General features: G+C 39.3%; 9 protein-coding genes across 24 annotated transcripts in view; 7 read left to right on the top strand and 2 right to left on the bottom strand.

Moving 5' to 3' along the window:
* The window catches only part of scrt1b (scratch family zinc finger 1b), a 5,711-nt gene extending 4,200 nt beyond the window's left edge, over positions 1-1,511 (top strand). The window contains exon 2 of the mRNA XM_026926728.3: positions 1-1,511. This exon is cut by the window's left edge and continues 2,550 nt beyond it. The gene's annotated coding sequence lies outside the window, so the exon portion shown is untranslated.
* A 59,739-nt stretch (positions 1,512-61,250) lies between these two features.
* On the top strand, positions 61,251-78,752 carry dgat1b (diacylglycerol O-acyltransferase 1b). 2 transcript variants are annotated; one of them, XM_026926816.3, is made up of 17 exons: positions 61,251-61,776; positions 62,193-62,280; positions 67,777-67,817; positions 68,380-68,465; positions 69,757-69,809; positions 69,970-70,075; positions 70,953-71,081; positions 72,657-72,722; positions 72,976-73,079; positions 73,170-73,208; positions 73,324-73,365; positions 73,451-73,495; positions 73,614-73,726; positions 73,898-73,963; positions 74,186-74,273; positions 75,692-75,754; positions 77,288-78,752. In XM_026926816.3, the coding sequence occupies exons 1-17, from the start codon at positions 61,562-61,564 to the stop codon at positions 77,450-77,452; spliced, it is 1,509 nt and encodes a 502-aa protein (XP_026782617.1). In that variant the 5' UTR covers positions 61,251-61,561; the 3' UTR covers positions 77,453-78,752. The 2 variants fall into 2 exon arrangements, with proteins under 2 accessions (XP_026782617.1, XP_026782619.1); XM_026926818.3 differs by lacking the exons at positions 61,251-61,776; positions 62,193-62,280 and adding an exon at positions 62,332-63,238.
* Positions 78,753-84,092: 5,340 nt separating this feature from the next.
* gpr20 (G protein-coupled receptor 20) lies at positions 84,093-87,158 on the top strand. Its single transcript, XM_026926787.3, has 2 exons — positions 84,093-84,326; positions 85,892-87,158. Exons 1-2 carry the CDS (start codon positions 84,319-84,321, stop codon positions 86,979-86,981), a joined length of 1,098 nt encoding a protein of 365 aa, XP_026782588.2. The 5' UTR covers positions 84,093-84,318; the 3' UTR covers positions 86,982-87,158.
* A 3,353-nt stretch (positions 87,159-90,511) lies between these two features.
* On the top strand, positions 90,512-99,270 carry slc45a4b (solute carrier family 45 member 4b). Of its 2 annotated transcripts, none has more exons than XM_026926788.3 (9): positions 90,512-90,737; positions 91,573-91,621; positions 92,271-92,856; positions 94,056-94,244; positions 94,546-94,725; positions 95,049-96,130; positions 96,229-96,328; positions 97,026-97,237; positions 97,378-99,270. In XM_026926788.3, the coding sequence occupies exons 3-9, from the start codon at positions 92,601-92,603 to the stop codon at positions 97,639-97,641; spliced, it is 2,283 nt and encodes a 760-aa protein (XP_026782589.3). In that variant the 5' UTR covers positions 90,512-90,737; positions 91,573-91,621; positions 92,271-92,600; the 3' UTR covers positions 97,642-99,270. The 2 variants fall into 2 exon arrangements, with proteins under 2 accessions (XP_026782589.3, XP_034163272.2); XM_034307381.2 differs by having other exon boundaries at positions 90,516-90,607.
* A 13,425-nt stretch (positions 99,271-112,695) lies between these two features.
* ptk2ab (protein tyrosine kinase 2ab) lies at positions 112,696-179,939 on the top strand. Of its 13 annotated transcripts, none has more exons than XM_053232382.1 (35): positions 112,696-112,918; positions 124,492-124,518; positions 134,723-134,952; positions 139,095-139,261; positions 143,580-143,667; positions 145,053-145,132; positions 145,273-145,335; positions 146,170-146,224; positions 148,351-148,491; positions 149,071-149,148; positions 149,325-149,423; positions 149,757-149,874; positions 150,044-150,083; positions 151,546-151,604; positions 152,671-152,688; positions 154,050-154,106; positions 154,951-154,971; positions 156,537-156,634; positions 156,721-156,805; positions 158,149-158,249; positions 158,592-158,707; positions 159,800-159,900; positions 160,134-160,223; positions 161,305-161,509; positions 167,511-167,622; positions 169,275-169,547; positions 170,325-170,411; positions 170,557-170,706; positions 171,324-171,452; positions 173,424-173,486; positions 175,555-175,594; positions 175,872-175,975; positions 178,379-178,534; positions 178,899-178,979; positions 179,184-179,939. In XM_053232382.1, the coding sequence occupies exons 3-35, from the start codon at positions 134,755-134,757 to the stop codon at positions 179,394-179,396; spliced, it is 3,486 nt and encodes a 1,161-aa protein (XP_053088357.1). In that variant the 5' UTR covers positions 112,696-112,918; positions 124,492-124,518; positions 134,723-134,754; the 3' UTR covers positions 179,397-179,939. The 13 variants fall into 13 exon arrangements, with proteins under 13 accessions (XP_053088357.1, XP_026782046.2, XP_034159397.1 ...); XM_034303506.2 differs by lacking the exon at positions 112,696-112,918 and adding an exon at positions 115,745-115,880; XM_053232369.1 differs by lacking the exons at positions 112,696-112,918; positions 152,671-152,688 and adding an exon at positions 115,746-115,880.
* Positions 179,940-180,080: 141 nt separating this feature from the next.
* On the top strand, positions 180,081-256,887 carry ldlrad4b (low density lipoprotein receptor class A domain containing 4b). 2 transcript variants are annotated; one of them, XM_026926555.3, is made up of 6 exons: positions 180,081-181,701; positions 200,874-201,342; positions 220,081-220,221; positions 246,555-246,709; positions 247,705-247,755; positions 251,029-256,887. In XM_026926555.3, the coding sequence occupies exons 2-6, from the start codon at positions 201,303-201,305 to the stop codon at positions 251,560-251,562; spliced, it is 921 nt and encodes a 306-aa protein (XP_026782356.1). In that variant the 5' UTR covers positions 180,081-181,701; positions 200,874-201,302; the 3' UTR covers positions 251,563-256,887. The 2 variants fall into 2 exon arrangements, with proteins under 2 accessions (XP_026782356.1, XP_026782357.1); XM_026926556.3 differs by lacking the exons at positions 180,081-181,701; positions 200,874-201,342; positions 220,081-220,221 and adding an exon at positions 236,809-237,210.
* Positions 256,888-256,997: 110 nt separating this feature from the next.
* fam210ab (family with sequence similarity 210 member Ab) lies at positions 256,998-269,584 on the bottom strand. The gene is made up of 4 exons (XM_026926554.3): positions 269,429-269,584; positions 264,243-264,661; positions 259,270-259,381; positions 256,998-259,180 (listed from the first exon to the last, which is right to left on the bottom strand). Exons 1-4 carry the CDS (start codon positions 269,558-269,560, stop codon positions 258,848-258,850), a joined length of 996 nt encoding a protein of 331 aa, XP_026782355.1. The 5' UTR covers positions 269,561-269,584; the 3' UTR covers positions 256,998-258,847.
* A 1,885-nt stretch (positions 269,585-271,469) lies between these two features.
* Positions 271,470-278,155, top strand: mc5rb (melanocortin 5b receptor). The gene is made up of 2 exons (XM_026926088.3): positions 271,470-271,655; positions 274,960-278,155. Exon 2 carries the CDS (start codon positions 275,052-275,054, stop codon positions 276,036-276,038), a length of 987 nt encoding a protein of 328 aa, XP_026781889.1. The 5' UTR covers positions 271,470-271,655; positions 274,960-275,051; the 3' UTR covers positions 276,039-278,155.
* Positions 278,156-280,153: 1,998 nt separating this feature from the next.
* mc2r (melanocortin 2 receptor) lies at positions 280,154-281,402 on the bottom strand. The gene has a single exon (XM_026926769.3). The coding sequence runs from the start codon at positions 281,271-281,273 to the stop codon at positions 280,332-280,334; it is 942 nt and encodes a 313-aa protein (XP_026782570.3). The 5' UTR covers positions 281,274-281,402; the 3' UTR covers positions 280,154-280,331.
* Between the last annotated feature and the right edge of the window lie 6,956 nt (positions 281,403-288,358).

The raw sequence follows: 288,358 nt of genomic DNA, 5'->3' as shown, positions 1-288,358 counted from the left end.
CCAAGAGACCTCTGCTGCAAGTCGTGTGTGTAGTCCCTAGAATGTTTGGCAGAAATTCACAAAAAATAGAAAAAGCTTTACTCTAATTTACTGTGTACAATGTTAACAAAGATTTCTGACTCCAATATGTCCATAGCAAAGGAAGTCCATTGCTTACAGACTTTCGACAAATTGGGTGTGTGATCGGTTTTACCTTTCAGTCGCTGCACTCACGCTGAATTTTTCTCACCCACTCAGCTCTCATAGAGCAGGAAAAAACCCAAACTCTCTCTTAGGTTAATCTAGCTTGAGCAAACGAGGCCACGGGTGTCATCAATTTGTGGAGAATCATTATCCAAGTGTTGGGAGAGTCTGCACTTGAGTCTCTAGAGCGCTGGGTAATTGCACTAGCAGGGTGGAATCAGCAGGAGCCATTATTTAACAGCAGACAGCTGTGACAGGAGCTGCACACGTTGATCTGTTTGCTTTTACATTCCTGTCGCTCCGCTTTACAATCACAGGGTTCCAATGGCAGATCCAGGGCCCAGTGTGGACCTCACTCACACTCCAAGCTGATGGAAAGCTGGAGACTGACAAAAGAGCCCCAGAACAGCCAAATGAAATATATTTGAATTGTGTTCTCTTTTTATGCCATTTACAGATTTGTAAACTCTTCTTAATAGGGCTGTGTGGTTCTCATAATAACATTTTATTAACTACTCACAGAATCCACAGAGCCACAATTAAATGAAAGAACTTTATTTACTATACTATTTTACCCATATGAATATAACATGTCTGCAAGATACACCAATCAGCCATAACATTAAAACCACTGACAGGTGAAGTGAATAACATTGATTATCTAGTTACAACAGCACCTGTCAAGGGGTGGGATATATTAGTCAGCAAATAAACAGTCAGTTCTCGAAGTTGATGTGTTGGAGGCAGGAAAAATGGGCAAGCGTAAGGATCTGAGCAACTTTCACAAAGGCCAAATTTTGATGGCTAGACAACTGGGTCAGAGCATCTCCAAACCGCCAGATTTTGTGGGGTGTGCACTATGGGAAATAGGCAAGCCGGTGGAGGCAGTGTGATGTTCTGGGCAATGCTCTGCTGGGAAACCTTGGGTCCTGTCATTCATGTGGATGTTATTTTGACACATACCACCTACCTAAACATTGTTGCAGACCAAGTACATCCCTTCATGGCAACAGTATTCCCTAATGGCAGTGCCCTATTTCAGCAGGATAACGCGTCCTGCCACACTGCAAAAATTGTTCAGGAGTGGTTTGACGAACATGACAAAGAGTACAAGGTGTTGACTTGGCCTCGAAATTCCCCAGATCTCAATCTGATCGAGCATCTGTGGGATGTGCTAGGTCCGATCCATGAAGGCCCCACCTTGCAACTTACAGGACTTAAAGGATCTGCTGCTAATATCTTATTGCCAGAAACCACAGCACACCTTCAGAGGTCTTGTGGAGTCCAAGCCTCGATGGGTCAGAGCTGTTTTGGCAGCACAAGGGAGACCTAAACAATATTAGGCAGGTGGTTTAATGTTATGACATATCAGTGTACATGAAATAAAAAATGACATGTCATAATAAATAATCACTTTTTGATTAGGTTTTTAAAAATATGTGGCAGATACACAGTAAATATACAGGTGTTTAATTAAATATGAAGTTTGTTATTAAATCTGACTTATTAAAATTAGGTAATTTAACTTTAGGGACCTGTTTAGAATCAGTTCTTATTTGTTCACTGACAAAATGTTCTGACAAAAAGGTTTAACCCTACAAACAGAAGTGGTCTCACATGAAGATGCACAAGATGCAATCATATGCACAGATATCAAAATCGGACTCTTTTATTTTATGTCCTTATCTGAAAGTTAAGCCTGAAAATGGATTTTGTTTATTTGAACTCTGAATGAGTATAACCTATATTTACACTATGCATTATAAAATAATAAATCCACTTTTGTCAAAACTATTTGAAGAAATGTGTAAGGATGGTAAGCAGCAGTGATTCTTTTAATAGTGACATAACCTGCATATTCTACCTCCCAGACTGTGTGGATTTGTTTATTTCACTATTTTGGTTGAACAGAGAACGCTGTCTTCAGGCTACTCTCTCTCTCAGCCTCACTTTAGTGTCACTGATAACTATTGGGCCTGAATAAGCGGGAAGGGGGGAAAGGGGGAGTTATAGCTGGTGAACAATCACTTCAGATAGTGTTACTGATAATAAGAGCAGACATACCAGAAACCTTTGGACGTAGACTATTCACATTCTGACTGCAAGTGAGTGCATGTAGGCTCTCAGTCTCATGGCTGAGTAACATTCTAAATTGAAACATGAAATGATGTGTTTTCTCAGTGAAATGAGATAACGATGAGGTGTTGTATGACAATTGTGGTCTATGGTCTGAAAAAGGGGTAACAATGCTTGAGATGTGTATTTCATACCAGAGTTGTCATGGACTATATCAGTAATTCATGGATAAATTCATCGTAAATTGTGTAAAAATTTGAAGCAAAAGAATACAGAAGCAGGGAGGCTGCCTGTAGCGTGTGGTGCTTTGTAGCTCTATGAGAATTCCCAGGCAGAGAGCAGTGCTTTCAGGAAGAGAGGCAGAAAAGGGTGCAGGAATAGAGACAGAGAGAGGGATGGAGGGAAGGGGGGCTGACCCACTTTGGATGACATGTAGCTGAGGAAGCACACCGGAGCCTGTGCAGCCAGTACATTTTTAATAGCACCATTTGCAGATCTGCATTGAACAGAGTATTATTGTTACCATACAGTTTCCAGACAATACAGAACCTGACAGCAGTGGACCTGTGAATGTGGTGAGTCACTGCATGGTGCTTTTGCTTCGACCTCCCGCTTAACACGCATAAGAAATTAACGCATCATGAATATTCAGTGGGAAAGAGGGAGGAGAATGAACTTTGCAATAGTCTTTGATGTGAGCATGTCAGTGCAGTACAAGGTCTGTTTTAGTTGGAAACCAGTGATAATTGAGGGTTTAGAATGATTGAGCTATTCTCTTTTTTAAAAATCCATGTAGGAGGAGAACTGTTGGTGTGATATTCAGTAATGTTTCTGAGGCCCTGTAACTATGGAATGGTCTGACCCGGTATTAAAAAGTTCTCTGAACCATCATGTAAAGTGGAAATGTCATGACTTTTTTTTTAATCACCAGAACAGAATGTGGTAATTTAGGGGCCAAGGAAGAAAATGGTGAAAGAAAATAGGTAATAGAATCTGTCATATCTGTCATATATCATTCTTGAGTATTATGCGTATCTCCTACAGGTGATCATCTGAAGTCTCCTGTGTCTTTTCATACTATAAAAATAGTTGAGTTATTGCACTTATCATCATCAGACTCCATTATGAGTGACACAGCAATTTTTACCAGTTTTCATGTAATAAGTAGTGAAAATAAATTGATTTTTAGATGTAAATGAACAAATCCCTCTTTGCAGACATTTTGCTCTATATGTGATACTGGTGATGTCAATACACTCATTCACACACATGCAAAATGTGGAAATAACCATGGCTGTGAAAAACAAAAACTATATTTTCTCTCTATTGGAATATAAAAACTGAGAAATAATATCAAGTGTAAGGAGTTTTAAATAAAATGGTGACCAAGTTTTCAAAACTGGATTACTCACTGAAACTTTATTGTACAGCGTGTCCCAAATGTCTCCATACATAGGGGACTAAGCACCATGTCGGTTGTGCCTTCGTCAGTGGATGATAGTGGACGTCCACTTCTCGGTTGGTCCGCAACACCTCCAGTCTTTTTGAATTTGTTAGGAAGTTTGGCGATTTGTTAGGAAGTTTAGTGTTGTGTGTGATGTGCTTGCCGTGTTTCCTGTTAAAGTCCATCGCAACCTTGCGACAGCTTCCCGATCCAGCCATGAGAATGATTTAAATATGTTCTTCTTTTGTCAAAGGCGTTCTTAAAGGCTATCTGAAAAAAAATATATAATATAAACCAAGTATGAAAAATTTTGGAAGACATTTTTGCTAAAATGTGTTAATTTTCCCTATGTATGGAGACTTTTGGGACCCTGTATAATGAATCTGCCATGATGAATGGACAGGGTGCTTGTATTATATGGAATATATGATTCCTGGATTATGAAGTCATTGAGTGCAAATACACCCACAAATTGCATTTATCGGTTTTAAGGACTAGACCAGTGTTTCCCATTGCTGCTCCACCTCTGCCCTGCACATCTTAATTTTTTCCCCTATCCCATCATACCTGATTTAAATTATAAGCTAATTTGGAGCTTTAACTGAATGTATTAGATGTATTAGCAGGGAAAATAATAAATTATGCAGGGCAGCGGTACTTCAGGACCAGACACACTGGTCTAGACAATGACTTAAAGCTAGGTCTCTAGCAGCATTAGTATGATTCTTTAACCTGTAAAGAACTACAGCTGACCATGTTTGTCTAAATAAACTTACCAGTCATGTTAGCATATAACAGTAAAATCGAATCACGTAGAAACAGCATTCAAACCCTGAAGGCCAATTCACACTGGATGTGTTTCTGAAGCTATGTTAAGGCTGAGATACGTCAAAGGCTGGTTTATACTTTGTATATTTGAAAAGGTGTTCATAGGTAAGCATGGCACGCAGAGATGCACTGATGGACTGACGTGCAGTTCTCCAAAATTCTAACAGCATGTTGTGCATATCTACAATGCTGCGCATCAACAAGCCTTCAGGTGAACACTGATTGATTACAGACAGGGAAGTGTGTGCTGTTGTGTACCCAGAAACTATGTAACCCCTCTTCCATAGGTTTTATCAATGGCTTCACAATAATGTTGACACTGTAAATCTGACTGCAAACCTGGCATCGCTTTGATGTAGCGCTATAATGAGCACAACAAATTTGAAAAGTACAGATGTGCAGAGAGATAAGGGAGTGAGAGAACTGCCTATGCACAACACAATCACATGTTTACAAACAGGTGGACACAGTTTTATCTGCGAGCATATCAGGACATCATGTGTTTGTATAGGTGTACATAATGTGAGTGTGTACTCCAGGGGGCAGTGCCGCATGTATCACACCGAAATTTCAAATCAAATCAAAACAGGATGCGATAAAGAAAACAAAATTTTGTTTTGAAAAGTGCTGAGGATAAGAATGATGGCAGCGCAAAAAAAACCCTTGCGTGATCATAAACCAAGTCGATTCACAACAAAAGCATTCCTGAAGCATTTTCATTCATATGATTAATATCATGATTGTAGTTTTCTATAAATAAATCCATGGTCATCATATCACTGTTTGCGGAATAGACATGAAACACAGGAAAAGAAACCTGAAATGCGCTTGTGTTGTTATTTAATTATTTATAGCTGTCCAGTGAGATGTGAGAGTTTTATCATAAAGGATACGTTTCATTACATACACCACTCAAAAACAGCTTGAATAGGGCTAAACTGATATTTTTAGAAAGTGTTTATCAGTTTCTATCATTGGGGCACGTCCCAAGCATTCACAGCTTATGGAAAACAGAAAGTATCAGCGCTAAAGAAAAATTGTATTATATACACTGCAGCTGAGATGTATTTGTGGCAATATTACTCTGAAACCCTTGATAAAAACCTATGGCAGAGGGGTCACAATGTCTTGTTACAACGTTTCCAGGTATGCAGCTGGATACACCTCCCCACCTCTAGTGATGAGCATTCACCTGAAGTCTGATTGTCTAAAACATCCTGTTTCTCTGAAGCATTTGCATGCAACATTGCTACCCAAAGGTTGCAATGAAACCTACACTACTGATTTGATCCTCACAGTTGCTATGTGTGTGTTTGTGTGAAACAGAAATTGCTAGGATTTGGATTTCCACCTATGCTGCTCCACACTTATGGTTGTATTCTCCGTCTTGCTTGCTCACATTTTCTATCTCATCCACAGAAAAAAATGGCTTTCTGTCTTTTTCTCCCTCTCTTTTATTAGCAGCAGTGGGATTTTGGACCCAGATCTTTAAACCAAGCACTCTGACTAATGCCCTACTGGAGTGCACTGATCTAGTGTAGTACTGTTATTCTATTTAACTGCTGATTTAGTGTCAGTTCTTGCAAACAACTGGCTGAGCGGGAGCTTTTTGTGAACTCATTAAAGCAGCCAATTCAGATTCAACTACTTTGAGTCTCAGAATCAATAATAGACTATTCAAATTGCTGGGGTATGTCACATTATCATTGTGTCGACTGTGCACATCTATAAACTATACTATAGTGGTTTCGGTTGAACATTAAGAACTTTGGTTGTTTTTAAATATTATATTGCTTTACATTATCATTTACTGATGATTGGATTTTCATTCCAATCATCAGTAAATGATAATGTACATTGCAATATAAGTACTGTAGCATTACTTATGTGTTACTACTGTTACTCAAGAAAACAAATAATAAAATAATACAAACAATACTGAACTGATGTGGAATATGCCCTCTGCAGTAACTTCTGCTATATGTGTTCACATTCTAAAATTTTCCATTTTGTGCATTTTAAAAACAATGGTCATGGTACAGTCCTTTAATAGCACTATATATATATATATATATACACTATGTGGCATGTTATACAATTGCGTTATAGCTGCTATATAGGTGCACTTTGTAAGTATACAATTAATTACTGGCTGTATACATGGTTTGCTACTCTTTCTCTAACCCATCCAAGGATGAAAAGAGACCATCTAGGACCAGCAATCTACTATATTTAGTTTGACCTAATCAAATTGTCAATGGGGCAGCTCTGTAGCTACAACATAGGTGCACTAATATACAGCATTGTCCATTCATTCATTAATTCATTTATTCACTGTCCTTCTCTAATCCCAGCCACAGATTCCAGCTCCTCCTGGGGGAATCCCCAGACATTCCCTAGTCAGCTGTGAGATATAATCCCTTCAGCAGGTCCTGGGTCTGCCCCAGGGTCTCTATTTAGTGGGATAAGCCTGATACAGCTTTAGTTGGAGCTGTCCAGGGGTATATTTCTCAAGTGCCCAATTCACTTTAACTATCTCTTGATTCAGAGAAGCAGCAGCTCTACTCTGAGACTCTCCCAGATTGAAAAGTTCTTCACCCTATCACAGCCCTTAAGCCCAGGAGCCCTGTGGAGAAACCTAACTTCTGCCACCTGCACTCACAACCTTATTCTTCTGGTCACTATGCTCTTCTCATGAACATACAGTAGGTGAAGACAGGGATGTAGATTGACCAGTACATAGAGAACTTAACTCCTGCTTCCTACTGCAACAGACCAGTACAATGACTTTAACACTGCTGCCACTGAGACAGTAAGTTTGTCTCATGCTCTTTTCTTTCCATCACTCGAGAATGGATTGCATAAAGTAGTGACCCAGATACCCCATACTCCTGGACTAACTCCCACAAAAAATGTCAAAGGACACAACTATAGGTCTTCTCCAAATCCACTAAACTACCACATGATAGCTCATAAACCTGCACAAGTGTAAAGACCTTACCCATGGTCTAGAAGGAACCTGCATTTTTCCTCCTGAATCCTACGTTCAACTATCAGATGGAATCTCTTATCCAGAACTTGGTAACATTGAAGAGGCATGTTAACCACACAACCCCAACATTGCCCAGTGCTTTTAACATCTCTAGTCAAATCTCACTTGCCACTGTAGCCTTGCTGCTATAATGGACTGCAACTCCTTTTCCTGCAGCCCTTGCGGGTCTCCTATACCTCTCAATTGGTCAGGAGTGCCCTCTGTGAGCATTACTTGAAAGGTCTCCTTCTCAACTTGATGGTTTCCCTCACCGCAGGTGTCCAGCAGCATCTACCAGATGCTCCCAAATAACCTGGAAGGCTGTCATGGGCTCACCAGGTACATCTGGCTGGTGCCTGAAAAATCCAACTCAATACCAAGTGGTGATCAGTTGACAGCTCTGCCTCTCTCTTTACCCAAGTGTTTGTTATTAACAATCCAAAGACTTTCATAACATTTTACTGATTGGGTTATGATCCTAGGGGCCATTCCTCCCAGTCAGACCTCTCCAGGTATCTCTGCAATTCTCAGCATGAGAACTGATGTCCCCCGAGTAGCACAATAATGAAGTCAGTAGTTCTGATATACTCAGACCAGCCCAACAACCATGCCACGCCGAAAGTCAATGAGATCACATTTTTCCCCATTCTGATGTTTGATGTTAACATTAACTGAAACTGTTGATCTGTATGTGCATGATTTTATGCATTGTCCTGGATTTATGTACAGGTGTTCGTTTCTATCTATCTATCTATCTATCTATCTATCTATCTATCCATCCATCCATTCATCCATCCAGCCAACCTCAAGGGCATATCCACACACATGATTGGAACTATCTGCCATGCATTATTATATAGCATAACAACGGCTAGAAGAGAAACAGGGGTAGAGCAGTTATATATTATACTGTCAATAATAGGAAGGCAGTATGAGAATAAGAAGCTGAAAGACATAGATGCACTTGTTATTCTTGAAAGGGTATTTACCCTGACACTCATAATGATGTAGAGTGTGGGGGTTGCACTGGCATGACCCCTCTTAGTTTTCATTTATTCATAGCAAGAGTTACAGGCTTGCTCTTTGAATAGCATATCCTCTATAGCCATGTGATGTTATAGTGGCCTAAATGGCAGCAGTCTACTTTCTAGTACAGTTCAGGAAAGAATGGGGGAGTTTACTGAGGGGGAGTGAGCACAGGAGATGGTCTGCTGAGCACTGCAGTGAGTGTGCAGGAGGAAGAGGAAGAAAGCAGAGAGGCATGGAGTGCGGGAGAGAGAGAAGCAGGCAGGAGAGGTAAGCGTTCTCTGTGTGTCGGTCATGTATCAGAAGTCAGCACTCTTGTTCATGTTTTCAGCTTCAGTGACTGAGTCAGGGGGAGGTGGAGTCGCACACTGCCATGTCAGCAGTTTCTCCTCCAATCGATTTGCCCAGCCTGCAGCAACAAAGCAGCCAGCTACATGTTCCTCATACACATTTTCCCTTTGTAGATACCTCTATATGCATAGATGCAACATATTTTTCATGTAAATATATCACCATTTGGAATTCCCTACACACACAGTTGTCCCACTATTATTGTGCTACTGACGTTAAGTTTCTGGTTTTGAACTCTCAGGAGTAGCAATGATCTTCAGCTTCCCGAGGAGTAAAGATACACAGCGGGAAGAGGGAATGAGAAAGAAGACTTGATGTTCAAATGCTGTCTGGTTTTGCTGGGTGTGTGTTTAAGTGTTTGGGCTGGCTGTAACTGGGAGTAGATGTATGAATGGAGGTGTTGCAGAAACGAACTGTGAGGTGTCAGAAGCAGAGTTCAGACCAAATGCCACATGTCAGACTGACAATGTAAGAGATACAAAGTCATACATAGAGTCTTATAAACAACTGTTGGAGAAATTTAGGAAAAAGCATAACATAAAATGAACAGACATTCAGATAATAACATGAGCTTAAGAAGTGACTTACTGGAAATTATTCAGTTCAAATTCAGTGTGGGATATTCCATTTCAAGTGGTCCAATACATTTTAGACCTCACTGACAAGCATAAGATATTGTATGTCAATCATAAACATAATTTCTGTAAAATACTGTTCATTTTTATTATTTGTTATATATTGCTCATATTACATCTGTTCATTTCTCAAAATAATGAATAAATAAGGCTTTTCCCCAGATTTCTACTAGCCCTAGCTTTGTGATTGAAAAAGAAACATGTATAGAGCAGAGTGAGGACTATGTATTTACCAACTGTACACCTGTAGCAACATGACAGATCAGGGTTCTTCAAATCTGGCCCTCAAGGTTTGATTAGGGTTGGAGCAGAGTTTAGCTCCAACCCTAATCAAACACACCTGAACAAGCTAACCAAGGTCTTCAGGATTATTAGAAAATTACAGCCAGGCGAGTTTGGAGGTTGGAAATAAACTCTGCAGATTTGAAGAACCCTGTGATAGATCATGCTACATTGTTGCCAGTGTCAAATGTAGTAATATTTTAGTCCACGTTGACAAGCATAAGCTATTGTATGTCAATAATAAACATAATTACTCTAAAATACAGAGAAAATGCAAAATGTTTATATATGTGCATGTACCTTGTAATGTGTTCTAGGTATGTTCCAAGGAGCTAAGACCATCCTGAGCCAAGATATTGAGGTTTCCGTAAACCGCTTAATAACCAAAATATGTTGTGTGCCATGACACAAAGAAAAAACTTGGTCGTTTTGTAATGCCAATACATAGAGGTAATGACTAAAATTAAAAAAAAAAAAAAAAAAAAAAAAGGTCAAGCAACCAACTTTACAATTATTGAACCACTTGAGATGGACTTACCCATACCTTAATCATGAATTGGGTCTAATTTCTTAAAATTAGTTACCCCCCAACTGCAGCCAGTAGAGTTCAATATAAGTATTATTTTCAGCTTTGTAGTATTTCTCACTGCCAAATGGCCCATTTTGGTTTCAATCACTGCAAATCATTTTGGTACAGGGCCGCAGGTTGTTTGTTACCACCCTACAGCAGTTTATTCCCTGTTTCCCTGGCAGAAAGGGAATTAGGCTTCCCATAGAGGAGAGCGAAAAGACCGCTATTTAACATGAGGCAATAAAATGAAACTTTCTGGACAATACACATACTGACATGCTTCAGTTTCTCCAAATGCTTGCTTGATCACCATGTCATACACACATTAGGTGTTTACTAACCCTGCAGTGTAGCACATAGACAGTCACAGTACAGCCCATACTATTTTTAGAGTGAGGTCATACATGTTTGAGTCTAGATCAAGATTTTTGGTTGCATGAATGCAGACACAAACACATAAACTCTAACCATCCTTTCAACATACCAGAAGTTTGGAAGAATAATTAATGTGCAGGAGGTTGTACAACAACAACCTCATAAGCAATCCATGTTCACTACTAACTACAGTCCCCTCCAAAAGTATTGGAACAGCAAGGATAATTCTTTTGTTGTTACTGTACACTGAACACATTTGAATTTGAGAGCAAAGGATGACTATGAGACAGATAGATCAGAATTTCAGTTTTCCTTTCCTGATATTTACATCTAGATGTGTTAAACAACTTAGAACATAACATCTTTGATGGCAGACCACCCAATTTTATAGGAACAGATAATCTTAAAGTAAATTAAATTAAATGACACTTAATATTTAGTTGCATATCCTTTGCTTGCAATAACTGCATCAGATTGGTGATACATTGACATCACCAAACTGCTGCATTCTTCTTTTGAGATGCTTTTCCAGGCTTGTACCACAGCTTCTTTTAGTTGTTGTTTGTTTTTGGAGGTTTGTCCCTTCAGTCTCCTCTTCAGGAGATGAAATGCATTCTCAGTTTAGTTTAGGTCTGGTGATTGACTTGGCCAGTCTAAAACCTTCCACTTTTTTCCCCTGATGAAGTCCTTTGTTGTGTTGGCAGTGTGTTTTGGCTCATTGTCTTGCTGCATGATGAAGTTCCTCCCAATTAGATTGGATGCATTTCTCTCTAAATTGCCAGAGAGAATGTTTCTGTAGACTTCTGAATTCATTCTGCTGCTACCATCATGAGTTACATCATCAATAAAGATTAGTGACCCTGTTCCTGAAGCAGCTATGTAAGCCCAAGCCACGACATTACTTCCACTGTGCTTGACTGATGAGCTTACATGTTTTGGAACATAAACATATCCTTACTTTCTCCACACATTGGCCTTTCCATCACTTAGGTGGAGGTTAATCTTGGTTCCAGAACTTTTGTGGCTCATCTCTGTATTTCTTTGCGAATTCCAATCTGGTCTTCTGATTCTTACTGCTGATGAATGATTTGCATCTTGTGGTTCAGCCTCTATATTTCTGCTCTCACAGTATTTTTCGAACAGTGGATTGTGCTACCTTCACAGCTTTCACATTAGCTGTGTTTACATGGACACTAATAATCCAATCGTAATTGGACTAGAAGCACAATCAGATTTAAAAAGTCACATGTAAACACGTCAATCGGAATGAATTGGCCAAAACCGATTAAGCTGCCAAGTCTATACAGTACAATTGCGGCTCGCATTGTCAGCGATATTGGGGCTCTGACCGTAGCCTCACCAGGTGCCATGTTCCCCTCCACCATTGAGCATAGTGTCATAAATGACTGTCGTGTCATCCTAAAATTCTCCTTCCGCTCCTCCTCTGTGAAGTGGTGCAAGACGACGTTGTCTCACCAGTCCTTGCTTCGGACCCTGATCCACAGATGCCTTGTTCTGGGCTTAGGAAGGGGCATTTTAATTGCTTGATAAATACACGCAGTACTGCACAAAACATCACGCGCTCTCGTCTTCTAATTAGCAGCTGAAATAGGCAAATGTTAAGTCTGCTTTTTAAAATGAAAAAAGAAGCAATGGCAAGAGAGTGGCTGCTAGTATCTGCATGTTGGAAAGGCGGGAAACGTGTATTCGTGCACTGTGCGCATGTCAGAAGATCAAATCCGATTCTGTCATGTAAACGCGCATATCAATCCGATTATTCAGCGTTCTTGTAAACACTGCGATCGGATTAATCAATCTGATTGATTTCATTCCGATTGAAACAAAAAGTGTCCATGTAAACGTGACTATTGTTTCTGTCATGAAGTGCTGTTGTTTTCCTTGGCTGACTTGTTCAACATCTGGTTGTTAGTGCACCAGTGGTTTCTTTCTTTTTCAGGACATACCAAATTGTTGTATTGGCTTTGCCCCTTGCTTGTGCAATGGCTCTGATCAGCTTCAAAAAGGCTTGCTTTTCTCCCGTAGACAGCTATCTGGTGTTCATGTTGGTTTATCCTTTTTAATGCAGTCTTCACAGGTGAAACCCAGGACTTAAACCAAGAGCAGACATTCAGAGAGCTATTAATTGTTTAAACAATCAAACTAACAGAGCACAGCTGGGCAACAAGAAACACCTGTCAGTCACATGTTCCAGTATTTTTGATCACTTGGAAGACGGGTAGGTTCAAACAAAAGGTGCCATGTTTTAAGTTGCTTAACACATGTAGATCTAATTATAAGTTATTTAACACATTTAAATATCAGGAAATGAAAGCTGAAATTCTGATCTATTGTCTCATATTCATCTTTTGATCTCAAACCTAAATGTCTTCAGTGTATAGCAAAAATAAAAGAATTAGCCTTGCTGTTCCAATATTTTTGGTATAAGCTACTTTAGAGTAGTTTGTTTATGGGAACAGAACAAATGCATTCTTCAGAAGTCTATTTGATTGGGTGCAAATGAGACAAGTAATCAAAAAAAAGTTTTATTATTTCCCGGACATTAAAAATACATTTTGTCATTTTTAATATGCACTATATTTGTGTCCAAAGATAAATGAAAGAAGACTTGTTACAAACATTATAAAACAAGAATTTTCATTTCATAGGCACTTTAATGCAACCACATGGGCTAACACCATAAAGCTCTTGGGGAGCACCACTCTACAATAGGAATTCAGCCAAAAATTCTTGTACTGTTAAACATTGTGTGTCTTCCTGCTCAAGTAAATTTGAAAAAACAGCAAATATGTTGCATCCGAAATCTCCAAGCCCGGTTTATTAATAAAAATCTGTGGTTATCACGTTATCATGATATATGTGAGTATTCATAAGATTAAAATGCTGGCACATAAATCATGCCAAAATAAAACCATCCTGAGCATCATTTTAGATGTCTGTTACTAGCATATTTTTTTCCATCCATATTTAAGATTTATACATAGAGATATGCCTTGGATTTTCAAGGCTGGGAAGTTGTTCTTTTATTTAATTTCTATATTTTCTTTAACCATGTAACATACCTATTTAGGCCATTAATGCTAATACTACTTAATGCATTAGTAAGCTTGCTTATTGTTTGACTACTTAACTATGAGAAGTTTTTTTTACAGGTTGGCTTTTCTCTGCTTTTCTATTTCTTTTTGGTGAATCCCATGTTGTTTCAACCACTGGGCTATACTGAGCTGTAGAACACCAGTGAGATGAAATGACAGTGACAGTGATACCAATTGCTTGTTTCAGGATCAACATTAATTTATCACAAGCCACTCTTTCACCAAGCAATCAAAAAATAGGCGAGCAAACAGTGGTCACATAGCATTGTATGATAATTATTTACAGCAGCTAACAAAGCCTGGTATTCTAGCTAACTGCACTTTATTAGCTAAAGTTATTAGCATTTCTCATTAGCCAGTAGCAGTAATTTCCTTTATCTCTTGTTTAGTATTTGTTTAGTACAAACTTCTATCAACATTAAATTATTATTTCAGCATTCCCTACCCATGACCTATTCCTGCTAATAATAATAAATTAAATTTGCAGGTCACTGGAATTTACCTTAAAACCCTAGTCGATAATGACAGACTCCCCACATGACATGAAAATTGAGAGTAGTGAAGCTTTAGTGACACTAACGCCAGGGGATATGGAAAATTTTTGGCTAATTTGGCTAAGGCCAAGCATTCACATCAGCATAAAAAAAAATCTCTTCTAACATAATTTAAAATGTGAGGAAATGTATTAAATAGACCAGTTTACATTAATTACATTACATTACATTCAGAGAACAATGTAATATTATTATATTAGATATCAAAGAAATATTAAAATGAAATTTCACTTAACTAAAATTTCACAAAGAGATGCACTTGACAGAAACAGATTCATTTTCTTTATTCTATTATAGGAATACAATGTAATGGCGACATCTTCCTATAACAGCATGCCCCATTTTGTAATTTATTAAATAATGTCTGTCATACTTTTTTTTTGTCCATTTGCCATTTTAGTTACATTTCATGTTAATGAAACATCTGCATAACAAGTTCTTTAGTTATTACTTACATTATAGCAGCTATAGCTATAGCGTTTGCTTAGCTTGTTCTGTTTCTCATGGTGGATAACTGAAAAGAACAGCAGCTTTAACATTACCTCTGACTGGCACAAAGCACTGACACTGGAAACTTCTTCCAAAATGGTTAAAGTCTCTATATAGAAAGTTTCACCATATCAATGATGTGTTTTTCTTTGTTAACTACTAACATAGTATATTTTTTAATCAGTTTATTGTTAGATTATATGTAAATTAGCTGTTTCAACAGAAATGATTCCATATCTGAAAAAGCGCATTAGTGTAAAGGTGTCAGACAGTACTACTTTCAGAAATGTGCTGTTATTAAAAAAAAATACATTAACATCTTCTGACCAATCATAATTGAGAATAAACAGTGCTGTGGTATATAAGGTAATTATCACCTGTAAAGGAACCCTTAAACCCTGCTTCTTTTTCTGCTGGGTCCACAGATTGTTCAGGATTTTCCCCAGGCATGAGGTGACTCTGTCACAAAAAGGCAGAGAAAGGTAATAACTAGAGGCTGCTCTCCCGGCTCCACTCAGACCTTATTATGGACACTTATTTGAACGCGTCAAACTCCATAAATTGGAGAGAAGGAGGCACAGACATGTTAAGGTGGAGGGAGGCAGGGAACAGGAGAGGATGAGGGAGGAAAATGACAGACTAAGAGGGATATAGGGGTGAAACATGGGGTTAGGGAGGGTCTTGGCCCGGTACGAGGGGTGTGTGTGTGTCTGTCTGACATCCCCAGAGGCTCTCATTAGAATGTTTTCCAGACTCTGTGTGTATGTGTTCATACATGTGTGTGTGTGTGTGTGTGTATGTGTGTGTCTATACCGTAGAGGCTCTGTGGGAAGAGGATTCAGGGCATAACTTAATTGTGAATTCAGAGACCTGTAGCATTTCAAATTCACATGCATCCTTTCATGTCACCCCACAGCACATAAATATTGTGTGTATTTGGTAAGGGGGTGTAATCAACAATTTAAATAAATTGCATGGAGCATATGCATGGGTCTTTAAGAAACTATCATTTTGTTTGTGTCTATGGAATACAGTCTTTACAACCTGACTGACACCCAATTGAGATGGTGTCCACACACGTAGTTCTGTCCTTGTGCATTTTGAATGTGTGCCCTGAGTTTATTCACACAAGACCAGTATTACAGCAACATCACATGTAAACAAAATGCTATGCAATATCAGCATTTTACTTTTATGTTTAATATCTTGAGAGATCATATAGGCTTGTGTGTGAGAGATATTAAAGTAATGTGTGATATTACCTAACATTTAATATACAATTATGTTATAAAGATGATGTTTCCAATGTTGAGTTGTTGCTTTCTTTGAATTCCTTGTCTGGCTCATCTGATACGATTAACTTTACTTTCAACTTTCAACAGATTGTCAATGATGTTCAAGTCAGGGGCTGTGTGGGCCATTCTTAAGGTTTCAGCTCATATTTCTTGAAGTAGTTCATGGTGGGTTTTAAAGTATGTTTTGAATCATTGTCCAGTTGTAGAAGCCAAATTCTTTTCAGCTTCAGTTTCTTGACTCGCTGTGTCACATTTGCTTCCAAAATCTGCTGATATTTACTGGAATCCATTCTAACATCTACCTGTGCAATGTTTCCTGTGTCCTTGACTGCCACACAACCACAAAATACAGTAGATCCTACCCCCATGCTTAACAGTTGAAAAGGTGTTCTTTTCATCAAATGCTACTCCTTTTTTTCCCACACATACCTTTGGTGATTGTGACCAAAGTATTCCATTTTGACTTTATCAGTCCACATCACACAGCAATCCGTCTTATCTAGATGTTGTTTTGCATGTACCAAATCACTTCACATTTGTGATGAGGTCACAGTTAAAGTTGCCTTCTGATGACTCTTCCATGCAGATCATGTTTGTGCAAGCAATGCTCCTGTTTCAGCTAAACCTTCCTGCAGGTCCTTAGTGTCATATGGGAGTTTTGCTTTGCCTTCTACCCAGGATATGGCCAGTTCTATTTGCACATTTTCTTGGTCTCCCAGACCTTGCCTAGACTTCCACAGTTCCCCTTAACTGCCATTTCTTAATGACATTTCAGACAGCGGAAATTGTGAGCTGGAAGTGCTTTGTTATTTTTTTAAAGTCTTATCCTACTTTGTAGGCATCGATTAGCTTTGTTTTCAGATCCTTAGTCAGCTGTTTAGAGGAACCCATGGTTGTTGAGTCTTAATACAAGATTTGAAAATTTAGAGAATTTATTACACTCTGGAATTGTTATTTCTAATGACAGTTTGTTGACCTGAGCAACGCGTCCTAATGAGTCAATTAAGGTCTAACATGTTAATTAAGTTCTGAGATTTAACAACTTGAATGGTGTCCAAACTTTTGCACATGCCACAATTACGATTTTATTTTTTTCTGTTTTTCAGGTTCATCAAATATAAAGCAACTGTGCATTAACAGTTACAGAAAAGTTTTATTTTTTAAGAGTTTGCTGCAGAGGTGGTGTTTACCTTAATAAAAAAAAATAAGTAATTTGACCAGTATCCAAAAGAAATAATTAGAACAGTTTTGCTGCAAGATTTTTTTGCTTTTGCCATCACTCTTCCAACTCCACTACTGCTCCTTAATACACCCCACAGAGAACATACAGCAGTATTATATACATTTATCTCTTTTATGAGTCTTGCTAGCTGTCACTATGGGAGAAGGACAATTTTTTTTTGTTTCAGATTTCAGTATGAATAAAAGAATATGATTGTCAAACTTTGGATGATCCCCAGTGAGTGGGTGGGTCAACTTGTTCTCTAGTCTGCTGAAAAAGATCAAGGTCTCAAGTCTGTGATGTCAGTGTTTGTCATGTGACATTTGAAAGAGGTCCGTGGATATACGCTTCCTCTCAGCAGGTAGACATAAAATGTCCCTGAAAAAAAAAAAAACATGGGTAGAGTTAACAGTGGGTTTGTTGGAGCCTTAACCCCAACCCCAACCCCCCTTCCCCCAAACCCAGTGCCACTAACAGCCTATGTTGTTGAATTTAATCACAAACAAAAGATATGTTACGTGCAAAACTTTCAAGGCCAAAGCTACAGTACATGTGATAATAAAGAATAAAAAGATTCTATTCTCTCTGGATTTGGCATCTGTCTCTAATGTCTCGCTAAGTCTCCCTTGCATACTCACACGTCTCCAGGGATGGTAGTTTGCAGAACTGGTGAACATTCAACAGCAAAATCCACAGGATAGGTTAACGAATGTAATTATTCATAAAATATCAAGAAATACAACTGCCATTTTTGTTTAATTATTATAGTTTGTGTATGTAGTTATTTAGTCATAATTATATTTAATAGTCTACTAGAATCTTAACTAAACAAGCTAATTATAATACACTGTAAATATTTGTGTTTAATCTGTTGTCATGTAGGAGCTTTTTGTCTCATTTTTGTATTAACGTACTGTATCATGACAATTCATTCAGCCATTTGGTCATGTAATGTACTTTGTATTTTTGTGAGTAGACCATACTTATGCACAAATTCAATGTTGTAAATGTGAAACATTTATTACAAACAAATTTTTATTTCATGAATACAATGTAGGCCAGCCTTAGGCCAGTGTGGTTAATCAGATTAATCTCATCTCTACTTCCATGGGTTATCAAATAAGGTACTCTAGATAATTAGTCATGATGGGTTGTTGTTTAGTCTTATTGCAGAATTGGCACTTCATATTGTCTTCTGTTACTATGATGCACTTTCCCTGGACAGTAAATTGATAACACAATAAAGTTACATTTTGTCCTGTTGGCCTGGCCTCCCAGGGCTCAAATGTCAAACTACGCCCATGAAAAAAATGACCAGAAAATTACCAAATTAATTTGCCAGTGCACAGGTTCACTGCACTTTACCTTGTTAGTTTATTAATTGTGTTTAACTTTTAATAACAATGCTGTAAGACCACTGGAAACTGCAGCCCTGCTGGAAGAATCTTGTGTTTAGTTTGTTGAATGAAGGTCACAGCAGGAGGGCTTAGAAGCAGACTTCTCTAATCCGCAGTCCTTGGGTAAGTCAGTATAACCTTTCTCAAATGTGTTATTTTATATTTACGGCAAAAATACAAGCATTTAGACACAACCTCTCTTTAAGTAACTGCAGCATTTCCATTTGCATACCCACAGCATACTGAGAACAGAACTAAAGAGGAACTGAAGGGACAGATAAAATCATTTTATTGCTGGTTTATTATGTGATTGTTTTACATCCTACTGTAACTCAACAACTCTCCTTTCTGATAAAGGTACGCCAGCCCGAAATTATACCCCCACCCAACATGCACACACACACACACACACACACACACACGTATACACACACACACACACACACACTTACTTCTAAGAGCCTTTAGCTGGGAGAGATTGTTTCTTTGACAATATCTGAACTGTCAGTCAATCAGCCCAACTCTCTCATGCCTCTCTGGTCATGATGACAATGTGAGAGATGCACAACTTTGTCAAGCTGACAGTGCAAGGTGAGTGTGAACAAAGTTTTCCTAACAGGTTAGAAGCTCCTGTGACTTGCCTTGTGACAGTTTTTAACACTGGCATAAATTTAGCATTGTAGATTACATTTCAAGGACCAAATAAAAGTAAACACCATGTGCTTACCTTGCAGAGGAAATAATGACTTGTGTTGAAAGAAAATTCCCAAAGACATCTTCATCAGCATCTCAATGAAGATGATGATGATTGCTGAGTGCTCTCAGCTGAGCTATCTCTTCAATTGCAGTTCAATTGCATGACAGGCATCACAGGAGAGATTCACTCAAAGAGATACAGTAAGGTGTTAAACAGCAATGTTTGCATTTCGTTCTCTCTCATTCAGATTCAAATCCTCAGTGTAACACTTTCAGACACACAACTGATTTTGTACTAATCTGTTAAGTTCTTTCTCTCCAACATTCTACATTATTGATTCATTTCCTTTCATTTTTACAGGGACTGGTATTTAGCAGAATAAATAGAGAAATGTGTCGAAAGAAAGACAGAAATAGGATCATTTAAAATCTCATTCAGTCATTCTTTTGGATCATATTAGCTAGCTTTAATTATTATGTGTATCAGCTTGGAAGATCATGAGTTTGAATTCATAATAATGCCATAACCATCCATGGTCATGAATCCAAGAGAGCATAATTGGCCATGCTCTCTAGGTGGGAAGGATGACATTACCCTTTCCCCTGCTGATCAGAATAACACTAGACAATTGTGAACATCAGCATGAGCAGCAGATTGCATAAATGTTGTGGCTTCACGTGTCTCAAAGGAAAGCTTTGTCCTCCCCGGTTGGTAGCTGTCGAAGAGACCTAACTAGTGGGTGGGAATTTGTAATGAATAAATGGAAAGAAAATAGAGTACAGGTCAGAAGAAAAAAGAAATGTATACCATAGACCATTCCATAGCGTTTTTAACTTCCTCCCACATAAGCACAGGTCTACTTTCGAATAAGAAAGGAACTAATAGTAGCATTTCCTCTTTTGGAGTCAGGTGGAAGGTGGAGGGTTTTGTATGGCCTGAGGGTTTTCACAAAATCTCACTGTATGTGGTAACCTCGTAAGTTAATAAGCGTGGGCATGGCTTATGGAACAGCAAAGTTGAAAAGCAAGCATATCACAGCAGAACCTGCAGATCTCTGGTATCTCTTATTATTTGGGTTAAATTTTGAAAAGATGAAATTGAAAATAGCCATTTGGTAAAGACAGGCACTTTGCCATAGTGCAATTAGATGTCTAATTACAATTTAAATAATAATGATAAGTGGATTGCAAAAGACCAATTTTAATTTGGGGGCACCTCACAGCACCTCACAGCACATTGTTCAACAGGACATTGCTTTATTCAGTGTTATAATGATAGTAGATAACAAAAATACAGACTGTTTCTAAAGTACTTTGTAAAAGCTGCCACATTAGTCTGAGATCAACCCGTTCGTATTGCTCTATTGGGCCTTGAGTGTTCCTCTGGGTTGTGAACATTGTTTCGCAGCTCAGTACACTAACCTCTCATGCTCCAGATCCGCACAGCTGCTGCCAGCGTGCACAAACTCAGCATTTCATCACTCTCTTCATCATATGCTGCAGTTCCTTTTATTTATTTATTTATTTATTTATTTTTCCTGCCACATTCTCCCACTGGCCACAGTGGTTTGGGCAAAACATGCTTAAGCATGCATAACGGCCAAGTAATCAATAATGCAGCTGCATTCTTTCAGCTTCCTGCAAGCACATGAGACATTCGAAGGAGGATAAATGGATGTTTGCTTTAATAGCGCAAACATCTCTGTTCTAAATATTCCTTGATGAGTGCATAAAATTTGTAAAGGTAGTGTCACATTTCCTAGTCCTAGTGTGGGCTGTTCTGTCCTGTCACTTCATCATGAAAATTTACTCCCAATTATTTGCAGTTGTGCTGCCAGATGAGTCGACATCAGCTGAAGACAATGAAGTAGTCACGATTGTTTGAAAGCTAGTACCAGGGGATGCCTTGCTTGTGTTAAGGCCTACCTGTTTTAATTAGATAGCTATGCTTTGCTAAACACAGCTGTGGGCTTGTTCAGTTCTAGCTCAGCCAGCGCTAAGCCAGCTGTGGGACAGGCATCCCTGTCAGCTCCGCAGTCCTCCCCTGAAGAGAGCCAATCAGTCGTTCTCTCTTGGGAACAGCTGGACTGCCGACAGGTTTTTTGTTAAATGTTGGCCAACAAGCTGAAGCTTCATGACTTTAGAAAATTTACACACAATAGAACCAATTTATTTTTTGTAAAATAGCACATCCACAGTGTATGTGTCTGCATTTATAAACAACTGTGCACATTTTCTTTACAACAGATACACATTCACCTAAAGACCTCACTTCCATATGAAGTCAGCTCACAAATACCCCTGCGGGCCTACATCCCTGTCAGGAGAAGCTGCAATATTCATGTGCTGTGCTCTCTGTAATGCACTAAACAAAGCTCTTGCATCCTTGGTCCAGTCAAGGCTGGTCACTGGTGCGAAATAAGAGAAGTGGTAACATTGCCAACATGACAAGGGTTTTTTTTTTTAACAAAACAAACAGTTGCATGCACCATGAGTTCTACACTCTGATTCAAACACGCAGGTGACACACAGATACACACAGTCAGAACAACAACATCTGTTTCAATTCAGTCCTCTCCAGTGTGATCCAGACTGTATTCACATTCAGTCAAGTTGATGGACATTCAAAAACTGTTTAAGAGATATTGACAGGATTCTTCTCTTAAGGCAAGACATTAGAGGTGAGTAAAGGAGTTGTTTAATACTATAGATACAATTAATATTTGCCAGTTGATTGCATTACATTTATTTATGCAAATGAGGGTTCATTTAATTAAATATGCATACATTAGCATGCTTAATAAAACAAACAAAAAAATCTAGTCTTTGGATGTTGTTAGAATCGAAATGTTTATTTGCACTGTGAAGATATTCTCCAGAGAAAGGCTTTTACATAACAGTTTGTTGGAATATTTTTAATGTTTAATCAAGAAAATACCTTGTGCTGTTTGTAATATCCATCTAAATAGGGATAGAAATGAAGAAAATGAATAGAATTTAATGAATGCATGTAATCTAGATTATTATCTAATCTATTTTGGTTGTGATTATAATTTGATTATGTTTTTAAAAAAAAAAGTACAATATGATTCCATGTGTCTCCACACTATAACTGTTTATACTGACATATATTTCGTAATGCCATGTAAATTATACATATAGCAGGAAACAAGAAACATATGGCATGATGCATTTGTGCTGAGTGAGGGCCTTTTTTAATGAGCTAACATTCAGCAAAATTATATGGACAAGTGGTCATGAGTAGACAATACATATTTCTGTTTAGTTTTGACATTTAAAAAAAAAATAAAAAATTCCATTGTGATTAAGAGCATATGTTATAGATGCAATTTATGCAATGATTGGCTTGCCTTAAAGGTTTGCTGTTGATGTTTGATTACAATTAGGCCACTAAATTCTGCCTTAAAATTCTATCTGTCTAAAATGTGTAAATATCATAGGTATATAGGGATGCCAAATACCAAAATACTATGTTCTGAGCAGTATTTACATGTTAACCACCAAAAAGGAAAATTATAAACTGATTATAAACTGTAAACTGTCCCAATTAAATGAAAAGGCCCTATTCCTGTCTCCTCTGGCACAAGTTGTTAAGGAAACATAGGTTCCTGCTGTGTCTTACAATAAATAAAATTAAATGGGGTTGTTAAGTGGTTTGACTATTTGTAGTGTATAAAAACTCTGCATAGAAAGATTGTTGAGCATTAAATGTGTTCCCTGTGGTGGTGTGGCACAGTAAATGAAATTGAGTAATTGCTAAGCCAAATAACTTTCAAAGGTTTCTATTTCACAGAAAGAGCAGGCACCAACTGGGACTTTTGTTAGCAATCAGAAGAAGTGAATTGTATTTAACTTCCTCTGCTATGGTGGAAACCCGTTAGTTTAATCACACTTCACAATCACAAGGGAGGATTTGAAGGGCTTTCAGTACAGCACAGCTCTCTAACCAAACAGTTTTTGTAAGTCATAAGCTTGCTAGATGGTATTTCTTTAAAATTGCCAAACCTTTCTTTAAAAAAAAATCTGTTTAATCCAGTCCACTCCCAACAACTGGTTTTACTTCATAATGAATCAACCACAAACACTAAATACGCAGTCAACACAAATTATTCATCTAAATTATTCATCTAAAACTGATAGAAATACATATTATTGTTTTATCTCTGCTAGCTAATCTAGTTCAAGGATTTTTTAAAATTATTTTTTACAGCGAAAACAATTAATCATAGAATCAGACTGTTGGACTGCATGCCTCCACCAGTTTTCAAAAGGCTGTGGTTTAACCTTGGCGCTCCAGATGCACCAGTCTTCCCTATACCAGTAACACACTTACTATACACTATATATGTCCCTCTATATATTTCACAATCTTGAGCCTCAGGCCCAAATCTCTCAATCTGAACAGGGTATTCCATCCCTCTTCGCCACCAGTTAGAGTATTTGCCCATGGCAGAAGGTACTGGAAGGTCCCCGTTGGCCCCGAGTGTCACCCTGCACTCGGCAGGACACAGAAGGACACTAAGAAGGACTGTGGATCCATAACCATCAGGGGACCTGGATAAAAATACACTGCTGACAAGTCAATTAATCAGGTTTTCAAGGTGCCACAGTAGAATAGACTAGTAAAGAGGTGAGGAGCAGTGTGTTTACAGGAGTCATTACAGGCTTTTGGTGGGTAGAGCGATTTGGCTGTTGACTGTAAAATAAATAGTTAATGTCAGCTAGAGGCAGTCAATTTAGTAAAAATGCCAAGGATTGATATGAGAGATACACAATAAAAGTGCAAATGATTAAGAAATGAGACAGTTGTGTGGGCTTGCTTTATATAGTATAAGACTGTCCTCTAAGAGCGGCAGTGTAAAGGACAACATGCCTTTACCTGGGTCACTGAGTGTACTGCTATTTAAATCCTCACATGAATATCAGCTTTTCATTGTCTTCGCCCTGGGCGTTTATACCTCCATTCCACTGCAGGTGAACAAATCATGATTACGCCCACATCTTTTTAAGGCAAGGCACTACAGCTAAATAGGGTCATTGTTTTTTAACAATGGATATCATAAACAATCTTCATGAGTTGATTGCTGACATTCTCTGTATTTTTTGCTCTATTCTTTGGATGATGTTAGAACTCTCTCTCAAGAGAAAGTCTTTTACAGAACAGTTTGTTGGAAAATAATGAGCAGGTGTATAGGTGTTCCTATTTAAAGTGGATGGTGAGTGTATATCAGGAAACAAGCTCTTCTGGAATATATTACATTATATATATATATATATATATATATACACACATATATATATATATATATATATATATATATATATATATATATATATATATATGTGTGTGTGTATAATTCTACCATGAGTGGTGCTTGAAGCCTTCATCAAAGTTATGTGATAGTGAAAGATAATGTGGTAGAAATGAGTGGACATATCCAGTGAAAATAAACTTTTCTGTTGAGTTTTGATGATTTTATTACTACAGTTTAAGAGAAGATGGGTTATAGATGCAGTTTATCCAGAAATCTGAAAAATGATTGGCAAGACCAAAATGTTGTTTCTACCTGTAGTGTCTTGCCTTAAATTGTTCATGTAAATTCTCCTCCATGCAGGTTTTATCTGTCAACCCTTGTAATCCTGGCTACCAGAGATGATATGTGACCTCCTGTAGGAGGTGCTGTCAGGGCAGTGTGAACTTGTCAGTGCTGATCACATGATGTCCAGGAGCTCCAGAGCAGCAACCACAAACAAGAGATCAGGCTGTGTGCTGTGTTTTATGTTGCTGAATCGGTAAAACTTACACAGTGAGATGACTTTGCACTCATCCAACAGTTTGTTCATTAGTGACTTAAAAAAAATGGAATTAGTGTCTACTACCATATGTGAGCGTAATGTGTTCAGGCTGGACAACTTTGCATTTCCATCTGGAGTAGAACTGATGATCAACTAAATATTTAGCAGATGAACACGACAGTAGAATTCAGGTCATCATTATTAGTGCTGTTTGTTTTCGCAGTATGTGTTGCCAGGCTGACTTCCTTTTTAGCATGTTATCACAAATACTCACACAACTGATTCACCAGATCTCCATAGGGTTCTCAGATTTTAAGTGTGTCATCATTCAGTTCAGTGTCATATAATCATAGCTGCTGCTTCCCATTTCCACAATATTTCAGAAATCCTTGATAAAATGAGCACTTGTCTTTATGTGCAATTACCATATTTCTCTTGACACAGTAGTCTGGTCAATAGCACCAGCACTAGCACTGTGGACTGAATGATGTTAAGTGATCAGATGCTCATTCTGCTGACATTGAGACTGAGACGTAAGGAGCAAGCGATGTCTTCAGGGCCTTTATTACTACACATGATGGATGATCTCCCTGACAGAACCCACAGTCAAAAGTTCTTTGCTCTGCCACAACGTATTGCTGTATTGATTTTTAGACAGAATCCTGATGAAGGGCACCAAGCTGCTCTTTTGATAACAAAAAAAAAGACCTCACCCATGGCTGTGAGAGTTCTGGGGTAAAGTACATATGATGTGAGGCCCAGTATGAGGAGACTTTTGATGCCAATTGCTTTGCCCTGCCATGTTGTCGCACTGGGCATCACAAATCTTACTGATCTTTTTGTTATTTTTTAACAAAAAGAAATTTTAATGGATTATCACCAGTTTTTATGCAGTTATCACCAGATCTTTTACATCATGCATGGTGGCTGTTTGATTTCGGACATATCTTGCATAGCAATATTTACTGAGATTTTTGGAGAAGGTGGAGGTGGATGGAGGTCCACCAAATGGTTGATTTATTTATTTTTTTTCATAAAAATAGTGAATACAGTTTCTATATGCTGTACTTGTCTTTGGGGAAGCTTCACTATGATGATCCTCTAAGACAGTCAACAGCTGTTGTGCTATTAAGTTGCACACTTTACCCAAAAGCTAAGAAACTCATTCATATACTGTTGTTTTATGCTTGTTTCATTTTGTTTGGATAGTTTGGTGCTTCAAGAGTAAAGATTAGTTTTTACATTATCAGTTTGTAGGCTCTTGCCTTTCAGTGGTCAGTTACCTATTTATAACACCAGTTTATCTCTCCATGCAAATCACATTATGTGTTTGAAAGCAACAATAACTTGGTTCATGTGATTTATACCAAGCTGTTTTAATCTTATGGCAAAATATCAGTTAATGGTTGAATTGCAGATATTGTGAAGTGACACACTGCAGCAGATTCTCAGCTCTAAAACGAACCCAGAAAGCAGACAGTCATATTTAATTAGATTCTGTGCATATTTCACAGACAGAAGTGTGTAAATCCCAGACATCAGAAGAACCAGGGAAAGCATGCTTTTCAAGAGGGCTGTCAAAAAGATTTAAACAAAAATAAATGGTAGAATGGCTCCTAGATTAATTTTATTTAGTATTTCACCAGCACTAGGAAGACTCAAGTGTAAAATCTCCATATGAGATTTCTTTTACATAATGTGTCTCTTTTCCATTTCATCTGTCAGTACTTGTAAATGAATCTTACATTATAATGATTTGAAACTCTTGTTCCTGTGATACAGACCTACATTCTTTCAGAGCCCCTGAATCAATGACTGATGGCGCACAGGGTTAGTGATTGATTTTTATGATACAGTGCACCTGTCATAGATAGGTCTTGCATCCAAAAGACTTTACTACATATAGTAGAAAGCATGTGCTTTATAGAGAACTACAAGCAAAATCATCAGAGCACAGATTTGAGTGACTACTGATTTAAATATTTCTCTATAACCCAGTGTATTCCTGTCTTTAGCTGTGGAAACAGTGCATGTTTTCAGGTAATAACTGCTAAACAGTTTGGCTGTGAAGGCAATATAGGTTTTTACAGTGGCGTATTTCTTCCGCCTCATCAAAGTGCTCTAGAAAATTGTTTGAACTGCACTTTGAAGCTGTCAAATCCCTGCTGTCAAGCACATTGTGATGGACCACTAGTTCCATCTGGCTCCGATGTGTTGAATCAGAAGAATTTTCTCCAGCTCTATTTGATTAAGTTCTTTTTTTAAATACAGTTTCATTGTTTCTTGTGCCAATATGTTCCTTTCCTACATAATAAAGCAGGTTGGCAATAATGCTATAAATGAAACTGCTCTTGCATATCCTGAACAAATTGAATAATTTGATTTGACATAATTTGATTTATGATGAACTACATAACTTTTTACAAGATCATTTTACCGCTCTAATGGGTGGTTAATTTGGGGTCTCCTTTACACTCTTTCCCTAATTTGTTTTACTGTTTTCATGCGGCAGCAATTGCATGAGGTGCTGTTTCTCCACAGGCAGTGCTGAGGAGGAAGAGAGGGACTGTGTGTCCTTTAGTCATCCTCTGGGGGACACTCAGGCTCATGCTCCTCCAGAGTTCAGCCTAATTGTGTGTTTCTCACTTGAACTCATTTTTATTTGAAGTCGGCAGAAAAAGAGGGGGAGGAGGGCGAGGGGTAATAAGTCAGCCTTTGATTCCTCTGTTTTCCCCAGTGTCTGAATGAGTGGCCAGAAGAGACACCTAGTTGATCCTTGCTCTAAAGCCACCATCCTGAGAGCAGGAGAAAAGACTATAGAACAGAGTAAGTCAAAACCTGGGCTTTCAGCACAGCTTTATTATAGTTGTAAGATTGTGAGAGTCTAAAGAGCCTGTATAACTGCATACTGTAGTTGCATGGTGAGAGTACTCTGTTACTGACCAGGGGCCGAGACAATCCCAATTGCCCCGTGCCAAGATCAAGGCAGTTAATGCACTTCACCTCATACAGCACATTAAATATGGTACCAAATTTCAAGGATCCGAACATTTTCATTATGTATATGAGATGGAATTCTGAAGAGAAAGCATAAGCCTGCTTTAAGCACAAATTTTAGTCCTTTAAAAAAGTATCAAATTTAAAGAAAACTTCCTTTACTCTGTTGTTATGTTACTTCTCTTAATACCCAATAGTATTTTGATAATACCAAAAATAAGTATAATTACATATCAATACGTATCATTTTATTAAAGTCATTCTACCACCTGGAAAAAAACATAGTAAATGCAGTTTAAATGTTAGTAAAAGCAAGGTCTGATGTTGAGGACCTTAGAGTATTTTTTTTCCTGAGGAATCCAGAAATGCCATTCGAAAAGCCTTTCTTCTAGGACATGATGTAGCTTGAAATAAGAAGGCACTGCTCCATTGGTTTGTAGTCTTTACAAAGTTGGGACAAGGACATTCATATATACTTGCACATAGGGAATTTATTGTAAAGTGTGAAATAAGCAAACATTTGAACCGTAACAAGTGAAGTGACGCCACATGGAAGAGGTGAATCAGTAAATATGAGAATGAACAAAAAATGATTCTAGAAAATAAGAATTACAATTCTTCCCATTCAAACAATTGGAAAAACTACTTACTTTTCCTCTAACAAAAATTATTCTCAGTAGACCATATTTTTAAAAATAATTGTATTTTGTCCCATTTATTGATACTCATGAAAATAATTAAAATAAATGCATATCATTTTTTTTATTTGAAAATATATTTGTCATTAATCACAATGGGAAAACCAGGGCACTTTCGAAACAAAATAGACAGCTGTTTATTGACTTGTATAAGTCAAGTAAAAATACCATTACACACAGTAAGGGTCATAATTAAAAAGTATCACAAATATGAAAATTTTCACCCTTCAGTCCATCCATGCCCAGTGAGGATGGTGAGACAGGCACGGAACTCAATGATCACAGTTTCAGAATTGCACAGTTTAGCTGATTCTTGGGGTTGTCAAAATCAACTATGAGACACAATATCATAAAAATAAATTTGGAAGGGTTTTACAAAAGAAGGAATTATTTGTCGTGGTCACTTAAGACCAAAATCAACCACACCATCTGCATGTTTGGTGACAAAAGGGTACTGCTTACAAGGAAACATATGGTAGTGGACATTTCTTCTTTGGGGCTGTATTGTGGCTGGTGGTTCAGAGGCTCTTGTAAAGGCATCATGAATTCTACTAAGTACCGGGATAATATAGCCCCAAAGCTAAATTCCCTAGATTCCCTGCCAGAAGGTAAACACTTAGTCACAGATGTATTTTTCAAATAGGTCATGACCCCAACCATACACTCTCAGAAAAAAAGAAAGCCTACCTTGGGCAGTTAAGGGTTCTTAGCTTTCTGAATAGGCGCTACTTGGAACCCTTTCTGATAGGAAAACATTTGGTTATAGGGGTCTACATAGAACCTTTAAGGGTTTGCCAAGAGGGCCAACTGAAGAACCATAGGTATAAACTTTTCTATAAGAGTCTACATCTAAATCAACATTTGCATTTCAGTCTCAGGATTTGAACCCTATTAAAAATCCATAGTCTGAATTGACCATGGGTCATCACAAAATAAAAAAATAAAAATCCTGTTGGGCTTTTAGACTGATAGTACTCTTAGTCCGTGACCTAGTGAACCAGTATGAGGATGTATTTATTGATGGCGACTTCAAAGCACTTCTGTAAGTCTCTCTGGATAAGGGTGTCTGCCAAATGCTGTAAATGTAAATGTAACTTGAAGAGGGAAGTTCATATGCACAAAACTAAAAATAGAAAATACTTTAAAATATTCTGCATGGAGAAATGGACCAAGTTCTGTTTACAAGCATCTTCAACCTTATTAGACATTATAGGTCATGGTTCAATGCTTTTATTCTCCCTTGGGAAGGCTTCACAAACTAAATTTTTTTGCCTAAACATTGCACTACTTACATACCGAGTTAAAGCTCAAAATATCACTTAATGCATATATATAATATATTCATTTCTGCTCATATTTATGAATAATGCTCAAAATGTTGGAGTTGGATGTATATAATTATTATCAGACTCAACATGATCTTGACTCTTTATATTAATATCTATGTGTGCCAATTGCAGTTGAAGTTGATCATCATAGAAATGTGTACATTATATCTATATGCACAGCTGCCTTGTTGTGACAAAATGAGATGAGAGGCTCTCTGGGAGGCCGAGACAACAAGCTTGTAATAAGTCAATATGTAAGCATCTGCTCCCAGATGATTCACTTCGCCCTGATTTTAGAGAGTTTAGCTGATCTCCTGAGATTAATCTGTGCACAGTAATATTATTAGGGTTTACTCCTACAGAGTAAAATTTGATTCACTTTAACTCTGTGGGAATTCCACACTAATGATTCTATGCTTATATTGTCTGCAGGTGGAACAATAGACAATTATTGTTTTCTGTTGTGCTTTCAGGAATTTCATATATTAACATTTCTTTATGATTGAATATATACTTTGTGAAATGAGACAAATTTGCTCTGTAGTGTGTATCCTTTCAGCAGCTGTTTAGTCTGAGTGTTAGTGGCTGAGTTCTGAGTTTTCGACGAAGCTGAGGGCAAAAAATAATGACCCGTTGATGTGAGCCCACCATTTGCTCCGTAGTGGTTAGGCAGATGAAATTGTTTAGGAGGAGAGAGAATATTGTAAGTCATTTGCCTGCTGTATTAATTAATCATTGGCGTCGAGTTCAGGCTGCAATGAGGGAGATGTCTGTGGAAATGCACGCTCAGCTCGGTGGGAGTCTGATTGTGGCTCATCGCTGAATGCCTTCATTTATTGGGATGATTGGGTGCTGTGCAGAGTCCTGCGTGACTTTCTGCAATAATCAGAGAATGAGTTCCGTATCTATGCACACACTGTGAAAGTGCCAGCACACTGGAATGACAGAGAAAATGATGTGTCGAATGTCACACATGGCCTGACTTTAATGGTGTACGCTATATCTGAGCGAGTACTAACCACCCACATCATTCCAGAAGGTCACTCTGTGTGTGGTGATGAAGGAACATAGAACGCCCCACCAGGGCCTAATGAAAGATCTGGTGTGTGTAGACTTCTTTGTTTCATGGATCACAGCCAAGAGACGAGGATTAATATGCAATCTAATAATATAACCAAATACTTGGGCACATGTCTCTTATTGAGATATTTGATAATGATTCTATCTGAATTTCAAATTTCACAAAAAGGCTTTAGGAACTTTAGCAATTCATATACAGTATCTTTGTGGGAGATAAAGAAAGAAAAGTGATCACTACTGATCACCAGCATTTGTAACTCTGATTTTGTTCACTTCTTGACATTCAGAAGTCAAGTGAACGGCTATAGAAGATTATTGTTTGGTTGAGTTATGCATCAGAAGGAAGCCTTGGTGAATGTTAGAAGTGAGGTGTTTATTCGCATGAGAAGGGATATTGCATTAGCTTACAGACACCCACATTCCACCCACAAGATGCCAGAGGCTCCATTAGCTCCTTTAATGTGGATCTCGTGCTTTCTATTTATTTAAGCCCACCCCCCCCACCCCCCGCCTTTGTCACAAATGTGTTATTGTTTCTAAATATTTACAGTGTGCCCAACCCCCTAAAGAGATCAAACTCAAACAGCGAAATCACACCAATTTTCGAACGTGCGAGAGGCTATTTTCTGCCTTTGAAGCATTTTCCATGCTCTGAGTACACACGGTCCTGTTAAGCCTGGCCCCAAAAATACACTGCCGGCAATGTGCTGGCAGCAGTAGAGCATATGCAGCTCCACTGGCCTGCTGTGCCCACCTGCAGAGCTGCCGGCATTCACATCATTGTCTTAAATGCGAAGTTGGCATGCTCGATAGGCAGCCGCCATGCAATCCCCATCCTTTCCCATCCGTAAACACAAACCCCACACTTCTGTGTTAGCGACGAAAAAAGAACCCAGCAGCACCTCTTTCTGGCTCAGCGCGGAGGTGACATTACTCCCACGCAAAGGTCAGAGTCTGATTCAGTCTCCTTTGTGTGGTCACTTATCTCAGCAGGGATTTAAGAAAACTGTTTGATTAGGGAGTGGAAGCTGAACACAGTCTTTATCTACTGAGTGCACGGATATAGATATTGATACAGATGATTCAGAATGAGGACTGCATAAACTGCACAGTACAGTCATTAAAGATGTTGACTAATTATATTTACAGATACAGTGATAATTGATCATAAACATTCCTAAAATTGTGTTAATTCTAAAGCCCATTCTACAAAAACATCATGCTCTGAAGTGTAAGTATCATCACAGATATCCAACACAGTGCTTGCAGTATGAAAGATAAAGAAACATGAGTCACTAACTCTTCAGCACTTGCAGTAATACTACTCAATCATGTTGGGTTATACATAAAGAATGCTTACACAAGCAACCAGACCCATGGCTAGTGTTAGTCAAACTGGAGAGAATCATGAGGAAAATGAAGCAGTACAGTTGGCCAAATCTTCTAATGCCAAAACAGTTTTGTTACTGGGAGTTCAGAAAGAGCATGAAGAATGATGGGATGCCATTATCACAGGAATTATTTACCATGTTTTACAGTCTAAGTGCATAAATCAGTGTAAATCAGTGAGTTAAAATGTTATGCTGAATTATAAAAGTCAAATTCAATAACAAGGCTGGATAATCTTCAGCTTCTCCTTAAGGGGGGGCTGAGTATGGCGCACATTGTTCAGAAAAAAGATTGACAAAGGGAAACCGAGAGAAGAGATCAAAGACTCCGGCTGATGAGACTGAGGCACCCTTTGTTGGCGAAGACATCTGTAGCAGGAAAGTGTCTTTTGTCTAGACAGGCAAACTGTTGCCTAAGCACATTGTCACAAGGACATCATGATTAAATAGATTAGGTCACTAATGCTGCGGTGATCATGAGGCTAATTCATTTAGCACCCAAGGTGTAATAGAAATGTACAGTCTTTACGCATAATCAATAAATGAGTTTTATTATCTGAAGTACTGTAAATCGATGAACATGGTGCAATGAACATCTTATGGTTTGCATTAACGTAGTAGTCTTGCTCTGTCAGACCCTTGTGTTCTTGCTAGCTGTTCTTTTTGCAGAAGATGATGAACCATGCCTCAGTTAACTCTTATTTCTCAGGTATCCTGGCTTCCTCAAAGACTTTATCATGCCAGCAAAAGAAGATGAAAATCCTGCCTGCTGAAAACAAAGAATCACTGTTTCTCTCCATAAAGAGAAACAAGTCCAGCATAGCAACACTTTCGATTTGATGCCTTGCCAGAAGCTACATGCCTTATCTCAGTCAAAGTGAAGAAGTGCAAGGATCTCTCCCTGACAAGAGTGTTGAAGATAAAATTATCATATTTCACACTTGTGTCTCTCACAATCTGGAAAGCAGAGAGCAGGTGGTTTGCTCTCAGGGGAATCGATGCCTGACGCTCAACACTAGATCACGAGGCCTCATCTATCAAACTGCTCCTCGCCTGGAGATAAATGTTACAAGTGCACAATTGCAGTCGGGTTTTATGAGTCTTGCCTAAATCAACTTGTCATAATGTGTTGGCAGACTCTTAAGAAATCAAATAGGGTCACTGATCTGCACAAAGACCAAAAAAATGATACTTGTTTGATTGCATCAACAACAATGAACTCTGCAAGAATTTCTGTTGGATAGACTACTGTAATTTGTATCAAGAAAGGTCACATACAGAATCTGTCATCAACAATCTGGGCGTAACTGTAATACTAACCTGGTAATTACTACCAGCTAATTTACTCTATAATCTACTGGAATTGACCAACTGATGTATATTTGTCTGTTTATCTTCAGAATACACAGCATGTGTTCCAAATGCAGGATTTCATCCCTTCTGGCAGTTGTACACACTTTCACACAGGTCTCCATCACTCCTTGTTCTCATTTTATCTCACAAAATCCAATTTATAACACATATGTTTTATGAAAATGACACCTTTCTTTGTTGTGTCCATTTTCATCTTCTAAGCATATACTTGGTCTCTTTTCTCTCATAATGTGTGATTCTTTGTTGAGAAAATATAATGGTCCAGTTTATTTATAGCAAGTCTAGCCTGACTCTGATCGAGATGATGGCTTTAGCGATTAGTGTAACTCAAGGCATGTTCTTATCTCCATTAAAAATCTTCAGAGCTGCATTAACACCTACAATGCTGAATTAACTCATAGTATTCTGTGTCCAGCTGGATTTATAGAAACATTACAGTAGGTGTTAATTCAGCACTGGGGAAAAATAGAGAGCTTGTTGAGTAAATGTAAAGCCTTCCTATTTATAAATGCTATTCATTCATCTGTTCATTTCAAGCTCTCTTTGTCCAGTACAGATAGGAAAACCTTTAAGTTGTCGACGTAGTCCCTTAAATGTAGATATTTATGTTATAGTATATTATTCTGTAATATTTTGTATTAGAGTGAAAGTGCAAATCCAGACTCCAGAGTTAAGATACAGCACATACACTATGCTTTTTTAAATTATTATTTATTTTTATTTATTATTTTAATAATTTTCTTAAAAATATAAACCACTGTGTTATGCTCTTGATTGAAAGGTAACCATCATTTGACAGACATAAAAAGATTACAGCAGAACCCACTGAGGATTCTGTCAATACCACCAATGAGACTGCAGGCTATAGGCCTCTGTTATTAATGAAATCTGAAATATTGAGAGGTACTTTTGTGTGTCATCAGCATAGTCCCGTAATTTGACTATGGCTTAGAAGTTTGACAGGCAGAACGAAATCTTATCTAAATAGACACAGGCAACACAAAGAGATTGCCTTCTGAGGAAATAGAATTTTTCACAGAATTTTTCACCTACTCTTCAGCTCTGCTTGACAACTGACATCCATCACTTGTGCATCAGTGCAGCGTAGACCAAAACTGCGGCAATTACTGCTCAGACCAATGCACAAAATAATTATGGAGAAATGTGTTATTCCCTGACATCATTTTACTTCATTCCCTTATTAAGCATCATCCATCACTAGAAGTCAGGTCTGGCTGCTCTTCACCCAACACACAAAGGTCCTGCACACATCAGGAATGGCAGCCAGCAGTGTTCCAGAAGAAATGGTGCAGTACAATGAATCAAAAGTGAATGTTTCAGCAACAGGCTAGTGGTGTGTACGAGAGTGCAGTTCGAGAGGATTAATTAGCTGCATTTGTATGACAATGGGCCTGTGACATCTGGTCTAGTTATGGCAGTAAGTGTTAATAAGGTGTGGTTCTTCAGGCACAGTGTGTGGAATTTATCTGTGACAGCAGAGACAAAAGCAGCTCATAGTCCTGCTGTCCTGATTGTGTGTCTTAGGAAAGACCTGGCTTAATGCTTTCCTTATGATGTATGGCAGTGTGTGCCACACAATGGGAAGGCTGTCTTACATTTTTATGAGGTGGTTTCACGTATAGAATGCACTGCAGACGTTCCATCTTTTGAGATCCAGTGTAGCTCATCACTGTCAATATCAACTCAAAACTCTAACAACTGTATATGTTTATTTATTTACTCTCTGGCTAAATAGTTCTGTTTTAATATGAGGTGTTGTTTACTTCACTTACGCTGCATAACTGTAGTATAATCGATAGATCTAAGTCCAGCTCTCAGAGAGGGGGGTGGTTGTTGAAGACTGATTGTTTATTTGCAAGAGAAGATTGGCCTTGGCCTGGAGGAAAGCACTTTCAGGAAGTAACACTAATCATCAAAGCTGTCTCCTGACAAGCACATGCACCTATTAATAACACTCTTGCAGGTAAGTGCTATAAATATACCACATTTCAAACTAGCATAGTCATGAATTTAATGTATTGCAAACTTTTGCAGTGAAGCAATACATAATGAACATAAAGAGCTGTATTCTGAGTTGAGTTATGCACGAGTAGTAAGGATTTAATACCCAAATTGTGCACATCAGTATTCAGACCTCAGACATAACTACAGATGTAACTGTTATTCGGATGTTACGTAAGAGTCACTCATGTATTGATCTTTTATATTATTCATTTTTAAATTGTCTTTTGCTCTTATGTTACATTTGCTACATTTGATAGCAAAGAAAAAATATATAGTTCTTTCTTCAGTCTGTTTTTATCCCTTTTTTTTTGGACAAGTGCTTGTGTTTATAGGTGGTGGTCTAGAGGCTTTTTGGAAAAACCCTGCCTGGGACACCTATACTCAAGAAAATCTGGCAACCTCGGATAAATTACACACAGGTACTTTGCATCATCTGAATGTAGCACCCAGAAAATGAACTTAAGCACATACATAACCCATTTCTGAATACATGTGACTTTCCTTGTGTCAATATTGAAGTAATATTGAAGATCAAGCTAGCCACAAGATTTAAAAAACCTGCTGTTTTTCAGTAATCTGAAACTGATCATTAAAAATACAATAAAGGATTGCATTAGATATTTAATAACAGTAAAGTTCTATCTAACCTCGGCTTCCAGATAACATTATTACCTGTGCAAATAACAGCACTGCAGCAGAGTTTGGGGAAACGAGCTGCTTTATATACAAAACAGTCATTTCGTCCTAATGAAGCAAATATTTGCAGGAATGTAACAAGGTGGTATTTATTGCCTTCTCATGTGGTTTTTGTAAGAAATCCAAATCACTCCACTCAATTTCACATTGAATTTACATCATAACCAGATATTATTGTAGAACTCAAGATAATTGCACAACCAGAAGTGGGAGGGAAAAAATGCTAACTTATAATGAAAATTGTAAAATTAAACATGACTACAGAAAAGAAATTTAAAATACCAGTTAAACATTTTTTTTTTCAGAAAAGAATATTTTCACAAATATTCTATTCTAATGTCTAAGTGTATGAACACAGTACAAAGAATTGACTAAGGAGATGTACAATTAGGGTCAGGGTGCAAAAACTAATGTGAAAATCAATGCAAAAAAAACTTTTTTTTGAAGACCTCAGTGACAAGAGACAATGCTGATTGGTCTGTTTGTATCTTTAAATGCCCACCAGCCAGTAATAATCAGGAACTTTCAGAAAAGTTTGCTAAATGTGATCTATTTTAGTTTATAGCAAATTATATGTAGCCTAAACACATGGACAATTTATACACACATAAGAAAGAGCCAGTATGAGTGTGAAAATCAGTAATGGTATAAAGTACTGTATATCTGTGGCTGTTGGATATGAATCAGTATACAGTAGCATAGAACTGTAATTGTAATGAGCTGGTCTGATCTGTAGTGCAGTGTGTGCCTTTGATTTCTGTCTAGTTTTTTTTTTCTTCTTGTGTTTGTTTTTATGTTCCAGCCTCAAAGCTAGTTATTGGGATGTTTCCCGCTGTCTCCTGTCTGGGAGTGCAATTAGCGCAAGTTGCATTTACATACTGTTTAGCTTCTGTAGCGCTCGCACAGTTTCCCAAAGACATAGAGGACAGTCGTTATGATCTTTGCGATTGTTCTCGGAAGATCTCCTTGGCCTAGAAAACATGTCATTTTCCTGTACTTCAACGAACAAAACAGTGACAATCACCACAAATCAAGATGAAACCAGGCCAGAGTAAGAGGCCAGAGAGGAGATGTGCATCCTTGATTACAATTCATAGTGATGATTGCTTGTTTTTGTGGAGCCATGGCAGTTTGTTACAGCATCCAGGTAGTATATTCGAAGGGTGACATTGTAAAGACTGAAAAGTTGACTCACTCAAATAGCCCTGGTGCCAGTTTTCAGAAACAACAGGCTGAAAGTGACCCCAGGGTGGACTTTGGAGCGACACTGGGATATTGCAAACAAGACACAACTGCCCTGCTCTGAATATGCCAGCCCTCTGCCAGTGTGATGCGCCCACAGCATGGCAACAATACCAAGGTGAGGCTGCATTGGCGTGGCGATGGTGCCAATGTGCAGGAGGAAAAGCAGAGAAGTGAGTCAACAGCTCCCGGCTGCCTGGCAGAGGCGTGTGGGGCAGTGAGGGCGAGGTCAGCCAGCATGGATGGATCTGACAGCAGGCATTGCCAGCTTGGCATCTCGGGGGCTCTGCACTCGCTGCCAACAGTCCCCACAGAGGTATAGTGAGACTTCTCTCCTCTGGGGGTGAGAGAGAATGAGTGAGTCGGGGGAGAGAGAGAAAGAGGAATGAAGAGGTATAGCATGAGAGAGAAAAAGAGAGATAGAGCGGGGGAGGACAGGAAGAGAATTGAGGCCAACTCTGTTGCCCCAGAGTTTACTACCACAGGCACTGGAATACGGGAAAAGCAAAGAACAAACAAGAGCAGAACACTGACATTTAGCTGGACTCGATCTGCCGTGTATTCAGACTGATAATGCGCTGACTCGCTATCTGAATGCTCAGCTCCATGACACCAGCACCCTGGAGTATAAGCGTGAGAGAACAGGCTCTGCATGACACTTTTCAGCATTAACTTTTTCTTTATATTTACCAATTTACTAAAAATGGACCAGATCTCTATGTTGAAATGACATGTTCCAATTAAGGTATTGGTTTGATGTAGTGAATCTGTAAGCAAGAGGACCATAAAAGTGTATAATGTTACCAGCTGCAGTCACTGATACCGAGTGCCTATTATAATAGAAGAATGTGGCAAGTTGCTTGTGCTTAAAGATGGACATGTTTTAAAGATATTTGCAAGAAAACAGTTAGGATATACTCAAGACCTTATTATGAAACACCTGCTCGTTCATGCAATTATCCAATCAGATAATCACCTGTTTTTGTTTTCAGTCAAGTCTTTTTTTCAATCTTCAACTGTCCAGTTTCAGTGAGACTGCGCCCACTGTAGCGCCAGACTCCTGTTGTTGGATGATAGAAGTGGAACCCAATGTTGTCTTCTGCTGCTATAGCTGTATCTGCCTCAAGGTTCAATGTTTTGTGCATACTGAGATGCTTTTCTGCTCACCACAGTTATAAAGAGTGGGTATTGAGAGTTATCGTAGCTCTTCTGTCAGCTTGACCCCGCCTGCAGAACTGCAGCTTACTGGAGTCTGTGTAAATTCCAGAGACTGTTGTGTGTGAAAATCCAAGGACTGTCCGAAATACTCAAACCAGCCTGTCTGGCACCAACAACCATGCCATGGTCAAAGTCACTGAGATCATGTTACCCATTCTGATGTTTGATTGTGAACATCAGCGTGTATCTGTAACCTGTATAGTTTCTGGGATTTGAATGGTATCGTCTAATTAAAGAGCAATTTCCAATTTATCAGGCAACTGCGCAGTCTGCATCATGAATTGCTTGTCATGTAAGGCTTCACTGTGCACACTTTCCCCTATAGCATGGGTAATCCATCCTGGAGTTTCAGTTTGCATCTTGCATCAGTACAGCTGCAGCAGAAGTACAGTGTATTGTAAGCCCAGGGGAGAGTGAGGGAGGTAGGAGACAGTGATTACCTGACATAAAACCTTTAAGGAAGTTCAGTGCAGAGCCAGAAAACATGGAACTCAGCCAACTAAACTGTACTTTCATCCATCTAGCTGGGCCACTGTAACGCTCCTGCCGTCTATCTACCTTTGTGTCCCCTCTTCTCTCGGCCCCCCATCAACGTCCTCCCTCACGCTATCCTGCTTCCTCTGCAAGCCTATTCAGCAGACCTTTTTTTGTTCAGTGGAGCTATTTTGTGTGTTGTACACTGCTTTATTAAACTCAGAGGAGTTCAGGCTCCAAGCTCAGCTCTCTGTCAGGTTCTTCCCTGCCCTGGCACTTTCTGTAAAACATGGTGAGAGAGGCTGGGTTCGCTCCTAATTAGTTTCACAGCCAAAAACAGCGACTCTCACTTCTCCTCAAAACCTGACCTTAATAATGAAATGAGCCACCATGTGTGTGCCCTCGCCCTCTTTTTTTCTTTGTCTCTCATGAGAGGAAAAGTTGCCTCAGCATTTTTTGCGTAATTGTGGTGATTAGCTTAGCCTAGATACGGATGAACAGAAAACAGAAATGTTGCAAAATCTGTTGGAAAATTCTAAACGTTTAGTGTCTTAAAGCTGGCAAAGAGCCAAGGTGTTCAGAAGCTCCTGAATCATCATTCTTTAGACCACCACAGTCAAATGCAAAATCAGCCTTTCAGAGAACTTAGCATCAGTCCTCCCAAGGAGAAGAATGGGAGTCAGCCACATGTTCTCATACATTGGTGATAATGAGAGCTTAATGAAGCAGTGGAAAGGAAATTGGCCACCGGTTAAAGGCAAGCGATAACTGCTTAGTTTGTTGATGAGTTTCAACATAGCTTTTGCTGACTGACAATAATAGCCTTACCTGGTGCCTGGTTTTGCATTCCATTTGTTTATGTAGAGAGCCTGCCATTGTAACTTGTTCTCCTTCTCTCTCTCTCTCTCTCTCTCCACTCACAAGGGGTTTTCAGTACTGAATGCATTCTGCGGCTGCATCTCAAACTGCATTTACAGAACTAAATACCACATCAAATGATCACACCACCATTGGTACTATTACTATTTTGAACATACTACTTAGTATGTTATTATGCAGACTGAGACGCAGCCCGAGTGTATGCATATAAGCAATATTAGGCTATGTTACACCAAGATAAAAAGGTAAGCTAACCACTTATTTCTCAATTACAACTACTTTAAAAAAAAACAATTACATATATGCACATTCATCTGTTTTACGCATCACTTAGACAGAAGACGCAGTGAATAAATAGGTTGTTTTCTTATCGTTTTAATTGTGTTACACAATTTCAGAATGAATAATAGACTCGAAAATGTGTATTAGAGAAAATATAAAGAAAAATGCAAAAACAAATGAAATAATCAGTGACAATGATTAAACTATTTTAAAGCACACACAAAAAAGACAGAATGGGGCTGTGTATTGACATGATAAAGAGGGTGTGTTCTCACTATAAACAGTTACCCCCTTCCCCCAGGTGTTCTTAATTGTAAAGCCAGATTTACGTTTCTGTTTTCAGCCTTTTTTCACCTCCATTCTTTTTCTGTCTTTCAAAGCTCCTTTTCAAGTTGCAACAGAGAAGACATGACACTTTTATGCAGTAAATTTGCAAATGTTGTAAAAATAATCATTATACTGCTACAGTCACTTTAAAACTCTTTCCAGTCTTATGTAAATGGCATATTCCTGAGGTTTTGATGAATATTACTACCTTTTTTCAGGTGATCTTTTCATTATATTGCTGAATCAATAAATTTTGGTTATTGTGATTCATTAAATCTGTCTCATGAAATGCAGCTTCTGCATGTGGTCTTTCTGACATTTGGATGATAAATTTTTTAATGCTGGTATATTGGTAATTATTAATCTTTCCCTTGAAAAGCTGTCCCAGCTGAACGCAGGATGGAAGTGGCAGTAATTCAGTGTGCGCATTATTTTTTGTATCCCATACCGAGCCTGGCACCACAGACGGCAGTTGGCCTGGTGCTTGGCTGCTCAGATCTGTGCCCTGGCTCTTCTCAGTGCTCACTGACATTTCAGTTAGGGACTACAGAGGACAGAAATTCCCCATTCTGTTTTTTACTTGTCTAAATTTCTCTATTTAATTTTTTCTATATTTCTCTTTGTATAGCCTGGACATCTAGGTTTCTCATCCTCACTGTCTTTTTCAATCTATAAGGTTGTTCCACAAGTGGCCCTAGGCTTCCACATATGCTGCTTCTCTTCAGCTGTTGTAACAAATTAATGCGCTTGTCACCAAAGATTACGCTGTCAAACTGCTGTTTCTTCCACTGCAGGAGTGTGACATGCAGTGTGGAGAGAAAATGCAGAAATGTAGACTCTTTTGGCAATCAGTAGCGCATGTGAGCTCTAGAGCAGACAACTGCAATAAGCTCACAAGTAATACTTATGCCAGGATGTAGACTAAACTTCTAAAACAGCAGAGCTGCTTTTAGTATAAATGCACTGTGCAGGATTCTGTTTGATCACTTGTAGCCAAGATGCAAACCAGTGACTACTCATATATATACAGTATAAACCTGGGTATGTGTTGTCTGTAAGCTTTATATTGTTTTATTCCATGCTGCCACAACATTGTTCTTTAATCTCCTTCTTATTTAATACAAATTTCTTTATGAAAATTCAGCTTTCAATCAGTTTGCAATTTATATGTTTATTATGAGCATTATGCTGGGTCCCTGGAGGACTAGTGGAAAGGCCACAGCGCTCTCACCACTGCGGCCTGGGTTTGATTCCCAGCCAGGGACCCAACCCCAGCATGCAATAGTGTCAGTGCCGGTCCCAAGCCCAGATAAAAATTGGGGAGGGTTGCCTCAGGAAGGGCATCCGGCGTGCAAAACTGTGCCAAATCAAATATGCGGACCAATGATCTGCTGTGGCGACCCCTAATGGGAGCAGCCGACAGAGGAACAACAACATTATGAGCGTTATGCTCTCAGAAAACAATTTTCCTCAAGAGTTCTTTGGATAATTAAGGGCTCTTAGCTGTTCTAATTTGAAGCACAACCTATATCTTAAGGTTCTACATAGAATTTAAGGGTTCTACTAGAGGCACAAACTTCTACAGATTTAACCTTTTAAAGAGTAAACTTTATGACTATGGGAATGAGGTTATAACTGTCACATTTTGAGTAATCTCAGTGTCATTTCAGTGTACTATATTTTCATTCTCTCAGGCTGTTTTAGTGTGATGATACTAAATTCCATACTGACATCCGTTAACTGTGGAAATCATTTTGCTATGTCTTTTCTCAGTATGATATGATCATTACTCATCAGTAATAAAACCTGATGTCTGATTGCTTATGTTCTGCACAACCATGATAGCACTTTATCTGTTAGACAAGTGCATCATCTGAGCTTGGCCTTGTTCATGTAATTTTTCCACCAATGCATCTTCTTTTCATTAATGCTGAGACCTGCTGCCAGGCACAAGGGCTAAACACGCAGGCCTGCCCCACACACTACTCCATAAGCTACTGTGACTTTGGTCCGAAGCTCTCTTTGAAAACCCTGACCAATATCACATGATTCAATTTCACACTCATGTGGGCTGCTGACGTCCATAATTGCCATGCTGGGGATAAGCCATGCGTTTGCACTTGAACAGAGTGTTAACCTGCTCTCTCTCTCTTTCTCTCTCTCTCTCTCACACACACACACACATACAGACACACACATACTGTGTCATTATATAGATTTATAAAAGAGTGTGAACAGGGGTTGAAAAGGCAAAAATAGAATTTGAAAGTTACTGTTGACTTGTGAAACTGCTTATGAAAACTCTGTGTTTGTGTGTGTGTGTGTGTGTGTGTGTGTGTGTGCATGACTTCATTCATAGATGGATGGTATCAGAAGCTTTATCCACTAGTGTATACATTTTGTGAACTTTTACTGCTGCTTCCTCTAAATCAATGTAATTAATTCTGGCCCTATGTATGCTTTATGCTTTATGTCTAATACCGTGTGTCTGTACATTATCAAGGGAAATAGCCTAGAACTTTAATTTGATGATCTTTAAACTATGAATAATTTCTTTTATTGCAAAAAAAAAAAAATCATTATTTTTTTCTGTTGTTTAATGTATTGTTGAATGTGGGACAGCAGGTCGTGGGTTCAGCCTTACTGGCTTTGTTACATTCTACTGTATTTTACTTCCTTGCTGATTTTCCTGGTTTTCCCAGAGAACTGAGCCATTGATGGCACATGAAACAACATCATCCTGAGGAAAATTAGGAACTGATAAAAAAATCAAAGATAAAAGAGTCTCCAGAAGCCCTAGTACCCTCTGAAGGAGTTTTCATTATCCTGGGTGTGTCGTTCACTGTGTTTCTGTGTGTGTCATACCCATGATGTCTGTTTTTAACTGTGTCACTGATGCCTATCAGAGTGAGGGGGAATGCACACACAGTAATAACATACACTATATGACCATCACACCTATATGTGAGCCTTCTTTAAACTGTTGCCACAAAGTTGGAAGCACAGAATTTTATAGGATGTCTATGTATGCTGAAGCATTACAATTTCCCTTCACTGGGACTAAGGGGTCTATCCCAAACATGGCAATGCCCCTGTGCATGAAAGTCCATGAAGACATGCACTTTTGTGCACATGAAGACATGAAAGACTCGCCAGACATCAGTGTCTGACCTCACTAATGTGGGCAAACCCCACAGCTATGCCCCAAAATCTAGTGAAAAGGCTTCCTAGAAGAGTGGAAGTTATTATAACAGCAAAGAGGGACTAAATCTGCAATGGGATGTTCAAAAAGCCCATATGGGTGTGATGGTCATGTGTCCATAAACCTTTGGCCATGTAGTGTATATAAATTCATATACAGAACAGACATTCACTCACAGCCATAACTTACCAGCATCAACATTGACCTTTCAGAGACACTATTTTAGAATAAGGCAATTGCTTCTTAAAAAGGCCAAGATGTCCAAAAATATGCTATGCAGTTGGCTCATAGATTCACTTTAACAGTACATTCACTTGTACTTAATTTTCCAATCACTTAAAAATGAATGAATATACATACAGATGGAAAAGAGAAATCTTTTTTGTAATAAGAAAACTATAGTTCTAGGTAGAGAGTCAGAGCTAAACACAGGACAGGTTGCACTGTTGCCAAACAAGACCTAATCAGGTCAGCTTTAAAAAGCCCTGAATTCAAAGCTTAGGTCACAAAAAGAAAAAGGCCACATGTATTCAGTTTCCTGTGCATTTCTAGCCTCAGGAAGCTAGGCACAGGGCTTTAACATATGCACCAGACCAACCAGCTCAGCATTCATTCCATTGTGTCCCAATTTTAGACAAGATTTCAGAAAACTTGCAAAAACCAACAAGCATCAAAGATCTGGTCTGTTTCTCCTGATCTTTAACACCATAGAATGAGTACTTGTGCTATGTTCTGGATCACAGCTTTGGGAGACAGTGTGGTCTTCTACCTGACAATTTTATCAGCCCTTTCTACAGGAATTGAGAAAATCTCAGAACAGCGCATTGAGGGGCTCACTGGTGGAGAAGTAAAGAGTATAAGAAACACTCATATAAGGTAATGCAGGTCTATAAGCCCAACTGTTAATGTTTACATGAATTACAATGTTAATATAATGTTTTCATTATTTAATGCAAAATTCTATATTTTCCAATACATTTTCCACCAAACTCGCTTTGTTGAAACAAAAAATTTATTTTAGGGTCAAAAGCATTATCATCACAATTCTTTTTAAGAAGTTATCAGTTGCTAATCCATCCATTTTCCGTACCGTTTATCCTACACAGGGTCACAGAGGAGCCTGGAGCCTATCCCAGGGAACACAGGGCACAAGACAGGAGACAACCTGGACAGGGCACAATTGCACACACATTCATTTGGAAATGCTAATCAGCCTGCAGCACATGTATTTGGACTGGGGGAGGAAACTGGAGTACCCGGAGGAAACCCCCGAAGCACAGGAAGAACATGCAAATTCACAGAACATGCACACAGGGCAGAGGCGGCAATCAAACCCCCAACCCCAGAGGTGAGAGGAAAGATCTTCAGAGTTTTCTGTGCTCTGCACTAATAACAGCTTCTTTGCATTTTAGATCTTACATGTATATGTCACCTCTGAATGCTCCGACATAATCAACCCAAGCCATGCTGATACAGCACAAAAAGGGAGAAAAGAAGAGAAATTACAAAATTAGTGTGACCCAAATATATGCTAAGCAATTTAAATCAGTATGTTTGATAACAGAGGTTTTGGAAAAACAATGAAAAGCATGTGAGAACAGTGTGTAGGTTGTCTGCTGAGCCTAAAGCAGTTTTCTATATATTAGCACCACTGTATGCTAGTATACTGTATGTGTTAATTGTATAGGTGTGGATCATGTCCTCAGCCGCACATCTTCAGCATGCTGCATCCCCGATTTCTGTCACCTGTTACCTGTCAGACCAATTATTAGTGTGTGTGTAGGTGTACTGCCTGTGTTTATTGCAAAGTTTGTTTTCTGTATGCAAATGTTACTGAACCTTCAAAGTCATGTATTTTGAGTTCCTTGTTTTATTATTACAAATATTCTGGTGCATTTGTTTCCATCCCCATGTATTTTTGACAATACCTTTCTCTTAAAATAATTTTCCTCTATGCACCATATTAACAATATGCACCAAACACTTTGAATATATGTACTCTTCTGCACAGCAACCAAAAATGTAACAATTCCCAAGATGGCAATTTATAATTCAGCATTATATTCTAATATTGAGGAAAGCCACATGACAAGTTGTCATATGAGTTTATCCATTCAGTCATGCAGGATGTGGATTGCTGCTTTCTGAAGGATTGTTCGGGTGTCGCATTCAACAGTGAAGCAGAAAATGCCTGCTTTTCAGCACTGATTCATCTGTTTAAGGGCTAAATATTATTGCAGAGTTTTATGAGAGTGCTCCTCATCTTTAGTCTGCTCTGCTGATTCTGGATGGCAGGGCGAGAATGAGTGGTTTTGTTTTTCATGGATTAGGCTGTCAGGCCTGATAAGGAAAGATATGCGTCCAGAACAGCCTTATGGGAGCGAGACCTCAAATGTGCTTTTGATGAAGACGAATCAAGAAAAGGGCTCAGAAACTTTCATTTAACAGTCTGTGCATGCTGTAAAGTCAAATTCCTTTCACAAAATGCAGCCCAGGGACATTGCAGCAAATATGAGATGATTATTCAGCAATGACCTCAATGTGAGCTGGTAATAAGGAATGCATATTATGTATATATGAGCAAAAGCTGAAAATTGATGTCCAATTTACAAGTATACAATATATAACGTTGCTTGTTGGATTCTTTCTGTAGCACAGTTTTAGTCTTTATTGAAGGACTCAGAGGCTAATACTTTTAAATCAGTACAAAATATGACCCTAGGCTCTGATGGTGAAGTGTATGTGAGTTGCATTATTACCAGGCAAATATTTCCCCTGCTCCATAACTCACCTGCAATAATTTAAACTACATTATAAATTGAGGTGCATTCTGGAGGCAATGAACTGATAGACTTGTTCTTGTTTGTTTTTATTAATTATGAGTGCTACATTATTTATTTGAACAGGTACCTGCCTTGTAGAAAGATGCTGTGCAGTCCTCAGCAGTAAACTATGTTTCCTACCCTGGCAGCCTGCTTTCTGACTGCAAAAGCCAATGTACAGTGGGCCAGATGGCAACACATGTTTGCACAACACTGAGATTATGCCGCATGGTTATAGTGGCCATGGCCACATGCGGATTGCCAACTGCTAATAAACCAGATGCCTGGTACAATATAATAATGAAGTCTAGTGGATCTTCTCCAGCACCTGATTTGGTTCATTGTTTACTGCTAAAGGTCCTCTTGAATTTATGTTAGTATTGAACACCTCACATAAAATGACACTTACTGGCACATATACACATTTACATTTTGTATAAGTCCTATTAATTTCCTGAAGTCATCCTTATTATCATGGTCAAATGAGTTCAAATCCTAGATACCATCTCTCAATCTTTTCCGCACCTGCTCATTTTTCTCATCTTAACTCTAATTAATCTCCCCGACTCTCCACAGTCTATTCCCTCTCTCTCTCTTGCTGAGTTGGGGCTGACAGATCTGAGTGTGTGGTTGTTAGACGATGCCCTTTGCTGAGCAGCAGGGTTTTGGCCCATCTGTCTGGCCCTGCTCACTTTGAGACAGAGGTGAACTCCAGATGCAACTGTTTTGACTGCACAGCCCTCCAAAGTAGCAGCGCAGACAAAAGCCTTGACATTGGTGCTTTTTTTTTTTGATGTTACTATTTGGTCACTGTTCTGTTTGGGACTATTCAAGAATGAACTCCTTCTCTGAAAGTCCTCATATAAAAGAAACAACAAACAACATCAGCAGTAGGGGTATTTTTTATTGCCACATGCTCATTATGAGGCATTTTTGAAAGATGCAGAAAACAGTAAATACTTATATTTACAAGCTTATTGTACCATGGCACTGTTTAATTCTCAATTCTGATTGGTCAGAAGGTACTGATTAATTTTCTATAACAGCAGCTCAGAGAATAACTCTAGCCGCAGGGTTTATATCAATGCACTCATTCTAATACGTTATCATTTCTATAGTAACACCTTACACAGTGACTTGTACGGTGAACACTCCATATAAACAGATTAAAAAACAGATGTAACTGTTGATATAGTGCAGTTTTCTGTGAGAAGACCTTTACTTCCTTTTTGAAAGGAGTTTCCAGTGTCGGCATTGTCAGAGGTAAAGTTGTTCCCTTACGTTTTCTGACACAGGAAAGTCTACCCTCTGTGGTAATGATAAGATGTGACAGGTTATTCTTTAGTAAATAAAAAATTGTTAGCATTGGTATGTTGCTTTGCTATAAGAGGAATAAAACACTTTGCAGTGTGCCCTTATAGGCAAAATAATCAATCTCAGGGTTGTACTGGCCACGCATCATACCACCCAAATAATCACCCAGTTGATTAATTTCCTAAACAGCATGTCATGTCATGTTTTATTCCTTCTTTATTACTTTCCTTGTAGAGGATATGCTACTATTTTCAATATGTTGCACATGACAAAAAAGAGTCATGAGTGTCATTTGCTATATCAGTATAACCTTAGTAGAAAGTCTTCTCTAAGAGTTGTGTCTCTATTTGTGTCTCAATTTGTGTGTGTGTGTGTGTGTGTGTGTAGCTGAATGAGGCCTTGAGATGAGGAAAGATTCTTCTCTGTCACTCTATTCCAGGCATAAGGCTAAGCACAGTTTGGTCCAGACAAGCAGGCAGAATCTCTTCTGTACCTGCTTGAGTACACATGAGATGGCACACAACCCAAGTTTAAGAAGCTGATTAAAAGATAAAGACTCCAAAAAGACAGCCCTGCCGAAACCAGGTTTTAAGGTTCCAACTGGCTCTACTTCAGTTCATCCAGTACCCTTCCTTATGTGAATTCTTTCCTTATTTCAGAAAGTCCACCGCTAGTGGTACTCATAAAAGCAATGAACCCTCTTCATGTTGTAGTCTTTGTAATCTTGCCATCTGAAGACAAGACAGCTCCAAATTACTGCAACGCGCAGAGCCTGATGGCATATGCTCACTGACAGCCTCTCAAATGTCTAAAGTCCAGCAAGATCTCAGAGAGTAACACTCCTCTGCACACTCACACTGCATTGTCATATCAAAAAGAAATCCACTTCAGCAGTAACATGCACTAATGACACTGTTTCTGACACTGCAGTGCATGTTACTGTTAGTGCATGTTACTGCGCTTCAGCAGTAACATGCACTAATGACACTGCACTTTCCTCACTGACAGCTATTAATTGCACGTATCCTATAAAGTTTAACTTGAACTTCATCTGCTCTTTTCTGAATGTCTTTAAATTCTATATACACTGACAAAAGTACACTTTCTGGAAATTCCTTTTTTCATAAGGCATGTACTTTTATGTACATTATGCACACATTAAGGGAACTGTTATCTCTCGTCTCCTTGCTTTTCCCATTTTCTTTACTTTTCTCCTCTTTCATTTTGCTGCCTACATTTTGCCATGATACCAGAAAGCACCTGGCACAGGTCTCTACCAATAATCAGTATTTGTAATTCCTGTAAAGAGCTTAGAGCCTGCGAGACAGGTTTTTTAATAATGTGTTGAATTTCCCTGGCGGAGGACCAGGTTTGTTAGTTTAATTTCATATATCTGACAGTCATTTCAGATTAAAGAGCATAAATCTCTGCTCGCAAGACTTAGAGTCATTGTTTATATCTTTTTTTTATTTCATCTGGGAAAACAGTTATATTTCTAAGTAGGATCAGGTTAAAGCAGGGAATGTCTAATACCAGTTCTTCCAATGAATAGGTCCACACCATTGTGCCTTCTCAGGTTACATGAAACAGCATTTGTTTGACTAAAACCATTGCTTAGATCTGGTTGAGAGAGAGTTAATGAGATTATAGGCACGCAGAATAACAGAGATATTTGTGGGTGACAAGTAAATAAGAAATAATAATGCAAATGAGATTTTAATTCACTGAATGAAACAAGATGCTTTCTAAAACTTGACTGAGACAGACTGGCAACACTAGAGGCAATAAACATCAGGTTGCATTTCATGTTTTTTCTTATGCAGCAAGCTTTATTCCAAACTGCATCTTAAGCTCTCGCTGCTCACTAGTATGTACTCAACCCAACAATAACTAACTGAAAATTGTGTTACCATAGAATCTTGCAGCACCTGCAGCCGACACTGAATAAGGATAGTAACAGGAAGCTTTCATATTTATTTCATTATGTCCCAGCTCTAAAGGAACACTATCTGAAAGCTCGGGATCTCCGAGGACAACTCTGAACTGCAGCGTCTCATTTCCGCTGCATCCTAACACAAGGGTCGTCATTTTAACACAAGCCTAGTCTACACACAGACAAGTTTCTGCTTCTTATATTTATGTTTCCCTCTTCGCCTCTTCTTGCACACCTCTTTCCTTCACTCTTTCTGTGTGTGTGTAACTTGTCTCTCTGTTTCTGTCAGACTTGCAGAGAGACAGAGAGAGTCTGATGCTGGCACTCCTCTCTGCTTGATCACGCTCTTCATGCCAACAGGCCCACAGCGTGCTGGGGGCTCACTGTCAGCAGACAAACAGCGCAAGCACTAGATACACTCTTTCAGCCTTGCATAGGAGGCAAAAATGAGCCGGAGCGACTGTTGCATAGTGTAGTTGTCACTATGTGGATGTTTTATTAGCGTAAAGAGATTACATTTTAATTCATGTGCATAGAAGTGCGTGATATTTGGCTAAGGAATTATGTTGATGGTTGATTTTCTTGTTAAATAACTGCAGCTCAGAGTGGCATTGATTTCAGAAAATAAAAATCAATCTGAGAATGGGAGTTTGTCAGCTTGTTTGTCAAACATATTGCACCAAAGAGGCATTAATTCTCGAAATTGATTGTTGATTATAGGGTAGTTATTGGTGTTTTAAAGTGAGACATATTCTCTCACTCATCACAATTAGAAGACTGCTCATTTACTGAACTGAAAGTCATTTTACACTTACAGTATTTCCTGCATCTTAATTTTGCTGTCTGCCTGCTGTCTTCTCAGATGGTGCTCTCAATAAGAGACATTTCCACCTGACTCAGCAGCAATATTATATATGTGTGTGCAACTGTGGATGTATAGACAAGGAGGACAGTATTCTCTAAACTGCAGTGGATTGTGGAAGAAAAAAGAGCCTATAGACAAAGCTGATTAAAGGCTGTTACTAAAGAGTGACAGCACTGATGCTCCCTCTTATATCTATCATCTGCATAATGCATTAAATAGGCCATGTCCTTCTGCCTGAGAATGGGTTCTCCTCTTACATAAGGTTTGAACGTCATGTGCTCTTAACTACAAGCCAATGTTCAGATTTATGGCTTCGTACATGGTACTTGTAATTGATGGAGTTTTTGCAGGGGTTGTTCCACATCCTGCTACAAACTAGAAGACCCACAACAGACTGCAATCTCCTATAATACTGTAGCAGAATTCTTATCAGACATGGCTTATCTGTCAGAAAGATCAGACATTAATACTTTGTGCGTGAAAATGCCACAGAGTTTAGGTGCGTGTGTTACAGAGGCAGTGTGTAACAGTGTGTGGTGACGAAAGAATCTTTCAGCTGAAATCCAACATAACATATCCAAAGGAAACCTCGAATGTTCAGGTTAATGTCTGGATGTTTAATATCTCTGTAATGACAGTAATGAATAAAAGTTTTGATTCAAAAAGGATACAAGTGGAGTCAGTTCAAGTAGTTGGTCATATCGTACCTTATCTCATGTAACTGAAGGTAAGCTGTGGATGATTGTATGTCTTTTTAACAGCTCATAAATTTCCATAAAATATGCAACGTCTTACGGTGTATCTATATTATATACCCCTTTTCATATGAGTCCACCACAGGTGAATGCTTTAATATTTCATTAAAATATGGCAATGAAATGTTTCTATATTAAATGTAGGAATGTGTCTATATTATTCATCACTCTTGGCCAAATTTAGTATATTAGAGAATCAGAATATCAAATATCTTACTGCAGTATCACACTGTTTGTTCATTTAACACAAATTGTTTCAGTGTGTGAAGATCTCCTTTGAAGCCCCTGACACTCCGCCTGCAGAACTCCAATGAAGCATGGCTTCTATCGGTTCCTACGGCAGGTTCAAGTATACTTTGTTTTAATGGGAGCAAAGAATTTGGACACCAGGCTTTTAATATGTTATTTTGGGTCCTGCCTGGATGCAGGGCTTCACTGAGGGTCAGTGACTGAATGGGCAGATGGGTTTTGCATAGAAAAAAATATTTCAATGTTTATTGAACAGCGCGCTCAGGGCTTGTCCTGCCTAGACACACAGCTTCTGCTTATGATAATTTGGAGATCTCTCAAAGAGGCTGAACCTCATAACCAACTGCCAATCACTGAAACGTTAATGAACATGAACATACCGGCACCAGTCAGACTAGCAGAATGCTCAGAGCCGCAGTAGTCATCCGTAACGGAATCCATAACAGTTTTACACAGCTACTATAGCTTGTTAATTTACCATTTTAAGTGTCTGATGTTTTGCTTAGTTTGATGTAAATGTTTGATTCGTTTTTTTTTTGTTGTTGTTGTTTATTTATAGATTTCCAATTGTTACTTCCTTCTTCAGTGAAATTGAGCTAGCTAGTGTAATTTTGTTGATGTGATTTTGGAAAAGACATTTGGTGCTCTTATGAGGAGAAGAGAATGAGAATTACACAGGAGACCAGACCAACAGATGAAACAGAGGACACACAGATATATATTTCAATAACACACACCTGGGCTTTCCCTATTTTAAAAACCACCAGCTGCCACAGTATAAAAGATCTAAAAAGGGTGTCCAGGTCCAGTCCTGAAGAGATGCTGCTGTGTAATTTTCTCTGTCCCCACACAGCTGATTCGAGTCGTTAGGTGGGAACAGAGAGAAATACGAGTGGAACACCACCAATAATAAAGACAGCACAATATAATAGTCAAGTGTGCGTGGCAAAAAAATATCATAATTGTACACTAATTAGCTGGCGTCAGTAGTCTGTAGTAAATTGGCTGTCATTCAGTCTACGATCTGAAAATAAAATGGGAAAGTGAATCCCTTGTAGATAATCAGCATCTGAATGTATAACAGAAATGAAACCTGAGTTTTATCAATGGATGCTAATGTCTATACACTTCACATTGAATGACCACCTGATGATGCTAGCTCATGGTTTGTTTGCCCTTGGCGCTGTGGCGTGGTGTGCCCGCGTCACTTTAATGGGCTTTCCAGTAAACACAAGAAACTGAATGTTTATTTTGCTTTATTAAATAGGATATAATGAAATTATGACTTATGAAAGAAATATATCATTCCGAGTTATTTAAGTATGATCTCATTTATATAGTGACTGTATCAAATAATTGTGTGAATTGTAAATTAAAGCTTCACAGTGAAAATCTCTATATAAATTGTGAGAACCTAATCATACTGTGGAAATGATTGAACTGTTCTAACCAAGTATATGGAAAAGAGCACTAAGAGCAGCAATAAAAGCTCTTCCCCGGGCGTTTGATTGTGTCAGTTCTGAATGCTAATGACTGTGAGGGCAATGTAATCATATCCATGAATATTTCTGTAATTCTTTTTTTCTGTACTACAGAGTGTTTATCTTTAATAAAAGACTCACATACAGAGTATGCACTGCTTCCATTCAGTTTTGGTGCTCCAAAAATCATCACATAAAATAGCACTTCAAATTGGAGCAACAGTTTAAGCAGCCATTTTCCTGCAGCAAAGAAACTTTGTTATTTGCTTGCTTGTTCTTTGGTCAGTGTTGCTCTTTAAATGCATTTCCCCAGTTAATGAGAAATATGACCAGGCTCTATGTGGAATTAATGTGTACAATATAGCCTAGTGTGGCTGAACAAAGAAAGTGGGAGGAGGGTGCGGGGGCCTTGTTCATGCTCATTTTATCACAACACACACCCACACCCACACACACACACACACACACACACACACAATAAATCCCGCATAAAAAAGCACAGAAGGCCACATACAATATGCAGGTTTCTCTCTCTCTCTCTCTCTCTCTCTCTCTGTGCATAATTTATTCATAATTAGACATGCACGTAATATCCAGGGGACATGTCTTATTTATCACAGGAGGTTCTATAGTCCCCTGTCTCAGCCTTCTCCAAACAGAGGTGGTACAATGGTGTAGTCATATTCAAGATTGTGTGTGTACACATATGTGTGTTTTGGTGGTGACAGTGGTGTTGAGGGGTGGGTGGGGGTGGGTGGCGGTGGATGGGGGGATAGGAATACAGTAACAACCAAGGCCACATAGGATAAGAAGAAATATTGATTACTCATAGCAGTGCAGCCTCTCTCTCTCTTTCTTTCTTTATCTTTCCCTCTCTTTTCTGTCTTCTCCCTCACTGGAGTTGACCTTGTAAACATTTTTTTTTTCACTACAGTAGAAACAATATGTTCGGATTAAATCAGGATGCTTACAGCTCATGTATAGGTATAAAGGAGTGAGATGGAAACAGTGAGGATAAGGCATTGTTGGCTTTATGGGCTTTGGCATGCAGAGCAGGGAGCCCGTGGGATGTGGCGCCTCTCAACACCGCCACCTGCTGCAGAACACTGAACACTGGAAGGTCACTGTGGCATGAACAGGGCAATCGCTGGAGTCTACAGAAAACAACATGCACTTACTTATGACACTAAAGAAATTGACTTCTCTTAATCCATTTATCATTTATAAATTATTACAATTATGTGGACAATAAAAATTAAAGAGAAACTTTTTTAAGTCATTTATCTGTAACTCTACTTTGTGGCCAAAATTTATATGATGATATACACTATATATAAATATGTGGACACCTGACCATCATACCCATATGTGGGCCTTCCCCAAACTGTTGCTTCAAAATTGGAAGCACACAGGATGTCTCTGTACGCTGTACGCATTACAATTTCCCTTCACTGGAACTAAGAGGCCCAAATATGTTGGAGTATGACAATGCCCCTTTGCGCAAAGCGAGCTACATGAAGACATGATTTGCAAATGTTAGAGTAGAAGAACTTGAGTGGCTTGAACATAGCCATGACCTCAACCCCTCTGAACATCTTTGGGACGGAAGAGAACACTGACTGCACCCCAGGCCTCCTCACCCAACAGCAGCGCCTGGCGTCACTAATGCTCTTATGGTTGAATAGACAAATCCCCGCAGCCGCGTTCCAAAATCTAGAGGAAAGCCTTCCCAGAAGAGTAGGGGCTATTATAACACCAAAGGGGGGGACTAAATCTGGAATGGGATGTTCAAAAAGCACATATGGGTTTGATTGGTCATGTATCCATAAACTTTTGGCCATATAGTCTAGTGTAGTTTAAAATTCTCACAGTACCTGTACACTATATATCACAGAATAATGTATGTCTTCAAACTTGCAGGCACAATATTTATTCATCCATTTATTCATCTTCAGTAACAGCTTTATCCTGGTCAGGGTTGCCGTGGACCCAAGAACACTGCACATAAGGCACGCTTTACAGAATGCCAGTCCATCGCAGGGCACCATGCACACACATTCACACCTACTGGCAATTTAGTGTAGCCAATCCACATTTGGACACTGGGAGGGAACTGAACAACCTGGAAGAAACCCATGTGAACACAGGGAGAATATGCGGAACTGCACCAGCTCAGGAGCAAACCTGGGACTCTGGAGCTGTGAGGTGGCAACGGTACCTGCTGCACTACCAGGCCACCACAATATTTATTGTGAAGTAATTTTTTTATTCAAACAAACAATTATAAGATAGATCTTATAAGACACTCACAGTTAGATGAACAAAAAAATTAAATAAATACCTCATCCACATGTGCTTAGAGTGGAAGTAAAACACAGACATACTTACCCTTACTACCAAAACAACAACCAAATGACACCAAATCAATCACACATTACCTTGTCATAAACACTAGCCCTAAGTACAACGCAGTATTAAAAAAAGAACACAATCATTTTCACATTAAGTGTTTTCAGCTGTATAGAAACCCATTATAAGGAAACAGCTTAACACGGCTTAATGTGATAAAACTGTGACCTAGAAACACCAAATTTTATATATTGTCATACCACCCACTACGACTCTCTACTACCACTTTCTCTGTATCTGCTAATTGGTAGGGGGGTCAAAGTAACGTTAGATTTGAGCAATTCTGTCTTTTTCAGTTGTGCTCAGCTGTGCAGTTCTACAATAGCCTGAGTGATGTAGGCTTATATCTTCATCCCACGCCTACAGTGTGTGTGTGTGTGTGTGTGTGTATATGTGCCTCCCTGCAGTTTCTGCAGCATCACCTTCAGCATGCATGGGCTTTTCCGCTGAACAGAGCATTTTTGGCTGCCTTTGTAAGACAATATGTAGTTATAGCTAGGACATATGCATTATAGATTACCTTTTTACAAAGAACAAGAATAGAAACATGCATACCTATTTGTATGGGCTGTGCAAGAATTGTATGCTTTAAGTGTTATAAGGTAATAAGAAAAAACAAACAACTTTTTGCTACCTACTGATGATTAGTGTGATGGACTATATCTAAGGTACTTACCTTGCACTCAGTGTTACCGGGATAGGCTCCGGATCCACCATGACCCTGACCAGGATAAAGAACGGATGATGATTATTGCTTAAGTGTTCATAACACCATATTATTCCGCCAACTCAGTAGAGAAGTAACAGACTTGCAACTCTAGGCTTTGACAAATATGGTTGAATATATGAGCAAACTACATTCAAAGTTAATTTGTTTAAAAATATGTAAACAATATATAGTTTGTATGTAATTGTTTTGGTCAAGTTTTGTTCAGCAGAGCAAGGCAACTGATTAGATGATAAACATGCCTATAATTTGCATTATTATCATGTGAACATCAAGATTCTAGATCAATTTTAGTTCTACCATGCTGTGTATAAAATTAAGCTTAAACATATATACTGTATAGACGCCTAGCTGTGAACTGGTGTACCATCCAGGGTGTATTCTCACCTCACACCCAGTGTTGCCGTGATTCAGGTTCTGGATCCACTGCAGCCCTGATCAAAATAAAGCTGTTACTAAGGATGATTGAATGAAAACCTATAAGAGCATTTGGTTCAAGATGCATTTACACTATGTGGCTTGTGGACACCTTACCAATCACACCCATGTGCTTGCTTAACATCACATTAAAGATTTATAATAACCTCCACTCTTCTGTGAAGGCTTTCCATTTGATTTTGCTGTGGGGATTTGCCTATTCAGCCACAAGAACATTAGTGAGTTCAGGTACTGATGTCGGACGTGGAGGCCTGGCGCAGTCAGCATTCCGTTCCCAAAGGTGTTCAGTGGGGTTGAGGTGAGGGATCTGTACAGGTTATTCAAGTTCTTCCACTCCAAACCATGGCTTCATGGACCTTGCATTGTGCACAGGGGCACTGTCATGCTGGAACATGGAACATTAGTTCCAATGAAGAGAAATTGTAATGCTACAGAATACAAAAATATTCTAGACAAAGACATACTAAGGTTCCCTTCATGTGTCATGAGAGAAAACCTTCATACTATTCTACTCCAACACACATCCACACCAGTGTCATGTATCACCTTACATGCCTACTATGATAAAAGCCTGGATATTCATGAAACCAGAAAGGTGTGAAAATGTGTGCCGAAAGCCATAGAGTCGCTTGTTTCAAATGTACAATATATTCAAACTTAGAGCCAGCAATCTCTGAACAAAGCCAAAGGACTTATGCCTGTGCCAAAACAGATAAAACTCTTGTCACAATTCTTGGCTAAAATCTCCTTCAGTTGTTGCCTCAGAGGTTGTACAATCAATATCAACTTAATTATAGTCATGCTGGGCATTAGCAGTCAAGTAAGTCTTTAGCAAGATAACACATCAATAGTAACTAAATTATAAAGTTTGATAAGAAGGAAATATTTAATAAAACTGTACACTGTGACTCTGAAGTAGTGATGGAAAGATATTAGAATGTAACTTGTGTTTTACAGGGTAGTAGCACAGTAGTATTCTCACCACTGGCCTTTTGTACTAGTGTGAGGATATGTTTTCCATAAAGACTAAAAAAACACTTGATAAAGGCATCCACCAGGTGCTGTAAATGTTTAAATAATTACATTGTGCCTTCTTATCATCTCAGTCTCACCATGAATACAGTACACTGAGAAAAACAGCACACAAGGGATGTAATTTCCTAAAGCTAGATATAATTTTACTTGAATATTTGCTCTTATGTCAAAATGTATTCTAAAAGTATTTAAATGTTATTGTATGATTAAGACAGGCATTCATGGCCATTGAATTTTCATGTACAGAGGCTTGTAGCCGGAAAAAAGGATGTCAATCTTAGCTAATATGGCAGGTAATTCTAGAATCCTCAGCTGATCATGGCGGAGAATTCTAGAATCCTCGGCTGATTCATGGTGGAGAATTCTAGAATCCTCAGCTGATAATGGCAGAGAATTTTAGAATACACAGCTGATCATGGAGGAGAATTCTAGAATCCTCAGCAGATAATGGTGGAGAATTCTAGAATCCTCAGCTGATTCATGGTGGAGAATTCTAGAATCCTCAGCTGATCATGGAGGAGAATTCTAGAATCCTCGGCTGATAATGGCAGAGAATTTTAGAATCCTCAGCTGATCATGGTGGAGAATTCTAGAATCCTCAGCTGATTCAGCACAAGTGATAGCTCTAGCTGGGATAGTTCGCTGGGAAATCAGACCCTCAGCTTTCAGGAGTTTTGATTAATCTGCGTAGCCCAGTTTCACAAGCACTAACACTTAAATGAACTGCACTGCAGGGTGTTGTACTTTGATAAACACAATTATCATTGCTATTCATGAGACAAACTATAACCATGTACAAACATGTTTTCTCAGCCTGCAGTGCTGCCAGTCACGAACAGCCCTCCAAATGCAAAGTATGACAACAGAATTATCAGCCTTCAGTGAAGTTCAAATACTCATCCCACACATTGTGTGTTTAAGTGTTTTCAGGAACTCACACAGAGCTACAAAGCTTCTGAGATGACAAGGCAACATAGTGGCTGATTTCTGAATGAATGCATCTGAAACAATGACAAGCTAACCACTTAGGGCCAAATTTTAATACAATGAGACACGGAGATGACCATTCCTTCTGATTTTTGCCCATTGCCACAGGTATTTAATATCAGTGATAATATTTAATTTTATTTTAGCCCTGGAAAGAGTGTAATCAATAGCACTATGACATGCATATATCATTCCTTTAAAGCAAATGAATTCACAATTGGAGTTCTCCACCACAGATTTTCTATGATTGGTGTGTGTATGTCATGTAAAAATTGCTGTTATTAGACATTATGTGCAACAAGAAACTCATTTTGTGGACACAGGATGAATGTCGTGACTATCAGATGATCACTATGTCATGGTCACAAATTTTGTCACAACTGAACGATGTGAGAACTTTATACTTGATTTAACACATAGCCTTTCTTTATGAGGTATTTAATGGGAACATGACCTTTTGTGGACACCATGGACAAGATGTAAAAATTGTGGCCTCAGGGATTTAATTCATGGCCACTCCTTAAACCAACATGTCACGTCAGTGTCTCTGTAGTTTTCCAGGCATAATGTAGGGAAAATTAATTAAATTGGTGCAGCCTGATATCACTTTTATGGCAAAACAGAGACAGAGAAAGAGAGAGCAGAAACAGGAAGATCAGGAGCTGGGTCCTTGGCTCAACTGCAAAAAGTGCTGACACAGGATGCCACTAGTGAACTGTCTATCAGTCTGCCTGGATTGCAACTGAGATAGACTAGCTTTCGCTCTGTAATGATTCTGAGTAAAAGTGGCATACTTGCAAGATAAAGCTCTGAGCTTCTCTCCACTGTGTTGGAGTGACTGATTTCAGATTCCAGACTTCATTACAGCTCCAAGGACACTCTCACAGCCGGGCCAGTACCTTACAACCAACAGATCCGTCTCCGCCCCACAGAGCCCGGCTCCTCTATTTGACAGGCCAGGCAGGAAGGCAAACAGAGGGCATGAAAACTGCATAGAATTAATGTCTCATTGCCTACTTTACTTAGTGGCATATGCATGCAGCAAATGCACATGGATGGTTGTATTTATTAATTGCTGGTGGTAGTGAAGACTGTACAAGACTGTAGATAAACACACTGTAACATGATATACACTTTTTGTTCATATTACTCTAACCAAAAAGATTAAACCTAACTGTGCTTCTAAGTATGTATTTTTTCCTTATTGTCTAAGATTTAGATGACCTGACATTAAAAAAGTCATCAGTGCTTTATAAGAAAACAGCCATAGCAAATCTTCAGTGGAGCCAGATTTCAGTCTCACACCAAACTTTTCAAATCTCACTCATTACAAAAAAAAAAAAAAGGTTTAAAAATTAATTTTACAAGAAATGCATCCCTCAGTTTGAGAGGTGTGTATCATGCTTGGATCAACATGTCTGACATTTCTAAGAAACTGTGGAGTGTTTACACATCCACTACAAAGATCATAAGACTAACACACAGACAAATAAGCCAATAGCCACGCCCAATACAGCTCACTTCATAATAAATAATATGTCAGAATAAACAGCACGTCACCATATTATTTTAAACCACTACGTAGCATTAGGGTTTGGTTCTGACGTAGCCAGTAACTCTTTCCTCTTTTTTGGGTTCCTCCCCACCCCTTTTCAGTGTTCAAGGTGGATTGTTATTGGTTCGACACAGGAAGCTGCTGTTTACTACTCGTAGGTTTTGAAAGTGCGGAAATCCAGGGAAAAGTTCAGCGCGAGCACGGGAAGTTGTGACGTGGGAAAAAAAAAACACTTAACCTGTAGAAAGTTGAGCACCGCGCTGCGCGTCGGAAATATTAGCCCTTTTTTAGAGGAGAGGTTTGTTTGAAGCAAAGGCGATGTATAAGAGTGGAATGTGCTTCATCTGAGCCTGAGTCTTGTGCTAAGTGAAGGATCGTAGTGCTCTCAGTGTGGTCATGGGGGACGAGAACGACTTCCGTGCTGTAACTCGCAGCAGAAGGCGCGCGACCATCACCAGCGCCAAGGGCGAGCTCGTGAAACGTCCGAATGGCGCGAGCTCAGCTGATCCCAACAGTCTCACATGGACTAAACCCAAACACAAGGGACAGGAAACACACACACGGGTGTTACCTGAGGAGAAGAAAAAATATAGTCATAATGATAACCTGAGGTGAGAGAGGGGTTATTCTGTAAATATCCAAAGTATTGTGATACAATATTTTCCCTCATGTAACCTCTACTAAGTGCTGTGCAGTGCCATAATACTTAGCTTATGCTTTTACAGATGTAGCCCATGTTTTGACAGCAGGTGGGTGTGGCTATGTAATAAAGCATAACTCAACCTACTTGAACTAATAGCCAAGTTAATTTGTAACAAATGATATGTCTCAGAGCACTCAGTGTCTCAGAGCACTCAGCTTTCAGATAAAACACACTACATTGATTAGTGGTGCATGATATACTGATTCTCCTTATTAGGTTAGCTACAGAAAATTGCTGCAGCATCAATATGCCATACAGACAAGTCCATTTATGTACAGTTTTATGTGCATGATTGAATCGATTGCTTCACTTCTGTTCTCACAGTTGCCACAGGTTGCAGGAGTCCATGCTGAGCTCTGCAAGCAGTTTCAGAAATTACAGAGGCATTCTGAACTGGTGTGTTGTCATGCTGGTGAGTCTGATTTTCTTTTTCTGACATGTGTACACATCACACATTGTAACTGTAGCCTGGATATAATGGAGCATGTTTGAATGAAAAAAGACCTCACCAGCCTTTTCCTGTTCTGAGAGTGTCAAAGCACATAGTCATAAGTGTTGCTTCATTCTCATACATGAGTCACTGAGTACCTTGTTGGTGTGAGTTAACAATCTTTGAGCACAGCCCAAGCCTCTCGGTCTTCAGAAGGCCACGCCGTAAAAGAAATGGGACTATCGTCACATAAATTGTGCAGAGTTTGCCTTAGGTCAGTATTGCCGTATGTCTTGACATCTACCACCCTGCACAGCTTAATTTTAAAATAGCTGGTGAACATTGGCTACGTTTACATGCACATCAGTATTCCGATATTAATCGGAATTTGGCAATATTCTAATTAGTATTGAGTCATGTAAACACCGCAATCCGAGTGCCAGATTCCGATTGAGACAATGTTCTTGATTCCCCAGATTCTGATTCCCACCCCTGGAATATGCCAGTTTTAATTGAAAATTTGTTGCATATAAACACCTTATTCAGAAAATCCACTGAAAATCCACTGAAATTCAGGCATACTTACAACCACCATGTATATAGGAATATTCCGATGCCTGTACGCATATAAACTTAGTATTCAGAATATGGCTGCAACCTGAATGTAGACCTTAAACAGAATTTGATGTGCGTGTAGACCTTAAAAATAGCTGGTGAATATTGAGATACTGAAGGCTTTGAAGGAAGGAAATAGTGAACTTAGAAGCTGGTTGAGAAATTTCTTTCTGACAGTGCCAGGCTTTACATTATATGGCTAAAAGTATGTGGACACATGACCATCACACCCATATGTGGACAGGATACAGACCTGTCCTCCCGTCGATCATCATGGGGAATGTAAAATTACAGAGGCATTCTGAACTGGTGTGTTGTCATGCTGGTGAGTCTGATTTTCTTTTTCCGACATGTGTACACATCACACATTGTAACTGTAGCCTGGATATACTGGAACATGTCTGAATGAAAAAAGACCTCACCAGCCTATCTACTTTTTCCTGTTCTGAGAGTGTCAAAGCACATAGTCATCAGTGTTGCTTCATTCTCATACATGAGTCACTGAGTACCTCGTTGGTGTGAGTTAACAATCTTTGAACACAGCCCAAGCCTCTCTGTCTTCAGAAGGCCACGCCGTAAAAAAAAATGGGACTATCGTCACATAAATTGTGCAATATTCTTATTAGTATCCCCATTAAGATGGACGAGTTAGAGGCGTTGTCCCAGCACCAAAGGGAATACCGGCAGTGTAGCATCATGCTGTTTACGGAGACGTGGCTTACCAAGCTAACTCTGGACACTAATGCAACTTTGGATGGATTCAACCTGGCGAGGGCAGACAGGACGAAGGAAAGTGGTAAGAGGAAAGGAGGAGGGCTGGAAATATTTGTAAATGACCAATGGTGTAATGCTAGGCATATCACTGTGAAGGAACAAATCTGCTGTAAGGACAATGAGCTGTTAGCCGTTAGCTTGAGGCCATACTATCTACCGAGGGTATTCCCGCATGTTATCGCAGTGGCTGTGATGTCCTCCACTCGGTCATAAGCAGGCTACAGACACAGCACCCACAGGCCCTCTTTCTTATTTCTGGGGATTTCAGTTATGCCTCTCCTTCCCACATGCTGCCCCCTTTTAGTCAGTATGTCACCTACCCTACCAGAGACAATAAAATACTGGACTTATTATATGCCAGCTCCAAGGAGGCATATAACTCTTCACCCTACCCCCCACCCCCGGAAGATCGGGTCACAATCTGGTTCAACTCCTGCCTGTATACAAACCCATTGTGCACAGGGAACCAGCAGTCACCCGCACAGTGAAAAGATGGTCTGAAGAGGCTTTGAAGGACAGTTTTGAATCTACTGTATGGGAAGTACTTTGTGATCCTTACGGAGAGGACAGTGACAGTTTTACACACTGTATAATGGACTATTTAAATTTCTGTGTGGAGAACACTGTACCCACCAGGACTGTACGGTGTTTCTCCAATAACAAACCCTGGATTACTCCTGCTATAAAGACCCTACTCAAGGAGAAAAAGAGGGCCTTTAAAGCAGGAAACAAAGAAGAACTGAGGGCCATACAGAAGGAGCTGAGGAGGAAGATCAGGGAGGGCAAAGACTGCTACAGGAGGAAGATGGAGGATCAGCTGCAACTGAATAATATCAGCGGAGTCTGGAAAGGAATAAAAACTCTCTCAGGCCACAAGAAAACTGACTCCCAGGCCGTGGGGGATAGGAAGTGGGTGAATGATCTGAACCTTTTCTTCAGTAGGTTTGACCAGTCACATGCTCCTCCCCCCACCCAGCCATCTCAGCTGTGCCCCACCGTCTCTGTACTCCCAGCAGTCTGCCCCACCCCCACCCCTAGCCTCTCCAAGACTTCTAGCTCACAGCCACCTCCCTCAGTCACTTCCACCATAACCCCATCCTCCACACCTTCTGTCACAACTCCACTCCCCACACCCACACCCTCCACCACACAGTCCCCCTGCTCTAGCATGTCCCTCACTACAGACGAGGTGAGAGCTGCGCTCAGGAAAATAAAGGCAAGGAAGGCTGCTGGTCCTGATGGCATCAGCACTAGGCTCCTCAAGTCATGTGCAGACCAGCTATGTGGGATAGTGGAGTTCATCTTCACTATGAGCCTAAAACTGGGGAGAGTGCCACAGCTGTGGAAATCATCCTGCGTGGTTCCTGTGCCGAAGACGCCACACCCCAAGGACTTCAACATTTACAGGCCAGTGGCTCTGACATCCCACCTGATGAAGACTCTGGAGAGGCTGGTCCTTGTGCATCTCTGCCATCTGGTGAGCCCATCAATGGACCCACTCCAGTTTGCATACCAGCCTGGCATTGGGGTGGACGATGTAGTCATCTTCCTCCTGCACAGAGACCTCTCTCACCTGGACAAGCTTGGGAGCACTGTGAGAATCATGTTTTTTGATTTTTCCAGTGCTTTCAACACTATACAGCCTGCGCTTCTGAGAGACAAGCTGGAACACACAGGGGTGGACCAGCACCTTGCATCCTGAATCCTGGACTACCTTACCAACTGTCCACAGTATGTGAGGGCTCAGAACTGTGTGTCTGACATGGTAGTCTGCAGTACAAGGGCCCCACAGGGAATGGTCCTGGCTCCATTCCTCTTCACACTCTGTACTGCAGACTTCAGATACAACACAGGGGTCTGTCACCTGCAGAGGTTCTCTGATGACTCATCACTGGGGAGGATGACGCAGAGTATCGAGAACTGATCCAGGACTTTGTAGTCTGGTGCCAGGCGGAACTGCCTCCAGATCAATGGCAACAAGACCAAAGAGCTGGTGGTGGATTTTCACAGACACAGACACTTCCCCCCGACACCGGTGAACATCCAGGGAATGGACATTGAGATAGTGGACTCGTATAAGCGCCTGGGTGTTCACCTCAACAAAAAAATGGACTGGACGGACAACTCCACTGCACTCTACAACAAAGGACAGAGCAGATTGTACCTGCTGTGGAGACTTAGGTCTTTTGGAGTGCAGGGAGCACTTCTCAAGACTTTTTTTTTTGACTCTGTGGTGGCATCTACTATCTTTTATGGGGTTGTCTGTTGGGGCAGTGGCATCTCTGCTGCAGATAGGGAGAGACTGGATAAAATCATAAAGAGGGCCAGCTCTGACGTGGGCTGCACTCTTGACCCAGTGCAGGTGGTGGGAGAAAGGAGGATGATGGCCAAGCTATCATGTATGCTAGAGAACGACTCCCACCCCATGCATGAGACTCTGGTGTCAGTGGGCAGCTCCTTTAGTGACAGGCTGCTCCACCCCAAGTGTGTGAAGGAGCGGTATCGCAGGTCCTTCCTCCCTGCTGCTGTGAGACTGTACAACCAGCACTGCTCCCAGCAGACCCCACCACTTAACTGGACAATAAATCTCTGGTACTAAATTGGACAATAAATCTTTGGTAACCCCCCATCTCATGGGAACAGTGCAATAATGCAGGGTCACTTTAATACTGTTGTGTGTTTGTGTTTTTTGCATTCTTGGTGTGTCTCTTTTATATTTTTATACTTATATATTTTTTATTATTTATATCTTTATATCTGCTGCTGTAACAATGCAAATTTCCCCATTGGGGGACGAATAAAGGATTATCTTCTTTGTATAGGATGTCTTTGTATGCTGTAGCATTACAGTTTCCCTTCACTGGAACTAAGAGGCCCAAACCTGTTCCAGCATGACAGTACCCCTGTAAGTGAGTGAGTGGCTGAATGGGCAAATCCCCAGAGCTATCCTCTAGAATCTAGTGGAAAGCCTTCTCAGAAGAGTGGAGGTTATTATAACAGCAAAAAGGGACTAAATCTGAAATGGGATGTTCAGAAAGCACACATGGATATAATGGTCAGCTGTCCACAAACTTTTGGCCATATAATGTATATTTATATAGAGCTGTATAGCTATAAATTGCACAAGAAGCCACACCTTGAGGCAGATGGGTTACAACAGCAGAAGACCACATCAGGTTCCACTCCTGTCAGGCAAGAACAGGAATCTGGGACTACAGTTGGCTCAGATTCACCAAAACCGGACTGATTTAAAAAGAGGATTTAAAAAGAGCTGGCTGATGTTTGATGTGAATATTTACTGAAGCGCTTGCCCTGTATTTTATGCATTGCGCTGCTGTCACATGATGGGATGATTGGATAGTCCAGCTGTAACCACAGCCACATAAAAACACAGTAAAGCCACCTATCACTGGGATGTCTGTTACAATAGTCACTGAGAGAATACCATGGATATTAGTGTAACCAGCTGCTTGATAGTGTGTAATGTAAAGACACTGAGCATGACAGTATAGAAATCCAGAAAGTTTCTTCTGTAACATTGTAATCATTAGAAGTAATCGAATTGGCAATTCCGGTGCATTACCATTCTCTGGATGCATTTAAAGTAGCTCAGAAACAAGTGATCATGCTGAAGTATGTGGCATGACACTCACTTGGCACTCGATGAATCATTGTTCTGCAGTGTGTTTGGGGGACACAGTTAGTGCCAAGTGACACCTAAGAATAGCTTTCCTGAAACAGCTCCTCTTCATGAACCCAAGCTGAGGTTAGCTTGTTCATTCTCAGTTTCAAACGGAGATGGATACATTTACATATTTCATTTTGCTTTTGAGGGTTTACAAGGTTACTACAGAGACATGGTTGTGCTTTATATGTTGTTCAGGATGTTCAGTGCACCATAGAATGCTCTATTTTTAAAAGCAGATATAGTTTGATTTCAAAATGAATGACTGGTGACAATAATCCATTTTCTTTCTTATTATGCTTACAGTGCAGTGAAATTATATTAATATTAGCTATAAATGTGATTAATTATAGCCCAGTCTCCTTATAGCTTCTGTGTCACTCTTTGTTTTCCTTGTGTTACAGATCTTGAGCAATGCACGTCTGTTCTTGGAAAACCTTCTCAGGTTTGTAGACAGTACACACTGGCCAAATTTTTATGATGCTCAGCTAGCTTTCTTCATTAAAAATTCTCTTTGTTATCAGACTTGGCTTGTGCAAGAGGCCGGTTTGAAATAAAGCACACTTGTTGTAGGTGCCATATGTCTAAAACCCCACCTAACTATTAACTATAATGATTGGAATAGTAGAGATGTTTAGGTTGCTGGGTGCATGCACAGGACCAGCTCTGACTCAGTGGGACTGCCGAGCCCCATGCTGAGGGCACCATATGCTACTATCATGTTGTACTCCACTGTAGGCAAGCAGTTACGTTCCAGCTGCCAGCTCTAGTCACAGCCATGCAAACACTTTCACATGCAAAACAAACATTTATGAGACACAGTTGGAGCAGATGTGCAGGTGAGACAGGTAGGGACATGTATTTTTCTAACAAAAGACAGAAGTAGAGAAAAGATTGTGTCAGAAGATTGTTCAGTAAGGAGAATGCATAAACGTAAATAAGTACTGCTTAGTTAATGCATTCCAAGTCATTGTGTAACCTTTGTAATTATTTTATACCATTTTAAGGTATGGTGTACTAGTGGACCCCATTCAGGTGGTGTCGTTGTTCCTGAAGAACCCGTATAGCTGGCCTGCTGCATGCCTGGTCATTGGTATGTTTATCCTGCCCTTCCATAAAGCATTCTTTTAGTTTTTTTAGTAGTTAAACTATTAAAAAGGAACTGTTTTATCATACATTTTCATATATGCTTAAAGTTGAGGCGTACCTATAACAAGGACTGACAGATGAACCATTTACATAAATACACCAAATCTTTCAATCTTAAGTGTTATAGTGAAATTTATTATGAGCCGTAATTACTGCAACAAGCTGTCAGTCTTGAGTGAGCTCCTTTTTAAAGTACATGCTCACCAAAAATATCTAAGAGGGAGTGATTGCACATTGGCTTCACAGAGAGAAAAACGTCCTCCCTTTTGTATTTGAGTCTTTATTCAAGCACAAGCCAACAGCATTATAATGCTCTATCTGTACTTTTGGAACTGTGTGTTTTTTTTTCTTTCCAAAATAAATTATTCTGTTTCGGTAATCTGTTTCAAAAGAAGTAATTCTGTTACTGGATGAAAGGTGTGTGTTTTTCTCCTTATCTTTACTCTGCTAAGTCTCTGCTAAGCACAGTTTCAGCTCCATCACTGTGATGTTTTGTGTGAGTGCCTGAGGGGTGTGTGTGTATGTGTGTGTGTGTATCATTCCTGTCACTGGGTTAATTCTGAGGGCAAAAGGTTGACCCTGTTTTGATTGGTGACATACTAAAAAGCTCCTTTGCTGCTGAGTGCTGCTGTATGTCAGATGCATATTAAATCACTTTGTGCATATATAATTAATTAATGGGTGTCTGCTGCTTAATTTTTCCTTCTCTTTAAAAGTACTGTAAATGTTATGTTTTGCATTTTTGTTAGGAGATTCTTAGCTTGTTAGAGTCTAAAATCCCTCTGTGCTTATCTGTGCATGGATATGGATCAACTCAGGCAGTTGCAGAAATGACAAGAATGACATATTTATTTAGAGCAGTGCAAGATTACAGATTGTTAATGAAAAAAAAACCCTAAAATTATTTGTGCTTAAATAAGGATGAAGTGGCTGATATGGGGCATAAAATAGCTGGCACTGTTTCTGAATAAATGTGATAATTTTTGTACCATATCAATAAATCTCTTCATATCATATTAACCCCTTAAATGCCCAGCTTATTATTCAGTTATTAATGTTAAATGTATAGGAACATTATGTAGTTGGAGTATGGAATGTAAGTCTGGGAGTTCATGGGACTAAGAGAAAACTGTAATATCAAGGCATTATCACATTTTTAAAGACTATGTTGGGTTTTTTGGGGGGTTTTTCTTTGTAAGGCCAGTGGTTCATAATGCATCTCTGTCTTCTTCCAGTGTCAAATGTGTTCATACTTGTGGCGCTGTACACAGAGAGGAGATTAGTCACTGTAAGTTTGCCAGCTTCAAACCCAAACCATTACAGAAGTAAAGACATACAGATCATGCAGTACATGGTCTCAAAATCTCTCATCTGCCATTCTGTTTTTTATAATAATGGATGAGTAAGAAAAGCAAATCTGAGTTCTGTTTTTTTTTTCTTTCATCCAGGGAACCTTCAGTGAGCAGATTGGCCTGATTATTCATATCATCAATCTGTCAGTAATCTTGTGCTTTCCAGTGGTCACTGTGCTCATGTTGCCCTCTGTAACCCCAGGTGAGGAATGCACAATGGCAGCTTTCTCCCAGATATCCTCAAAACAGTTTAGTTATATGAGTTTGTAGAATTAGTGATCAGCATTAGTAAAATCTAGCCACTGCTAATTCAACACTTATCCATCTGCCTGGGAAGCTCCCAACAAAGTGCCCACAAGGCTCTAAATACTGATGGCATCATCATAGGAACGGTAATTGTAATTAAAGAATTAAAACATCATCTACAGACTGATCAACTTTTACCATCTACAGTATATCATAAGTAATTATTGCCTTATGTTACATTTATTGTGCTCTCATAAAGCTATCAAGACTTCTTGCAGCTTGTCTGGTATCTATTGGGAAACATATTGCCTTATTTCCCTTGGTGTAAACCTTTTTTCTGGCACTCCCATTCTACCTCATCTGTTAGCACAATGGGAGGTGCCAAAGGCACTCCATCTGTTGGGTTTGTGCCACAGTTCACCCTCGTGTATGAGACAGTAAGGTCAGCGGTGAGGCCACTGGGGCTGCTACTGGCATTAGAGCCGAGCCCAAGAGTCCCTGCATGGGCCATTTCCACCCGGCATATGGCTGCTATTGATAAAGCTGTGGTGGCCTACACATGGGTCTTCAGTGCCAGGACTGTGTCATCAGGTTGCTTTTGGGCTTGTGTTATGACAGTTTCAGTCTCCTTATTGAGTTATGCATTGTCTTTAAATCGAGGATCCATCATCCTAGTGGCACTATTAAAAATGTTCTTTGTGATTTGCATTTGCATAATTGTATTTTGACTTTTTTGCTGTATGTATTTTATAGGGGTGCACATACAACATTCATGTTCTCTCAAAATTTTCCTCTCTTTCCTCATTTGCTCTTGTACTCTTGGCTCTGTTTAGTTGGCGGTGCCTTTGCGTTGGCCGTCTACACTATCCTGTTTCTGAAGCTATACTCGTATAAGGACGTGAACAGGTGGTGCAGGGAAAGGATGCAGGCGAAGGCTCGCAGCCTGTCCAGATCACTGTCATGTGAGTACACTCACTATCCTCTAGGCAAGGAGAATCAACCTGCAGTTCTTCCATACTGATCACGCTCACTGAATAGTTTACTATATTCAAATCAGTTCATTTACATTTTTTAGTTTTATGCCAAATTCATATTGCACAGTTACTGTAGATATCAAGTTATTTTAACAGCACACAGCAGAAATGAGGTTTGGAAACAAAATATTGCACAAGGCCGCTACAGTTTTAGTTATGGAACTCCTGCAGTACAATGGCTTGTATTAGGGCTGTACCATTCTTGAAGAAATAGGAATAGCATTTTTTTTTTGGCTTAGAATTGAGATCACGATTCTCACTCATGCTTCTTTGACCATTATGTATATTTATTAAATTCTTATCTTACTGTAGCAGAGTTTGGTACCTGCATTTTGAATTACTGATTTAGTGGGATGTCCGTGCTGCAATTAAGAGCTAAGAGCACAGTGTGGCCACCCAAATCTAAAAGGAAACCTGGATAAATAATGAATCGTTGTTTCATTTCTTTTGCCAATAGCAACTCAGCCACTTGTGGATGAAAATTGGTCTTGATAAATGTTCTCTGTGCGTAATGTTTCACTGGTGAGTTTTGAGCAAGACAGCATGTGCAGCCATGACTCACTCACCCAATTCATTCATTTCATATGTTTAATTGTTGTTTGTTTAGTAATTAGTAAATAATGTTAAACATTTGTTTAGGACATACTTGTTCCTTCTCACGACTAGCTACTAGCTTCTCACTACTATGTTTGGGTCATTTTAAAATTCACTCACAGCTTTCTGATGGTGTTTCTCCCCCCTTCTCATTTGACTTGCTGTGCTTCAGGTGAATGCATGAGGTCATGTTATCCAACATTTATGGTTACATGTCACAGCAAAAAAGTGGAGCCCTGTTTTATGCAATAGTTGCCTGAGTAAAAATGACAAAACAACTCTATTTCTCAATCGAATTGCATTGAGAAATGAATTAGGAACGCAGTTCTGATACAGTTTTTTGCAACACTGTTCTGTGTGCGTTTCTGGACAATTATGTCCAACTTGTCATACATCATTGAATCCCCACATCTTCATCCCAGTATGATTGAATGAGCTATCTCTATGACTCTTGTCAGAAGATACCTGTGACCCAGATTTTTCAGGATTTATCTTCTGGTCTTGCAAGGAAATGCCAATATTTTAATGGAAACTTCAAAAAAAAAACATTTCGCACAGATTCATCCTATTCAATAACCTACATGAAACGTGTTCTCCATGACCCTATGGATTTTGAGAAGTACGAGTACACATGGGCATATAGATTTCACAACTAACTAACTCATAATCATATAAACTTGCACTGATTCTTTGTTTGTTTCCTTTACTGGTCTCCTACACCTCCTACAATATTCTTTAATTCACCTGCAGCAGAGTCAGAACAGCAGTATCAGGTACTAGCGATGCTGATATTGATAGCAGTACCCTATTACCATTGAGTCAGTGCTGCCCACATTACTTAAGGCTGGTTATGGTGTAAATGAGCTCATATCCATCCACTCATCCCTTGTCTATACTTGCATACAATAGGTCCATCAACACCGTCTATCAGCGGAGAAGTGTATGTGTCCTATCCTGGAAACCTCTTTCTGAAAGGTGAGTGATCCAGCTTTGACTTTGGTTGGTTTTTCATTTGCCTCCATTAAGACAAGAGAAACGCACTGTGGAGTTTTACTCCCAGTATTCCTCAGTCTTGTAAATGCACACCTTTCCTGTTTGCTTTAACCACAGATACAGAATAACCTTCAGCAGCTGGTGAATTATATGCTTTGAATAAGAAAACTGGGTTAATGGTGCTCTACTGATTAAATTAAAAGTAACCTGGTACCACTTTTTCTTTATCATCCAGATTTGTATTATTTTGTTTTTGCTCCCACCTTGTGCTATGAGCTGAACTTTCCTCGTTCTAAGTCTGTACGTATGGGATTCCTGCTCAGGAGGTTGTTTGAGATGGTAGGTGTTATTGTCAGGTTTTTTTTCCATATCTGTAAAATTTACCAGAATATATTACTTGTATTGCTGATGTAACCATCTGTCTTACAGTTGCTGCTCACTCAGCTGTTAGTTGGCTTAACACAGCAGGTATGCCATATTATTTTCCTATCATTAGGGGAAACATTTTTGATCATAATTTCTCCTGGGATTTTATAGTATGCTATTTTTTTCCCCTCTTGTGTTCTTTTCTGTTGTTCTTCAGTGGATGGTACCAATCATACAAAGTTCAATGAAGCCATTGCAGGTATTGTTATGTTGATCCACCATTCACTGTTCTCTGTTCAGCAACACCATGTAGAGATTTGGATTAACGTGCATTTCATACACAGGAAATGGATTTCTCCAGAATGATTGAGCGCCTGCTCAGGCTAGCAGTAAGTACATTTTTGTAGATGTTTCTTCCCAGCTGAAATTTTATAGGTCCAAAATGTGGCTCAACAAACAGAAGGAATCAATGCAAAACCATTTGATGTTTTTTTTTTTGAATATCAGGTCCCCAACCACTTTCTCTGGTTGATATTCTTTTACTGGTTTTTCCACTCATCCATGAACTTTGTGGCTGAGCTTCTGAGATTTGGAGATCGAGAATTTTACAGAGACTGGTGGTATGTGAATTTATTAGTTAAACAGAAGTTGTACAATTTATTGGATCATCTTCTGTAGTGTTCCTGTTTAATGGATTTGTGATAACCGATATGTAGATAATACATAGTCACAATACAGTACAGATCTGCACTTTCACATCACATCTTAGATGTTGCTTATTTTCTTTTCAGGAATGCAGAAACTGTAACTTATTTCTGGCAAAACTGGAACATCCCTGTCCATAAGTGGTGCCTTCGGTAAGCTTTTCAAAGAAGTGTAGACAGCTGAAGAGTTAGCCGGATAAAATACAGCGCAGTGAAGCGTATCGAGACTGTAATGAAGAGACATTATAATGTGATCCGTCTGGCACATTATGCATGCTTATTTACTGTGTTGAGTGACTGTTTCTCACTGTTACTCTCTCTCTCTCTCTCTCTCTCTCTCTCTCTCTCTCTCTCTGTGATTCTTTCTTTCCAAAGACATTTTTACAAGCCCTTGCTGAGAAAGGGGGCCAGCAAGTTAGTGAGCCAATCAGCAGTATTCTTCGCCTCAGCCTTTTTTCATGAGGTGAGGTGCACATAAATCACACATTCTTTTGAATATTGAATAACAATAAATTTCTATTAAAATTAACAACTCATACAGGATACTAACATGCATGAATGCAATTATGAGATAAACAGTGAAGTATATATCCTTAAGCAACAGAATCTGAGCTAGAAAATAATTTATCTGGCATTCAGACCACAGTAATGACACAGACCAAAAAAACCTTGGGTGACTGGAAGAAAGAATATACAGTAGGTATTGTTAGAAATTAGGACCAATGGAGAGTGTACAATTCTCAAATATTACATTCAGTAACTGTTTATATCTATATAGCTCTGTTCTAACAACCATGGTCACTTAAGAAAGGATGACGAACTTGTGATGAATCTTTTTTAATCCCTGATTAAATAAAGGCCACTTATAAGGCTATATGCCCCCTGAGGCATTGAATAGGGGTGTAACGATCAGACGATGTGGATCGATGCATCAATTTGAAAGGCAATGATTGAAATTAATCAAGGCAACAATCATAAATTGATTATCAATTATAATTAATTATAAATTAATTATCTATTATGATTGATTATAAATCGATTATTATCAAAAAAAAAAAAAAAAAAAAAAAAAAGACCGACAACTGGTGTGAAAAAATAATTTCTATCTTTAAACTGATGTGTAAATAGGCTAGCAAGGTGATTTGCCCAAAACCCTGATACTTAAAATAGTCCTTCTCTATGTCATCATCATTTGCAAATTAACTGTAGGCCCCCCAGATTCTGAACAAAATTAGTCACATGTCTATTGGAAGTTGCTTAATCAAATTTTAACATGATCATATCATAACAGAATCAGTGGTATCATCCAATATCGAATCATTATGAATTAAAAATCATATTGTATTGTATTGTTGCAGATTCAGTAGAATTGTCAGATATTTACACTCCTAGTGTTGAGGCTGATATAAAACATTCTTCGGAACAAGTTAAGGTTAGAACATAGTTTTGTGGATGAGGAGCAATGTAAAGCAACACCATATCACCCTGCTGCTCTCTGCGATAAGCGCTTGCCTGAAAGAAACAGACAGGACAAGGACATTTCAGCTACAGGTGCTGGTATCCAGATACCACAGAGAACGTCCAGGCCTGTTCAGAAAGGCACCTTCTGAGGAGTGTCTCAGAAGCAACCTTACTCAGCTCTGACTAGTTAGAGTAGTTTGAGAACTTCCAGAGAGCTTCTTAGATAACAGATTGGCAGTTGAGAGTAAGCTCTGGATTGGTTTGATTTAGCACTGGAACATGAATTGCAACAAAGTTTTGTTTTTATGTATTGCCATGTTTGTGTGATCCTACTGCTGACCAAATACACATGAGTCATTTTCATTGCTTTTGTGTTTGTAATGTATATATGTGTGTGTGTGTGTGTGTGTGCGCATGCAGTATCTGGTCAGTGTTCCTCTGAGGATGTTCAGACTGTGGGCATTCATGGGCATGATGGCTCAGGTGAAAATGATCAGAATTTACTAAGCAACCTATCATACAGAATATGCAGTGTATGTGTGTGTGTGTGTGTGTGTGTGTGTGTGTATATATATACACACAATCAGCCATAACATTAAAACCAATTATATGTAAAATGAATAACATTGATTATGTTGCTACAGTGGCACCTGTGAAGGGGTGGGATATATTAGGCAGCAAGTGAACAGTCAGTTCTCGAAGTTGATGTGTTGGAAGCAGGAAAAATTAGCATGCGTAAGGACCTGAGCGACTTTGACAAGGGCCAAATTGTGATGGCCAGACGACTGGGTCAGAGCATCTCCAAAACAGCAGGTCTTGTGGAGTGTTCCCAATATGCAGTGGTTAGTACCTACCAAAAGTGGTCCAAGGAAGGACAACTGGTGAACCGGCAACAGGGTCATGGGTGCCCAAGGCTCATTGTGCGTGGGGAGCGAAGGCTAGCCCGTCTGGTCCACTGAAGAGCTACTGTAGCACAAATTGCTGAAAAAAGTTAATGCTGGTGTCAGAACACACAGTGCATTTCAGCTGAGTATGGGGCTGCATAGTCGCAGACCAGTCAGACAGCCCATGCTGACCCCTGTCCACCACCAAAAGTGCCTACAATGGGCACGGGAGCATCAGAACGGGACCATGGGGCAATGGACGAAGGTGGGCTGGTCTGATGAACTTTTTTTTTTTTTTTTTTTTACATCATGTGGATGGCTGGGTGTGTATGCGTCGCTTACCTGGGGAAGAGATGGCATCAGGATGCACTATGGGAAGTAGGCAAACCAGTGGAGACAGTGTGATGTTCTGGGCAATGCTCTGCTGGAAAACCTTGGGTCCTGGCATTCATGTGGATGTTACTTTGACACGTACCACCTACCTAATCACTGTTGCAGACCAAGGACACCCCTTCATGGCAACAGTATTCCCTAATGGCAGTGTCCTCTTCCAGCAGGATAATGCCACACTGAGAAAATTGTTCAGGAATGGTTTGAGGAACATGACAAAGAGTTTAAGGTGTTGACTTGGCCTTCAAATTCCGCAGATCTCAATCTGATCTGTGGGATGTGCTGAACAAACAAGTCCGATCGATGGAGGACCCACCTCATAACTTACAGGACATAAAGGATCTGCTGCTAATGTCTTGGTGCCAGAAACCACAGCACACCTTCTGAGGTCTTGTGGAGTCCATGCCTCGATGGGTCAGAGCTGTTTTGGCGGCACAAGTGGGACCTACACAATATTAGGCAGGTGGTTTTAATGTTATGGCTGATCAGTGTGTGTGTTTGTGTGTGTGTGTGTGTGTGTGTGTGTGTGTGTGTGTGTATATATATATATATATATATATATATATATATATATATATATATATATATATATATATATATATATATATACATATACATATACATATACATATATATAATTCACTTATTTATTTATTTGTAACTGGAGTGACTAGCAAAGACAGTATACTTTTCCATAACATATGTACTCTATTTTTAAGCTGAAGAAATGTCTTTATTGCAGCTGCCATTGGCATGGTTCGTGGGCAGGTTTCTCAGGGGTAACTATGGAAATGCTGCTGTGTGGCTTTCTCTGATAATTGGCCAGCCAATAGCTGTTCTTATGTACGTCCATGACTACTACGTCATCCACCACCTGGAGGAAGCAGCAGAACCAGCACCTCTCTAAGCTGCAGACTGCGTACTGCTACCAAAACTGTCCCACTGCCGTCCAGCTCATATCTCCAATAATCACGCCTTTAAGGACGTCTTCCTCAAAGAAAAAGAAGAAGGATCTTCATAGGCATAAAACACATTCACTGGGATTCATTTTAAACAAATGCTTTAATAGTGGTGCCTTACTGAGATTATTTTAAAGTTACTGCTTGTATGCAGCAGATGTATTTCACATTTGTACAGCATTACAGGCTTGGACAGATATGATTTTTTAAATGTGTTTTTTAAATATTGATATTACTTTACACTTACTGCTCAGATACAGCAGATAGATCACATCTATAGCATTATAGGGTTAGAACGGAAAGATGTATTTTTTATGTGTTTAAGGGTTTTTTTTATTTATGTAATTTTAGATAATTTTGCAAAAAGATACAAAACATTTTGTGTCTAAATGGTTAACACTGACAATTATTTTGCATGAAAAGAACATTTGTAAACTGTTAATGTTTTAATTTAATATAATGTTTGTTTCTCAGTGTGTTCTGATCTACTCTGAGCTCATGAGAGTATACTGGAGAATTCAGGGGCTTAATTGTGTAAAATCAGGGAGTGCCACCTACTGGTGTCTTGTAAATCGTAAAGTGTATGAATGAAACTCTTAGGCTAGGTAATTATACCTTCATGTGGAGACATTCATCAAACATAATTATATTCCATAGAATAGTGAATACAGTGTAATCTCCGACTGCGATATTTTCTGCAGATTTAGTCCTTTTGGAGCCATTTGTTTTCAAGATGATGAGGGTGCCAGGTCCGTCCAATCAGTACAAGTTGGTGATAAATGGCTTTGGAGATAAGTTGTATAATAGCTTGTGGTAGTACTGTATAAACATCCTATCTCCAACACTGAGATGCAGGCATGATTTCACACAGCGCTATCTTAAAGGTTGATTGCACGTTACAACACTATGGCCTGTTTAAAACACTGCCTGACACACGGTACTGGAAGAATGATTACAGTGCAGGGAATCAATGCCATTGATGCAGAGATGCAGTTTATCTATTTTTACCAGTAGCACTGTGCTCTAGTCTGCATTAAGTTTGTTGTAAATTCTTTAGTTTTGTAACTTTAGGAATTGCATGTGTACAAAATGAGTTTTATAATGGAACATTGCGTCCTCAATTTTAAATATAAACATTGTTTACATTGTTTCTAGTTCCTTTGCATTGACATTTTGTACTTTTGTCATGTGGACATTGGCACAAATCTTAGCAGTGAATAAAGTCATGATGTTGAGGTTGTGGGATAATGTGGTCAGAGTCAGTATATTTTGTCAATGAAAGGTTGCTACTAATTGATAAGATAAACAGGTGTTAATATAAAGCGACCAGCCCTAACCTTAGACCAAACTTTACCCTAGACCAGCCCTAAACCTACCACAACCCAGTCTATAGGAAAATATTAACCCAAGTCCAACCTAATCCAGAGAAAAATAGTAACCCTAGCCCAACATAGGCCATAGGAAAATAATAACCCTAGCCCAAGCTAATCCACAGAAAAACGGTAACCATAGCCCAACCCAATCCATACTAAAACAGTAACCCTAGCCCAACCCAATCCCTTAGAAAACACTAACCCTAGCCCGACCTAGGCCAAAGGAAAACACTAACCATAGCCCAAACTTAACCCTATGAGCAAACTTTACCCTACCCCAAGCCTAAACGTAGGTTAGCCTAACCAAGGCCAAAGGTTCTCAAAATATTTGGAACAGTGAACAAATCCTCATCACTCCCTTTTTGATGTTTTATTTATTTATTCATTTTTAATGCAAGTCTGCAAAATATAACATGCAAAATTCTGTACTGGTTATCTTATTATAAAAAACAAAAGAGTATGGGAAACGGAAACAAACAACTGGAGTTAATTCTACATAGACTTGAAAAATATCTCTGTTAAAGTGGTGGCTCGTCCATAGGGGCAGATGGGGCAGATCCCCACTATACATATATATTAACCGTTCAACAAACATTAAACTCATTTTTAATTGCATTTTCAAATCCATTGAAATACTAATTATGTCTTTTGAGTGACCAACAATGTAATTTGTTATTTGACAGACATAAGCAGGTGTTCCTTTGATTTGGTCACCTTTCTAGATGTTGTAAATCGTTAGGCAGAGTGCTCACTGACCCATTTAGCGTTATTATTGCACCTAGTGGTTAATAATGGAAGCTGCAAAAATTGCTATTAGAGGCCCATTAGGGAAGGAAACATGCTGCCCCCTGCTTGCTCTCTGAATATCTTTTAGTGGTGGAGGAGCAGCAGACAGGACATTTAATGACAGGGTTGCCAAATTTACACCTAAATGGGCAAATTAAAATATACTTGGCTGTCACTAACATTGTGTATTATAGCAAATTGGAATTAAATCAATAAATTAAATTTCTACAAACAAAGGCAACGTTTAAGTGCAAACAGTGCGTCTACGATGTACTATGATTTCTGTTATAAGATATATTGCAAATATTTCCAGAGGGAAAGGGGATTATAGAGTGGATAGTGTCCATACATCAGAAATGTGTGTACACCACATTGACCTTGTTTCCCACACAGAGGCTGAGAAAACAAAGAAAAATTTGTCTCCCTTTTCCAGTACCCAATGTCCACTAGTCAATTTTTTGGACTAGTTTCAATTCTTTTATGTGGTTTTGGAGATGTAGTTGGGCTGGAAATTTTGCTGCAACCTGGTAACCCTGGTTAATGATACATTGGTGATGGGGAACACACACCTGCTGTGTCGGATGCAGTTGAACAAAGGTATATCTTAAAACGCTCCACAAGAGACTGTAGCTGGATGATTGTGTGTTGTTGACATATACAAAAGCTTATAGCATAAGTCAAGTGTGCATAGAACTTTCCACTAGAACTATACTCTGCATAGAACTTTACCAGTAGGACAAAGTAAAGAGTCCTTTAGGGTGCTACACTGAATATTTTCCCTTAAAAGTGCATATAAAAGAACTGTGAACTGTTGAAGGTATGAATAATATTGTTTAAGCTAAAAGTCTATTAGCATTCTAAAAGTGGATCTGTTTTGAAACAAATGTCACATAGTAATGAACTTTATAGGCCTTTTCTAAAAAGCTCTTCTAAACATCCTGGGGCACTCTCATAAGCTTTTATCCCTTCCTGTACAGAACTGTGGCAGCCTGAATCCTGCGCTCAGACTGAATGAAAGTCCCTGTAGCTGTATTGTGAAATTTTCTAACTACTTTGCATATTGACTGCTGGATGTTAAGTGAGTCAAGAATGATTCAGTCTGTGCTGTGCTGTGGCACACAGGTTGTGTAAGTCGGTGTGAACAGAGATCAGACACTTTGTTCCCATTTCTTTTAGCGCTTTTATTCACAACTTTGGGCCAAGGGCTCAGAGCTCTCGTCAGGATACAGTGTCACCTGCCAGAGATGTGTCTTTAGCCTCACATGGCTGATGAAAAGCAGAAGCTCAATATATTGATTCTGCTAAAACGAGTCAAGGAGATGGAGTAATTTTCCACTCTATAAGTGGTGCCAGGAAGTCAGTTTGTGTCATTCTGTAGATTTCCATTTCTTGGTCTCAGAAGAAATGTTGCCTTTGTGTGGTGAGACATTCTGTGGTATAAGACACTGGTTCTCGAAGTGGGGTCTGTGATTTTTTAAAAATATTTATTTGTTTATTCATTTATTTTCAGTGGTGGAAATCACAACCCACTAAGAAATATAAGGTATTATATTTATTATTGCATTCTTATAGCTATTAGCTTATTTGGCTGGTCACTTGAATTAGGTTTTATCCAAACCTCTCAATAACAAAAAAAAAAACAAGCAGTCCCTTAAATAATATCATCTTGGACGTAACATGTTCCATCAATGGAAATTTCAGGAATTAAAAGATTTAAATAGCCAAAATATTATTGAACATATTTAAATAATGATATTTGAATAGTTCAGTTATGTTTATCTGTGTTCTTCGTTTACAGAATTTGTGGAATTTAAAGGGTTCCTTGGCTGCAAATTTTGAGAAAATTATTTGAAAAGGTCTTATTAATTAATAGCATTATTATTAATTATTAATAGCATTATTGAACTTAATGATTTGTGTATCTGCATTCAGCAGACAATAACCAGTCTCCATTGGTCTGTGTATTTATCAGGTTGCAAGATGAAAAAAGATTTGTGTGGCGCTTTCCTAAGTGGTTTCATAAACATTCCAGGATGACATGATATATTAACTAATGTCCAGGATTAAACACAGCTCGAGGAATCTCTCTGTTCACAAGTACAGTCTGTGCATTTAAATCACAGTGTACAGGCGATGGTTTTATGTCAGTGTGTCTTGTTATTTTTTGACACCTTCTGTTCTTACATTGCATTGCTATTATTTGTATGATTTGCCGGTAGACTAGAATGTGGATGTAGGAGAGAAGTACTCACAGGCTATATTTTAAGGAAAGGTATATCAAGATCCTCTGTGCTTTATCACAGTGACACAGTGTTTAATCTGTGTTTGAGTAAGGCAGATGTGAGCCTGTCTTTACTATTACCAGACAACTGCCTGGATCTCAAGCCTGTAAAGCCTAGTGACTGCATGTTGTGGTGAAGATTTTTATAAAAACATGCCTGAGAAGTACTGGCACTTTCTGAAGCTGAGGTGGAAAAGTCACGTGTTATCAGATTGGTGGAGGAGGCAGTTTCAGGAACTGCATTGCTACAGTTTGTCCAACAAAAAGTCTACAATTTTCTCAAAGGTTTTCTCCACTGGCCCAATATTGCACCATTAGGTGCAATCTGCTATTATTTTCCTGTTATTATAATGTATTTCAGAGTTATTACAATATAAGCATGCCCATTAGCTGTAATTATCAGGTATCTAATTCAAGCAATATGTGTTTTTTTTTTCTTGAAAAGGTTAGCAAGGGCTGTCTGTTACGCTGTAAAGAGAATGTATAGTAGAGAGATTTTGAACAATTTGAGCTGCATTTTCAGGTACGATGGTGCTATATATAAATAAAGTTAAGTTAATCTATTTAAAGTGCAGTGCCTTATTTATACTAGGTTCCCACTGGACAATGCAATTCTGTTATTATTATTTCCCAAGGATGAAGCCACAGCAAAAACTACAACATCTTCTAACCTAATCCCAGTCAATGGACAAGAATAAAGCATGCACTTTCACATAGCACATCTTGCTATTCTGAAACATTATGAACACTCAAAGTTCCTTCTGGTTGCATATTTGGAGCATACATTATAATAATTATTTTCCATTTTAATTATTTAATTACACATAGAATTTATAGACATCATACTGGCACCCTCAGCCCTCCATAACTCGCAATATGCTCTTCTTCATCTTGTCCAAAAATCAAGTAGTGCAGCCATATGGAATAGGTACAGAACCTAAAACCTGTGCATGTACTGAGTTTTACACTGCATTATTAGTCACTGTTTAGTAACAACACAGAATTAATAAGTTATTACATTCATCTTCAGTAACCACTTTGATCCAGAGTCTATTGCCAGAACCCTGACCGGGACGTCCATCACAAGGCAGCATGTATATATTCACACACTCATTCACACCAACCAGTCTGCCTACCTGCATGTTTTGGGGCAAACTGGAGAACCCGATGGAAACCCAGGTGGACATAGGGAACACATGTGAAACTCCACATAGACAGTAACCCGAGTTCAGGATTGAACCCAGGACCCTTGAGCTGTGCCATCATGTTGCCTCAGTCAGTAATCAATTTTATAAATTCAGTTATATTTTTTGACTAGTCTATTAATGACTTTTGCTGTTTGGGGAATTCAAAAACAAAATTGCTCTATAAATCCTTCACTGATAATGTTTTGTTTCTTCTGTAAGAGAAATAATTATATTAATTGCAAACTCATTCGTAGTCTGTGCCTGGTGATGATACAGTGCACTCAGTAGGCTACTTGCTCTACTTTGTTCTGTCAAGTCTGAATGAATTAGTATTCAACCTGCAATGACTGACTCACATTTAAACATGTGGTATTTAATTCTATGATTGCATTATTATCAGTTATTATCCAACTTACATTTTGTTCTTAATACAAAAGCCAGCACCTAATATCCACTCTCACAGAGGTAATATAACAGTGGGGCTTTGGCAGATAAAGACAGATGAAATTCCAGTATATGGAATTATATATGATTATATATATATATATGATTATATATGACTGTATATGAGGAAAGCATATGTTAAGATTAATGTATTCTGTGCCTTTAGTCCAAATGACACTGATTATAAAGCTCTGATGTTTCTGCATTGTTTGGGACACAACTTGGATACAGTGGTTATAGAAATGCTACGGCTTCCCCAAGGTTTGAGTTTGGCTTGTTATTTCCACCTCAACAATGCAATTAAACATTTTAAAGAAGCGTTATTGTATTCTGGAGTCTGTGAGTATAGTTTTCAGGTGCAGTTTGTAAGTCAGGGGTGGTCTAATGTTAGTCTCCCTTCCTGTTAACATGGGCTGTGTGGGTGTAAGGAGGGAGGGATTGAGAGAAGGAAGGGGAAAGATAGAGACTGCCTTGTGTCTGGAGACTCAATAGTAGATGTTGGTGTGAGGGATGAAAAAGACATTTTAGAGGTAGAGAAATGGAAAGAGAGAGATTTTCTTCAAACACTCAGTCTCTGAGTGTGTGATGAGCAGTGGAGTCGTCATGCAGAGGGTTTTGTGAACTCAGGCAGGTAGAAGAGGTGAAGTTCAAATCAGATACAAAGCCTGAATGAAGCATCTGTTGAACTCTGCATGAAAAGCGCTGCTAGTAATTATGAAGAGCTAAACCCTGCAGTCTTCTAAATGCACAGGTAGGTGTGTGTGTGTGTGTGTGTGTGTGTGTGTCATACTGTTCACTTTTGTGAACTATTACTTTCAACCTTTTTTGAACATGCAACATGTCTTAGCCATTGTACATTGGCAAAAGTGTGATTTCAGATTTATCTAAATATACTAGTTTGTTGTTTTCAATAATTATGGCTCACAATTTTGTAGTAATCAAACATAGTAAATCACTGTTGTGTGAACAATTATTGCCAGTCTGTGTTGATTGTAAATGCTAAGAGAGGAGCATACTGCCCGGCAGGCATCTGAGGAGATACCTGAGCAAAAGACATCCTGTTTTCATCAACGATAGAGTTGTACATGATGTCATTTATATAAATAGAGGCTTGGTTCCTCAATCTTATCACAGAGAGGAAAGGAGATTTTTCTTTTGCTCTAGGAGCATGACTTTCTCAGGAGTCTCAAGAATATGCAAGGGTTGCTGGTGGTGGTCAAGGAAAATTTGTTAAATAACTTTTTTAATTACTTAACTGGTTTAGTAAACTTTTTGATCTAGTAATTTGGAGGCTGGTGTTCCAAATTATAATTTAAAAAATATTATAAAATGCTTCACCTTAAGCAGTACTGCATTTTAATTATGTCATTTATTTCATTCCTTTTCAATAGGTGTGGCTTTGGTAAGTTGCTCCACTGAGGCAAAAAAAGAAGAAGCAAAAAAATAAATAAGTAAAATGAAACAAAACAAAACAATGTGAGAAAGCAAAAATATAATTCATATAGGCATACATTTATGTCTTTTTAAAGACTGGTATGTTTCAGAGAATCTTTTAAAGTAAATTATTAAAGCAAAATGGCTCATACACAGACAGTGACTTTAGATACTAACCAATGAGAGGTTTATTTTTATTTGTTAACTGTGGGGTGGAAACCTTTTCTCCCAATTGTCTGTCCTATAAACAAATATTTTGTGTAACACCAAGCAGCTAGCTTCTCGTCAATCATTTGACATACTGTTGAAAAAGTCACTAGAAGTCACCAGATGACATCACAAACTAAACTGCAAATTAAATACATCAAGATCTTTTGCATATCAAAATGTGTTACATGAAGGAGGAAGATAGAATAGAATAGAATAGAATAGAATAGAATAGAATAGAATAGAATGGCAGGTTTATCACAGTAGAAAATAGTAGATGTAGAAAATGATAGTTCTTATAGAAAGAATGCCATGGCAGGACATATTATACTTTTACAAAATACTATAATTTCTATACAGATGTTAATTGAGGTGAATCGGCTGAGGCTTTAGCTTTTTGTAACAGTCTAGTATGAATGCAGCAATGCAGCATAGAGACAATATAATGTACTATTATTATTATTATTATTATTATTATTATTATTATTAATGTGCAGTGATTACCTTTTTGTGTGGCAATACAGCATATTTGGTTAAAAATGTTGTGAATTATCTGTCTACTGCTTCTTGCATGAAAGGACTGATATTCTAACAAGCCAATTAAGGCTGCAACAAAGATTAGACCAAAGATTAGTTTAGGAAGTAAATTACTTTTTCTTCCTTCTCATGTTTCAGACACATGACTACAAAGATGAACGGAACTAAGGAGTCGTTATATTTGAACGTCACATCAACAATGACTCTACCAATCACCACCAATGTTTCTCCATCATACCATGAACACTATCTGCACAGACTGGCCCACCTGGATGAGGGTCTCTATAATGACTTCTATAGCCTGTGGATTGCCCTGGTGGTCATTAACACTTTGATATTCATGGTGGGAATGGCACTCAACAGCCTGGCCTTGTATGTCTTCTGTTTCCGTACAAAGCCCAAGACCACATCTGTTATTTATACTATTAATCTAGCTATCACAGATCTTCTGGTGAACCTGTCACTTCCTACCCGCATCATACTGTATTACAGTGGAGGCAAGTGCTTGAACTGTTCTTACATCCATTTATTTAGCTACTTTGTCAACATGTATTGCAGCATCCTCTTCCTCACCAGCATCTGTGTGGACCGTTATCTTGCCATCGTACAGGTGGAGGCCTCCCACAAGTTGCGCAACCGCAATGTGGCTAAAGTAGTTTGTATCTGCATCTGGCTGTTTGCCATCGTCATCACTTACTCTTTCCTCATGACGGCCTTCAAACATTCAGCTTGCTGCGTGTCCAAGCTCTTCGCATTGACCATATTCGAGTTCTTCCTGCCCTTGGTGATCATTGTGGTGTTTACAGTCAGGATTATGTGTGCACTGTCCAGCCCAGGCCTCATGCAACAAAGCAGGGACAGACGGATGAAGGCTGTGCAGCTACTCACTACTGTACTGGTGATCTTCACCATCTGCTTCACACCTTTTCATGTTTGCCAAGTCCTAGTCTACTTCCACCCTGATCTGCCCCACCATGTGATTGTCTACCATCTGACCGTCACCCTCAGCAGCCTTAACAGCTGCCTGGACCCTGTGGTCTACTGCTTTGTCACCACCAACTTCCAGTCAACCATGAAGAGGTTTTTACAGAAGGCCAAGGAAGAACAGACCAGTGGCGACATCATCAGCATGCAGAAGAGCTCCAGAGGCTCAGGCACTGTTTTTGCCATCACTAACAGCATGATCATGATTAATATGAATTCTCCTAAAAAGGGAAGTGACAGATGAAGCTGTACAGTTTATGTTCCCTATCAGGCACCAGGTATAAGGCGATCTGCTGAACTGTACATTTAGACATTATTCTTTAAAATTATGTTGGTTGATATTTCATGATACTGTAATATATTTAGAGGGAACAAGAACGTCTGTTTAGCTAAAACAACGCCTGAATAGATCACTGAAAAGAAATTCATAAATAGAGGAAAATTGATATTTATATATCACTTAATAATTAATAATTAACATTATATATAAAACTAATATTTCTCTTTATTAGATTGTTTTTAAACAAATATAAGATTATTAATTCTATTTCTAGATTTTTTAATCATTTCAAGCTTGATAGATAATTTTGCTCATTCCAAGCATTTCTTTATTTCTTTCTAATATCTAAAAAGAAGCAAAAGTATCTGCCAATACAGCAAGACCATTTTAAGCTTGAAATTACTAAATATACCTAGAAATAGGCTTATTGGTCTTACATTGTTATATAATGTAATAATAAATAAATAAATAAATAAAGTCATAATAAAATATATTTTATTTTCCTTTATTCAAGATATCTGCACTTGCTAAGAGCATTTTTGCAGTGCTTTTTCTGTTTCACTTTCACAGTCTTGTGTTGTTTTGTAGGCCAAGCACAGTTAGTAAGACATTGGCGGTGTATATGCCTATTCAGACAGTATTAGTCTCTCATGGTGTTGACATAATTTATAGCAGGAGTTATATAGCAGGTGTGCATGTTCTCCCATTGCACCATTCTTTCTTCCGGGTTTCTTCCCAAAAGCATGCAGGTAGGTGGACTGGCTATTCTACATTGTTTGTAGGGGTGTGTGTGCATGGTGCCCTGTGATAGATGATGTTGGTTTTTTTTTGTTTGTTTGTTTGTTTGTTTGTTTTTTGCCAAACTCTTAAGGAAAACAGCTTTTCAAACAGCTTTTTTTCTAGCTTCCCAGTTCTGGGGTTTTCCTGTCAGAAAGGGAAAACCTAGGTGCATAAATCTGTGAAAAACACCCAGCCTACTATGTTAACCTTTTGCTTATCATTAAATGTACATTTGAAAGATGAGATGAAGAAGTGCAACCAGTGTAGTGACATTAATCAGGATCTGTCAAGGCCTCATGTAGTTCCTCAGGATAACATTACCACTGATCCAACTGTTTAAAACTTTAATAAATGTTATATACAAAAATTACTCTTGCCTGTTTAACAACAACTGATTATGAATCACTACAGACATGATAAATGTTCAAAACCATATTTGAGTTGTTATCATCAATCAAGTGATATGATTTTGCTACATGTTTCTACCTCATGGAACTGGCTTCTAACTCACTCACTCACTCACTCACTCACTCACATGTTTGGGAAAGCTGAATATTTTCCACAAGAGGGAGCTATTGGTAATCTAGTAGTCCAGCAATAATGCTGAGTGTAAAAAATGTGAAAAAATGACTGGGTTTAATTAGTTTAATCTCGCACACAAATTAAGAAAGATTTAACTTAGAAGATAAAAACCCATACCCAATACATACATACATACATATACATACATACATTATATATATATATATATATATATATATATATATATATATATATATATATATATATCAGTGGCGAGGTTACACAAGGGCCAGGGTGGCACTGGCCCACTCAGATTGACAGCTGGTCCACCCAATCAAATGAGGAAAATATTGTTTGTGGGAAAGGAGGAAAAAAATCACACATACATTACAGTAATAATCGCTCAAACACACAAATATGCGTATCAAGTTTCAGAAATAAATAATTATTTTAGTGTGAAAACGTGTTTTGTTTTTTTTTGTGTTTGTTTGTTTTATAAATAGCCTAACAACAGCCAATCGATAAACTGTTATTACTGTTTGAGCCAGTCACGGAATGTTGGGGATGGGAAGGTGAGGTTACATATGCTAGTGAATTATAAACTAATATCTACACGCACAAGGCGAGCATGTCGAAACAGATATCTTTGATTAAATATTAAAAAAACCAAGAATGGAGTGTGAAACTACACTCAGTGATGCTGACAATACAGACACGTCGTCAGCTGATGACATGCAGCCAACAACGTCATCTCTCCCGTCCACCAGCGCCTCCTCTCAGCCTGGGTCCGTCCTCCAGAGAAGCGACCTACCGGCTGATTTACCCGCACTTAATGAACCGCCTGCTCAGCATTCACGCGAGTTTCCACGCACAGCAGAAAACACCAAGTCCAGAAATTTCACTGCCAAGTGGTACACAAAGTTCCGTTTCTAGAGTATAGTATAAATAACGATACTGTGTACTGCAAGATGTGTTGTCATTTTAATGACATGATGTTTAAGGAAGTGTTTAAAGATCTGTACCGAGATTGGAAACACATCACGCAGGCCATAACTGTATGATTGTCAACCGTAAACAGCTACTGATACACTAAAGTTACATTACTTAACAGAAGAACTGCTTATTCAAGTTATTAAAATGCATTACTGAACACTGATGTCTTGTTACAGTGTTCATGCATCAGCACTATATCTCGACTTGTCTTCCTTGCTTTAGGCATTTATAAGCTATAGCTATAATATACAAGCTATAGCTGCTTGTTATTTTATTTATAAATGAATTTTGTTGTATTCATGAAACTGTTGGCTGTCAATAAATAACATTTAACTAATCTTAATTGTCAAATTATTTTTATACCATATTGTAAAATTATTTAATTTGAGAGTAGGCATTGAGGTCCACCCTATTTCACCAAGGTCCACTCACTTTCAAATTTCTGTATATATATATATATATATATATATATATATATATATATATATATATATATATATATATATGTATGTATGTATGTATGTGTGTGTGTGTGTGTGTGTGTGTTATATATAATCTCTAAATTGTCTGTAGTGTGTGTGTTTGTGTGTGTGATTATGTCCTGTGACGGGTTTGCAAATGGTGGTACAGCAGGTCTCAAGAGTGCATTTGTTTAATTCTTGCTCATTTTCTGGCCAATGATTTGTTGTTAATTTGTTGTTTTTTTTCCAGGAGTGTATATATACTCTAGTCAAACTAAAAATCATACAGCTGAAAGTCTGGACCTATGTGAAGTACAATGCTCTACTAATGCCATAGGATTACTAACAACAAGCTCTGTAATTCATCTACAGAGTACTACAGTGCATTATTAATCACTGTTTAGTAATCCCACATCATTACAACACAACACTTCATATACACACAATGCACACAACATGCACCATAGTTATCCAGTGCTGGAAGCATGAGTCAATTACGAGACAGATCAATGATCATAAAAACCTGTTGGCGTCAATAAATCAGTAAACGGGAGGATTTCAGAAGATAAAGAAACATTAAATTATAAATGGAGGGGTAATATAATGATTATTAATGAGTTTTGTCGTTTGGGGAGATTCGATACAGCACTTTTCTGACTGTCAATCAAAATTAAAGATAAACGTATTTCCGGTCGACTTGTCTTTTGGGCTGAATAATAACGGCGTGCTAGGAGGCGGGGATTTAGCGGGCTGAGTGCCTGGCAACCCGCTGAACACAATAGACGAGGCTCCCTTCTGGAGCAGATGTGAGAGAAGACGGTGTTTGATTGGCCGGTAAAATTCAAGATTTACGGGACTATAATCATGTGTTTTCGGCTTTTAGAAATGAAGAGTGTCTTTATTCGGAAGGGAACACATTTGTTTGTGAAGACTGTTGGCCTGACACCTGTCTGAAGAACATCAGGTTAGCCTTCTAGCTCTTAGCGTATGGAAAATCAGAGTTCAGTAGACAGCAGAGTTTTAACAGAGCTGACCAACAATGCGGCTAGACTAGCTAACACACAAGCTAAAAGCTCATTAGACGTCCAGCAGTCTAGAGTAAACGCCAGTTTGATATCTCTCTGGCGAGTAAATATCTAGTTCAGCTAGATTAGTTTAGTGCTACTAGCTAACCTAGCTGGCTAACTAAGCTAGCTAGTTAACAGGTACCGTAAACGTTCTATGTTTACGGGTCGCTCGTGTTGCTTACTATTTTTTGTCCACACAAAAATGGATAAGGTTAACCATCAAGACCTCTTGGTTGAAAAAAGAATCTTTTCGCCCTTAGCTAAGTTATTATCTCAGTTTAAAATGTTTGTTAGCTTTTTCCAGACTACCCTCGAGCTGTAAAGTGAATAGAGAAGGCAAATCACTTGCGCAATATAGTCCACCTTATTCACTTAGGCTGAATCCCAAATAGCTCCCTACTTCCTACAAAAGCGCACTTCGTCGTCTATTAAATAAAAGCGTATACGCCCTAGAATACCGCACTCTTTGTCCAATAGGAAGGCGTTTGATGTTCGGACTAAACGGTTGTTGTTTAAGCGTGCAATCAGGACGGCGCTACGCAGTGACGCAGGCGTGACGAGGGTCTTCAGTTCAGTTCAAGCTTCCGCCCTGTCACTGCTTTTGCCTGAGGATTAAAAACCATTTCTTCTTTGTGACATGACATCTTGACTCATTTACAGTGTTGTCTTGAACAGCCCTCAGACAAACGTGTGTGTTTGTGTGTGTGTGTGTTTTACACTTGTCTTTAACAGGAGTTGGGATTTTGGCTTCTGGTGAATGAAAAGGTGCTGATAAATCAAGGTATGTACCTGTGTCTGCCTTTTATTTGTTGTTGTTGATGCCATGAGAAATAGATGTTAGACTAACTAAATATTTACACTTCTAAAACACTGCAGTGTAAACGTGGATTCATGTTAGTATATGGGGAAAATTGCCAAAGCACTAGTTTGTGATGCACTGTGATGTGCATCGCAAAGCCATTTCAAATGGGCATTGTCACAATATTGTAATGCAGTCCAACAGTAAAATAAATAAATAAATAGCCTGTGAAATGGCACATAAATGCATTTGGAACACCAGACCATGTTTTTCTCGTGGGGGAGGGGGAACTTATGGATATATTGGGCAGGGTGGCGCAGTAGATAGTATTGTCTCCTCATAGCTCCAGGGTCTCTGGTTTGATCCTGAGCTCAGATTACTGTCTATGTGGAGTTTTACACGTTCTCCCCATGTCGCCCTGGTTTTCTCACAAAAACATGTCAATAGGTGGACTGGTGCTGTTAAAATGTCCCTAGCTGTGAATGTGTGTGTGTGCGCGTGCATGGTGCCCTGTGATGGACTGGTATACCATTAATCCCAGCTTCGGCTCCACCACATCTCTGATCAGAATAACGTGCTTTCTGAAAATGAAATGAATAATAAGTGTGCTCTTTCCTTCTCTCACATCTAGATATCAACTGATCACTCCATGGGGCTGTTCAGGGAGTCATCTACCTGTGCTGACCACCTTCTTCTCCTCCGCTCTTCCTTTTTCACACTCCAGAAAATTATGACTCATTACTTAGCCAGAAATGGCCATTTATGGATTTGTACTAGCCACAGCAAGTGGTAAACCTCTCACTAATAACATATGGAGCAGCCTGATGTCCATATTATCAGAAAACGTGACAAATTTTCATGGACATTTTTAAGCAGAGACAAGAAGGTGGAGTTTCTCTGTTTGGGATCAAAATAAAGCTCCATTCCTGGTCCGATTAAATTACCTTCTTCACCTGACTTTATGCTGGTCAACATGGTGCCCAAGAAAGACTCCGAGGCCGTACAAATGCTGCGTGTGGATGTAGAGCGTGTCAAGTCTTCAGATGGCAGAATAAATGGCGATAAGAAAATGGAGGTTTCTGAAAAATCAGCCAGTGAGGATTCTGTGGATCACATTCCCAAACGCCTGTGGGTTATGCACGGAGCTGTCATGTTTGGTCGTGAGTTCTGCTATGCCATGGAAACAGCTCTGGTCACACCTGTGCTACTACAGATAGGTAGGTGACCGTTATACTTGAAACCAGTAGATTCTTGGTAAGTTATAATGTCTCTGTGTAAGTCAAGGTGATTGGACTTTCGTCACAATTCATTCGTCATCACGAACTGATAAAGGCCCTCGTATGAATGATGAAACATCAAGATTTCATCACATCTTCACTGAAAACTTTTATAGACGAGCAGTAAATGGCGTTTGGCATTTAAACATTGAGAATGCTCATGTGATTCTGCAAGTGTCTCAATATACACCATGAAGGCGAAGAATAAACATGCACAAAAAAACCACACACACACTGCACTAAGCTTTTGTCATAGTGTATAACAGAAGCTTTTTCTGTTGATGCGTGTGTTTAGTGCAGGGTAACAATGAACTCCACTGAACTTAAATGAAGAGAACGTGTGCGTGTGCACATTTCTCTCAGTCTGTTTTTTTCCACATTTTCAAAGAGCGCAACTTCAGTGACATGTTTGCTATGAGGTAATACAATTTAGAGAAAAGGAAACTATGCAGTGAAGTGCTATGCAGCACTGGTTGCACCCTTATTATGCCAAAGGGGTGAACGGAGAAGCTGAATTCATATTCTAGAAGCCAACATTAGCGTGATCTTGATTTGATATAAATAATATCAACTTAAAATACTTCAAATAAAACTGCTCTGCTTTTTACTCAGTGAGTTCAATGACTTCAACTTACTGCTACTGAAAGCAGATTTTAAGCACGTAGAACATTCTGTCACATCATATATTTTGAAATGCCACTTTGATGGGTTTATGATCATTTATATTGTTCTTTATTGCAGTAGTAAAATTGTTACAGGTATCTCACTGAGGTATTTGATGAGTAGATGAAACATGACAGTATTATAAAAGGTGAGTTAATGAATAGTGGACGTGTTGAAACAGGTGCTGGCCCTCTGCAGCACAATCACTGTGCACCATGTGCTTTTCCAGGGTTTGATATAAAAATTTTAAAAAAATCTGTGTTTCATAGTCAAAATCACAAAAACTAAACATCAGACTTGAGATTTAAATAATCACATGAATTAATAATGTAACTGAAGACCAGTGGCTTAAAGAACAGGTTCCTAACTCTGGTCTTAGAGTATCCTCACCCAAGGGAATGATTGAAGAACAGCTTTATTTGACTAAAATCATTGTTGGAAAGTGAGATATTGAGCTCCATTCTGTTTCTGTTCAGGTCTTCCAGAGCAGTACTACAGTCTGACGTGGTTCCTCAGCCCCATTTTGGGTTTAATCTTCACACCTCTGATCGGCTCAGCCAGTGACCGCTGTACCCTCAGATGGGGTCGGAGAAGGCCCTTCATTCTGGCTCTGTGTATAGGATTACTGCTTGGTTTAGCTCTCTTTCTCAACGGCTCTCTGATGGGTGAGATTTCTCTCTGACAGTTTTTACTTTTAACTTTGAATGATTTACATACTTTTGATGTAGAGAGAGACATCTTTACTTTGTGTACTTTTATTAATTCACATACTGCAGGGCAGGATAGGGTTTGGGGTTTCAGCTGTTGTTGCTAATGTTTAACTGCAAGGCATTTAGTCATTTGCGTAGGCTTTTTCATTCTGCAGACTAGGATTATGATGACAAGAAAAAACATGTAAGCTCTGTTACATCATTAAACCGTTTGTGTCGCTGCTGGTGTGTGTGCACGTGTGTGCGTGTCTCTCAGGTCTGACTGCAGGGGATGTTCCTGGTGACCAACCCATTGGGATCATTCTGACAGTTGTAGGTGTAGTGGTGCTGGACTTCTGTGCTGATGCTTTAGACGGACCAATCAGAGCCTACCTGCTGGACATCGCTGATGGCGAAGAGCAAGACATGGCCCTGAATATTCATGCCTTCTCTGCAGGTAACATGCATGGAGCATTCATTTTTATGCCTCTGCCACTAGGAGCGGAAGGCATTATGTTTTCTTCTGTCCGAGATTCTCATTAGTGCAATATCTTAAGAACGAGAACAAATTAATAACAAGAAGGTGTAGACTTGTTGGCAGCAGAGGCATCCCCGTTGGCACTGTTGGTGTTGAGTTTGACTTATCTTTAATATGAAGTATATAAGACCTTCATAAAAAAATATATATATATTAGCACAAGTAAAGACTTTAGTTTTAGATTAGACATGACCTTAACCTGAGTCGCTAATGTCCACTGTATTCTCATATTGCATTTACAGGTTTGGGTGGAGCTTTGGGTTACATGCTTGGAGGTTTGGACTGGACAAATACTTTCTTGGGACATGCCTTCAAAGCCCAAGAGCAAGTGCTGTTCTTCTTTGCTGCCATCATATTTATAATTTCTGTGGTGCTTCACCTTTTTAGCATCAAGGAGCGATCATACAATGCTCATCACCAGGTGATATCTGAGACTGAGGAAGCAGACAGCTCCTCATCCATTCAGCTTAACGAGATCCTTTCTAGGACTCACCAAGTGCCAGAACTGGACCTTATTATTGAAGAGGATCCTTATGAAGTTTATGAAGACAATCAATCTGAGACAGAGGTCCAGAAGAACTTCCTGAATGTAATGAGAAGTAAAAGTGACTCGGTTCTTGCTGTACCAGACACTCCCATTGAGCTTGATCCAGATTTGAACCTTGATAGTCACTTTTTCCACAACGTAGTGCCCGCTTTATTCCAAGATTTCAACACTGAAATGCCATTTGAATATTGCCAAAACAGCAGCTGTCAGGCTGATCAGTGCTCTAACCTCCCACTCCAGGCAGATCCTGCAAGGAACAGTGAGCACCCTAATGCTACCAAAGTTATCAATGGTGACCTTGCTGGGGACGCCAAACCAAAATGTGAGATGCACCATCAAAATAAAGCTGGTGTTCGTCACTCCAATGCGACAGTCCGCTGTCGGCACCCTTCCTTCTACCGGCAACCTTCCTTTACCTTCTCTTACTATGGCCGGGTGCGCTTCCATCGGCCTCGTCGCCTCATCAATTCAGCTCGCCCAATCAAGTCATCGCGAAGCCTGAACGACATTGACAGGATAACAAGCCTTCGGGAGCATCGAAGGCCACAGAAAAGAGGTAGTACATCGACTGTAACGGATGAAGAAGATGACAGTGAGAGTGAAGAAGGAGAAGGAAGTGGCACTACTGTGAAGCTGCTTTGGTTGTCCATGTTGAAAATGCCTCCACAGCTCTGGCGCCTGTGTGTGTGCCATCTTGTCACTTGGCTCTCCATTATCTCCCAGGCTGTTTTCTATACTGACTTCATGGGACAGGTCATCTACGAAGGAGACCCAATGGTAAGAGGAGCTCCAGATTTTCTCCTGAGTATTTTTAATCTCTGGCTCTGAATTACAGTCACTGCAGACAACAGAAACGCACTCTTTTCTACATTTAGGCTGCTGCAAACTCGACTGCACTTCAAAACTACCATAAGGGAGTACAGATGGGCTGTTGGGGGCTAGTTATCTATGCTGCCACTTCTGCCATCTGCTCAGGTATGTTTTACATCCAGCAAAGTTTTTATTAAAGCTACAATTAAGGAACAACAAAGTGGTAACTCTAGTAGTGAATGTTCTAAAATTCATAAAGTATTGGCTTGTTCTGCAGCTGCAGACCTGACTGCTAACTTTGAATGTGACGTTTAACAGTCCAATACCGTAGTCACACTGTAGTAAAAACATCTACTGTTTATATAATGTTTACATGTGCAATAATGTAAATCATTGCAATAACGTAAATACATATTAGACTTAAAGAAGTCTAATATGTATAAATAGTGGCATTTTAGAATATTGGTGGAAAAGGACCATCTGCCTCGTCTCCGAAGTGTCAGAAATTTAAAAGAACGATTGCTGAGACAGTGCACCGTTTACACTACAGGCAACACACAGAGGCGAACATTAACCAACTCAATAACACAATAACTACAGTATGCTACCTTTCAGCGCACTAAATTACAAAGATTCCCAAATTCTATATGATGTGCTTGGAATATCTGAAGTTAACGCTGCGTCATTGCCATGTGGAATGTTTTTGTGTAATTGTGGAATGTTTTTGTGTTCAAGTAATTTTCCATATACAATACAAAAACTGAAAAAGCCATACAGTCAGTCACAATATGCTATTACATTTTGTTTTTATTCTTCATATTCACATTCACAGTAGATAACATGTCTTTTCTGTCTTTTAAAGCTGTGCTTCAGAAGTACCTTGACAACTATGACCTGAGCATTAGAGTCATCTACATTCTGGGAACTCTAGGCTACGCTGTGGGCACGGCTGTGATGTCCATCTTCCCCAACGTCTATGTCGCCATGATAATGATAAGCAGCATGGGATTCATTTCGATGAGTATATCGTACTGTCCTTATGCTCTGCTGGGCCAGTACCATGAGATCAAAGAGGTATGACTTTAATATAATTGTATTTTATCTTAATAGCTCTTAACATCACATTGGTAGATCTTGATATGAAATATTGTTCATTGTTGCTGCTGATTACAGTTACTGACTGTTGGGTACTACCTCTTGTTTTCTCGTTACAGTACATCCGCCACAGTCCAGGTAACTCTCGCCGAGGCTTCGGTATCGATTGTGCCATTCTGACATGTCAGGTTTACATTTCTCAGATTTTGGTGGCATCAGCTCTCGGTGCAGTTGTGGAAGCCGTAGGCTCGGTGAGAGTCATCCCGATGGTGGCTTCAGGAGGCTCCTTCATCGGATTTCTTACTGCTGCGTTCCTTGTGATTTACCCTGACACATCTGAGGATGACGATGACGAAAATGAAAAAGCCCCAAGTACAACCTGAGCCTGTTGATGATTAACAGACCAGGGTTGTGTTCATTATGTGAAATGCTGACGCTAAGGAGATTCACCTGAGCAATAGAGGCTGAATCGTAAAAGTCACTTTTTCACTGTGAATAGTTGAGAAATTAAGTATACTACAAAATCTAATTACAAATCCCAGATTGCACTGCTCCAGAATGCTCACAATGTGCATGAGGAGTGTAACCCTTTCAATCATGACGATATCCAGGCATCATATAGCACATACACAAGCAGAATGTGTGTTTAAAAAAAAAAAAAGGTACAGAAACCAGCTGTGTTACTCCTGGCATTGTGCTGCAAAAAAAGTATTTATTTTTTATCCGAATGGTACAAAATATTTCCATTTTCTCTTGGATAACAGTATTATCCAGAAGACGTTCACATAAGCTTCACATAGAATTTACCAGTTTTACATCACTTCAGTTAAAATGTTTTCTACTGCCATGATGATGGTCATGGTTTAACAGGGAGATGGATTTCTCTTATTCCACACAGTCCTGCAAGAGTTCCTTTTGCAACAGTTTAAGCAGGCTTGAATTTAGTGATTTACTAAGTTTGCACTGTATCATCTTACTACAGCGTTTGCACATTCATATTTCATTTGTTTTACCAATATGCTGGATTACCGTTAGTGCTTGAAACAGAAGCACTCAGGGGAATATCTATACACACACACACACACACACACACACACATACACACACACAGAAAGTGTGTATATATAATCAGCTGCTGCATGACATGGTTACTTTTATACAGCCTTAACTATGCACAATTGAGTCAACATAAGGAATTATGTTTTTATACAGAATCTGAGGTTGGTACTTTTTTTTAGTGCTTTTGGGTACAATTGTTTAAGTGAAGTTGAAATCATGCTCAACTGCTTTTTCCTATTTTGTTTTAATAACATGTCCTGAGATTAACATTGATTTATTGCATTTAGCCATACTTTGTCTGAACATGAGTGCTGTTTCAGTTGTGTATGTTGTTTATAATCATTTTATGCAATCCAGCTGTTTACCACAGCTGATGTAAGACCAGTTTTGTTTTTAATGTTGCTGGGAGACCTTTTTTTTTTTCTTGTCAGGTATTCAATTCTACGAGCAGGACTTGAATTTTGATTATTTCAGTTGAATTGTTCCAAGACATTCATAGCATTAATTGTGTTTGACAAAGTAAAGAGTGGATTCAGCCGACTCTGAAACTTCATTATCCTGGTTTTGGAGATTCAGCACCTATTTTATTATTATTATTATTATTATTATTATTATTATGTTTTGGAAAATCCTTGTATTGTACTGCTGTGAAAGTGACTTCTTTGGTATTGTGTGGACCAAATAGCCTGTTTTACAGTTTCTGGTGTTTGGATAATTTGTACAACAATTTGGATACAGAACAAAATGTATATAAACCTGAGGAGTTGTATGTTTTCTTTTCTTCACCACCACCACCACAACCACCACCACAAGCTCACTGATCATTGAGAAGCATCATTTCTGAAAACACTTTTGTGGCACATGTGGAACACTAGGTGGCATCAGGCCAAAAATTAAGCTGTGTTTTTCCTGTGTTCCTATAAAATATATAGTTGCCAATCAGAAAACAGGAACTGTTCTCTCTCTCTCTCTCTCTCTCTCTCTCTCTCTCTCTCTCTCTCTCTCTCTCTCTCTCTCTCTCTCTCTCTCTCTCTCTCTCTCTCTCTCTCTCTCTCTCTCTCTCTCTCTCTCTCTGTACTATTTGTTGTGCAGGCATACAGCCAATTGCTGTGCTATTCTTCCTAAACCACCCGGTTCCACTATAGCTTTGAGGTTAGCCACTATATCTTTGAGCATAGCCACAGTTTCAGTGTTCAGCCATATTATGGTATGTGATTGTGTTATGCGTGTTGGAATGGTATATAAAGTTGAAAATAAGACATAACCCTGCCAAGGTTACAGTCTCTGCTATTTGCAAGAGTAAACTGTTGGGAACAACAGTACCATTAGAAATGGAAATGGTATGTTATAACTGCTAATGTTAATTACTTCTATATTTACACAAAAATAATAATAATAAGGACTGAGTGCTTTTTGAGTTTTGTTTTTTTTTTATATCAACAAATGGTCATTTTCTACCTGATAAGTCTCATATTTTTATCACATGCAATGATTCAGGAAAACAGGGAGTGTAAAATGTGTGGTGTGCTATTAATGAAATTATGCAAATTAATGTGCATTAGAATGTGCCACGTGTATTTGTAAGGGTGTTTTTTTTTAAAAAAAAAAAAAAACTCTTTTCTCTAATAAGTTTGAAGTTCACAGGTATTTTATTTATAGCCCATAAGACACTGATCAGATGTTAATGAATTTTCTAGAATAACTGAAAGTTCTCACTGGAAGGTATACATTCAAATACATTATCATTTCTATAATACCAGCTCATACCACATAAGTCTAATAAATGGATTCATAACATATAATTACTGATAGGACGCTTTATTTAATATTTATTGAATATAAGATGCATTTGTCAGCTGCAAGAGTTTTGATAGGCAAATTTTTTTTGTATTTAATTTGTTTCATTTTCATACATGAATATTAATTGAAATAAGCTGTATCACTAAAAAGTGGGTAAAGTTCAGTGCACTGTGAATGTGTTGTATATGAATTGCTTAAGCAAATATAAATTCACAGATAAATTGAAAATCTATCTTAATTACTGTTTAAAAAAAGTCATGAATTATTTAGAATTTATTTCTCAATTTCTATTTGAATAATGTTCTTTTTATAAATATTCTCTGCATTCATTTTACCATCTATCTATCTATCTATCTATCTATCTATCTATCTATCTATTTTATTTATAATTTCAGTGCTCAATTTTTAAAAAATTTGGCATTAGGTATGATGATTGTGACTTGTGATTTATTTATGTATTTATTTGACATTTAATCTCCTTTTACATCAGGCTTTTCATACAGAATCATCGTTTGTATCATTTTCAATCTCCATCATACAAATAATGAACATCATTACGCTAGTAAAAGCACACAGTTGGAACATAACTTTTCTTTTAGTTATTTAACATTTGAGAGGCAGAAAATGGCAATTTATTTAGTTTGTAAGTGTTATAGGTGTCCCGTTATTCTATCTTTAAGATGTTTGTTGTGCAGGCAAATGTCTGGCATATTAGTGACTTGTTGGCCATGCCTTACATGCCTACACTTGTAAAGACAGGAAACAGCACATGGAATCTCATAACACGTATTACAAACATACAAAAGACTAAGTCACATAGTTCAACTGAAGTAATAACAAAAGTAATAACAGAATTCTTTATATAAATATACACTCACTGATCACTTTATTATGAACATCTGTATACCTACTCATTCATGCAGTTATCTAATCAACCAATCGTGTGGTAGCAGTGCAATGCATTAAATCACGCAGATATGGGCCAGCAGCTTCGAGTAATGTTCACATCAACCATCAGAATGGGGGAAAAAACATTATCTCAGTGATTTTGACTGTGGCATTATTGTTGGTGCCAGATGGGATGGTTTGATTATTTTTATAACTGCTGATTATCTGGGATTTTCGCAGTCTCTAGAGTTCACTCAGAAGTGTACAATAAAGAAAAAACATCCAGTGAGCAGCAGTTCTGCAGATGGAAAAGCCTTGTTAATGAGAGAGATCGATGGAGAATGGCCAGACTGGTTCGAGCTGACAGAAAGGCTACAGTAACTCAGATATCCACTCTGTACAGTTGTGGTGAGCAGAAAAGCATCTCAGAATGCACAACAAGTCAAACCTTGTCAGCTAAGAACAGAAAGCTGAGGCTGCAGTGGGCACAGGCTCACCAAAACTGGACAGTTAAAGATTGGAAAAACAAAGCCTGGTCTGATGAATCTCGATTTCTGCTGAGGCACACAGATGGCAGGGTCACAATTTGGCACCTACAGCATGAATCCATGGACCCAACTTGCCTTAACAGTCCAGGCAGGTGGAGGTGGTGTAATGGTGTGGGGAATGGTTTCTTGGCAAACTTTGGGCCCATTAATACCAATCCATCATCACTTCAATGCCACAGCCTATTTGAGTATTGTTGCTGATCATGTGCTTCCCTTCGTGGCTACAATTTACTCATCTTCTAAAGGCTACTTCCAGCATGATAATGCACCATGTCACAAAGCAAAAGTCGTCTCAATCTGGTTTCATGAACATGACAACGAGTTCAATCTTCTTCAGTGGTCTTCCCAGTCACCGGATCTGAATCCAATAGAACACCTTTGGGATGTGGTAGAATGGAACCTGAACCTGAAAAAATCTGCAGGAATTGTGTGATGCAATCATGTCAGCATGGACCAGAATCTCAAAGGGATGTTTCCAATGTCTTGTGGAGTCCATGCCACAAAGAATTGAGGCTGTTTTGAGAGCAAAGGGAGGCCCTACTCAGTATCAGCATAGTGTTCCTAATAAAGTGCTCAGTGAGTAAATTTGACGTTACACTCATCAAAGAGCTTTCAACATTTCAGAGACTATAAATATAAAAACGCATGAGTATACTGCATACCATCTTTCAGTTGATTCCTGAGGTTGTGAAGTTTCCATTAACAACCTCCATAAGAACAAACTGTTTGGAAGGTTTGTGTGAAATCAGCACTTCCCAAGAGCAAAAATACGGTGCCTGGAAATACGGTTAGAATCATATTGGTCAGATGAAACCACACTCAAGTTCAAATAATAGTTTTATCCACCTTTTTATATTTACATTGTTGTATCCGCATTGATCTTAGTAACATTCAAAAATGCTGGCTCAGAGCTCATGAGGGAAAACCTAAAAATCATAGCCATAATTTGAAGTAGAGTCAGGCAGGTTTGACATAGGATAATCCATACTTACAAGGTTCAAAACCAGGAAGAACAATGATACATACATTATAAACACTGCTTGGAGGGTAAGACTTCGCAACAATGAAGAGGAACTGCAGGGTATACAGTGTTGGGTAAGTTACTCAAAAAAGTAATTAATTACTAATTAAATTACTGACTAATTACTCTGGCTGAAAAGTAATTGCATCACTCATTACTAATTACTTCTTAACCTTGACCATATGGACAATAGAAATGAAATTCTTGTTTTACTTCTCTAAATTTAAGTCAAACATGGAATAGTTTAGTCTATTAAGCATAGCTTTATTAAACCATTTTAACACAAAAATGTAAACAAATGATTTAAACTATCTTAACAATAAGAGATACTAAAACCTAAATTTTACTGTGATGTTCTTGTCTACATGTGACAAAAAAATTAAGTAATGGGACTATTTCCATTTAGCAAAACTACCACTCATTTTTGCTGACATCCTTGAACTTGAGCGACTTCACAGCCACATGGAGCGAACTCGCACGCATGCGCGCTAGCCTACAGCTAACAAATTTAAAGGGGCACATTAGGAATACATTAGGAATACATTGATACATTTAAATTTTAAAGTCAGTATTGTTTCATACAGAACTGTTGAATGTTTATACAGTACGTAATTGCAAGTACATCATAAGTAAGTGTAACTAATTACTTAAAAATGAAGAGTAATCCCTTACTTTACTTTTTATTACAGTAATATGTTACACCCAACACTGAGGGTATACATAAGCAAACTAATCAAAGCCTAAGCTCAGAACAGATACTCACATTAGGTAACAGACCAATGATAGGACAGGGGTGGAGACAGGACTAGAACAGAAATAAAAAGGACATGGAATGAACAAAAACAACATGAAACTGTCACAGTTAAAACTGTGCACTTGGAAGAGGAGGAATTTGTGACAGATGTGTTTAAAAAAATTCTACAGACAGAACCTTATAATTCAATTTCAAACCTAACAGGTTCTATCTACGAGGTGAGTAAGTGCAAACCTGGTTGTCTCCACTAGGAGGTTAAGACTTCACAGAAATCACAGAACAGTCTGAACAGACTGATAAGTGCCATTCACATGCACAAACCTAAGAACAGAAAGGAGGATGACATTCTTACACCTTGTTAGACATTATAATATGAATTATAGGAGTCATTTTGAAACCAGCATTTTTTGCAGAATAAATATCCGTTCTGTACTTTACTGTATGAAACTACATAGATTTTTATATATGTCTGAGCTCAAAATATCATTTTCTGCATGTATTCTTCTTATATACAGTTTGTCCTCACTTTCATGAATGGTTCGAATAATTTATGATTTTACATTAGTGTTGCTAAAATGCACCTTTTCTCCTGATTCAGGAGACAGATGACCTACTTCTGATCAACACTGATAAAGGAACCATCTTATCGTTATAGACCATGCTGACATGCCAGAAGCTCCACATGCTGTTGCTGAATGTTTCAAGAAATGAGAAGAAGACGTTAGGTGGAATAAGCATATCCAACATCCCATGATGTTCTTCAGTATGAATACATTTACTGCAACTACTGTCTGTGATGCTGATCCTGTGACGCCTTGGATGCAGCAGTATGTTTGGTTAATAACAGTAAATAACAGTAAATAAGTTTACAGTGACCCTCCTATCTCCATTGTCTAATCAACACCTTGAATTCCAAGCATTTGAAGGCCCTGAGAGATTTTTAGAACCTCTATAAAATGAAAAAATGACACTGAGTTGTTCCCTGGAGGGCTGACACAGACTCTGGTAGACTCACTGCAGAAGGATGAGAGAGCTCAGGCAGAACAGTGTCCAGAGCTCATCTCTAAACTTAAAAATGATGATAATAAGTGAGCTGGTGACTCATGACCATGTATAAAGGCATTGTCAGAGAAATGGCCACTATTCCCAGGCTGTTTAAGGCCCTCACTGATGGTCACAGTTACAATTTTACATCAAAGTTTACATTAAAGTTTGCTGCCATTTTTCATTTGCTTTAATGTAAGACATCATTTGATAATGTCATCATTTGCTAACACTACGCATTAATTGGCTTGTTAAGTGAAAAAATACATCAGTATATTTTTCATAACTTCTCAGCTGTCATATCATACTGTCTAGAGAAGCAAATGATTGTTTATTGACGTTTATTGATACTCAGATACACTCTGAGTTTAATTGAGCTCATTACAGTCTAAATGAGTAATATGAAAACAGATAACAAAATAGTGGAATCTTCTCTGGTGCTCATTTAATAGCGAGTATCAATAGTAAAGTTGTTGCCTCATGACCATGACCTCATATGCGGAGCCTAAAAAATGCCTATGGATTTACCCATATAGCCCCACATGCTGAATAGTGGGGCAGCTGTGATGAGTATTAGAGATAAATATGTTTGAATATTTTTGTATGACCACCAAATGTCAGATTTTAGATTTTATGAAGACTGTATATGGCAAATGTTCTCTGGACAGAAGTCCTCTTTACAAGTGTGATGCAAAAACCTTAAAAAATAGAGATTATATTATGGAATGCATCAGCATTTACATGCTTTCTTGCACAAACTTACTTCTTAGAATTGTTCTAACACATTGGAATTGTTTTATTCTACTTAATCAGTCAATTTATGAGTTTGAGTAATCAGCATAATCATGCATTGCAATAACAATTCCAAAAGGTTGCAGGAGTTCTGTGTTTATTTTTTTTTCCAGGTCAGCAGGACATGGTAGATCCAGAAGTGCTCAGAGTTTTTTTCACACATTCTGGAAGGAGACAGAGGCAGAGGACCAAGATGTTGCTCTGCCTTCTGAAGTCATCAACCAACTGGATAAGAATGAGTGTGTGCACAAGTTATCAAGCTTGATAAAGAGTCATGGCATGGCAAAGACTGCCATGACGCAGAAGAGATTGCACTTATTGACAGAGGGAAGGCCAGAATATTTTGAAATCACCAAGTTCAGAGACATTAAGGATTGTGTATTTTCATCAGTAATGTTAGTTTTTTAAGTCTTATGTTGAATGGAAAGTTGATAGATACACACAGTTCATTAAGTTAGGAGTAATACTAAGGGCTGTGCTGATGGAAAGTAATCCACGCAGGGGTGGTGTAATATGTCCTGACGTCATGTCTTGCCACCTCAAAGTGTGATATTTTCCTATAGCAGCACATTCCAAACTGTTTTTTTTTCCTCATGTAACTGTATCTGTTTGCCAACAATTACATATTTTAATTTATTAATGAATGACATGTCTCACCTGTTAATCATTTACAGTTGCATTAAATGTTGTGAAATATCTACGAGACACGTTAGTTCCTTTTATCACTTACGTTATAGCAGCTATAAACAGTCATTTTTCTCTCTCTTGAAAATAATAAGACCAAAAGTGCAGCTTGTCATGTAACAGAGAAACTGGAAAGTAGAAAGTCATCTGTCCTGAAGACTTTCCCATGTCAGAAAACTTACTGACTGTTACAAATCACTGACACCTGATATACAAGTCCCTGTGAATGAATTGTTCCTATAGAAACACTAAGGTATTACAACAAGCACATTTAATATTGTCAGGATTACATTACCCATCATCACTTGCATCCTTGACAAATATAAACCTATAATTTATGTTAAAGCCTGAACTACTGTCAGATTTGCAGTTACAGAAAATTATTCAATACCTTCTGATTCAACAATTTAACAGCATTTTGGTATAATAGATATAAGTATATAGATATATTTGGTATAAATAGATGGTTTGTTACACTGACAATTTGACTATTTAAATTTTTTTTTTAAGTTATTCAAAAATATTGTTAGAAAAACGTCATCTGTGAAAATCTTGTTTCTGTTTTTTCTTTGAAGCCATTTCAGAATTAGCAGAAAGAGTTGTCTGAGTTGAACACCTGCTGTACATTTTGTATATTTAGAACTGTATGACATCTAGATTTCTGAAAGGGCTGAATGGGGCATTAGTACAGTTTACAGGATTCATGTTTTTAAACTTATAGCACCATAAACATATTTAAATGCTGAAGATATGAATTGAAAATTAAGAGGTTTCTACCCCAGTTGACTATTATTAACAGAGTTGAATTAGAACCCAAGCTAGAATATAGATCTGACAAATGAATATGACTCTGGCTAAAGGAGGTGATCTCTGCTGCACCATTCCTCTTATTGAGAGTCCCCTCTCTGTCGATTAAGACTAGTCTAGCTTTTTTTCGAGGCCAATCTGCAGTCTGTGTGACCTCTGGAGTCTGACGGTCAAAGAGATGTAGGCAACAAGGTACACTACTTTGCTTGTTTAGCTGTTTTGACATTTTTAAAGTAATGGGGCAAGATTACCTTCTTCCAGGTAGACAACAACTTTAATTTTGGCTTTTGTGGCAAATATTGTTACTTTGCAATAATCGGCAGGATTATCCCTTTCCCAAATCGATGCACACTAAAATATAGCCAAATACATCCAAATAAATAGACTCTGAAACTTCTAAAACCAGTAAACACACCCATGTTAACAATTCAATCCAGCTAGACTGAATTTTGCACTGTAGACATCTGTTTATATGCTCTGTTTTAACAGTAGAGGTGTAGACATAAAAATGAAGGAAGTTTCCATTATCACATGAAGGTCACCAAGCATCCGCTTAGTTATTTTCCACTGTAAAACCACCACCAAGATTTCACACACCCTGCCGCTTCTTCCTGACCCTGCCAACATTTTCATCCTCTTTGGAAAACGTATTGAAATCATTGCATGTTTTCATAGATAGCTGAAAATATGAAGTTTGAAGAAATGTATATATTCCATTCTTCGGGATCCTCAGCACATCAGACTTTGACTAATGTTCTGCACATGGACACTGCGGTGGGTTCCCTGCAGACCCCAAAGCCAAACTGGCCTATTATGTTCACTTGAAGAAGGATTATAGGTATAAGACTAATAAACAATCATCTTGTGAAAGTAAATCGTATCCCAAGTGATATTTGAAAGAACATACAGCTTTGTCAGGACAAGATTGTGTGTTTTTAACAATTGTGGTGTTCTGTAATTTTGTGTTACTTTTTGATTCCTACTTTTTATGATGATCTAAAATAGACAAATTGGCATCATATTTGTTATGAATAACATTGTCATTACTTATAGTGCAACAGTAATATCTGGTGTAATTTGGTGACAAATCTCTGTTTTTTGTTATGATGGCACCTAAAATCACAGACTATGAATCACATGATAAATCCATCTCTGTGCAAGATCACACCAAAGACTGTACATGTACTGCTGTATGTTCCAGGTGTGAATGCAGTGTTTTATTGTGTATCATTACAGGTATATTGATTAATGCAAATTGAGAGGGTTCATTTTTAAAACAACATTTTACAAACTTTCCTTGTGTATTTCTTACAATCGCTGAGATTAATTCATTTTCAAGATACAAAATAAGTTCAACAAGCTATTGCCAAATGCATTAAAAAAAAAACTGTACAAGCTGTTGCAAGCTGTTGTAAACTGTTACAAGCTGGACCTTGCAACAGAGCTGTATCCAAGTAGGATTTCAACCACTGGTGAGACTTGAAAATTTGATTTCAGCATTTTAGTGTAAGTAGTAGTATTGTTTACTTAGAAAAACCCCAAACTGAAAAAGTAAAACATCAAAACTGCAACTACCAAGTTGCTTTGATTAAAATAATGTTTTTTTCTGAGACATTAGCAGATGTTTTCTCTCATTTAAAGTAAAAATGACTTTAATTGTTAGCCTCCCGATCACAAGTTCTAACCAGTTTGTTATTTAGTTCCTTGCATACCAAGACTTTTATGGAATAACTTAGATATTATCTTTTATCTACAATGCCCCCTAGTGATTAGGAATCTGACCGTAACTAGGCTGTAGACGGTGTTAAAACCCAAACTATTTTCAAAAATTCACAGCCTGTAAACTTCTCATTTGTATGAATGGGTTACTGGAGTACAGGGGAGCATAGCTGCTGTTAATTTTCCTGTTATCATCATTCATCATTTCCTTTTGGATCCATGTAGGTTAAAGACCTACTGTAAACTAAACAGAATGAGATGTCATAAATACTGTTTTCATATAACTCTTAAATTTGTATCCCCAGAATTGCATGTTGAGAGTAGATCAGGAGCAGGTGAGGATTGACTCTCAGGGCCCTGTGATATACATCATCAACCCGCACAGTATGTCGTATCAGAAGCTGACTGAGCACTGGGACTTTGCCCTGGAGGAGAGGAGCCACAGGTACAGGTGAATGACAGAGCAGTTGCTTCAAAGTACTTACATATGCTGAATGATAATCTGAAGGTGTTTAGACATGTCTTATTAGCTTATTTCATTCTATGACACCTGTAAAATAAAAAAAGAAAAATGAATTTAAATATTAAGTGCATTCCAGCTCATTTCTCACCCTACTGAGTTACGTGAATACACCAGTCTTCACAGTATTTGTACACAATTCGGTACATCTTGTTATCTAGGGCACAGGTATTACATATGAAGTGTATTACACACAGAAGTGTATGAAGCTCATGTTCTGTGCAACAACACAAAGAATTACAAATAGAGGAACTGTCCTGTTGGGGGTTAAATCCATGCTGCATTTTTGCAAAATGACTTAAATAGGAACCTGAGTACATGAATGTCTTATTTCTCCTGAGATCTGTTGCAACTCCTGTCTGTCTTCAGCAGATGGCAGAATCACATCCTACATTTATCTCAAAATCATTAGCTTCAGGAATGACCTGATACTGAGTTACACCAAAATGTCTTTTTTTCCCTCTAAGCCATGCTCAGGTGTACTACTGTAGTGCCGATGGCTTTGTACTTGTGTGGGATGTTCCCACTCTTTGGATTGCGAAGGATCATTCAGTGAATGGTAAGTCAATATTTGCCAAGTTTTAAACAGAAGGTCTACTAAAATGCAAACATTACAGATAACAGGGTTTTAAGACTAGTTAAAATATGAATAGAATGTTAAGTATAAAATTGGAAGATACACAGTTATTATTATACTAATTAATTAGGATTGTGTAAATTATCAGACAATTGTCTTAAATCCAAACTGAAATATAAGTTAGCCTTGTGTAATGGTATCATTAGATGCCAAATGAGTGTATCATGGGACTGAGGAAGTGCCTGAGCAAAAGATATTTCTTCCTAATGCAGTGATGAGAACAACCACTACATTCAGCAGCTTTTTACTTTTTACTTTAACTACTGGAAGTTTGTGTTGTCTTTACAAACATAATTTTTAACTTTGTTTTTCCTTTGTCATTAGAAAAACTGTCACATATGAATTACTACCTTTAAATAAATCTTAAATCAATTGGGGTAGCACTTAAACTCGTGGTAATATGGGACATATTTCCTGACTTCCATGACTTAAATAAATTGGTCAGAATTTCACCTTTTTTTTTTTTTTTTTTATCTGCCAGCTTGTTTATTAAGATTTGTGAGAATCTGGAATCTACTGAAAGGTTCTGTAAAATACAATATACTCAAATGTTCAAGACAAAAGTTGGCAAAAGGCAAAGTGGAGGTTCGTCCTAGATCTTAGCCAGAATCCAGGCTTGGGCAATGACACACCATTGTTTAATAGGCTTTTGTCATAGTTTCTTAAATCAACAGCTATTTATGTGCATGAATAACTGAATAAATAATTATTAAATAAAAAATGACATAATTTTTAGACATCAAAACCCAACAGATGAGATCCAGTGAATGTGTCAGTGAGTATGAATAGTATCCTATAAGATTTCATGGATCATGATTATCAAGGTTGTACAATGTACAATGGTCACCGTAGAGTATAGCACATTGTGCACTCCAGGTGCTTGTTAAAATCCTCTCTCATTCTTGATTTTTTTTTTTTTTTTTAGCTTTACAGTACAATAGTCATATATCTATATCTATCTATCTACCTATATTCTCCCCCTTTGTCTGTAGATCAGAGTGGAATATCAATACAGCAGTCCTGATCCAGGTGGAATGTGTTGGACATTGAGTGTTGCAGTATTCAGAAGGAGCTGCAGGCTTACAAGGACTCTGCTCTGACAGTTACTGCTATGTACTCAGTAGCATATGATAAACAAGATGACAGAATCAGTATCTGGAAAGTGGTTTAGAAAGACAGGGAGGCTTTAGGGTATTAAACACAGTTTCACTGACCTTGCAGTTACAATAAAACTTGCCATGAATGACTGTGTGGCACAGGGACATTGCTTTGCCTCAGTGGAAAGCAGCAGCAAATGACAGTGTAGGGCAGACTTTTAGTCTTGGCATCAGTGAATTCATCCATGCAAAAGGAAGTATGGCAATACTACTTTCCAGAAAGCAGAATCTAAAGTGTGTTGATCAACTAGGCAACCAATCCAGAGGTAAATGTTTGTCATCTCAGAGATGTGATTGTTGAAAGTGAATGTTGACATTTCAAGGGAGATTTTTTTAGTCAAATCAAGTTAAAAACACTTTATTATCACTATATTTTTTAATGAATAAATGTATGTTCCTTCTTATTGTATGTTCTCTCTTTTTACAATGTAAAACATTGAGGAGTATATTCCAGTCTGGCTGTTTAATGATAATTGGAACCTTATGACTATAAGGTCAGTGTTTTCAGAGAGAATGTGATCCTTGGCTGACACTGGAGCTCATGAAGAATTCAGGCTGTATGTCTCTCGCCCATGCAGAGAGCTGTGATTGGCCTGTCTCAGCACTGCCCGTGGGAGGCTATGCCACAACAATAAAGATGCCAGAGGAGTGCTGCAGCACTGACATGGAAAAGGAAGGAATTTTTGTGATGTGTCTATTTAGACAGGGACAGAGAAGATACACATCTCCATTGCTCCCCAGTGCCTGTGGGTGTGCAGCTATTGTCCATGCTAACATATTGTAGCTTTCTTTTTTTTCTTTTGGAAGCGGGGGGGGGGGGGGGGGGGGGATTGAGTTAGGAGGTTAGGTGGAACAGTGAATCATTGAGTATTGTTATGTGTGTGTGTGTGGCTCCCTATTGGACCATACTGTATCTCTACAGCAATAAGAAATCCATGAAACACAATGTTGGGAGGCATTTTCTGGCCACCATAAGAATTTTAATAGGCTGTTAACAGACAACTAACTGAAATAACAGAAATCCAGCTTAGTCTGAACAGCTACCAGGAAACGTTTACTGAATTACTGATACAAACGCAACATCCTTGTCAAGTCATTTTAAAGAAAACTATGCAAGGCAATCAGAAGATCTCAACCAAGCATTCATGTTCAGTAACCGCTTTATCCTGGTCAGGGTAACAATAGATCCAGCACCTATCCCAGGAACACAGGGTTTTAGCTGGGAGCACACCTTGAATGAGACACCATATACACACTCTTTCACACCTAAGGGCAAGTTAGAGTAAGGAATCCCCCTACCAGCATGTTTTTGACAGGTAGGAGGAAACCAGACAACCCAGAGGAAACCCACACGGACAACATGCAAATGACAGTAACCTGCACACAGGCTTGTGCCAGGGACCCTGGAGCTGAAGGCAGCAGAGCTACCTGCTGTACCGCCCTGCCACCCAGTTACTGAACAAGTTAGTTGAACAATTTAGTCAAGTAATAAGGCCGCTGGAAAATAACTTGCCAGCTGGCAATGATGGTCTACCAGCTTGACCAGTTTGGTTTGTGTTTTGGTCACTGCTAGCTTGGACGAAGCTGAATTTTTTTAGCAGGGTCACTTGATTTTCTTCATGTGGCTTCATTCTACGGCTCATGTTTCAGTCTAAATAATGTAGCAGGGGTTCTTCTAGAGGTCTCATATACTGCGTTAATTAAATAACCAACTAAAGACACTAAAGCGAGTGAAACGTGGGGCTGTTTTTTCAAGCACTAGGCTAACATTCATGGTGTTTATTGTGTCATGATTTGACCCTCAACCTTTCTTCCAACTCTTACACTAATGTTTCTGCCTACAAAACTGCTTTACTGCTTTAGGTTTACTGGTCAGGGATTACTCTCGCTGTATTTTGGAGTAGTTGATGGAAAATATCCGGAGAAACACGGCATTTTGTTTCCACATTGTGGCATGTCCCGCTAGCCGGCTGTGGGCTAGGAGGTCACGCAGCGTCGGCCAGTCGGCCATATTGGCTCCATCGGCGCAGGATGCAGCTGGGCTGAGCTGCTGCTGCTGCTGCGAACAGAAGAGGGAGTTTCTGCTTGTGGAGAGCTGAGACCCCCGGACCCCACCGAGATTTTAAAGCAAAAACACACCGAGAGCTGAGGACATCCCACAAACCGAATAAACACGCTTTTCGAGCACCGGAATACCAGCGCTTCACGAATAACGGATGAAAAGGAGACGGTAAGACCGGAGCAGATCCTGTGGAATATCTGTTTCTGATAGCGGTAACTCGCAGTGCTGTTAGCCTGTTAGCATTGTGTGAGCCAAACAAGTGAGCTAGCTGAGAAAGACCATTCTCTGACAGGGATTGTAGGCTGGTTTTAGATGTTTAAACCGGGTCATTTGTGTTTATATTGCTCAATAATTCGACTCGGGTGCCGTTATGGTGTTAGTGAACTGGAGTGGTCGTGGATGAGGATAGAAAAAGGAAACAATCTCAGTCATTCACCTGATATTTCTCTAATAAAAAAAATGCACATATTCGCTATGGAATTCATTTGTGTTAAATAACTGTCGTTATACACACACACATAATCCGGATTTGTTTGTATGTAGCAGTGTGTGTTTGGGTGCTCGGTGAGTAGCATGTTGTTGTGAGACAGAGGCAACCTTACTGTAGTGCAGACTGGAGGAGACACTGAGCAAAAGTTACTAGACTCTTTTACCTTATCTCTCACTCACTCATCCATTCAGTCACTCACTCACTCACTCACTCATCCATTCTCTCACTCACTCACTCACTCATCCATTCAGTCACTCACTCACTCACTCATCCATTCTCTCACTCACTCACTCACTCATCCATTCAGTCACTCACTCACTCACTCACTCACTCATCCATTCAGTCACTCACTCACTCACTCATCCATTCTCTCACTCACTCACTCATCCATTCTCTCACTCACTCACTCATCCATTCTCTCACTCACTCACTCACTCATCCATTCAGTCACTCACTCACTCACTCACTCATCCATTCAGTCACTCACTCACTCACTCATCCATTCTCTCACTCACTCACTCACTCATCCATTCAGTCACTCACTCACTCACTCATCCATTCAGTCACTCACTCACTCACTCACTCATCCATTCAGTCACTCACTCACTCACTCATCCATTCTCTCACTCACTCACTCATCCATTCAGTCACTCACTCATTCAGACTCTCACTCACTCATCCATTCTCTCACTCACTCATTCAGACTCTCACTCACTCACTCACTCACTCATCCATTCAGTCACTCACTCACTCACTCACTCACTCACTCATCCATTCTCTCACTCACTCACTCACTCACTCATCCATTCTCTCACTCACTCATCCATTCTCTCACTTACTCATTCAGACTCTCACTCACTCATCCATTCTCTCACTCATTCAGTCTCACACTCACTCATGCAGTGTCACTCACTCATTCAGTGTCTCACTCACTCACTCATTCTCTCATTCGTTCACTCACTCACTCACTCACTCACTCAGTCATTCTCATTCATTTACTCACTCACTCACTCACTCAGTCATTCTCATTCATTTACTCACTCACTCACTCACTCACTCATTCAGTCTCACACTCACTCATGCAGTCTGTCACTCACTCATGCAGTCTGTCACTCACTCACTCACTCACTCATTCTCTCATTCATTCACTCACTCACTTATTCTTTCATTCATTCTTTCATTCATTCTCTCACTCATTCTCTCACTCATTCTCACACTAACTCATTTACACTCACTCAATCTCTCACTCACTCATTCACTTTCAGTAACCACTTTATCATGGGCAGGATTATGATGGATCCTGAGCCTATCCCAGGAACACTGGGTATGAGGTTGGAATACACCCTGAACGAGACTCCAGTCTATCTTAGGGCATCATACACACATACAGAGAATATACACACATACACAATCAGAGAACCCAGAGGCAATTACATTACTCAAAATATTTAAAGAGACAGCATATTTAAAATGCATTAAAACCCATGACCAACAATAATAAATGAATGAGCTTCCTTATACAATACTATGGTCAACGAACACACTTCTTAATGAATGTCAGAGTAGTTTGATTCGACCCCACACACTTCATTTTGCATTTTACTCCCCAGGCAGCTAATAACAGCAAAAAAAAATCAGGTCACATAGTTATATAGCACTAATTCTAAAGTATGTTTTTAAAATGGAAGACATGTTCACATTCCGCAATAGCAGAACAGTCTGTTTCGCTAAACATTTTTCCAGCGAGCCTTACTTACTTTATTTGAAGAATGTCATTTGAGGAATGTTCCGGTAATCGATTCAGAAAAACAGAATATGTGCATATGTCAGTTAAAATAATTAAATGTCAGCGATACTGATTTAACAGCGCCAATGAGCTCCAAAGCGCGGTTAACCCTTTATCACTCATAGGAGATCCCCTTTAGGAGAAATGTCCCACCCCCAGCTGAACTGGAAGTTTTGATTGGTTTTTCAACCGAGTCAGACCTGTCTGTTATTGCCTGAAGTGCTACGTCACCGCCCCAGTAGTTTGAAAAGTGCCGGGTCAAACGCCAGCTCACCCCTGCTGCTCCGGCAGCCCCTGCGAGGAAAACATGCGAAACTCCACACCCTAGCTCAGGATCGAACCACGGATCCTGGAGCTGTTTTAAAGAAGTCTACCAGCTCACGTTGCATGTTGCAACCTCAACATATTTCACCATTATGACTGTCGTCACCTGCTTTAAGGTGAATGGATTTATTTGTTTACCTGCATTAAGGTGTTTATAGCATTTACCTGTGAGAGGTATAAAGGTCGTTCCCTCTAAATAAGAATACCAGTTTATTCCAATGCTTTCAGTAGGCATCAGAGGGAACACACTTGGTTAAGTAAGTAGATATGCAAGGTGCTCGTCGTGGCAAGTCATAGCTGGTGTGTTTGAGTGTGTGTGAGAGAGAAAGAGGGAGTGGGAGGTGCCGGCGCAAGGAGCTCCATAGGTGTGTGTGTGTGTAGCAGGAAGCCTTAGTTATGCTGTAATGCCACGAACAGGCCACAGATAATGCAAACAACAAATCTCGCTCTAGAGAAAGAGTCCTTCTTTCGGCTGGATACATGGGATCACATCATGCAGTTTTGGAGTTTACTGAGCTGTACCACTGGAGGTATGTCACTTCAGCTGATTTAAAAATCCGGAGCTTTACCCATAGTAAAACCCATAGCTGGTGTGGATTATGTGTTAGTTCAGACCTGGCTGAACAGAGTTAATGTGGCCGCGGGGGCAGGATTTGGAGTAAACAGGATGGTAGTGTCTTTATCTCTGAAGATAAAGAATGAGACAGGGATTTTTTTTCCACATATTGGCTAGGGGAGGTTTTAAAATCTCTTGTATAAGGAATACAAAGACAAGACCAGGCGTAGCGTATAGCATGGTTCCAGCTGAAATGTTATGTGATGAATTCCAGGAGACGTACCTTAACACTGTGATCTGCTTCAGGCTATAGGGCTGGATAGTCAAAGTACAAATTAACATACAGCATTAATGTGTATAGTGTAGTTATACAACAAGTACAGATCTACAGATTACAGTAAATACAAGTTACTAACAGCCATGATAATACAATACAGTATGGATGGAAGTCTGGAGGGATATGACTATGTTTTGATTCAAGATGCAACAATTTGACTTTAAATTTATTCTTTATGCATCTCAAGGCATCTTGATTTTGGATTTCTGTAGCCTCTGACAATTTCGGTGACAACTGACAATATGACAATAATGTTTGTTTTTAAATAGTCATTTTTGTCAATTATAAAAATACACTAGGCTTGATGGATTTTAATTAGGGCATTCAGAATGATATTCACTATTTGAATATTTGGCAAATTTCCCCAATTTTTACAAATTCAGAATGAAAGCTACTACATCTAGGTGCCTATGACATAATTTGACAGCTCAGTTCAGTTTTATTCAGAAACAGTACAACAATACAAACCCAAACTGACACTGAAATCTATGTAATTGAATGTTTAGCTTGTTAACAAAACACACATGTAAATAATCTAGCAATTAGTAGGCTTGCTACGCAGCTAGTAATTTGCAGCTCTTGTGCTAGCAGTCTTATCTTATCCGGTTGGTTCAACGCTTCAGGAATTGCAGTGCACTTTTTTTGCTGGTGTGTGGTTATGATAATTCTTCATGTTCACTCATTAAAGGTGCTCATCACTGTTTTTGTCCATTAAGGAGTGCCACTAATGCATGTTTGTTCTCAGTTTCCATTGGTGGTTAACAGGATCTGTTCAGATTTAAGTCACTGGTATACACTATCAGACAGTGATGTCCAGAGTTGAACATCAACAGCTGCCTCCACTGACCTAAAATTAGATTAAGAATAAAGAGTCTGTGTCTTTCTCACATGATTTTGATTTTATTAACTCTGACTGCCCCAAAAATCGGCATACCAGGGCGGACTGGCACAGACCTCAGACAGATCAGTTCATCGTGTTGTGCATTCTGAGATGCTTTTCTGCTCACCATGGTTGTAAAGAGTAGTTATTTGAGTTACTGTAGCTCTGCTGTGTAACCATTCTGTGTAAACTCTATAGACTGTTGTGCATGAAAATCCCAGGAGATCAGCGATTTCTGAAATACTCAACCCAGCTCTTCTGTCATGATCAAAGTCACAGAAATCACATTTTCCCCCATTCAGATGTTTGATGTGAACATTGGCTGAAGCTCTTGACATGTATCTGCATCATTTGAGCAGGGGTACACATGTTCCTAAGTGGTCAGCGAGTGTATATATGATATATCAGCTGTATCAGTTTATTGTCACAATTAGAACAAAGATATATAAAAACAGTATCATTTTGGTATCAGCAACAAATTCATGGTATGGAACCTTGATACCCAGCCCTAGTCCTTGGCTACTGATTTGACCACCCCTTTGTATTAAAAGAGGTTTTTTGAGACAGCGCATTAAAATGGCTGACATTTTATTTTTATGATTATTATAGACATAGGGGGTAACAGGGGTTTATAAGTATGTAAGAAAAGGGGACAGATTAGTATTTGATCTGTATCACACATTGGTACAAGACAGTGTGTCAGAGAGAACAGTACGTAATATAACAGAGGGCTGCACACTAATATCTTTTATATATTAGAGACTTGTCTGACCAGGTTATAAACTGTTTCTAAAGGTTTGGTGTAAGTGAAGTGAGCTCCTCAATATGTCAGGAATGGGTTTATGTGTCTAGGAAGGATTTGCTCTTGTTTTAGAAGTTGCTGTGAGTTTTTCTAATAATATTCTGTAGGGGTTTAACCCAGTGGAGTGAGAATATTTATATTATCATCCTTTTGCTTATTTATGATATTAGTGCAAATGATTGTAACAGACAGGATATTTGAACTGAGCCTTTGCATTGTTCAGCTTTAATTTAAAAAAAAAATACAGCCTGAATGACTAGCATATTAATCTTTATAACTATAAATAAGGCATCCAAGGTTAATTTTGTAATGTAATTCTGAGTTTTTAATTTAAACCTCTTCAAATATGTTTGTCTATTTTCACTATGTTTAATGGTTTCTTAAATTACCCACAATGGCATTCGACTACCTGTTGATAGTGATGCCTACTTTAAGAGAGCGATGCAGCGGTGCTTTAATCCTTTACTCTGTCCAGCTCTCTCACCTCGTTATCTGTACACTCTGCTCAAACAGATCATTTTCCAAAGCTTCTGCATTCATTCTGATACCTCAGCCATCCTGCTTGTCATCTTGTAGATCACTATCTAGCCAAACTGAGTCCAGCGTTGGTCTCCACTACTTCTACAATGGATTACTCAAAAATACAACATTGAACATCGCTGGATAATGGTGACTGAGAAAAGAAGCTCTTGCTCCTTTGTTTTAGGAGCTAATAGCAAAATCTGACCATTATCCCTCAGGTTTGAGATTAACAATAGAAAAAATTCTATTATTATTATTAAACACTGTTGTAGCTGCGCTAACTGAGACATCAGCACGACACACAACTGCTAACTTCTCCCTAAGCAGAATAATGTAATTACAGCACCGACCAACAAATTAACACCAGAATCACTCAACACATCACAAATATTTCAATATAAAGATAGTTAATGTGTTTCAGGGTAGAATTCCCCTTTAAGTTAGACAAAGTTAGATGTTTTTTAATATGGTGTATTGTTGTATGTTAGATATATAATTTATGTAGATATTGTGGACACTTTAAAATAAGATTAACACCCCTCGTCTCATTCAGAGGAAAGTTACCCAGGCAAACGTAGAGGTGAATTAAATTTAGAAGCCTGTGTTAGGGGTCTTCAAACTCTGGAAGAATTGTGGACTCAAAACCCGCATCCAGAACTTTGTGGGCTCTTTGTAGCTTTTATTTTCTTTTTGATATAGACATGCCTTGTGATATCGCAAACCTTGATAAAATGTTATGTGGACACCTAATATTAGTACAAGCCCAGTAGAAATAAAGCTACTGGAGTGACGAGGCAGGATACATTCATATCAAGATTAAACATGTATTGCACAGTTCCAAACCTGATTCTTGAACTGATTAGCACAGTCTCATATCTTCTTCCCATATCTCAAACAATAATACAATGAATATTTAATACAGATTTAATCATTCTGAGATTTCTGAAACATTGGCTTATGAAATATGCAGGGGTTGATAAATGAGACATGTCAGATGGGTGGATTCTCAGTGTGCGTTCCAGCTTTTGCGTCTTTTTCATTTTATCTTGAAAAAAGAATCTATGTGACGTGCCCAAACACAACCATGTTCAGCTGTATACATTGCTCGAATATAACAGACTTCTTAATTCAAACATACAGTGAGTATTTGTGGCTGAAACAGAATAAAGATAACCTTTGATGCTGTATATGTACTCCTCTTTATGCCTGTATGGGTCCTCAATTTAAGATATGAAAATATTACTCTGATGTAATTGTAGAGGAATTTTCTCACATTCCATAGTGGTATTGCTGACTGAGTCGGCTGCTGGCTATTGAGCCATACCCTGACTTGCTTTCGCTTGTTACATTTCCTAAGTGTTCATTTATTTCCCGTTCACAGTACGTCCTTTGGTGAGGTATAGAGGAAGCGGAACAAATATAAAGAATTTATTTAACGTTTTTCATTTATTTAAATTCAGAACCTACTATTGAGTCAGGGGAGAAGACATGACATTTCTGCACTGCTGAGAGTCACCCTGGCAATTCTGTAATAGTGATTCACAGTAATTTCACACTCAGAGCTGTCAGACTGGAATTGCCATCATCATGCCAGAAAAGAAATATGGCCAAAGACCTGCTCCTGAAATTTTGGTAGAGCTTCACACAGAGCAGCAGGCATCACAAGACAGAAGCCTTTCCCATTTGGTCTTGTCTTTGAGCTAGATCACTAACATTAGCCATATATAAACCCAAACTGTGAAAAAAATTGTTTATGCCTCCACCTGGGAAGCCTAATTCTTTGTTGTGACCCAGTACGAGTTCACAGCTCGGTAGCTGGAAATCTCTGGTATAACTGACGAATAAGCTTATTTGATCATTTTTTGCACACCCTTACAACACAAACAATGTCTGAGAGAGGAAATTCATTCTGAGTATATAGACTATACTACATTCAGTACTGCACTGAACAGTTGATGAATATGGCACATTTGACTAATTAATACACTTCTCTAATTCTCATTATCAACTTCTTGGACAGTTTTACACGCTGAAAGTGAGTAAGTAGTTTACTGTGAGTGTACTGTAAGTACATGCCAGATGACCCTTCATTCCCAGTAAGGGTGCGACACTGAGTGACACTTGAATTTGAACATTGAATTTTCGATGATGTTTAGGTTGGGGGACTGTGAGGGCCATGCCAAACCCTTCAGCTCCTCCTTTGTGGAAGTCCTTTGTGGATTTTGAGGTGTGTTTAGGATCATTATTCTGTTGTAAAAGCCATCCTCTTCAGCTTTTTTACAGACGGTGTAATGTTTGCTTCCAAAATTTGCTGCTATTTAATTGAATCCATTCTTCCCACCACCAGTGAAATGTTCCCCGTGCCACTGGCTGCAACACAAGCCCAAAGCATGATTGATCCACCCTCATGCTTAACAGTTGGAGAGGTGTTCTTTTCCTGAAATTCTGCGTCCTTTTTTCTCCAAACATACCTTTGCTCATTGTGGCCAAAAAGTTCTATTTTAACTTGTATGTTTCCAAAAATGCATCAGGCTTGTTTAGATGTTCATTTGCAGAGTTCTGACGCTGAATTTTGTGGTGTGGACGCAGGAAAGGTTTTCTTCCGAAGACTCTTCCATGGAGGTCACATTTGTGCAGGTTTCACTGCTCAGTAGAACAGTGCACCACCACTCCAGAGTCTGCTAAATCTTCCTGAAGATCTTTTGCAGTCAAATGGGGGTTTCGATTTGCCTTTCTAGCAATCCTACAAGCAGTTTTCTCTGAAAGTTTTCTTGGTCTTCCAGACCTTAACTTGACCTCCACTGTTCCTGTTAACTGCCATTTCTTAATTACGTTACAAACTGAGGAAACAGCTACCTCAAAGTGCTTTGCCTTCTCCTGCTTTGTGGGCATCAATTATTTTAATTTTCTGAGTGCTAGGCAGCTGCCCATGGCTGCTGATTGTTGGGAAAGTGTTTGAGGAGACAGAATATTTATAAAGCTTTGAAATTTGCATCGCCTGACCTTTCCTAAGGATGATGGTAACAAGCCATAGCTCTAACAAGCTAATTAAGTAAAATGTTATCTGAGAGCTCAAATCTCTTGATGTGCCCAAACTTTTGCATGGTTCTTCTTTCCTTTTTTTACTCTAACATATTTAAAAAAAAAAATAATAAAATACACTAATCGTGCTTAAAATGTTGAAAAGAATGTTTCATCTTTAACGTTATGCCTTTTGGAGATCAGTTTCTCAGATCAGTGATCAGATTTCTCGCTGCAGAGATTCCCTTGTAGTAAAAATCAGCAGTATGCTGCTTTGTGGAAGATGTGATTTATTTGCAATATTACACTGTTTATCGGAGACACAAAAGAATGTCAGGTCGTTGACTGCTCTATCTCTGCTGACTGATCAGTGACAAACGTTTATAATGAGTACAGATCAAAGCATTTTGAAATAGGTGAACTGGTAGCAGCTGTTGGGATGTACCAGTCAGATCATATCCTGGCTGTTAAACATGCTGACTAAGGCAAATCACTCAGAAAAAATCTGAATCTAACAGTCTGAATCACAGTAAACAAAGCAGTGCAGTATTGGTATTTTATGGCCACTAGGATACATGATTTGTATGTGACCTATTGCAATGCATTTTTGAATTAAAAGAGTGCACTTGATAGTCTCTAGTATGTCCAAACATATACAGAATGATAGACAATGAAAATAATGCACTGTATAATGAATAAGACACAGTTTTAAATACAGCTTTAATGATTGGCTCCGAATTCCTCAGACCAGTCCTACCGTGTGGGTTGTTCTTTGTTCCCTGAAATCTCAACTCTCACAGCTTTAGTTCATGTCTGTGTTTAGAATTGAAGAAAAACTATGATCTGATATCTGTCCTGGAGTTAACCCCCGTATAAGAAAACAAAGGTAACGCCAATCTATGTACACATTTACATTTTGACTACTAGCATCTCATTAAAAATGTCAAACAGTCCACTGTTTTGGAGCAGTTGCCACACAATAACTACAAGCTAGTGTGAATGCAGGATGTACATATAAATACACTATATGGCCAAAAGTTTGTGGACACCTGACCATCACACCCCTGTGCAGTTCTTCGCCAAACCGTTGGCACAAAGTTGGAAGCACTCAGTTGATTAGAATGTCTTTGTATGCTATAACATTAAGATTTCTCTTCACTGGAACTAAGAGGACCAAACCTGTTCCAGCCTGACAGTGCCTCTGTGCACAAAGCAAGCTCCATAAAAACAGGGCTTGCCAAGGTTGGTGTGGACGAGCTCCAGTGTCCTGCACAGAGCCCTGACCTCTACCCCAACTTTGGTATGAACTGGAACGCTGACTGCACCCCAGGCCTCCTTGCATCAAGTCAGTGCCTGACCTCACTAATGCTCTGGTAGCTGAATGAGCAAATCCCCACAGCCATGCTGCAAAATCTAGTGGAAAGCCTTCCCAGAAGAGTGGAGGTTATTATAACAGCGAAGGGGGAGCAACTTTGGAATGGGATGTTCAAAAAGCACATTTGGGTGTGATGAACAGGTGTCCACATATAAGGTATACAAGGTATACATATATAAATGGATTGTCAGTGGTTCTTTTAAGGGTTTATTAAATAATTAAGGGGTCTTAGCTTACACAAAAGGATTCTGCTTGTACCCCTTTCTGACAGGGAAGCACTCTGTTGTAGGGTCTGTTGTAGACTCTGCATAGAGTCTTTAAGGACGAACCCTTAGAGTGTAGAGAGGACTTGGCACCTTTGCCTTTTGCTGCTGTAGAGTACAGTTCAGTTAGCCATGGTGTGGTATGAGACCCAATCATCTATTCACTCTCACTGTCAATGCATTCTGAGAGAGAATAATCTATAGAGATAATGATGCTATTCAACTCTGCAGACCTCTTTAAGGTCAATGTGTCCATATGCAAATGTTTGTAGGATTTGTTTAGGGTACAATTTGAGTGTGCCAGAGTTTTGAATACATGTCTATGCACCTGGTGCAGGAAGAATGTACAGTGTATTCAGAAAGTATTCAGACCCCTTCATTTTTATAAAACATTCTGTTATGTTGCAGCCTTATGCTATAATGCTTTAATTTTTTTTTTTCACATCAATCCCCATGCCATACCCCATAATGACAAAGCAAAAAACAGCTTTGTGATAACGTTTGCAAATTTATTAAAAAGAAAAAAAAACTGAAATATCACGTAGACATAAGTATTCAGACCCTTTGCTATGACACTTGAAATTTATCTCCGATGCATCCCATTTCTCTGGATCATCTCCTCCTGTGGCAAATTCAGGTGATTGGACATGATTTGGAAAGGCACATACCTGTCTATATAAAGTCTAACAGCTGAAAATACATTTCAGAGCAAAAACCAAGCCATGAGGTCAAAGGAACTGCCTGCAGAGCTAAACACCATGATTGTGTCTAGGCACAGATCCACAAAAAAAATTCTGATGCATTGAAGGTTCCCAAGAGCACAGCTGCCCCCATAATTCTTAAAATGGAAGAAGTTTGGAATAACCAGGACTCTATTTCGAGCTGGCTGCCTGGCCAAACTGAGCAATTGGGATAGAAGGGCCTTGGTAAGAGAGGTGACCAAGAACCCGATGGTCACTCTGCTTGAGCTTCAGAGATCATGTGTGGAGATGGGAAAAACTTGCAAAAGGTCAACCTTCACTGCAACACCCCACTGAGTGGCTTCTATCTGGGCTTTATGGCAGAGTGGCCAGACAGAAGCCTCTCCTCAGTGCAAGACTATGTTAATCTATATTAATCAGCTTCATTTAAGTAATGGATACCTCGGTGTTTGTATACTATTATTATCTACTATTTATTTTGGGGATGCACTGTTAGCTGTGCAGCTCTGACAGGCTGTACAGCTAGAGGGCTCTCTCTTCTCAGACACATCACCATTCTGTGTTATGTCACTACTCCCAGTACACACTCACGTACACCACACTGCCTTAAATGGATGCTGTGTAGTCTTGGTGTTGTAAAGACTGGTGTGTGACTGGTTTCTTTTTCTCTCTGTTTTGTTGCAGATATTGCCAGGATTTCATACTACGGAGGTAAGCAAATATCTAAACTATCCCTAAAATGTTTGAAAGTGAGCACTGCATCCATAACTTGCATTCATGGTTTTCAACTTCGATGCTTTGACTGAATGTGTACACAGATTCCAGATGGGGAGAGGAGGAGGAACAGGGGGGCACTTCAGACATAGGGAGTTTTTCATGTGAGGCTGTACTATGCCCATAAAGGCCAGTATTGAGCACATAATGGCTTTCCAGACTGATATTTGAGCCAGTGCAGTTCCTGTGGGAGGGTAGGGTAGCAGGAAATGAAACTATCTGGTCTCTATTGTGGGGATCAAACCTTTACCCTTGCAGGGAATAGGCTTTAAGACCAAGGTCGTAAAAGAAAGAAAAGCAAACATGAGTAGAGTGGGAGATGTTCTGTTATGTAACAGGTTGGTAAATTAGTTTATACCACAGTGTGGTTGAATTCTCGAATCTAACATTAAATATAAATATGTAAATATATAAATATCACGTTGGGCCATATCACACCACCTCAGCATGTATTATTTTCATATAACAGCACATCTGTGTGTTATTTCTTATATGTGTCACATTGGTCAGAGAGCAGTGTGGGACACTGTTTCATTTCAAATGAATTCATTTAACCAGTCCATGGGTTTTCAGAATTTTTGTAGCCAGGGACCCCTTAAGTGTAAATTAAATTCTGTGGACCCCCTCAATCCAGATTTCTTTGATGGACATTATTTAAATGTGTATAATGTGTCTGTTTAATACTAGCCATAGAGCTTTCTATTCCTGAACTCTCCACCGTCAGAGCACATTAGCCCCAAGTTGACCTTATTTAACAGCCTACTTGTTTGTAAGCTTTGGATTAAACCCATTCAAATCAAGTGAACAGGTAAAACGATTAGTAGTATAAGAACTCAATAATAAATATAAAAACTTTGAGAAAGGTTGTTGGTGGTTGTGAAAATGACCTCCTGCCTATTTTTCACTGACCACGGGGGGTCCCCATCCATCACTCTGAGAACCACTGATATAATTCACTGATTAATTCATCTTCCTTCATCACTTTTTAGCCTCTGCCAATATGTACTGGTGAAATGTGAGTATAAAGGCCAGCATGAGCGTCCTCTCATTTCAGGCCTCATATTAAAGTAGACAGTTTATGGGAAGCTTTATCATTAGACACCGTTCTTAGTAGTACTTTCCGTGTGGATCTTTGTAAGAGTGATACTCTATGATTGTTCTGTAGTGACAATAGCTATGTTGCTTTTTACCACAACTCCTTTTAAATCCACTTTGAAGGCATATCATTTAGTGGAGAGCCTTTATGATCTGCTGTGATTACCACAAATGCCTCAACCAACTTCCTTCCTTTGTAAGAGGTCTTTTGACATAACATAGGCATCAGTTGTTAAACAAATAATGATTAGCAAGTGATTAGCATTTAATTGTCTTTAATGTTACACCACTGTTATAGTATATAGTACCTTACAGTGCCAAGCCAAATGAGTGTTTCTTTTGATTTAAACTCCTTCAATGCAATCCTATTGACTGTAATCACTAATGACCATAGTCAGTATATAACATGTGATAATGGAATAGAACTAAACTGTAGTGAACATATAGAGAGAATGTCATTTGAGATTAAGCCACAGAAAATGAGTCTCTTTTTGTAGCTCATTACTTTAATATTACTTTGCTCTTGCTGAATATTTCTTTAAGGACACATACTTTGCTTTGTTTTTAAAATGTTAGTTACCTATTACAAAATTTATACATAGACCGAAGTAAATTAAATAAAGCACAAAATAAAGCATGCAATAAAGGACATGCATCATTTCAGGCTCCTGTTGCTACCTGGAGCAATAAAGTTTACTGAGCCATAACTTTTAGGGAAAAATGGAAAGCATCATATATGAAATGTGAAATATTTGCTATTGCATTAATATGAAAATTCAAATAGTATTCAGACAATGACATTTTTTCAGATAGCTAAATAGTTATCAACATACAAAGTGTGTTATTAAACAAATTAGCCTATATAATAGAACGAAAAAATCATGGTTAAGGGTAGTTTCTGTAAATTTCGCATACTGTTTGTAACATCTCTGTGCATTTGTTTGGATGCTATTGTGCTGATGTGCGGTGAAGTGCACTCATCAGACCTGATCTGCAGCCACTGGGCTAGATCATGTGCTGTATGAAAACATTCAGACTGAGCGAATAGCGGAAGAGTTTGCTGAAAAGAATTAGCATATTGGTTAGGTAACTCCTCCCCCTTTTTCAGCTGCCCTGATTTGATTCACCCTTTCTCTGTCTCTCGCTTCCCACCCTCCCTTCTCACCGGCTCCATTCCTCACTCTTCCTCTTTCCAAGTCGTGCACAAATGCACACACGGCTCTCTCTCACACATACACACACACACAGACACACACACACTGCAGCGCTGCTTTCCGTTTCATTCTGGATATCACCTCTGAAAGGACTGCAATAGAAGGTGTCCTCCAGGAACCCGCATTTCATCGCTTGAGGATTTTTCTTCCAGTCTCTGAATTAGTTTTTAAAGTATCACTTGTCTGTTGTTGGATTTCTCCATAAAGCTCTGTTGGATTTACCGGATCAGTATGCACATAGTGATATAGACGACTCAGTTTGTGTTCCCCCAGCAGTATTGATTTCTCTATCGGGCATTCTCGTCTCGCTACACCTGCTGGGATTATTCTGCGCCAGCATTGAGATCAGGGTTACTTGCTTAAGTGGCGGCCACATCTCCCCACCGCGCCGCTGACAGTACAGAGGTCATAGAGGGCCGAGGTGGGCCCGGGCGGCCCCCTGCTCCCCATGTGTGTGAGGGGGAGCCGCAGAGCCGCTGGGCCTGGGAGAGAGAACCAGGCGGAGGAGACGGTGGAAGAGGCGAGCGTATGGAGAGCAGTGGATGCAGCCCCTTCCCCCTGTGCTGGGCTCGCAGAGCCTGCGTCTACTCCTACACATCTCCTCTGCCAAGTATGTCACCTACATACAGTAGTGCTCTAGCTGTGAGATCTGAAGCATGCCTGCTTCCTCTGAGATGTGCTTTAGTGTCACAGAGCTTGTTTAAGCATGTGACTGTGCTTCGTTTGACACATTTTATAATAGAATTTCCATAATGACAGTGTTTTATTGTCTAGGTTTTCTTATTAATTTTTTTGTTTTGTTTTTGTAAAATGAACACAAGCACATTTTCAGAAGATTTTACAGTTACTCAGAAATGTCATATCATTTTCAAAGAGAACTTCTGCTTTTGGGGCAGAAGAAGGTGGCCTGATTCTTAAGTACGAGTCTTTCTGAAAAATGGTTCACACTCATTTAGTGATGCCCCCTACTAATACTGCCCAATGTAGGTCATTACACTTAGAGATAGTGTAATAAGATGATGCATAGGATTAATAAATGAACTAATGGAGAGTTCAAGACAATGTAGGTGTGCAGTGTGTGGTGTGTCTTACACAGTGGCTGCTTGACCTTATTAAACTGTGTGTGTAATGAGTGGAGAGAGGCTGAGCTCATTTTTGAGATTTAGCAGTAGCCTTTCGCAGAACTGCTTCATTACTTCGGTAGTGATGTGTGTGAGAGACATTTTAGAGATAAATGTAGGTTATTACCTTGCTGATGAATATTTAATGGTTATCAAATATGAAGGACGTCCCAACATCCAGTTCACTCATCCAGTCATACTTTTTATCCCATCAGTATGGAGAGCGTAGGGATGGAGGGATTTCTTTTATTCTTAGAATTAATTAATATTTTAGTTGTTTCATATAAGAGTTTACCCTATAGCTGGGTGACAGTTTATGAAGGACCATTCAGACATGTCTCATGTATGACACTGCCAAGATCTTCTTGTTATGCATGCTGAGACTTTAAACAAAGTTCGTGAGTGACTATCTGACAGTGTTTTGTGTAACTGCCATTGTCCTAAAGCCATCATTTCCCTGGAAGCATCTGGGAGGGGTGATGTAGAACATGGAGAAGTTGCACAGTGATGTCCAGGTAGCAGCAGTAGTACAGACTGCAGAGCAGAACTCCTCTAAGTAATGCCCACTCTATGTTCCTCGTAGAGTGACATGTCAGGGTAGGGGCAGGGTATCTGGCCTGCCTGTAGGCCAGTGTCTATCACTCAGTGGGCCAGTCTCTGTTTAGTTAGAGGAGCTCCTTGTGTCTTCTGTCCTTGCCAGGTGAATAGTTGTTCTGATGATAGAATTTCTGCCATCTGGTCCATGTAGTGCTGAAGGGCATGTAGGGCACAACAAGGAATGCTTAGGAGGTTCCCCCTCATGGAGCATGGCAAGGTCAATCAGTTGGTTAACAAAAGTAGGTGAAAGCCTGGGTTGAACCACATCACAAGTCATTTGACCACCAACACATGCAAGACAAGTATCAGCAAGGCATGCAGTTCTCCCACTCTTCGCTGAAGTGAATGCTAGCAAAAAGCTAATCTTTAGATATAGCTATTTCAGTAAGGCATCATACATAGGTTTAAGAGACTCCAGTATAATGGTGAGATCCCACACCAAGCTCTTGGAGAAGCATGCACAGCAAAAACCGTCCTCTTGAAAAGTGAAAATATCTTGAATATAGTCCAATTTATCTAGTATTCCCTATTAAGAGATTACAATAAACCAAATATAAGATTATTAAATGTATTTTGAGAGCTTTACATTTTCTTATTCTGTTAACAGGTAATGTTGCTTCTTTCTTTAGAAATAAATGCTTATAATGATCAAAAGTATCTGACAATAGAATAAGACTATTTCAAGCTTGAAATTAATTTAAAAAAGTCTATAATTTAATAATCTTATATTTGGTTTGTGGTAATCTTATAATAGGAAATACTAGATGCATTTGACTATATTCAAGATATTCTCACTTGCTGTCATTTTTTTGCAGGGTGGTAGATGAAGGTGACTTGCTCCCTACAGAAGCGTTTATGAGCCCCCAGTGAGACGCCATGCTTGCCACATGCACTTTAAGGCAGATGGGGAATTTCTGGTGTCTATCAGTTCTTGCAGGGAAGCTAGTATGCTAGCTAGTTCTCTAGGAACTGAACAGTGCACCAGTAATATAGTGCACACCATTTGCAGAACAGTTTCCACCTGAGAGCTTGCAAAGTCCTTGTGTTCTGCAGTGTCTCCTGGACCGCTGAGCAGCAGTCTTCAACCTGCACAAACCCACAGATGCAGGTAACCTGGCTGAGGGTGCTGGTCTAAACCTCATTGAAAACCTGTGCGCTAAGCTGGACAGGAGAGTTCACAAGAGAGGACCTGTAATGGTTTCTGCAAATGATTTTTTTTGTTATTGATCTCCCAAATGTCATATCCATGGGACTGATAAACTGTTATAAATCCATAATACGTACATGTCATAAATATCTTATTTCCTGAATGGTTGTATGTGTTCTTTATAAGCTCACATGAACAAATACGCAAACTTTCTCACTAAAGCTTGTGTAAACACTGCAGAAGTCAACGAAAGTTCACATGCCTTCTCTGTAGTGTTGGATTGACCCATTCACAGCACGCTCACATTTTCAGTGACATAATTGGGGGTTTAGTACTTTCCCCTTCACTTTGTGGGGTTTTATATATATATTTTTGCATATATTTTCATTCAAGGTTGAAGTTCAGCTTTTGTGGATTGTGAAAAGAGCAAAACACTGTTAGAGGCTGTAGGAGTAATTGTGTTTTTGTCTTGTTCTGAGTAGAATGCTCGTTAGGAGTGTGAAGTTTCTGGATGACCTTTATTCAGAGTATACACATACACACACAGATGGCTCCAGATCTGTCTACTCTCCTGCTGTTTGCCAAGGCCACTTTTTCTGTTATAGTAAAACAGTGAAAAAGTGGGGTAACGAAAGTACAAAAAAACCCACTGCAGGAACTTTGAAGTTTAAACCACTAGTAGAAAATTCATTGTTTTTCTATAAGGGGGAAAAGTGGCAGAGTCATAAAAAGATTGGAGCACATTGTAGCACTGCTTGATGCGGAAACCTGAGATTATGCAAGTTTCTGTCTAGGCACCAGTGCTCATAGACTGAGAGGGAGAGGGGGATGGATCCTGGGCTGTTTGACCGTCATTGAGAAAGACAGAAAGAGGACACTGCTGGTTCCTCAGCTCCAGACACGTCCAGTTGTAATGCCCCCACTTTCATGGTGGAGACCCATACATTGCTTAGTGGTGAAAAAAAAGAAGGATCCCATCTCTCCTTCTGCCATTACCTAGAGAAAGGACTCTGCAGGTCCCTGAGTCGAAGCTTTTACTGCCAACTGGTAGCTTTTAGAAGCTGTTCAACAGGAAATATGCAGTTCTTGGGAAAATACAACCAACCAAAACATATTCTGTGTTGTCAGAATGCTTTAATATACACGAGCAAGAACTTGAATTTCATTGTATGCATTTGGGGACAAGTCTTGTAGAACATGCTGTTTCATTTATCCATTAGCTGTCTCTGGTTTGTAAGCCTGGAGCTATCTTGGTTTCAGGTTGAGTTCATTGTCCCCACAGTACAAGTGATCCTTCACTTACCAGGTGAAATCTCAATGAGTGCACATTTATCCATCATTCTTTCATGCCATAAGGCTTTAAACTGGAGTAATGTAAGAAAGAAACTGGAGGCAGGATATACTGGAGTACCAAATGCTGACCGTATGTTTTGAGGAAGGCCACCACTGATCAGAAATAATTCATGTAGTAGTGAGCCATTCTCAGCACAGCAGTGACCCTGACACGGTAGTAGCAGAATAGTGGGTGTATGTCAGGAGGTCTAATGGTGATGCATGAGGAGAAACATACTACAATTATTCAAATTTAAATGGCTAATCATAGCAGCTGACCTTATTGTCTTCCAAGGCATTGGTTAACAGTGCAGTTCTGTGCATTTCCTTGTTTTTCTACAGTCATTCTGTGAAAACTGAATCCGTAGAGGTCCAGCACTTCAGTCTGTCACGACAAGCTGTAAATTCAGCAATGTGTGAAGTCTCAGGTTATGAATATTAGCAGATTTTTTGTCGTTTCTCTTGGGTTACTTTTGTGAGGTTTTCGCACCTCTGAACCTCGTTGGTGTAGTGAAATAGCAGTGCTAATTATAATTCTCTCAAGTGCTAACATATGGGATTTAAAGCCTCTTTCATTAATTTGATATGATGTTTAAAAGTTGAGTCATGGCTAATCCTTGAAGCTGCTCCACACCTCAAAGGACAGGAGTCTTAGGAGATCTGAAAGGGTCTTAAAGAATAGGATTTTATTTCCACTGAGTATTAGAGAGAACAGTGTCTAACAGGGAGCAGGGTTCTGTCAATAATCTCTAAATCCGCGCCTGAAAGCCAGCGCCATGGTTAATACAAACGGTAATGCCATAATCACTCCATTATTAATCTACTGGTTAAAGCAGACAGAGTATAATGGTGATGGCAGAGTGTGTGACAAGATCAGAGTCTTCAGAGATCTAGATTTGAGTTATTTCTGAATCTACTTCAGTGTTTTTCTTTTGAGCGTGTTGGTTCTTTGAGTAATTTTTTGTCATTTGGTTGTATACTTTTTGAATAGATATATATGTACTTTTTTTGAAAAGGGCATGTACATGTGGAAATATAGTCTCATGGTGGAAGTGGCTTTATCGAGTACTTGTAGAGGTGAACAATGTAAGAGACACTGTCCAACAAATTAGTTAAAAGGCTTTTGAAAAATTCAGGCTGTTGTTTGCATTCAAGCTAAAGAATCAAACTGAAAAGTTACAAAGATGTTGACTTAATAATCCTAGTTTGCTTCTTCTGAACAGAACTGATTTCAGTATATTTGTATATAAACATCTGTCATGAAGATTGCTCATTGCTCAAGAAAGAACGCCATCAATTGTTGTAGAACCCTACACAGGTATTGACGCAGAGAGAACTTTGCTGTATGGTCAGCCACTTCAGGCTAAACACTGCTCAGGAAGGGGAGTGTGTGCTCCCTGTCTCTGTGGGGATGTACAGACAGGAACTGGATATCCATAGTGACTCGCTGAAGCTTCACTCTGCCAAAGTGCATTGTGATAAGCAGGATGTGACGTCACAGTAAAGGAAATACGGAAATGTTTGCCTGTGTGTGTTTTAAAAAGTGTGGGACTATGTGTGCGTGTGTGTGTGTGTGTGTTCAGAGGCAGAAGATCAGTTTAGGAGAGACTAGTTCAAAATTAACTCGTGCTAGTAGCGTTTGTGTGCGCAGTGAGGTAGATGTGTACTCTGAGATTTAGGAGTTTGCCTGAATGTTTGCGTGTTCACATTGCTGTTGTCCTGCACTGGTCAACACAGCTCTGGCGTGTACGTGCTGGCCTTTCGGCAGAAAAGGTAAGGAGAAGAGTGCACGCTAAAAGACAGATATAATCTGCTCTCAGTCCTTGTTTTTTCCAGTGGATTTAATCTATACTTCATATTTCACTTTCTGTGTTGCAAAGTGTTTATTATGTTTGATATTAGTTTGGGGTGCGATTTTCTATTTGTGTTGTCAACATTAAACAATACGTTTTATGGCAGATACTTTGCCATTTTATTAAAAAAATTTGTTTGTATAATATAGTATATTCTTGATATTTATGATATTGGTAGGTTCCATAGCAGCATGATTTACATTCTCAGGTAATTACTAATCCAGTATTCCATGCCCCCCCTCCACCAGCCAGCTCTCCCCTGTCGTACGACAGCTACAGGCCAGGGAGGGAGGAGGGTGAAGGCTAACACATGCTTCCTCCGAGACATCTGAAGCTAGCCAAATGCATTTTTCAGAGTAACTCTCAGAGTAAAGAGTGCTTTCTGCCCTCTTCTGCATACATGAGCTCAGCAGACGCCTGTGATTGGCAAGTGTCGCTGTGATTGACAGGAAAGAGAGTAATGCCATCCCTCCCACACAGAGCGCATAGCCAATTTTGCTCCCATGGCTCCCGGCCACAGCTAACCATGTCATCTGAGGATTCAGTCTCCTGATCTCCTGACGATTTACGTGAACGCTTTTCTGTGGTGCCTCTCAAGAGCCTAAGCTTCTCTTCCAAGTGTTTCAGTTCAACTTTTGGACTACATTTAATTAAAAACAAAAATGTAAGATTAAATAAATAAGTATCTAAATAATTCACTACAGCTAACGTTCCCCATGTAAATATTGGTGTCCCTTTTGAACTTAAGTTGCCAACTCTAAATACAGTCCTGTAGCTTTAAATTTCAAGACATATTTCAGGTCACTCATAATGTCATTGAAATAATAAAATAATTATGGCACTGTGGCACAGCAGGTAGCATTCCTGCCTTACAGCTTCAGGGTCCCTGGTTTGATCCTGCTCATTATTTAAATGTGTTATATAATATTTTGGCTATCTATTTGAGTCATAGAACTTTTTATGCCTTAACTTTCCACAGACATACCACATTAGGTCCAAGTTTACCATATTTCTAAGCCTAAAGTTTTATTCATTTTTTATTCATACCTTTTGAGAAATGATGATCGGAAATTCTTCAAGTGCCTTATACAGTAATCATCACTTGTGTTTTTAATGGACGCTAGCAGCAGTGGCACTACTGCCATGTCTCAAGGCCACACAGCTGTCCTGCAAGCGGAGGATGGTGTTCTGATGGAGTGCTGCTGTCTTGGCATGTTTCCTCACTTCTTCACCGAATCTCTGAGCTCCATTCTACTCCTACAGCAGCCAGCTCTGATTTGAACACATCCTCATACTGTCACTTGTGTCTTTCCCTCTTCTAAATCAGTGCTGATCGCAATCACTGTCTGTTATAAGGTTGACTCTCTATGATGTTTGATCAAATGTAACTGGTAACCTTAATGTGGAGCTGCAGATCACATACTAGTTTTTCTACACTGTAACAACAAAGACAGTTTGTGAGTGTGTGATGTTGACTGACAGTTTTATTCTTTTTATGGAGATTAGTTAGCTTGGCATTCATCACGTATTCTCGTCATTAGCTAAAAGGAAAGAATGGGAAAGTGGGTGTTCTTATGGAAACATGTTTAGACAGCTTTTGGAGTTATTGAAGTGGGACAAAGTATTGCAGCATTTTTTGCAGTATTGTGTTTGCTGTCCACCAGTACTCATCTGTACGATATTGAAAATGAAAATGATTGCATCCCCAGTTCAGAGAGAGATTTTTCAGAGTTGAGATTTCTATCCTTTTGGTATATTTATTTATTTCTGTCTTCCCTGCAGAATATGACAGACACCTAGCATCTCCCAACGGCATGGCAACAGGATACCCGGACCCTAATGTAAATAACCATGGCCTGAATCAGGGGGTGAAACCACGCTTCAGTGGAGGAATGGAGCGGCCGCCCGGGACGCTGGAGCGTGTGCTCAAAGTCTTCCACTATTTTGAAAACAGCAGTGAACCCTCCACATGGGCCAGCAACATCAGACATGGAGATTCCACTGACATCAAGGTGTGTATATTAGTGGAGCTGATGGAAAATAATAGTTATCATTATAATAAAACTGTAATAACACTGCAACAAGTGTTTTGGCGGAAAATGATTTGTATATTTCACCTCATGAGTGTAATTTTTGCGTTCACAGACACTTAACTGATGGATCTAAGATTTAGCAGCCTGTTTATGGTGCACAATGAGAATTTACACTCACAGAGCACTTTATTAGGAACAACTGTACACCTGCTTATTCATGCAATTATCTAAACAGCCAATCGTGTGGCGGCAGTGCAGTGCATAAAATCATGTGGATACGGGCCGGCAGCTTCGGATAACGTTCATATCAACCATCATGTGGAATGTGGAAAAAATGTGATCTCAGTGATTTTGACCGTGGCATGATTATTAGTGCCAGACGGAATGGTTTGAATATTTCTATAACTGCTGATCTCCTGGAATTTTCATGCACAACAGTCTTTATTCAGAATGGTGCAATAAAGAAAAAACATCCAGTGAGTGGCAGTTCTGCGGACAGAAACGCTTTGTTGATAAGAGAGGTCAACGTAGAGTGGTCGAAAAGCATCTCAGGATGCACAACACATTGAACCTTGAGGCAGATTTCTGCTGAGGCCCAAAGATGGTAGGGTCAGAATTTGGCAACAACAGCATGAACCCAAAGACCTAACCTGCTTTGTGTCAACAGTCCAGGCTGGTGGAGGTGGTGTAATGGTGTGGGGAATGTTTTCCTGGCAAACTTTGGGCCTGTTAATACCAATCCATCATCACTTGAATGCCGCAGCCTATTTGAGTATTGTTGCTGACCATGTGCATCCCTTCATGGCCACAATTTACCCATCTTCTAATGGCTTCTTCCAGCATGATAATGCACCATGTCACAAAGCAAAAGTCGTCTCAAACTGGTTTCATGAACATGGCAATGAGTTCAGTGTTCTTCCCAGTCACCAGCGCTATATCCAGTAGAACACCTTTGGAATGTGGTAGAAAGGGAGATTCGCAGCATGAAAGTGCACCTGAAGAATCTGCAGCAATTGAGTGATGCAATCATGTGAACATGGACCCTTATCTCAAAGAAATGTTTCCAACATATTGTGGAATCCATGCCACAAAGAATTGAGGCTTTTTGAGAGCAAAAGGAGGCCCTACCCAGTATAGTGTTCCTAATAAAGTGCACAGTGAGTGCAGGTTGTCTGCTAAAAATCTGATACACAGAATAGAGCTGTTATAGCAAGGAAAGCGTGATGTTCCAGACCTGCTCCTAAAATAACATAAAATATAACAGCATTGACATTTATATGCAATATATATATAGATTTTTTTTTCTTTCCAGTATATGCACAGACCAGTATTGCAGTTGTAATCAGGTTTGTTGTAGGACTTGTCGACCCGTTCAGTGGTTGTTAGCAAAAAGAGACATACACACCCCGGTTGCAAATAGACCCGAGTAGCCTAGCAACCTGTCCTTACTTGGCTATAATCTGATTGAAGAACTATTCTATCAAGAACAGAATCAAGAATATTTAGGAATCGGATTGGCGTGAGCTGAAAAGTTACCTGTGTATTATTATGGATAATAACTAAAAGATAGGGAGTGCTACTTGAATAAAACACTTTCAAATGATGTAACTCTGGATGATTCTCATGGCTTGGTGTCCTGTCAAGTGGCTAAATGATAGTAAGTGGTGGTCTAGCCTGCAATGGCTGGACATACGTATGTATATCTCATAGAAACTTGTTAAGCATTTATATCAGAGAGAAATTGACGGCATACACATCTCTTGATGTTTACAGATTTGTTGTTTGGGGATGTGTTTAAGACGTAATGCTTTACGATTACAGCATAGAGGATGTTGTGTCACTGTACGCGAAGGTGCTGCCCAAGCAGAAGCCATAAACCTATTTGTAATCTGAATAAAGTTAGCTAGCTAAACATGTCCATTACAGGCAACTCCTCAGTGAGAACATGATCTAGCTGTTTATTTTCTGGATGTAGGGCTACGTAGGTTTGTTAAAGCAATACATTTATGCATTATAGCTAACTAAGTCATGAGCTAACCCTATTAAATTAGTTAGCACACCAAGTTCAATGATATGATGGTTAGTTACAGTCGAGTCCATGGGTATTTGAACAGTGACACAGTTTTTGTAATTTTGCCTCTGTACTCCAACACAATGGATTTGAAATGAAGCAATCAAGATGTGATTGAAGTGTAGACTTTCAACTTTAATTCAAGGGGTTTGAATCAACAAAAATATTGCATTAACAGACATTTTTTACACAGTCCCTCCATTTCACAGGCTCAAAAGTAAATGGACAAACTAAGTAAATGGATGCAAATCCTTTCAAATCCAGTCAATGACTGCCTGAAGACTGGAACCAATGAACATCACCAAATGCTGAGTTTCCTCCTTAGCTAAGATGAAATAGTTACTGCAAAGACAGAGCCCCTTGGACCTGCAGTAATTCTCCTAATTGCTTGTGACCACAACTGCCTTCTGTTGGCCTGGAAAGGTGTCTCATTCAATAGTATGCAGTACAAATGAATGTGTTTATGAACACACTTCTGATTCTGACACTTCAGCACAGCGCAGCATTTTAGAAAACAAATTCTGGCTTGCTCTTAAAAATCACTATAGTCTCTCATGGCTGATGTCAGAGCGATGTGTCTCAGTCACGTGTCTATGCTATTTATAGAAGGAACATAATTGCTCTAAGCATGTTTACTTTGTTTTATAGTGCATCACAAGTTTCCCCCTGATGTCAAGGTTATTATTAATGATCTCCCTTTTGTCTGTGTCTTAGACAAAAACATATCATATCTTATATGTTTTTCTTTTTTTTTTTTTAAACAAATTTTAACAAATTACTCTACTTGTATCGCTGTTACGACTGGTTTACCCATAGTTTGGGAGTTTCCAGAATAATAAATTATGTAGAAATTTCTCTTTCTCTCGGCCATGTAGTGATGTTTCTTGTTGTGAAGGCAAGATGAACACTTCTGTTCTGTAATCCTCTCCACAACAGCGTGGCCAAAATTATTATGCTATAAATTATTTACCAAACATCAGAGTGGATTGTCCCATTTTCCGTTGTTGTCTGTTTTGTAACTCCTCATCACAGGAGCACTCGTCAGGGTGGCCTGCATGCCCACTGTGTAACCCAATAAAGTACTGAATATGAGGCAAGCTTACTGGGTTTTACCTTAAATCAGGGCAAAACGTCTACTATATATACTTATGCTCAGGGTAGCACTTAGAAATGCAAATGTCTGTTTGAGATCTCGACAGCTGTTAACAGGTTGATTCTGATTAACAAACTGCATGTAAATCCCTTATGCTGCTTTCACCACACTTTTTTCATGTTTTTTTTTTGCATATTTTTTTTTATGGGAGCAGACACAAGGGGTGTGGCCACTTTAGAAAAATGCTGCTGCTTTATGACAAATATTTAATTCCTAATATTTTCTACATTGTAATGTAACTAAAAACGAGTGTGTGATGTGACGGTCCCACTGTAACTGTGGATGCATGGTCAAGTCTTATAAGCAGCAACCCTTCTCTTGCTTTTTCTATCTCCAGAGACACAGTGAAGGCAAACATTCTCCTCACTGTCATAGTTAAACAAATATTTATTTAGTCTTCATTACTGATCATAGGTCATCTAGATAGCAAGCTAAGCTAACATATGAGCACAAAAGATGCACAGGCCAACACTTTATCTATTAAAAAAAACAAAACAAAAAAAAACCACATCAAACACCTTAGAAATGATCAGTCACCAGCTCATCTGTCTCTCAGTCTCTTTCTCTCTCTCTATCTCACACTCTCTGCTCTTTTGCTTTATTTCTCACTCCAGTGCACTCTCTCTGACACTTGGCTTGCTCACATGTTCTTAAATGTAATCAGTCAGAAGCAGCTTAAATTCTGCCTTCATTGAATATATATTAAACTCGAAATTATTTGGCCCAGTAAATAGTTGAGAATATGTGGCAGGTTACTGATATTTATAAACCTCCTATCACATTAATGGCAACATGTCATACATGGTTGCATGTATAAGGAAACGAGACACGTGTCTTATTGAATAAGGATAAAACATTTGAATAAATATTAATATATTTTAAACCTTTTATTTTTAGGGGATCATCCAAAAGATTGTGGACATCCACAAGGTCAGGTGTGTTGCGTGCTTTGGCATGCGGCTCAGCCATCTGAAGACCGGCGAGATTCACTGGCTCCACCCTGACATGGGTGTCTCACACGTGAGGGAGCGATACGAGCGCCGCCACCCACAGGACGAGTGGAGGTGAGTCAGCATTTCACAGCTGCTGGCTTGACGCATTTTAGACTCAGACGATTTGTATGGTTTTTGCGTGTTTCCCTTCTGCGTACAGTAATGTCTGGGTGTAGCTGGGAATTAAGCAAGTTTGATCTGTGTTATGCTCAGTAATACTCAGTAAGCCCTTGACTTTGAGCACTTAAACTGCACTAATGCCGTGTGAGAATCAAAGTCTACTGGAAATTTCTTCAGTGCCGGCACTGTTTTTATTAGTGTTGAATTTGACATTTACTTTTTATTCACTTGTGTTAAATTGACTGTATGATGAACCAGCCTTTCACTGCAATTCAGATCACCTCTCTACTGAATCAGAGCAGGGCTGAGTAGAGCTGAATAGACTTCAGAAACTTTGAGTCTTTTACAAAGCATGGAAACAAATTGATTTCTTATTTAGCAGCCAAGGTTGTCCCTGTCTCTCCATTAATAGGATTAATCCATTTCAGCTCCTAGGAGTCGGACGGAGAACTATGTGTAATCTATAAAGTCTGTATGAAAACCATATCTATATGAATAGAACCGTGGTGGCTGGGGATTTTAAAATAGGGATCAAAAGGCTTTTTCAAAATCAAGGCCAACACATTAGTAGTACCTGCCATGTTGTGCTAACAAGCAGCTAAGCTACTAACTAGGTAGCAATATTTCACTAGGTAGAGCGTATATGCTCACACTATACAGTCCCCTCCAAAAGTGTTGGAACAGCAAGGCCAGTTCATTTGTTTTTGCTATACACTGAAGACATTTGTGTTTGAATTGACCTTGCTGTTTCAGTATTTTCAGAAGGAACTGTACATACCAAATGAAAACTTCTGTTTTGCGAAAGTCAGTAAGGTGTAGTGTTTTTTCTTTTTCTGGCTGTTAAACCTACTTGCAACTCCAAATGAAAAATGAGAAGCCCTGACATGAAATCTGCTCGTCCCAAGCTCCCAGGCTAGTGATTGTCCACTTGTCCACCTGGTATTATAGTGAAGACATGGAATGTTGCTAGTAGTGGTGAATAGCCATCAAATAAAACCTAAAGTTTTATTTTAGTTTTATCATTTAACAAAACTCAGATTCTAATGTTGGCATGCTGTATGAGATTTAGGCCTCAGTATGTGGGTCAGCTGTTTTCTGTGAAAATGACGTTATGAAAATGACATATGAGCATTGGGAAAACTTGCGATGCTTTGACTTTTTCATTCTCATGTCCAATCTGATGAAAATACAATACAATACAACCAATATCATTTGCACAATTTAGAAAAGCACAGAGTCTAATCTTTAGTTATACCCCATGCATGATTACCTGCTGGTATAAAGAGCCATTGTATTCAAGCTTTGGCTCTTCCTCTGTAAGCCCATAGTGAAGGTTAAATGGAGCTAAATAAAACAGTGTGGCCCAACTGCAGTATTGTTTGTTCTCCACTCATGGTGCTCAGACAATCCTGTCTCCTTGTGTAATCATTCTCTTCCATTTCTAATGAATGGACAGTTTAGCCATTTATGCCAGAGATTTTAGTGTGAGCCAAGTTCTCATTAGCCGCCAGCACTTTCCAGCTCTCAGACTGACTTTGCTCCAAATGGATTCTCAGGCAGCATGGTGGCACAGCGGGTAGCGTTGCTCACAGCTCCCCGGTCCCCAGTTCCACCCTGAGCTCAGGTTACTGTGTGTGTGGAGTTTCGCATGTTCTCCCCATGTCTGTGTGGGTTTTCTCTGGGTTTTCCTGTTTCCTCCCACCTCCTAAAAACTTGCCAGTAGAAGGATTGTCTGTGTTAATTTGCCTCTGGGTGTGAATGAATGTGTGAATGTTTTAGACCTTTTGGCCAACCTTGACCAAGATAAAGCAGTTACCGAAGATGAATTAATGAATGAGCTTTTGACCGTGTTGGTGTTTTTACTGCACTTCTCCTTTTCTACCTCTCCACAAGCATGTTCTTAACATGATTATTGTATGACATCATAATTTGTGAGACAAGTAAAATCATTTCTCACTTGCATGACATTCCTCAAGACTGCCCATAACAGTGCAGACATATTCACAGCTACAGATAGAATGAAATATTACCACTGCCTAATTGGCTGGCATGCTCACGTGAGAGATATTTTCAGAAATGCTCTTCGGGTGGTCAGGATTTTTTATTTTTTTTTAAACGGGGTAAAAATTACTATTTCAAAAATATCCATGTATGTGTAGACAAGACAGTATTACTATTTGCTGTGTTCTGGCTTATAATCTTCTCTCCATACACACATTTTAAAGTGTTTGGTGAAATTGTGTGAAAACTCAAGCTGGCCTCTCTTTGTCATCACTTCTGTCTGTCATTGCTTATCTTGCATGTCAGGCACAAGCTTCTGACTGAGGCTGCTCAGGTGTTACATCGGATCAGATTGTCTGACTAATTGTTGGTAATGGAGAGCAAACAGAAAGGCAGCTGTGAGAGAATGGAGAATAATTTTACCTCACAGGCAGAAAGCTGCTTGGTGCAGGCACTGATGAAATCATAATCGAGGTGTCTGGCAGCTTGCAGTAGAACATGCCTCACTAGAATCTCTAATCACTTCTATTTGACAGCGAACATTAGCAGAAAACGTGGCTCTGAGCAGATGCTACACATATTAAACACTCTCATTCACACACTGTGTTCCTCTTCTGTTTTTTTCATATCAGCTCAGGTTGTGTGTTTTTCCAGTCAGGTTGTGTATATGTCACACAGGCTTCAGTAGTGAATTCACACATCTGTAAAGCTGCTGGACTGAGCAGTCAGTGTAAAAGGTTGAGTGAAAATGGGCGAGGCTGTGAAGGACTCCTCCATCTTTATCATTTAGGAATATAGACACTGAACATAACTATATGAGAATGAAGAAAAGAGCCACTCTGACATCTTTCTACCCAGTTTCTGAGAATGTGAAGGGCTGCGAAAACAGAATGGCTTAAAGATGGAAATAATAGCACTCATACCTCATTGCACAACTCACACCTAGTACCAGAGTGAACTCTTTCACACAGTGGACTTGTGTGCGTGGGTGACCTAACTAGAGTAGGACCACAGAGAGCTAGCGTTACAGACTGAATGTGTACAGTTAAACAGCCAAACACAATATTGTCTGGCCAAGTGTCAAGAACACAGTGATCAGCGAGAATGTAAATGTGGAACTGGCCCTAAAAAGGCCCGTCTGATTAAAAAGCATAATGTGCTGCACTCAATGGTGTTTGTGACTAGAGACAACCAATGACAAAGTTGATTAAAATCTCAGAGGGTGACTACAACGCTCATGGTGGAATGGTGGAATGGAAAAGAATATCTGAATGTTCTATGTTTCTTCACTCAATTATTTTATCCCATTTGTGCTGATTGGTGGATGGATGATATAAATAAATTATACTTGTAAGAGCAGTCTCTCTTTCCCCAAGCACTCTTACCCAAGTAACTGTGTTGCATTTGGCTGTATACCCAGTACAGTTTTTTTTTATTTTTTGGGTGGGTGGGTGGGGAAGTCTCAAATCATGTTCTCTAGTGCAATACATCATTTATTGCATCTCACAAAGTCATTGTAACATGCATTGATGACAGACAGGAAGCAAGTGTGTAAACTCGGCATACATTTTATCGAGGGTAATCCAGTAATTGTCATCACAGTCCACAGCAGGGGTCAGAGAACAGGCAGGCATTAACCGAGGATAATCCATATCAAAGACGGGAAACATGAGCAGGGGTCGATACCAAGAATCACAGAACACGGAAACTAGAAAACAAAGGCTTGGACTTAACAATCAACACGTATGATAAGCCTCACTGAAACAGTGAAACATCAGGGCTTAAATAGGAAAACTGAGAACAGGTGAGAACAATCAAGACACAATAGAAAGATAAAACAATGACAAGACGGGGGTGGGGACAAGCCACGAATCAAAACAAAACACACATGGATTTATAAACAAAGCATAAAATACGGGAGCAGGGATGTTTGTGCTGGGAGCCGCACCACGTGCCAAGAGGGGGAGTTCATGACCATCATTGTAATATCCAACTTTATCATAGTGCATTTTTACTTCATACTACGCCACCTCAGTTCAGATAATTATATATTTGTAATTTATGCTTATATACCCAAAAAAGGGCATGATCTCCTGTGTTCATATCACTAACCTTAAACCTGAGTTACTGTTTTTCTATAATTATATTACTATATTTTTAAAGATCTTAATGAAATTGTCACTCCATGTTTGGAACTTTGTAGACTGTACCATTTCAGTGAGCGTTCAATTCAGAAAACATCATGTTTTTTTTTTTTTTTTTTACTCAGATATGAGCTGCGGATACGCTACCTGCCGAAATCATTCCTAAACCAGTTTACTGAAGACCAGCCAGCACTAAACTACTTTTACCACCAGGTAAGCGCATGCACGCTCTAGCACAGCTCTTACTTCTTTACCTCTCTCTCACTACTTACGCGGCATCAGCATGTGGGATAGCGTTTGAGCAATACTTTCGATCATGGCACATTTTCAGTTCTTGCAGGAGCGCAGTAAATTCTGTGCTGAAGTAGACTGTCCCGGCTCTGTAGGGTGATATATGTGTTGTAATTGTCTTGTCATAATGTGCTGCAGGATGTTCTGGAGTTAATCTAAACTGGGACAGTTAGCTTTTAACTTTTCGCTCTTAAGTATCTGTGGTCTGCTTCTGGACCTCTGGGCTAATTGAATCTGAAAACTAACAGCCGTGAAAGAGCAGAGACCAGACAGGTGCCTCGTCTGTGCTCTTTCTCTCTCTCTCTCTCTCTCTCTCTCTCTCTCTCTCTCTCTCTCTCTCTCTCTCTCTCTCTCTCTGTTCGTTCAGCCCACTGTGATTGAGCTACACAGCCTCACTGGGTTTGATGTGGAATCACAAGCTGCTATCAAGAGGAAGTCTGGGTTTAGTAGTGGCCCAAATTTTATTGCTGTGCCTTTTTGAAATGCAGTAGTAAAAAATGCACACAGGAATTGAATGGATTGAGAGCTAGATAGAGAGTCTGTTCTCTCTATCAACTGACTGTTCACTTCAGTGACCTTTCATGTTTCCATTCTCTCCTTAAATACTCTTATCTGCTGGTATGCTCTCTCACTCTCTCTACTGTGTTAACATGCACATAGTCAGTCAAATAACTTTTTTCATATGATCCAAGACTAGACAGAACAGGCTATAAATAAAACTAGTCCATTAATAGTGTTAATTACACACAGTCTAGCACAGTCCAAATCAAATACCATGTAAAACATCTATTTTGTGATGCAGACATGTACCAGCCACATACCTGACTTTACATTTCTGCAAAAGTATTAAAACAATAATAATAAAAAAAAAAATTCTTGTGCTTATTTAGATGAAACCAGGTTCCAGAGCTCTTACAACAGGCATCGGGCTGTCAGTGCTGCAAAAGTGTCAGTATAGGAAGTGCTAGAAATTATTATCGTAATTGACTATTTTATTATATAGAAAGTGCTAGAAATTATTATAGTAATTGACTATATTATTATTGTAATTGACAATATAATGTTTATATGTCCAACTCTAATTTGAATAGTTTGTCCGATAGTGGCCTGACTCTGTACTTTAGTCAGGCTAAGTTTAGACCCGTATTCGGGCCTGATGATCATATCCTGGTCTGACTAACAGTCTTTGTTCTGGTCATGTGGGAGAATTGGTATACAAGTAAACAGATTTTTACTTTATTTAGCCTGTAATGCTGCTGTATTTCCGGGTTTCTCTTTCTGAGCACTGAGATCTCTGTGATTGCCAGGTGAGAAGCGATTATATGACGGAAGTAGCTGATCAAGTCGATCAGGACATTGCACTTAAACTGGGCTGCCTTGAAATCAGGTAAATGTCTTGAATCGATTACTGCTAGAGGGGATTACACAGCATGACTTTGCAAATTCATGTGTGCGTATGTGTGTTTGTGTAAGGGTTAAAAAAATATATAATCATCATTCTGTCCTTCTCCTTCATTTCTTTAACAGGAGGTTTTTCAGAGAGATGCCAGGAAATGCCCTTGATAAAAAATCCAACTATGAATTACTAGAGTAAGTGAACCTTTTAGTGATATCATTTAACAACATGGTTCAAGTATTAGGTTTGCATTAAGAGTGTTCTGTAAAAGATGAAAGATATTTTCTCGATCCTCTCCCATGCTGTATGTGGGTCAGGATAAAATGTGCTCTTGAAACCCCGTTTGCCCTATTTATAGTGGGGAATAATTGATCCCTACACATATCCTGCAGTGACGTAAGATGCACACTGGAGCAGTGTTTCTGCTGCCTGAAAGCTCAGTCATAAATCACAGATTTTTACTAAACCAGCCAAGGGCTTTGGAATAGTAACTACTACACCATACAGTTTGTACTTTTACAGTGCTTTCTGTTCTCAGTAACCACAGTAAACTTTTGCCCATTGAAGAATGAAATATTTTTGACTTCTGTTTTGCTGGCACCATACCTTTTACATACATTTATTTACATTTATAGATTAGATACATTTATTTTCTTTTTCCTTCTTTGTAAGACTCAAGGCTTAATGTTAATGCTCTTTACATGAGTGACATCGTTGCTGTGGATGCCAATGAGAATTTCAGAGGCTTATGTTTGCAAAAAATAAGGCATTGTGGACATTATCTAATTATTATAGCAAAGCTATATGTGTATACTATATGTTCAGTGTGTAAGAGAGACAGGTATCAAACCTGGATTCGTAATTTATAGTTCCATTTAAGGTAGCCTTGAGCCGAAACCAGAAATGCTTAAATCAAGTTATTGCCATCTTGAATTAGACATTAAGTTAACTTGGTAACTCAGTGATCCAGCTTTTTGATCGGTAAAATTGTTCTACTTCCTCTCATCTACTAAATCACTTCTTTGCAGAAAAGATGTCGGTCTGAGGAGATTCTTTCCCAAAAGCTTGTTGGACTCAGTCAAGGTGAGACGCTCCTGCTACTACTGTCAGGCTTAATGGCAAGCTTCCAGTGTGCTTAATGTTTTGTACATACGCTCACATACAGTCATTCACCACTTTATTAGGAACACTCAAATTCAAATTCATTTTTATTGGTCATACACACAGCCATACACAGTACGACGTGCAGTGAAGTGCCTTTTACGACTGTCCGGCGACTTATAAACAGAATTTACATAAAACAGAATTTACTTGCATAGAAGTAGAAAAGGAAAAATATAAAATAAAGGATATAAAAGATAGATGGCAGAAAAAGTATGGACTCTATGAGGAATAAAGTACAGGTATGTGCAGTTGTATGAGCAATACAATGCTGTGCATCGGGCTGAGGTAGTTGCAGTGCTAACATATATAATAAATATTTATAAATACGAGATAATATGGTATATTAACAGGAATGTGGGTGTGGGTGTCATGCGAACAAATCCAAAGTTCAACGTATTGTGCGTTTTGAAATGCTTTTCTTCGAATCACCGTTGTAAAGAGCGGCTGTTTGCGTTACTGTAACTTTTCTGGAACCAGTCTGGTTGTTCTCCTTTGACCTCTCATTAACAAGGTGTTTCTGCCCTCAGAGCTGCTGCTCACTGGATGTTTTTTGTTTTTCATTCTGTGTAAACTCTAGAGACTGTTGTATATGAAAATCCCAGGAGATCAGCAATTAGTACAGGCTCCTAATAAAGTGGTCAGTGAGTGCATAGTGAACTAACCCAGCCCCAGCATACGACTCACATCTTCAATTACCTTCATGGACTTTGTTTAAAAACTGGTTGATTTCAGAATTGGTTCATGTCTGCTCTTGAACTGTTTATAAAATGTTTCAGAAGCTCAGGGTAGTAGAGCGTAATATAATTCTGCCTGGTGTGAGGGCGAGGATTCTGTTGTCCTTCTCGAATCATTACCTGCTCAGCTGCCTCAGCGTTTGTATGCCCTAGAGAGTGAGTGGCCCAATTCTGCCTTCCCCCCTTCTTGTGCTGCTCAGGAGGAGTGTAGCAGAGAGTGCTCATTGCTCCTCTCACCATCTACACTGGAGCACGGTGCTGTGGAGTGACTGCTGCCCTAATTCCCCAGTCAGTAGGGGGTTCATCTGTACTTTATTAGCGTGGTGTCACTTTGCTGCCACTAGTAGCAGGCATAAGGTCTCTCTCTCTCTCTCTCTCTCTCTCTCTCTCTCTCTGGATCCACTGAATTCACTAAACTAACCTCCTCATTTAGTTCTTGTGATAAAGGACTAAATAAAAGGTTGAGAGCGAGTCTTGGTGTTTATGATTACACATCACAGTGTGTGGGAGAAGGGACACTTCCACCCAGATGTAATTCTGCCATCAGGAGTTATACAGGCTTCTGAGATTCCTGCAGATTACATGTGCAGGTGTGTGCTTGCCTGCAGGTGTGTAGGAGTGTGTGTGTGTGTGTGTGTGCTGTCTTCCTTCCTTAGGAAGAGATGTTTGGTATCTTTTTGTAGTTTTGCTTTGCTTACACTTTTTTCTCCCTGAGGCATATCCATCTTACCTCACTCTACCTTAGCGCTCACTATCTCTGCAAATTCGTCTCGCCAGTATTTTGTATCGCACTATTCGAGACAACAAATTTCTGTCTCATGCCTAATTAGAACTGAATCCTTTAGATGTCCAGGAGCAGGGTTGGTGATCCCTGTGCTACCTTAATGCTCGTATTCTGTATACATGTCCACCAGTCGTCACAGAAATTCAGCATTTTTCATGATGACTGAAAAAGAAAAAGAAAAAGCGCTTCAGATGTATATTCTGTAGATGATGACCTGAAATTGTCTTAAGTAGGTAATTAACCATGCTTAATAATAAATGTATGAGAATAAGTTATATTTGTTATGTTTGTATCATTCCATCATCAATACATGTTTACAGGAAGTGATAGAGCTTTGCTCCTAATTGTCTTTAAGAAAATGAATTATTCATTGAATTTGTATTGAATAAATGAAAGCACCTTGTTGTCAACAGGGTTTTCCTCTTAATGAGAGGATTTTTTTCATTATGTGCTTTGTAGGAATTTTTTTAGTCATTTGATTGAGAGCAACCTATTATAAATGGTCCAAATCTGTTTTATCTTTGCAGCCGAAATCATTACGGAAGTCGATCCAGCAGACTTTTAAGTTGTTTGCCAACCATAATGATGAGCAGAGCATTGTCAAGTTCTTTGAAATCCTGTCACCAATTTACAGATTTGATAAAGAATGCTTTAAGTGTGCTCTTGGGGTAAGTTCATGTAACACACATTTCTTGCGACAGTTTGTGCTTCAATTTCTGTGTCTTAGTTTAAACAATTTTTGTACTATTTTCCTTATAAAAGTAAAAAACAAAACAAAACAAAAAAAAAAACCAAACCTGAGACAGGTCCTCCAGTGATTAATTGGATGCTGGTGATGACCTCTGCTGGTTGACAAAAAGAACTGTTTTAGTGCGATATCTAATCCTCAGGTTTTTTTGAACTAATTGTACACTGACCTTCCTTCTGATCAAGCTTATGTTTTCAGAATGAAGAGTGTTCTCTGGGACCAGTTACTTTAACAAACTGTATTACAAACTGCCATATTTCTTGTAGCAGACATGATGTGAAATCAGTCTAATTTCAGAAGAGGGACACGCAGTGCTACTGTTTACCGTTACTGCTTTATTAATAATATTACTATTAAAACTATTAATAATAAAACTATTCTGTAACTGCTTTGGCAACATTACTAAGTCACAAACGCTTGATTCTTAGTGTTTCTTAAAAGAAGAGAATGAAGGGCAGGCAGTGTAGTATGACTAACTGGGTGCTTCTGTGTGTTACAGTCCAGCTGGGTGATAGCAGTAGAGCTAGCCATTGGCCCTGAGGAAGGAATCAGCTACCTCACTGACAAAGGCTCAGCCGTGAGTATCACTGCAGACACACACTGCTGGGAGATTAAACACATTAACACCTGAGCTCCTAATCCTTCTGGTTGATCTAATGATGATGATTTAGGATTTTGTAAATAGCTGGATACATCCATCTTACATCCACCTTACTTAATTTATTTTTTTTAATTTTTCCTGTATTTTGGTAGCCGACACACCTGGCCAACTTCACACAGGTGAAGAGTATTCAGTTTGAGGAACAGGAGAAGAAGGGCATTCTGCAGTTGGATGTAGCTGGCGCAGCAGAGGTACTGTTTGCTCCACACACACGCACACACACACACACACACACACACACACACACACACACGCACACACACATGTACATATGCACACATAAAGTATTTGCAACCTAGTATTTTTGTGTGTTACTGGTAGGGGTGTGACGATGTGGAAAATATACTGATGTCGTTATGAAGTACCATCCATGCAAAAAACTTTGAAAAGCTCAATTAATAACAAAAAGAATAGGTGTGCAGTGCGTAAGTGGAAATATGATAGCTTACCTGTGTGTATATCTGTTTACCTATGTGATGTGTGTATGTGTGTGTGGTACTGATATACAATACGTGTGGGCGCAGCCTCTAAAGGTGACGACACCATGTGTGAGCACCGCAGAGAATATGGCTGACCTGATCGATGGTTATTGCCGTCTCGTCAACAAAACTTCATTATCCTTCATCGTACGTGTGCAAAAAGGTACAAACAACTCTATTTTATTTCTTAAATTATTTAATTAGCTGCCAGATTCCTACACGATGTGCATTGTATTGCATATGCTGGAGTATATGCCAGACTTATTAGTGCATGTTGTCTTGTACATGTCCATTACATGCACAGATTAATCATTTTGTGTTGTGCTCAACAGAGGGAGAAAGAGCACTGCCTTCAATCCCAAAGGCTCCGAAGTAAGTACTTGTTTACCTTTGCAAACCGACTGATCTTTCAGTGGAACCTCTGGCATCTGTGAAAGTCACTCTGAGTTTGTTTGTTTGTTTGTTTGTTTGTTTGTTTAACTGATCTTTCAGTGGAACCTCTGGCATCTGTGAAAGTCACTCTTTCTTTCTTTCTTTCTTTCTTTCCCTCCTCCTCCTTACCTTATTACACTGTGTATTTTGTGTGTTTTCTGGTTGTACAGCAACCTGGGGTATGAAAAAGGAGCTATATAAATGCGACATATTATTATTATTATTATTATTATTATTATAGTTCTTTGTCATTTAGTAAAGTACCAGACTCGCTAGGAAAAGTGACTACAAGTGACTAGACTTGATTTTTTATTTATTTATTTAATTTTTTTCTGTAGTCGTAACAGCATGGGCATGGGTTCTCTCTGAATGGAGCAGGCAAAGGTTAACTAGTTAGCTAGCTAGCAATATAAAGCTTGTTGTAGATTATGTTTTATGTATTATGTTTACAAGGCCACATCATGGTTCTGTATCTATTTTACTCAGACAACAGCAACAACCAAAAGAATCTTTAAGAGTGTGGCATGTCCCATGTTTGTTGCTACTCTCTCCACAGTTAGGTGAGGTCCTTCGCAGTGACTGTGTATCTGTATATACTCTATGGCCCTCCCCTGACCTGCCTTTATACTGGCTTCCGATCATGTTTGTGCAAATTCCCGACGTCAAGAAGCGCTGCACACTGAAAGCTGGAGAGAAATAAAATACATGAAATTTAATTTGACTGGTCCCAAAAATTAATTAGATATGACTCCATGTACAAATGTGTCTTGTGTCCATTTGAAAATGTCAAATTTCAAGTCTTTTTGCCGTGAAGACTTCCTCCTTAAATAGAGATATGACAGTAAATTGGATTTGAGCTGCCTTTCTGAACATCGGCTTATTGCTATCAGCAGGTGGCTTTAATAATGAAAGCTTGTCAGTGAAGCTGTGTGACTGATGCTTAAAAAAGTTGTCAAGTTTCTGTCCCTTTCTTCCTGTCAGGTAGTTCTGCAGACCATAATATTGATTTTTCTTTCTTTTTTTCTTTTTCCAGACAAATGACCCAAGCTAACACATTCTAGCCTTTGCCTTGCTCTCTTACCTGCCATTTTAAAGCACACGATTTATCTTGTGAGACACTTGTCTAAGTAATGTGGAATTTCTCAGTTTGTTTCAAAAGCCATTTCACATCCCCCATTTTTGACACCCCTCCCTCCCCCTTTTAAAACAGGCTGTAAACTGACAGCCCCCCCCCCCCCCCCCCCCTTTTTTCTTTTTTTGTTTTTTGCATATGGGTGGAGCCGTGTGGCCTAGGGTCAGGATTAGGCCTAGGGTCACTCAGTACATTGAGCAGTGCATTCTACCTTAAAAAAAGTCTGGCAATGATGTACGGTAGTCACCTGCTGCAACCTTTTATCCACAGAGCCTCGAACCATGACAAACGACTACAGAGCGTCAGAGCCAAGGCCGTCTCTGTCTCAGGTAAGGGCATATGTTCACATGTTTCTACTTCACATTGCTATGGCAGTGTTAGGCAGGATATAAATCCTTTAATTTTGCCAGTTTTGCATTTGGAAATGACAGTTTGGCATTGTATTTTGGTTGAGATAAACTGAAGTTTGGCATCCTGCAGCATGTTTCCATGTCAGTGACTTAAACCAGTCTTCTGTGTAACATGTGTGCACTATTTGAGCAAATATAAAGCATGTTTATGTGTAGGATATAGGCCTAGTCCACACTAACACGTGTGAATTTTACATTACTTTGCTTTTTACATTTTTGCTGCACTAACGTTTTCAGCTAATTTCCTAAAAGTCTGGACAGATAATGAAGTAGGGCTACTTGTGACAAACAAATACAATAAAACCAAAGTTATGGCTGAGAATTGTTTTGGTCATGTCAGGTTATTCAAAAGCTATTTCTTCCCCATCCAACACCACAACATGAAAATGACATTTTCATGAGATATATCCATATATCCAGACAGATATATATCCACCTTGGAGATTCGATGTGAAAAGTTTTCAGTGATCTAAAACACCATTTTAGTGTAGATGGAACGGCAGACTGGATAAGGAAAAATACGTTTTTTCGAATGTACCCATTTTATTGTGGACTAGGCCATAGAGCTGTATTCTTCTTCTTCATCTTTACAATTTATTTGCATGGCAGTAAAACTTACCTTTTTATTGCTGATTGTACAGTTTTGCACTAAGGTTATGAATTGTTGGTTATGAGACAAATATAGTCATAGATATTCACGGGTAGTCAGATATTTTTAACCTTTTACTTTTGGGAGATGCATTGCTATGCTTGCAGGCTTTTGAAGCAGAGTTATATGGATAATTAATCATTTCCACCCACTGAAGATTCTGCAGTTATACTTTACACATAACACTCCATGCAGTCTAAGCTCGCTACTCTAAAGCTGGCTATTCTTACATTGTTGCTTCTGTTCATGGTTTTAGGACATGAGTATAATCTCTGTGTCTCTCTCTTTCTCTCTCTTGGTTTTATCTCTTGCATGCTGCTATGCTTGGATCTGCAGATGAGATTAGTGGAGACGGTAATGTCATACTCCATTCATGTAGCTAAATTCAGCCAAGCTTCTGGCAATAGGTCAACTTTTAAAATTAGTGTAATAATATACACTGCTAGGCAAAAGTTTTTGAACACCCAGTATTTTATAAGATTCTAGCATTTTTGTGAAAGTAACTTCATTTTAAATTTTAAACTTAAATTAATTAAATAAATGAAAATGTGAAAATCCAACCAAAGATTAGTTATATGTGTATAAAGGAATATCTATTAAATGTTTAGTGGATTGAGAAATGGTAGAAATTACTTTATTTTGTTGGAACAGTATAGATCTAATATAATTGGAATAGGAAGACGTGTTTGTCAGTATAATTAGTCATTTGTAGCACGCTACATATTTATGTCTGTGAGTCTGTCGATGAGTCGTTTATCTATAGGCTTAACAGGTTTACTCTTCGAGTGCGCTTGTCCTTCATAAGTCACTTATTTAGAGTCCCACAAGGATCTAAGAGTGATCCGTTCATAAGTTTTCCAGAGATTTAATTGCTCTTCTCTATTATTTTTGCTTGGTCTGTGGCAATAGCAGTGATTAAACTATAATAAAATGTAAGAAATTCCAGGTGTTCAGAATGTTTGCCTGGCAGTGCACAGTAGATGTAAACATGTGGAAGCACATTAGTAGTGAGCTGCTGTGAGATTGATTGTGCTTGTGTCTGGTTAGAATAGGGATGTTGTGTGGAAGAAATGGCTGCTCTCCCAAGCCTTCTGTCACCCGCAAAAGTTACAAATATTTATGAACGATATATGCTGACATAAAAACAAATCAATAGATAAAGTCTAATAAACAGCAGTTAGTTCATGTGGCTATCCATTTTTCATATCATGGAAATTTCTTCCTACAGCTGCATTCCTCTGCTTGTGAGCTTCTGCTGCGCTGTTGGCAGAACTCAAACTTTTTTTCCTTAAAAGCAGAATGCAGAGAGACAATGCATGTGAAAGTAACCATGACTTCATCTGCTTTTCCCAAAGACACTAAAGCTGTCATCCATCCCTCAGCACACACACACACACACACACACACACACTCTCTCTCTCTCTCTCTCTCTCTCTCTCTCTGTGTCTCTCTCTGTCTCTCTCTGTCTCTCTCAAATACCAGAGCGGATCCTATTAAGCTGACAAGCCTTTTAAACATTCAGCTGTGCTGGAAGAGTGTGTAGATATGACGCCACTCTTTCTCCTCTCACTGAGGTGTTAGCAGAGAAGGGAATATTTCAGCGTGTACAGCCAGTTTACTGAGCACCTTCTCCTTTACTGGAGAAACACTGAGCTTGCTAATCTGTTTTGCTCCTGCATTTGAGTTCACCCTGCCTTCTCTGTCCTCTCCTGCAGAGACAGACGACTATGCAGAGATCATAGATGAAGAGGACACATACACCATGCCCTCCAGTGAGTATTCAGAGTTATTACACATGATCCAAGCTCAGCACTGAAACAGAGAACTGATGAAACAAAGTAATCCGTGTAGCCGCAGATATTAAAGCAGTTTTATACTTTAATAGAGAAAGTTTGTCCAGGGATTGTGGCAGCTGTGCTGTGGTTTCTATGTTGTCTACACTAACTTTCTCGCTGTACTGTTTTTTGCCAGACCAAATGTTCCTGGAACTGTGCTAACCTAGTTTCTAGCATGTGCTCCACTTTTTTTGTGTGCTGTTTATCTTTACAGCCTGTGCTGCTCTTGTTCAGTCAGTCACTGCTGCTTTCTCCTGAGCTGGTCACTTTAGTCCTAAACTGAACAGCTGATTGCTGCATTGTTCAGTTTTAGGCTTTTTTGTGCTGTTTCATTATATCACTGTATTCCAGACCAAAGCTCTTCACTCACGGTCGAATACAGATTTAGTTATCGGCTAAAGCAGACATGCAGGTTACTTCCAGTAGTAAATTGAATATAAAACCTAAATAGAAAAACGAGTTTCATAAATAGTAGATTTACCACTATACTGAAAAACACATTTTCATATAATAATGGAGCAGAACCTGGAGCCATCTAGTGGGTTTAGCACATATTTTTGTACTGACTTTTTGAAACATTTGTGAAAATGTTAAGTATTCTCTTTAACATAACAAGCACACTTTAATATTTTATTCTACAACTGAATTGCGGTCAGCTGTAGTGACTTCACATTCATATATCCTACATGTACTGTGTAGGGTTTGCCCATTAATAATGACTATGACATCACCCAGTGTTATATATCCAATTTTGTCTCCTTTCACATTAATTGCACTACAGAATACTATGGACTAGATGAAGGTAAAGGTCTTTCTCCTGCTTTTTTCCATTTCCTTGCTTTTGCTTGTATAGTGCTGAATAACTATAACCTTGTATGAATGCGTGCGAGTGTGCGCTTTTCCTTTGCCTTACATTTGTGGTTATGTGTTTTCTTTGGTGCCGAGTTGCTAATTTCACATTAATATATTAATAAGCTACATTCACTGTCCACTTCATTAGCACATTCATGCAGTTATCCAATTAGCCAATCACATGGCAGCAGCACAGTGCATAAAATCATGCAGATACAGGTCAAGAGCTTCAGTTAATGTTCACATCAAACATCAGAATTGGGAAGAAGTATAATCTCTGTGACCTGGTCGGTGGTGTGGTTGTTGGTGCCAGACAGGCTGGTTTGACTATTTCAGAAACTGATGATCTCCTGGGATTTTCACACACAGCAGTCTCTAAAGTTTACACAGAATGGTGCAAAAACATCCTGTGTGTGGAGGGTCTGCAGGCTGAAACAGTTTGTTGATGAGGGAGATCAGAGGAGAATGACCAGACTGGACTGAGCTAACAGGAAGCCTATAGTAACTCAAATATGTAAGCTGTTGTAGCCCATCCACCACAAGGTTTGATGCTTTGTGCTTTCTGAGATGCTTTTCTGCTCACCACGGTTGTAAAGAGTAATGAGTTACTATATCCTTCTTGGCAGCGCAAACCAATCTGGCAATTTTTTTCTGACCTCTCTTGTCAACAAGGTGTTTCCACCCACAGAACTGTCGCTCACTTAATGTTTTGTTGTTTTTTTGAACCATTCTATATAAACTCTAGAGACTGCTTTGTGTGAAATCCCAAGAGATCAGCAGTTTATGAAATGCTCAAACCAGCCCATCTGGTAACAATAGCCATGCCACAGTTAAAGTCACACAGATCACTCTTTTTTTCCCAATTCTGATGTTTGATGTGAAGATTAACTGAAGCTCTTGAAATGTATCTGCATGATCTTTTTCATTGTGCTGCTGCCACATGATTGACTGATTAGACAACTGCATGTACAGGTGTTCCTATTAAAGTGGACAGTGAGTTCATATTGAACAATCAAGGAACAGTTCTAGGAAGGTTTTTTTTTTTTTTTTTTTAAACAGCAAGTTGAAAATTGTGTTTTGTAGACCGAATTGTTTTCCTGATTTTTTTTGCATGTGTAAATTAATGTTTCATTTACCTTATGATTACCTTATTGATTATATTATTATATGCAGTACATGCTTCTTTTTTAGTAATGGAGGCTACTGTAAATAAATCCAACTTTTTAAAGTTGCTTAGTACCTCTTTACCGAGCATTTAATACCTAGAGTCACAACATTTGCTTAAATGCCCTTTAGGCCGTAATATATCTGAAAGTTGTGTCTGTGTGAGTAAGAGTGCACATTTACAGTAAGATCTTCCTGCATTCATTACGACACGAGAGGCCAAACCCGACCCTATATCTGTGCTCTCAATCTGTGATGACTGATTAATAGAGATGCCTCCTGGACTCCAGGCATGACCTTCTGAAATGCTGTTTTCTGGTGTGATGAGTATGCAGTTGTTTGTCCCCTCAGCCAGGGATTATGAGATCCTGAGAGAGAGAATTGAGCTTGGCCGCTGTATAGGAGAAGGCCAGTTTGGAGATGTCCACCAGGGAGTCTACGTTTGTCCGGTACTCCACTCGTCCTCCACTGTTTATGATAATTCGCACATCACCATTTTTAGAAAGAGTCCTGATCTTTTGTTTGTGGTCTGTAGGATAGTCCTGCCCTCTCTGTGGCCATAAAGACTTGCAAAAACAGCACGTCAGACAGCGTCCGAGAGAAATTTCTCCAGGAGGCCTGTGAGTACCAAATATGGCTAATATAAATAAACACTCACATATACATGTAGTCACTCTATGCTTGTGTGTATTCTCTCCAGCTGCTGTGTCATAGCTACCCAACATATTTCAGCCTAGATTTCTGTAGAATCTATATATAAATTAATCAACACTGATTATTATTATTATTATTATTATTATTACTACTATTATTATTATTATTATTATCATGGTTTATTTTACATGTCTGTAATAAGGTCAATAATATTAAATTTCTTAAAAATGAAATGCTTTGAGCTACACATGCATCCAAAAAAAAAACTCTCTGCATTTACTCAGTCAGCTCATTTAGAGAGGCAGATTAATGAGCGTAAAGTGTAACTTTAGCCTTAGCTCACTATCATTACATATATATATCACCACCTTATCATCTCTAGAAGTGTTTCATCTTGTTTCCTTATTTGAGGCAGGAGAATGTAGCTTGGTGAAGTAATGACTATGCATTCCACTGTTTAAAGAGCGTGTGTGTGTGTTATATATATATATATATATATATATATATATATATATATTCATATTAAGTTTTAGATTCAAGTAGTGTCATATACATATACACTCAGCGTCCACACCTGTCATTCATATCATTATCCAATATGGCAGAATGATGCATATAATCATACGGCTACAGGTCTGAAAATCGGCAAAAACATCAATCTGTTTTTTTTCCCAAGTGAGCCTGTGCCCACTATACCCTCAGATCCCTGTTCCTAGCTGACAGGAGTGGAACCCAGTGTGGTCTTCTGCTGTTAACATCTCAAGGTTGAAAGTGTTGAGCTTCTGAGATGCTTTTCTGCTTACCATGGTTATAAAGAGTGGTTATTTGAGTTACCATATCTTCCTGTCAGCTCAAAACAATCTGGCCATTCTCCTCTGATGTCTCTCATCAACAAGCCCTTTCCGCCCACAGAACTGTAGCTCACCAGATGTTTTTTGTCTTTCGAACTATTCTGTATAAACTCTAGAGACTGTTGTGTGTAAAAATCCCAGGAGGTCAGCAGTTTCTGAAATACTTTTGACCTGTATCTGCATAATTTTATGCATTGCACTGCTGCCTCATGATTGGCTGATAGGATAATTGCATGAATGGTGTACAGGTGTTCCTAATAAAGTGATATCGCACTATGTGTATATGTATATAATTTTACATTTAGTCATTTGGTCATATTATATTTGACAGGAAGCCAATATTTTGGTAGAGATGAATTTATGCAATTGAAAGTGCTCCATGATTGTAAGTATAACAAGTGGTGAATTGCCGAATTTTCAGTCGTAGTAGTTGTGTCTCTGTCATTCTGCCTCTGCAGTAACAATGCGCCAGTTTGACCATCCGCACATTGTGAAATTGATCGGTGTCATCACAGAAAATCCAGTGTGGATCATTATGGAGCTCTGCACATTGGGAGAGGTAATCCATGTTTCTCCTGTTTCCCTAGCGATACTGTAGACCAGGAGATAGGCTAGCAAGACGTACCCCAGACAGCACGCTAGGGAACCTGGGAAAATGTCAATTAGACACAAATGTAGTTTCCTGATGTTAATTTTTCATACATGTTGTTTCCTAAATGTTCTGTAAAAATAATTGTAAATATAGTAAGATTTAATGATGATTCATGATTGTTTAGCTATTTGACCCCTGCCATACTGAATGGGGTTTTGTTGGTTGTGATTAAAAGTAGACACAGGAGGTTATTGAGTTATTTTGTCAGTTGCTTATATATTTGAATGCAATTATTGTTTATTATTGCAGTTACGTTCGTTCCTGCAAGTGCGGAAGTACAGCTTGGACTTGGCATCGCTGATCCTGTATTCCTACCAGCTCAGCACAGCACTCGCCTACTTGGAGAGCAAACGCTTTGTGCACAGGTTAGTGGGCATCAGTATAGACACTACCTGTCTGGTTTTTTTTTTTTTTTTTTTTTTTTTTTTTATTAACGTCAGATTGCACTCTCTCTTTCTCAGAAGCTTGTCTTCATTACTATAGATCTCACTACAGCTGAGTTCTGGAAGACAGACAATAATGACAAAAATAATATACTTTTACATTTTCTACTTTAAGGAAACATAAATATACTTTGCCAAAATGATATGGAAATGTTTTATCTAGGTTTTCTAACCTTGCCTTGGCTGTCTGCCTGCAAAGATCACGCTGGGTAAAGAGCCAGTTTAGTAAAACACAGTACTTAATGCAGTCAGTCTGCCTAATGATGACCAAAATCTTGCTAACTATGTGTGTTTCTCTCACAGTTTGATTTAGGTGTTGTATAGTGGCATAACAAAATGGACAAGCCTAATCAAATCAGTTTTTGTAATCAGTTACCAGCTGTCGAAATGTTCGCAAAGCATCATCACATCATGATCAAAACAGAGAAAAGAACTTACACACTGTACAGATGACAGCAAAGTTTTAAAAAAGTTTAAATGACCTAAAAAAGACATTAATAACAAGAAATTTGGTCAGCAGAACTGAATTAATCAGCAGTTATGTTGGCGAGAACAGAGATCAGCTGAGTGATGAGCGATAATGAGACTCGTGTTTAAGTGCTGCAAGTGACTTTTACCTCAGGAAATGAGACAGAGATCAATATGGAAGATGCTGATAATCAGAGCGAGAACTTATTTCCCATTATAAATGTATAATTCTTTACAGTTCAACAGTATTTTTTTTTCTTAAGTAGCTTAGGTTATAAATGTTTATATTTAAATGTGACTTTTGCACTTTTCATTTAAAACGCCTTAAAATGATTTTAAAACGGTACTTCTAGTTGAGATACATGCAAAAGTTCATGAAAGCCTGTAGTTTTCAGAACTATATATACAGTAGAAAATGTCAGAAGTGGACTATGTTAAGGGTTTTTCCAGGCTGCACACATATAATCAGTGTGCATTGTATTTTGTACTAAGCTATGGATCAGTTTCTGTCTGTGGTTTTAAAGAGATATTTGCTCTCATCCACAGGGACATAGCTGCGAGGAATGTGCTGGTGTCATCTGTAGACTGCGTGAAACTGGGCGACTTTGGCCTGTCCAGATACATGGAGGACAGCTCCTATTATAAAGGTGTGTCCCACTACTCCACTCACAGAATGAGGACGAAACCAAGATATGGCAAAACCATTGCGGAACTGATTTAAATAGCATACTGTCAATATACATTTTCTGCATGTAGTTGTTGAGTGCAACCTCTTTATTTAGCAATTTTTCTAAATATAAGGTGTCTAACAACCTAACAATTTTGCATGTGACACATGGTTACACACATGTTGTGTAAAGTGTATTTTCTCTTTCTGTAGCCTCTAAAGGGAAACTGCCTATTAAATGGATGGCGCCAGAATCCATTAACTTTAGACGCTTTACGTCATCCAGTGATGTGTGGATGTTTGGTAAGTGTGTAGTTTTGGAATTGTGCAAATGAGAGTGACTGTGAGCGTTTTATGGGAGACAAAATGTAACTGCGTTAGGCTTGTGAGATATTGATTTTTCCCTGCTCTTTATTTTCCATTTTAAAATATCACAAAAAAACAAATTATCACAAAAAAAAAAACAATTTAATTGTCACAATTTCCTCTACACCCTCAGTACGGAAGGGTGTAAAAATATTGCAGTCAGGAGCTGTGGCAGCTGCAAAAACTCCATGATAGTGGATTTTTAAGTGATTCTTCAGTAATGTGCAGTAAACAGATTTAAAAAAAGAAAAAGCATAATAGCACATTTTGATAGAATCCTTTTACAAATCGGTTGTCTTATTTCCACATGGCCGAGATTTTCACTGTTGATGCTACTCACAGTGTTGAGCAAGAGAACATCAGTAATAAAAAAAAGCATATTTTATCGCTTTTATAATTATAATCATCATTAACATTATTTGTAAAGGGTTAGACACTTTATTGTAGGCTTATTTCATCTTTTCGGGAGAGGTAACCCTAATAAATATAGTAAACTGATGTTAAATATTACGTTAAAATTGTCTGTTGTTCGCTAAGTTGGATATGTATCGATAGATTGTATTTCACATTAATGAACTTAAAACATTCACCATTTACCGTGACAGAAAGCGAGGGCGCCTGTGTGAGTCGAGAGCATATGAGAAGGGGGCGGAGCTTCCAGGGGGGTGTCTGTTCATACTGGAGAGTTTAAAAACACCTGCACGAATCATTCCAGATTCATATGTCGATTGACTCATTTTGTCTCCCATTTTGTTAGGGAGAAAAAGACTACTCTTTGCTAACTCGATAACAAGCGTATTGTTTCAGAATGCGTAACAATCAGCAGATCTGATAATATAATCATCAATAAACGTCACTGGATATCGTGGCAGTATGATATCAATGATATTGTTATATCACACAAGCCTACGGTGTGTGTTTGTTCCATGGACGACTGCTGCAGCTTTAACATGGAAAATTTCCTTCTCTTTTATCTCACATGATATTTTGTGCTGCTGTTGCTGTGTTCTGCTTGCAGGCGTGTGTATGTGGGAGATACTGATGTATGGAGTGAAGCCCTTTCAAGGCGTGAAAAACAATGATGTGATTGGCCGTATTGAGAATGGCGAGCGACTGGCCATGCCGCACAACTGCCCCCCCACCCTGTACAGTCTGATGACCAAGTGCTGGGCTTACGACCCAAGCAAACGGCCTCGCTTCAACGAGCTCAAAGCACAGCTGAGGTCAGTGTACGCACACGCACACACATACACATACACACACCACTCACTGAGCACTGAGCAACCTCCTGCGCAACAGGGCTCCTGAGAGAGCTTAACTTGTGCGTGTATTATTTTAGAATCTCTGTGTTTTAAGGGTAGACGCTTTGTCACCACTTTGAACACAATTTGAAGATTTGCTGTTGTTTATGTTTCCTTCTTGCACCAGAGGGCGCAAAAGAGAAATGCATAAGAACACGAAGGTTCTTCTTTTCAGGCCATTTTTTGTCCTGTTGAGACTTGGTGCAGCATGAACAGCTTTTGACAGTTGACAGTTTTCATTCTTGTGTGTGTCTCAGAAAAATAAATAAACAGATTTTGAATTTAGCAAAGTAATAATAGTCAATCTTAAATGTCAGTTCAGCTGCCTGTTGTGGACATTTGACACCTTTTAGAATAGTGTTCTCTTAATATTTAATATTCTGAAAACTAATGTGAAACTGGCATGAAAAGGTAAAGCCCACTGTTGCCTGCTGAGAACATTTTTGCAGCACTTGGCTACAGTAGCAAACAAACATTGTCAAAACAAAAGTTCTCCTAATCATGTTTTCAGACTCGGAAAAATAACAGTTAAAAAACTAGCAATATTAAATGTACACTTACTCAAAACCTTGCAATGCACAAATACTGAGAAGGATTTTTTTTAAACTAAAATATCGAACTAGTGTTGATTAGAAATGTAATTTTCTTTTGTTATCAGACTCTAAACAGCCGAACTGTGTACTGCTTTGTGACAGCAAGCACACTGTGTCTGTTGTTGTGATACTCGTGAAATGAAGAGACGTGGATTATGATTGCCAGACTGATTGGTGACCGTGTCTCTGTGTCCACCAGACACGGATGTTACATAAGTTCACCGGGGATGTTCCCTCTGAAATCCTGACTCAGTCCATGTCTGTGTAACTTCCTGTCCACCATAGGTGGCATGGCAACGCAGTAGATATTACCATCAGTGCCACTCCTCCTTGCTTACTCACTTACTCCTTTCTTTCTTTCATTTTTCTTTTTCATCTTTCATTTACAGCCACACACATGTACACACCCATTCCCATTCACAGGCACAGTCCTAAAGGCAAGTCTCCCCAGGCTATAGAGAATATCCTCACTAATGACACAACAGTAAAGCCAGTCCAGCATTCTCGTTCATGTACACACACGCTCTCAGTGGCAGCGAAACAAGCTTCCAGAGCGTATGCTCGTGTAATGATATAAGACTCAGCATGTAGCGTAATCGTTTATATATAGGTGTGAAACCTTTTTGTGGGGGTATTTACAGACCAGAACACTGAGGGCTGTGGCAGCTGAGCAGCAGGAAATATTACAAGCAGAAATCTCTCCTTTTATACAGTTACGCAGTGGTACAGCACATATTCTTTCTCTCTCAAGCTTGCTCTCTTTTTCCCCCTCTTTCTCTATCCCACATCAGTAATTTTCCAGGTTTCCTAGAAACGATGTAAATATTTGCCCTGTTAACACTCTTTCTAGCACAGAATCAGGCCCATAAAAGGCACTGGATGCAGACTAATATCATAATCATCTGTTAGGAAGAAATCTCTTTATATGCTATTTGCCGTGCTTCTTTTGTCTTTCTTTCAGTTCTTCTCTCCTAAGAAAGAAAGTAAGTAAGTAAGTGGTTCCTATCCTCCAAGCTGTGAGATGCTTTAAGTCATATTTGAGGTTGAGATAAAGATTTTAACCATTTAAGGTAATGCAAATTGGTAATCACAAAAGATGTCAAAAGTAAAAACATGCTGCCTTACCATTGGCAGGCTGCTCTGACCATAACTCTGCCGGCATTGTACATAATATCCATAATTTAATATGTGATTCAATAATGTCGAGACCGTTAGAGGCATTTCCTGAATGTTTCCTATGCAGCTGCACAAATAGCTTCTTGGAATGAGCTGTAAGTCAGTAATTGGGCATGGAACCTGGGGAAAAGTTGGAGTGAATGGTTTAAAATAGGCAGTTACTAGGCCATTACCAGGTTCAGGTTGAAGTCTCAGGGTCTCATTAGACCAAAAATGTGGACTGGAGATTCTTTAAATGGGAATTTGATATAATCCAAAAGGAATGAGTATGTGTAACTTGATTTTTTTTTCCCATCTGTCTGTCTATAATTAACTTTCTGAACCTCAGAATATTCAGGTCAAATAATTGCACTGAAATAGCTTGAATAATTAAGCCTGTTGAATTTTCAGTCTAAAGTGATGAATGAAATCAGTGCTACAGAGACAAGGTGCTTGTTCTACTTTCTTAAACAAACAAGTAAATGACAAATCATATGTCATAGTATCCATTCACGATTGTTAGAAACTATCCTAAACTGAGGGAGGCACTAATGGGGTGGAGTCAGCTAATGTCCTGAATGGGGAGAAAACTCCAGTGTTCTCAGTGAGGGAGGATTTAAGAATGATCTTAAACAGGTAAATGTTCTTGAACAGGTGTGTTTTCAGTCTGTTTTTTATTTTCTTCCGCCTTTAAATAGACTACCTCAGCCAGAATATTAGGGTAAAGTAACTGCGATCTCCTTCCCAAAATGCAACTAGAAAAAGTATTTATCACTTCCAGACCAGGCTCTTACTCAGACCTCTTTCTCCTTCTCATTATTTTTATCTCACTGTTCTGATGTTGTGTCCTAATGTGCTCTAATGAGGTTATCAGTGTTCTTCTCTTTGTAACACTCTTATTTATTTACTCACACTTTTTTTTTTTTTTTTTACTTCGTAGTGTAAAATGACCTATTAGAGTGTTCATTTCCACTAGTTGTATTTATTTTTATCTAAAATAAAAAAGAAGACATGTTCTGAACATCATTAAGATGGAGACGATCAGGTTTCCAGTAATAATTTGTGTTTTGTAATATATCACCCCGAGGTCTTTTTTTTCCCTTATATCACCCGATATATCACCCCGAGGTCTTTTTTTTCCCTATTATCGATGCTGATGTGTTCGCAGGATATTGCGAAGATCTTCCAAGTTCGTTATGTCATTCATTGACTAATTTTATACAAATAGCTAGAATGCCCATAGACATTTTAAATTCCCGTTCAAGATTACGAGTGCAAGTTTGTTTTCCGAAGTCACCTGGAGTTCAGTGTGTGTACGTCAGGTCTCAGAAAGACACCCCAATACTGCGGTAAGAGATCTACAAGGAACAAATTTGCCAACTTTATATTCCAAATTCCAAATATCAATTACTGTTATAGCACAGTGCTGTCGGATGCTGCGAGATGGTGTTGATTTATTTGCTATAACAGCATCTTTAACAGTAGTTCTGGCTGCAAGGTTAATATTAATGCAGTCATTCTAATATGTTATCATATCTGTACTAATAACTTACACAGAGACACGTATGGCAGCCACTCCACATAAATACAAGTGTGTAATTGTAGATATGGTAATGTTTTCTATGAGGCGAAAACATTTATTTAGCATTTTTGGAAGGAGTCTCCAGTGTTAGTGCTTTGTAACAGACAGAGGTAAAGCTCTTTTCAGACATGGGAAAGTCTTCGTGAGAGAGGACTTTGATTTTTCTGTAACATTAACTGCATTTTTTGTCTTATTAACTTCAAGAGAGTGAAAAAAAGAGAGGCTGGTGAGAGAATGGTTAGAACTGTTTATAGCTTCTAAAACATAAGTGATACCAGGAACTAACTTGATTGCAGATGTCCCACAGCAGTAAATGTTAATTATATAATAAATAGTACAGTGCTGTTATTGGAAAATGATCACCTTCATGGTGGTAACAGCATATACTACTTCGTGGTGTATTATTTTCCTAAACCAGCACCCTCCCTGTGTTTTATTCCTTATTTAAAAGACAAATATTTGCTTTTACATTCTTATACCACTCCACGCATGACTACCACAATGATGCATGACAAATACAAACTTGAATGAATAGGCTGTCTATTTCAGTTCCACAGTCCAGCTAGTAGAGGCAAGTGCTTTTCCTAAATGTTACACATACTGATTTGTCGGCTCCAGATTTATTGGTACCCCTCATGAAAATGAGCAACAATTACCATATAATAAATAGTTGTCTATACATTTACCGTCCACTTTATTGAGAACACCTGTAGATTTGCACATTTATGCAATTAACCAGTCAGCCAATTGTGTGTGTAAAATCATACAGCCACACATCAGGAACTTCCTTTAAACATCACAATGGGGGTAAAAATGCGATTTCCATGATTTTACCTGACATATTTATTGGTGCCAGACAGGCTGATTTCAGTATTTAAGAAACTGCTGCAAAAACCATCAGTGAGCTGCAGTTCTGCAGGTGGTCAGAGGGGAATGGACTGGTTTGAGCTACCAGGAAGCTACTGTAACTCAAATAACTGCTCTTTGCAACCGTGATGAACATATGAGCATCCCAAAACACACAACTCAAAAACCTTGAGATGGATGGATGGGCTACAACAGCAGAAAACCTCATCAGGTTCCACTGCTGTCATCCAAGAACAGGAATCAGAGGCTACATTGGGCACACACAGTTAAAGATGGAAAATGGACAGTTAAAGATTAGAAAAATGTTGCCTGGTCTCCAGTCTACAGCTATACATTTTGCCCCTTTTTTTTTGTTTAAGGTGAACATTAAATGAAGCTCTTGACCTGTATCTGCATGATTTTATGCACTGCTGCCATGTGATTGGCTAATTGGATATACAGTGGTCAGTGAGTGTATATAATACTATATAATTGAAAAAACATATTTTGGGATACTGTATAGTTTTTTAGCAAGATATTTTTTAAAACTTAAATAGTAGTTTAAGGTATTTTTTTTTCCAGAATGATTGTCACCAACACAATTTTTTAAAAGTTAACATTTTTCAAGTTGCATTTATCTAGAGGTGTCAGTGAATTTTCCATATATCTTTTTTTTTTTTTTAAATAAAGAAGCTATTGTAAGATTATTGTAATAATAATAATAATAATAATTATTATTATTATTATTATTATTATTATATTTTTCGAAAATGTTAATCATGTGTACTGTTGACCATTGACACCAGTTTGGCTCCTATGTTTTGTTTCTCATCTTGTCGACTCAAGAAATAAAAGAAGTTTGGGTGACACGTGATTACATTCACTTTTAGCCGAAGTACTGATGGAGGTTTCCAGGTAAAGTTCTAATGGGGAGAGAAACACTAAGCCAAACTTTAAGAATGATCTGAACAGGTGTATTTTAACTCTGTTGTGCCCTTCATTCATCTGTTGGCAGCACACATGCTGGGTTTGTCAGGGTTCAGTGCATCTAAAAATAGTTGTCAGAGCCTGGGTATAGGACATGAAGTACATTCTCACAGTACTGAGTCTCACACGTTTGAGCTGTTAACATCTCCTCCATCTCTCGACTAAAATCTGAGACACATCCTTCCAAGTTCCCAACAGGTATGAGTCTTGTCTTGAGTCTTGAGTCACCTTGTCTAGATGCATTAACTTTGGTCATTATTCACTCTAAATTGTATGATTGTAGAAAGGCTACATTTGGTTTGTAGTGACCTGGAGTATAACTGTTATGAAAGAGTAATAACTTCCTGTGAAGTTCACATTTATTTTTAATCTAGCCCAGCTACAGATAGACTGCTCAAGGTATTACAAGCCACAAATTGAACTCTACCAGTATTCCAATACGTATAGCCATGGGTTTTTAGATTTGTCAATATGAATGTTGTGTCTCGTATTCCACAAGATAAAGTGTTGCGTAAAAAAAGTTGTCATCATTCATGCTGCTGGTTATGGGTTGTGTCATTCTTCCCTGGAATTTAGAATCTGCGCCTGTAGGCAGGTCTGGACTTAAGACACACACAAGCGCTAAACCGCCAGTCTCAGTGTGAAGAGCTTGGGTTGAAGCAGCACGTGTATCTGGATTCCTTCCCACTGTGTGTGTTCAGGCTTTAACAGTGATGTTGTTAGCTCACAGGGCTGCTTTCCCTCCTCCGTGTTTCTGCAGCACCATCCTTGCGGAAGAGAAGGCTCAGCAGGAAGAGCGCAGTCGGATGGAGATGAGGAGGCAGGTGAACGTGTCCTGGGATTCAGGAGGATCAGACGAGGCACCACCAAAAGTAAGTAGTCATTGTTTAAGTTCAACCTGAAGCAGACTGTGAAAGAGGATATGAGATTACTGCTTTTCTCCACAGTCAGCTAGAGCTGCATGTATATGTATAGTATTTATTTTATATATTACTTAGTGTTTTAGCTTTACTGGTAATTCTGTGTATATTCCAGATGTATGATGGTGGTTGGAACAGAATTCTCACTGGTTTGATAACAACTTATCATTTGTCACTCATGCAGTGTGGTTGGTACAATAGCCTTTGTGTGAAATGCAGTTGGATCATTCATTCATTTTCAATAACCGCTTTGTCCTAGTCAGGATCCAGTGTCTATCCCGGGAACACTGGGTGTGAGGCGGGATTACACGGTATTCAGTACTTTACTTATCTTTAATTCCATTACGCAATATTCAAACTATGACTGGATGTGTAAAAGTGAGTGCTTATTATTGAACACTTATTATAGAAGATGCTTACTTTGTTGCCATAAAAATGGCTAACATTTTTCTTGCATTTATGATAAAACTGGAAAATTCTATTGAATTATCCTTTATTTCTCTAAGGTAACTAAGATTTAGCAATATGTTCAGGATTTTTTTTACCCTTCTCAACTACATTATAGTTGCTCTCTTTTGCATATACCAAAATGGAAAGATTGCCCATAAGATTTTACAATTTTCCACACATGAACAAACATGTGTACTATTCCTGTTTTAGAGCAGTAAGGCATTTGGTGTTAAAATGATACCTGATAATAACTTGCTGTGTTCTGCACTTAGCTCCTATAAGGTATGATCTCATTATAATGTTTTACCTATATTCTTGCAATAGCCACAGCATTCTGACACAAGACCTGTATGTTTGAGTGTAATATGTATATAACTGTATGAACTAGTTGTATATAATCATAAATAGTGTACTAGTTTGGGAGAATATTTATTGTTTCATTAATATTTCATTAATATTTATTAATTTAGTTGAAGGTTTTATCCAAAGCAAGAATTGAGATAGAATGCAAGTATTTCAAATATATATCTTGCATATCCTATAGATAAAATGCATGATAATGTTAAGGATTGTGTCAGGTATATACATTTAAAAATGGAGCCCAGCACAAATTTTTGGTTAGTAAAATTCTTTGCTGTAAACTGTTTTGTGGGCCAGGAAAAATCATTTCAGTTTGTAAAGAGTTGTTAAATCCAATATTAGATCAATCTTAATAGAATTCTTTCCAGAAGGCTAGTAGAGTTGGACAGCTGGTGATTGATACCACTAACTGGTCAGCTACTGTGTGTGTCTGTGTGTGTGTGTGTGTGTGTGTGTGTGTGTGTGTGGGTTTAAGAGTGTCTCTCACATGCCCCCGTCCCCTCCCCCATTGACCTAATTCATGCCCGTGCAGTCATTTTGTCCGCTCCTCTACAGGTGTCCGTGTGTATCTGTCACCATCACACCAGCATGGCTGTGATAGAACTGTGCGGTTTCTGTTGCTGATGTGTGTATAAGCTGTGGCTCATCTGCATATGTGCTTTTGTCCTGCTTCTCTAAATATCCTCTCTTGTCATCTGTTTTGTGTGTGTCTGCTGTCTTTGTCTGGGCTGTGTTGTTCCTGTTTGTTGTGTGTGCGAATGTGTGTGCGTGTGTGTGTCTGTGTGTGTATGTAGCCTTCACGCAGACCCTCTCTGCAGCACAGTGTTAGCTTGGACTGTCTGTCTGCTGCTTCTGCATGTCAGCAGTCTTTCGGCTCCCAGCTCTCCCTCTGCTTCCTCCAACCCCCTGCTGTTTCTCCGCTGCTCCCACTCCCAATAGTGCTGAACTCCCAGAATCCCAGGCTGCCCCCACATGTGTCCAGGCTCAGCAGGAGGCCCTCCATACCACCCACAGTGGCCCTAACTGGGCAAACCCTGAACCAGCATGCTTACTGTCCCTCTCTACAGGCAGGTGTTATTGGGACAGCAGGAAAGCTTCATATTTCTTTGGAAACCATAAATCTAAAAATCTAAAATCTAGTGAATAAATTCATCCCAAGCTGAGGAGCTTTCTGCATGTTCAGTGCACTCAAACCTACAACATAACCCCGTTACTTGCCACCTGCATGTGCATGAACTCATTGTAATTCCGGTAAACTGTGTTCTTGTGTCATCCTGCAGATCTGTCCTTTACACACACAAGCATTTTCAAATGAGAGTGTTTTGCAGTAGGGGCCTGTTTTATGATGTCTGAGAACTCTGTCCCATCTTAAACTGACCGTTATATTTCACTCTTTGTTTTTGACTCTTTCTTTCCCCTGCTCATCCGGAGGGGTGGCTACGTGACTCTCTTTATGAGAGGCTGTACAAGGTAGATTTGCCTCTAAACAGCCCTCTCCATCCACAGCTCAATGTGGTGCAGCATCTCAACCAATCAGAAGAGGACTTGCTGCCTTCTCTGTCTAATCCCCTAATATCATCTAATATACATTGCATCCCTTCCCCAACTAAATAACAATTTGAAAGAAGAGCATTTTGGATGGTTGACTAACCGCTTGTGTTTTACGAGCTTATTTTGGTTTATCCCTTTCAACAGACTGGACTTTCCATCCACACAAAATCTTGCAGTTTTGTGTGTGCCTGGTCCCCTAACTACAGTATCTCATACAAATCAGTATGGTTGAGTATGCTTACAGTGATTGTGTGTGTGTGTGTGTGTGTGTGTGTGTGCGCATGTGTTTGCAGCCCAGCAGACCTGGTTATCCAAGTCCACGCTCAAGTGAAGGTTTCTACCCCAGTCCTCAACATATGGGCCAGCACAATCACTTTCAGGTACACACACTACATTGGTACCACAATCGTTAGACACGGAATTAAAAACCATGTTCTGCAAATGACGCACAGGCCACTAGTACACCGGTCAGGTGTTTTTATTTGTAATTTGTAAAACGTTTCACTGCTGTTTGGACTTTTCTAGATGGGAGGCTACCCAGGCCCTCATGCCATGCCCTCCCTGCCCAGTGGGTTGTATCCTCCACAGGCCTCAGGCATGGGACTCGACCTCCACGACGGCTGGAATCATCACAGAGCTGCTCAGGACCATGTCATATGGAACCCCAACATGGAGGTCAGAGGAAAAAGAATGTTATTCTTGATAATCAGCCACTACCAGTCCTAGGCAACGAGCAGTTTCGATGCAGTGAAGACAGTAAAACTTACGTACAGCTGTACAAAAGCACTTTCTCGAAGTGAAACATGACCTGCTCTTCCTCACTGCAGCCCTACATGATCCAAGTTAGCTAATGTAGCTAGTTAATGTACTTCATTTAAAATCAGATAACTAGATAATGTTATAAAGAATGAAACTAGTAGCCTAGGTGCCTGAATACAGTTTTGTGCTCTTTTCATCTTCACAGTGTAAACCTAGGAAACATAAACAGAGCTAAGTAAAATGTTCCTTGTTGCCCCTGATTGCTTAATACTAAGTAGGTTGCTCATGTACTCATTTTCACTATCAATGCATTTCTTGTGCCATACATAATTCTAATTCTATATAATTCTAATTCTATATAGAGATAAGATGTACTATTATTGATCCCTCCTAGGGGAAATTCAAGTGATAATAAATGAAGAATGAATGAATATATTAATATGTTATGTCATAAATAGTAATACAATTGTTTTAAAAGCATAGATTAGTAAATGAAAGCACTTTGCGTGTGTGTGTGTGTGTGTGTGTGTCAGGACGGTGGTGTGCTGAGGACCGGCTTGGGCCAGCCTCTCCCTCCTCACCTGATGGAGGAGCAGCTGATGTTGCAGCAGCAGCAGATGGAGGAGGACCAGCGTTGGCTAGAGCAAGAGGAGCGTTTAATGGTATTCAGCTCAGCTCACCTCGTCTCACTCGACTTGCTTTCCAACTGGTTGTCATGCCCTCTAACTCTTGTCTACCTTTCTACCTTTTAATTTCCTCTTACCTCCTATTTTCTTTCAGCCATTTCTTATTTGTTGAGACACTGAATGACTTACTCTCCATCTCCTTGCACCTTTCATCTCTTTTTAGCTATTTGTCTTTTGCACTCCTTTCTCTCATCTGCTCTCTTGTCCTCCATCCCAGCCCTCAGTAGGATTCCTAAATATGTGCAAGAGCTCCCTCTGTCAGCTAAACTGAAGTCTCATTGGTTGTCTTTTGTTGGACAAATGAATTTAGGGTCAGTGTTTAAAGTTGTAGTACACATATACTAGCCCAAATATCTGTTTGTTTCTCGAGAAAAGAAAGTAATTTGCTTTTACATGGGCAAAGCATAGTGTTTATTCTTTTCCAGTTCAGTCAAGTCCAATTGGAAAATAAAATAATATTTGCAAACCCTTGCTATCCATGATGAATGCACACATGTAGGTAGGATGTTAGCCTTTTATGTAATACTAACCTTTTTGGTTGGTTTCCTGGCTTTGGCCATACCTTTTTGTAGTCTCAGAGCCTCTTCACATTTCAGGCACAACTTTTAACACTGGTTAAAATACCACTGAAAGAAGCTGACAGTCATAGAGAGTCATGATTCTTGCAGACTTAGAGATTACACTGGCCAAGGATGTGTGTGAAAAAGAGAGTGAGCAGGACATGGAGCTCTGGCATGGTCGCAGAGTTATTTTTATGTGACTGTCATTATCTTCAGCCTGTTTCATAGAACGCCTCATTCTGTTTCCTGTGGCAAGCTAAAAGCAGCTCACAGCACTGAAATATGCTGCCAAATGTCTTCCAACAACACACTATACTTCAACAACTCTTCATGTTGGTATCGTTCATAAATATTTGGTTACAATTATATACTCATTATTCGATAATGTTACTGGTTCATTTTGGATGACCGTCTTCTCTATAGAGACAGTGTATATGGTACAGGTGCAGCTTTCAGGAATTCCTGAGTAATGAGGGGGTTGTGTTAGCACTGAGGCGTGAAGCAGCTAAACTCACCCTGACCCACCACTGATGAAAGTTAAATTGCTGAGGATAGGAGGGAATTTTCCCCAATCTTTTGGCTTCACTGTACTTCTCTGTAGCGCAAGGAAAATGGCTGGCACTTGTAAGGGGCACTGAGGCTAGAAGAATCAAGAAGAGAGAATGAGGAGTGAGGGAAGTGAGAAGGCAAGAAAGCAGTGTAGAAAGACCCAAAGGGGAAAGAACAATAACAAGGTTGAGACGTAGAGGTTGTAGCGAGGGAAAGGTAAGAGGGGGAGAGGAGGTGGAGGAGGAAGGAGAGAAGGGAAAGACTTGGCATAGCTAAGTTGAGGCTCGTTCAGTGGGAGTGACTCGATGTGGGTGCATGCATGCCTCACCGCAGGAGCTTCCTCTCAGCACATGCCTTTTCTCCGTGAATGGAGTCAAATGCTGCTCTGCTCTCAAGACTTAAAACAGAAAGGAATAAGAAGGAAGAGTCCGTAGGATGCAGGTCTTCAAGTCCTGCTTTGGGAAACTGGTATGGTGCTGGGCAGGGATGGGTTTCTAAATATACTGTACAGTGGATTTCTCAAGTGCTATAATAGGTTATATGTCATTGTATGTGACTATTAGCTTGTGTTTGCTCAGCTAATTCAAAATGGATTTTAAATATAGAAGATGTGCTGAAAGTTTACTGGAACTATTAAGAGTTTCCTTGGATATATAATATGTATATAATGTGTGAATGATGTGATTTATTTCAGTGTTGCAGTCTTTCTTGAGGTCACTCTTAACAAGACCATGAAAATACTAAAAAAGTCTGTAGTGTTATTTTCTGAAGCTGTGTACTTGATGTCTGTTGATGTGCTATTTTCTTCTCTTTCCCTGTCCCTGTTTTTCTGTCTCAGAAACCAGACTCAAGGAATTCCAGAGGCAGTATAGACCGAGAAGACAGCAGTCTCCAGGGACCAGTGAGTTTCTGTTTTTATGTTGGTTTCCCAGGATGTCTTAGTGCAGACAATGGGGAATTCCTCTTTTTTAATAATAAACTATTTGCTGTATAATAGTCACATGCGTATACACACATATTCAAGCTCAAGGCATCATTAGTATCTGTTTGTTGTCTAATAGTGACACTTTAAAAGAAAGCTTACGTTTTAGCCATAATGCCATCTTCTTAACAGTAATTCTTTTATATTCATTGCACTTATTGCAACACCTTAGCTATGAATGTTACTGCTAACGTCAATACAGGTAGTGTTCAAACTAGTCGGATCTTACTCATAGTATGTGTGTGCAGGCGTGTGTGTGTGTGTGTGTGTGTGTGTGTGTGTGTGTGTGTATCCTTGGACAAACTCCCTGTAGAATTGCCCTTGGCTTCATACTAAACAGAAAAATGAAACATCACATGGGGTGTTGTGTTTCTGTTCTCACTGTTCAAAAATGTTAATAATAATAATAATAATAACGCTTTGTTTCTAAGCAGCCAAAGGACAATACATATAAATGAAACTGAATTATAGTGTATTATAATGCCCAATCCTGGTTTAAGCATTATTGGTTCTTCTAAGACAGAATCTTCAGTCTTTCCTGTCGTTTCCTGTGATTAAGAAGATTCACACTGTTATGAATGATGTTATCTTACTGTAGTCTGGGCTACAAAGCTTTTTAGCATGGATTTTTCCTTAAAAGAAGAAAAAATGGTAGTATGAGCTTTCAGCTCCCATCCCACAATATAGACACAGTGATTCTGTCTTTAGGGTCATGATGATCTCAGAGACCAGTGTAAGGCCAATCAGATAATTTGTTGATAAATGGGATGTTGTTTGGATAAGGCCTGTGTTCTATAAGATCTTCATCACAACATGTTCTTCACAAACATGGGCATATGGGACATGTGGTAATTATGTGCTTCATAAGTGAGGCTGTTAACAGTTGACTCATTAGTCAGTAAGTGTGAAATGGAATGATATGATATAAATGAAGGTAAAAAGGCACCAACAGCACCAGAAAAGTGCTTTAGCCATACTTTTGGTCCAAGACTTGGCTTAAATCACTTGCTACTATTATAAATTAATATTATGACTTTAGATATAACATTTTGTATCTGTCAGATGCAGTGTTTCTCAAGCCAGTCCTCAGAACCCCTGTCCGATCCACATTTTTACTCTATCCACGTGTTGTGTGAGTTGGTATAGACCACAAATAAGGACTCTACATTGTTTAAATGAGAGATTCCCTACGATTATAGTTCTAAATACACTTGCCACCCTGTTTGACATGATGTTACAGTAAATATATATGTACCCTGACTGATGACTTTTTAGGTTCACATCAAACATCAGATTAGGGGAAACATTGTGATCTCAGTGATCTGGCTGGGTTGTTGGTGCCAGAAGGACTGGTTTGAGTATTTCAGAAACTGCTGATCTGCTGGGATTTTCACACAACAATCACTAGAGTTTACACAGAATGGTGCGAAAAACAAAAACATCACGTGACCGACAGTTCTGCAGGTGGAAAAGGCACAGTGGGCACATGTTTACTGAAACTGGACAGGTGAACTGCCAGCACTGTCCCGATTTTAAATTCCTGCTTGTTTATTAAGGCCACAGAAGTCTGGCTTGTTAGTGATATTCACAGTCCAAAAAAAAAAAAAGCTAGAGCAGGAGTAAAGACATGCATGTAGAGACCCCAAACTAATGACCTGTCTAGTTAAAGTTTGCAGTTTGGGTTTCATTATGCTTTTCAAATCCAGGCTGAAACACATCCTTTTAGTCTGTGTTTTAATATTTCTTATTTTGTCTTAGTTTGTCTTTGAATCTCCTTTAACTATGTTCACATCCTTATGTAGATCATTCTCTAGCACAGGCAGGTGTGTACGTGTGGTGTGCGTGTATGTGCGTGTGTGGTGTGTGTGTGTAGGCATGCCAGGCATCTTGGTAACTTCACACCCAAACCACAACACAGATGGCACTAGAGATGCTACAGTTCTTTATTTCTCTGACTGATGGTGTTTTTCTTTGTTTATTTGTGCAGACAGGAAACCAGCACATCTACCAGCCAGTGGGGAAAGCAGGTAAATCTCCAGCTCCATATGCCTCATCCCACCACCCTTGCACATACCACTGAAGCTCATTTCCACTGAGAGCTTCTAGAGAAAACATTGTTTGTGGTATTATTTTTTTCTCCGAGTGTAATTGTTTCCACTTGCTAGAAACTTTCAGTTACACAGTCCTAAAAGCACACACACTAGCATGTTCTTAAAGAAACATCCTACAAGGGCTATAAATATTGGCAGTGGCTTTGGTGCTTTGTGCTTAGTCTCTCTCACCGTTTGATGGCGTTTCTTTCAGATCATGCTGTTCCTCCTAAGAAGCCTCCTCGGCCTGGAGCCCCAGGTCATGCAGGCAGTGCGGCCTGCCTTAACACTGCAGACAGCTACAACGACGGAGTCAAGGTGCAGACACCCTCACCACACACACACACACACACACACACACACACACACACACACACACACACACACGGTCCAGCCAAAGCAGTCTGTTGCTCGGTGTCATGCAGAATAGTTGTTTTTGTTCAGGGAGTGACTGCTGTGTCTAGGCTTTATAAAAGCTTGTATGTTTGTTACACTTTGTTGCTGCTCAACACTGCAATTATGGCATGCACATAAAGTTATCCACTGCTTCTACTTTTAAAAACACATTCATTTACATACATTTAAAAACACTATTCATTGAAAAACACACACAGACACACACATTCATTCAACTTCAGTAACCGCTTTATCCTGGTCAGGGTTGCAGTGGATCAGGAGGTGGGAATAGGAAGTACGAGGGGTACTAAGCGTACCTATATTCATGTTTTTGGGAGGAACCAGAAGGTTCTTGCTCTTTATATCAGTAACTTTATAATGGATTATACTGTATTAGCATTATAATTAGCTATATTACCATAGCTTTCAACAAATAAAGGGGATTCTTTTGAAGATGTGTGTGTATATGTGTGTATGTGTGTGTGTATACATTGAGAGAAAGAGAGCAGCAATAGCATTATGGACAATGTGCAAAGAGTTAAACAAGCTTCATTTTCCCAGAAATTACCTAAATTCACTGACTGTTAAAGTGTTTGATATATTTAATAGCACCTCTCTTTTTCTTTCTCTCTTGCTGTATCTATCTCTCACATCAACGTATGAAGAAATGATGCATGTGTATGTATCACCTGTACATTAATCCCTCTGTGTTTCTCTCTCTCTCTCTCTCTCTCTCTCTCTGTCTGCCCCCTGCACTCGTTCTGTGCCTCACTGTTTTGCACCTCTAGCCCTGGAGGGTAAGAACACTGAGTGGAGTCTCTCTCTCTCTCTCTCTCTCTCTCTCTCTCTCCACATGTCTCTGTCAACTTTCAGGATATAAGCACACAATTATCATATATATTTTTAAAATCCATATTAACCCAAAATATCAAAGAAACCCCACTTTATCATTTCTAAAGTTGACAGAGGGATCATGTTATTGTAGTGTGAGTATTACGGTGATAGTGGGTTAATACTCTGGTTGGTCTGAATGTTTCAGTTGCTTCTTATAACTTATTAATGATCATGGTGGAGTTTTATAGGCGTCATGTAATTAATCAAGCAATTGTAGTCCTTCATGATCATGTTTCAAACCTGCCTGATGTGTAACTGGTGCAAAACTCCAACTTGTTTAGGAACACGCCAGAGATTTACGAGCTTGTTTGAGCAGGAAGCGAGATCTGGGCTGGTATTAATAAAACATCTCACACACACAGTTTGACACTTCACCAGGTGTTTGACAAGGGAGTGCTCTTTTGTATTAATAGGGATAAAAACTTATTTTTTCGGGTGTAATTGTAATCATTCTTAACATGATTTACCTCATGTTAAGAATGAGATTTTATTGCGTTCACAATACCAGCCCAGATGTCATTTCCTCGCACTCAATCCTTATAGGATTTTAAGGTTATTTAAGCCGGATTTACACTGTATGAATTTCAAAAATAGCACATTGGAAAAGATTCTTTGGTCCTGAATTGAGATCATATTACGGGTGCTCACCAATGGCCGATTTAGTAGTACCATTGTGACCAAAGCAGCAGATGACAAAGTTCTTGAAAATTTTGATTAAAATTTCAGAGTGTGAGCATTTCCACAACACTCAGTGAAAACGTTTTAATATGAGGATGACATAGGATTACCTGAAACTCTTGTAACAGCTACAGATACGGTATCAGTAATGGTGAAATGTAAACTAAACATTTCTGGACTGAAAAATATCCTTATTACTTCAATCTCACTTTGAAAAATGTTTCTGTTAATGCAACCCTGTTTTCTGCATGTGAAAGGATCTCTCTGATTGATGATGTAACCAGAGCAGACACAATATGGCTTTCGTTCTGATTTGACTCACACTTTTGATTTCTTTAAACACAGATCTATCATTAGAGGATCTTTTTTGTACCGTTGGATTTAGAGAACGTTATCACACTGTTGTAGAATTCAACCCAAATTTTATTGAGATCATCTCATACAGTGTGTCAAGTAAAAATCTTAAGACAGCTAGAATAGCACAGCGTAAACCCGGCTTTACTCATTATTTCACATTTAGATCTCATACAGTGCTAATCTTAATGTCAGTGGTAATTAAACATCTAACTCTACTAAAGTAGTGATCTGCAGAATACTGCCACCTGTCATTGAAAATCTGAAATTACAGTGTATGACTTGTGTTTAAACTATTTACAGATAACACTGAATCAAATGATTGCACTAGGTAATAATACTGTTTTGGCTATATTTGCCTGTTGTGTCCTATAATAGATATCCTTTCTCTTCATTCAGATCCAGCCTCAAGAGATCAGCTCTCCCCCTACCGCTAATCTGGACCGTTCAAACGATAAAGTCTATGAGAATGTGACGGCGCTGGTGAAGGCTGTGATCGAGATGTCGAGTAAAATTCAGCCTGCTCCTCCAGAGGAATATGTGCCAATGGTGAAGGTATGATGTGTGTGAAGTAGCATTGCAATTTAAAAAAATAATAATAATAACATCTATATTTACAGCAAAGACTTTGCTCTTCAAAATCACTTCAGTTGTTTTAATTGTTGCAGGCATTATGTCTCTTAATGATTGCCAGGGTCTTAATTTTTCTACTAGTACAGAGAATTAAAAAGTCATGATGTGAAAGAAGTGTCTTCCTTCTTTCAGAGAGTTGTCCTTTTTCTTGGGAATGCGTGAACGGAAGTGTTGAAATGTCAGGGGAATTTGAAAAACATAAGCAAAATATATTTTTGTACGTAATTGTCTTGTTCACGTCACATTTCATGACCTTTCATGATGATCTTGCTGAACTGTTTTTCAGGATGTGGGTTTAGCCTTGAGGAATCTACTGGCCACAGTGGATGAGACGATTCCCTTGCTGCCGGCTCACACACACCGAGAGGTACAACACATCCATTTCTAGTCTGCTTACACAGACACAATATGGCTTTCATTCTGATTTTACTCACACTTTCAATTTCTTAACCACCACACAGAATGTAGTTGTCTCTGCTCTACAATGTATGCAAATATTGATTATCATAGCACAGATTATAATCCAGGACAAACAGTATTATCTGAGTAAATGCCGGTTTTATGCCTTTAGGTCGAGATGGCTCAGAAGCTGCTGAACTCTGACCTGGCTGAGCTGATCAATAAGATGAAGCTCGCGCAACAGTATGTGATGACGAGCCTGCAGCAGGACTACAAGAAGCAGATGCTAACGGCTGCCCACGCGCTCGCTGTTGATGCCAAGAACCTGCTAGATGTGATCGACCAGGCCAGGATGAAGATGTTGGGGCAGGCAAGGCCACACTAGAGACATTTGAGCCTGACTACTCACCAGCACAGAACTACTAAACTAGCACACAGACAGGATGCTCATAACACTCCACGTTCCCACTCCAGCCTGCTTGCCGGGGGCACAGCAGGGTTTTTTTTTAAAAGGAGTGGCAGAATCAGGAGCTTTCATAGTGGGATCTGCATTGGGACTGCTGTATTATACTAACATACTAGGAGAAGATCTGGATTAACGATGAGCCACTGGAACGGAAACGCCGTGTCATTGTATAGGTCTCTGGAGAACAGAAGACGTCCTCACACTGTATTTACCAGTTCTGTATCTCATTGGCGAGCCTCTGCTCCACAACTACACTTAACAAAATGGAGAACCAGCTCGACAAGGCCTCTATGAACATGCACCAGTGTTTGATAAACTGTAAAGCTCTAATCCAGTGTGTTTTGTCTGGATGTGGAGCAAAGGCCTTATTTGCCTCTCCACAACACTGAAGGAGAGGATTGTATATTTTGGCCATGTGCCATCTAGGATTAAATAAAGCTATGTCTGAAACAGAAGTAACAATAGAGTGAATGCCTCTGCTTAATTTTATGGGTATATAATGTCTTTGCTGAAACTTTTTTTCCCCCTGTCAGTGAGAGTGACTCAGACACCTTGAGCACGTTCACTAATGGTAAAAAAAATTCTCACAACTGTTCATGTACCACAAAACACTCCTGTTTTTTCCCCCCTAGATCTCCTTTTATAATTTGCCATATAATTCACCCAGAGTTTAGAAATGTTTGTTTTACAAGCTGATCTCTACATCTGAATAACTGGCAAAATTCCTGTTCAACTAAAGTGCCGATACTCACACAGAGCAAGCTTAACTTACTCATGACGTTAGCATACACTGATACAACCTAACAGCAGGTGTTTAGGTATTTTTACAGATTAGGTTCCTATTCCATAATACTGCCTGTCATTTCTTTCTCTGTAGTTGCATCACTAATGTAGAGAAGTCGATCAAGGATATAACATTTTTATAGGATTTACAGGTATCTATACAAATTTTGCATATGTTAAGCAAAAGAAGAGGACAGTATCCTGAAAGAGGATTCTGTTTTTTTTAAAGGCAGTGTTTGACATCTAGCAGAGTTAGAACATTCATTCCTTCATTCATCCATCCTCACTAAGCACTGTATCCTGGTCTGGAACTTGGTGGGTCCAGAGCCAAAACCCTGGAAACACTACAAGGCAGGAATACACCCATACACACATAGGAACTTTGTACTGGCATGTTTGGGGAAGAAACCCAGAGGAAACCCTCGAGGACACAGTAGTAGCAGTAATGCTAAGTGCTGTGCCTCTGTGCCACACTGACTTTGAATAAACAGCACTTTAAAAAAATGTATATATCTTAATACATACTATTTAACTGTTCATGTTGCTCATGATATTAGAGGAGCATCTGTGAATCCTAACCCACTAGATCTGTGGCTATAAATTAAATTTATTAAGTTAATTAAGTTTTTCTTCATTTTGTCCTAACACAGGGGTGCTGAGTCTTATGCGGAAAGGGCCGGTGTGGGTGCAGGTTTTCATTCCAACCAAGCAGAATTAAAAGCCCAGATCAGCTGATGAAAGTGGAATCAGGAGTGGCTCCTGCTTGGCTGGAATGAAAAGCTGACCCACACTGGTGCTTTGTGGAGAAAACTGGACCCCCCTGTCCTAAGGGTATGCAAACTTTTGCATTTACAACAAACAACCCCTGCTTGTGTTACACTAGAGGGCGGCATTTAGCACCTTTTCACATTTAAGGAGTCGACAAAAACAAAACAAAAATAAAATAAGTATAAATACTTATAATATAATTCACTCATTTTAATTAGAGAAGAGGAACAGTAGTTAATAAGGTTACAAGACAGTGTGCTTGTTGGTTGGTTACGGTTTGTGCCGTTCGTAAGAACCGGATTGTAATTGATTTCATTCCTGCTTTATCAGAGCTCGTAAGGGGTTTTGAGCGTCATAAAAACACGCTCTGTACCGCACTTTGTAAAGCTGTTGAGAGATGAGAAGTGCTCGGTGCTCGGTGACGCTGAAGGCGCGGCAGTGAGGGACTTTTACTGTGAAGTGCTGTGGGCAGTGCGCATGGCTGGGGCTCATGGCGCGGTGCCCGCTGTTTCTCTCCGGCGCTGTGCGGAGCGGCTGCACTCAAATCAGGTCATCAGCAGCGGATCAGCACGAGCCACCGGCGCGCGCGCGCACTCACACATCCACGCTCACATACATAAACACTCGCATCTCTTTCCGCACGCGCACCGATGCGCTGAGTCTGGATAAAGAGGTAAGTGAGCGTCGCTGGTCTGTGTGTGTGTGTGTGTGTGTGTGTTTGTTATTATTTCAGAGCGCAGCAGAGCTGCACTTCAGTGTCAGTTGGTCCGGAGGCGCCGCTACCGCACAGCGGTGTGTGTGAGCGCGAGCCTGGAAAGTTGGAGCGTCTGCGTCTCTAACCGTTAGACAGCCGGAATGCTAAGCGCTATCAGTGTTCAGCCTGGAGTCTAGACACCGTCCAGCAGCTCTCTGTCTGTCTCTCTCTGTCTCTGTCTCTCTCTGTCTCTGTCTCTCTCTCTCTCTGTCTGTCAGGACGTGTAGCTAGCTTTAGCAAGCCGTGTTGAGTTCATTTCCATCAGCTTGGCAAGCCACTTGTAAATGTTAGCTAGCTATCCTGCATTAATCCCTGTCAGAGGAATGCTGACTAGCCAGCTAATCCTAAAGTTCTAATAATCTCTGACATCTTTAGCAAGTCTGGCACAGCTAGCGCAGATTTAATCCAGTTGTCACAGTTATCCAGCTAGTTAGTCACATTATCATTTTTTAAAATTATTTTTATGGACGTGCCAGTGTTTAATGTGTTACAAAACCCAAAATGTCGCTATAATGAAGTAAGTTCCAGTGCTGGACTGAGCTAGCTAAGTGGCTAAGCTTTACTAGCTTGCTCCATGTCTTATTTTATTATGCAGGCGGCATGAAACTTGCCAAGGAAACAGAGCTCTTAGTGATAATTACTAGTTTGGTGTGTTACTTGGCAGGATTTGATGGTTGCTTGAGCTTGAACTTGAAGAAAAAAAAGGTGTAGTCAGCCCTGCAGAATGCACTGCTGGATGAATGAACATGGAGCTGTGAGGCTGAGTGGTTAGGAGCAGGGTGAAGTCTAGCTCACTAGCTGCTAGAAGCACTTATTAGTGTGGCTTATATCAGAGACGACTGCTTCCCGTTCCAGCCACACCGCCTGAGGTGTGTGTGTGTGTGTGTGTGTGTGTGTGTGTGTGTTTCCCGACACTGGTTTGTGTTTTTCCTGCTCCAGCACACTTGAACAAACTCATCAGCTAATTCCTAATCCCTCAGAGAGTTCAGGCGGCGCTTAAACATGCATTGCAGGGGCAGTGGAGGAGCAGGAAACACTGCCTGAGGCCAGAGCACTGACTGAGCAGCTCAATAAGGTGTGTTAATGCCATGAAGATGTGAACCTGCAGTGCAGTGCTTCGACCAGACACACACACACACACACACAGTGTAGACAAATGCACCTTTACTCACACAACACACAAACCTCATAGCTAATAAAGCACTAGGTGTATTTTCACTTCACATGTCTGCAACATGGATATTTTAGTCTGTCAAACTCTAAAGTGGTGGGAGGCTTGGTGCTATGCTAAAAAAAAAAAAATAGTTTGTTAAAGTCTGCTAATCCCGTCTCTTGAATGTATGAATTGTGTTAGCTGCTCGTCACAGGTTAACAGATTTTATATATATATATATATATATATATATATGTATATATATGTATATGTATATATATGTATGTATATATATATATATATATATATATATATATATATATATATATATATATATATATATATATATTTTTATGTTGAATTGCCAGCTGAAAGTGCTGTTGATTTTGAGAACACAGCCCTTCTGTCTGACTCTTGGGTCATGCTGCTACATAACGTCTGAAGCCTTCAACTGTCCTCTCATTACTGCATTTAGTCTGTCTTTCTGACTGCACTGCATATCTGAGGCTCGGTGTGAGTCTAGTGGTGTGTGTGTGTGTGTGTGTGTGTGTGTGTGTGTGTGTGTGTGTGTGTGTGTGTGTGTGTAGAGTGGTGTGGACGTCTGCCAGCTCGCTCTCTCCAAACTTGGACTGAGTGCATTGCCTGGGGCTGTCGTGACCAGAGTTCTCCATGGCTGCAGACACACTCGCTGTGCCCTTTCCTGTGCACTGCAGGCACTGGCCTACTTGTGCTGCACAGACATGGACATGTCGGCTACTGCCAGACAGAACGGAACAGTGCTCTCCTTTTACAAGCTGCCGCTTTGGCCTGAGGTGCATGTACTACACCACCTGCTGTCTGCTTATATCAGCTCTGAAGTTTACCTACAGTCTGAATAGTTTGAATGGTTTGGATGCTTTGTTTAATTTGCATGTCGAGACAGCTTGTTGGAGGAGTCGTTATGAAATAACACCTAAAGGAAGCCTTCGGAGAGGATTTTGAAATACAGTTTATTCAGGCTGCACATTTCTGAAGGGAAAGAGTCTGTGTTCGTGTTGTATGTCTTTTCGGCTTTGCAGAAAATTGTACTGAAGGAAACAAGAGCTTAGTATTGCACTGTGCTCTACATCGGGAAAGGAGTTGCTGCATTTTCATAATTTGGCATAATTGTTTGATTGCTGATGTTTGTTTAGGTGTCTTGCTGCCCAGCATTTGGTTTCACCAGTAGAACAGAAGCTCTGTAGTAACCTAGTTTGAATGTAATAGCCGCTGTGTTTTTTTTAGCAGGCCGTAAACACAAAAACAGTTGCACCTGGAGGTATAGCCTTAACTTAAATATCACACCCTCTAATGATGGTGTCCTGCCTTAAACAACATTAACTACTCAAAAACTCTGTGCAAAGTGAAAAGAGTAAAAACGAATGTGTTTTGTTTCATTTTTATTTTGTGAGGAGTGTAACGATTTCTTTATTTTTATGGTCTGTGATCACTCGACACAGCCACCTTCGTGTCACTGTAACGGCAGAAAGCATGTAGCACTTTTTCTTCTTCCTGATATCACACTTATCACCTGATACCGATACTCATGATATTTTTTTTCTTTAAAACTGCTAAGCTTTTAAAATTTTTATTTTTATAATGGAAGCACTTCGCTTAAAAAGAAATACGCAGATAAAAAAAACATGACTTAAAACTACAGCTTTGTGTATTCAGTTAAAATCTTTCACACAAAAATCGCATGACAGTGTAATAAAGTATTAATACAATCAAATCAATCCTAACAAAGTACAGTCGTGTCTCTGTCTATGTAAACATTTCCAGGGTCAAAAAAAAAAAAAAAACTTTTCAATTCCAATCTTTTGTTTGTTACAGGATCGGTTCGAATTTGTTTCTTTTTTTCCCCTCCGATATCAAATCCACCATTTTTTGCTGGTATCAGCCCAACAGCGATCCTGGGTATCGGATCACGTAACGTAAGCGATCGACTACAAGTAGGTTATTTTTATATCAGGCAGTGTAATAAACACTTACATAATAGTGTAAAATGTCGTGGGTCAAACTGAGAGGCAATGTATGTCACAAAATAGTTAAAACACTGTAAATGTAACATTACACTTTATTCTGTTATTCAGCGTATTGAAGTGCAGATTACGTTTCTGGTCACTTTATCTGGCAAGTGGGTTTTTATTGTTATTCCTCTATGTACTGTAGGTCATATACTTTGGAACAAAATATTGTTTTTCCAGGACAATGGTGCAACACAGAACAGTAGTATAGTACACAAGACTGCATAAAGTGCAAATGCACAACAGTGGGAGACAGTAAGTACACAGAACAGTAAATACACTTTCAGTGCTATGATTCAAGTCATAACTTTATTGTAAAGAACAGTTTATTTGGATTTTGTTCAAATGACTAACTCGAGACAGAGACTTTGTTCGAAGTGAATGTTACACTGAGGAAAAACATGTTAACTGCCTCCCTGTGTATCGATCATGGACGTAGTGTTTCCTGTTTGTGTTGGATTGTGTTTCTGATTTGCTGATGATGGTGGAATATGCCACATTGTACGACAAAGTTTTAATCTACAATCACTTTACGCATTACAAGTTATGACATAGTGCTAGTTTTAAACTCTTAATGTACGGTTTAGGGCCAGCTTTACGCTCTGACTTGCTTTGAACTGGTGCCGCTGGCTGCAGAGCTTGTAACTGTACTCGACAGAAGCTTTCACTGATAGGGGGAAAAAAACCACATGATGAACTGTAATTCCAGCCTTCTCTATGTATATAGCAACAACGAAAACAAACCTATACAACAGCAGGAAAGTAGTAATACCTGTGAACTTTAACGCTTGTCCTGCAGTATCTTGTGTGAACGCTTCTTGTAGCCACTGCCTCTTAAAGTGTTGTGGGAATTCAGGCACATTGTCTCCCGAGCTGCTCTGTGGGGTTAAAGGTGAAGAGCGCGCCACCAGATCTTGAATGCTCATCTGTCTGCTGAAAGCTTGCTGCATTTAGGACACAATGGTGTGAATGCTTAAGTAGTCCAGAGTGACTGGCAATGCTGGCGCACGTCCTTTCCATTTTGCAGCGTTCCAGCGGCACTGGGACTTGCTTCACATGACGTTTGAGGCACTATGGAATGCACAGGAAGCTGAATAAGTGTGGCCTTTTTTTTCCCTGCAGTGACCTAAGCTTGGAAATCAGGGCTTTTTAAAGGTGACCTGATTAGGTCTTGTTCCACCTGGACTTCATTAGGTAAAAGTGCACGACGACTTTCTGTATGACTGGCAAGTTGCAGTGCCTCGCTGCACAAGCTGTGAAAACACAATGATGACTTTAGAAACGGACACAACATGGAACTGCTGCTTATTACATAAGATACTTAATTACATAAGATATTTATTCATCACTGTGGAATATGTGATGGAGTACATTGCATTTTGTTTTCTCTGTTGAGATTCTGCTTGTTGCAGTGTTGCCAGTTTAATTTTGTCGCTAGATTTGGCGGCATTTTCGACCAAATATAGTGACTTTATTTTGAAAAATATTTTTTGAGCAGAAGTTAGTGACTGTCGTGCACCCAATACAGTGCTCCATCTCGCATCACAGCTGCTGGTTATATGAGCTGAGAGAGCAGGTCTGGTTGACTCTCCACCAGTGTAAGTTAAAAGTAAAGATTGACTGAGTTGCACTTGCACAAGCTTGTGTTCCCGATCGCTCATTGCGGTTGTTCCCGACGCCCGATCGCTCATTGCGGTTGTTCCCGACGCCCGATCGCTCATTGCGGTTGTTCCCGACGCCCGATCGCTCATTGCGGTTGTTCCCGACGCCCGATCGCTCATTGCGGTTGTTCCCGACGCCCGATCGCTCATTGCGGTTGTTCCCGACGCCCGATCGCTCATTGCCGTTGTTCCCGACGCCCGATCGCTCATTGCCGTTGTTCCCGACGCCCGATCGCTCATTGCCGCTGTTCCCGACGCCCGATCGCTCATTGCCGCTGTTCCCGACGTCCGATCGCTCATTACGGTTGTTCCCGACGCCCGAGTGTAGATCATTGTTGTTCCTAACGCCCGATCGCTCATTGCCGTTGTTCCCGACGCCCAAGCATAGATCATTGTTGTTCCCAACGCCCGATCGCTCATTGCCGTTGTTCCCGACGCCCAAGTGCAGATCATTGTTGTTCCCAACGCCCAAGCACCGATAACCATTTTTTGCAACACCTGCTGATCAGCATTGTTTTCCCCACCCATGCACTTCTTTGTTATTCTTTGTTTTAAACTCTCATCTTGTCTATATTTACTTTGAGTTATTCAGGCTGTAACTATTTTTCTTAGTGTCAATTACCCAATTATTTATTTTTTTACCACTGCTTCATTTTGTCTGCATTTTCGATAGAAGCTGTAGTAATTTATATTAAATACACAAATGGTTAGTTTGTGGTGCCATGACGAAAGACAAATCTTTTTAGTTAAAGTCTATTACTTTCCATTAAAGTAAAACTCTATTTCATTCTTCTTTTAACATGTTTTTATATGCAAATTATCATGACAATTCATTGAATAAATTTTTCTTGAGCAGGTGGCTGTAAAGAAAGACTTCCCCAGACAGAGGAGTAAGTGTTTGTTGCCGTGAGGAGATCATAATGTGCCGCCAGGTTAAGGTGCCTTTTTGTGGCAGCTGAGTGATATGAGCATGGCTTTGAGCCAAGTGTAACAGTGTACTGTGATGGCACGTGGAGCGTGGTGTCAGAAATATGATCGATCTGCTGGGGTTTGAACAGGCTTGCAAAGGTTAGCTGCACATCACCGTCACTGTCTCCATAAAACACACGCCATAAAAGACTTCACGGCTGAATGATTCACTGTCGCGTGTTTAACTTCTGATTCAAATTCTCTTTGCATGCTCACACACGCTACCTGTCTGTCCACAGCTGTTGGTTATTTAGTCTGCGGTGGCGGATGACTGAATAGATAAGCATGATTGGGTTTATGGTTCAGCTACGTTGTATAACTTCCTAGAAATTTTACAAAAGGGTAGCTTTTTTTTGGGCGGGGGGGGGCGATGATTATATTGAGCCTTATGTTGACGGCTTGATATTTGAGACACAGCCCATAGTGCAGATTAGCTTCCAGTCGCTGCATTTGGCATAAGCGGGCGCTCTGCTGAGATGGCTGCCCACTCCCGACCGGAACACTCGCTGCTAATAGGGAGGAGCTTCCTGTCTCACAGAGATCCGTCTGTCCGTCTGACATCATATGCCAAGCCGCCTGTCTCGTTGCCTGGAATGTCATCACACCTTGGGTGCAGAAAATGTCAGGGGGATCCTGTGAGAAGCCTCCTAGTACTACTCGCCTCTTTATTACTGAACTTGGACCCACACCCACATGCTGACTTTGCTGATTTTTTTAATTTGGTTGGAATCAGGGTAATGAAACCTCACACTCTTCCAAAGAATAAAAACAAAGCTGAAGTTGAGAATATGCAAATTCACAACATTGATATTAAGTTCATATCAGCACCTCTGTGAGGCTGGTGGCAAAATTCAGGGTGTGTGTGTTGGTGCATTAACAGTTGCGTCTAAGTTGATAATTAAATTTGAGGCTGATGTACCAGTGTGAAACACAAGATCTTAAGCTTCTAGGCCTTCTCCTATCTACTGATCGTCATAGCGACTGAGAGAGGCAGTCCATATGGCAGAGTAGGGATAAGGCCCCTATTCCTGCTCCTTCATACACTGACAGATGGAGACTCACTGGGCCCTGAACAGGGTTCTAATCCTAATCCTGGCAGTGTTGGAACCGAGGCACCCTTGGACTGTACGCTTGCTCTGAACTGTACAGGATTACAGCATCATATGTTTGTTCATTAATGAACATCCTGTCCGAGGTATTAGTTATGTATGTACAGATGGGCCTGGGTCCACCACTGCAAATCTTCAGCTATGTTATCATTTCTGTAGTAACAACTTACACAGGGACTTGTATGGCAGAAGCTCCACAATAAACGGATTAAAAACATGTATAATTGTTGATGTGGAGAAGTTTTCTATGAATTTATTTTATTTTTTTTTCTTCAATTTTTGGAGTCCAGTGTTAGTGCTTTGTAACAGTCAGAGCTATAGCACATTTTCTACCATGGGAGAGTCTTTAGGACAGAGAACTTTGTGCTTTGTGGTTTTCTCGGTAACATCACAAGTTAACTGTAACTATAAGTGGATTAAAAATATAACGTATCATTGTATGCGCTGGCTAATTGCTGTGGAAAAATCACAACAGTACATGCTGTTATAGGAACGTAATCAACTTCAGAGTGGTAACTTTGTGTCTGCTGGCAACACACCACACTGTAATTCCTGTAAAAGTATGCTACCTTGTGTTTTATCCCTTATTACTACTTACTAGGCTAGACTTTATATATATTTATATATATAAAATCAGTTGTACTAATAAAGGAAATGGTGAGATATGATGCAGGCTGAACAGGCTGCTTTTGTGATTAGTGGTAAGGCTGTGCATTTTGGACAGGAATATTACTCTAACAATGTCTATTTTCTGTAATGTTAAAATATATTAAATAATATGAATGGATGAGAATGTGTGTTGTTTATAAGAGTTATTTATAATCTAACAAGCTTTACCATTTCAGACCAGTTAAACAAAGCTACTTTTATTTTGATTTTTTTTGTGCAGTCTCTTTTATTCAAACATAATGATGTAACATCAGAACCTGCAGACCTGCCAGCAGCTGGAAAATATGTTCCCTCATCCAAACATTTCTGAATGTTCCCTGTGTCAAAACTATTGTTGAAAAGGTTGGACGAGTTTCCTCATAATAGTCTGTAAGATTTTGCCGGATGTCATCATCATTAGATGCCATTTGGGAACTGCATGTATCCCAAGCTAAGAGAAAAGTCCTAGAGAAGTTCGATGGTTTGCAGAAAGGTCTTATATTTTACTTTTCTATCAGCTGACTGTATTGTGGGTGTTTAAGTACGTCTTCAACCCACATCCCTGGTTCCAGAATGAACTGTGTTTTTGTTCTTGAATAATTGCACATTTGAAACGTTCGGAAATCATATGACTCTTCCAAAAGTCAGTAATAAAGTCCTTATTACTGATTTTCTCCCAGATTTCTTGCTACCTTAGAACAACCCAAGGATATGTGTCTGAGTTTAGTTTTGGTGCAAGTCTTTGTCAGATAACACTTTCTTTCAGGGGTGTCCAGTCTTATGCATGAAGGACTGGTGTGTGGGTGCAGGTTTTCATTCCAACCAAGCAGAAGCCACACCTACTGAAAACCAAGATCAACTGATTAAACAGGTGGAGTCAGGAGTGGCTCCTGCTTGATTGGAATGAAAACCTGCACCCACACTGGCCCTTTGTGAAGAAGACTGGACCCCCCTGCTTTATTTGACAGTCCAAATGTAGATATGCTGTAAAAACCAACTATATCAAGATCAACATTTGTGTTCTTGGTGTTTAGTAGATACACCTGCAGTATTTCTATGGTCCAGTCTCTAGCGCTTAATATAAATAGTCTATGGACTGTTCCTAGTCTCATCACAGATTCACCTTCAGTTCACATGGACTCGTGCATTTTATGACATGCTGAAAGATGGGTAAATCAGTTGTGCTTTGCCACTAGAGTTTACGCGGAAGCTGACGGAGTCTACCTTCAGACGCTCTCAGACCGGTTGTTTTGGTCCACACCCGAGTGCGATTGCCGTGTTCTCGTGAACATTAATGAAGTGTTAATGTTCCCTGTTCCTAAAACCGATAACCAATTTAAATTACAAGTAAAGAATTTGATACTTTAACTTTATGGATCTTTCTCTCTACCTCTTTATCTAAACTGTACTAAATCACATAACACGTTCATCATCATTAATATTAACAAGCCAAAATTGAATAGAATAAAAAAAAAAACTGAACTTAACTGGCCTCATTAATGTATGAAATTGCTGCACATATTTTACATCAAAAAATATCAAGCCCCTTAAATGAAATGTAATATGAGACTATAAAGTCAACCTTTTAGTATATTTCATTCACCATGAAGGAGTTTTCAGCTGCTTTCGTCTTTAATGCTTGTGCATCTCACAAGCATCGATCTGCTGTTATGAAAGGCATCTCCATTTTTTGTATGCTGTACCACGCTTTGACTTTTTTGAGTGATCACTGTTGACTCCTCTGTTGTTGCTGCCATTGTACAAAGTTCTCTGTCTGAGAGAGCGTGCAGGTCACGATCACACGAAGCAGCGCGAAACGGCGTTAAACTTTTATCCGCATTCGGTCTGACTCCTCCGTTTGTCTTCTTGGTATCTAAGCAAGAAATCTTTATTTTGCAAGTGAAATGTGTTTTATGTTCTTTAAAACTGCTTTAATAGTGTTGGCCATGTTAACCATACGTGTGCAGTAGTAAGAGCACTGACTGGGGCAGTGTTGAGCAGCTTCATTATGGTATCACACAGGAAATGACATAAGTGATTATGGCTGAACTTTTCAATTACTAAATTGCATTAACCATTATTCAGACTAATGAAGTCTTCGCTGTCTGTTTACAGCTTTAGGAGCATACCTTATAGCCCACATTGCAACCAGTTTGATAACCAAACATGTACTGATAGTACTAGACAGTGTTAGTATTAGAATGTACTATGTATTGCAGTAGTGCAGCACAAGTTCACCAACCACAACCCAGCTTTCATTATGACAGGGCAAGAGTCATCTCATTATTTAGATGAAGTTCAGTCCCTCTAATTTATTCTTATTTCTTGTTCATTTGTTTTATTCATTTCAGGTTGGTCACATGCTGCTGCCTTAGTCTTGCAAGCCAGATCTCTAGTTTTCTCTAGAGAGTCTGGTACATTTTCTCACTAAACATGGCCAAGACCTGCCTAAATTCCCACAAAGAGGTTTGTCCAACCGCAGACCTTTTCCAGAGCTTGAACAAAACTCTGTTTCCTTTATTTATACAGGTGGTCTCATTGAGATCAAGATCACTTTTTGTTTTCCAAGAGAGACCTGTTACAATAAAAAGAGAGATTAAATCAACAATCGCAGACACTTCACAAGCACATGTTTCAACATACACTCTACATAGACAAGCAGGTAAGAGATCAAATAAAACGTATACAAAGCAGCATTAAGAAATAGAAGCTTGAAGGGGTTGGGTTTAAAGGTTTTATGTAAAACATACAAACATCATTAAAAAGATAAAAATTAGACATTTTATATGTAAGTTCATTAAATTAGAGAAAAGTATCGAATTTCAGGGACTGTTGCAGCTTGTTCTATTTGAAAGGAGAATAAAATCTGAGGCAATATTTCACCAAGTTCTGTGTTAAGTTAGTATATGTAAAAATATGTAATCCTGTGACCTATTTTCAACAGAAAGGTGTTTAAAAGTGATTATAGATGATGGGTAAGAGAGTAAAATATCTAAAATTGTCATATATATAAATAAAATACAGTGCAGTTCTCTATTGGTTGTTAACAAGGGTCAGGAAACTTTTTCACAGAGAACCCAATGGTGAGTTCTTAATTGATCTTTGTTAGTAAAATGTAAAGGGCGGCACAATGACTCAGTGGTAGCGTCACCATCTCACAGCTGCAGGGTCCCGGGTTCAATCCTGAGCTTGACTTACTGTCTGCGTGTTGACGTGGGTTTCCTCTGGGTTCTCCGGTTTCCTCCCGCTTCCCAAAAACATGCCAGGATGTAGATTGGCTAAGATAAATCACCCCTAGGTGTGATTGAATGAGTGTGTGAATGTGCGTGTATGGGGCCTTATGATGGACTAGGATGTATTCCCGCCTCATGCACAGTGTTCCTGGGATGATACGCTCCGCATCCACTGCACTGTTCAGCGGTTACTGAACGTGAGTGAATAAAATATAGTAGATGTGATGAGCTGTGTGTAGTTTGGGTATTGTGAGTATAGATAGCATGGTTATAATCCAGCACAGGTAGAACACTTGTTCGGACAGTGTGTTTTCGGAAGGATGCAGTGAAACCAGCTTACTTTCTGTATAGAAACTCAGTTTTAGCGTTGAGTTTATGGCTAAGGTGTTCTCGAATAGATTTTCAATTCTGTGAAAATATCTTGCTTTGAAAAGCTCAGTGTGTCAGTTTTCAAAAATTAGTTTTCTGTGATTAAGCGTGTATACACTGATGTGCGAAGAACCTTCAAGAGCTTGATGCTCATGGCCAGAAAAGTGCACAAGGCATAAAAGTGTAGAAAAGTGTATGCGATGCTTTGCAGCCCAGGCACAGAGCGTCTGAGGCTGAGACTGTTGAATTATTTACATCACATCATAAATAGCACTTGGTGAAGTTTAATCGCAGGTTTAAAATCTTTACCGTGCTGTCTTTGTGCTAGCATTTTGACACAAATGAATAAGTTGTGTTGTCCTTTAAATAGCATTGTGTTTTGTTTTTTTTTTTTTTTTTTTTTATGACCGTGTCCATTCTCTGTGATGACATCAGCTGATTCTTGCGTCTTTAGTCCTGGTCTTGGTCCGAAATGTGGCCACTGCAGCACTCTGCCTCCTCCTGTCTGTGTCGCAGTGTGCAATGCAGCCTGCTTTTGACAACAGCTCGGCGCGAGGACACAGTAAACACCTCAAATTTGTGTGGCTTAGCACAATTCTGACTAGTTCTCACTTCATCTGCAGTCATGTCTATTGGCTAGCTGGTCACAGATAACAGAAGGGACAGTTTAATCAGTAACAAATATTACCTTATACTTTATATATAGTTGCCATGTGGTATCAGAAGTACTGCAATGCAGCAGCGTTCTCACCCTGTTGTGCATGAGATCAGGCAGGATTAAAATGGGTCTGGGTGAATGAGAAATTGCCTGTAGTCTGTGAAGCATCTGCTGGGCCAAACTTTTCTGGATGAATGGGAACAGGATTTTGCAAACGGCTATAAAATATAAGAATATGTTTTAACTTACTGACTTTATATTCGTGCGGTGGACATTTCCGCTGGAAAGCCTCTCTGTCAGTGCATTAGTGAGTGATGTGCATGTCTTGTGCATTTGTCTTTGGTGCTGCTGGTGACTTGCACTTCATGGGCCACTCTGTCTGGTGAGTTCATGTGTGTTAGTGTTCACCTCAGTGACCTCGTCTATACTGACCGCCGAGCAGCAAAGCTCTGGCCGTCTAGACATGGAGGGGAAGCATCCTGATGAGCTTCTCATTGATTTGTCTGGAGCTTTAGCAGCTGATTTGAGACGATAGGGGAAAAAAAGCAGAGTGTGTGTGTGAGTGATAGAGCAAGCGAGAGAGAGAGAGAGAGAATGGGTTGCTCTCAGGAGGACTGTGATCTTCCCTGACACAAAACACAAAAAGCCTTTTTTTTTTCTTTTTTTTTTAATGGTGAATCTACTTATAAGCAAATAATTTAGCTTAATCTCAGTCTTTCATCGCACCCCCTTATTCAAATATCGACTATGTAAAATAAGGCTCGGAGTCGTGGGGTGTGGTGTGGGCTGACAGCAGTGGAGTGGAGTGGAGTGGAGCGCTGTGTGTATGAAGTTGTAGCGTGAGCGTCTGTGGTCTAGTCTGAGAGGAACTGGACTCATGATGGTGAACAAGCTGTATGCTGAGGTATGTTGTAGAGATGCAGGGATTTCTGCTCCTGCAGTGGTACTAATGTAACCCAACCAGAGCTATAATTTCTAGAGAGTCTTCTGAATGCTAGTTTGAATAACCGTTTAAGCAATATTTTTTTTTAAATGGCACTCTCAGAGTGTGGAGCCGTGCTTTATGGAGCTTGACTGAAGGGTCAACAAGAGTGTGAGCAGTGTGAACCTTGTCCATACGCCGCACGACAACCATCTATTGATGGATTCGTTTGAAACAGGGAGCTGAACTGAAGGCAGAAAAGAGCAGAGTAATCAGGGTGCCGGCTGGGAGGCAGCAGACTGGAACAGTGTTTCCGATGTCATCATGAGGCAGAAACACTGCTCAGGCCATTTACTATACAGCATGTTCAACTCTGAGCACGTCTGTGCTTCGGTCTTGCCCAGAAATGGATGCTGTCTATTAAAGGAATGCGTCCAAACTCAGCACCACACACACAATTTGTCTATAATAGTGAGCACTATTATGTCTTATAATGTTATTCATCAATATAATATTCTAAGCTGGAGGTTGGGAGATGATGCTCATCATATCTGGCAGAAAACAAAACGAGCCTTCTGGTTTTTTTGTTTTTGCTTTTTGGATTTGGGTTGGGTGAAAGTGGCTGTCGTTGGCACTGAACCCAAAGAAGCTCAGTTGTGCATGTCTCCTAGCAAGTGAAGGATATGAAGAGTGCGCAAAAAAAAATATTTTTTTTCTGCGAGTAGGGGATTGTGCTCGGCAGGGTGCCTTCTTCACATTCTCTCGCTCTCCTATTTTCCTGCTGGTGTTCTTTGTTCTCTCTCCAGTCTGACAGTCAGTCACGCCTCACCAAATCACCAGGACTCTCGGGCTTTCTCCGCTCTCTGCTGCTGACCCACCTGTTCCTCGCCACACAACCACAGTGGCCTCAAATACCACATAGCACGACAGCCTAGCAATCTAACCAGAACCTCCCAGTATGCTGCTGTAAAGCCTCACGTGTGGCTTTTGTGCTGAATCTCTTTCTTGTGCAAATGACCTACCTACTTTAACTTGTTTTTTTTTTTTTTTGGTTTTTTTTTGTATGTTCAGTGACTGTCTGGCCCACTTCTCCCATGGTGCCAGGTAAAACATGCAAACCTGCACTGTTTTCCACAATTCCAGCTTTGCAGTTTTTGTGACTACAGAGTTCTGGGAGAAATAACATCTGGTTTAGAAATTTAAAATGTGTAATCACCGAACATTATCACAACCTCATTGACTTGTCCTCATTATGTCCATATTATGTTTGAATTAGTTATCATGTGACTGAGGCATGTCTCTATCTGATGAAAGCTTTCTTCATTTTTCCTCGATGATTTTCATTTACACTTTTCCTCATGCTGAAAATGCCATTAACTTGTCTGAAATCACACCAACACAAATGAGTAAAAAAGCAAAATCAAGAAGCATTTCTTGAGCATTTCTCCCTGCTGCCAAGCAACTGACTCGGAGCATTCAAACACAGTCCAAACTGAAATTAAATACATTGAAACAGTTTACCAGCAGTTTTTTTTTACTAGGCAGATTTAAGAGGCACAGCCATGAGTGGCTATTTTATTCTTTTTAACATGGCTGAGCTGCAGGTGAGGCTTTGAAGAATACAGTGAGCAGGAAGAGCAATGTAAAAAATCGTATCCTATTAAACTCAGTACTAGCTAAACTCAGAAACCACATAGCATTACTCCTCTAACATACCACGTGCACCTTACTCATGCAAAAGTGGACGGTTTCATCTAAAACAATACTTTGGTAGAATTTAAAGCTAATTTTTTTTACAATTTAAAGTGCAAAATAACAAAGTCTTAAATCTGCTTAAAGTATGAAAGTGAAAGCAGAAGAAAAAAGTTTCAAATGCAAAAGACTCACACTGATTTTCATAAGCAAGGATGATAAACGATGCACACTTCATTAAGGAACCAAAGAATGCGGGCAAACATCAACTACAACTAATGAATGAAGGTTGTGTTCGCTAGCACAATAATAACTCTGACACCCACATTTGCCTGCATGATAATAGGTCACTGGTATGAAGCGATGGGAATTAGGTCATTGTGTTAGTGTGCTGTTTATTTTTTTTTGATTGATTTGATTGATTTCCCCTTTAGGTGTTTTAATTTGTAGGTGCATATGTTCACGCTAATATAAAAACCTCCAGGAAGAAAAACCCATGCTCCAAAATTTAACCAAATCCGAAATATCCACGTTTCTCAAAAATCTTAATTTAATAGGACATAGTTATAACAACTTTTATTTATTTATTGTTTTATTTTATTTTTTAAAATTATTTTTCCCTGATTTTCTCCATAATTTTCTCCCAAATTCCCGCTTCTCCTATCATGTGACAGCTACCAGCCGGGTAGGATCACGTGCTTCCTCCGAGACACAGGAAGCCAGTCAACTGCTTCTTTTAAAAACTGCTGCTCTTACTACGCCATGGGGCGGCATAATACACTCCAAGGGAAGTGCTATCCGCCCTCTTCTACATGCATGAGCTCACAGACTGGCAGGATTGGCTTGTGTCACAATGAATGACAGGAGAGTGAGAATTTTTATAATAAATTTTTGCTCCCTTGGACTCCCGGTCACGGAAGGCTGTGGCCTCAACAGTATTCAAACTCATGATCTGCAGAAGATAAGGCAAACGATTTTCTGTTGCACCACTCGGAAACTCCATTTTTGTGTGTTTTGTTGGTTTTCAACATTTATTTTTTTCCTGTTGGTGGAACATCAAGGAATAAAAAGCTCTATGGCTCTAATAAATAGAAACTATTATTATACACTTTTAAATTTGAGTCGGTTCATGGAATTTATTTTACAGTTAATGGGGTCCCTGGATACAAAATGTTAGAGAAGCCTTGGTTTAGACCATCGTCAGTGCTCCCTTTTGGTGTGCTTGTATGTATAGGAATTGATGACTGATGATGCCAGAAATCGCATACAATATGGAGAAGGTTGAGTAACTGATGTGTTTTACAGCAAAGTGAGTAGAAAGTGGAGATTTTTCTTTTAAACTTAAGTGAAAGAAAAACTCAAGTACAAGCAGAGGTAATTTGGGAAATGTTCTTAAGAACAGTAAGAAATTACGCCATTATTTTCCACCTCTACTTTCAAACAGTGATGGGCAAGAAAGCGTTTACTCGTGACTGTCTTATTATTATTATTATTATTATTATTATTATTATTATAGTCAGGTACTATTAGAAACCTGTAGCAGAGCGCTGTAGTTGAGAGGCAGCTTGGAGGCTGTTACACTCTGACATTGATTAATGAGCGACCTGCGTCTGCTTTCAATGCAAAACAAAGATTACCCTTTCTCCTGCCATCTCCGACATCCCTCACTCCCCCCCTCCCCCACTCTTCTCTCCCCCCCGGTCTCTGTCTCGCTCTTTTCCCCCCACTATCTCTCACCACCCTTCTGTCTTTCTCCCCTGACGGGCGAGTCGTCGTCTCACCTTGGCTGGCAGGCTGGCTGGTGCGATTGATTTGGAGTGTGTCTCGGTAAGGCAGCTCGGTGCAGCAGTGGCCGCATTAGCTTCAGCACGAGGAGACAGACAGACCCCCTGCTGAGATCACATTTCACATCCAGCATGACAGCGTGCCTGCACACACACGCACACACGCACACACACTGTCTCTCTCTCTCAGAGAGAATAGTGTAATCATCTTACTCAATACACTTGCTTAGGCATGGGGCCGATGTGCTTTCTCTGTGCTTAGCATTTCTAAAATAGCAGAAGGAGAATTAAGGTAGAGATCTGCATGTCTGTCTTCTTCCCAAGAGGCTCTCTTTAACTGATTATTGCAGTTTATTATCAGTATGTAACGTCAACAATGCAGAGGATTTTTTTTGGTTTATAAACACAGAAGACATGCTGTACCTGTTGAACTGAATACTACAAATGGTTGAAGTGTGCTTTCCTTTAGGAGTGTGCACAGGTATTAGAATACTGAAATCACTATTCAGCTACTCATGCCCCACTAAATGTGAAGAAAAACTGCACGTCTGGCAATACTTGATGCAGGGAGCAGCACTGTCGTGGTGTGCAAGCTAGAGGTGTGCATCAGGAGTAAAAAGTCTGAGTTGCGTGGTCTTTTATGTTAATTGCAAAGGACATTGCAAAGGAAATTGCAGCACATCTCAACAGCTCAACATCGCATTTTATACAGGACACTGCTCTTACATGGAGCATTTATTTAAGTTTCGTTCACTGCTCTAATACATGTAATGCGTCTATACTGATAGATTAATACAAACATGCCAAACATGCACATTAAAGTTTGTTAATCAAATGTCTGAACTGTAATCAACACTAGAGCTTGAGTTGTTCCAGTACAGCTACACACTGAAATACTGAGCTGACATTCAGTACAGATTTCATTATATATATATATATATATATATTGAATACATATTCAGATGCTCCTCTAACTGTAGTGGAAAAATGATCATGGAACCTTTAAGACATCCCACTATCACCATGAAATATTTGTTCATTAAAGAAAAATCCACACTGAACAACTTGTATATTAATCTTTATAATTAATATGTGGTGTTCAGTGGCATCCAAGATTTATTTTAGAATAAAATCTTGAATTCTTTATACTTTTTTTTTTTTTCACTTTGGGTAACAGTTTCCCACATTACCCACGATTCCATTCAGCTGCCTGCTGATAGTGGTGGCAGTATGATTTAGCCTTCGCTTCATTTCTACCCTTGCTTCATTTCTAGCGCTGCAGCAGCGCTTTAGTCTGTCCCGCTTTCTCACCTCATCATCTGTTCAAACAGATCAGCTTTTAAAGCTTTAACGTTCATGCTATAATGTTGTCAATACTGTTGTGGTTTTTCTCTCATACATGACGAGCTAGCAGAGATGAGTTTCTGCTGTAACTCAGTGCAGTTTTGCCATATGCTGCATTGCATTCTGGAGAACTTGGAGCCCAATGTTCGGTGTCTCCAGTACTTCTACATTGCCCCGATCTATTCAGGATGTAGTTCAATTGTTGTTAAACGACCTCGGTGAGTGTGAGGCTGCACATGTACATGTTTGACTTGGACACTGTTACGTTGTTCTACAGCCCAAGGCTCGGCTAGGTCATCTAAGGTTGCTCCTGTGCATTGGCGGTGTGTGTTTTCACTACGTCGCTGATTACTGTGGTTCATGTGAGGTGAGGGAACAGCAGGTCTGGACTTTTAGAGAACTCGTCACACAGTGAGACCTCGTGATCACTGTTTGGGTTGTCTGAGGCTAGGCAGCATGCTCACCTAACTTTGAATAACAGGTTGTTGGAGCTCTAAGTGACAGCAGTAGGTTCAAGGACAGCTCAGACTTGGTAGTATTGCTCAAAAGCAGCAATGTCTGCTGCAACGAGGTGGATACTGCAGTGTGCGTCACTCACTTTCATAAAAATAACTCTCTCAGTTTTACAAAGAAGCACTAGAAAGTCTGACTTGCATATGCTACTCATGTTCAGAATCACTCTCTCATGTTGCATGCATTGATACAGATAATGATGTATTTCTAAAAAATGCTCTGATATCAATATCCAATAGCATGTGTCACTTTTTGATGTAAGGCTAGTGTACGTTGTTGCACTAACAAACAGTCAACACTAAATGACAGTGACCTGGACAGATTCCAAGATTCAAAGCAAAGCTGATTGCAAATTGTTCTCTGAGAAAAAAAATCAAGAGGAGGAACTACAGCATATCTTACAGTACAAGTAACCTGATAAAACATCTTAAACATAAAACTCAGCATGTTTATTGCACATCAGCAAACAGTGCTGCCTAGGGTTACGCTAGGTGAGTGGAAAATAACAGAAGCTCTTACTCAGTATATTGTTTTTGACGATCAGCCACTCTCGGTCATTGACAACGAGGGATTCTGACGCAACGAAAACAGTAAAATGTACTCACAGCTATACAGAAGTGCTTTTCCGATGTGAAACAAAACCTATTCTTCTACACTGCAGCTCTACTCGAGCCAAGCTAATATAGCTAGCTAATGCACTTTATTTGCAATTAACTAGCAAGTGAGCGCGTTTCATGGCTGCTGTGTAAACTGAGGAAACATAAATAGAGTGAAATAAAAATGTTTTCTGATGTTCCTGATTGAATAATACTAAGTAGGTTACTCATTTCTGTATCAGTATCATTATGGATGCACCCCCAAAAAACTGGAAAAAAGGTATCGATGCATTAATTTGTGTAGCTGCTAGGAGAAAATTTAATGTAGTCTCTCTCTCTCACTCTCTCTCTCTCTCTCTCTTTCTCTGTCTCTCTCTCTCTCTCTCTCTCTGCAGTGATGCTGTTCTGGAGCTTCCCTAGTGAGTGTATAAACGCTGCACTCTGACTGATGAGCTGGTATGCTGATTAGAACGTTGCTCAGCCGAGCAAGTCCTCCTGGGAACAGCAACAACTATACACCTGCCTCAAGTACCTGAACAAGCTCCACCTGGATCAGTTTCTCTCCTTCTCTCCCTCGCTGTTTCTCTGTACTTCTGTCTGTCTAAGGCAGCCATGATCGCCTCGCTCTGGCTGGGGGGGTAACGGTGTAAATTGGAGGATTGGCGTGTTGGTTGCCGTGGTGAAGTGGCGCCGTTATCTCAGCAGCAGTGTCAGCAGTGTGATGGACTCGTGAGGTGAAGATGGCAGCGTCGTGGCTGTGTCGTCCCCAGCAGCCCCATCAGAGTGGTTAAGGAGGAAGACGACGCTCTGGGCACAGGAGCAGCATGCAGGAGGCTGACCTACCGGCCACTAATGCTTTCACAGGTGAGCATGGGCTCAAATATTTAGACCCTGACTGAAAATTGAGTTATCCAATAGCAAACTGTTACAGTTTATACACTACCATACTGTATCCTTAGCAAATATATGCACAATGTACATTTGGACTCAATATTGTGTAGCTTAAATAGCATAAAAGCCAAAATATGATAGATGTTTTTCTAAGGATAATAACAATCATTCTGAAATATTACTTATTACCAGTCCTACAACTAGTGCATGAATCTTTCTCACAGGGGATAAAAACCTGTGAGCTTGAATTATATGCTATATTTTATTTTATCTGAGATTGGAATGTAACAGGCTTTTTCTCTGTTGATCATACTGACATTAGCTGGCTTGCTTTATGCAGCGGGTTGGGATAACGCAAAGTAAAAAAAAAACTTTGTAAAATAGGAAAACTACCAGGGAAAATTAGGGTGGAAAGTAGGGAAAGTAGAAATGCAAACCACTACAAAATTGCTCGCAAACCATAACCGAAAACCACTTCTGTCAACACCACAGCATCACATAACACAAAACAACAAAATGTAGGGGACCACAATGGAAACACAACAGAAGTGTGTCCTCATGGCAATTAGAGAAGGTGGCAATCATGTTTCTACTGCTGTAGAGAAAAGCTACAAAATTAAGTGATGTATTTTTGTTTAAAGAGCATAAGTTGCTAAACTGCATCACATCTGGCTGAGGTTTGGAAGATTTTTGTTTGTTTTAATTTTCAATATTGCATGCAAATGATGTCAGAGAAGCATTACACTGACATTACATTAGCTTTATGGCATTTGGTAGACGCCCTTATCCTGGGCGACTTGCATTTTATCTCATTTATACTACTGAGCAGTTGAGAGTTAAGGGCCTTGCTCAAGGGCCCAGCAGAAGCAGCTTGGCAATGCTGGGATTTGAACTCACAACCCTCTGACCAGTAGTCCAACATTTTAACCAAACAAAATGTTGGTGCTTTATTGAATGAACATAGTCCATATTGGAGCATTAGAATATTAATGTGTGTGTGAAAATGCCTTGTTTTGGCGTAAAGTGATCAAGCACAACTTTTTGATCTTGTGCTGAGGTAAAGCGAAGGATTTTGTAGTGTTATTCAACATTTAGCCACTGTACAATGTTGCCCCATGAGAACTCCAGATGACTAAAACCAGGAGCGCTCTAGAAAATTCATGATAGCTCGGGAGTGTGTGAGCTTTCACACCCGTTGGTCCGTTTATTGAGTCTGAATCAGAACAAAATGGATACTTTGGATTCAATTGCTATTTGGTTTGGTGTCATGCTGCACATAATTAAACCAAGCAACAACCTTGTAAAACTCAATAAACAAGTCTTTGCCAAGTGCTCACATCTACAAAACATGCTGCATGAACCTAAAATTTGATTCGGTGTCAAATGTGTATTCTCTCTGCAATCGAACTGCTCTAAAGTTCACTTGGAATTGGACCGAGACCACATCGCTCAGATGCTCTAAGAGTGGTTGTTACAGTTGAGTGGTATTGCTGTGTTCTCACCTGCCAAAAGCACACCGAGGGGAAAACGCTGCAGGGTTCCATTCAAATGGACTAAACGCTATATACATGAAAGCACCCTTGGAGGGTACTTAATATACTTGGAGGATACTTACCTCACTTACTGCACTGCAGTTGTCTGTACCATATTTGGTGGCATTTAACAAAAGCACACAAATATACCAAAAACTGAATATGTTAATGAACTTAAATAGCCTAAAAATCTGTTAGAGCTATTTTACTGCAAACCAACATAACATGCTAATAAACTCGTAACATGCTAATAATCTCAATACCACTTTTGCAAATAGTAATAGGATTATCTTGATATTCCAGTTGCCAATCTGTGGACAGTAAACGATTTGCCAATATAATGACAGACCAATTAGTGTCATATTTATTATTGTTTCAGTGCAGTGTTAAATCTGTTACAGCAGTCCGTCCAAATCCTACTGTAAGTATCTAGCATTCCTATCATGATCATGGCCAAATACCTGCTATTCTTCTTCACATGTGTAAATTTTGGTTATATATTTATTTATGAGATGAACAGCATATTTCTGCAAGTTATTTAAAGGTGAGGCATTTGGAAAAGAACTAGCAGTATTTAAAGATGTACCGAAGGCCCTGGCTCTCTGTTTGATGTTGCAGTAAAGGGAGTGTACTGTAGCTGACACGCTGTGTGTGACAGTACATCAGCAATGTGAGTTCAGGCCCTGAGGGAACTGTGTGAAAGTTACTCCAGACAGAGAGAAGACTGATCAATACTGCAAGGTTAAAGTGTGTGTGTGTTTTCTCGACATGGTGAGTTCATGGGAGTTTGCTGTCTCTGAACTCTGTTTGCTTTAGGTGTGTTTTGATGTTGAATGCTGTATGTTCAGGGTAGTTAATATACTGTGGTGTGAAGTAAGTGTGTGTGTGTGTGTGTGTACACGTGTACATATATATACACACATACACATACACACACACACACACACACACATATATATATATATATATATATATATATATATATATATATATATATATATATATATATATATATATATATATATATATATATATATATATATAATGCACAACAGTGTCTAAAGTTTACACCAAATGGTGTGGAAAACGAAAAACATCCAGGAGCTGTAGTTCTGTGGGTGGAAATACCTTGTCGATGAGAGAGGTCAGAGGAGAATGGCTGGTTCAAGCTGACAAAACTCTATGGTAACTCAAGTAACTACTCTGTGCATCCATTTTGAGCAGAAAAGCGTCTCAGAAGGCACAACACGTTTAACCTTTGAGGAGGATGGGCTACAACAGCAGAAGACCACATCGGGTTCCATGCCAAGAACAGGAATCTGAGGCTACAGTGGGCACAGATCCACTGAATCTGGACAGTCGAAGACTGTATAAATGTCTACTGGTCTGATGAATCTTGATTTCTGCTGCAACATGCAAATGGAAGGGTTAGAATTCGGTGCATGAATGCATGGACAGAACCTGCCTAGTGCCAACAGTTCAGGCTGGTGGTGGTTGTGTAATGGTGCGGGGAATGTTTTCATGGCAGACACTGGGCCCCTTAATACCACTCGAGCATTGTTTGAATGCCACAACAATGTGTGAGTATTGTTGCTGATCTCTCAAACTAGTGCCAGGAACATGATTGTGAGTTGACTGTACTTCCAAGGCCTCCCCAGTCACTAGATCTGAATGCACCTTGGGATGTGGTAAAACGGGAGATTAGCAACATGAATGTATAGCTGACAAATCTGCAGCAATGATATGATGTCAACAGTGCATGTGTGTCAGCGAGACACATCTTTCTAACAAAGCACAGTTCTGCACTTTCAAATGCTTTAGTGAAATAAAACTGAACGGCCATGTTGAAAGTGCTTCTTGCTGACTTTGCTATCCAAAGCGAGCCATTCAAATTCACTGCTGCTAAGTTACATCACTTCTCTACATGTACATCAAGGGTTTATACATGTTCTCTAACAGAACACTAAATGAGGACAGCCATGTGGCCAGAGATAAGGACAGGAATCAAACCCAAGAGCCAAGAACAGATCTCTATTCTGCATTGGAAGAAACTGTCAATTAGTTGACCTTTTCTATCAATATAATGGCTTTAATGGCTGACTGTTTAAACCTTATTAGCGCACCCATATCCCAAAAGTGTGATTTGTGACGTAGCACTTGTATTTTTTTAGGGAAGGAATAGTTATACCCTTGCATGTTATCAAGCAAATAATTGACTATGTTTTGTGTGTTGAGTCTTCAATAAGCTGCAGTCAGACCCCCTGCTATAATTCAGAGAAGTTCTTCAGGAGAACCCAAGCCACATTAGTGGGGTTTCCATCCACCTGTTTTTATGTGAACTTTTAATTAGCACATACGATAAACCTGGTTGAAAAACAGGAAAAGCAATTTTATACTTGGCACAGATAGAAAGAGAGCATGTGGTAAGGGCTGATAAAAACAGATTTTTCATATAAATTATGTAGAAAGTGCACATGCAAGTCTTTCCAATTCGTTCCTTGAACCTCATTTAGGGCTGAGGGACTGAAGCTCTACTTGAAGAGTAACGTGCTATGAATGGGAAGAAGTCTGTAACATCATGGAATCATAGAGTAATGATGAAAGATACAGTCTTTTATTTCAAAAATGCAATTTTATGCTTTCTTAGCCCATCCAGATAACTGAGGTACATGACAAGTGCCCACCCAGTAAACAGCATGTAACTGAGCACCCAGTTTAGAGCTGCAGTCACCTAGCGACACACACACATACACTTGTTTGCGTGCTAAACTTAAAAAAGCCAGGCAAACCGATCACATGAGAGATAAGCAAACACTTTATCACCCTAGAGATCAAAGCCGCTTTAGTCTCAAGGTTACACTGCCACTGTCGCCTGGCGTATAGACATACATTCATGTGCCAGAAGCTGGGCCATTTAAATCGAGAATACATGGTCCTCTGATGAGTTCAGTAGCTCAAATGGATTCAAAATGAGCTGAGACAGACTGAAAATATAGTGAAGCACTGCATGGTTACTGACTGCTTTCACACATCAAAACATTTGGATAATAATTCGGAAAGTCACGTCTAGCACACATTCTTTTTTCATATGTCAAAATAAACCAATATTAAATAGTTTGGGGGTTTTTTTTGTTTTTTTTTTGCAAAAATTATCTTTATTATCTGAAGATTTTCCATCTTGACAACCAGGTCTGGTTGAGATTGGATCTCCACAAACCAGAGAGGAGAAAAAACGGGAAGTTCCTCAGTGGCTCTCACTGACAAGAACTTTGCGTATGTACTTGAAGCGGTTCTATCTTAATCACAGAAAAGACTGGAAGAATGATAAGTACAAGGAATAACATTACAGTAATCCCTTTATAGCACCGTAATAGTTGTTTCAATGGTTTATTTAATATGTCTGACTTTCCCAAATGTGGAATACTACAAGCTTTTGCTGTTTAAGCCTTTTCTAGGACACAGTTTCAAAACTGGCATGAAAAAATCAAAAATGAGGCATATTGATATGTTGACATGCTCTGGGTGAAGGCTAGAGGTTTTTAATGTGTCCTGTACAAACACAGTGTGTGCTGCCATAGAGCAAATTGAGGAGAAGTCCTAATTTACTATCTACAATTTGAAAATTATTTCATCTCTAAAAGTAGTTGTGATAGAAAAGTCTAAGAAGTGCTTGCATGAGTGTAAAATTAAAAGTAAATTGCTGAGAATATTCCGTCCAGCCGACTGTCACTGTACATGAATATGGTTTGCATTTCCACTGTGCAGCAAGTAAAGACAACCCATATTTAGACAGGATTTGGCAACCCGTTAAGGAACCAGGATGTCCGGTGCCAAGCCGTGAAGCTGTGATGGCACAGCAACCTCCATCTTTGCCACAAAAGGCTGCAGTGAAACGGTTTGAGTAATAGGCATGTGTAAAAATGCCATCAGCAGCTGCATTCACCTCACCTTCCCAGAAGAAAGGAGGAAAGGCACATGGACACAATGAGGAGGAGTTCATCCGAGCCATGACGGGAAGCAAGCAGATGGGGAGTGTTCTCACAGGAAGCAACCAGATACACGCCAAGGAATTGGGTGTGCTGATGCAAGATTTCTCCCAATTCACCTTGAAGTCTAATCACATTATGTGTTCTATCAGCACACTGGAGTGAAGCTTGGCTGGCAATTAGCCAGTCACTGATGAAATGATACACTCAAATGTCCTGATGCGGATGAGGTGCTAATAGGACTGCACAGGCAATCGTGTGAATCGAGAACAAGTTTCCAAAATGGCCCGGAAAGACAAACCCCAGAAATCAACTGCTGCTGCTTGATTGCCAGTGTGTTAAAAGACGTGTTTTGGAGTAGTCGGCAGAAGCAGCACAGAAGTGTCAGCAGGCAGAATTACTGCTCTTCTGCTGCAGCTTGGAAGTCGTTCTTGAGCAATGGGAAGTAGGAGGAAGAAAAGTCTTTCTCCTTTCTTCATGGTGACTCTGTGCAAAATGCTCCCGTTTCCTGTAATTAATTTTCTGCCTTCAAAGTTAGTGCTGCTTTGGCAGACACAACAGGTTTCCACACTCCCTGAAATGGCGATGGGGGGGAGAGCAAACTGGAGAGAACAGCCTGTACAAATAGCATTCGCTGGCTGATGGGAGGAAGTTCTGTGCATGACTGAGCTGTGCTGCTTGGAAATGGGAATTGAAGCAGCAAGGCTGCATGGAGAAGGGCAAGAACAAAGACGTAAAATAAAGTAAATATCAGTACAAAACATTATTATAAAGCATATTAAGATTTATAGATGTTTTTTTTACTCAAAAATGACATGCAAATTGAAATAAATTTGGACTTTTTCTGACAATCACTTGTATAAAAAAAAGTAACTCAATTTATCAGCCATCAAGTAAAAGTAAACTGAGGCAAAATTGTGAATTTGTTCATTAATATTTTAGGTCTAAACTATTATATTAAATATTATATTAATTATAATATTTATTAAATATTATATTATTATATTTTATTAAATATATTTTTTAAATCTTTGGTGTTCAAAAATAATAAAGTTTTTTATTTATATATATATGCACAGTAATTATGCAGTTTAGCTGAAGCAGCAGCTAATAACAATTGTTACAGTCTGATTTACAGATGATTTACATTGTATGTATTTCTAAAAACCTTTAATTATGGTTTGAGTGTGAATACTGTACATAACCAGGTTAAGCTTATTCTTTGGGCACCTCTGTATGGTTACGCATACAGAGTGTACTGAAATTTTCCAATTCTCTCTGAGAGAGCGTTGTGCTGAGAAATATTGCTTTGTCAAACCCATTCACAAGTTGTACAAAGATCATTGTTGAATTACGATTTTTGATTTTCTCATGTATACGCAGTCTTTGGCTGCTTCCAGCAGGATAACACTTTGCCAGTCATTCTTGGCAAATAAATTAGAACAACATTTTTGAGGTAATTAAAGTAGGCTGATACTAATTTATATACCTAACTGTGACAGGAAGTGGTTTCACAGAGCTAAATTAAATAAAGGCTGTATGAGCAGTTGGAAATGAAGTTGTAGCTTCGATGCAAAGCTGTTGCAAATTTTTGTCTCTCGACTCTGAAGTTCCTGAACTATTTGTTGTCTACTCCCTTTCTCTGTCCGTCCCTCCCTCCCTCTCTCCCATGCTTTCTCCTTTTGTTTTTGTTCTCTTCCTCTCATTTGTTCTGTCATGTATGCCATTCTTTCATTTCCCCCCATTTTATCTATTTGTAGATCTCTCTCTTTCTCTCTGTATGTGTTTACATCTTGTTTTATTTAACTTGATTCTGTGCTCTCCCTCTCTGTCTTTTCCTTCATTTTTGCTCGGTCTGTGCCTCCCCTGCCTTTCGTTCCCGTTTCCTCTCTGCAGCAGGCTGTGTCTCTCCCCTGCGTGGAATGGAATGCAGAGGGAATGAGAAGCAAATCCAGAGCAGCATACTAAACTATTACTCTCAGTTCCTCTCTCTCATACACTCCCCTGCTCTTATCCTGCTCTTATCCCTCTGCTTCTCACTTTATGCTAGACTTTATGTTCAGTTCTCAGTGATTATTGTTAATGTATAGCAGAGTATGCCATATAGTTTTAAGTGACGGAATGCTTCCAGCAGTAGTGACAGAGCTATGTTGCAGACAGAAAGTGGAAAGCCTGCTGTGTACCAAGGAAAAGCTGTGCTGACATAATGAGTGATATTATTTAGGAGGGTGAAGTATCTGCACTAACTGCACGATGTCTGACATGCAGAAATGGCTGCATGTATTAGATGAGTACTTTAAAATGAGAAATCGCCTTTTGTTTGGGTTTTTTTTTTTTTTTGTATTTGCATTTATGTGCTTTTCACAATAGAAATTGTCAGAAAGGAGCTGTAGATTTGGATTTTAGATGCCTAATGAGCAGACCAGAACCAAAAGTGGAAGGGAAAACCAACCAGAAGGAAGAAACTTTGACTCAAAAGAGAAGCCATTATCTTCTGGGTGACACCAGATAGTGGGATTATAAATCATTACAGTATACAGGTGTAGAAGTATAGGGGTAGAAAAGCAAACAATAAATAAATAAGAATTCCTCTTTCTACTCAACATGATAATGATGAAATTGAAAACATTTTGCTTAATGAATAATAACAAGACAAAACTATCAGAACCGATTAATTGGACAAAAGTGAAACCTTTTCTACTGTGTGCTATACTCTCAGTCATGTGCAAGTAGAGATGAAGCGAGAGGACATACAGGGCTACATAGCCTCCAGAGCTGTCTTCTCTGATCTGTTTATTTATTCAAACACATCATTATTGGAGAAAGATTCTGTGGTACTCAGTACTTAATTGTTTGGTAACATTTTTGCAAAACGTATTATAGCAGTCATTTTGACTAGAGTGACATTATGTGATTAAAATATGTTTTCTGTAGCTTTTTCTGTAGATTGGTTAGGCTACTGTAATGCTAGCTATAGCTAGAACTAACATAACCTGAAGACACCCCACCAGATCTTACACTAGCATAACTTCCCAGTCCGCATTAAAATTGTTCAGTTTTAGTTGGCTAAATTTGCTGTCATTCAGTCTAGACTTACAGTTAACAATAACCAAACGACTAAAATATGACTATAATGATTAGGTATTTTCATCAAAAGGTTAAGATTTAAATCCAAATTAGCTGACAAAATTAACACGATTAATTTTCCACGATTTCTAGACAGCACTGAAGTCCAGTCCATCCAGTGTATCCTCGATGACCCAGTCCTTTGTGTCCAGTTGAAAACAAATATTAATATAATATAATGAATACAAATGTACATAGAATATAGAGTATGAACATGAATGGATGTTTGCTTCGTCTCAAACTTTATACTTTATTCAAGTCATCAGTAAATGCTTAGAAGACGGTTTGTTAGTGGAATCTTAGACCGATCCTGGGTTTTTGTTTCTTCAGTTTTCATTTTGGAGCTGAATTGCTCAAATTGACACTAAGAATTTCATAATAGTGGGATTTGGTGAGATGTAAATAGCTTGAAGCTACCCATGTTGGGTAAATAACCATCATTAGCAGGAAAGCCATTACATTATTTCTGTATCTTCAAAGTTTGTTATAATAGTAATAGCTGTTAATCTCTCTAGTAGTGGACATCCTTCAAAGATTAATTCACATTAGAAGCCTCAGACAATTAATAAAGTATCTTGGGGTGACCACTAAAGAACTTCAGGTATCTTTTAGATATGATAAGATCTTTGAGAGACTAAAAATTTTCCTCAACAGTACTGGAACTGTTCTGTGGGTAGATGAAATGAAAATTGACTGTACTCCAGGCTCCTGGTTGCAGAATGGAAAATCGTTTGTCCTTTCTACTGGTGGGAGATTGAATCCAGAGAATGCTACGGCTATCAGTGGCCGAGAGTTCTAGAGATCCTCAGAGGGTGGGTAGTATCTTCTGTCGGTCTCTGCAATACTGGTCAATTGCTGTTGACTGCGAGCTCATGTATATGGAAGAAGGCAGCTAACACTTTCCTCATTCTTCAAAAAAAAAAAAAAAAAAAAGAATATAATGTGTATTGTTTTGGAAAAACATACTCCTGCTTCCCAGGGTCAAAACCAGATCCCTCTTGTGAAGCATGCTGGAGGGAGCATAATAAAGGTATCTGGTAACTCAGGAACTGGAGAGTTTGTAATGATTATGGGATCAAAGAATGCCAGATTACATCAGGAGCGTCAACAACAGAATATCATGGTATTTGTGTGATCTAAAAAAATAAGCAGCACCAGACCAACAAAAGTTGGTCATAGATTAAACAGAGTTTTAAAAAAAAATTCTCAAGTTGTCTCAGAATAAATGCTAATAGATCATTGACGATAAATAGTTAGTAGATACACACAGTTTTCCATCACTTGACACTATTTGTTTAAACAATGTGTATGGCAACTTAAATGTTGTGTGTTTGTTATTCTGAAGGAGCTATTCATCAATTTTATTTATCCACATGCAGAAGTAAGGGTATGAATGTGTACAGTTTTACTCACTGTATTTTTAGTAAAAGGAAAAGAGGCATCACTTTGATCATCATACAGTTTTAATGCAGTGGTCTGACAGTGCAGCTGTTCATAGAGCTGAGCCTTAAGACGATGTGATATCAATATTGTGGGTATGCTCAGGTGTTGGTACTGCCAAAAAAAAAAAGTCTCTGGAATTTTTGGCGATTATGCTTCAAGCTCTGTCTGAATACATAAAAACCATCTCTGCGGGTATTTGTATATTCTAGGTGCTATGAACTTGAACCAGTTAGATTCTACTTTGTTTTGAGCTAACAGTGTAAACCTCATGATTGCTTAGTGCCAGTAATCCATTTCCTTAACTAGATCTGGCCAGGTTCTCTCAGGGCCAACATGGTTTTGGGCTTTTTTTTTCTGTGTGTGATGAAGTTATGTTCATCTGGGCTGGTATGTATAATGTTTTTGAGAATTGCTCCTAAAAATAGTTTCAGAAGTCTACTTCTCAGAGTGCTTGTTAAATGCTGGGATTAAAATGTGTTATTAAAGTGCCCAGAGCAACTCTTAGCAAGGAGTAGGAGTTAATCCTGGGAGTAATTTGTAAGCATGAAGTACAACAACAACTGTACCCATTTCCATAGTACAAGTCAAGAGAAGTGCACAAGATGTGGGCAATCATACCAGTGTTGCATTATGGCTTATGCTTATGTAATAATAATCACCACTACCACCACCATGTGTTAACTGGTCATTTTTACATAAGGTGAATATAGGATTATTAATGTGAAACTAATATAATAATTATTTAATTATTATTAATTAATTAGAGTCGGGCGATATGACAAAAGTGTCATATCACAATTGGGTTTTTTTTTTCATATACTTTTGCTTTGTTCTTTTTTAGGTTGTGTTGATTACCTTGTTTATACTGTATGGTGAAGCCAAAAACAAATTTCCAATAAAAGTAACTAACTAACTAACTCAGGGAGCACTTTATTAGAAATACCTTGTACACCTACTCGTAGGTCTAATCAGCCAATCATGTGGCAGCAGTGCAGAGCATAAAATCATGCAGATACGGGCCAGAAGCTTCGGGTAATGTTCACATCAACTATAAAAAGGGAGAAAAAATGTGATCCTTGTGATTCTGACTGTGGCATGATTGTTGGTGCCAGATGGGCTGGATTGAGTATTTCTATAACTGCTGAGCTCCTGGAATTTTCATGCACAACAGTCTCTAGAGTTTACTCAGAATGGTGCAATAAAGAAAAAACATCCAGTGAGCGGCAGTACTGCGGACAGAAACTGCAGAGAATGGCCAGACTGGTTCTAGCTGACAGAGCAGCTGCAATAACTCAGATAACCACTCTATGCAGTTGTGGTGAGCAGAAACGCATCTCAGAATGCGCAACATGTCGAACCATGAGGTGGATGGGCTACAACAGCAGACGACCACTTTGGGTTCCAATTCTGTCAACCAAGAACAGAAAGCTGGTCTGATGAATCTTGATTTCTGCTGAGAAACACAGACGGTAGGGTCAGAATTTGGCGCCAACAGCATGAATCCATGGACCCAACCTGCTTTGTGTCAACAGTCCAGGCTGGTGGAGGTGATGTAATGGTGTGGGGAATGTTTTCTTGGCTCACTTCGAAGGGAGGCCCTACCCAGTATTAGTATAGTGTTCCTAATAAAGTGCTCAGTGAGTGTAGGTTTGCTGTGGTGCTTCCAACAAAACTCTAGTGTTGCATTTTAATAAAACCTGTGAAAAACTAAGTTCAGTGCTACTTTTATTTAATGTTTACTAAAATACATTTAACACTGAAAAGTGGTCACCATATGAGGAAATGTAGATAACATTTAATTAAATTTTATTTGTATAGCGCTTTTAACACTGGACATTGTCACAAAGCAGCTTTACAGAGATGTATAAATTCCACATTTAAATTTTACATTTATAAATTTATCCCTAATGAGCAAGCCAGAGGCAAAAGTGGCAAGGAAAAAGTCCCTGAGATGACACAAGGCAACATAATATAGCACTTTATATCTAAAATATGCATTTATTATTTTACTCTCAAATGCAGCCAAATGACCGTGTGCAGCGTGCACACCGAACAGACAGCATTGCATTCTTTTCATTGTATTTGATTTATTGGTTAAGTCTGTGCGAGGATAGTCTCGTGATCATTGTCTTTATAAACTCCTCATCATTCACTTGCAGCAGTGCACATTCCTGAGCTCAGAAGATTGTGGGTGCACGTGTCTTCTGTCTCAATGCTGCCAGCTTTTGCTATTCTTAACACCTCTGAAGCACTCCTAAATACTCGCCTATTTAAGACTACTCAAAGCTAAAGAATTTTTGTACATTGCTCTTATTCTTAGATTTAAAGTGTAGGAGTAAATTTCCTGATTTCTAAGTTTTGTTTTTTTTTTTGCCACTTGCCACTTCAAATCAAATTTTTTTAATGTCTGAGAGGCTAAGAGGCTTTATACATACCAGTCCTGAGCCGCCTGCTTTTCTATGCTGTATGATTTTAACTTTCAGTTGCAAGGTTAATGGGTACAAGGAATGGAAATCACATGTGTGTGCTGTTAAGATTCTGACAGAAGGAGACACTAATGAAGGACTGGTCTGCAGAATATGTGACTAAATGCTAAAGATGACATCTGCTGTCTTATTACACCTCAAGCCTGTGTTCCACAGCCAGACTCAACAGATTTAGAGTCAGATGATATTCTCAGTCTGAACCAGATCTGGGCAGAGAATTTCAGAATCCTAAAAATTGTAGGTATTGGTTTATTTGGACTGGTTCCCTTTCAATTACAGAGGTATGAATGCACTGATGTGACAGTTATGGTCAATAATTAATGTTGGCATTCCAGTGTCTGACATTTACATTAATGAAAAATATGATGTTAAAAATGGTAATATAAATAAGCAAATAAAAATAAATAGGTTTGGAAGCTTTTATAAAATGATCAGAAAGAAAGGGTGCCATAAAGTCTACATAAGTTCTAGTGGCTTGGCATACACAAGCGATTGTTCATTGTTCATTGTTCATCATTTTAGAGGTTTGAGTCCAAAACATCAATACTCAATATGGCCATGACATAGCGTTTGGATAAAAATAAGATTTATATGGTTCTGATTATTTATGTAATAATTAAAACTATAGTGCGTAGGATTATGTTTGTCAAAAATGCAAATGTTCCTGAGCTTCTGTGAGTCTCCTGCAAAGCCTGCAATAATAATTCACAGTGATTCGCATCAGAACTTGCAGTTGGAGATGGCAGGAATTTTCATACCCATACATTATACATCAGGTACAGTGTACATCAGATATGTCAAACATCATCACACTCCAGCTTTAGGCACAAAAGAAGTCTGACTATGTGGTGACAGGCAAAAAGGAGATAGAGTGTGTAAACAGAGAGAGAGAGAGAGAGGGCTGTATGATTCTTGATGAAACATGAATTAAACTTTCTTTGGCTTAGAATTGAAATCATTTAATTACTTTTTGAATTACTGATTTATTGGCCTATTTGTACTGCAATAATCTAACTAAACTGCTATTTAGTATAAAACTTTAATTATATTAGGGTACCAAGAGCACAGGGTGTCTTCTCAAAGATAAAAGGAAACCATCAATATTAATCGTGAGTGTAATAATTAGTCGTTGTTTCTGTTCTTCTGCCGATAGCAACTCATAACTCCTAACCACTTGTGGGTGAAAATCAGTCTCGATAAATGTGCTGTGTGCATAATGCGTCGCTGGCGAGTTTTGAGGGAGACGGCGTGTGCAGCCATGACCCACTCACCCCATTTATTCATTTCATACATTTAGACGTTATATTAAACATTTGTTTAGCACCAATTTGTTCCTTCTCACCCCAACTGAGTGTTTGGGTCATTTTCAAATTTACACTGATGTTATTTCTCCACTTTTTCCTGCAGACTCACTGAGTTGCTGCATTTCATGAGGTTATGTGGTACAACAAATTTTGCACTCAGGCGACTTTTTATTTCTGCAGCCCTAAGAGAGAGTGAGATATGTACACGGTTAAATTGGGCAAGAGCAAGTTGATCAGGAATTCTCTCTCTCTCTCTCTCTCTCTCTCTCTCTCTCTCTCTCTCTCTCTCTCTCTCTGTCTGTCTCTCTCTGTCTCTCTGATCTGTGTCTGTTTATTCTCAGACTATCCGTTTGAGCTAGTGTGCTTATTTAATGGGTGTCTTTGTTGTGGTTTTCTTTACTTTATGCAGATCAAACTTGGCTATATTGTGTGGGCGTAAAGCATTCATGGCTTTTGTATACCTTTAATATCTGGATTTGTGATTATACTGGATGAGTTAGTTGATCAGTGACATCAATAATGGGGATGACAATACAGGAGATAATTATCCTTACAAACTCATGGGCTGTGTCTTAAGCCACACTACTAAACAGTACCTTAGTACACCAATGGTATCTGTACTATTTAGTGTATTTAGTATGCGGTTTAGGACACAGTTCTTGAATGTACATTGCCTGGTGTTACAGCCGTCAGATTAACCTGCGGGATGGAGAAGGACACAGGTTCTTCCATGAATAACTCTCATAAGCATTTCTCTACCAGCAAGGGCCAAATTTGGAAATCTGACATCTTAAAAACAGCAGCTATGAAAGCACATTATTCTTATTGTTATAAATCTGTTAATTTGAGTGTGGGAAAAGAATTTTAAACATTGGACCATTTGGTACCACATCTGCTTATCTGCATTGTTTAGATAAGTAACAAATTATATTGATGATGAAAAAAGTGGTCAAGCCTCAATACTGGTTCACTGTGTTTACAGAACTTTCTTCAGCAGTTATCTCCTGAAGTATTCCCATAACATTCTGTTCCTGCAGTCGTTAAAACCAAGAGCTAATCCCTTCGGATTAGCTGTTCTCCAACAGCAGTATTGTGATCTGACTATCATCGCTGACAGCTTTGTCACTTTGTCATACTGACACTGAGCCGCCTTTTGATCCACCAACACTGAAATGCAACACTGAAGATATTCAACAAAACAAATCATGCCGTTGATTATATTTGCAATGTTAATTTGTGCTTTGCATTTTTAATCTTGCGCTTTACTTACGGTACTCGAGTATTGTAAATGGTTTCATGTTGTTCCTATTCAGCTTGATAGATAAAGTTTATTAATTGACGTGCAATTATAAGTAAAGCATTTTAATAAGAATTCTCTGGTTCTGAAATGAAAAAAAAAGTTTTTTTGGAATGTTCTTTTGAGCCGTAGAGTCATGACATTTTTCAGACTGTTGACTCAGCCTGGGAGGGCAAAGAAGGTGGATGAAATAAGATAAGTTGATAGAAGGAAATGGAGGAGAAAAAGGAAATTCAGAGTCTAGTGAAGCATGCAAGTGAGCAGAAGTGCAAGCAGGTGGGGAAAAGCGCCGGTGTATCAGCAGTCATGGCTTCAAACACAGACAGACCGAAAGACAAACAGACAAGCAGACAAACATTGCCGTAGGGTATGGTCATGCTGCTTTGCTCTGTAAATAGCACCTCTGTCTCTTTCCTCCCTCTGTCTAGACGAGTGAAGCACAAGCTGTTTTGTTGTGAGGTGGGAGAAAATGGCCATGTCATTAGGAGCATGGGCACAGGGCTGAGGTTACGCAGATTAACAATGATTTTCTGGTGAACATTTCGAAACATGAATGTTGTGACATGTAGAGGGAGGTTTAGATGACATGTAGGTGTGTGTCTGTGTGTGTCTGTGTGTGTCTGTGTGTGTGTGTGTGTGTGTGTGTGTGTTTATAACGATCTTTAACTGCATCGCCCACAATATCAATGTTTTTTACTACATTAAGTGCTTATCTAGACTAGTTTTACATTTGTCGTGTATTTTGATTACTCTTCCTGAGCAGGAGTAATCCAACATATAATTTTAAATGTATTAATTGTGATTAATTATAATGTATCATAAATGAGCCGATATGAGATTGTAAATATAGATGTTGTACAGGTCATTGTGTGCCCTAGATCTTGGTTTTAAACATATTTGGACGAGGATTAATTCAGGTCTGTGTTAACTGGCTTGAGTTTTGTACAAAAAAGGTGCCACCATCCACTGTTTAGCCGTAGTATTTATTATTTTTGACCTGTTGCTATGGTGATACAAGAGATACCTGAAAACTACTCTGTTCTGCTTTTACAGCTAAATCAGTGGTTAGACCAAACATGAATAAAATTCAGGCAGTGGAATAGATGCGTTCACTGAAAGGGAAAAGGATGTGGACATGAAAGAGGCACATGCTTCTGCTAGCAGTTACTTTCGCTTGGTCGATTGTGCAGTGCATCTTTATGTAGGTTGCAGTTGATCATTTTAATTTTTTTTAAATGCACGTTCCTGTCATGTCAGTAATAAACATGTAAAGTCCATTTTTGGTCAAAGTCATGTGACAGTAAATACCTTTGACTACTGTCTAATACTCTGTTATAGACAGTTTTTTATCATATGATATATTTGGCATGGACCAGACTACAGACAGGACATGTGCTTGTGTTAATTTTGTAACAGTTGTTTTAAAAAAAAATTTAAAAAAAAGTTTGTACACTTCACTGGTTGCTTATAAATACAAACATTTCAATCAATATGATTTATCGTTCATGTTAGCATGGAGCTGGATTTAATCTGCTGCCTGGACTTGTTTAGAGAGGTTTAAGCTATCATCAATAACCTGCAATCTGTTCCGTAAATCAGCCAGGGTCCTCTCAGCAGCTAGTGTAAAACACCTCTGTACATAAACAGAATTTTGATTTTTAAATCCTCTTGGATGGCTGATTCTGATTATAGACTAGATTATATTGGGTCAGATTCACATTTAAATTCACATCTGTGGAATATTACTTAAGTACTTTATTTGTGATCTCAGGAAATATACAAATTATTAGAGGATGATGTGACGACTGTAAACATTTTAGCTACAAAACTTGTATGATAAGCTAGACGCCTAGCTAACTTAGCTACTGTTAGTAATTATAACTGTTTGCTGCTTTGGTATATTTTGGAGAATAGGCTACTGTTATATAAAACACTGAGAATATGACAACACAAATGATACTGAAATCACACTCCCTGTGTCTACAAGTGACACGTTTAACCAGCTGGTTAACTGTGTGCTAATGTTAAAGATGTATGTAAAGTAGCAGCATAGAGTAAACACAAGCCCAGACCTGGACTAATCGTTCTTATCTGTCAAGCACTCTTATCTCAAGTGACTCACAAAAGTGCTTTGTTGTCTACTTGGGGGAAAAAAAAAACCTACCATCATGCTGGTGCAGACTAAACCAAGTCTGGAGATTCCAACAATCGAAAGCACTCAGCTGTTCAGGCAGCTAGGGGGAGTTCTTTCCACAACAGTACAGAATACTCACCTTCCCTGTGATTTGAAGGTGGCAGGTCCAGCTGAGCTGTATTTGTGGCCCAAAGGCCTTGAGGTACTGTGTGGAATCTGACTAGTAGGGCAGAGCTGGTCAAGGTTTTAAATCTAATGCTGACAGCAGCATACAGCCAAGAGGGAATGGTGCAATGGAGTGACATGTGTAACTGAAGACAAGTCTGACTGCAGATACATGAACCTAAGGGCACATTCAGGAACAAGTTGCAATAGTCGAGTCTCAAGGTGACAAGGGACTATGCAGACACCTTTTTTTTTTTTTTTTGGGAAAGAAATGCTCAAATTCTCCTGATATACAGGAGAAATATCTGACTTTGGTGGACAGATGTCTCTGAGAGGTTCAGACATACAGACTCGGATTGCCCCAACGTTACCTCTTGCCTTTTTATAATAAAACTGTAGCGGTTTTCCTGTACTAACACACCCATGTTGACTCAAAGGATGGTCATTAGCTGATTAGTTGGATCCACTGTGTTTAAGCAGAAAAAAACAAGCGCTACTCCTGGACCAGGGCTACGAGCCAATGACATACAGCATAACCAAGGTAGGGGTGGAGTAAAGATTACACGAGATCATGGGAGCGTTTTGAATTTGCTTATCATTTTATATTCATAGATGCTTGATTTCTTCATGAGGCTAGAGATGCTTCTAGTCATGTATTAGTTTCTTGAGCTTTTAAAATTGGCGTTACATTCCTTTCTTTAGTGTTTTAAAATTACTCGCTCAACCTGACTAACTGTGCTGACTTAAACCTTCCAGCTGTCTTTGGTAATCTAAACGCTAAATCTGTCTACATTATCTAAATCTAACTACATTTATATATAATAACCTTAAACAAAGGCAGGTATGTCTGAGGTTCAGTGGAGTCTCTCACCCGTCATTAATAAAACTCCAGAACATTTTAAAAATAGCAGCGATTGCCATGCAGTAAGGCAAATAAAGTACATTTAAAAGAATATTGATTAAAAAAGGCTCAATCTGAAACATATTCATAAGAAATATCAGTGCTTATGACTCAAAGCCTGTATTAACAGAAGAATTTTTTAATTGTTGGCTTTTAGTTGTGCGAGATGCGCATACAAAATGGTGGCCTTCCTGTATGCAGAACAGACCTAGGTATAGCCTACCAATATTTACATTAAAAGGCAGCACATTATTTACTATCAGCCTTATTGCTCACTGAGTGCTGTTACCATTTTAGGTTTTAAAACCTAACCGTGTTCTTCCTTTTTCTTCCGTAGAGTGCAAGTTCCTGTGCACCAATGGCCGCTGCCTGGACCTCAGCTCGCTGGTGTGTGATCAACTCAACCACTGTGGAGACAACAGTGATGAGGAGAACTGCCCCGCTTCCACCCAGCACCCTTCTCCTGCCCTGTTCTACTGTGAGTGTCTGCGGCCTGTGTTTTACTGGAGTGGAAGTCACATGACTCCTCCATGCCTCTGCTAGTTATTAGCTTTCAGGATGTTATTAGTAGCCTGTAGATCAAGTCCTCTAGCCAGCTGCTGGGGTTGGGGGTCAGGTCAGTAACACTTAGTGTTTATAATAGCACTATAAAAAAAATTCAGGGGGGGTTGGCGCAAATACTTATGCAAGGCAGTGAACATCCAACTATCTGTATACATACATACACAGGTATTAATTACAAAACTTGGAGAAAATACTATATTAATATAGTATTTTATTATAATAATTTAGACTTTTTTTTTTTAATGGTCTTAACAACAAATCATTGGTCAGGAAATTAGCAAGAATTAAACGAATAGATAAAGGAACTTGGTGTGGGATAACTTTTCTCTTTGATTTTTTTAAATGTTTCATCAAGTGTGGCAGATAACCAAATAATGACTAATTTCTTAAGAAAAAAACATCCCAGAAGATATTTTTGGAAAATTTTGTACACCCAGACGTGTTTGTTTGAATTTTACATCAAACATTTTAATCATTATTATGATTTTACCATTGTGTACAAGAAGACTAAATAAGTAAATTTCCCTGTTTCTAGCTTTTCCACAAACAAACAGTTCATACAGCAAAAGTAAACGAGCAAATGGTGGCACAGGAGCTCTCAGGAGTGCATTTGTTTGATTCTTGCTAATTTTCTGACTAATGATTTGTTGCTAAGACCATTAAAAGCTTAAAATTTGCCATTATATATATATATATATATATATATATATAGTGTGTGTGCTTATTATTATTTTGTATTCATTTCTATTTATTTTGTGTTTTTTTTCTTTCTATTTTTCCTTGAAATCATTTTTTCCTTATTTTATTCCTTCATTTTATTCATTTCGGTATTCATTTTTGTGCTATTTTTCATTATTCACAAATATTCATTTTCATGTTAATATAAAAATTTTTGTATTGTTACAGCCAGAATTCAGGATCACATGATTAGGCTCCTAGCTTTAAGTGATGAGAGATATTCACATGTTGGCTTCTGATCTGTGTAAGGTCTTTTGTTAAGCCATGTTTTAGGTTGCGTGTTACAACTGTACTTGAAGGATTATTATCTGGCTGAAGAAAATTTGATGTCTTTGTACTTTCTGCCATGGCAACCGTAAATTCAGGCCAAATTTATCACAATGTGATGGCCAAAAGATATGTAAATTACCCTCACTATCGTACTTCAACCCAGATATTTACCTTCTTTATTTAGTCAGTTACTTGTTTATTGTTTATCTGAGTTTATTTTTGCAGATCTGGTTCTCTATACACTGCCGTGGTATGTGTTGTGATGAATCTCAGTGTTCAGTGGAGACTCTACCCTCTTCTTAAATGCAGAGATGAAAAAGACAGTGCATTTTGAAGCTCAGCTACATGAGTGCACTGCCTGAAGGACAGCAGGCAGAAGCAGTGGCAGACAGCCAGTTCACTTTGATGTGCACTAGCCCTTTGTTACCCCCTGGTGTAAGGACACCAAGAGAATAGGAAGGAGAGTGGAAAAGAAAAAACTCTTAAAAACAGCACACCTATTTAGCCACTAGAGGAGTGCGCCATAAAGTAAGCACGGACATGTTCAGAGATTCTCAGAGAGAGCTGGTTTCACAACACATTTGTCGTTATAAAGACAAGTACTAATTAACTAAGTCAGAGGCTGTGCTTTCATTTTTTTATGTGGCAGAGAATATACTCCTGCTGCAAAATTGAGCTGAGACCCTGTTAGAAAAATGAATGCAAATGTCAGGGAGAAATGTTTAACCGATGAGAAAATGGGCTAATTGTCTGACATGCCTTTTTTTACAGGGAAAATTACAGAGATTAAAGTCTACACAAATGAACTTGTGTATTAGCCTGCATCTACTAGAGGAGTTAATGTCAGATATATAATTGCTGTGATTCGAAAAGGAATGTAACTAAAGATATGTGGACAAATCTGTTATGCCTATAGCTTCAGGTAAATATTTAACACAGAAGGGAAAAAAACACAGAACAGATAAAATCAGGGAAAGTGTGCACTACTGTCTGACTACAGCGGGTGTGGGTAGATAAAATAGATAAAGCATAAAGAGGTTTAAGCAAATGTCATCACACATTTACTTGGAAGAGGATTACTTTTCATGCTTAATTGGTCTATAATTTTAAATTGAATTTTTTTATTGATTTAGCTGACTAATATAGGAACCCTTTAATGAATCACGTGTTTTATTTTTAAAAAGAAAGAAAAGGTAGCTGGTCTATCTTTCACATGTTAGGAGTTGCTTTACTAAGAGAACCACTGCTGCGCAAAGTGGCAGAGGAAAAAATGTGACGAGAAATGGTTTAACTTCCCATCCACTCCAGTTTTATTGCAAATGAGTGATATAGTATTTCCTTTTGTCTTTAACTTTAATTAAAATTTAAAATTTTAATTTTGCTTTAATTAGACTTTGGCTCAGTCTTTTTTTTTTTCAATTTGCTCTTGGTCTTATCCACTGCTTAACTTTCTTCTAGTTACAGTCTTGACCCGTACTTGACTCCCTTGAATCTTGTTGTTGACTCAGACTTGACCATTTGATGAAAGCCTGATGAATCAGGTGCATTCTAGGTCCAGTGACCTAGTCAAATTAACCACAAAAGATGTCTCACCATTGATTCATCCATTGTGTTCCCAGAAGAATGTTGTTATTTCTTCATGATCACATACAGAGCTCGAAAGTTGTAAAAGCTGCACATTTACTATGTAGCCTGCTGATTTTAATTAGTGGACATGTGGCCAAAACCCCTGCTGTGATTCCCTTTCCCTCCTGTCTGGGCTCAACTGAAATCTACATATCTACTGTAAGTGTGGATGAAGTGTGCTGCACTGCATCATGACTGTACGTATGGCCACTAAAAGGTTAATGAGCCTGAACATTCTCTTCGGATCAAACGGCGGGGCCGTCTACAGCTGCGTCGCGTATTATCCAGTGTGACTCTTCAGTCAATGAAGCATAAAGCGAGTGTGTTCAAGTGTCTAAGTTGAAAGGAGTGCTAGGAGATGGCTATGAGCCTCCCCTGGGCTACAGTCAGCCATGGCTTTAAACACAGAGGACCCCAGCTCTAGAGGGCCACCACGGGTAAAGGGACCTTTTTCACCTCCGCGTGTCCAGACAGGGTTGTTTCGGTGTAGGGCTTCTCTTTAGGGGACTTTGGAGGACCTTAGGGGCTTTGGAGGGGGAACTGATGGAGGACTCAATGATTGTGCCCCCGCCATGCTCCATGCTGAGCTACAGGCTAGTGGGCATTCATATGCAGATACGGGCTTCTGTTGTTCTATCTTGCACTGCTTTCACATCACTCCCTTTGTCCATGTGATTTAAGGGATTATTTTAAGTAGACTGTCCAAGTGGCATTGAATAAACATGACAGCATTTTTTTTCTTGCAAGCAAGAGCTGAGAAGCTGATCCCAGGTCAGTGTTAAAAAGCCACGTCATTCTTTTCTGGAGAAATCTTTAGAACCTCGTTCCTCAGAAGGGGCCTGAGAGTGGCACACTTTGAAGCATGTTTTAATGGCTCTCCAGGGTGGTGCTGAATAAAAGCAAAGGACCTTGTTCCTCTAGAGCTGGCCAGCTAGTTAAAACCAATGGCAGCTGGACACACTTAGAGCCCAGTACCAGCGGCATTGCACCAGTGTCTTCTCTAATGTCTTTTGACAAGACTGAGATGACCACCTTCCTACTTCTCCTCTGTTTCTCTCAGACACTGTGGCAGTTTTCTACAAATTGCTCTCTACTTGTGTACTTTCATATCCCTTGTGAAATTTGTGTCCATTTCATGCAAGGGCTGTCCACAGCAGGCTAAACAAAGAGTGAGAAATAAAAGAACTTTAAGTGGATGCCTGCAAAGCTGCTGTGCTGGACTATTCTTTTTGAACCTGAGTATGGCAGCTGTTTTCCAACATTTCCAACTGCTCACTAACTCCATTCATTGTCCCATTGTGTTTGAAAAGCACCACCACTGTGCCGCTGCCAAAGAAAACTTAAGATGACTACCAACCGCTGGCACTTTTGTGGTGATGCAGTATTTGAATGGCACACATCAATGGAACCATGGCTGATTCCTTCAACCTCTTGCCCAAGAGGATCAGTGTGCAGTGGAGACTCTCTTGCTCTCTTCACACTGCCCTTCATCCATGGAAGAAATTGCATTACAATTATTCCCAGTAAGCTGGTCAATAAAGCCAGAGAACTGGGCGTATGCAGTTTCATCTTTAAGTTGATTCTAGGTTTCCTAACAGGGAGGCCACATGTGTTGGGAAATAAAACCTCATTCCTGATCCTGACACTAGCACTGCCTAAGATTGCTGCCTTGACCCATGACTGTACGCTGCTGCACACTGTTAACTTCCAAATTTACTGCAAAATTACACAAGCAGCAAATTATTTTAGTGGCAGTTAACTTATAGCAGAAGTAAGGCATAATAACAGCAACCTAGCCATTGATGGTTTGCTGTAAGAGCCCAGATGTAATATTGCCAAATCTAAAGCTCGTTTTTCCTGAAACTGGTCGTTGTTTTCCTGACTTGGAGGGACTTTCCACAGCACTTTAAACATAGGAGGAAATGATTTAAACCCTTAAAGGTGCAATAGTCGAGGTGTGTGTGTGTGTGTGTGTGTGTGTGTGTATATATATATATATATATATATATATATATATATATATATATATATATATATATATATATATATATATATATATATATTCATTCATATGGATGTTACTTTGACATGTACCACCTATTTAAACATTTTTGGAGACCAAGGTCACCCCTTCATGGCAGCGATATTCCTTAATGGCAGTGGCCTCTTTCACCAGGATAATGTGCCCTGCCACAAAGCAAAAATTGTTCAGAAATGGATTGAAGAACCTGACAAAGAGTTCATAGAGTTGACTTCAAATTCCCCAGATCTCAATCTGATCGAGCATCCGTGGGGATGTGCTGGACAAACAAGTCCGATCTGTGGAGGCCCCACCTCGCAACTTACAGGACTTAAAGGATCTGGGGCTAACGTCTTGGAGCCAGATACCACAGAACACCTTCAGAGGTCTTGTGGAGTCCATGCCTCAGTGGGTCAGAGCTGTTTTGGCAGCACAAGTGGTTTTAATGTTATGGCTGATCGGTGTATGTGTAATACATACATACATACATACATAACCTTAACCCTATACCAAATACATATCAAGTATTCGGGTGTCCCTAAGAAACATTAGCATAATGCCAGCTTGGTATTTATCTACCGCCTCAGACCGCTAGACCCTATAGCGGATTGTAAAGATAATTGGGGTCTCTCTGCTGAATGCTGATGCCTCCTACCACCATTGATCACCACACATGTGTGCCACCAGCATTGTGGATGAATCCTCCCCCCCTTATTCCATCTGGCAGAAGGTATGGAGGGTCCATGCCACCACCACTGGACTATGCAACCATTTCTTTCCTGAGGCAGTTGGACTACCCAACACACTGTGGTCTCCCAAACCCACCTGGACTAATCAATACCCTTCCCAACACCCACCATCGTACGGCAATCACTGCACACTTGCACTTTATAATGCTGCTATGGGATAATTTTCGCTTTTATTTCGCTTTTTTTTTTTTTTTTTTTTTTTTTTTTTTTTTTTTTAAATATATATAAAAACTCAGCTACTTTTTGCTTGATCTTGCTGCTACACATTTTACAGTGTACCTAGTGTAAATGCGTGGGAATGATCGATGGGTTCAGAGAGTAAAAATTGTTTGTCTTTGTACTTAACAGCTAGATCTCCACACTTGACTATTCAGTACCTAATGTGAATTTGATACTTGAGTTTGAAGATTGATTGATTACTTGAATTAGGTGTATTAGAGTAAATTAAAAAAAAAAAAAAAAAAAATGACTTAGGCCTTTGAGTTGCAAGATTGGAAATAACACCATTATGTTTCTTCACACATTTATTTGCATTTATTTATTGTTCCAGCTGTAAAAATCCACCTTATGCACACAGCACATCAGTTGTTTTCTAATATTGCGTTACAAGTGCACCTAGGTGGTCCCTAGAAGTAAGAATCTCATTTGCAATTTCAGGTCTTCGCCCTCCATTTCCTTCGTTCTCTCTCCCGACCCAATCCCTCGTTTCTCCACTGTGTTTAACCAGGTTGATTGGGGGTCAGAGGTCACACAGGTCATGTTCAGTGTCTTTGATTGAGTCTCGTTTTGAGTGAAGAGCACCGCCTTCAGTTTGTTTGAGTTTGGGATTTCCATGCGTAATCCTCATCATCGTGCACTAATCTGGGGCCACTGTATTCTCATGCTAACATTCTCATTGCCAAACCGACGTCACCTCCTCTCTATGAAGTAGCATTACTCAACGAGAGGCAAAGTCAGGCACGGAGGGATTGAAGCTGCTCAAGAGAGAGAGAAGAAGAGGTGGCTGATGGAGTTGTTTTGCTCCCTGAAATGCCGGACTGGAAAGACAAGCAGCTGAATGCAAGTGAAAATGTCTTTGAGAGTCTTTTTATGTGACTTGTGAAAAATGAGGCTTGAATGAGTCGCTTGTTTTGTCACTTTTCATGTACTTTATGTGTTTTAGAGATGTTTTGAAGCACATTCTTGTGATCTCCTTGATTCTCTTTATTGGCCATTGTCCCTTTGATGTTCAGGAGAAGAAAGTAAAAGTAATTCAGCTTTTTGAAGATGGCTGATGACTTGGAAGTTGGGGTGGCTTATTGAAGGCTTTTCAGGCTTGAACATTACTCATTTCCATATCAACTAACCAACTGAAAATTAAGTAGTCTAATAGATTTATTTGTGTTCAGATGACCTTCCGTAGGCACTTCTCTGTTGATTTGGTTTAATTTGGCATGACTGTGCTAGAACCTTGCTTGCTGTGGTCTGTAATGTGGTGAAATTTTCCATTTTTAATATTTTTTGGCACGAGAGCAAGATATTTTTTTACATTGTATAGTAAAAGCTAACTAGTTAAGTGCTACTGATACGTCCTTACTGAAATCAGATTGAGATGAAATGAGACTCTTTCTTATACAGCAAGTAATAGTTGAACTGCTAGATTATGTTATGTTTCATTAGGTTTGAAGTATTACCACGTTTGAGAATTCAGACAAACCTTGAATCTCTTTAGCTGTTAAGGTTTGCGTTTTCTCACAATCCTGTATTACATGTCACAAGGAGCCAATTTGTTCAGCTTTATTTCTAGACGATTAATTGATTGTGCTTACAAATAAATCCCACTTTATATGTGTGTGTATGTAGGTATGTATGATTGTGTGTGTGTGTGTGTGTGTGTGTGTGTGTGTGTGTGTGTATGTGTGTGTATATATATATATATATATATATATATATATATATATATATATATATATATATATATATATATATATATATATATATATATATATGCCATAACATTAAAACCACCTGCCTAATATTGTGTAGGTCCCCCTTTTGCTGCCAAAACAGCTCTGACCATTCGAGGCATGGACTCCACAAGACCCCTGATGGTTTGCTGCCTCCATGGATCAGACTTGATTATTCAGCACATCCCACATATGCTTGATTGGATTGAGATCTGGGGAGTTTGGAGGCCAAGTCAACACCTTGAACTCTTTGTCATGTTCCTCAAACCATTTCTGAACAATTTTTGCAGTGTGGCAGGGCACATTATCCTGCTGGAAGAGGACACTGCCATTAGGGAATACTGTTGCCATGAAGGGGTGTTCTTGGTCTGCAACAGTGATTAGGTAGGTGGTACGTGTCAAAGTAACATCCACATGAATGTCAGGACCCAAGGTTTCCCAGCAGAACATTGCCTAGAGCATCAAACTGCCTCCACTGGCTTGCCTTCTTCCAATAGTGCATCTTGGTGCCATCTTTTTCCCAGGTAAGTGACACAAATGCACCTGGCCATACAAATGATGTAAAAGAAAACGTGATTCATCAGACCAGCCCACCTTCTTCCATTGCTCCATGGTCCAGTTCTGATGCTCCCGTGTCCATTGTAGGAGCTTTCAGCGGTGGATAGGGGTCAGCATGCGCTGTCTGACCGGTCTGCAGCTATAGAGCCCCATACGCAGCAAGCTGAAATGCACTGTGTGTCCTGACACCTTTCTATCATAGCCAGCATTAACTTTTTTAGCAATTTGTGCTACAGTAGCTCTTCTGTGGGCCTTGGGCGCCCATGACCCTGTTGCCGGTTCACCAGTTGTCCTTCCTTGGACCACTTTTGGTAGGTACTAACCACTGCATATTGGGAACACCCCACAAGACCTGCTGTTTTGGAGATGCTCTGACCCAGTCATCTAGCCATCACAATTTGGCCCTTGTGAAAGTGGCTCAGATCCTTATGCATGCAAATTTTTCTTGCTTCCAACACATCAACTTCGAGAACTGACTGACAATATATCCCACCCCTTCACAGGTGCTAACCTGTCAATGGTTTTAATGTTATGGCTGTTCTGTGTGTGTGTATATATATATAAAATGTACGTATGTATGTATATACACACACACATACAACCCAAACGTTTTTTCATAAAGTAACAAAGTTACAGACATTCATTATGAGCACTATTAGTGATGCACAAAACATCCAGGCGTTAATCCAAGTGCTGCCATGTACAATGCAACTTATCCACATCAATGCTTTAAATAGCAATAAAGATGAGCAAACTTGGCAAACCTTGAAAAACGTAATGTGTTTCTATGTAAAATGGGAAGATCCTTGTATTTCTACACCTCCTGGTTGAGTTTTTACATTGAGTAAAAGTTTATATTGAGTAAAAAGTAAAGATAATTTTTGCACATCTTGTATATTACCTCCAAAGTATAAGCATCCCCAGCCCTAGTGGTAAATGGCTAAAAAATGCTGTCTGTGTGAATAGAGTCTCACTTCCCTGCATCCGCTCGTTGTGTACGTTTCTTTGATTGCAGTACCCCACACGTCGTCGTATTAGTCATGCCTGTTCGAGATGTTGCTGCTGTCGGCATCATTACAGATGGATATCGGACAGTGTCACCTGACAAGGGACTCGCGGGGGGGTGGGGGGTTGTGTGTGGGATTGTTTATCTCAGAGGTCTACTGGACTCTTTTCATCAGCGTTCTCTTTGTCATTTTGTCCCGTGTGCCACCCAGTACGAGGGATAACCCCCTCCCTCCCTCCCTCCCTCACCGTCATCCCTCCCTTCTTGTTTCTTTCCACAGTAAAGTGGGTTCTGGGGCTAATGATGCAACTGGGACCATTAAAGGTGGGAAACTGACAGCTCTCCTCTCTCCTCTCAAAGAGTAGGAGAGCGACAGTGGGGACAAAAAGAAGAAAGCGCAGCAATAAATGGACTAGTCTTAAGCATTGCTTTTTTCCCGGAGTAGAATCAGGTTTGGCTCAAAGGCCAGAATGAAATCCAGTGGAAAAAAAAAAGTAAAAGACTAAAAGGAGAGGAGAGGCCACACAGAGAGGAAAGGAACATGAAGGCAGTCTATTTGAAGTCCAGCCGTTTGTCTACGTATTGTGCTTGTGTGTGTGTGTGTGTGTGTGTGTGTGTGTGTGTGTGTGTGTGTGAGAGAGAGAGAGAGAGAGAGAGAGAGAGAGAGAGTCTGGAATAAGAGATACAGTAGTGAATAGACTAGCCTGTGGTAAGCAGTAGAGAAAAGACCCAGCTTTCCTATCAAGCTGGCCAATTAGGTGCTGAGATGCGGAAGATGTGGCCAGGCTAAAAGGACCCAGCTGTTGGTATTAGTATGCTGGCGGAGGCCCATTCTTTGCTCCAGGCTATAGGCATCTCCCTCAACTCACCGCCAAGGCTCCTCAGGTTCACATTAGTAATTTTTCAGTGTTGACGTAGCCCAACAATTTATCCATAAATCTTTCGTTTTGAACATTTCGGAAAGTTGTCATCTTAGTAGCTTTGTTGTGTAATAGCTTATTTGAATGGGGCATGACACACCTTGGTGTGGCCATAGTACACATCACTAAATTTTTAATACTTGATGACTCAGTCTGTTTCTCCATCTCGCTTACACTCTCTCTCTCTTTCTCTCTCTGTCTCTCTCTCTCTAAAAACTGTTTTTAGAGCCTCTTGTGTTACCATGGTTAACAGTTTCATCTACTCGCTGAGCAAACCCTCCCACCCTGCCATGTTCTTCACATGCTTTCTGCTCCTCTCTGAACCATGTGAACAGTCTGAAGTTGTTAAGAGGTTCATGCAGAAATGTATGAGGTCTGGTTTAGAATGAAAAAGGGAGTCCTGTAACTCTCCTGTTCCTAACTGAGCCCTGACAACAGCGTTTGTTTTTGGTGGTGTTGCTGCAAAGCAGGGCTATACTCTCAGAGAAAAAGGTACTGAACTGTACCTTTCCTTATTGCTGGTGTGGTTCTCTTACCTTTTTTGTACCTTTAGTATGTATCTTTCACATGGAAATGTGAATATAGTGTAGTTTAAAAAGATTTAAATTGCATAAATTGGTCGTAATTATCTTCTAGAGTAATGCTTTAAAGGTTCTTGGTAAAATGTACGCACTATAGGTACAAAAGGTGTACACTCCAGGGGACTATCCCAGCAAGGTACAGTATAGTATCACGTTTTTCTAAGAGTGTATGACTCGATTACAGCAGGTTTGTATGTCTGGTTAAAATTCCACTCATCTTGTCCTCTCACATGAAATATAGACGACCCACAGTCATGTAGTTGTCAGATATAATGTATGTGCAACAAAAACAATAAGTCTCCGTAGCAGAGGTTGTGCAGGCAGTACAGGGGGCTGATGGGAGTTTCTGCAGTCTGAGTTCAGTCTCCAGCGACCATGTTAAGCCTGGACTCAGCACAGCTGACTAGCCAGACTAGCCAGCCACTTCTGGCTTCTTCTTTGATAGCAAAAAGACTATGTAAAATTTTAATGAAGGAAGATAGATATCAGATATAGCTAAGGAATCTAGCTTTTTTTTCTTTTTTTTTTTGCGCTATGCTTATAGTGTTCGATAGACTGAATGTGTCAGCAGATTTTCTAAAATGGTGTTCTCTCTCTACTTGCTGTTGGTTGTGTTTTTGTGTTTTGGGTCTGGAAAAGTAGGTCATGGAAACACAGAGAGACGGACAGAGACAGAACAAGTTTCCTGCTCAGCAGGGAAAAGCTAGTTATGATTTTAGTGTAAGAGATCCTTCCTGATTCCTTGTAGGAATTGATATTTATAATTTTCAATTTTTTCTTGTATTTAAATTGATTCAAGCCTCCTTAAGTATTTTAGACTGATTGACTGCCATGGGAAATTGTTTAGTACTCAATGAATTCTGGTTTTCTTTTGTTCACTCTGGTACTTTTAAGGGTTGTTTTGGTTTGTCTCTCTGTAGGAACTCTGAAGAGTTTTATGTAGAAACTACGAGAGGTTTTTCCTTGTACAAAAGCTTGCAGACTGAACCCCTGTAAAAAGCTAGATCTATTAACTGTCCAAGGAACCAAGAGAACATGTTGGAAACACACCAATAAGTACAGCTAGCTGTTAAAGGTACAATAACTAGAATTGACCAAAAATAGTTGTTGAAAAAATAGTTGTTACATGACTAAATATTACAGTGCGTCTACAGCCTGGATGTTGCTAAAAGCAATTTCTTGTTTCATTATTGACAAGAGGAGGCATATTTGATTATAACAGCAAAAAAACTAACCAGATTAACAGGTTGTACTGTTTTGTCTGACCTCACTCTTGGCCATTGATCTACTTTGAGATACAGACAGATGACAAAGGATAAAAGTCATAGTGACTTAGTAAGGTGTTGGACCTTCCTAAGGAACCATGAGTCTCTGTGTAGATTCTACAAGTCTGTGAGACTGGAGTAATGAGCACTGTACTTCCAAAAGCTATTCCATTAAATGGTGTTTTGAAGATGCTGGTTGAAAGGTCTGTCTAACACGTGGGTCCAAAATCTCCCATGGATGTTCAGTTGAGATCTGGTCACTGTGAAAGTCATATCATATGATTTACACTCATCAAATCATTCAGTGACACTGTCATCCTGGAAGAGACCACTCCCATCAGGAAGGAAATGTTTCATAGGATGAAGGTGATCCATCAAAATAACTTTGTATTGATTTGCAGGGACTCTTTCCTCAACAGCGGGAAAGTGGACCCAAAATATGACATCAGAAGGCATAAGAACATCATAATGGAGCCACTAGATTTTACATTAATTTTTCACCTGTCTTTATATAAAGATATACTGTGTGTGTGTGTGTGTGTGTGTGTGTGTATGTATGTGTGTGTGTGTATATATATATATATATATATATATATATATATATATATATATATATATATATATATATATATATATATAAAATAACACAGTAATAGCTTAAAAACTAAATCACCACAAGCAATCATTTTTCACTTTGTCTATAAGGGGACCTGTTTCGCAAAGGTCTTTATTCTGATGTTTACTATCATTGTCATTGGTATCTAAACACATTGGAAGTTGACCGGTGGAATTGCAATTGCATTCCTGCCTCTACAGCGCTGTGTTCCATCACTGTAATGTCCCTTGTGTACACATCATTCGTGATATGTTCATTTTGGTGCCCCTTGGGTCGCTGCGGTCTGTGTGTGTCCAATGCTGTCGGCATGTAGCTGCTGACAGGTTTATTAAAAAAAAGAGCGTGGCAGACAGCAGGCGAGCTGGCCACGGGCCACAGAGATCTGACTACTGCTGCTCTGAGAGCTGCATCATGGCTGCACTCTCTCGCTTCCTCTGTCGGGTCACGCCTGTACAGTTTTATATGAGACTCATTTTCGGAGCATCTCCCCCAGGGTTTGTTCCCTGTGGCATATTTGGTGATGCCTGTACAACTAATCCAGGCAAATAAAGCTACTGTCTGTCACTTTTTTGTGCCACATGGTGTATTTGGGTATTTTTGAGCGATTGTTCTTTGAAGATTCAGGTGAGACATTTGCAGCAATTCAGCATTGTGTAGAAGTGGGTGGATGGGTGGTGGAGGTTCTGTCATGTGGCTCGTTAGCAGAAGGCTAATAATGTTATCGTAATCATTAGGAGTCACAACAGTGGCCATTTTGGGAGTTGCTGTGCCTGCTGTTCTTCCTGTTGAGCCTATGTGTGTGTGCCCACTGTGTGTGTGTGTGTGTGTGTGTGTGTGTGTGTGTGTGTGTGTGTGTGTGTGTGCCGCTGTGGGAGGCTGGCATTAAACCTAGACATTACCTCACCCTACTGGGCAGACGGCCCATGACGATGCTCAGCAGGCTGCGGGAGAGAGCGGGAGGGGGGGAAAAACTCAATACCTGGTGATTATCTACACACACAGACACTCACCCGCTCCTTTCTCTCTCTCTCTCTCTCTCTCTCTCTCTCTCTCTGTCTTACACACACACAAACACACACTGCAGCACACATCCGCAGACGTCACATTCCTTCCTTACAGATGGCAATTTTCAGACACACGCACACCCGGTCTCCTGGGATGAGTGTGAAGATAATTTGCCACAGCGTGCAGGCTTGGGTGGGAGATGAGTCAGGTAATGGAGAGTGCTTGAAGTCGGCCCTCTCCCACATTAAACCTGCAGATTATCAGTGTGATGGCCCTGCGCCTGTGTCTCTAAGCCTGCTCCCTCAGGCCATCTTATACTAACACCTACAAAAGGTCATTATTCACTATTTATACATGGTTTGCATGTGTACATTTCATTACTTCAGTTTAGCATAATCCTGATACTATTCTCTAGAAAAAGGATCAGATCACTGGACTTCCCTGGAACAGAATGGATTCTGAGTTTGCTTGAGGCCACAGGAGCTGTATATTGCACAGGATACTCTCGGTTACACTGGGCTTCTCTGTTGACCAGCATGAGCTCTCTTTCCATGTATTCAGTCTGCTGTTGTGCCAACAGTGGGCTATGATTATTAGATGCTACATACATGTGAAACTCGGAAGAGATTTCATTTTGAAGATACACCCTATGGAGGTATACAACTAAAATTAAGATCCAGTTACATAAAACTCCTTGTTTACAAAGATCCAGATTAGCAACCAGCCTGACTAAATGGTGACAACAGTGACCATTAAATGTTTAACCATTACAGATTAGTTCATGGTTATAAATAAGACAACTCAAATCAGTTAAGTTTGTTTCGTACTACTTCATTACGTTACCAATTTTGACAAGCCCCATGAACAGATGTTTTGAATTATTGGGAGAATAAACACATACTTCTTTGTCCATTTGTTTTTAAACATTCTGTTTTTGTTTTTGACATCAGTTCACTAATCAGAGAGGGTCAATAAAAGAAATCTGTAAAGTCTCCCTTTTCTGAGCTAATGTCTCTAGGCCTGTAGCGCCACTCTGATGAGCTGCCTTTAGCTAAATAATTTACATAAATACATGTGATTGGACAAACCACAACAGACCACCTGCTACATAAGCAGAGTTGGTTCATGTGTAGAAAGCTAGAGTCGATGAACTACATGCATTTATCGGCTCTGCTATAGTAATTCACTGTACTCAGTTCAATCTGGTCAAATACTTTGCTGGGTCTGGACTGTGGTCTGCCAGTTGGTGATCCCTGCTATAGGTGGTGTAAAACACCAACCCAGTGAAAGGTCAGAAACACTAAAAATGATTTGTTTAAGGTGCACTTATGATAAATTGATTACTAGGAGCGACATGAGACATGCTGGGTATTTGTCATTGTGAACCATATCTGAACATGGGTTACATGTGAGGAGGATCAGAGCACTGTGTAAGCCTCAAAATCTATTCGAAACAAGTCAGGATAGCCATAGACAAAACATTACATTTCATCTCGGGTTTTGTTCCAGCCATGCTAGTATGTATGTCAGCGTCTGAAGCTGGAAATGACTTGCACACTGTTCAGTAGTGAAAAGCCTTGAAATTAGCAGCAAGGCAGCATGGGAACGTTATTGTCCCAGTCTCAGTGACTCCCCTTGTTGAGCACCAGGTGGCGCTGTGCCTCAAACATCATCAACTGAACAGAAGGGCCTTTTAGAGGTTACATAATAGGAAGAATAAGAAATCATTGTGGTGCTAAAAATGAAACCTGATCCAAAGTGTGTGGATAGTTTACATTCTGCAAATGGCTTCTTGTGTAAATAGAGTGTGGATAAAATATATAAATAAGGGCTAGTAATGTTGTTAGTTAGTGTCTTGCTTTAAATGACATGTTTTTTAGCTATTTTAATTTAATCAATACAGAACAGACAGCATGCTATCTAGAGGTTTTGTCTATTTGAATATATTAAAATGCATTGTGGAGGGATTGTGAAAACCAGCCACAACAACATTAACATGCACAGTTTGTCCAACACTAGCTTCCCTTGGGATGTTGCTTCAGACACCCATTCAAGCCCTGAGTCATGACCCCTACCTCTCCACCTCCCCCACGTCTGGTGTGTGTGTGTGTGTGTGTGTGTGTGTGTGTGTTGGCAGGGGACATGACTTCCAGACAAGACGTCAGACAGATAAATGTCAGCTTGTCTCCCTGTGGGATGAGTGGGTAAGGGGGGTGAAGAGAAGGATCTAATCGTTTAAATTTCATCTTGACATCTGGGATTGGATGTTGTAGACAGCTGAAGGGTTACTAACAAGCACATATATGAATCGACTACATGCCATTCCTAAACTAGAGTGCCTTAGAGCTAATATTGTCCTCAAATAATATATTAACGGGGAAGCAATTCTGGGAAACGGGCATTTATCTCATTCATTGTTTTGTTGCCGTAATTGCTTTGAGTAAGGGAGTAATCAAGAGACAAAGATTTGAAGGTGAATTATTATTTGTACAAGTCTTTATTTTGATCAGACAGAATTCTTTTACTCTGAATATATAATTGTAATTTTGGGAATTGAAATAACACTGGTGCGAACGTTACAGTTTTCCTAGCCACAACTATTTAAACCAGTATCCTCTTTTCCACAGAAGATTGTTTGGTGTTTTAAACTGAATATTCAGAACTAAAGTTGGCTGTCTTTAATCAAAATCGTTAACTTTTGTCTAGATTTGAATGAATTACCCTCACACAAAGGAAATCCGCTTGCCCTGTAGTGTTTTTAAGGGTGTAAGTGTGCTCACTGCTGTGGATTGCTGCAGTGAAAGATGACTGCAGTTAAAGGGCTCAGACAGAGAGCATGTGTGCTTCACCCACACTCAGACGTCGGGGTCACGCCAAGGTCACGCACCATGTTTCTCCCAGACCGCCTTGTTTGGTTGTGTCTGGTACGAAGAGGTGAGGTAACACAATGGCTACGTCCTAAACCGCATGCTACAGTGTGTCAGATCAGTACCTCTGGTAACACCAGGACAGTGCTTTTACCCGGAGCCCTAAACCCTTGGGTTGGGTTTTAAAAAGAAGTATAAGAGTCTCTCAGGCGTGCTTTGTAAACAAAACGCACTAGTTTGGCATAGTCGTTAGTGCGGTAGTGTGCGGTTTGAGACGCAGCCCAGCCAGCCCCCCACCTCCCCCAGGCCTCCCCCCCCACCACCTCCCGCGCTTGGCGGAGTCACCAGGAAGCGGGTGGTTTTTCAGGACGCGGCCGCCCGCCCCTCGGGATTGTAGTGCGCGAGACGGTGCTGTGATACGAGTAAGGGCAGGAGAGGGCTCACACAGTCTGTCTGCCTCATTCAACACCAACACACCGGCTCTTCAGCGACTGCAACAAAACGGAAGTAACAAAAGCGACAGACTCGTTCGCCGTTAACAGAGGACGGGGAGTGTTTTTCCCCCCAGCGAGGATGTGGTGAAGACGATGCGAGTGGCGCGGAGAGCCGCTGGAAGTTGTCGCTGTGGCGAGCTCCATGCAGAACCAGAGCGGAGCGGCTAGCGGAAGCGGCTACGGCTCCAATGGCGCCTGCGTGTGTAACTGCACCGGAGCCCAAGTTCAGGGAATGGACATATGTGAGTGTAAAACCGCTTCACTTCCACAACCCTTACCATGACTGACTGCTGGCTTTCAACTTCTATATAGAGTTTTTTTAATTTATTTATTATTTAAAAAAAAATGTATTTATGTAGTTAAGACGGAGATAAGTTCGTTGTTTAAAGGTAACTTGACCGTTAAATTACAAATAACGCCGCAGTGAACTTACAGTGCGCTAGACAGAACACACAAACCAGTGTTTTATGTGTCCTGTGTAGTGAACTTGTATAGGCAGTAGACAGCCAAATGGGACTGAGTCGCAGTCTGGTCTGGTGTTTGGACAGTGATTAACGTTTTCAGTGTCTGTCTCTGCTAAGCCTCTAACCCCCAACTCCTGAGCACACTAACCCTCAGCAGCACATCAGTGCATATGGTAGCATGTTCCTGTAATGTTTTTAACAGTGTTTAGCACTGTATGTACTACATAACATATGTCTGTAGATTTATGAATAGATTGTCTTTAGCTTTGACTAGAGGACTTCTGTTGCTATCAGACTAGCTTCTCTGTTTGCTTTTTAGGTTTATAGCTGCTTTCTCTGGTCCACTCTATTTTCCTGTAATAGTTGTCCCTATTATAGTTGTACGTTTCCTTCTTCAGAATCCTAATATTTACCTATCTGCGTAACAGAAATGTTTCCAGCATCTCTGTTTCAGCAAACAGCAGCTGTGACAGTAGTGCCGGCTCTAATCCAAATCACAGTTCATATTAATGCACTCCTCCTAATAAGTTCTCATTTCTATAGTACCACCTCACACTGGGACATGTATGGAACACTCCATGCAATCCAAGTCTTATTATATATATGTGTGTATATATATATTTTTGTTAAATTAATAAATAATTTTTTTTTTAAAAATTATGTAACAAAATAAAAATATATACACACATTGGATTTTTTTTTTTTTTTTGAAATTAAAGAACACAGGAAAATACAGAATGACAATCTGTTATATGCCAGGGAGCAAGAAAGGATTGTGTCTTTTGAAAAGATTCACTGTTTTCACATCTTTCTTGTCAGAAGAATCAGAAATTAAATCGAAGTAAAGTTTTATGTCCACAAGAAAAACAGAGGCTTACTCTTAACTAAATTTACAGTTGTGCATAAAACATTTAGCCAAAATCAAAATAAGATTCATTAAGTAAAAAAACAAAAAGTCTGACTCTTCTTTCTTATAATGTGTAAATCCAAGAATTACATTTTCCTATTTCAAAGAGATGTCAGGAATCTTACCACAAAAAATGTCTAAAATGTTTCTCCAGAGATTTTTAGTATACTCACATTAGAGCAGATGAAACAAATCCTCAGTCTGGAGATCACAGAAGGAGCAATTTACATCAAAGTCATCAGAAATAAACCTTGGTTAAAAAAATGTTTTGTAAGGTAGCACAGATACCTGACCTACCTAAGGTATCATTTCATAAGACACTTCTTTAATTTGATTGTAAAATAAAAGATTTTGAGGTAGACCCCACACTCTATCCCAGTTGCTGTTGTCTACGTATCTGCTCTGTGTATATTGATTGATGTAGTGAAGGTTTCTTTGAGGACGACGTTTTAACAGTTTTGGAAGGAATCCTGTGTGTCAGCGCTTTGTAACGATCAGCAAGTTTTCCAGCACGGGAAAGTCTTCAGGACAGATGACTTACGGTCTCTCGACCACATAAGTTGCTTTTTATTTTTTTTTTTTAAACTTCAAGAGAGAGAGCAATAAGAGAGGCTGGTGAGAGAATGACTGTTTATAGCTATTATTACTAGTATTGCAGAGGTTTCATAACATTAAATGTATCTATAAATGGTTACTCTTGCTAAACTAAAAAAATAAAAAATCATTGGCAAATCTCTGTGGTGTAAGAGGTATAAACACTTTGGAACATGCTGTTAGAGGAAAATAATCCACTGTGGGGTGATGCAACCAAACTTGGATATTTTTTTTTAATAATAGCATGTTCCCAAGTATTTTTTTTTTTTCCCCATACTTATTTCATAATTACTTTCAGACATTCAGACATTAGGTGTAGTGCTGAAATTTGGTGCATGGATCGGTTCAGTATTGTAAACCAGTTCAATAGTGACACTACCCCTTGTTGCACATTTGTGCTAATCTGGGAAGGTTTCACATTTCAGTGCATCAGTATTTGCCAAGAAGTTTCCACAGTTTGGCAAGTTCTGTATTGTTCTAAACTAGATTTATTTAGCCATGCAGTGTTGATAAGTGGACATGATAAATAAAAAGAAATAGTTGTATAATAGACAACTAAATAATGAAGAAAAGAAATACAGTATTTAATTATCAAGTTATTCATTTTAAGATGTAGCTCTTGCTACATTAAAATAAACTGCTGATGAGTAGGCAGGTTTACTTCCACAGCGATGGCTTGGTTGTGTGCTGCAGTGTGGTGTGCGACTGATGTGTTTGGTGATAACAGCCTGAGGATCCAGTGACTATTATTGATGAGTCAGAGTGCCAGTCAATGTGCTCCATCACTAATCTAGCCATTGTAGCTCTGCCGGAGGTCTAGAAGCAGAGCATGGATCCCTGTACTTCTTTTAAATACTATTTTTGATGAATGAAACATTGGTTATGGTAGACGTAGAAAGACAGACAGTAGATGTTTTTTTTCCTTCTCGTTCAGATTACATTTGTCCAGCTCTTCTGTCTCCTCTATCTGTACTTGCTCTTTGAAAATGTAACTGGTGAACTCTCTTCCAACCCTGTTCCAGCATTCTCAAATGGAGGAGTGTGGTTTCCACCCACTGAGGTCATGCATGCAAGTTCAGCTAGCGGTCATGGGCAAATGTTTTAGAGAAGTGCAGAGTTTTTTTTGTTTTTTTTTTCCCCTCTCTTCTCCCGCTCGCTCTATTTAAACAAATCTTTTAGACTTTCTTCAATGCTGAGCTTGCCCTCAGGAGAACGTTCATGCATTTTGCACTTCCTAACTAAATAGAAGTAACAAAAAAAGAAAGAGACTATGGCATTTTCCCCCCTGAAACTTCACTACTGATTGTTTAACTCGGCGGACTTGGCAAGCCGATGCAGCAACCTGCAAGTTTGTACAAGTAGCTCCGGCTGCCATGAAAACACCTTTCAGTTCTGGTCAAACACAACATGCCAAGGTATGTTACCAAGAATGAAGGTTTTCCCAAAATAGAAGTCAATCTCCATGGATAAGGAGATGTCAAGGAATATAATGAAAAGATTTGTAAAAGATACAAAGATACAGGATGATACCAAATCTAGTCTCATAGTTAGAAAGGGATCTGCATCACTTTTTCCACTTTCTCCTTTAGGTATATTTCGAATGCTGTCACAGAGAGCTGAAAGTGTCTCTCAAGGCAAAGCAGTCTGGCTCTCTTCTTCCCCCAGACCTCTGTTGAGTGCAGAGGTGTGAGATCTTTTCTGGCGCTAACGATTGGCAGAATGTACTGTACATGAAGTCCTGAACTTGGAAACCTGGGGCAGCTTTACTGATTAGTGGAGTTCATGTTTATTCATGCAACCAGCAAAAGCCATAATAGTTTCAAAAGCTGCGCGATCACCCACATGAAGCAGAAGAGCTATGGGTGGCATGTTGGCACTGGAGCTCAGTGGCAGAATGCTCATTTGAGCCAGCCATCTGATTTGTGTCATCCACGTGACTAATATGAACAAGAAGGACTATGGCCCCTCTTACCATCATATGGAAATCACTAGACTAAACAAATGCTCATTTGTGTTTCCGTCAGCCTTGGAGGAAAAAAAAAAACTGATTTGCTTGGACAAAGGGACAGTGAGATGGAAAAGAAAGTGTAGGAGTTAAGCATGGGTAAACAGGCAGGCCATAACTTTTGATGCTTTTGTGATTTGGAGATTTTTTTTATTATTATTATTGAAATGTTCTTGCAAGCAGTTTAGTGTTGTAAAGTGCACTTATATAGCTGATGATTGTGAGTCAGTGCACATCCAAACAGTATTCAGCAAATGAGAAAAATGCTTTCTGATGATGAATGTAGTATTTAGTATTGGAGAAGCACCTGTGAGACTAAGTTGGCTGGCTACATGCCCGATAGGTAGATAGCTAATTTCTTTTCAAAAAAGAAAACGGCTAGCTCTGTGTCACTCTTCTGGCGCCGTCGCTCCCTTTGAAAAGCCAAGCTACAATTTATCCTCATTTCAGATTGGTCTCTGGCGCAAAGGATAACAAGAAATGGTGTTAAGTCTCCTCTTAGAAATGTTTCTTTGCCGGTACTGTTTTTGTACCTGGACCTTCTTTCATACAGTATCTAAGGTGGTGACTTGATGATGTGTGAGTCCAAATAACTTAAGCCCCAGCAACTCTGAGTGTTTTTTTTTTTTTTTTTGGACTTACCAGATGACTCACAGCAGTGCAAGGACAGCATGTTTTCTGATTATTTTCCGCTGACTTAATAATGATACTTATTTAACGTGTGACAAATAGACAGATCTATTACTTAGTGATGGCACCCGTCTGATATCAAACCAATATAAGCAGAAAATGCTGTTTTTGGATACTAGAGAGGGGGGAAAACAATGAAACTTCTCAGATTGTGTAACAGACCTAAGCCTGAGATATAAGTGAATTGCTTTAAGCATAACATAAAGTAAAAAAGTAAACCCATTTACCTGTTTACCAGTATTATACTGGAATTGCAGCCCTTTTATTTTAATTTGTCTAATTTGTGCTGTAGTATTTTTGTAGAAAACCTGCAGTTTTGTGTACATCATGTGGATGGCTGAAGTATTTCTTTTAATATGGTCATTTTATGTCTCAAGGTTTTAGTATCAATATTAGAAAAGAAGAAATGGTATCATTCCATGTCTTCTACTGCTAGCTTTTAATGAGGGAACAGTTTTTTTTATTTATTTGTTTATTTTATTTTATTTTTTTGGTGATGTTTTATTTCTGTACAGCTCTTTGACAGTCTACTTCTCATTCGCTGTTCAGCAGACTCCTTGCACAGCACCTCTTTGTGTTTTTACTACTTTAATATAACCAACTCAACTCATGAGGTACTTGTTAATTATCTAATGAGTTGAGCTGAGAGCAGAGAAAAATGTGAAGATGGACAGTCAATGGATATTGAAATGAAGAAGCAGTGGGATTGAGGTTGAGAAGTCTTCAAGCATCTGATGAGATTTGAACTGCAACTGAGAACTATACGTGTGTTCTTGTGAAAGATCTTTTGTGCTCCAGTTTAATACGGGTGTACTGCAGTGTCTCGGTGAAGAATTTCAACGTACAGTTACTGACATTTCACACGTAAGCACACTAGAGCCGTAAGAAGCCCATTATGGCTCGGTATTGCCTTTTTTCTCTTGATGGACAGAAACTCAGTTGGGCATCTTTAAGATGATGTCTCTGTTCCTTTCTCAGTGTAATTGATGGCAAGAGCTCCTGTGTGGAATAGAGGCTGCTGCTTGGCGTGCTGGGTGGCATGGCCTCTTCCCACTGGCAGTGTTTGTGGCATGGCCGTACTGCAGGGCTGGAATCGGCTGCCCGCCCCTCTGATGCCCAGCGGGATGCCAGTCTGTTAGCGTGTTTTTCTCCATCCCACTATGCCACAGGGCTTTGATTTGTAGCACAAAGACCACCTGTGTGATCCAGCCTTCTAAAACAGTAGACGAGGAGCCTACCTCCCCCAGCCTGCAAACACAAAAATGCACGTTTATCACTGGATGACAGAATGCCTGTCTCGAATGCGCTCGTATCCACATTCAGAGCCTGTCAAAACACTCTTCTTGTCTTGTCAGAGTGATGTGGCGTCCATAGATGTCAAACAGAATAAGCATTTACGTGGTGTGACCTAGCGTCTGCTCTCTGGGTATCGTCTATTTCTAAAACGAAATTAAACCAGTTGAAACCAAGTAAACAGAAGGATTTACTGAGGCCCTGATGAAAGAGGTGCATTTATTTATTATATACAACAGTGCATTTATTTATTATATACAACCATGCATTTATTTATTATATACAACGTGTGTGTGTGTGTGTTAGTGATGATAATGGATGGTTTATGTGAAGTGCTACTCTTACTAGAATGTGAAATATTAAAGCAAAGGCTGTGTTTTGTTGTTTTGGTGTCCAGATGAAACTGTGTGTGCCAGAAGGTAATTTTCTCCCCCTCTCTCTCTCTCTCCTCTTTTCTCTCATACAAATAGTAGAATTAAGGGCATCATTCAAACACAATACAAACATAGTCATTCTCTCTCTGGAGCATCATGAGAATTCTTCAGCTTTCATTTTCTGGAAGGCAGCATTTTAGTGGTTCCAAATCTGAGGTGCCGGTGGTTTATACAACGATTAAGCCATACTGAAATAGGCCTTCTCGTAAGTATTTTATTAGCCAGTGTTGTTCTTGTGCTTGCAGGCATTCTAGTTTTTTGTCTTGTACTGTTATTGTGATCAGTAAAAACGTTAGCTGAAATTTGACATGATGGCCAAGCATATGGTACAAGATTTCTAAGTTAACCTGCATATGTAAAACAAGTCTCGTATTCACACACACACACACACACACACACACACACACACACACACGGCTCATGTCTAGCACTCCCTCGCTGTGAGTGGCCCACTGTCTGGCAGCTCTCAGTCAGCTGCGCTCTGCCTGCTGACAGTAAAAGGGCTGATTGATTTGCTGCACTGAACACTGGCTGCCGCTGGCATCATGGGCTAATGCTTCTCCCAGCACCCACTCTGTCTGACTCTTTATCTCTCCTCGCTTTTTGTAGTCTGCACATAGTTTTTTAGTCTGCCCTTGTTTCTTTGCTTCGTTCTTGCTCCCTGTTTTTTCAATTTGTGTCTGCATCTGCATGAATGTGCGCGTCTGTGTGCCATGTCAGTGTTCAGTGTCTCTGTGGGTACGGATGCTGAGGGCTGTGTCTCCATGGCAATGATGGCAGCTGGATGGCTGTGTGTGTGTGTGTGAGTGTGAGAGAGAGAGAGAGAGGATGGCATTGCCAGTGGTATCTAGGGCAGGACAGGAGATCCAGTATCCAGCAGTGCCACTTCACTGAAGATCTTGTTCCTTATTCATTCTGTCTATCTCTAAATGAAAGGCATGGCTGAAGTGCCAAACCCCATCTTCCAGCTCTGATCTCTCTCTCTTTCTCTCTCACTTTCTCGTTCTCTCAGGGTTGCTCCAGAGCAGCCAGGCTTTGTTCGTTTAACCAGACCCTTCCAAGCCATTTTGTAAACCACTCGCATGTACAATTCACTGTTCAAGCAAGGACCCATAGACTCATGAAAAGATGAACCTGACCAGAAAGCTCTGGGTTTGACTGTAGAGGGCAATTGGGCTAAGCGCTTCAGGTCCACTGTGAAATCAGTCTGTGCAGGAATAAGAGGATTTCACAGTCTGAGCTGGGAATATGCACAGTCTGCTCAGTCCGATCACTGATGCTCCCTTTCACCCAAACTTCCCCATGTAGATCCGGCATATGATCAATAATTCTCATACAGCTTGTGAATTAGCTATGCTTCTAAAAGCTGTTGGAACTGGTGGTCACTTATGCATTCATATGTCAGGAGCAATCAGTACTGACTCAAATAGAGTAATGTCATCCTTATAGAAATATAGTGAAGTCAAAGTGTTCTAAAGCATGCACATGTACTGTATTTTGGCCTCAGTTTCTGAGTCAGAGCATAAAACACACTAGGATCTACTAGTTGTTTACTACAGAGATGGGTTTATATTTTAATGCGCATGAGTCATTTTACATGCATGATGATTAGATCATTAGGAAACCCCTTATTTACCACCCATCTTAAAGCTTGCATTACTGCCATAATGTGTAAATGTTAGATATTACATCTGCTATTGGGGTGACATCTTTGAGATGTACTGGATGATTCTTGAGCAGGAAACAATGTAATGATGCTGTATTACCCCAAAAAGATCCATTAAAGAGTAATTCTTCCATATAACATTGGTAGTTTCACTAGTATTACATCCATGTAATGCTAGTGAAATTTTGTTCATTAGTAACATTAAGTTTGTTTGACAATTCTTTATTTCTTACAAACAGATAATGGGACATTTAATGGTTCAGACACATGTACAATCCACTTCCGGTTATGTTTAACAAAAGGTTGAAACATCTGACCGCTAGAAGTGAAGGCTGATGAGCGAAGGCTCCATTTCACCTCTCCTATTTACCACTGTGTAACCCATCTTTTTGCATTTTACCCTCACTGGCCTATCACAGTCACCACTCCTTCAGTAGCTTCAAATTAATTTGGGTATCTTAAGTGTAAATATTTGTCCATGCCTTACAGCCAGTAGACAATTTTCATATTGTCTAGTTCACCTTTTGCTAGTCAGAATACTGCTAATTTTAGTGCGCAAAATAGCTTGAATGACTTTGTCACACTCTCTCTCTGTCCTGTTTCTGCCTTGTATTCGTGATCATTTCCTTTCTCTCTAATCTCTGCTCTCTCTTTCCTTGCATCCGCTCTCATGGCCTAAATTTGGAGAAAAGCCGTGTTTGTCTGCTCAGATGCTGTACTGCAGGCAATTTTGTGGCGCGTGTTCCAGCCGTGCTGTTCAGACAGTACACTCAGTCTGCTCTAGAAGATAATGCTTCTCTGTTTGACACTTTAAAACATGCCCTCTGCAGACCCAACAGTTCCAAAATGGTCCGTGTCTCGCCGAGCCGGAGGCCTGCATCAGCCACAGCGTCTAGCCTAATCAGATTGGGCTTGCATTTGGGGGCATGCTGGGATATCACAGCACCCGCTCTAATGCCATGAGCTGTCTGGCTGCCACAGATAGGCCGCCATTGTCTTTCTTTACCAGACGCTCTGCCTGTCTCTCTGGGTAATGCCAGGGTGTATATGAGGATTTTGTTTTGTTTTGTTTTTTTTGCATATTGCAGACTTGTTGTCCATGTGGTTTGCTTGTGTGTGTGTGTGTGTGTGTGTGTGTGTGTGTGTGTGTGTGTGTGTGTGTGAGAGAGAGAGAGAGAGAGAGTAGCCTTTCGAATAGGGAAGAGGTGAACATTGTTGCCATATCACTTCCTGTCCATTTTGCACCACTTGAGCCTTCTTCAACAGCTGAACATCATGCAATTCTCTGACTGTCTATGTTCAAGACTCTATGTACAACAGAACAATAATTGTTCCTGTCGTGTGTTTCTCACCCAGTCGGCCTTGCAGGCTCCTGTTGTTCTGTGCTTCCATCCTGTGGTCAGGACAGGAATTGCATTTTCCTGCAGCCCTTTTCTAGCAGAATGATGATTAAACCTGATTGTTGCTGTGTGCGCATCTGTAACCTTATAATAAAAATGTTCCCATTTCATTGTTTCTTTCTCTTCCCTCCAGCTGAATTGGAGTTTGTGCAGATAATAATCATAATCGTGGTGATGATGGTGATGGTGGTGGTGATTATCTGTCTTCTGAACCACTATAAACTCTCGACATGGTCCTTGATGAGCAGGCTGGGCCAGGCCAGGAGGCAGGAGCACTCTCTACAGCCGGTAAGACATCACAGTGCTCTATCCTTCACTTCCAGTTGAAGTATGTGTATTAGTGGATTACTGCCAGCCATAAAAATGACTCAGCTTCATTTAATCAATATAGTGTGCATATAGATCTGGACAGTGTCTGGAAAATTTAGATTTGCCTTCCAAAACATTGCAGTAGACCGTCATTAAACAAAAGACATGCACAAGTATTAGCCTACTTATTATAACCTGGAGGCAGTATTGGGTTAGAAGTATTGGCAAAGTAAACTCAAAACCTGACAAGCTAGCCTGACAAATATGTCGCCTTTAGCTGTGAGATTCGATTAAGGCGTACCGTTCTGTTTCGACAGAGCCTGAATGTGGCTTTAAGCACTATATGTTAGCCGAAGATCCCATTTGCTGTGTTTCTGATAAATATCCGCACTACTCTCGCTCCCAGACGTGCCTTAATGATTAAATTTGGCCCAGCTCTGTCTAGACGCTAGCAAAGAGCCAGACATGCACGCTGGCTGCTGCAGCGTGCAGGAGAGGCAGATAAACGTCTGAGTCGCTTTCATTTTTATTCATGAGAGGAGGGGGTGGACTGAGGGGGAGAGCGAGTGCAGAGACACTGTCTGGAGGGAGAACACAGTCTGGTGCACTCTGCTGCTTTGATTTACCACACACATGTTAATGCTGAGCATTAGTATTAGGGCATAAACAAGCAGCTTGGTCTTTTATTTTAATTAGTATTTTGAGCTTTGTCTGGTTTCAGAGGAGATTGTTCTTTGTTTCTACCACAAGGCATACCCTATCAGTGACATTGCAATAAATTTCCCTCTATGACTTTGAGTAGTTTACTTGTTTCCTGATAATGTGACACTTTTCTTTGCTTTTCATGTTTGATACTGGATCCATTTTGTATTGAAATTACATTAAATTTATTAATTCTGTAATATCTGTTACATTGTGATACATCTTATTTAAAACTGCATTTTCCTCCCCTAACCTTCTGTCTCTGCTCATAGGAGGGATGTTTTTGGCCATCAGATAGTGGATCCAGACAAGGAGCTTCAGAGGTGAGACCATTAACTGTGTGTTTGTGTGTGTGTGTGTGTGTGTGTGTGTGTTTGGGTGGGGGTTGGGGGGTGCAGCTTGGGGTCCTTATTTGGTGAGGTCAGGGGGAGGAGAGGGTCAGTGTCTGAAGCAGGGCCTCTCTGTTAATCATTGCACATGTGTTGTGTCCCTCTGGGGGTGTGCGCCACATTTCCCCAAGTGTACGCGGCTTTGAGAGTCCCTGTCTGGATGCCTGCGTCTCTCACTGCGTCATTAATCACTGGCTTTCTCCTCTGGCAGCGTCTAGACAGCTGTCTGAGAGACGAGACACTTTGCCTCTCACTCCAAATTGCCCCTCATTAGCCACCCTGGCTCGAACTGAAACGCAGCCCCATAAAACAAAGCTGTCTGTCTTATTGGCTGGCCAACATGGAGATTTCCTACAAATGGAATAATTTGATTGTGCATAAATGCAGGTCCTCTTTCTCTAGATGAAGCTTTGTTATTTAGTAGGATTGGAAATGTCTTCATATGTAAACCTTGTGCTTAAGTTTCTCAAATAGGATTTGTAAACAACCCCCATCAATTAATTAATCAATCACAGCCCAGTGTGTGAATGGTATTAATTAGATGTAAACTTTCTTCCCACTTTTCTTTTAGAGCCTCCATTCATTGCACCATGCTTTAGTGGTTTTCTTGCTTAAATAAATGAATTGGCTAATAACAAGCCATTAACCAGTTGATCCAGAGTGTTGGAGCAGGGAAGGTTACTGTAGGTCAGTAAGCATGCTACAAGTGTGTATGATATTACCTTATTCTGTCAAACCCCTGTAACTCTTCCACTGAGACACTTAATAACTAATATGAACAAGAATCCTGTGTCTTTGGATCCTTAAAGCCCTTGATTTTTCTATATACAGTTAAATGCCTTAGATATTACATTGCCTTAGATTTAAGAGATTGGCAGCAGCTTAAGATTTCCCAGGTTACAGTGTAGTCTTAAGCACTGCTCATTCATTTGGTTTGTATGTTTTGATGAGGAAACTAAACAGGTTAGCTAAATTATTTTCTTGGTTGTCTCTAGTTACCCAAAGTTTATTATTCAGGTAAAATGGTAAATAAGTAAAATAATAAATGTTTTGGCTTAATAAAATCATATAAAATGTTTTTTCATTATTGTTTACTTATTTTTTTCTAACAATTATTTATATATTATTCATTTAGGCTTTATTCATTTCTTTATTTGTTTCATATTCTTCTCTATTTATTTATTTACAGTCAGGGCCATAAGTATTTGGATAGTGACACAGTTTTCATAATTTTGCCTCTGTACATCACCACAATGGATTTGAAATGAAGCAGTCAAGATGTGATTGAAGTGTAGACTTTCAGCTTTAATTCAAGAAGACAGAGACAAAAAATATTGCATTAATTCTTTAGGAATTACAGCCATTTTTTTCCCTCCAAAGTCCCTCCATTTTCATAGGCTCAAAAGTAATAGGACAATTGACTGATAACTAGTTTAATGGCCAGGTTTGGCCTGTTTCCTCGTTATTTCATGACAAATTAAGGAGATCAAAGGTCTGGAGTTGATTCCAAGCATTGAAATTGCATTTGGTAGCTGTTCATGGGAACTCTCACTATGCAGTCCAAAGAGGTGTCGATACAAGTGAAGGAGGCCATTAAGTCATTAAGCTGAAAAAAAAAAAACAGATCTATCAGAGAGAGAGAGAGAGAAGAAACTTTAGGAGTGGCCAAATCAACAATTTGGCACATTCCTAGAAAGAAGGAATGCACTGGCCAACCCAGAAACACCAAAAGGCCTGGAAGACCACATAAGACAGCTAAAGTGGATAATTGCAGAATTCTTTCCTTGGTGAAAAAAATGACCAGTTCTGATGCAAGATTAACTTGTACCAGATTGATGGGAAGAGAAGAGTATGGAGAAGGAAAGGAAGGACCCATGATCTAAAGTGTACCACATCATCTGTCAAACATGTGGAGGCAGTGTTATGGCATGGGCATGTATGGCTGCCAATGGAACTGTGTCACTGGTGATTACTGATGATGTGACTGCCGATGAAAGTAGCAGGATGAATTCTGAAGTGTATAGAGCTATACTTTCTGCTCAGACTCAGTCAAATGCTGCAAAACTGATAGGACAGCGCTTCACAGTACAGATGGATAATGACCCAAAATGTACCACGAAAGCAACCTAAGAGCTTCTTAAGGCAAAGAAATGGAATTTTTTTTAAATGGCCTGAGTCAGTCACCTGACCTCAACCTAACTGACTATGCTTTTCACTTATTGAAGACAAACCTGAAGGCAGAAAGACTTACAAACCAGCAGCAGTTGAAGGCAGTTGAGGTAAAGGCCTGGCAAAGCATGTCAAAGGAGGAAACTCAGCATTTGGTGATGTCCATGGGTTCCAGATTTCAGCCAGTCATTGACTGCAAAGGATTTGCATCTAAGTATTAAAAATAATCCTAATATTTATGATTGTTAGTTTGTCAAATTACTTTTGAGCCTGTGAAAATGGAGGGACTCTGTAAAAATAGTAATTCCTATACGGATAACACAATATTTTTTTTTAAAACCCCATCTTGATGGCTTCATTTCAAATCCATTATGGTGATATACAGAGGCATAATTAAGAAAATTGTCACTGTCCAAATACTTATGGATATGACTGTATATGCATTTAGGTCTTTCTGTATTTGCATTTTTATTCATTTATTTTTGCTTTTCTTTCTTATTTTTGTTTTCTTTCTGTATTTATTTACTTTACTCATATTCTTTATTTCCTTATGTCCATATGGTGGTGATGGGGGCGTGCTTTTCACATTCAGGCCCAGCAGTCAAGCCCAGAGTGGGGGCGTAATGGAGGGTTTAGGAGAGCAGGGTTGAGGAGACAGAGACAGCATTAGGGAGAACAGTCCATCACAGATCGAAAATCAGTCACAATTGTGAAAAATGCAATATACAGAAATTGTTTATAAGAAAATGGAAGTTAAGAGTGATTCTCTTCTTGATTTAGTCTACAGGCTTTTAGAGTGCACAGACTTTGTGGCAGAGGACACACAGTCGGCTATATTTTGGTTTTACGACATAGTAGCAGTATGAATATAGTCTAGGTATACGTTCAGGCTTTAATAAGTTTAATTTGGATGTTTTATTCATTACTTTATTCTTCTGTTCTGTCACATCTTGTTTTTCCTCTCTAGGCACCCCCACATTAATATTTCTGGCACCACTGTTGCTGCAGCCTTTATTCCTTTCACTCTCTTGTTTGCAGGTGGTGTATGCTCCTCATCCTCGTGAGCGCTTCAGCACTCCCTCATTCCTGCAGCGAGATCGTTTTAGCCGTTTCCAGCCTACCTACCCTCTCCTGCAGCAGCACATCGACCTGCCACCAACCATCGCACTTTCGGATGGAGAGGAGCCGCCGCCGTACCAGGGCCCATGCCCGTTGCAGCTGCGCAACCCCGATCAACAGCTCGAGCTGAACCGCGAGTCAGTGCGAGCGCCACCCAACCGCACAGTCTTCGACAGTGACCTGATGGACAGCCATGGCCCGTGCCCACCTAGCACCAACACAGGCATCAGCGCCGCCAACTGGAGTGCCCACGGACGCACGGAGGGCCCTCCACCTGCCTACAGTGAGGTCATGGGCCACTACCCAGGCACGGCGTTTTACCTTCACCAGCACAGCAATAACCAGTCCTCCTCCGTGCCAACTGTTCCTGGTGCCAGGACGCGCCAGGGCAGCACGGAAAGCACAATAGTCCTGAGCAAAGCCAAGGACATGCAGAGAGGGGAGCTAGTGTAAGGTCAGCTCTCCGTACCCTCTCCTTTTACTGGCTACAAAGGGGTGTGGTCACTTTCTGGACACTCCCATGCACAACATAAAATGCGTCTGTCTTCACTACAAAAGCAAAGCCACATTACAAGAAGGAACCAAGCGGAGCAAAGCTTACAAAATAACATTTTATTGACTGTCTCTCTCATAAAAGACATAGCAAAGCTTTGTAGTGCTATTTTGTACTTGTGTATTACATTCAGATGGGAGATGATATTAGCACATAAGCTTTTTTTTTTTTTTTTTTCTCCCTTTTTCCCCCTCCTCCTTTTTGGTCATGTGCTCTACAAAACACCAACACATCCGCACGTATAGGACGGGACTTGGAGTTGAGGATAAGTTTTCCAAGATCATGATCTGTGCACAATTAAGATTTTAAAGAGTAGTTGAAACAAAAATCCAAATCTTTAGTGCCAAGGTTTTTGTGTGGGGGCTGGCGTGAGGGTAAACACTCACAATCATACATTTAAATCAAAACACACAAAATTTGCACTATCTTTATTGTGGGAAAGAGAAGAGAGAAATACAATGCATGGTCTTTGTTGTTAAGGAAACTCCAAAGTTGGTGATCTGTAGAAGCAGTAGGGTTTTCTCCTTACTTCTGCACAAGAGTTACTTATATCCAGCCTAAAAATCCTCCTTCCCAGCTCTTAGTCCTCCTCACAGTCTTTCAGACACTTACACATCTTGAGGTCAGATGGATGCTAACAGAATGTTACTTTTACTTAATATTGTCACTTTACAAGCAGAAATGTTATAAGGTTTAAAGTAATTACTTTTGTTATGAGCGTAGACTTTTTTAAGTATCTAACAGTCTGAAGGACACTTTCCTCCTGTAGCAGTGTTAAAATCATTAAGTTTCTCTCTAATAGGCTTAAATCACACAAAAGACGATGAGGGAAAGGTGTCATGTGAGCAGGGTCGTGCTCTTAAAGTTATTGATTTACGAACTGCAGTCAAGGCTCTTGTAATCCTCTATACGTGTTGCACTTGGCCCGTGACAAAAACCAAAACAGCATTTATTTATCCTCAGAACGTTTTATGGATGTGAGTTGTTATCCTGTGCGTTGTACAGCATGGACGGAAGCTTCTCTTGGCTTTTCCTTACTTGAAACGGCTAATGCTGCCCATTCGTGCACTCTTTCACTTTCGGTCCCTTTCTCGCCACAGATCCCCATCTGTACAATGTTGTGATGGATGGTGCCATAGTTACCAGAGTGAGCAAAAACAAAGAAGCATACAAACATAGCCCATATTGCTGTGCTGTCTACGTCTCCTAGGATAGGTAGGATAATCAAATCAAGTTTAGTGACACGGTGAAGCTAAGGGCTAAAGTAAGGGTTGTTCACTGTAATATCTCATTAACCCAGCCTTCCTCTGATTAGGTTGCCTTTTCTGCTTGTCCCTTCTCGCTCAATTCTCAGATGTGTCGGTATTTACGCAAGTGGTTTCTCCTGTGTTTGTGATTTGAGATCAACTCCGGCTTCTGTCTGTGTTTATTCACTCTGAGGAGTCTCGATTGCCTCCGCTCATGGAGAAGCAGTAAATGATCAGTGGCATGGCAGGTCTTCATGTAAGATTTCAGCCACACTGCATGAAAAGACCAGAACTGATCCAAACTTAGCAGTCTACGATGCCTAAGAATACATGGATGTAGTTCCATTGCATAAAGCTGCACTCTTCTCTTTAATATACAATCATGTTCTTATTTTCAATCCATAGCATTATGGGTATTTGGCGAACAGATCCAAACCATGGTGCTACATTTAACTTGTAGAAGTTTACAATCCGAGCAAACTTTGCTGTTCTCTATTAAACTTGTCAGAATGCATTAGTGGTCAGCACTGATGTGGTGTGAGAGATTGGATGCATGCAGGCCGTTGGTTAGCTGACACTTTGACTAAGTGGAGGTTAGTTAGCTCTGAGCTCTTAGATGTTGATTTTTGACCAGGACCCAAAGGAACTTTTGCCTTGTAGTGTGGAACACATCCCTTTAATGTCACTGCTAAAGACTGAGAATCACCTTTTCTAGCCCTTTTTGTTCATCTAGTGCATTGAACATGGACAAACATGATTCATTTGAAACATCCATTATGTATGTTTTTCCGTTGAAGACTTTTTCACTGACACATGCTTGTCAACTGCCCTTTTGTTCAACATTGTCAGTAGATTTTGAGTATCACTGCCCCTTAAATCGGTGTGTTTGGCTGTCCTGTACAGTGTGTGTGTGTGTGTGTGTGTGTGTGTGTGTGTGTGTGTGTGTGTGTGTGTGTGTGTGTGTGTGTGTGTGTGTGTGTGTGTGTGTGTGTGTGTGCGCACTTGTGTGTGAAAGTTTATTCATGAAGACGATGTGACCTGTAGGCTAGTTTGTCCAGCTAGATTACGAAGCCTGGTTTCTCAATCTGGCTCTTGACCTCAAGCCTTAACTGCCTAGAAGTACACTTGAAAGACAATGAGACATTTTAGCGGACACTGACTAAACCCAGACCCAGACTAAAAAGTGTCCTCAAGCTTGTGTGTGTGTTTGTGTGTGTTTTGTGTAGAAAGCCAGCTCATTCAGCATGCATATTCAGGGCTGGTTCCCTGATCATATATTGAGGATGTACATACACTATTTTTCTTTGAATCACCATTGTGTGTGCGTTTAGTCCGGGACTAGGTCTGGTCAGTGTCTGTCAGTGTTTGGAAGGACGTGAAGGATTTCTGTTACTAAGCATTTACATAACGAACAGAGCCACTATCTGCACACTTCATTAAGCAGGAGGTGTTTTGGGCATAAATTAAAACTAGCCAAGGATCAAATGAGTAAACACGGTTCAGTCTATTTTACTTCCAGTCTAGGTTTAATCTGTACCTGGAGACCTGAACCTACACAAAAGACCACAAATCTTAAACTTTTCTACTGCAATGCCAGCATTTAGTAAGGGCTTCTGCCAGCTACCCCACGCATCGTGTTCTTATTTTATCTAACAATAGGTTGAGATGGACTCAGCAAGTCGCGCCACCACTTGCAGAAAGACTGAACAAACATTTCTCTTTGTTTGGTGTCAACTGAGATGCTTGAAAGCATTATGGTCAGATGTTTTCTCCCTTCATTTACTCTTCCAAAGAGCTCTCAGAGCTTGTCCTTCATCTGTGCTGTTTAATGCTGCTGCTATCGCCGCTGCTGCTGCTTTCGCCAATCGATTGCGATCTGGCCCACGCTTGTTGGCTCGACCCTTTTCTCATTTAATGACCATCATTTCACCGTCTCCACTCGGCTTTTCCTGCCTTGCTTTGTCTGATTGTTGTCCTCGCTACAAACAAGTGCTCGTTTTTGTTGTCCGTGGAATGAGGCGTTATTGCATGTGCGTATGATGTGAGCTAACTTGGTGCCTAATGTTCACGTTTTGAGCAGACGTAGGAACCCACTTGCACTCTTTAAGCTCCCACCTTTGGTGTGCCTCACTTCCAACGGTGCTTTTTATTTCTCTGGTCTGTCCGTCTGTGTTTCTTTTTCTGTTTAATTGTTTCTCTTTTTTTTTTTTTCCTTTTGTAAGGTGCTGTAAATAACTTGAATATGTTATGCACACATATCCTACCCAATGGGTAGAAACCACAAAAGATATTGTTAATAGTGTAATATAATGTATAGATGGTATAAAAATTTAACACAGTGGTATCAGGTTTGTAAATGCCTACAGTCAAAATGTGCTTTTGTCTTTTTTTGTAAACAAGGAGGTTTGCAAACAATACTTAAATATGAATTACAGAATGATTACAAAGTACTACTTATTTTTCTTATGGATAATAACAATATTAACAGTATGAATGGCAGTTCTAGGACAAGAGAGTTGCTTGAAATAGAAGATAATTTTTTTTAATCCTACCCCAAATAACATAACTTGTATAATTTGCAGTTTAATGGTAGAATTGGCATACCGGTGCAAATCTATGCTACAGTGTACATTTTACCATAACATTTTCACGTTTACCACAAACATTTTCACCCACAACCTGTTGGAGGCGTTGAACTAGCTAGCAAACTGTATCATGAACATTGTTTTAATCACATTTACAAAATGGATTTGGTTCCATGCAGTCATTTGGCAGCCAGAGGAAGCTCTTAATTAGATCATGTTCGGAAAGTGACAGCAGTGACAACACTTCATGAAAAAGGCGTCATGACGTTGATGTCTAAATTAAATGTGTAAACTTCTTACAGCTTCTTTCCAATTCACCAATACAACAAATCTAGAATGTAATATAATAAAATCATACAAGTCCCTACATTCCCAAGGTTGGTGAAACTGGTGATTTAGGACATGGACATGCTTTACCTTGCACACAGACAGGATGAAATCAAGTTTCATAAAGGAGCAGCTTACCAAACGTACAGAAATACTCAAATCATGACAGCAGAGACTTTGCTGTTGCTTTTGGGAATGTTGGTATGTCTGTATTGCATATAAACCATCAGTCACTGTCCAGAATTTGTTTAGAAAGTGCATATATTCTATATTATTTGAGGTACTTTGTAACCATGTAATAGCCAGTCTTAAATTTCCATGCAGTGCTATGCTTCTAGCCTTTTAATAATCTATCCAGACAGCGACTACACTGACACTTCTACCATTCTTATTTCTTACTTATTTATTTCACACATTCTGTGTAAGTGGTATGTCGGAACAAAATAGGGATTTTTAATTACAGTTCTGCTGGGTGTCCACTGTAACTGTTGAGCACGTCCACATCAATGGAACTGAAGATAATGTACATAGCAACGCCATTTCATTTCTCCAGTGCTCCATGGCAGGTAGCCTTGAGAGGTTTGTGTTGTGATGTAAAACCGCAGAAGGCTGTACGCTTATGAGCGCTGACTGAAACTGATTGCGCCTCGGTTTGTTTTCCTCAAAGCATCAGATGCTTGTGCACACCACCGCTAACCGTAGCTTTTCAGCATTATTGGTCAATACTGGACTGCTTCCGTCATGGACTTTGTATCATTTTAGTTTTTATTTACAAAAATTGTACCCCAGCATTTTGTGTGTGTATGCATAAGTGTGTACTTGTATTTCTGCATACACGTACATGCGTATGTTTATATACACGTTAAATATGTGTATTTTGCCTCTTTTTATTTAAGCAATTGTGATGTACTAGGTTCTAGGCCTAAGGTCTGTTATTGCAATACTTTTTCAGAAAAAAAGTTCAAAATAGTCAAAAAACGTTGCTCTAAATGCTGTTGTAGTCAAAGATTTTATGCTTGTACTGCTGTGGTCAAACTACAGCGAAACCATTAAAACGTAAAAATACTACTGTGTCTATCCTTTCATTGACAAGATGCTTTAACAGTGAGAATAAATATTCAAATCAGTCTGCTCTGTTCATATGTTCAGGACCAGTGAATTAAACTCTGACAAGGATGAACAAAAGTAGTTTATTAGAAGAGAACGTGGTTAGTTGCATTTTTTTCCCCCCAACACAATCTGTGTGCTCAATCATAAAATAGTGAAAATCTTGATTTGTTAATATACAGATTAATCTCCATAAACACAGATAAAGCAAACACACTTATGGCTTTAGATGACTCCCTCAGACTCGATTCACCGTTATACACATACCTGTACTACAAACATTACATTTTTTAAGTCATCATTAAATATCTTCACACATTATTTCTTTTACTAAATTCCTAAATTTGACACTTTTGCTATTTCAAGCTTTATACAACAATTGTGTCATCGTCATACTACATTCAATAGAGAAAGTGAGACCCAGGCAGTATAATTTTTTTTTTTAACATGGATGCTACTAAAACCTTTGCACACAGTATTAGTAGAGTCATATAAAGAGCACCTGTCCTGCTCTGCTAGTATGGAAGCATTTTATTATTTTCAAGACACCAGGTAGACGCACCATGTTGCATTATATATGAGTGAGACGTAAACAAACTGCCTTTGAACAACGGGATGGAAGAACCTGTGGCTGCAGAAAGGGTGGCTTCACGAAGTGAGCTGGATTAAAATACAGTGTAAACAAGCCTGTCTGCACAACAGCTGAGGTGTTTCCTAATATAGGGAGAAGTTGACACATGTGCCAAAGCAGCATGGACAGAAAACAAAGTCAGAACAAGAAGAGTGCTGGATGAAATGAAGAATCTGGTTGCTTCCACTGCACTTGAGGATCATTTGTGGGCACATTACAGTGAAATGTCTTACGTTTTCACCATCTCCCAACTATTCCTTGTCAATTCAGTTTTGAAGTTTTGACACTGGGGCATACAAGTGCTTTAAAATGTCACTCCTGCTCTGAGAAACTGTCCCATTTTGTTTTTGTGCTAGTTCCACTCTGGTTCAAGTTTCATCTCAAACCCAGTGAACTCCCAGATACTCTCCCCTGCACAAACAGTGTCTGCTTGACCTCTGAGTTATATGTCTACAGATGTGCCAACCTCTACACAGTAGCCATTTACGTTTTACGATGAAAACAGCACTTTCCTGCTTTTTCAGATAAAGCAGTGGTCAGACCAAACAAATAAAAATAAATTCCTGAAGATCAAAGACACACATTTGCTTCTGGTAGTGGTTACTATCGGTTTGCGCCAAATATCTACTCTTAGAAATAAAGGTACCAAACTACTTTTCGTATATATGTTTTACCTGGGAAAGGTACACGTCTACCTTTAATTAGCTTTTAGAATAAAAGTATGTTGTATTAAATGTCCAGTTATGTATCTTATTTTGAAAGGTATACTATAGTCATGTTTCCTTCTCAGAGATACATACTAAAGGTAAAAAAAGATACAGCTTGATAAGTGAACACTGGCCTGTGAATTCATGAGCCTCGGCCTGGTGAGCCAATAGAAACTGAGAATGAGGGACTGTAGTCTCTTTGGTTGAAAAAAAATTGAAGGTGCTGCTTATTAAATCAGCAGTCTTTTGCCTCACTGTTTTTGTGGTAATATTCTGTTTTTCTGTCTGCTTGCTAGGATTTTCTTGTTAATGTGTGCAATTACCCATAAACCCCTTTTCTCTGTCCTCATACAAGCACATCTATGTGCATCAGTCCAGAAGTAGAAATCAGTCCTAATTAGTTATGTACATGTTCAGGTTTCTAGGTCTTACTGAATAATGTTAAAATAAATGAGAATTCAGGCCCTTTGGATCAATTACAATTTGCAGTAAGCCAGGAAGTTTGCAACGAATCAGAACATTTATACTGTTCGGAAGTGATTTGTAAAATTTTACAACCCTCTGAGACTCATCGTTTTCTGTTAATCTGTTTTCTTCCGTAAAGTCACTTTGTCTTTGGTCTCCTGCAGTTTCTCAGCCAGCTTGTCTTTCGTCTCCTCCATTTTTTCAGCGAAGCGCTCTTTAGTCTCTTCCATGCGTTCTGACAGGAGCTCTTTAGTTTCCTCCATTTTCTCTGAAAATCGTTCTTTTGTCTCCTCCATCTTCTCAGAGAGTCTCTCTCTGGTCTCTTCCATTTTGTCCTGCAGGTACTCTGTGACCGGGGGAGGGGTGGAGAAGTAGCCATGTTTACGGAGGTACTGCACTGAGAGAGACGTGCCGCCAAGCGTCACCGTGTACCTGGCTGGCGTAGCAAGCTGTTCAGGACAAAGATGATAATTGAAACACAAAATTTTGACAGCTGTGTTGCTTCATGTTCTGTGCATTAGATTAGTGCAGGTGATACCTTATACATTGCGTAGGCTGTTATTGCATAGCCACCCTGAGAATCTCGCAAAATGCCTACAATCCTGTCCGGTAAGCCAATGTACTCCAGAAATGGCACCAAGTTCACCCCTCTGGCAAAAAAAACAACAGCAATGTAGAAATGTTTTAGCACTGATAGAATCTGAGATGGGGATTTTTCATGCCCAGTCATTTAAAGTGGAATTATAGAGTTATTAATGGCATGCTGATAACAGTGTGTCCTGTATTTGTTTGCACTCCAGATGACAGTGAAATGTGTATGAATGAGAAACGCTGACAGACTTTATCCAGGTAAACAGCTTTACAAGTGGCCTTTAAACCCAGCACATAATTACCAAGGAGCATTTTCCTTGGTTCAGGAATATCAAAAGGTACATTCAGCAAAGGTTTACACCGATCAACCATAACATTAAAACCACTGAGAGGTGAAGTAAAAAACACTGATTATCACATTACAATGGCATCTGTCAAGGGGTGGGATATATTAGGCAGTTGATGTGTTGGAAGCAGGAAAAATGGGCAAGCGTAAGGATCTGTGCCTCGCAGCTTGCTGAGTATGGGGCTGCATAGTTGCAGACCGGTCAGAAAGCCCATGCTGACCCCCCGTCCACTGCCGAAAGCACCTACAATGGGCACAAGAGCATCAGAACTGGACCATGGAGCAATGGAAGAAGGTGGCCTGGTCTGATGAATCACGTGGACGGCCGGGTGCGTGTGTGTCGCTTACCTGGGGAAAAGATGGCACCAAGATGCACTATGGGAAGAAGACAAGCCAGTGGAGACAGTGTGATGTTCTGGGCAATGTTCTGCTGGGAAACCTTGGGTCCGGGCATTCATGTGGATGTTACTTTCACATGTACCACCTACCTAAACATTGTTGCATTGTTGACCAAGTACACCCCTTCATGGCAACAGTATTCCCTAATGGCAGTGGCCTCTTTCAACAGGATAATGCTCACTGCCACACTGATAAAGAGTACAAGGTGTTGTCTTGGCCTCCAAATTCCCCAGATCTCAATCTGATCGAGCATCTGTGGGAAGTGCTGGACAAACAAGTCCGATCCATGGAGGCCCCACCTCACCACTTACAGGACTTAAAGGGTCTGCTGCTAAAGTCTTGGTGCCAGATACACAGCACACCTTCAGAGGTCTTGTGGAGTCCATGCCTCGATGAGTCAGAGCTGTTTTGGCAGAAGAAGGGAGACCTAAACAATATTAGGCAGGTGGTTTTAATGTTATGGCTGATCAGTGTGTGTGTGTGTGTGTGTGTGTGTGTGTGTGTTGAGTTTGTGACACAGAGCTCCCTTATGATGTTTAATAAAAATAAAAATGTACATGTCAAACAATAGCACATACAGTATGTCAGATGATGGACAGTAACCAGAAGACCAAACAGTACTGCATTATAATAATCTAGCCTGAAAGTGACAAAAGCATGAACTAATTTTTTAAATTATCATCCAATGATAAAAGTGGTGTAATTTTACCACTATGATGAAGAAAGTTTTGTTTATGAAGTTAACTGTGAATGAAATGAGAGCTGGCTGTCAAAGACAACACCAAGGTTCTGAACCAGTGAGTATAAAGATACTGGAGTACATTTACAGTCAGGTCCATAAATATTGGGACAGTGACACAGTTTTGGTAATTTTGCCTCTGTATACCACCAAAGTGGATTTGAAATGAAGCAGTCAAGATGTGACTGAAGCGTAGACTTTCAGCTTTAATTCAAGGGGTTTAACAAAAATATTGCATTAACCATTTAGGAATTACAGTCATTTTTTACAGAGTTCCTCCATTTTCACAGGCTCAAAAGTAATGGGACAAACTAATATAATCATAAATATTAGGATTATTTTTATTACTTGGAGGTAAATCCTTTGCAGTCAATGACTACCTGAAGTCTGGACCCCATGGACATCACCAAATGCTGAGTTCCTCCCTTGAGATGATTTGCCAGGTCTTTACTGCAGCCATCTTCAGTTGCTGCTTGTTTGTGGGTCTTTCTGCCTTCAGATTTGTCTTCAGTAAGTGAAAAGCAGCTCAGTTGGGTTGAAGTCAGGTGACTGACTCGGCCATTTAAGAACATTTAATTTCCAAGCTCTTGGGCTGCTTTCACAGTATGTTTTGGGTTGTTATCCATCTGTACTGTGAAGCGCTGTCCTATCAGTTTTGCAGCATTTGACTGAATCTGAGCAGAAAGTATAGCTCTATCCACTTCAGAATTCATCCTGCTACTTCTATCAACAGTCACATTATCAATAAACCCCAGTGACCCAGTTCCATTGGCAGCCAAACATGCCCATGCCATAACACTGCCTCCACATGTTTGACGGATGATGTGGTATGCTTTGGATCATGAGCCCTTCCTTTCCTTCTCCATACTTTTCTCTTCCCATCATTCTGGTACAAGTTAATCTTGCATCAGAACTGGTCAGGCTTTTTTTAGAGGTTTTTTAGCAAAGTCTAATCTGGCCTTTGTGTTCTTGAGTGTTACCAGCGGTTTGCATCTTGAGGTAAACCGTCTGTATTTACATTCATGAAGGTGGCTCTTGATTGTAGACTTTGACAATGATAGGCCTACCTCCTCCAGAGTATTCCTGACTTGGCTAGATGTTGTGAAGGGGTTGTTCTTCAATAAGAAAAGAATTCTGCAATCATCCACTTTAGTTGTTTTCTGTGGTCTCCCAGGCCTTTTGGCGTTGCTGAGCTCGCCAGTGCATTCCTTCTTTTTAAGAATGTACCAATTTGTTGATTTGGCCCTCCTAAAGTTTCTGCTATCTCTCTGATAGGTCTGTTTTGGTTTTTCAGCCTAATGATGGCCTCCTTCACTTGCATCAACACCTCTTTGGATGGCATATTGAGAGTTCCCATGAACAGCTACCAAATGCAAATTCAAAAGTTGGAATCACCTCCAGACCTTTTATCTCCTTAATTTATCATGATATAAGGAGGAAACAGGCCACAGCTGGCCATTAAACTGCTTATCAGTCAATTGTCCTATTACTTTTGAGCCTGTGAAAATGGAGGAACTCTGTAAAAAATGGCTGTAATTCCTAAACGGTTAATGCAATATTTTTGTTAAACCCCTTGAATTAAAGCTGAAAGTCTACGCTTCAGTCACATCTTGACTGCTTCATTTCAAATCCACTGTGGTGGTGTACAGAGGCAAAATTACCAAAACTGTGTCACTGTCCCAATATTTATGGACCTGACTGTACATTTATGGCAAGAGGCAGATGCCCTTATCCAGAACAACTTACATTTATCTCATTTTTTATACAACTGAGCAGTTGAGGGTTAAGGGACTGCTCAAGGGCCCAGCAGTGGCAGCCTGGCGGTGCTAGGATTTGAACTCACGTCCTTGTGATGCGCCTGACAGTTGAGTTTCAGAAAGTTATGCTGCCACCAGATGGAATCAATCATGTCAGGCTTGGTGAACTCTTAGCCCATATTTCCTCATGATATGTTTAAAAGGCAGCATGTAAATACAGAATTAAAAAAAAGGGCCCATAACAGAATCTTGTGGGACACGCTGTTTAACAGACACTGAGTCAGATGGACGTGCCCCAGGACGACAGACTGAGAACAGTTAGATAGATAGGCCTTGAACCAGTTCACCGATGTTCCTGTTTAAGTATTAAGATTAAGTTAAGTACTAAGTATTTTTCCATAAAATAGAATGGTATGACTGACCGTGTCAAAAGCTGCACTTAGATCCAGGAGGATCAAGATACCATTGGCAAGATACCAGCCGACTGACATCAGAAGATCATTGGTAACCCTACCAAGAGCATTTTCAGTGCTGTGACCTCGTCTTAAGTCTTACTGAAAAGGTCATAGCAAACGTTTTGTGGAAAGTTGGTCGTGAAGCTGCTCAGATATTCTGGCTAAAATTCTGGTGTACAATTTTGGCTAAAAATGGGCCAGTAACTGGATTGGTCTTCAGGGTCACCACTAAGTTTTTTAGGGACTGGAGTTAAAACAATATTTTTTAGCTGAGAAGGAGCAAAACCAGTGATCAGTGAAATGTTGATGATGGTAGTTATGTGTGGCCATACTGCAGGTAAGCATTTTTTTTGGAAATGTTGTAGGGATAGGATCAAAGAAAGCAAGTGGTACTCCTCATCTTGTAAATGAGTTTTGAAATGTAATCAGCAGTGATTGTCATGAAGCTAAATAGACACATGAAAGGAAATGTATGGGTTCAAGGTATGGGTAAGTCAATGGGGTCCGAGGCAGTAGCAGAGCTAATGAAGTGGAGTTTCTGTTACCAACCTGAAATTGATTATTTTCTCACAACAGCATGCCCCGAAGTGCTTTATTCCTCTTATACCACAGCAATTTGCCAACACTAACAATTTGTTATTTATTCAAAAACATTGCAGCCTACTTTCTATCTAATGTAGAACTCATAGTTTCATTTAATGTTGTGGAGCTTCCACAAAACAAGTTTCCTGTTTTCACTTATGTAATAAAGCTATAAACAGTTGTTCCCTCAACAGCCTCTTTTTTCTCTCCCTTGAATGTAATAAGGCAAAAAAAAATCCATGTGTTACTGCTGACATATGAATAAAGGTCTCCTCACAGAAATTTTTTTTTTTATTCGTTTATGTGGTGAGTACGCAATACAAGTCCCTGTGTGAGTTGTCACTACAGAAAGAAACGTAACGTATTAGAATGAGTGCAGTAATATAAAGCTGTGATCTGCCTTGCAGCTAGAACTACCAATACCTTCTGACCAATCAGATTGGAGAATTCAACTGCATTTGGTACAAGATTACTAGCTTATATGAGGATGTGGACAAACTACATCACTAAAGCACTCCTGCAGGAAATAAATTTATATAATTATAAATTTAATAAATTTTTTTTAGGGTTAATAATCAGCAAGTGTCAACATTAATACCAAAAGAACTGAATGAACATTCTAGAGGAAAGACCTGTACTTACTTCATGGCAGCATAATAAAACGTCCCAAACCACACAGTGGAAGTGACGAGATGCACCGGCACCATCACTTTGCCATACTGTTTAAAAGTCTTCTTAAACCTCTGATAGAGGCCAATTGATTTGTCCTGCAGTGGATCGAGGTCTCTGTTGCTCTGTGGTGAGGCTCCTGTCTCTCCCTGGCTTCTCTCATCTCTCTGTGCAGCTGTTTGAACCTCAGGACGTGTCTTGTGGGACTCTGAGTTCCTGGTGATGCTGGAGGAGCTGAAGCAGCGTACAGTAAAGCGCTTTATATGAAGGATCTGTGCACGGACGCTCAGGTCCCTCAAGTTGAGGTCCAGGCACACAGAGCGCAGCGGGACAGCTGCAGAACACAGCACACGCTGCATCATCTGTTCCTCAAATTCACAACCTCTCACAGCCTAGAGAGGAGAAAACAAAGGATCAATACAATATTTCTATTCCCTCACCTAATGTGTGCCTCCTGTATAATAATTAATACCTAACAATGTGTGTAAACAGTAGGAATGAGGTGAAGGTGCTCACAGATCTCTGTGCAACTGTGCATAATTTGGATTTCTACTAAATCTGACTTACATTACCTTAACATACTTACACATTAGAGTGGGTGATATGTAGGGGTGGGGGAAAAAAACGATACAGCATAGTATCGCAATATTTTCCGCTGCAATACTGTATCGATACACGGACGCCAAGTATCAATATTTTGTTATACTTTTTGGTAGAATAATAAAATCAATTTCTCTACAGTCCACTAGATGGTGGTGTTGAGCATGCAGTAAGTTAGTAAAATAAAGATGGCGGCATCGCGGGAAGTTATCAGGAAAGCCCCGTCTGCGTTTAAATCGGATGTATGGACTTACTTTGGATTTGTAAACAAGGAGGGGACAACTGAGATGGATATGACATATGGGATTTGCAAGGAGTGTCATATGAAGGTAAAATACTCTAAGAATACCACAAACTTTTTACATTTAATTAAGGCAGACTAGACTAGATTGTAATACAAATAGTTGAGTTTGCCAGGTGCATACAACATTTATGACAGGTTTTCATGAAAGTGTTGGTCAGTTTGTCTGCACTGCAGCAATAAAATTGAAGTGAGATAAAAGAAACATTTCTCAGTTTGTTTAAGTTAAAACAGATGTTGCCGAAGTTTTCCTTTGGGGACATAATTTGAAGTTGGAAAACGGTAATAAATTGCAAAATATCACAGAATATCGCAATATATTTAAAATCGCAATATTATTGTATCGTTACACAAGTATCGTGATAATATCGTATCGTGGGGCCTCTGGTGATTCCCACCCCTAGTGATATGACATCAGCATCCCAATAGATTTAATCACAATAATTTGACTTCATTCCATACTCACATGGCAGTTTATCAAAAGTGAATTGCATTTGCATATCCATTTAAGAATACAATGTGACAAAAGAAGATATATAAGAGAGAAAAGAAAAAAGTCAATATACACTATATGGCCAAAAGTATGTGGACACCTAACCGTCATATCCATATGTGCTCGCTGAGCATACCATTTAGTTCCCCTTTGCTGCTATAACAGCCTCCACTCTTCTGGGAAGGCTTTCCACTAAATTACGGAATGTGGCTGTGGGGATTTCTGCCCATTCAGCTACAAGAGCATTAGTGAGGTCAGGCACTGATGTTGGGTGAGGAGGCCTGGGATGCAGTCAGCGTTCCAGTTCATCCCAAAGGTGTTCAGTGGGGTTGAGGTCAGGGCTCTGTGCAGGCCTCTCTAGTTCTTCCAAACCAACCCTGGCAAGCCATGTTTTCATGTTTTCTCGCTTTGTGTACAGAGGCACTGTCATGCTGGAACATGTTTGGGCCACTTCGTTCCAAGGAAGAGAAATCTTAATGTTACACCATACAAAGACATTCTAAACAATTGTGCACGTCCAACTTTGTGGCAACAGTTTGGGGAAGAACCATATATGGGTGTGACGGTCAGGTGTCCACAAACTTTTGGCCATATAGTGTATGAGTATTTAAAATTCTTATTAGATCTCAATCTTTATTTTAGGGCTCTGTAACTGATTACGCTCCTGCTTTGCCAGAATTACGTCTGGGGCTTAAGGGGAGGCAGCTAGTATCTGATAAGGGAATGGAGTAGGCTGAAGGGAAACTCCCTACACAACTGAAACGTGGTCAGTGAGAGGGTTTATAGTGCATGTTGATAAGCAGATGATGATTGGACAGGCACGTTTCTGAACACGCTCTGGTTTCCCACAGCTTGTGTCAGGTTTCCATGCCATGCTGGGCAGGTGTGGGACGAATATATCCACTATGTACTGTTGTCTCCTGCCCTTCTCAGACAACACAAGAAATACAATTTGGTGTTCACATTTTTTTTTTAATAACTATTGCTGCTTTATAACAATCCTACTGTACATCAGAATGTATCCAGATTGCTAGCATCTTTGTGGTATCATAAAGACACTGTTGTCCAAACAGTTAAAGAGGCATAGGAGAAGGTTTCTCATAAACTCCACCATCATATCACTGGCACTATCATGGTACTGCATTCTTCTGGATTAAGTGCCATTTTACTGCTAAGGACCCAGCTTATCTAGGTTATTCAGATGTATCAAAGATGTTATTGTAGCTTCATAACACACATGGATGAGAGGTAGATCAACTATATACTTCCTGCAAATTTCAAAATCTGTGGCAGCACCAGTCATGAGTGCAAAATAGACCTTAGGCCACACCCCCGTGAGCTATTTTGGGAATTTTCATGGTGGCTTGCTCCACTTTCCTCTGCAAGCCTTTTATTTTTCCTTTTACTTTCCCTTATCTCTCACACGTGACATGTGTAGCACACTAACGCTAGAACGCTACCACTCAGAGGACCCTACTTGTGTTTGGTTCAGTATGTTAAATTTCAATTATAAATTTCCAATATTTGTGGATCCATATAGACAGGGTTTCTATATTTCTGAATGCATATAGACCGGGTTTCAGTATTTCTGAATGCATATAGACCGGGTTTCAGTATTTCTGGATGCATATAGACCGGGTTTCAGTATTTCTGGATGCATATAGACCGGGTTTCAGTATTTCTGGATGCATATAGACCGGGTTTCAGTATTTCTGGATGCATATAGACCGGGTTTCAGTATTTCTGGATGCATATAGACCAGGTTTCACTATTACAGGATGCAAGTAGACCGGATTTCAGTATTTCTGGATGCATATAGACCGGGTTTCAGTATTTCTGGATGCATATAGACCAGGTTTCACTATTACAGGATGCAAGTAGACCAGATTTCAGTATTTCTGGATGCATATAGACTGGGTTTCAGTATTTCTGGATGCAAGTAGACCGGATTTCAGTATTTCTGGATGCATGCAGACTGGATTTCAGTATTTCTGGATGCATGCAGTCAGGGTTGCCAGGGGCACAGTTTTTGCACAAAATCGGGCTAGGTTTGGAACAAGGCTGCAGGTGGAAAAAGCAAGTCCGGGGATGGTGTTTTTTGGACTAGTTTTAAAATAGTATGTGGCCACAAACATCTTGTTTTAAAGCAAATAATCAGAATTAAATATAATCAATATCCACAAACATAGGCTATAGCAAACAAAGGGAAAGTGTAAGTGCAGACAGTATATTTATGATGTACAGAACTGTTTATGTTGTAAAACACACTGCAAAGTTTAAGAGAGGGAAAAGGGGATTATGGAGGGTATAATGACTGTACCAGGCTATGATTAAACAAAAAGGTATACTTTGACTTTCTTTCCCACAAAAAGGCTGAGAAAAAGAAGAAAAATATGTCTCCTTTTCCAGTGCTTTTTGGGCTAGTTTCAGGTCTTTGCGTGTTGGGTTGGAAATTCTGCATGTAGATGGCCAGCAAACAACAATGCAGAGAAAGTAAAAAGGTGTTGTGGCAAAAATGCAAAAAAGAAAGATGCAGCAAAGCATTAAAAAATAAATGAATGTTCTGAATTGGCAAAGTTAAAAAGCAGGTTAGTTATATAGCAAGTTAGTTATATAATTTATTTGGAACTGGTTTGTGTTTTAGTTTTGTTGTTTCTCTGAAAATGTACCAATCTACTTAAAGGGAAATGGTGGCTGGCAAGAGATGACTAGCTAGCAAAAATAGTGTGACAATTCTTTGATACTAAAGTGAACGACTGAATTTAATATAAGCTAGTTATACTACACTTGTATCACTTCACCACCATGACTCAGTTGCAGACTGCGTACACACTTTGGTGAGTGCTACTGTATTTTTGTTAGTGCTGGTGCTCCTAGCTCTCTGAAACAGAAGCTGTGATACCCGACAGATCTGACACTGAGCTCTGCGGTAAAATAAATCATTTAGCAACAGAAAATTTGCTTACCAACCAAGTCACTGCTTTATTAAAGAAATGCATATCCTCTAGCATATTGTTGGTTTAATTGCTGTTTATGTGAAAGCAGGTGATACTTAAAACAGGAAAATCATGTTCTAATACTAGCTGATGCACTTGTCAGCTAATCATTTGTGTTATTTTGAACAAATTCTGAACACTTAAGCGCATATTCCCAGGCTGATTTTGTGCCCAGTCATCCCCTGTTAGTATCTGAGTGTTTATATGTGGATTATCTGGTTTTAAGTAAATAAATAAATAAATGACGTTTAAAAGTCCTTGCAGTCAGTAACATTCACCTTCAGCCCAGGGGGCGTGGCTTCACACACAGTAAACAACATGTCCTAAATAAACAAGCTGTAGAGTCGCGAGCTAGAGACACAGCTAACATTTCATCTGACATGACATGACCTACTGTCATATTATTGTGTTGGAACTGAACAAATCTGACAGCTAATGGACATTTTTAGGACAATTCAACGAGTCGTTTGCGTTATTACTTCCGAGTTTGATCATTATCAACCAACAGACTGGAATTACAGATTAGCTCAGATTAAGTGTTTATACAGAACAGTAGATATGGATGAGAGAGGACAGTGAGGACAGAGGACAGGCCCCACACACACACACACACACACACACACACACACACAGCGAGCTCTACATTACCGTGCAGTTAAATATAGCTAAGCTAATCGGCTAGCTGTCCAAGAAAGGACGGTGGCTAAAGCTGGAATGTGGTAGAAGAGGAAGCTGAGGTAGAAAGGAGAGTGTGTGAAGTGAAGCTTACATTGAACTCGTGTTGACTCGGAGTTTCTAACGTGTCCAAGAACGCACGCGCCGCGCCATGCTCCTGTCTCTGCCATGCAGGCACACACTGTCCACACTGCTGCACATGGACTTCACCCGCGCAATGCTGCATGGGAAATGGAGTCTTTCACGCTTAGCACGGTTAGCTTACATATATGAGGCTTTGTGAAGCTGAATTCATTAACGTGTGTACTCAACACTTCATTTTACAGCGTTCGTGTTAGTAAGCTAGAGCAGGAGTGAGTCTTCTTCACAGAAGCCCTGAAACGCAAACAGTGTTGCAGTGTTATGTTATTATTATGGCTTAATACCTCATTATTTCAATTTCCATTATTTCAACTCGTTATTTCAGGGTGTTTTGTAATTTTGACTTAATTCGAGTTATTATCTCGTTATTCTTGACATTTCTTATTTTGCTTTAATATTTAACACAACACAATTTATCAGTAGGCCTTATTTATTGAATATTAGCTTATAATTCATATCCAATGGGCTGTTTCACAAACAGGAAGTAAGCCACGTTGCTTTAGTGGACACATACACTCACCGCTCACTTTAATAGGAACACCTGTACACCTGCTCGCTTATGCGGTTATCTAATCAGCCAATCATGTGGCAGCAACACAATGACTAACTTCATGCAGGTACCACAGAATGGTGCGGGGGAAAAAAAAAAAAAAAAAAACATTGAGTGAGCGACAGTTCTGTGGGTGGAAAGGCCTTGTCGCCTTGCTGATAAGAGAGGTCAGAGGAAAATGGCCAGATTGGTTCGAGCTGCCAGGAAGGTTATAGTAACTCAAATAATCACTCTTTACAACCGTGGTGAGCAGAAAAGCATCCCGGCATGCAGAAACATCAAACCTTGAGGTGGATGGGCTACAACAGCAGAAGACCACATCAGGTTCCACTCCTGTCAGCCAAGAACAGGAATCTGAGGCTATCATGGGCACAGACTCACAGAAACTAAATCCCAGGAGATCAGCAGTTTCTGAAATACTCAAACCAGCCCATTTGTCCACTTGTGCAAAACTGGGCATAAAATAGTGGTGGGGACATGTCTCTGAGAGAGAGTTGCAAGAGTAGATTAATATGATTGAAGGGCAGATATTAACTTTGAGTGCCTGATTGTGCAAGTCAAAATAAAACCATTCTTTTAACCATTATGTTTTCAAAATTATTTCTTAGTACCTCAAAATAATGAGAACGTTTTCCCTGCTCTAACACACCTACTTCAACTCAGCAAGGGCTGTTAATTAGCGGATTAGTTGAATCGGGTGTGTTAAAGCAGGGAAAGCACTAAAATGTGCAGGATAGGGGGTACTTCAAGACAAGGCTTGGGAACCTGCGATCTTCTGGGAGACTTTTTCAGATCTGCACAGGTATCACGCAACTATTAGCCTCTCCCCTTACTCTGCATGTGACATTATTTGGGCCTATGCAGTTGTTCTCTTTTAAACATCCGCAGCATGGCCACTACCTGCAAACGCAATTCATTGCACACTCAAATTAGCTTCTCTTATTTGGAATTTTAGTAAATTAGAGTGTGCAAAACAAAAATGATGCCTCAATCTTACATTGCATCCTCTGTTACTCTAGGTATGATGTGTTTACTGGCCATGTCACTGCATAAAGCTGAATTCACTGTCCTGTTTTATAATCTTGCTTTGGATGTTAGCTCATTGCACTATTCTGTTAAATAGTACAGCTATACTTCACTTATGGATGTGATTTCAATACACTGTGTGTGTATAATATGTATGAGACAAGAGGAATGGACATTCAGACCTCTCAACACAATATTCGGTGTTTAACATACTACTACATAATAACTAATATAAATTATTGAGTAGCTACTGTTTCTTCTTCACATATACAGTAGGTGCTATCAGTAATGCAGTGCTTATTATCTTATTGTCTTTTGGAAGAGTTTTGTGTAATGTATTTTTGTTTTTTTCATGTTAACTCAGTAATATTTGTATATTATAAAAAAAAAACTAATAAATGAGAAATGTTTAGGAATGTAAGAACAAAGCTCAGTGTGCTGTGTGAGGAGGAGGAGCAGCATCTTGTAGCGAGAGAGAGAGAGAGAGAGAGAGAGAGAGAACACGCGCTGTATTCAACGCTCCTTCACTTCTTCTCCTGACTCACAGACTGCTGAAGATGCTACGTGTGTAATTTGTGGCGATCTTATAGCTAACGACTGCAAGGTGAGACTTCATGTTCTTTGTCTTTTTCCTGTTTACAATGAAAACTACAGTGATAGGTAGCTTTAAACTATACTGGTGAGGTAAAAGTATAGCTTCCAGATTTTTATTTGTGTACATTGGAGTAACAGGTGCATTTACAGCATGAGGTTGAATGACGTGGAGATACACAGTGCAATAATCAATAGATCTCATTTTTTAAAACAGTAATTGCCACGTTATTCAGAAGAGGAGAAAAGATCATTTCAGTGATTTTTTTTGTAATTCAACATGAAGGAGGCATTAAGCTGGAATCAGGCTCTCAGCAGGCAGAGAATTAGTATGTCTTGATATTGGGATCCAGGATGAGTCACAGGTGCTCAACGTGGTGAAAAGATGAAGAGCTGAAACATAATGGACTAATAGGACAGCCGTTTTCCTTGCAGTGACCTAAGTTTATCGCTTCACTTGGACTTCATTATGTAAAAGTGACCTTTTGTGCAATTGGCAAGTTGCATTGCTTCACTCCACATGCTGTACACTCCTGGGCAAAAATAAAAAATAAAAAAATGGTCCAAGCCAAAAATGGCAAATATAAAGCTTTTAATGGTCTTAACAACAAATCGTTGGTCAGAAAATTAGCAAGAATTAAACAAATGCTTTTTGCTGCAGTGAACTGTTTGGGGAAAAGCTAGAAACAGGGAAATTCACTTATTCAATTCAATTCAATTCAGTTTTATTTGTATAGCACTTTTAACAGTGGACATTGTCACAAAGCAGATTTACTGAAATAAATACATTCAAATTAAATTAAACCAAAATAAATTGTAAATGTCTTCTTGTACACAAAGGTAAAATCATTAAAAGGTTTAAAATTCAAACTAACACATATCTGAGTGTACGAAATTTTCCAAAAATATATTCTGGGATGTTTTTATCTTAAAGGATTAGTCATTATTTGGTTATCTGCCGCACCTGATGCAGTCCATCAAGGGCCACAAGGCTTAAACATTTAAAGAAATCAAAGGGAAAACCTATCTCATACTAATGTTCTTTATCTATTTGTTTAATTCTTTTAATGATATGTTGTTATGACCATTAACAACTTAATATTTTGCCATTTTGGCCCATTTTTTTATGCTCAGAAGTGTATTGCTGGTCACAGAGATTAAAAATTACAAATGGAAATATGGCATAATCTTAGGATTTTATGATTCACATTTTCACACTCTTGTAATTGATGAATGTGTTCTTAATCATAAAGGAAATTACAAAGGAAGCAGAAGGCAGGAAGCTGTCACACATTACCATTACATACTGTGTGCATTCACACGTACCCCAGCCTGTGTGATTTCAGTGAGTGTGATTGTGGTTTTTGGTGATAATAAACATTGACATATGCTTACAAATCAAACATCTTGCCTACATTATATCGAATACCAGATTGAACGTCATTGGCATCCTGACGCCTTTTGAAGCCTTTAAACCTGATTTAGCCTTGGGTTGGCTGTCACAATGTGCCTAATGTGAGTTCAGGAAGAAGTAGCCTGCTCATTCTTAATGCTTTTTTTGGATTTTATGTTTAATCTCTGAGGAGAGCATTACAATAAACAAAACCAACTGAATAACAAGGTACACACCAAATATGTTTCGAGAACTGTAAAATTAAGTTTTATGTCAACAACTATGTAGGAAACAATGCCTCTAAGTCTGTGTGAGCTTGACATGTTTGTGCTGCGATGTGGAATTTCATAACACCTTTTTCCTTTTCATGTTTCTGTGTCAACTTCAAAATTATCTAGTTGGTATAAAAGGGTGACTATTTCTGGCCCATGAAACATGAAAACATATACTCACCATCCACTTTCTAAGCAACACCTGTACACCTGCACATTCATGCAGTTATCTAATCAGTCAAAAATCATACAGGTCAGGATCTTCAGTTAACGTTCACATCAAACTTCAGAATGAAGAAAGAGTGTGATCTCTGTGACTTTGATTGTGCCATGGATATTGGTACCAGAAATTGCTGATCTCCTAGGAATTTTCACACACAGCAGTCTCTAGAGTTTACACGGAATGGTGAGAAAAACAAAAAATATCCTGTGTGCGAAGGGTCTTTGTTGATGAGAGAAGTCAGAGAAGAATGACCAGACTGCTTAGAGCTGACAGGAAGTCTATAGTAACTCAAATAAGCACTCTGTTACAACTGTGGTGAGCAGAAAAGCATCTCAGAAAACACAACACTTCAAACCTTGAGGTGGTCGGGCTACAACAGCAGAAGACTGCATCAGGTTCCACTCCTGTCAGCCAAGAACAAGAATTTGAGGCTATCATGCGCTCAGACTTACAGAAACTGGTAAAGAGTGATTATTTGAGTTACTATATCCTTCCTGGCAGCTCTAACCAATCTGGCCATTTTCCTCTGACCTCTCATATTAACAGGAGTTTCCACCTACAGAACTGTCACTCGCTCAATGGTTTTTTTTTTTTTTTTTTTTTTTTTTTTTTTTCTTACATTATTCTGTGTAAACTCTAGGGACCGTTGAGTGGGAAATTCCTAGGAGATCAGCAGTTTATGAAATACTCAAACCAGTCCAACTGGTACCAATAACCATGCCACAAACAGAGTCACAGAGATCACACTTTTTCTTCATTCTGATGTTTGATGTAAACATTATCTGAAGCTCTTGATCTGTATCTGCATGATTGTATGCATTGTACTGCTTTCACATGATTGGCTGACGTGATTAGATAACTGCATGAATATGCAGGTGTACAGGTGTTATAATACAGTCCTAATAAAGTGGACAGTAAGTGTATATATATATATATATATATCATTGCTCTCCTTGAATAGTTAATTTATATAAAATTATTTCTCACTCACTCACTTTCAGTAACTGCTTTATCCTGGTCACATTTGCAGATTGCAGAGCACCATACACACATACATTCACAATCATACACGTCTAGGGGCAAGTTGTCTTAGCCAGTCCACCTACTGGCATAATCTTGGGAGATGGGAGGAGAACGGAGCACTCAGAGGAAACCCACATGAACACAACGAGGACATGCACAGAAACTATGTACAGACAGTAACACAAACACACAACTAAATAGGGACCCTGGAGCTGTGAGGCAGCAATACTACCAGCTGTGTCATCACGCCACCCTAAAATTATGTCTACCTCTTAAAAAAAAAAAAGACATGGCCAATGGAGCTAGTGCAATTTTCTTTTTACTCCATCAGTACACCATATGCTAGCAACAATTCCTCATCTCTTCTTTCTTGATAAAGTGTCTTTTTTTCTTTTTTTTAACACAGGTTTGCAAGAATCTGGCATGATGAGTTCATTCACTGACAGCCACTCAGTTTGAAGCTCTTCTTTTCAGCAGTGAAAGAACCTCAGCCACAAAATGAACACATCGTTGTGGCCTTCACTTATTCCAAACTCCTCCCTAACACCCATCAACCACAGTGAGGAGTCCAACAAGTCCAAATCAGGAGTGTCAGGAAATTGTGAGCAGGTCCACATCGCCCCTGAGTTTTTCCTCACACTGGGCTTGCTAAGTCTGTTGGAGAACATCCTTGTTATTTTTGCCATCATCAAAAACAAGAACCTTCACTCTCCCATGTACTTTTTCATCTGCAGTCTGGCTTTGGCAGATATGTTAGTAAGTGTTTCCAATGCATGGGAGACTATAGTGATTCATCTTCTGGCTAATAGGAGGTTAGTTGTAGAAGATCACTTTATCCGTCAAATTGATAATGTGTTCGACTCTCTCATCTGCATTTCTGTGGTGGCCTCCATGTGCAGTCTGTTAGCTATTGCCGTGGACCGCTACATCTCCATATTTTATGCACTCCGCTACCACAGCATCATGACTGTGAAGCGAGCACGCATGATCATTGGTAGCATCTGGAGCTTCTGCACTGGCTGTGGGATTGTCTTCATTATCTACTCTGACACAACACCAGTGGTGGTTTGTCTGGTGGCTATGTTCTTGGCCATGCTGCTCTTAATGGCATCTCTCTACAGTCACATGTTCCTGCTGGCTCGATCCCACGTGAAGCGCATGGCAACGCTGCCCGGCTCCAATGCCTCCATCCAGCAGCGGGCCAGCTTGAAAGGAGCCCTCACTCTTACCATCCTTCTGGGTATCTTCATCGTGTGTTGGGTGCCATTCTTTCTCCACCTCATCCTTATGATCTCCTGTCCAAAGAACCTGTACTGCATCTGCTTCATGTCCCACTTCAACATTTACCTGATTCTCATTATGTGCAACTCTGTGATTGATCCTCTGATCTATGCACTGAGGAGCCAGGAGATGAGGAAGACTTTCAAGGAGATAATCTGCTGCTATAACCTTCGCAGCATCTGTAGCTTCTCCAGTAAATACTGAATAGAACCCAATGAATTACTTTGTCACTCAATAACTTAAATCAAACTGCTTAATAAAACACTTTTCATCCATCATCATGCAGCTGCAAACAGGACTGCACAACATTTATCACAAAATTGTTAATGGTACAGAATCTTGGACAGCATTTTAGAACTGGATTGGTCTTCTGTATCTTACTGCTAATAAAAATGCCTCAGAACTCAGAGGTCTGCCAGCTAGGGCTAGGCAATACCGCTGATTTTCTTTTCTATTCAAGATTAGTATCCCAATACCAATAGTTTGAAAAAATTTCTTATGTATTTAAAAAGGGGGAATCTACAGTTTCTGCAGTGAGAATTTGAGAACACACATATCAAGAGCTAAAAATTTAAATAAAAAATTGGAGACTGTTTTCTCTTTTTTACAGGAATAAGACATCACTTACAATATCTGTCGCTCTCGTTCAGGATATGGAGGGAAATTGCAGAAGGAGCAGTATTTCCAAACATTTTATTTCTCAGGATCTCATTGTGTTTGAAATATATACAGTGATCAGCCATAAAACCACCGACCACTGAGAGCTGAAGTGAAAACTTGTCAAGGGGTGGGATATATTAGGCAGCAAGTGAACAGTCAGTTATTGAAGTTGATGTGTTGAAAGCAGGAAAAATGGGCAAGCGTTAGGATCTGAACGACTTTGATCAGGGCCAAATTGTGATGGCTAGATGACTGGGTCAGAGCTTCTAAAGACTTACCTCTTCATAAAGTACTTAAGTTAAATGTCTGAGCGCTTGTCTATTACCTCCCCAACAGAGTTTTGGACTGATGGTATTCCTAGTTGTAACCTAGTGAGCCAATATCAGAATGTATTTTTGATAGACTTCAAAGCACTATTGTAAGTCGCTCTGGATAAGGGTGTCTGTCAAATGCCATAATGTAATGTAATGTAAATCTCTAAAACAGCAGGTCTTGTGTGGTGTTCCCGGTAGGCAGTGGTTAGTACCTACCAAAAGTGGTCCAAGGAAGGACAACTGGTGAATTGATTATGATTATGCACTCTAAGTTTGTCTTTTTTACTATCCCCTAGACAACTTTAGCACAGATAGCATTTTGACTTATGTTAAGAATCTTTGTGGATTTGCTAGGTGCTTTGTACCACTGCACCTTTAACAGTTTTTGTCTCTTGATAAGGGAGTCTGCTAAATAGCTAAATGTAAAATGTAAGACAATCAGTCATACCAGATACTCATCTTAGTTATATTTGGGTCACCCTTAATCCCAAATGACTAAGCCACACTACAGCTAGCTAGCTAAATATTAGATAATATTCAGCTAGCTGTAATGTGGCTTGGTGTAGCAAAGACAGTCCAAAGACAAAGCTTCCTTTAATTCAGTTATAGTAACTAAACTAACAGTAGTAACTAAAGTAACTAAACTATCACATATTCTCAGACCCATGTGAGTGAGTGAGCTATAAAAAGCCAGCTAGAGGTTAAAGATATAGCTACTAGTGAGAAAAATACTGTGAGTAGGTGGGATATATTGTCTTCTATGTCCTAGTACGCTTGTGTGACTTATTTCCTATTGGGACCAAAAGACAAAAGGTCAGCACCCTGCATTAATTTACAAAATTTGGAAATTGTGAGAAATAATGAAATATAATGTATAAAAATAGTAGTTCCACATTAGTACCAGAAATTTTAAAAGTGTAAAGTACAAGCAATTAAACAATATAAATAATTGCTGAGTATATAAACATGAAACTCTTAACTCCTTAACCATTTTTCTGTTTCATTTTAGATAGGCTTTCTTCTGAACATCACCTAGAAGCACTGACATTATTAATGTTAACATTTACAGTATTATGTGCCATGAGGTTAAATCAGTTTGCACTGCACAAAGTAGCTGTTAATTTAAGTCCTTTTTTGTAGCCTGTTGTGTAAATACCACATGACAAAGACATGTACAGAGATGCTCTAACATTATAGCATTACTTTGTACAATTACTTTTTTACTTTACATAAGTCTGGTTTTTAAATACCTGTATGTTACTTACTTTTTCTTTCACCTAATATGTTGGACTTTTACTTACTACATTTTAAAAGATCTCTACTTTCTACTCACTACATTTTCAAACACTACATCCCTACCTTTCTCTGAAATTAGCATCGAAGGAGTTCATCTAAATTCCTAACAAATCTAACTTTTAACAGAAGTGACAGCAAGAATACTTCTTAATACTTCTTTTACCACCACTGGACAGGGCTACAACAAAACTGTGAACATTAAATTGATTGATTTATTTTTTCAAAGTCGCTTCCTTTTGCTTTCCTTGTGATATATATATATATATATTTTGCAGGGGCTCTAATTCTGTGGTAACTGAAATGTTCTGTGATGCATCTGTAGTGATACTGTGTGAGTGTTAATGTACAGTGTTATGTATGGTGTATGTACAGTACATGGAGCCGATGTATAATTATGGACAAAAATATTACATTGGTGATTTAACTGTCAGTTCTGGATTAAGGACAGGGTCACCCAAAATTTAATGTAATTAATGAAACATGCATGAAGGTTTTTTGATAACATTTTTTTATTATGATAATACTGTATATGTTAGATAATGTGCTGTATTTGTTAGATGTTGTATTGTAACTTTTTTCCATATCATATGAATGAGAAACCGTAGTGTTAAATTCTACAGATCCAAACATAAACATAAACATACACATATGAATATTCTTAAAAAAAGAGATACATAGAGAGAGAGAGAGAGAGAGAGAGAGAGGGAGAGAGAGAGAGAGAGAGAGAATTTGCTTTCACTCTCAAATAATTTCACTCAGTCAAAAATACTGACTCACAGTTATTATTTAAGTATACATAGCTTTCCCAAATGAGACCAGGAAGACATTTAATGTTTTTTAATCATAAAGAAAAGTTGTTCAGTTACAAGAACTGTATTTGATTTAGCTCTTTAAAAATGTGCATTTATTGTCATCCTTATGGGTAATTATTTTATGTTCTCATGTTTAATTATGTACAGGTCAAAAGTTTACACCCCCTTTCAGAATCTGCAAAATGTTTATTATTTTACCAAAATAAGAGGGATCATACAAAATGCATGTTATTGTTTATTTAGTGCTGACCTGAATAAGATATTTCACATAAAAGATGTTTGCATATAGTCCACAAGAGAAAATAATACTTGAATTTATAAAAATAACCCCGTTCAAAAGTTTACATCCCCTTGATTCTTAATACTGTGTTGTTACCTGAATGATCCACAGCTGTGTTTTTTTTGTTTAGTGATTTTTTTTGTTTAGTGAGTTCTTCATGAGACCCTTGTTTGTCCTGAACAGTTAAACTGCCTGCTGTTCTTCAGAAAAATTCTTCAGGTCCCACAAATTCTTTGGTTTTCCAGCATTTTTGTGTATTTGAACCCTTTCCAACAATGACTGTATGATTTTGAGATCCATCTTTTCACACTGAGGACAACTGAGGGACTCATATGCAACTATTACAGAAGGTTCAAATGCTCACTGATGCTCCAGAAGGAAAAACCATGCATTAAGAGCCGGGGGGTGAAAACTTTTTGAATTTGAAGATCAGGGTAAATTTAACTTATTTTGTCTTCTGGGAAACATGTAACTATCTTCTGTAGCCTCTGAAGGGCAGTAATAAATGAAAAAATATGATATTTAGGCAAAATAAGAAAAATGTACACATCTCCATTCTGTTCAAAAGTTTTCACCCCCTGGCTTTTAATGCATGGTTTTTCCTTCTGTAAATTCAAGTATTATTTTCTCTTGTGGAATATATGTAAACATCTTTTATGTGAAATATCTTATTCAGGTCAGCACTAAATAAACAATAACATGCATTTTGTATGATCCCTCTTATTTTGGTAAAATAATTAACATTTAGCAGATTTTGAAAAGGGGATGTAAACTTTTGACCTCAACTGTATATATATATATATATATATATATATATATATATATATATATATATATATATATATATATATATATAAAATTGGTCCAATAGATATCATCATGTGCTATACAAATGAAATTGTGTAATGATGTAATGATACAGTTCAGCACTATTAATGTTTTGTGGTTATATTTTAAATTTTCCCTCTTATGAAAAATTTTATTATTTCCTATTGGTAAAAGAGGAATATATGAAGGTGAAAATGTGAATAAGTGACCATGAGAATTTGAATAAATGTTGTAACCAGTGTTCTGTGAAGTGACTGCCTGAGTTATTCATTTGTTACTGATTCCTAAGGAATACTTATGGTCTTTGTCATGCACATGATATTCCAAAGTCACATGTGCCGCGGACATAATTTTGAGCTTCCGTTAAGCAGAAGAACATTTTCCGGAAGGTGTTTCGTAGCTCAGCGCTCTGGAAAGCATAAATAGCTGGATCGATAACGGCATGACTCATCAGCAGCACCACATGCAGCTGGAAGAGCGACCGATAACACTCACAGTATGGGTTTTCAGGACATACCATAATAATCAGGAGGTGGAGGAAGAAGGGAGCCCAGCAGACCACAAACACACCGAAGAGGATGGTAAGTGTGAGTGCCGCTCTCAGGCCACTCTTTCTGTGATGCCCAGTGGTTCCTGGCATGGATGCGATCCTCCTTGCATGATACCGTGCCAACAAGAACATATGCACATAGAGCAGGAGGGTGAGGAACAGGGCTGTGAAGAAGAGCACAATGAAGAAGATCTTCACCACTGCAGCCTCAAAGAATGTGATCATGAGAGCACCGCTGAACCCACACAGGGCCCAGATTGTGATCAGGATGGATGCTGTGCGCCGCATAGTCATGAGTGTGTGGTAACGTAATGCGTGGAATATGGTAATGTAGCGATCCATAGCGATTGCAAGGAAACTAAAGATGGAGCCTTGAAATGACATGCAGAGCAGAGTGTCCATCACATTGTCTATCTTGAGCTCAGATGTTCCCCTAGAGTTCAGATGGCCAGCGTCTGTAAAAACCAGCATGATGTTCTCCCAGGTTTTGGAGAGACTGGAGATGGTGTTAAAAGCTGCCAGGCTGCAGATGAAGCAGTACATGGGAGAGTGCAGGTTTTTATTGCGAATCACTGCCACCACAACCAGAAGGTTTTCACTCAGGCTCACAACACCAATGATGAGGAAGATCTCAATGGGAATCTGAACCTCATGGCAGTCTGTGGGCTCTTTGGTCAGAACACTAGTGTTGTTAGTCATGATGGCTGGGTTAAAAGGCAAGGGGCTGGTTCGTGATGATTATCCTCTGATTAGTATCCTTAATACTCTGAAAGAAGTAATAACTTGTTATCATATTTTTACAATATATTACACTGATTTTTTTTACACTGTTTATTGTAATATGGTTTTATAATATATGAAGGGACACCTCTTGAGAGAGTTTTTATATAAAAGTTTTTAAAAAAGTGTCCAAAAAGAGGAGATTTTTAGAGAATAGGGCAGAGCAGCTTGAGAAGCAACTACATTAGCAGTGCAATAGATACTCCACAATAATTATAATCAATTACACTAATTAATTTATGAATTAGTCCTATTTACAATTTTATTGAATTATAATAATTACAATTACAATAACTATCAAGCATATAAAGATGGCATGAGCATGGCTGCTGAATCTAACTTCCAGCTACATTTAAAACCCAGGCAGGCGGAATGATTAAAGAATACAGGAAGACAAATCTGCAGTAATTTGTCATTTTTGTGAGTGTTTTTAACGTTTTAGGTTATTTAGTTTCGTTCGTAGTCAATAATCACTTCACAACTGGTATAATCAATATAATTGTTCAGTTTACAGTCAATAATCAGTTTATAACCATATTCTAATGGTTTTATCTGATGATGTTAGATCCATACTATAGCTTTTCTCCCAGTGCTGCAGGAAGGACAGGCATATATATTTTTTTAATTACTCAGAATCCTTCAAGTGCTCAAGAATAGGGAAATAAAGAACAGCTTACAAATGACATGTTCAACTAGCCTAATATACTGTATAAAGACCTGTAAATTATTATTATTTATATAATGTAAAAAAAAAATCACAGGCAGAGCAGATAGTGTGGCCTCCTCACAGCTCCAAGGCCCCTATGGTGTCTCATCCAGGGTGTATTCCTGCCTCATGCCTAGTGTTACTGAGATTGTGACACTGACCAGGATAATGTGCTTACTGAAGAGGAATGAATGAAAAAATGAATGAATGAATGTTTGGAAAAGCCATCAGTCTGCCAAGGTGAGAGTGAGTTGATGAGAAGACCACTCTCAAATAAAGGATCAAAGAAAGTATTCAATGAAGCAGTTGTTTTTGAGAGAGCATGACATTAATTACGGTGCAGTAATGCAACGTGTACTGATGCTGCGCTACATCTTTTGGGAGCTGGGTGTGTATTGCAGAGAATTTCATGGATAATTTTACGAAATGTTTTAGCATCCTGACATGTCTTTGCATTGCATTCAAAGTGGCATTCTTTTCAGAAAGAAATAAAAACATTAGGTTACAATGGTAACAAGATCAAATGGAAGCTTGATAACAAATTATGGACATCATCAGCAATTCAAATGAATTATGCGCAGAGGAAAATCCTGAAAATATAAAGCACTAGAATAAAGACTTTCACGCTGATCGTGAGTGCTGATAATCAAACCAGCCACAACATTACTTTTATACCATTAATGTGATTAATTAAAAACATAATTTAATAAGTAAATATTATTTTATATATAAATACTGTAATACAGAGTTCAGTAGTGCCATACATTTGACTACATCAGTTAGACATAAACCAATCAGTTTAGACAAAGACGGGGGATAATTAAAGATTTTAATGCTGTGAGAGAAAACTTTACTGACATTTAAGCTTCCCTATTGATCTAGTGCACCAATCTATATGAGAATCTATATGTCAGTTGTTGTTATCCCTCTTAATATACCCTTATTAGTACAACCTACTTAGTCATAAATGGCAAAAATTATGCCATATTATTTAAAAACATATACACTACATCACTGTGTCCTGTCTTACAGGAAGGGCCATGTCCATTTAAGCATTTGAATGACATTTTGGAATAAGAATACATTAATGCCATCAGCTAAACAGTGAACAGTGAAACTGCTACACTAATGTAAAATAACAGTTTGTTAAAACGAGGAAATGTGACTCCAAATAAAAATGAAGTTAAAGTATTAGGGCTTACCTTTTTTCTTTTTCTGCAAGCAATCTTAGTATAATTCCTACTACAAAATGTAGTTCTCCTAGTGTATGCGATCTATTACAAGCAATATCACAGTATTTGTCTGTGAAACTGCATGGTGGTGCTGCCTACTTTCTTTGTGGGATGATGGGAAGGACATATTCTGTGTTTTTTTGCCCTTGAGTTACTAAAGCTCTGTAAATTCTTTATGTCTGTTTCTTTAGCCTTGAATGATGAACACCACAAGGACATTTACCCAGCAGGCAATTTAAACAATAATGTAAAATTCTCATTTTTTGTTAAGTGTAAATTCTGGATGAATCTGCTTCTATATTGTGATCCTCCTCCCTGATTGTTATGATTTACTATTATCTGGGAAAACTTTGAGCCTACAGGTCACTGTTGCATACTCCACACAGCTGGCACTCTGTGCTAGGTGGCACCCTCTGCTGATCAAACATAATTCATGATTAGGTAAACATGATATGTGAGTAGTTTTATAAACTTCATTATGTCACAATTACAAATTATATATATTTATATATAAGTAATTGTATATTAAATTGTATATAGTGGAATTGCTGTTTCACAACTCCAGGGTCCTAGGTGTGAATTCAACCACAGGTGTGAATGAGTGTGTGAATGTGTGTGATGTGATGGACTGGTTGTGTTCCCATTCTTTTTTCATAGGCTATATATAAATTATATAAATGCGTGGTTTAAAAAAATACTATAGCAGAGCTAATATCCAACAATTACAATTTCTATAAAATTGTCAAAGTTTTTGTTAAATTGAAAGCATTGATGATTACTGTGGCAGCAGATGGTGAGGTGTGGGAAGAAAATTTTGGAAAAACAGATTTAAAAAAAAAATATATATATATATATATATATATATATATATATATATATATACACTATATTACCAAAAGTATTCGGTCACCTGCCTTGACTCACATATGAACTTAAGTGCCATCCCATTCCTAACCCATAGGGTTCAATATGATGTCGGTCCACCTTTTGCAGCTACTACAGCTTCAACTCTTCTGGGAAGGCTGTCCACAAGGTTGAGGAGTGTGTTTATAGGAATTTTTGACCATTCTTCCAAAAGCGCATTGGTGAGGTCACACACTGATGTTGGTCGAGAAGGCCTGGCTCTCAGTCTCCGCTCTAATTCATCCCAAAGGTGTTCTATCGGGTTCAGGTCAGAACTCTGTGCAGGTCAGTCAAGTTCATCCACACCAGACTCTGTCATCCATGTCTTTACCTTGCTTTGTGCACTGGTGCACAGTCATGTTGGAAGAGGAAGGGGCCCGCTCCAAACTGTTCCCACAAGGTTGGGAGCATGGAATTGTCCAAAATGTTTTGGTATCCTGAAGCATTCAAAGTTCCTTTCACTGGAACTAAGGGGCCAAGCCCAACTCCTGAAAAACAACCCCACACCACAATTCCTCCTCCACCAAATTTCACACTCGGCACAATGCAGTCCGAAATGTACCGTTCTCCTGGCAACCTCCAAACCCAGACTCGTCCATCAGATTGCCAGATGGAAAAGCGTGATTCATCACTCCAGAGAACGCGTCTCCACTGCTCTAGAGTCCAGTGGCGGCGTGCTTTACACCACTGCATCCGACGCTTTGCATTGCACTTGGTGATGTGTGGCTTGGATGCAGCTGCTCGGCCATGGAAACCCATTCCATGAAGCTCTCTGCGTACTGTACTTGGGCTAATCTGAAGGTCACATGAAGTTTGGAGCTCTGTAGCAATTGACTGTGAAGAAAGTCGACGACCTCTTTGCACTATGCGCTTCAGCATCCGCTGACCCCTCTACGTCAGTTTACGTGGCTTACCACTTCGTGGCTGAGTTGCTGTTGTTCCCAAACTCTTCCATTTTGTTATGATAAAGCTGACAGTTGGCTGTGGAATATTTAGGAGCGAGGAAATTTCACGACTGGATTTGTTGCACAGGTGGCATCCTATGACAGTTCCACGCTGGAATTCACTGAGCTCCTGAGAGCGGCCCATTCTTTCACAAATGTTTGTAAAAACAGTCTGCATGCCTAAGTGCTTGATTTTATACACCTGTGGCCAGGCCAAGTGATTAGGACACCTGATTCTGATCATTTGGATGGGTGACCGAATACTTTTGGTAATATAGTGTATATATTTACTGAAGCATTGTGCAAACCAAGCTAACAGCATGGCAAACCACACAAGTTCTTTAAAAAGCACAAATATTCTTTTTATAGGAACGTTCCTGAAATCTAACCCGTAGCGACCCCCAAAACATCCCTCTTCCACATTTCTTTTGTTTAATTGTGGAATTGATTTCCTATGACTTTAAACTATACTAGATGAATGTTTTACTTGGTTTTACCTCTCATTCTGGTGAGCTAAACAATGAACACTTTGCATGTAATTTAATTATTTTATTAGCCAAGTATTACATTAAAAATGCAGGGTAGTAGGGAAGTAAAATTAAACCCTGGTTTTGTTCTTTTAAAAAGGAATTGGAGTGTTACTTTAATACTTTGTTTACCTCCATTAATAGGAAGGCTACCAAAACCTGGAACATATGCTCCAGTTTTGGCATCTGTTCATAACCTGTTTGAGGTTTATCTACTTTAACACCTGTTTAATTTTACTTGTACTCCCCTGGGGTTAGTCATTGTATTGTTAGATTGTGTATTTTTTTGTGTGTATTGTTTTTTGTCTTTATTGTTAAAGATGATCTACTCATTTATTCTTTTCTATATTTATTTGCTGTTTATCATCCATGATGTTTGTATTATCTTATAGTGCAATTATGAATATTATATTAATATATTAAATATTATTTTAAAATTTATAAATTAATTTAAAAAAAATAAAAAATAGTCGTTCCTAGTTCCTGTTATACCAGTTTACTGCAATACCTCCTCTGTCCACCAGAGGTCACAATCAGCACCACAGTAATCTTGCCCTCGTGGATCAGTAGCAGCTGTATTGAATTCCTTCATGCCTATAAATACACCACTCTCACGGCATGAGCAGGGTTTGCCAAGTTGCTCAAGTTCTCTAGTACTTTTTTGACTCTGGGTTTGGTTTACCCCTATGAATTTGTCTGCCTGAGCCTATTTTGGTATAAACTTTCTGCATATTGATCTTGAAGGCATTTGTGTGGAACTTTGTCACTACAGTCTTACTAATAAACTGCAGTGTCACTACCAGGTGTTTGCAGTTCGCAGTCATGGCGAGACAAAGCTTCTTGAAGCTTTCCAAATGTGTTGAAAAATGGTTTGTGTCTCATGGTTTCCAGTGTCCACTAGAGGCTACTAGTGCTTAAAAATACACCACCTGTTTACCACGTGCAACTGCTTTTAGATGACAGCATTAATCAGTAAAGGCCACTAAGAAATAGACGGCTGATCTAAGCCATATCAAGTAAAGGAATTCTTGACCCTGTATTTTTTTTTAATAAACTTTAAATAAGTGATATACAGAGAAATACTGATATAGCTTATAAAGACCTTATTTGCTCATACATTTTGTTGCTTTTATAGGTCATTGATGTAATCATGTCTGTAAGATGGTGTGCTTCAACTGAACTGTGAGTGTATTTCTTTAAATGGATAGAGAATGTGGCATTATGATTGGATATGCTTACAAGTGGCCAGAGTAGCGACTGCTCAAAACACCAAAACTGGACCCATTTTCAAAGCAATCCCTAAACAATGCTTCAAGTCATCATCAATGGCATAATTAAAGGAAAACAACACAAGCACTGATACAGAGCTTTGCCTGAAGATGCACTCCCTTCTCCACACATGCTTCAAAGCTCAGGCACTCTGGGTATGGTGGCTTAGTAGTTAGCATATTTGCCTTGCACCTCTAGGGGTGGGGGTTCAATTCCCCCTGCTGGTGTGTAGGGGTTTGCGGGGGGGGGGGGTTTACTGCCCTAGTCCAAAGACATGTGTTATAGGCTGACTGGTGTTTCTGAATTGTGTGTGAGATTGTGCCCTGTGATGGGTTGGTTGCCTGGGATAGGCTCCAGGTGACCCTGTGTTGTACAAGAGGTACAGGAAATAGATGGAGGGATATCCTTGAGCCCTAACTCTCTTTTCAGTTTTGCACAGAAAGCCACATGATTGACCTGCTCTTAGACCTGGGTACCCTGTTGGGTGGGAGTACTGGTGGTATTACAGTGAGCTGTTGATTGTGTGGGTTCACTGAAGTTTATAGATATTAACCTGGAACTGAGATTTTGACTATTTTCCTGGAACTTATTTTCCTGGCCTCAGGGTTATCTGTTGGGTCACAGTAGACATTTCTCCAATGTGTGATTTGAAATTTAAATCACAAACCATACCATAACTGTCAACACAGAAAAACATAACAAACATAAACAGAGTTCCAAGCTTCTCGCACTGTCATGGAGTGTAAGGCCAGCAACCCTCCAGAGAAATCTTATTTCTGCCATCTGTACTCTCAACCTTATTTTTACTGACAACACTTAACTATTGCTGAAGATGGAGATGTAGCTTAATTGTTAAACAGAGAGCTTTATCTGCAAACTAAACCCCTGCTTCATCAGCACAGACCAGTATGGTGACTGTAACACTACTGCTGACCTGTTTGTCAATCTAACAGACTTGTTTTCCATTACCCGTGAAAAATATTCCAAGGAAATTGCTCAACCAGGGGCAAAGTCTCTCCCCTCACCTGAAGGAAGCATCCCACACCCATTTCCAGGAAAGAACCATGGGCTTGGACTTGGAGGTGCTGATTTTCATCCTAACCATTTCACATTCAGCAGTGAAACGTTCATTAATAGTGCATGTCAGAGGCCCACTTTGTATGGAGAACATCATCTACAAATGATAAACATGTTACCCCTAGCCCCCATACTGGTCACCTCTTCAACCATGACCACATATTGATATCCTATCCATGAAAGCCACAAAAAAAACTGATGACACACCCTCTGTGGTATCTGCCACCCACCTTTAACGGTTTTGACTTAGTGCCAAGAATGCCAAGAGTTGTGCAGACACAACTCTCCCTGTACTCATACAAAATCTAGATTGCACAAAGAGGCAACCCAGATAGCCTGTACTCCT

This window comes from Pangasianodon hypophthalmus, chromosome 1 (assembly GCF_027358585.1).
Source record: "Pangasianodon hypophthalmus isolate fPanHyp1 chromosome 1, fPanHyp1.pri, whole genome shotgun sequence".
Taxonomy (NCBI): Eukaryota; Metazoa; Chordata; class Actinopteri; order Siluriformes; family Pangasiidae; genus Pangasianodon; species Pangasianodon hypophthalmus.
The sequence above is the reverse complement of the archived record's forward strand: the minus strand, read 5'-3'. Positions and strand labels throughout refer to the sequence as shown.

What these genes read in the sequence shown, in the direction of transcription:
- fam210ab (XM_026926554.3), bottom strand. Translation starts at nt 269,560, where the DNA reads ATGCAGCATTGCGCGGGTGAAGTCCATGTGCAGCAGTGTGGACAGTGT. An exon ending in CGAGTCAACACGAGTTCAAT is followed by an intron (nt 264,662 to 269,428) that starts GTAAGCTTCACT and finishes TCTCCTCTCTAG; the next exon opens with GCTGTGAGAGGTTGTGAATT. An exon ending in CAGCCTACGCAATGTATAAG is followed by an intron (nt 259,181 to 259,269) that starts GTATCACCTGCA and finishes TGTCCTGAACAG; the next exon opens with CTTGCTACGCCAGCCAGGTA.
- ptk2ab (XM_034303506.2), top strand. Translation starts at nt 115,778, where the DNA reads ATGCAAACAACAAATCTCGCTCTAGAGAAAGAGTCCTTCTTTCGGCTG. An exon ending in CACCCACAGGACGAGTGGAG is followed by an intron (nt 139,262 to 143,579) that starts GTGAGTCAGCAT and finishes TTTTTTACTCAG; the next exon opens with ATATGAGCTGCGGATACGCT. An exon ending in GAGCTCAAAGCACAGCTGAG is followed by an intron (nt 161,510 to 167,510) that starts GTCAGTGTACGC and finishes GTGTTTCTGCAG; the next exon opens with CACCATCCTTGCGGAAGAGA.
- mc2r (XM_026926769.3), bottom strand. Translation starts at nt 281,273, where the DNA reads ATGACTAACAACACTAGTGTTCTGACCAAAGAGCCCACAGACTGCCAT.
- ldlrad4b (XM_026926555.3), top strand. Translation starts at nt 201,303, where the DNA reads ATGCAGGAGGCTGACCTACCGGCCACTAATGCTTTCACAG. An exon ending in GGCCACTAATGCTTTCACAG is followed by an intron (nt 201,343 to 220,080) that starts GTGAGCATGGGC and finishes TTTCTTCCGTAG; the next exon opens with AGTGCAAGTTCCTGTGCACC. An exon ending in TTCTCCTGCCCTGTTCTACT is followed by an intron (nt 220,222 to 246,554) that starts GTGAGTGTCTGC and finishes TCTTCCCTCCAG; the next exon opens with CTGAATTGGAGTTTGTGCAG.
- mc5rb (XM_026926088.3), top strand. Translation starts at nt 275,052, where the DNA reads ATGAACACATCGTTGTGGCCTTCACTTATTCCAAACTCCTCCCTAACA.
- dgat1b (XM_026926816.3), top strand. Translation starts at nt 61,562, where the DNA reads ATGGGGGACGAGAACGACTTCCGTGCTGTAACTCGCAGCAGAAGGCGC. An exon ending in GTTGCCCTCTGTAACCCCAG is followed by an intron (nt 70,076 to 70,952) that starts GTGAGGAATGCA and finishes GGCTCTGTTTAG; the next exon opens with TTGGCGGTGCCTTTGCGTTG. An exon ending in GAATTTTACAGAGACTGGTG is followed by an intron (nt 73,727 to 73,897) that starts GTATGTGAATTT and finishes TTTTCTTTTCAG; the next exon opens with GAATGCAGAAACTGTAACTT.
- slc45a4b (XM_026926788.3), top strand. Translation starts at nt 92,601, where the DNA reads ATGCTGGTCAACATGGTGCCCAAGAAAGACTCCGAGGCCGTACAAATG. An exon ending in TCTCAACGGCTCTCTGATGG is followed by an intron (nt 94,245 to 94,545) that starts GTGAGATTTCTC and finishes CGTGTCTCTCAG; the next exon opens with GTCTGACTGCAGGGGATGTT. An exon ending in AGTACCATGAGATCAAAGAG is followed by an intron (nt 97,238 to 97,377) that starts GTATGACTTTAA and finishes TTCTCGTTACAG; the next exon opens with TACATCCGCCACAGTCCAGG.